General features: G+C 43.9%; 13 protein-coding genes and 1 long non-coding RNA gene across 24 annotated transcripts; 5 read left to right on the forward strand and 9 right to left on the reverse strand.

Moving 5' to 3' along the window:
• The first annotated feature begins 26,000 nt into the window (after positions 1–26,000).
• On the forward strand, positions 26,001–31,404 carry SPP1 (secreted phosphoprotein 1). Its single transcript, XM_069855405.1, has 7 exons — positions 26,001–26,231; positions 27,479–27,543; positions 27,645–27,695; positions 28,613–28,717; positions 28,850–28,894; positions 29,984–30,226; positions 30,674–31,404. Exons 2-7 carry the CDS (start codon positions 27,490–27,492, stop codon positions 31,082–31,084), a joined length of 909 nt encoding a protein of 302 aa, XP_069711506.1. The 5' UTR covers positions 26,001–26,231; positions 27,479–27,489; the 3' UTR covers positions 31,085–31,404.
• A 787-nt stretch (positions 31,405–32,191) lies between these two features.
• PKD2 (polycystin 2, transient receptor potential cation channel) lies at positions 32,192–57,289 on the forward strand. Of its 4 annotated transcripts, none has more exons than XM_069855406.1 (15): positions 32,192–32,477; positions 37,819–37,932; positions 40,775–40,908; positions 41,261–41,511; positions 42,194–42,418; positions 42,965–43,193; positions 44,984–45,154; positions 46,162–46,343; positions 47,430–47,550; positions 49,983–50,081; positions 52,185–52,306; positions 53,198–53,315; positions 53,553–53,716; positions 54,490–54,637; positions 55,618–57,289. In XM_069855406.1, the coding sequence occupies exons 1-15, from the start codon at positions 32,192–32,194 to the stop codon at positions 55,849–55,851; spliced, it is 2,598 nt and encodes an 865-aa protein (XP_069711507.1). In that variant the 3' UTR covers positions 55,852–57,289. The 4 variants fall into 4 exon arrangements, with proteins under 4 accessions (XP_069711507.1, XP_069711508.1, XP_069711509.1 ...); XM_069855407.1 differs by having other exon boundaries at positions 53,556–53,716; XM_069855408.1 differs by lacking the exon at positions 55,618–57,289 and having other exon boundaries at positions 54,434–54,631.
• Positions 57,290–66,394: 9,105 nt separating this feature from the next.
• On the reverse strand, positions 66,395–90,492 carry ABCG2 (ATP binding cassette subfamily G member 2 (JR blood group)). 3 transcript variants are annotated; one of them, XM_069855412.1, is made up of 16 exons: positions 90,304–90,491; positions 83,308–83,520; positions 81,102–81,161; positions 80,533–80,647; positions 79,257–79,409; positions 78,675–78,832; positions 77,523–77,674; positions 76,956–77,060; positions 75,180–75,427; positions 72,776–72,858; positions 72,049–72,138; positions 71,252–71,376; positions 69,966–70,120; positions 68,938–69,027; positions 68,158–68,255; positions 66,395–66,865 (listed from the first exon to the last, which is right to left on the reverse strand). In XM_069855412.1, exons 2-16 carry the CDS (start codon positions 83,511–83,513, stop codon positions 66,715–66,717), a joined length of 1,989 nt encoding a protein of 662 aa, XP_069711513.1. In that variant the 5' UTR covers positions 83,514–83,520; positions 90,304–90,491; the 3' UTR covers positions 66,395–66,714. The 3 variants fall into 3 exon arrangements, with proteins under 3 accessions (XP_069711513.1, XP_069711512.1, XP_069711514.1); XM_069855411.1 differs by having other exon boundaries at positions 75,180–75,430; XM_069855413.1 differs by lacking the exon at positions 76,956–77,060 and having other exon boundaries at positions 75,180–75,430; positions 90,304–90,492.
• A 12,279-nt stretch (positions 90,493–102,771) lies between these two features.
• Positions 102,772–104,141, reverse strand: PLAC8 (placenta associated 8). Of its 2 annotated transcripts, XM_069854861.1 has the most exons (4): positions 104,028–104,141; positions 103,669–103,793; positions 103,219–103,322; positions 102,772–102,907 (listed from the first exon to the last, which is right to left on the reverse strand). In XM_069854861.1, coding segments are annotated over exons 1-4 (336 nt in total). In that variant the 5' UTR covers positions 104,134–104,141; the 3' UTR covers positions 102,772–102,906. The 2 variants fall into 2 exon arrangements, with proteins under 2 accessions (XP_069710962.1, XP_069710961.1); XM_069854860.1 differs by lacking the exon at positions 102,772–102,907 and having other exon boundaries at positions 103,215–103,322.
• A 5,528-nt stretch (positions 104,142–109,669) lies between these two features.
• Positions 109,670–113,395, reverse strand: LOC138719557 (placenta-specific gene 8 protein-like). 2 transcript variants are annotated; one of them, XM_069854864.1, is made up of 5 exons: positions 113,198–113,394; positions 111,360–111,473; positions 111,024–111,148; positions 110,064–110,167; positions 109,670–109,809 (listed from the first exon to the last, which is right to left on the reverse strand). In XM_069854864.1, coding segments are annotated over exons 2-5 (336 nt in total). In that variant the 5' UTR covers positions 111,466–111,473; positions 113,198–113,394; the 3' UTR covers positions 109,670–109,808. The 2 variants fall into 2 exon arrangements, with proteins under 2 accessions (XP_069710965.1, XP_069710963.1); XM_069854862.1 differs by lacking the exon at positions 109,670–109,809 and having other exon boundaries at positions 109,880–110,167; positions 113,198–113,395.
• An 11,762-nt stretch (positions 113,396–125,157) lies between these two features.
• Positions 125,158–126,647, reverse strand: LOC138719558 (uncharacterized). Its single transcript, XR_011337230.1, has 2 exons — positions 126,602–126,647; positions 125,158–125,945 (listed from the first exon to the last, which is right to left on the reverse strand). It is a non-coding gene; the product is annotated as an uncharacterized lncRNA (long non-coding RNA).
• An 842-nt stretch (positions 126,648–127,489) lies between these two features.
• COQ2 (coenzyme Q2, polyprenyltransferase) lies at positions 127,490–136,043 on the reverse strand. The gene is made up of 7 exons (XM_069855414.1): positions 135,782–136,043; positions 134,293–134,459; positions 132,218–132,339; positions 131,901–131,986; positions 130,895–131,028; positions 130,372–130,560; positions 127,490–128,335 (listed from the first exon to the last, which is right to left on the reverse strand). Exons 1-7 carry the CDS (start codon positions 136,017–136,019, stop codon positions 128,180–128,182), a joined length of 1,092 nt encoding a protein of 363 aa, XP_069711515.1. The 5' UTR covers positions 136,020–136,043; the 3' UTR covers positions 127,490–128,179.
• A 5,882-nt stretch (positions 136,044–141,925) lies between these two features.
• Positions 141,926–155,812, reverse strand: HPSE (heparanase). Its single transcript, XM_069855415.1, has 12 exons — positions 155,643–155,812; positions 153,718–153,863; positions 151,926–152,051; positions 151,389–151,562; positions 150,719–150,890; positions 150,045–150,092; positions 148,017–148,110; positions 147,322–147,428; positions 146,221–146,335; positions 144,548–144,666; positions 144,297–144,443; positions 141,926–143,566 (listed from the first exon to the last, which is right to left on the reverse strand). The coding sequence occupies exons 1-12, from the start codon at positions 155,810–155,812 to the stop codon at positions 143,407–143,409; spliced, it is 1,578 nt and encodes a 525-aa protein (XP_069711516.1). The 3' UTR covers positions 141,926–143,406.
• Positions 155,813–163,433: 7,621 nt separating this feature from the next.
• HELQ (helicase, POLQ like) lies at positions 163,434–183,265 on the reverse strand. Its single transcript, XM_069855445.1, has 18 exons — positions 183,108–183,265; positions 180,812–181,523; positions 180,283–180,461; positions 178,182–178,382; positions 177,055–177,127; positions 176,774–176,871; positions 176,089–176,187; positions 175,196–175,341; positions 174,168–174,407; positions 173,228–173,369; positions 172,859–172,963; positions 171,629–171,848; positions 170,665–170,822; positions 169,157–169,255; positions 168,706–168,879; positions 168,001–168,114; positions 165,747–165,881; positions 163,434–163,631 (listed from the first exon to the last, which is right to left on the reverse strand). Exons 1-18 carry the CDS (start codon positions 183,255–183,257, stop codon positions 163,545–163,547), a joined length of 3,132 nt encoding a protein of 1,043 aa, XP_069711546.1. The 5' UTR covers positions 183,258–183,265; the 3' UTR covers positions 163,434–163,544.
• Positions 183,266–183,403: 138 nt separating this feature from the next.
• On the forward strand, positions 183,404–185,932 carry MRPS18C (mitochondrial ribosomal protein S18C). The gene is made up of 6 exons (XM_069855451.1): positions 183,404–183,497; positions 183,586–183,647; positions 184,809–184,892; positions 185,326–185,383; positions 185,687–185,746; positions 185,825–185,932. The coding sequence occupies exons 1-6, from the start codon at positions 183,437–183,439 to the stop codon at positions 185,899–185,901; spliced, it is 402 nt and encodes a 133-aa protein (XP_069711552.1). The 5' UTR covers positions 183,404–183,436; the 3' UTR covers positions 185,902–185,932.
• On the reverse strand, positions 185,933–194,646 carry ABRAXAS1 (abraxas 1, BRCA1 A complex subunit). 3 transcript variants are annotated; one of them, XM_069855447.1, is made up of 9 exons: positions 194,530–194,646; positions 192,111–192,201; positions 190,719–190,755; positions 189,805–189,871; positions 188,935–189,128; positions 188,166–188,285; positions 187,778–187,862; positions 187,197–187,305; positions 185,933–187,039 (listed from the first exon to the last, which is right to left on the reverse strand). In XM_069855447.1, the coding sequence occupies exons 1-9, from the start codon at positions 194,614–194,616 to the stop codon at positions 186,618–186,620; spliced, it is 1,212 nt and encodes a 403-aa protein (XP_069711548.1). In that variant the 5' UTR covers positions 194,617–194,646; the 3' UTR covers positions 185,933–186,617. The 3 variants fall into 3 exon arrangements, with proteins under 3 accessions (XP_069711548.1, XP_069711549.1, XP_069711550.1); XM_069855448.1 differs by having other exon boundaries at positions 192,111–192,197; positions 194,530–194,635; XM_069855449.1 differs by lacking the exon at positions 192,111–192,201 and having other exon boundaries at positions 194,530–194,638.
• A 4,085-nt stretch (positions 194,647–198,731) lies between these two features.
• SARAF (store-operated calcium entry associated regulatory factor) lies at positions 198,732–208,489 on the reverse strand. 2 transcript variants are annotated; one of them, XM_069855417.1, is made up of 6 exons: positions 208,372–208,489; positions 207,344–207,519; positions 205,719–206,109; positions 203,131–203,236; positions 201,236–201,354; positions 198,732–200,899 (listed from the first exon to the last, which is right to left on the reverse strand). In XM_069855417.1, exons 1-6 carry the CDS (start codon positions 208,484–208,486, stop codon positions 200,874–200,876), a joined length of 933 nt encoding a protein of 310 aa, XP_069711518.1. In that variant the 5' UTR covers positions 208,487–208,489; the 3' UTR covers positions 198,732–200,873. The 2 variants fall into 2 exon arrangements, with proteins under 2 accessions (XP_069711518.1, XP_069711517.1); XM_069855416.1 differs by having other exon boundaries at positions 203,131–203,239.
• A 188-nt stretch (positions 208,490–208,677) lies between these two features.
• LEPROTL1 (leptin receptor overlapping transcript like 1) lies at positions 208,678–213,202 on the forward strand. The gene is made up of 4 exons (XM_069855418.1): positions 208,678–208,762; positions 209,175–209,250; positions 210,922–211,108; positions 212,151–213,202. Exons 1-4 carry the CDS (start codon positions 208,747–208,749, stop codon positions 212,265–212,267), a joined length of 396 nt encoding a protein of 131 aa, XP_069711519.1. The 5' UTR covers positions 208,678–208,746; the 3' UTR covers positions 212,268–213,202.
• Positions 213,203–217,506: 4,304 nt separating this feature from the next.
• On the forward strand, positions 217,507–231,741 carry SRP72 (signal recognition particle 72). The gene is made up of 19 exons (XM_069855446.1): positions 217,507–217,638; positions 218,634–218,754; positions 220,521–220,644; positions 221,446–221,589; positions 222,361–222,472; positions 223,507–223,538; positions 224,129–224,253; positions 224,537–224,594; positions 224,774–224,905; positions 225,315–225,443; positions 225,942–226,014; positions 226,575–226,639; positions 227,614–227,709; positions 228,175–228,278; positions 228,877–228,954; positions 229,613–229,750; positions 229,994–230,031; positions 230,343–230,502; positions 231,486–231,741. The coding sequence occupies exons 1-19, from the start codon at positions 217,527–217,529 to the stop codon at positions 231,658–231,660; spliced, it is 2,016 nt and encodes a 671-aa protein (XP_069711547.1). The 5' UTR covers positions 217,507–217,526; the 3' UTR covers positions 231,661–231,741.
• The last annotated feature ends 3,995 nt before the right edge of the window (positions 231,742–235,736 follow it).

Consider the following 235,736-nt stretch of genomic DNA (forward strand, 5'->3'; position numbering starts at 1 on the left):
ACAGGTATGTCAAGCAAAAGAGGAAGGTCAAAGAGTACGTACCTCCCCACCCATGGCTGGAAATGGTGATCACATATCAACAGACGAGGAGAAGGCTAGGGTACTTAATGATGTTTTTGCCTCAGTCTTCACTGATAACCACTCTCCTCACCCTTCCTGGGTCATGGGACAGCAAGATGGTGACCAGGGGGGTAAATGCCCTCCCACTGTAGAGGAGGATCAGGTTTGTGACCACCTGAGGACCCTTGAACATATATAAGTCTGTGGGATCTGATGAGATGCATCCCAGAGTCCTGAGGGAATTGGCAGGTGTGGTTGCCAAGCTACTCTCCATGATATTTGAAAAGTCATGGCAATCAGGAGAAGCTTCTGGTGACTGGAAGAAGGGTAACATTGTGCCCATTTTTAAAAAGGGCAGAAAAGATGACCCTGAGAACTACCAACCTGTCAGCTTCACCTCTGTGCTTGGGAAGATCACAGAACAGATCCTCTTAGAAGCTATGCTAAAGCACATGGAGGACATGGAGGTGGTTAACGGCAGCCAGCACGGCTTCACCAGGGGCAAATCCTGCATGACCAACGTAGTGGGTTTCTATGATGGGGTAACTGCAGCAGTCGACATGGGTAAACCAATGAATGTGATCTATCTAGACTTCCATAAAGCCTTTGACATGATTCCCCAAACATCCTTCTCTCTAAATTGGAGAGATATGGGTGGACTATTCAGTGGGTAAGAAACTGGTTGGATGGTCACATTCAAAGAGTAATGGTCAATGGCTCGAAATCCAGATGGAGATCCATGACAAGTGGTGTCCCTCAGCAGTCTGTACAGGGACCAGTGCTGTTTAATATCTTCATCAATTATATTGACAGCGAGATTGAGTGCACCCTCAGCAAGGTTGCAGATGACACCATGCTGAGTGGTGTAGTTGCCACAGCAGAAGGACGGGATATCATTCAGAGGGACCTGGACAGGCTGGAGAAGTGGGCTTCCAAGAACCTCATTAGGTTCAACAAGGCCAAGTGCAAGGTCCTACATCTGGGTTGGGGCAATCCCCGTTTTCAGTACACAATAGGGGATGATGTGATTGAGAGCTGCCCTGCAGAGAAGGACTTGGGGTTGCTGGTTGATGAGAAGCTCGACATGAGCCATCAATGTGCACTCGCAGCCCAGAAGGCCAACTGTATCCTGGGCTGCATCAAAAGAAGCGTGGCCAGCAGGTTGAGGGAGGTGATTCTGCCCCTTTATTCCTCTCTTGTGAGACCTCATCTGGAGTATTGTGTCCAGTTCTGGAATCCTCAACATAAGAAGGATATGGAGCTGTTGGAATGGGCCCAGAGGAGGGCTACAAGGATGATCAGAGGGCTGGAGCACCTTCCATATGAGGACAGGCTGAGAGAGTTGGGCTTGTTCAGCCTAGAGAAGAGAAGGCTCCGAGGAGATCTTATAGCGACATTCCAGTAGCTGAAAAGAGCCTACAAGAAAGCTAGAAATGGACTGTTCATAAAGGCTTGTGGTGCTAGGATGAGGGGAAACAGGTATAAACTGGAGAGGGGCAGATTTAGATTAGACATTAGGAAGAATTTCTTTATCATGAGACTGGTGAGACACTGGCACAGGTTGCCCAGGGAAGCTGTGGCTGCCCCATCCCTGGGTTCAAGGCCAGGTTGGATGGGGCCTTGGATAACCTGATCTAGTGGGATGTCCCTGCCCATGGCAGGGGGGTAGGAACTAGATGATCTTTGAGGACCCTTGCAACCCTAACTAGTCTATGGTGCTATGATTCAGTGAATTATCCCCATGAGGACAGCAGATGCATTTACTGATGTGCTTTAGTGTTGTTCATCGCACCCTGTAAATGAATGAACCCAAACAAAGAATACTTTCCGAAGCTGCAGAAATGGAAAGGAGCTGTCTATAACAATCCCAGTTCCCTTTACAAATACTAATTATGGGGACGTAGCCAGGCAAGTATAGGCAGCAATTTATTCAGGTAAGTGGCAAGTTTAGAGGAGACACATCTGCTGTTGTGGACTCCACTGATTTCTGGTGTTTAAAAGCCCTGGCATGTGAGGTACAGAAGGTTTTCTGCAGCAGCTGTAGCAGTGGAAATCCCTCAGGTTTTGCAGAAGTGTTAACATTGGACTTGCACTTGGGCCAACACGTACAGCAGTACTGACAAAGGCAGGCTCTGAGTGAAAAGGGGCTCAGCCCTCCCTGAGTCAAGTGAGACAGATATGATATGAGTAAACCATGATCCCTAATTGGGGATTGCTGCAGGCCAGCTGGGCAAGGCTTAGGTCAGCTCCTTTCCCTGAACTATACACAGCTGCATAATTTTCCAGTGATGTATTTTTGAGCAGCATTCTCACTAAGGAAACCTGCTGAGCACAGGCCTTGGATATTTAGCTCCTTGGGGAAGCCTTCTTATCTCTTCTAGGAGGGCAGCAGCCAGCTCTGAGGTGCTTGTTGTCCCAGGCACTGATCCCAGCCCTTCTGCAAACGTAGCCACAGCCTTGGCTGGGAAGGTGTGGATGCTGAGGCTGTGGGAGTGGGACAGGAGCATTATCTTGTCCTTGTAGTTTGGAATCTGTTGCTCTGGAGCCATAGCCTAGAGGAATTTGAGCCCTTGGGTAATGGATGCCAGTGAGGGTCAGGAAGATTGTTGTTGGCATCCAGCCTGTTTCAGTTCTTCAGTGGATACAGAGGTATTTTTATAAAGGGAAGGGCTTTCACCTGCCTTGTGCTGTGACTTCTATAGCCCTGCTGAAGTGAGAATTAAACCATCTCTTCCCCTAGGGAAAAAGTATTTTTTGCTTAAGAATGTGAGTATGGAGGGCAGAATAATTCAGGCTTTTGTGAACTGTATAAAGCTAGCAGAGGCTTTAGTACGCAGTTCCAGTTATTGGTATCAACTTCCCCAGCCTTTAGGGGAAACTCCCCTTTGGGGAGCATTTTTGCCATTGCTTTCCTCCCCTTGCTAGTGCTCACAGTCCTTGGACTGGTCCAGTTCCAAATGTGGAAATGCTCCTGTAGATTTTGGGGGGCACTGACCCATCTTGGTAGTGTTGCGCCATGTGGATTTGGGTGTGCAGGGCAGCTGCACAGAGCTGCAGAGTCCCTGGGGAGGTGTTTTCTTCTATGGAGATAACTGAGCCATAGTACAGGCACAGAAAAGCCACTGTACCTCAGGTATCTCAGAGCCCACAGCAGCTGCGGACGAGCCCTCCTGTGTACACCTGTGTTTCACCTCTTGGTACATGTGCTGGAGAAGCCTGTTGTCAGCAGGTCCTGCACGTCTGCTTTACACCCCCTCCCACAAAAAAACTGATCCAAGGACAATTTCTGGGCACAAAAAGTGCATGTTTAAGGAAATCTGGTTGGATGGCAATCCTACTTGGGTTGCTTTGTAAATAAACATTGAGGGGAGTGATGCAATAGCACATATACTTAGCTCCAGCTGGGCTGTTTCTCTAGGGCATCTTGTTTTGGTGCGTGCTCTGAATCAGAAATCTGTAGGGTTTTTTTTGTACCAGCGACTCAACTGCTGAACTGCTTAACCTTCTCCACGGTCAGTGCCTTAGAAAAGCCGAAAGGGATCAAGTCAGACTGTATGAAAACATGAGTTGCAGACTAGCCTGGAAGCCAAAAGAAACCTATAATTTACTGGAAGGGAAGGTCCTCTTTAAATTTACAGAAAGGAGCAGTTATACAAATCTAACAAAAGCATGTAATGATTGTCTGTCAGGGATCAGGGGATGATGCTGCATGTGGATCAGCTATCATATCTTAAATAATTTGTTTTGATCATGTTATGATCTTACATCCTTGCTGAGGAACATCTCTTCCTATTTCCATTGTCTGCTTTATCCCACCTATAGCCAAAAACTATGGCAAAAGGAGTTAGACGCTATCAGTGGCAAGAACATACTGCAGTGATGTGCCTGCAGCCACTAACCCCTCCATTAAACATCTAACTTCTGTCTGAGCTGTAAAGCATGCTTTGGGAAGATATATTGAATATATATGTGATTTATTCAAAGTGTTAACTCTTGAAAGCCAAAGGAGTGCAAAAAAGCACTGTAAAAAGCGTCTTGTTCAGCTGCAAGTCAAGAGAAGGATGAATGATTAGGATTTGAAACAGAGTCTTAGTTGGAAAGGGGATGTTTCTACTTGGGCAGGATCAGCCACATAGCTGAGGATTGCACTAGCTTTTCAGTCTTTCCTGCTTTCTTTCTATTAGAGCAACTGAACACATATACTAATGGTAGTGATGTGCTGATCGCTGCTGTGGCATCATCTCTGTTTTTAAAACCAGTGCACTAAGCAAAATGTCTTGTCATATAGGGTTATCTCTTCAACTGCCTTGCTGCCAGCAGTCATGTTTGTGTCCTGAGCAAGGCCCTGTCTTGGGCACACTTGGTTAAAATAGTTGCTGTTGATAGTGTGTTTGAGTGGAGTACAGCTGGCAGCACGTGCTGTATGTGCCAGCAACAGCAGGGACACCTTTAGGTAAGCCATAGAAATTCAGAGAGCACCAAAAATTGTGCCACAAAACACAGGTAATTTTACATTTGGAATTTTTTTTGTGCAGATCACACCAAGCTTTGAGGTAGAGCTTGCAAGTTGGTTTCCTGTGGATAATATATAAATAATGCTAATGAAAGCAGAGCTGATGCAGAATGCTGATGGCTGTGCCCCAGACTTGGGTAGAAGGTGAAACAGGGTAGCTTAGGGCTATGTTCTTTCCTTCTGCTTCAGCTTTGCCTCTGACTAATCAGCTCTGCCATTTAAAGTGGCTTCCTCTTTCTTATTTTGTTTTCCCTCCCCCACTTTCCAGACTGTTACCTCAGCTACCTGTGCTTCATGTCTTCTGACTTTTTGCCTCTGTTTGTATTTTACCCCTTGGGCACTTTTTTCCACTCCTGTTTCTCCAGCTTTGCCTTTTCTGCTCTGTGTTTCACTTATACATGTAGTGCCCTCCGTTAGTGCTCACCTCCTTTCCTCCCCTCCTCTCAGTTTGTTCTGTCCCGAGGAAACTGCTGATGCATTCTGGTTTTGACTCTACAAAATCCCAAGCCAAACAAAGGTCAAGAAACTCCTTAATAAATTAATTTCCCGAGATACCTGTTTTGTGGACTAGTCTCCCTCTTATTCAGTGTATCTTGTTCTGCTATGCTCCTAGGCTTTTTTCCTGCTTTTTGAAATCAGCCAGAACAGGAGAAAAAGAAAAATGCTGGGAGGAACACTCAGCTGGGCAGTGGTCCAGCAGATCTTCTCGAATTCTCATTGTCTGCCTGAAAAATCTTTGCCTTTATTCCTGTTTATTATTCATGCATGTCAATGGAGGTTATTAGCACAGAGAAATGGTTATTGCTGTGAAATGGCCACCTTGTGCTCTGCATGAACTGTAAAAAGTAAAAGACATACACTGGTGATGAGAGAAGTAGGATGTTCCAGACCTGTAGGTTAATTTGCACAGGTTCTATTCCACTCAGCAGGAGGAGGCTTGTGCTACAGATAACAAGGGCTACATTGCTGATTGGTGAGAAGGGCTTGTGGGAGATGTGACAATTGGAGGATGCCTGGGGCAAAGTGATCATGAGATAGTAGAACTCTCAGTTCTGGGTGAGGTGAGGAGGCGTGTTAGCAGAACAGCCACTTTAGACTTCCAGAGGGCAGACTTTGGACTGTTCAGAAGGTTGGTTGATAGAGTCCCATGGGAGACAGTCCTTAAGGGCAAGGGAGCCCAGGAGGACTGGGTGCTCCTGAAGAAGGAAATCCTGGTGGTGCAAGAGCAAGCTGTCCCCATGTCCCAGAAAATGACCCATCAGGGAAAAAAAACAGCTTGGTTGAGCAAAGAGATCTGGGTGGATATAAAACAAAAAGAGGAACGTCTATGAGCTTTGGAATAAGGGACAGACACATCAGGAGGGCTAGAGGGATGAAGTGAGATCATGCAGAGAGAAAATCAGGAGGGCTAAAGCCCAGCTAGAACTCAGACTAGCCAATTCTGTGGAAGATAATAAAAAATCTTTCTACAAATACATCAACAGTGAAAGGAGGAGCAGAGAGAATCTCCAGTCTTTATTGGATGCAAAGGGAACAATTCTGACAAAGGATGAGGACAAGGCTGAGGCACTTAATGCCTTCTTTGCTTCAGTCTTTCATAGTAAGGAAAGTTGTTCCCTGTGTGTACACACCCAGGAGTTAGAGGAGCAGAACAAAGCTCCCATGATCCAAGAGGAGGTGGTTAGAGACTTGCTTGGCAAATTAGACGTTCACAAGTCTATGGGGTGGAATAGGATCCACCTGAGGGTATTGAGGGAGCTGGCGGATGTGCTGGCCAAACCCCTTTCCATCATCTTCCAGCAGTCCTGGCTGACTGGGTAAGTTCCACTGGACTGGAGGCTGGCTGATGTTACACCTGTTTACAAGAAGGGTCGGAGGGAGGATCCAGGGAACTGCAGGCCTGTCAGTCTGACCTCAGTGCCAGGAAAAGTGATGGAACAGGTGATCTTGAGTGCTATCATATAGCACATGCAAGAGAACCTGGTGATCAGGCCCAGTCAACAGGGGTTCACAAAAGGCAGGTCTTGCCAAACTAACCTGATCACCTTCTATGACAAGGTGACCCGCTTACCGGATGAGGGAAAGGCTGTGGATGTGGTCTTCCTGGACTTCAGTAAAGCCTTTGACACAGTTTCTCACAGCATTCTGCTTCAGAAACTGTCAGCCTCTGGCCTGGACAGGCGCACACTCTCCTGGGTGGAAAACTGGTTGGATGGCCGGGCCCAGAGAGTGGTGGGAAATGGCGTTAAATCCAGCTGGAGGCCAGTGACAAGTGGGGTTCCCCAGGGCTCAGTGCTGGGTCCAGCCCTGTTCAATGTCTTTATCAATGACCTGGATGAAGGTATTGAGTGCACCCTTAGCAAGTTTGTGGATGACACTAAGCTGGGTGGAAGTGTTGATCTGCTGGAGGGTAGGGAAGCTCTGCAAAGGGATCTGAACAGGCTGTACTGCTGGGCTGAGAAAAATGGCATGAGGTTTAACAAGGCCAAATGCCGGGTCCTGCACTTGGGGCACAACAACCCTGTGCAGTGCTACAGACTAGGAGAAGACTGTCTAGAAAGCTGCCTGGAGGAGAAGGACCTGGGCTTGTTGGTTGACAGCCGACTGAACATGAGCCAGCAGTGTGCGTAGGTGGCCAAGAAGGCCAATAGCATCTTGGCTTGGATCAGAAACGGCGTGACCAGCAGGTCCAGGGAGGTTATCCTCCCTCTGTACTCGGCACTGGTGAGACCGCTCCTCGAATCCTGTGTTCAGTTCTGGGCCCCTCACCACAAGAAGGATGTTGAGGCTCTGGAGTGAGTCCAGAGAAGAGCAACAAAGCTGGTGAAGGGGCTGGAGAACAAGTCTTACGAGGAATGGCTGAGAGAGCTGGGGTTGTTTAGCCTGGAGAAGAGGAGGCTGAGGGGAGACCTCATTGCTCTCTACAACTACCTGAAAGGAGGTTGTAGAGAGGAGAGTGCTGGCCTCTTCTCCCAAGTGACAGGGGACAGGACAAGAGGGAATGGCCTCAAGCTCTGCCAAGGGAGGTTTAGGCTGGACATCAGGAAAAAAATTCTCACAGAAAGGGTCATTGGGCACTGGAAGAGGTTGCGCAGGAAGGTGGTTGAGTCACCATCCCTGGAGATATTTAAAATATGAGTAGGTAAGTTGCTGAGGGGCATGGTTTAGTGGCAGATAGGAATGGTTGGACTTGATAATCTAAGAGGTTTTTTCAACCTAGTGATTCTATGATTCTATGAGACGGCAATACAGCCCAGGAGGTCAAACGTGTCCTGGGCTCCATAAACGTGGCCAGCATGTCAAGGGAGGTGATTCTGCCCCTCTACCCTGCTCCTGTGATGCCCCACCTGGAGTATTGTGTCTGATACTGGAATCACCAACATAAGAAGGATATGGAGCTGTTGGAACAGGTCAAGAGAAGGGCTACAAAGATGATCAGAGGACTGGAGCACCTCTGCTATGAGGACAGCAGGAGGGAGTTTGGGTTGTTCAGCCTGGAGAAGAGAAGGCTTTGAGAAGACCTTATAGCAGCCTTCCAGTGCTTGAAGGGGATATGCAAGAAAGCTGGGGAGGGACTTTTTACAAGCGTATGTGGTAAGAGGATGAGGGCGGAATGGCTTTAAAATGGAGAGGATTTAGACTAGACATTAGGAAGAAATTCTTCACAATGAGGGTGGTGACGCACTGGAACAGGTTGCTCAGGGAATTTGTGGATGCCCCCTTCCTGGAAGCGTTCAAGGCCAAGTTGGATGGGACCTTGAAAACCTGAGGTGTCCTTGCCCATGGCATAGGGGTGGAACCAGATGTTCCTTCCAAACCATTCTATGATTCTATGATTTACCTACATGGGCTCTCTGCAATTCACAGACAGCTCCCATGCACCCAGGTTAAGGTATTACAAATGAAAATCACTAACAGGCAGCTATGTTGGTCTCCAAGCTCATTGACACAAGCAAAGTTGCTTGAGTTGGGTCACAAGCTGCTGATGATTTCATCACCTCATTTGGACCCAGTGACTACTGCTGTCCTATCTTGCTTGGGCTTCCTTCAGTTGCTGGAAAACGATTCTGACTCACAACTAGGGGGAAGATGTGATTTACTGGGCAAAAACTGGAGTTTGCTTTTTCCAGCACTTTCCAGCAATGAGCAAGTCATCCTGGAAAAGGGTAGCAGGAAACTCTGCCTTCTTCCTGCGGAAAAAGTGAATTCTGTGCTCCCTGAGTGCCCTCTCCCTTGTTACCAGCCATGGAGTGATGTGGTACCAAACGTGTTTAAGTTGAGATTCTGTGATACACGAGGTCTAACATATTCTTGCACCTCCCAGCTCTGGAGGATGTCTCCACTCCCTGTTGCTGCCTACCACAACCTCCCTGTAAGCCCTGACTGCTCAGCCCCCTCAATGTGTTTTCCTGCCTGAGCTTACCTGTGTGCCATACAAAGGGACTTTTGTGGAGGTGTACTCAAGGGAGGTAGTTAATTTTTAGCATCCTGTTCACTGAGCCAGAAGTAAGATTTCAACAGGGCATATGCTAGACCAGAGCTGGTTTGCTATTGCTTTACTAGGACTGCCTGGCTCTGTGCCACTTAAAATAAGAGGCCAGACCCCAGAATAGAGAAGAGCATCGCTATGGTCACTGGAAAACCAAAACTGTGCCCTTTCGTTGTGTGGCTCAAATGCTGCCCAGGCCTGAGGTTTCAGAGCTAGAGAAATATCCTCTGAGCTTGTAGAAGGACATGTTTGTCAGGATGGGGGCTTGTATTTCTCCACTTGGGGATGCAGATGGGAACTGGGGGAGCCTTGCTTTCATTCTCTGTGCTGCAACCCACAGCTATGGTATCTGGTTCTTGGGTGTGGAAACTGAGGCGCCAGTGCCTCAGGGACCGAGCTCTGTGGCTGAGCACTGTCCTGCGTGGTGTTGTCTGGCAGACTGCTTGGGGAGGGGAAGGGACCAGCTGGGTGTAGCAGCAGCCACCGTGCTTCATCCCTCAAAGTCCAGTTGGTTTAAAGGCAGTCTAAGAGTTCATGACCAACTAGAAAATCAGATAAAATTAACAGGGTATGCAATAGGACAACAGTGAGATGAAATCTCTGGATTTTTAATGACAGCAGTAAAATGCTTCTGCCTTATGCTACAAAACACTCACAAGCTGACGTTAGCTTCAGTTTCTCTCCTGTTAAAAGAGAGTATTGTCAGGGACAAAGCGAAGAGTACCTGACTTCATGTCAGGGCCCTATCTGGAGCACTGAAAAGAGAAAGCAAGGTGGCCCCTTCCTAGGTATGCTGGGCTCAAAAGCCAGAGGTAGAGCTGTGCAAGGCTCTGGCATGGTTTTACTCCATCTGGCTGTTTTCAAAACAGTCATTCTGCTTCTTAGAATTTGCAGATTTCCAATAGCCATGAGGGCCGTGGAAAAGTTCTTGAAGTGCTCAGAGACGCAGGAGGTGAAAGGGCAGAGATCAAAATTTAACTTCTTCAAGAGGAGGTAAAATCCAAAGAGTGTAAAAAGCTGAGCATGGAACAGCTGTATGTGTTTGCTGCTGGCAGCCCAAGTACCTAGAGCAGCTACTTTGATGTGCTCTATCAGGAGATGAGAAACAGCTGATAAAAAGGTATTTTACTTGTTTTCCTTCTCCCTGGTCCTCAATAGCAACAGTGGTGTGGCTGGTATCAGAAGGGGAATGGTGATGTTGCGTTTTGATTACCCTTCTTGCATGTAGGATCTGTATTACCAGAATAGGCCACAGGCTCAGACTTTTAGCAAGGGCTGGTGGCTGGTCAGTGTGCCAGGGACGATGAGAAGGTTTTGCTCAGGGTATGTGGCACCGCATGCTTTTCTTAACTCCCCTTCTGGCAGAAACCGTAAAGGTTTTTAATGTGGGTTACAAAAAGTGCTGGTATAATTCAATTCAAAGATGTAAGTACCTACCGATAGCAAAGTGTGTTTTCCCAACACTGCTGGATACTCAGCATTTGTGTGTTTGAGAGAGACTTTCACTTGGGGTTATTCTTCTCTTGTAGAGATGTGTTGTCACAAAAAAATCCCAGGAAAACAAAGCTTGTGCTGGAAGAGATGTTCTGTTGCTGGTGGGACCATCCTTCTCTTCTTGAAAGAGAATAAAGCACTGCTAAGCCTGAAGACTGCTCTTGTTAGAGTGAGCAACAGAGAGATTTAATCCCCTTTTCTAGAGGAATTGACACATTTATATTGCTGCTGTGACAGATAAAACATGATTCATAAGCCATCAGCCTGGCACTGGAAAGCTGCTGGAAAATCCCAGTTTAAAGACTTTACATGTTACTGAAATAGAGTGGTCTGTCACACCTTTAGAGTTGCTCAGAAATAATTTGTATGTCTTTGTTTGATATACAAAGGGGCAATTTGGACCTCAGCTCCTCCTGACAGTCCAGTTGTTACTCCAAAGCCTGCCGGTGTGCCAGGTGTTTGGTCTGGGAGACATGTACCTGCAATAGGCTTCGAGAAAACCCAGTGTGCAGATGTGGTTCATGAGCAAGCAGAGCATCTCACGTGCTATGCACAAGGCAAACCGCTTACACTGATAAATAATTGTTGGCCTAAACTGCCTGCCTGTGAGGTGGCTGTCTGGCAATTTTTCTGTGCCTTTCCCTTCTTGCTTTTCCTTCAGAAACCTCCAAACCTTTATGTGCACCCTGGCAAGCCATGAGGAGATGTGAACATGACCCTGCAGTAATCATAGTGCTCACCTTCAGTTAGACAAATGCTAAATCTATGCTGTGCCCGGTGCTTCCCCCTCTCCTTGGACCTGTTTGCCTGGCTTATCCCTTTGGCCAGGCAAGGATCACCCAGGCAGTCACAGTTCTGAGTATTACTGATGCTGTCAGCACCCTGCTTGAGTCAGTGCAAATGCAGCGAGACCTTGCCCAATAATGAGACTGGTTTAGGATTTGGTGCCTCGTGTGCATGGCTAAGGAAGGAAGTGACTAATGTGCTTGTGATTAGATTTTCCTTGCAGGTTTGTGCTGGCAGGCAAGTGTGAAATTGCCTGATGCCTTAGGCTGCGCCCTGCTTGCCGGCACCTTTCAGGTTCCTGGCTTTCAGCAGAGATTTGATTCTAGAAGCTCTTCAGGTTTTGTGCAGTGGCCTTTGTATGGTTACCTGGAAATTAAAATACTTAGACTTCTCTTCACCTTCCCTTCTTTACCCTGTGTTGCTCCTCTTGTTTTGGAAAAATTGGTCTAGATACTAACAAACACCTTCCAGGTAGGATGGAGATACCTTCTGATAGATATCTAGATATCTTCTTATATGTGGAAAATGAATTTAAAAAATATGCTACATGCACATACTGGTTTTGCTTAGTCCTGTGCGTTCCTGTAGCCTTCTAACACATGCCTTGATTGTTGGGAGAAGCACCCTTCAGTGTCCCTCTGTTGCTTTGCCACCTCCCTGGGGAGTGGCAGTGATGCTGCTGCTGAAGGCTCAAAAAGTTTCTCACCAAGATGTGCAAATCTGCCTGGAGCCCCCAGTCCCTGATGGCACAGCAGGATCCAGCTGGGTCCAGCCCTGTTCAATGTCTTTATCAATGACCTGGATGAAGGCATCGAGTGCACCCTTAGCAAGTTTGCGGACGACACTAAGCTGGGTGGAAGTGTCAATCTCCTGGAGGGTAGGGAGGCTCTGCAAAGGGATCTGAACAGGCTGGACCGCTGGGCTGAGACCAATGGGATGAGTTTTAACAAGGCCAAATGCCGGGTCCTGCACTTGGGGCACAACAACCCTGTGCAGTGCTACAGACTAGGAGAAGTCTGTCTAGAAAGCTGCCTGGAGGAGAGGGACCTGGGCGTGTTGGTTGACAGCCGACTGAATATGAGCCAGCAGTGTGCCCAGATGGCCAAGAAGGCTAACGGCCTCTTCGCTTGTATCAGAAATGGTGTGACCAGCAGGTCCAGGGAGGTTATTCTCCCCCTGTACTCGGCACTGGTGAGACGGCTGCTCGAATACTGTGTTCAGTTCTGGGCCCCTCACCACAAGAAGGATGTTGAGGCTCTGGAGTGAGTCCAGAGAAGAGCAACAAAGCTGGTGAAGGGGCTGGAGAACAAGTCTTACGAGGAACGGCTGAGAGAGCTGGGGTTGTTTAGCCTGGAGAAGAGGAGGCTGAGGGGAGACCTCATTGCTCTCTACAACTACCTGAAAGGAGGTTGTAGAGAGGAGAGTGCTGGCCTCTTCTCCCAAGTGACAGGGGACAGGACAAGGGGGAATGGCCTCAAGCTCCGCCAGGGGAGGTTTAGGCTGAACATTAGGAAAAAATTTTTCATGGAAAGGGTCATTGGGCACTGGAAGAGGCTGCCCAGGGAGGTGGTTGAGTCACCTTCCCTGGAGGTGTTTAAGGCAAGGGTGGACGAGGTGCTAAGGGGCATGGTTTAGTGTTTGATAGGAATGGTTGGACTCGATGATCCAGTGGGTCTCTTCCAACCTGGTTATTCTATGATTCTATGATTCTAGGATGGCTGGACAGGCACTGCAGAGAGGAGAGGACCACAGAAGTGCACTGCTGTGTTCAGTTGTCGGGGAGAGCAGCTCTCGGGCATAGTGGTATTGCTCCCATGTTGTTTCTGCCAGATCAGCTTTGTTTCACTTCAATTGAACAATGTATAATGTGAAGAGTTTGCTTGTGTTGCTTACTTTTGCCCCGTGGTTTACTCATCCGTTCCACCTGTGCTGCAATGTTTTTTCTTACAGAAGGAGGCCAGAGTATTTACTTGTGAATTCCTGCACTGACTTAAGAAAATCAGGTAGGAAGCAGCTGGCAATTTTTAAGATACATTGGCTCAGAAAGATTTATAGTAATAGCTACTGGGCCTAGATCCAAACAAGCTCAGTAAATGCGTAATACCTACTTACACTAGCAAGTCTTTCCACCAGCAGAATGTAATTTTTCATTTTTGCTTTATGATTGACCTTGTTTGGAGAGCATAGGAAAGTAAACCATTTGTTATTTCAGTCCTTTGGTGCCATCCTGGATTATATGTTTTGCATGTGAAGACACGTTGCAGGGAATTACCCATCTGGCTAAGATGACCTCTGGCCAGGAGGTGCCTTACGGCTGCCTGCCTAGGCTGTGACCATGCAGCCACGTCACGCTGCACTCCACTATGCTTCTCAGCAGCTCCTGGGACTCAACTGTATATGTGTTTGAATGCTTTGCCACTCCAAGAACAATTGCAAATACAGAGTGAACTGTGACAATGGTCACACGTTTAGTCAAGTTATTCCACAGTTAGGAAATGCTTTTGCAGAAGAAAGTCAGACTTATTTCTTTGACTTTTAAGGAACGTTCTGCATCTTCGTGTGAGCACTATGAGAAAGTATATACATCAGGTTTGTCAGAACTGAGGATTTCTATGTAAGTTTTAATATTACTTGAGATCAGACTGGAGTTTGCCATGTCAAACAGGATCACAAAGCATGTGCATGTTGTGGCATATGTTCAACCTTCAGAAAACTACATTTATAGATTGGGGGAAACAAGTTGCTTTCAGCAAGCCAACCATCATTATAGGTTACGGCAGCCCTTCCCAGACCACTGGCTTAAACAGGAAGGGAGAGAGACGTCTGCCCTGTCTTCAGTTTGACAAACCAAACTCGTCACAGTATTTTGAAATGCACAAACCATAGCCCAAAATAACCCCATTCTTGTGCTTTGGTTTGTATTTGCAATTATACTTTGCAACAGGAAGAAAACTATGTTAATTACATTTCACAGAAGAAGCATTTCTCTTGTGCTTTCCTAGAACGTTCTGCAGGGGTATTACTATGTTGAAATAAGAAAACAAACAAATAAACCAATAGCTGTTTTCATTGGAGAGCCTGATTTGTGCTCATCAGAGTAGAGCCTACACAGATGGAGAGGTTTCCTGGAGAGAACTAGCTGAATAACCTGCATGAAAAATTGGTCTTTCTGGGAAGAGGCCCTGCATGATGTCAAAGCACAGGCATGGTGGTAAACCCAGCATGACCTACCAGGTGCTCACCAGGAGGGATCGTATACGTGGGTGAGACCTCACTGAGGTGGGCACCTTGTGCAGAGCAGTTGGCTTACACCACACTGAGTAACCTGGAAAGCTGTGGCGCTGCTTCCGATGAACAGAGATGCTGAATAGGTGTCAGGCAGGAAGGATCCTCTGCTTTGGGACTTGCCCCATGCTTTTGTTTTAATTCCACTGAATCCAGGAAAGTTACTCCTCTGGATTCCTATGGTGAAAACTTGGAGTGGGATAACAAGAGAGAGTGGAAAACAGGGAACTTGTATTGCAGTGAGAGGAATAGAGAGATACTGTGACTGGTCTCTTCCAGAACTATTACCTGCGTGTTTCTAACACATTTTCCATCAGAGGCTCTGGGGAGGCTTTCTCTGCTGTGAGCAGAAAGGTGTTGGAATAAACCTCATCAGCATTGCCAGTGGGGTTTTCTCTCTTAAAACCAGAATATAACTTGTTAATACCAGTACTAGAGGGGCTGGAATACAGTTAATAGTTGTGAGCCAGGCTGCTATGTTTATATATGATTGAACTGTGTAAATGGCATGAATAATCTCTTGACCACAGAAAAACCCCCACAAAACAATGGGAAAGCCTGTGCTTAATTTAATTTTTAGAGTTATGGATGGGTGGTGTATTTAAAACTCATCAAGGTGATTTTATGGAACACAGGTTTAACACAGAATAACACCAATTCAGGAGGAGTAACTGCAGATGAGAGTGCCAGCAAGACTGTTAACAGAGCATTGCATATTGTTTAAGTGACGGCATCTTGAAATTGTTAATGAAAATCAGAGAGCATGTTCCTTTAAAAATACAGCATGGGTAGACAGGCACCTTTTAACTGAAATAAAGAAAATGTACTATGGTACCTAATATGTGATTTTAAAAAGGTAAATTAAGCAAAAAAAATGCAATAAAGGTGGAAAATCTTTGAAGTGAGAAATTTGCTAGAATTATTTCTAACAAAAAGCAATGTTCACAATGAATCTGCTGCATGGCAGCTGTGGGCCAAATGCAAGCTGTTAGATTCAGTGGCACATGGAGTCAGCCCTTCAGCCTAATTTGTGCAGGGGATCAAAGTAGGTGTTGGTTAGGGGAATGGGATAGGGAAGCAGACCAGCCCAAGCAGACAGGCTAATTATCAGCAGGGCATATTATGGTGAAACAGGAGCAGCCCTGCTTTCTTAAGCTTCAATTTGCAGTGTCTGTGTAGCCCACATAACAGAAAAAGCCGTCTCCTTTGCCTGCCTCCAAAATGCAATCTGTGTATGTGTGAACATAGCTGTTTTCCACTGAAGTCTATGGGGAAGACTTCCTGCTAAAAAAGAAAAAAAGCTGTTTAAAGCCTACAGCCAGAGAATGCAATTACTTGGAGAGGTTAATTTTTTTTTTTTTTTTTTGCAATTCTGCCTCCATATGGTTCTCTGCTTTCCAGTCTCCATGATGATGGGAAATCAGTACATTAAGAGAAATGCTAGCATAATTTTGAATTCAGAGAAAGAAATACTGGAAGTATTTCTCAGGCATCTGTCTTGTCTGAGGCATGGGCAGTATCAAGCCAGGAGCCAATAAATGATGGGCAAACTATTGTTTCATCAGGTCTTACAGGTATTTCTTAGGAGGCAATAACTATGAGATCAATAAGGACAAGATTGTGCCCATACAGGAACTTTGCAAGATCAGAGCCATAATAAATATTCATTTTGCTGGAAATTATTTAAGTCACATGCTGTAACATCATGGTGGAAAGGGCAGGTATGGTAGACATGAAGTTAAATGAAAGGCTGATTCCAAAAAAGACTTGCTGTAGTAGATTGTGTTTCTTAATATTTTAATGCTTCTGTTTCTTTAGATATTTATTATTGGAAAATCAACATTGTTCCTATCATCTTTAGACACCAAGACAAGCCAGTGAGCATGCCTTGGGACCTGACTGCAAAAGCAGCAGTGTCCACAGAACCACAGAATGGTAGGGGTTGAAAAGGAACTCTGGAGATCATCCAGTCCAATGTCACTGTGAAAGCAGGTTCACCTACAGCAGATTGCACAGGCACGTCTCTGGGCAGGTTTTGAATATCTCCAGAGAAGGAGACTCCATAACCTCTCCAGGCAGCCTGTTCCAGTTCTCTGTCACCCTCACAGTAAGGAAGATTTTCCTCATGTTGCGGTGGAACTTCCCGTTTGTGCCCATTGACCCTTGTTCTGTTCATCTAACCCACACTTCCTAAGCTTACCTATGAGGATGTTGCCTGAGACAGTGTCAAAAGCCTTGCTAAAGCTGAGGTAGACCACATCCACTGCTCTCTCCTCATCTACCCAGCCAGTCATGTCATCATATAAAGTTATCGGGTTCAGGTACAGTTCCATCGCAGCAATGACACTCATGGCACTGGCCAAAAAATGCCACAGTGAGTGTTCCCTGGACAGCCTGCCTCCTTTCTCCCTCACTCTGACACTCAGTCCTGCATTTCCTCTTGTAGGAATCCGTGTCAAGTGGGTCCATGGCTGTGTTAAACTGATCACTCTCTGACAGCAGCCACCCAGCAGAAGGAGGATGACTGAATCAACTCTCTGAAAGATTGGAAGGAATACCTAAAACTGCCCAACATATGAGCTTGACTTCTTTGCCTAGAGCAGAGGCAAAGGAGGTATCCATGGCTGTGAATACTTGTTGAAATTAATCCCTCCTCATTCCAATCTTCACTCGAGCCTGAAAAAAGAGGCTTGAACTTGTCTCACTGGGACTTTCACCATTGCATTCGACAGGAGGATGGTCCAGTCATTTTTTGCTGTTGATTTTTGGGGTTTTGTGTAACTTCGGCAAAACAGAATGCCAGAATTTCATTTGGTCCAGAAAGTGGAATTTAAAATATAGTTAAGGTTTCATAGTAAATTTTATAGAGATGTACATACATACTAACATACACACACATGTATAGTTAATACGTGTGCATGTATGTTAGTATATTAACATAGTTGATATGTGTGTATGAATGTCAGTACATATGTGCATCTCTGAGTGTTTGCATTGCTGTGGCTGAGCAGAAGCGAAGCAGTGCTGCAGGAAGCCTGCTCTGATCAGACTTTCAGCTTGGAATAGATATGCCTCCAATTTTCAATGAGTAAAATTCTAGCTACTTTGTGCATGGGGGCAAATACTGAGATGTCTCTCTGTACTGAAGCCTGTCCTGGGGGAACTCAGATTCTTTTTGCAAAAGGTTACTGCAGAAGAACCCACTCTCTAGAAGTCAATTATCTAAGTAGAATTGCTAGCTGAATGCTGACCTGTAGCTAGCTCTGGGGGTTTTAGCTGTAGCCACCACACTGTTTCTTTTTTCTGTTTAGCACACCCAGGGAACCTGGATGTCATAGCTGGTTGATGTGCAGTTACCTGAACTATTAGGGTAACGCAGGAGCAGGAAGTGTCAGGGATGCTGGCGGCAGCGCATTCCTGCAGGACTCAGACAAACAGATTCTGGTGGGCTGCAACTGTTTTGGTGCCAATAAAGGTACAAGTGCCATAATTTCAATAATATTTCCTTCAGAGACCAGTTGCCACAGAATTATCTATTGACAGCCTGCTTTATATCTGTGACTTCCAAACCAGCTCAGTTAATGTTGCTGCCCTGCAGCCTGAGGAGAGACCAGCTGTGCATCCTTATTTTGTCCAATCAATTGCTTAGATGAGATTTAGCCTGTGTTTCAACATCAGTTATTTTGGGAATAGCAGATCAAGTTTCTCCATACAGAACGGATGTTTCTTCCCAAAACTGCTTGTCATTGTCTGTGTGCATATTTTCCATGGGTGAAGAGAAGTCATTTGACCTTGTGATAAACAAGACTCAGTGAGCAAACAGCAATTCTGGCTCGTTATTTATTGACCAGTAATGTTTTTACTAATGCAAAGAGCCCTGATACTGCATACACTTCTCAAGATTTAGTTGCCCTATCATCTGCCTCTTCTTATTTGCTTAAGAACCTGATGATTAACCCAGTTTCTTAGGCTTTCTTTTCCTCTAGTGAATGTATAGCCACAGCTTGCTTCCTGCTTTGTATCCACATGCCAACTACACTTTGCCATTTATTCTGCCAAATTTATAGCTACATGCTTAACCAATAATCTGTCTGTGTAGCCAGTATGAATTATGTGCAAATGTTATTTCCTAAATCTGCATGTGATTATCTTTCAATTGCCTATTTCCAAAAAAGCACCTCCCTTCTAAAGAGAGCTGGTAAGCCAGAAAAGTCAGCAGGGGCTTGCCAAAAGCATGCTGCTGTGTTCCTGTACCTAGCAGACTATTAGTCCTCCTAGCTAGCCAAGCTCAGTGTGCCTCTGTGCAATCAATTCCCCCGTATCGCAGGCTGCTGGGTTCCTGGTCCTCAGCACTGAACAGGATCAGGACTGATCTGTCCAGGAGGTGACAAATCTGTGGAGAAAGGGCACCTGCACTGTGTACACAAACTGCTAGTCCAGCAGACAGGAAACAAAATATTTTTACCTTCCAGTCCTGCTGAAGTAGGAAGGAAAAAGAAACCTTACTGAACAAGAGAGAAAGGGGACAAAATAAAAGGTACATTTCTAATGAAAAGAAAACATTTAATTTTATTCCAGACAATTGTATTATCCACCATCTGAACTGTTCAATGTATCAATTTATCCTATTTACTTGAAAAATTCTACAGTTAGGATAATTAATATATTTTTTGACTTGCTGATGGTAATACCTGTCAGATGTAAGTTACCACTTCCCATTCCATCCACCCCCCCCCCCAATTTTTTAAAATGGAAAGGATTAATACAATTTTAACACACAAAACACAAGAGGCAATTGCTGAGTCTGAGTGAAGTTCTCTACTGGCAAATTGATTGCATATTGTACAAGAGATGTCCACCACAATACCAATTAAGATGAAACATCCTGACACACAGGAGCTATCCCGGCTTTGTAAGCTGGAACAAAAATGTTCCATTGCATAGCAAAAATTAGTTCCTGCAGAGCTCCCACCTGGATGGGCTTTGAGGCAAAAAAACCTCATCAACTCTTAGCTTGAGCAAGCCATGGGGAATTTCTCAGTGAGTCAGTCAGGACAGCAGAGGCCTTGACCTTAGCCTGCTGGTTTTTTGTTCCCCCACAAAATCAGATCAGCTTCTCAGTCAAACTACTTCCTCCCCAGATCTAGTCCCGAACTCTTTAATTTCCCATTCACCAGACCCACAGATGGATTTTTCCTCCCACTCCACCGGCAGGGGCTCCACACCCCAACTCACGGTGCCTGAGAGATGTTTGCTTTCACGCTGACTCAGTTCTGCATCCGTCTCACCTCAGACCACAGCAGCCCTAGACCAAGAGTTAAGAAAACTGCTCACAACAAAACCTGAAACCATGTGAAATCTGAAGGGTTTCTGGTGTGCAGCCCAGCCTGGGTCAGGTTCACTGACAGGGTCACAGCTTGTCCTAGAAGTCCTGCACTGCTTGTACAGTGCAGGCTTTGCCTTCTCTAGACCTTATGGGGACAGAAAAGTCAGGGCAGGCAGAAGACAAGAAGTCTTGTGTACAAATAACCACAGATATGCAGGCTGCAGTCCTGTGTTGCATAACGTGTGGAACCTCTCCAAATTATCTGGTTTGCTCTGGCCCCTTCCAGGAGGCACTCATAGAGTATGCCATGTAAAAGGCATACTGGGATTGGTAGCAACCTTTTCCAGACTCTCTGCTCCTCATGATGTGAGCCTTGTGATTGTCGTGCATGGAAACATGACATGAGCTCGACATGATGTGGAATGCAAAATCAAGGCTGCTCTGTTAAGATTATGAGGACACAATTAGGATTCATCCTCCATAGCGAAGTACAGGATTGCAGAGCTGATTTTGCACAGAAGCAGTGCACCAGTGACTGCAGAGGAGAAGTTGCCCCATCATTTTCCCTGTACCCTTCTTCTCTGCCATGCTGTGCTGTAACCTCTTCTGCTTCTTGCATTTTTGGCAGTGATGGGGCTTTTGTTCTTTTCCAGCCGAGCTTAGTGAAGATGCAAGTGCAGTATCATTCCTGTGGTGCCCTGACAAAAGTTCCTGCTCTAGGTGGAATGCATCTTGTGACTTCCCAACAGTTTCACAATGCAGAGCAAGATGCTGTTCTTTCCATAGACTTTCTGCATATTCAGAAGTTTCCATTAGCATCTTTTCTTACTTTAAGAAAATTTTGCCGTAGGCTGGGAAATGGGGAACTGAGGGGTGGGGGGAGGAGGAGGGAGAGGAGAGAAAGAGACCGCTTGTCACAAAGTTTTTGCAATGCTTGTCCATAAAGCAATCTTCTGTGGTGCTGCTTCCTACCATTGTATTCCACTCAGTGCTCAGACTGCGAAGCCTGAGCTGACAGTCTGATGGTTAGTTTCTCAAGAGCATGTAGAGGACTAAAGCACATGCACCCTCCATGCTTTCTTTCATCCTGGAGCTATCTCTCTGCAGCAATGTTCATACTTAAGAGAGTGGCTTGAGCTCAGCTTCCATTGGGATGCTGAAAGTCTCATTTTCCTGTCCTCAGACAATTGCTTTTTGAGGATTACATCACAAAATGACACGGTCATGAAAAATGTATGTGCACCATATATACTTTCCCTGGTTTCTTTTATTTCTAATAGTACTTCAAGTTATTATTGTATTTATTAAGTTCTCCAACTGAAACAAATGCAATTCTTTTTCTGTCAATTCAGAACTGAAATAGAGCCACAAAACTAGCACTGGAGTATCTGGCATTTTGCCCTTCACACTGGTAACTATGATGACCTGAAAATAACATAATGATTTCTGTGCTGGATTAATTCCTGCTGCTGCTGCTCCACTGACTTCTATATTAAAATGCATGAATTCCAACAGGAAAAAAAAAGACCTGGAAAAATTATTTTCCTAGCTGGCTTTGCAAGTCAAGGGAGGAAACATCAGTAAGGCTCCATTTTAGGAAGCTACAGACAGCTGGACTGCATTTATGTTGTAGTTAGAGCAGCTTCGGCTCTGTGAAAGCTAGGATATGACGTTTGGCCTCCAGTATTTGTGGGCCATAGCTGTGTGGCAGTTCCTCAAATATTTTATTTATTCAGTTTCCAAAACTTTTGCTAAGGAGACATTTGAAAATGGGAACAGATAGCAATTAGGCTCAGAAGTTAGAGGAGCAAGAAAGTGGGCTCTCTTTATGCAGAGGGAGATACAGAAAGACCATAAGAATATGCTATCTGTCAAATACTGGCACTTCCTAATAAGCTGTCCACTTACAGTGGAGTTGTTTCCCAGTTGTTTCTGTCTTCTATCCTGATTAATCATCTACTACAGCTCTAGGTCTGTGGTGTTTCTAGTTCTACAAGATCCACTGGAATGGCTAGGGCTGACTCTGGAAAAGCAAGATATCATAACACCCTGTATTGCCTGAACAAGAGATGAATAGAATTCACTTTGCCAGCTAGTCATCTGAGATCAGAAATGGCAGGGAGACTGGAAGGTCACGGATCCCACATTGTTCTGAACTGCCCTACTGAACTACATGAGAGCTTTTACCTGGGAGAAACTTGGGGCTGCTTGTTTGATTGCTGCTCTGGTTTGGAAAAGCTTGAAGTTCTGCAAAGCACAAGACAGACAGTTGTGCTGCATAACAAACTAGGGTGTCCTGCTTGCACATGCAAGGAGCAAATCTCTGTTGTCGTTTCTTTACCAAACAGATCTGAAAACTGTATCTCTTCTGCATACTGAGTATTCTCCTAGGTCTGGACACAAACACTGTGGTGGTCTCTGTAGACTGCTTAAGAGGCAGAAGGCTTTTTGAAGCCTACCAACTGCTGAAAGTAAGCTTTTCCCCACCTTTGAAACTTTAATTAGGGAAATTCAAGGGCTTTGGGGGATATATTATATTGGCTGATGTGCTAAGTTTCCAAGGTACTTTTCAGGAGTATTTTATAGCAGCATCACAAGAAAGTTTTGGGTTTCATCTGCTTTTCACAGAAACCACTGTTTACTATGTCTGCTTTTCTTTGGGGCATCCTAGCTGCAAAACAGTTCTTCACGAGAGTGCTGCCGAGCTGGAGATTCTTGGAGTTTTCATTCGATAGCTTTCTTCAAGCTACTGAGGAAAGTAATCTCTCTCTCTCCCAGTCTTAGTCTTTGCCACACAGAAGATGCTGCTCTGGTCTCCCCCAGGCATTGTTTTTTTGGTGAACAAACAAAAGCCAGTTTACCTGAGAGACTAGTCATTGCATCTCACTGCAGGCAGGCTGGGATTTCCCAAGATAGCCAGAGATGTCACTTCCCAATTGCCAGAGATGTCACTTCCCAATGACATGGAACAGCAGCCTAACTACATATTCCCAACACAGCCCAAGACAGAAGAAATTATGGTAAAAAACATTTTTTTGACAGGATAGCCTAAGTAGAAAACATCACCTACATGCAGTAAATTACAGCCTGTCACGGCTGTGCTCCATACAAACTCTGACAGCTGTTGGAAGCTGAAATCATGTACCCTCCTACCTGTATCAATTCAAGCAAGTTGCTTTTGCTGTACCTCCACCAGCCAAGCATTCTCTCCAGAATTAGGCATTTTAGTGTGGGAAGTGAAAAAGGTGAAAGTTTCCCCCCTTCCTGCCCTGTTTATTCCTTATCTCTGAGAGGACAGGAAAGCACAACCTCCTATGAAGGCAAAAGATTTCTCAGGTTAGATGAAATGATTTACAGGATGAATAACCACATAATGTTGGGCATGAGACAAGTGCTAAATTTAATACAGCTCTGAAGTAGCTGATCTTGCATAAAAAGATGCCATTTAGTAATAACTGTCACCTCACATCCTGCTTCTGAATTACTGCAAAACATCTCTGTTGTTCTTTAGCTCTTACAAAATCAACTGTATAGTTTTGGCAATGATACTCAGAAATGCTGCTATCTCCCAGCACATTGGAAATATCAGTTGCTTGCCAGAAACAATTCACTGGGGTCACATAGCATCTTTGCTGGGAGACAAATGCTCCAGTTACTCGCAAAGTTTTTGCCTTGAAAAGCCACAGTGATAACTGACCTGTACTGTACGCGTCTTAAACAAACTGCAGGAAGACTGTTTCTAATAGCTCTTGGCTTCTCCATCAGTACGAGTAATAACTGCTGCCGAACTTGGTGAAAGAGGTTGTTTAGAAGTCCTGACATCGTATGTATTTTCCTGGAAGTCTGATAGACAATAATATGCCATTATGCAGATTGCATGTGCTGGAAGGTTCTTGGTTTGGCCAGAAAACAGCTCTAGGGGATTTTTCAGTATGATGTTATTCACTTCCATGTCTCCTGATGAATGGCTGGTAGAAAAAGTAAGTTTTTGCAAGCTCAAAATCTGACCAACTGTACATGTGCGGCACATACAGGAGAAGAGAGCAGGATGCAACATATCCAGTCCCACATTCTGTGATGCCAGCCACCAAGCTTCTCTCTGTCTCAGTTTTTCACTCTGATAGATGGAAAAAGGTTTTTCTTAGCAGTTATGGGAACTGCAGGCTGCACAGATCATTGGTATTGATGTTTGGGATCAAAGGTACTTGACTATCCAAGAGCCTCATTTAGGGCTCCCTAGTGTCAACAACAGTTGCCTTCTCAATCACTCTTAGTTAGTAAGTAATAGTGGTGTATTATAATCTGGGCGTATCAGCTACTACATAATGCTCAATTCCAACTTTCTAAATATCACCTATTTACAGCTCAAGTTCTACATCTGCATTCAATGGCTTCAGTTAATTGTTTGGTTTCCAGAAGCACTAAGATGCAGATACGATAGAAGATGATACAAGCCATCTGAATCTGTAGGAGGCACTGCTGAGATCCTGTTTAGAATAATAGAATTATAGAATAGTTTAGGTTGGAAGGCACCGTAAAGATCATTCAGTTCCAACGCCCCTGTGATAGGCAGGGACACCTCCCACCAGACCAGGCTGCCCAAAGCCCCATCCAACCACTGTTCCAGTGGCGTACTATTCTCATATAGACTCATAGAACAGTTTTGGTTTGGAAGGGCCCTCAAGATTTATTTACTGAAGTTTTTTGCTTCAAAAGCCATTCTGGAGTTAGTAAGCAATAATGGTCACATAGCTCCGAAAATAAAAGCCAGGATAGTCTTCATTCAGGTGGATGCATACAAGGTGTATGGACATGTACAACTATTAATGTTATACTACCTTTTTATCCAGTTCTCTTCCTTTGATATTAGAAAACTCTATTAAGCAGACTAAGTTACACTTCCAACTGTGGCTAATCTCAGCTCCAAAATATATTTAGATAAGTCCATGTGATGATGTGAGAAGCAGCTGCTGAGCTAACTTGAATAGGTTTCTCCGGGTATTTCTAAGCATGCCACTGAAGTAAGCACAGGACAACTGGTAACATGAGCTGGGACAAAAAGGTGTCTACTTCATTGCTGCTTGACTAAGGACACATCAATGCTACCTGGGTATAAGAAATGAGGAGAAAGACAACCACTTTGAAACAGTTACGCCTTCTAAAATGTCTGCTCAGTTTTTTTTCCTTTTCTTGAATGATACTTCAATGAAACAATGAATGAAAGAGGTTTTGAATCTTGTAGCACATCATCTGGTCAAGTGAGCCACTGCCAGATCAGATCTGTCACCCATCAGCAGGGCCAATGTGCTGCTCTGTAGCAAAGTGGAAATTCATCCCATTATCTCCTTTGCTTCCCAGTGCTAGTGATGGCACTCCTCATATTGGAGCTGTAGTTCCTTTTTTTTCCTAGAAGAAATCTGGAATCTGGTCCCTGGTCCCTGGAACAGCTTTGGTGCAGGAGACAGCTGTAGCAGGTGATTCAACCGAACCACTTGGGCGTGAATGAAACTGTAAAGGACCAGAAGAGGACACAAATAGATAGAAAAGGAGTGAGAATTTCTGACAATGGTGCACAACCCTTTTAAATTAGATTATTAGTGTCTCTTATACACCTTTCCAAACAAATTTCTGGATGCAGAATACCTGTTGAGACACACTAATATCAGTTCAGACTAAAAAGGCAAAGGGCCATGTTCTATGCCCTGTCTTTGCTATTCCTGTTGCAACATGTATACCCTGGAGAGCAAATCTACAACTTTGTGGAAGCATTAACAACTTTTTGAAGAGTTTCATGTTTGAGTCTCCTTCTTCCTGCACACATTACATATTCCTGTCCCATACAGAACAGGGCAGGAAAGATTTCTGGGAAACTGGGCTCTGTCTTTTTGCAAAAGGAGGGCAGACGTGCCCTAAAGTCCTCCTACACGATACCAAATGCTGTGCATTCAACAGACCTGCTAGTTAATGATCTTGCCCATAAGTAATGTTTTAACCATAGAGTAGTTTTTGTTTGCTTCAAAAGCCACAAAGCCGAAGAGGAAGTGTAGGAGAACGTGGGCAGGATGGTGGCCAGGAGCCTCATGACCTCATCTTTTTCCGCCTCACAGGGATTGGTGGCTGTGCCTGGAACAGGGTTTAAATTCCCTGAGGCTGGAGATGTCAGGCAGTCAGGGGACCAGGGGAGAAAGCCAGAGCTACTTGGAGCCAACTGGCTGGAGCTTCCGCTGGGATCATTAAGAGAGTTCTTGTAGCAGCTGACTCCTCCAGCACCAGAAAGGTAATATTTTGCCTTTTTTACCTGACATGTTGTTCTGTCTGCAGCTCTAATGAAGGAAGTGTTGGACAGGAGATCTTTGAAAACTGCTTCACTGGACAGGGATGTTTGCTGTTTCTCTGTAGAAACAGGTCTGCTTTCATAGAAGCAAGGCTGCTTTAGCAATGAGAAGTGCCATATGTAATCACCAGTTAAAATCTGTGTGCTCATAGATGTTGGGAGGAAGTTACTGAAAACTCTGCCACTGAATCAAGTGCTGGGAACTCAAAGCTTGTACTTGAACACAGAAAGCTTCCTCCCTCATGTAACCACTGTCTGGCAGTATCCCTACTTCTCCTGGCAGGCTTGCAGTTTGTGCTGCACACTGCAGAACGGACAGAACATGCACCCTTCTCTGTCTAACTCTTGAAATTGTAATTTCTCTAATGGAACGTCCTGTCTTGGGGCCAGTCTTTTAAATGTGCTTGTAGTAGCCTTTCTTTCCTGCTATGTTTTACTGAAGTTTCAAATGCCTCTTATTCATCAGTAAACCAGTTTAATTTCTCAGGAATGTTGCTTATCCTGGGAAATGGGTCTGTCAGCACCAAAATTCACTGTAGCTCAGCACTCTCCTCATTTCATCAGGAACTGTTCATTTATCAAAGTGCTAGAACTGCAATGTGAGCAGATATTCCACTTGATCTCTTGCCTGGAAACACAGTTTGGTTCAAACTTCTGTGGGGGAAAATAAAAGTCTATCAACAAAAGCAGTTTATGTTCATATAAACTGAGTTTACTCACAGTGACTCCCGTCAATATCCCTGAAAACTAGTTTTAAAATAACTGAAAAGAGAAATTGACCTGGGCTTGTCTTGTCCTGTCTCTTCTGACAAAACAATATTAAATGAATGATGATAAACCTAAGCTAATCTTTATAGTACTTTTGTCGTTCACTAAGCTTTTCCTTTTGCCCGTGCAAGTCAGAAGATGACAGGAGTCGTCTGCTTACCCTCTCACTGTGGCTACTCTTGGCACTTCTTACTATCTGGTTATAAAATTCTTGCAGCTTTTGAGTTGCTAAGTCATCCCAAAATGGGCTGGATGTGGGGTGGTGATGGAGGACAGAGGAAAAACATCAACATGGTTAGGGTCTATCTTTAGCAGAGAGCTGGTCTCAGTACAGTAAAGAACACCAGTAGAAAGCAAAAGCATATGGCATTTCTTTATGGTATTTTACCTTGTTGACTCACTGTTCCAAAATATCTTCTAGGTAAAACATCACAATGAAGGTGGCAGTTCTGTGTTTATGCCTTATCAGCATTGTGGCTGCATGGCCAGTGAGTAAATCGCAAATATGTCTTAACAATCACTTACATATTTTTTTTGCCCATTATAAGAGATTAATACTGACAAATGCTTTTTCTCTTCTCATTTCAAGGTGAGTAAATCCAAGCAGCATGCCATTTCTGCCAGCTCTGAAGAAAAATATGTAAGTTCCTTTTGTCTTTCTATTAATATTCTTTAGTAAATTCTTTTTAATTCTTTTTTTTCTGTAATGCACATTGTCTGATAGTCTGATACTTGGTTGTGATTGTAGCTGCTTGCAGAACATGTCCTCACCTGGCTGTTATAAGCCAGTTTCTCAGGTAGTCAAAGCAGAGAGCCACTGAATTCAATGGACTTCTGCCATGTTAGGTGTCTTGGTACCTGGCTGTTATGGTTGTATCTCTGTACACCTTTTTCCCTAATGACAAAAGTGCAAGCTGTCAGTAAAAAAGAGAAAGGAAGTGTAGCGTGGCACAACTGCTAAAACTCACACTCATCAGTGTAGATCAGGTGACAATATTTGGTATTGGAAGAGCACTTGAATCCACTTCTCATGAGTTTTTTGAGTGGTGTGAGTGAATGTTATTGAAAGTCTTGTGTACAGCTGTTTGATTTATATTCCATCACCAGCTACTGCGCATGTAAAATCAGTTATTTTGTGCTGAGAATCAGCTACTGCATTTAGCTTAGAGTCTTCATTATGTGAGAGATAAATTACACTTGGGAAAAGAACCTGCCTCAGAATTAGATGAATTAGCTGAAAAAATGATCATTGGGTATAACTCCAAATTTCACTCAATAAAATGAGCTGCAGAAACTGATCATAAGGCTCTGGCACTGCCAGTAGGAAAGGCACATCTTCTGTATTACAGCATTTGGGGATAACATTCATCTGGGATCACAGCTTGTTCTGGGTCCTCTTCCTGTTGCAGTGAGTTGCTGAGGATGGATCATGTACAAAAGCAGCATGCAGGGCAGATGCCCCATCCATCTTAAAACAGAGGTTGTGCTGCAGGTGGCTTTGCTTGCTCCTGTATGCTCCCTTGTGAATTAAAACCACTTTTATCTTTTCTCTTGAAGGACCTCAAGGGCCATCACTCACACAGACACCACCACCACCATGTGAATTCTCAGTCTTGGGAGAGTCTGCAGTATCCACAGAATGACCTGGCATCACCTCAGCAGGTATGTGCAACTAATTGGAAGAGAAGGAAGAGCATTTTTCAATGCCAAGACTTGCAAGTTAAATGCTCAATGCTGATCAGCTCCATTTTATATGTCCTGGTGTGATAATAGCGAGTTTGTTGTTGTTTTCAGACTCTTTACTCTTCAGAAGAAAGCATGGATGTCCCAGTACAACCAGTAAGTGTTCTGAACAGCAAAATGACAGTTGAGTACTGCAAGGCGGCTATATATGCACAGCATTCATTTCCACAGAATCATAGAATAGTTTGGGTTGGAAGGAGCCTTAAAGATCATCTGGTTCCAAGCCCCTTGCCATGGGCAGGAACACATCCCACTAGATCAGGCTGTCCGAAGCCCCATCCAACCTGGCCTTGAACACTGCTAGGGATGGGGCATCCACAGCTTCCCTGGGCAACCTGTGCCAGTGTCTCACCAGTCTCATAATGAAGCAATTCTTCCTAATGTCTAGTTTTAATCTGCCCCTCTCCAGTTTATACCTGTTCCCCCCCATCCTATCACTACAAGCCTTTGTAAACTGTCCCTCCCCTGCTTTCTTGTAGGCCCCTGTTAGGTACTGGAAGGTCGCTATGAGGTGTTCTCTGAGCCTTCTTTTCTCCAGGCTAAACAGCCCCAACTCTTTCCTCCTGTCCTCCTATGGGAGGTGCTCCAGCCCTTAGATCATCCTTGTAGCCCTCCTCTGGACCCATTCCAACAGTTCCATATCCTTCTTATGTTGAGGATTCCAGAACTGGACACAACAGTCCAGATGAGGTCTCACAAAGAGGAATAGAGTGGCAGAATCTCCTCCCTTGACCTACTGGGCACGCTTCTTTTGATGCAGCCCAGGATATGGTTGGCCTTCAGGGCTGCGAGGGCACGTTGCCGGCTCATGTTGAGCTTCTCATCAATCAGAACCCCTAAGTCCTTCTCCACTGGGCTGCTCTCAATCACATCATCCTCCAACCTGTATTGAAATCAAGGATTGCCCCAATCCAGGTCTAAGACCTCACACTTGGCCTTGTTGAACCTCATGGGGTTCACATGAGGTTTTAATTTTCATTTTCTTCAACCAAATGTAGTTCCTGCGATAACAACTCTCCCTAAATAAAACAAAGATTCAGGGTGGGTGAGGTGGGTGAGGTGAATTCAGAGCAATTTGTGCACTTAATTCCTCAACAGCTCATAAGCTCTGTGTGAGCAGGAGAGAGAACTGTCTGCACATCTTGTATATGTTCATTTGCCTGATGGATAATAAATGTTTTCCAGCAGTTTCCTGATGTGTCAAGCAAGAGCCATGAAGATGCAGATGATGATGATGACAATGATTCCAATGACACAGATGAGTCCGATGAGGTTGTCACAGGTTTTCCCACAGACATTCCAGTAACTGTACCCTTTCATCCTTTCACTCGGGGAGACAATGCTGGCAGAGGTGACAGCGTGGCCTACGGGGTGAGGGCAAAACCCGTAGTGATGAAGTCTAGCAAGCTCCGCAAGGTCGCAAAAAAGGTAAATAGTGCTGAGCAGCAGTACCCAAGCTTTTGGAAAAGGGTAGTGAACTTGAAAATAGACATGTTATTTTATACGAGTTAGCTCTGAAAAGGGTTGGTGGGGAGAAAGGCAGGCATAAGTGAAGGCATCTGTTTCCTTTCTCTGGATACCTTAACCCAGTGGAGGCTTTTGATATGAGAAGAGGCAGGAGTGTAGCTATGCTATCATGAGGTACTTGCACGTGAAATCTGAGGCTAGGATCAAACTTGAGTTTCTCATAATGTGAAAGTTTCATGTAACTCCATAAAAAGACCACAGTGTCTCTGAGCAGAGCTGTATCATGCTGGCTTTGAGCGTCCACACAGCCCATGCAGCTTACTCAGGTGTAGTACAGCAGCATCTGGTGATAGAGATCAGTTCCTCAGGAGTAACAAGGGTGCCTTCTCATTCTGCTTTGTAACTCAGCTCACCGTGTATGATGCCACTGAGGAGAATGACAGCACCCTGGATGTGGACAGCCAGCAAGCGGGGCTCTCCCAGGAGGATTCTGCTTCTGACCGCTCCCTGGGGAAGCACACCATCAGCGGGGAATGGGCTGACAAGAGCCATGGGCACGACAGCAGTGAGCTGGACAGCAAGCTGAGTGACCGGAGTGTGGAAAATGACAGTCGGCAGAAATTTGACAGCCATGAGGCAGAAGGAGATGATGACAGCAAGGCTAGTATCAGAGTGGACAGCCACCGCAGCATGGAAAGCAGGGAGAGCCAGGTCCGTGTTTCAGCTGAGATCCCTGATGATAACAGCAATCAAACGCTGGAGAGTGCTGAGGATGCTCCAGATCAGCACAGCATTGAAAATAATGAAGTCACCCTTTAAAGGGAGACAAATTAATTTTTCCCTTCTTCAAGTCCTGCCCGAGGGGAGGGGGAAGTAGCTTCATTTTGGGTAATTGTAAATGTACAGCACACGGTCAATTTGGAGTTTGGGGTGGCCTCCCCCCAGCCACCAGCAGCGCCTGCCCCTGGGATGCAGGTGGGGAAGGTGCGGGGAAGCGAGATGAACGCTGCTCGAACACTGCTTGAACGCTGCTGGACGCACAGAGTGAGTGTTCGCTCTCTGGCACTGCTGCTCTCTGTAATGCCAGCCTGTATTTTGCTGTAACTGTATATAAATAAAACCACAAACCCCTGAACCTCTAGGTTGTGTTACTACTGTGTGCTGGGGTGGGGGTTTTCTGGCTGCGTGAGGAGCTTTAATACCTCTCCTTAAAATTATGTGCAAAAAAGCTGTTCTCCAGCAATATGCGAAAGGGGATAAAACCCCTCTGTGGGGCCTCCTTCTGGTTTGAATGGTTGGACTCGATGATCCGGTGGGTCTCTTCCAGCCTGGTTATTCTATGATTCTGTATTTAGCGAGGGTGAGTGGTAATCTGGGCTGAAATTCCCAGCTGCTCCCACTTGGATTCTGTGCTGTGGCAGTGGTGGGGAAGCACTGGGAGGGAAGGAAGGAGGAAGGAAGGAGGGAGAGAAGGAAGGAGGGAGGGAAGGAAGGAGGGAGGGAAGGAAGGAGGGAGGGAAGGAAGGAGGGAGGGAAGGAAGGAGGGAGGGAAGGAAGGAGGGAGGAAGGGGGGAAGGAAGGAGAGAGGGAGGGAGAGAGGCAGGGAGGGAGGAAGGAGGGAGGGAAGGGCGAGGGAGAAAACGAGGGAGGGGCGGAGGGAGAAAAGGGGGAGGGAGAGAAGGAGGGAGGAGGGGGAGGGAGGGAGAGAGAGGGAGAGAGAAGGAGAGGGGAGGGAGAGAGAAGGAGAGGGGAGGGAGAGAGAAGGAGAGGGGAGGGAGGGAGAGAAGGAGAGGGGAGGGAGGGAGAGAAGGAGAGGGGAGGGAGGGAGAGAGAGAGAGAAGGAGGAAAGAAGAAAAGGAAAGAAGGAAGACAAGGCGGGAGGGAAGGAGGAACGGAAGGAGGGAAGGCGGAAGGGCAGGCGGTGCGATGGCGGCGCGCGGGGCCCGCGGCCGGGAGCAGCTGGAGCTGGGTCGGCTGGGCGAGGGGTCCTGCCCGCCGTCCCCGCCGCCCTCCGCCTGCTCGCGGCAGGCCTGGAGCCGGGACAACCCGGGCTTCGAGCCCGAGGAGGAGGCGGCGGCGGCGATGGACGCGGAGTGGGGCGGCGGCGCGGGGCGGCCGCGGCGGGGACGCGGCGGGGAGGGGGCGCCGGGGCCGCCCGAGGGCTCCGCGCCCCGCGCCGCCTGGGGGGAGCGCCTGGCGCGGCGGCTGCGAGGTGAGGGGCTCCCAACACCCTGCCCCTCCATCCCCCTCTGCCCCTCGCCCCGTCTTCTGCCCCTGCCCCCCCCCCCCCCCGCCCCGTTCCCTTCCCCCCTTCCCTGCTGCTGCGCCTCGGCTGCCGTAGCCTCCAGGCTTTCGTAGCAGAATTGTTTATGTTATTGTTTGTAGTCCCTTTTGCCGCTCCTCCCACCTACCCACCCCTCCTTTCCTTCCTCCGGGGCACAGGGCTCTGCCCCCCGCCTGCTTTCAGCGCAAGAGGGGGCGTTTGGACCCTTGTGGCCCAGCACCGGGTCTTTGGAGAACTTGAGCAGAGCGCTTGCCTTTCCCTCTTTTCCAGCATCCCGTGAAAGAGGCTGTGGGGGTGCTTTGGTGCTTCGAGTGGGATTGTGTTTGTTTCGTTTTGCTTTTTCGTTTTTGTTCTCCCTCGGAGCTGCTGCTGTCGCTGAACACAGGCGGCTAGTGCCCAGGGACATGGTTTGACACCTCAGAGGAGCGTTCAGGGCTTGCAGTATTAATTCCGTGCTGAGCTGGCCCTGTACACGGATGATTTGCCACAACAGGGAGAACGGTGGCTGGGGAGTTCTTTGGATTCGAGGTTGTGGAGCACATGTGAAAACCCCCTCTTCATTTTCAGAAAAGCTTGAAATATCAGCATCAAATTGCGGGGATTTTAAACATAGGATTTGTTTGCCAGGCAACATCTGTATAGTTGTAAAGCTGCAGGAAACATAAACTGTATTTAGCAAATAAGCTTTCGTCTTCTGATCCATGATTTTTCTGAAATTATAGAAGTACCATTACTGGCACAGCATCAGCAGAGATGTCAAAACAAAGTCTGTTTAAGCAGGGACTTGTAAATTAGCCTATTGGATGTCCTGTATGTCTTCACTTTGGTTTTCATGTGCATTCAGAGATTATTTTCTGTAGTGATTTCTCTGACTTCACCTGTCTTGCACCAAAATAAATCACTTTTGATTGTTGCAGTGTTTTGCTTGGATGCAAGTCAGGCCTGCAGAGGTCTTGGAAGAGAGCATGTTGTCTTTACAGCAGATTTTATTGGGAGGATGTTCAGTGATCTATGTCACTTCATAACAAGAGAACAGAATGGCCAGGAAAAAGAAATCTGTGATAATTATGTGTTATGCACGAACATTGCTGTGTTTGGAGTCTTCAGAGGTGTGTTTAGTTCAGTTTGTCACTGAGACACCTAGCTGCCGAGGGAAGGAGCTGTTTCACACAGAGAAAGTGGAGTCCTTCTATAAAAATTTGTATCTAGACTGTTAAGGTGCTCCTTTTGTACTGGTTGTTCCTGGGTATCCTTTTAACTGTGGTGAGAAGTAGTGGTGTTGCAACATGAAATGCATGCAAGCGTGACTTTGTGATAACTGCAACCTGGCATAAGGCTGCTGTTTCATCTCAGTTGTAATTTCTGCAGTAATACTTAAAACCAGCTGGTTTTGGTGCTGGTTTCTGAGTCATTTTGAACCTGAATGCAGAGTTTAGTAACATAATTTACTAAGGTCAGGGTAGGGTGTCTGCAGATAGCAAGGAAGTCCATCAGGCAGATACTGCCTCCCTCTGCCCCCAGGGGACTATGCTAATGAAGGCTGGGTAAAATTCTTTATTGAATCAGTAGTTCATCTGCATCTACAGCTTAGGGTTGGTTTGGGGCAGAATAAGATTGCTTATTTTTAGTATGCTTTTTTTCTATTTTTGTAAGCTTATTCGTTTATTTTCACCTTTGTCAGCTGAGCCAAAAGGAATTTGGCTTTTGGTGAAGCTACGTGCTGTGCTGAGCTGATTGAGTGCAGGTGAGCCTTCAGTGGCATCAGCATCAGGCCGACGTTGCAAGAGGGGATGTTCTGGCCCTGCTTTGATAGGCAGATATCTTGCCTGTCCTGCTGCCTAAAAGCAATGTATCTTGGGCTAGAAGAAACAGCTTGAGAGGTGATGTGTGTACGTAGCTTGCATTTTTAATTTCTCCTTTCAGGCTGAATGGTGAGGACGACCTTTCACATGATAACATTATGCATCCTTTCAACTGCTGTGATTCTGTTTTCACTATTGTGTGTGAGCTTATTGCAGTTGCACGTTCCTGCAGTGCAAGAAAACAAAGAGAATATTTTTAATAATGGCTGTGGACCAAGCTGCCTCATGCTGTTCAAGGCAGCAGTGAACACTGGTAGTATTCTGATTTTAGCTGTAAAATGAAAAGACTTTTTTTCATGTTCTAGAACTGTTTGGAGTGGATTTATCCATGTGGTTATTATCCACAGTTTCTGTTGATTTCTGACCTGCGTATGCTTTGTGTTTATAGGCAAGTGTAGCTAAAGTTGCTGTAGTAGATCCGTTTCTGGCTCTTTCCTGAGAATATTGCCATTTATTCATGGGCATACCAAACAGCTAGATGTGACTTCCGTGCTGTGGAGGTACTGCAGGGTGCGATTGCTGCCGGCTACATAGCGAAAGGGTTTCGTGAAAGGTTTTCTTGGTTATTGTTAAATAGAAGTGTCATATATAATTTCCAGTCACTCATTGTTACTTTCATGACATTTTTATTGAATAGAACTAGTGCATGCTCCAGTTGTATCTAACTAAGGAAAGTGGACTAAGGATTGTGGGGCTGTGTTTTATCCTTGTTTTGGGATGAAGCATCTGCCTGAGCGTCACTTTCCTTCCTGCAGCCCCTCTCTTCCTCTAGCATGTGAATTTCTTTGTAGGCAGATTAGCTAGTGCTATGTACCTTGGCTTGAGGGCTTTCAGAACTTAAGTCTGTTATGTAAATCTGAATTACTTTATCTGCATTCTATACCTTATAAACTTGGATTTATAATTACGTAGGTGTATGTGTGTAAGTATGTATGTATACATTTTATATATACTGCGTGTATGTGTATAGAATATCTTATATCTGTGAAAGGTTTTAATTTCCTGTGTTTGCTGACAAACTAGATTTTTTTTACTCTAAGTTTAAATTTCATCTAAGCTTTATTTGCATTTGATCATTATTTTTTGACATCTCTTCTGAGTTTGTATACTATTTAGGTGATTCGTTTGGGCTGCATGAGAGAAGTGTTAGTTGCAGATTTGTTGATAAATGCAAGAGACAGATTTTGTCAAATAGTTCATTAATAGCAAATTTATATAAAGAATTAACTGAAAATGATTAATTGAGGGTAGAAAGGTGCTTGCCACAGATGCCAACTTAAATCTAGCACTGCTTACTGCCACTATTTTTGATGCATCTAAACCAATATTCTAATATGGCAAAAAGGGGATTGATGTATGCATCTTCTGAAAACATGGCAGCTGATGAGTGCTTCAAGCTAGCTGATGGGCAAATCCAGAGTTCATTTAACACAAAGATCATTGTATCATCTCTGGTACTGGGTTTCTGGTGTGATGTTTTTGCCTTTTTTTTCCTTCACATGTAACTTTCTGCTTATTACTCACTCCTAACAATATTCTAATATGACAGAATTTGAGCTTGCAACATTTTCTGCTTGCCACGCTTTTTATTAGTGAGTAATATGCTGAGTGCTGGAACTTGGCTCTCCCACTCAGCTGACTGCCTGTTCCAGCTGTTTCTTCCTCTATTCTGTAATATTTTCCTACCTTTATTATGAGTGTTTCTAGTGCAATGTATTGTTGAATTAGAGAGTGAATTTGTTGAGTTCTTTAGTACTAGTGGCTCTATAAATGGTCTTGTTTCTGTGTTTCTGTCTTCAGGAATGACCTAATGGTGAGGATTTGGCATTCTGCATAGTAAAGCTGCAGTCTTTATCTGTAAATTTTCAGACTTAGCCTTAAAGAACAGCTTTGAACTAGCTTTCTTGTTTTGGAGGCTGACACTAGTGAAGGTTATAATTAACTAATTAAGGACTTAACAGAGATAAATACTTAGACTATTAATGCTTGTTGTGCCTGCTAGAGAAGTTTCCTAGTTGACTTTGTGGTTAGGTCACAACTTAAAAATGTGGTGGCTGGAAGGCTTGTAAAAACATCTGACACATGGTGTTTGGTTTTTTTTCTGAATAAAGGTCATATTTGCAGGTAGAGGGAAGAGCTTCCTTATTCCTAGCTCTTTGTTAGCAAATGAAGTTCTGCAGCAGGCGGATTAGCCTTTTGTCTGTCGTAGTCTTGCAGCAGTGTTTGCAAAGCAACAATTCTCACTTCATTGTCATTTTATAGCTTATTTTGTCTATCCTTTGTTGATGTTCCATTTGACTTAAAATTCCTGTGGTATGTTTGATGGATCCAAGATTTTTTTCCTAGGGAGCTGGAAGTTACTTCATTTCCATCTGCTAGGAGCATAAAGGGCATTTTGGAAGGTTGGTTGTTTAAAATACCTGAAAAGGATGGAAGTTTGGCACTGTTCTGTAGGAGTGAATCTTTATTTTTATATGCTTTCTCTCCCACTGTAAACTAAAGTCGAATCACCTTGGTTTATTTGGGCTTAAATGAAGACAAGTGCCTTGAAGGTAGCAGTTCTGGAGTAAGCATCAGCAGCTGTTCCCAGATTTCTTCCCATTCTGTGTTAGGCACATGAAATAAGTATGGTGGCTACTTCATGAGGTTTTTTTGTTTGCAGATGGTTGTTTATTTTAGTGACTGTACTTAAAAGATCCTTTTGCTTTTCTGGTACCGTTTTGAAAGGGATCACCAAAGTTCAATAACTTCTCTTACGCTGTCTTCTTGAGAATGTCAAGTATATTATTGTGAGGCCAGTGAATGGCAGAAATAGTTCCGCTAATGCAGTTGCCCAGTTTGACAGCTAGATGCTACTAGTGTTTCAGTGGTATCTCTTTGTTGTGCAAGGAAAGAAATCACGTAGAAATACTCGCCAAGATCCCTGCTGTGTCTTGCCTTTTTGAGAGAGGAAGGTTACAACTTGTTTTCTTTATAATTTTTTTTTGACTGACATATCCTCCTTTCAGGTTGAAAGTTAGTTGAGATTTCAAGTAAAGATTTGGTACTGAACGTGCATTTTCATTTGTCAAACAATGCTTTTCATATTCAAAAAAAATCTAAAATGCTGCACTACGTTTCTTGAAGGGCTGCTGTCTGTGAGTGTCAGATTCTGTTACAGTTCTGCAGAGCGGTTGTTACTAAATTACTGTGGTAACTTGTTAATAGCTAATAATACCTTGTCCCTTGTTCAGCCAAAGGGCAACCCAAAGAAATTGTCCTTTCTTGAACTTAGATTGGTTTAAAATACATAGAACGTGCAGCAGACATGACATGGATTAAACTTTCAAAACCACTTCACTAGTTGGATCACTTGTTATCTAGCGTCAGACATCTGTGTTTATCAGTTATATATGTTTTCCTTTAAGGTCTGTGGGGAACAAGGCTCATGGAAGAAAGCAACACCAGCAGAGAGCGATACCTGAAAAGTGTTTTACGGGAGTTGGTTACATACATGATTTTCCTTGTGGTCTTATGTGTCCGTAAGTATCATTCAGCCTCAGTGCACCAGTTCTGTACTACCTGCTTGCTGTCTGTGGTTCCAGAATGAAGGTTGTTTCAGTGATGTGGGAGAGCTAATGGGCAGGTGTGGAGGCAAATATTTGGAATGAAAAATTCCTTGGGTCTGCACTTGGATTGATGCTTGGGATTGAAAATACTGAAACTTTCTGTGCCTTAACAGGTTTTGAATCTTTAAGCAGGATGATAATACACTTGTTCTTTCTAGGGAGCCTTTTATATGTAGTACACATTGCAGTGTAATGCTCTGCTATGCATTTTGAAATCAATAAACAGACCTGTTAACTGTGCAAAGTAGGAGTTAGTCATCTAGGACAAAAAATTAAATTACTGAATTCAAATTTATCACCAAGCTTATGCACAGATCATTCTAAGAATAAAAGTTATTGATGCTAAAAAGGCAGAGATAATGCTAGCTACTTAGAAATACCTGATAGACTGTGTTTACACAATGCTGGATGTTTTCAGTCCATCTGCAGCATATGGTATATACACACACACATTCAAGTATATGTGGGTCACTGATGGAGACTTCCATGATTTAAGTGTGATGCTTATTTTGTTGTCTCTGATATTGTATTAAGTACCTTAACACTGTAGAACACAGAACAGAGTAACGTTCAACCTACCTTTTTTTTTTTTCCTTTCTTTTTTTAATTTGGTTTTTAAGTAGGTGATTGCTTTTGAGGTAGGTGCTCTAGAATCAACACTGAAGGTAACATTAGCAGATTATACTAAATACAGACATAGTGTAGAAGTGAGGAGCTTGATGCATCTCCAGTCTTTCACACATGTTCCTGGATCCAGGTGGAGTTTAAGGAGCCTGAACTGAGTTAGCTGTTCTTTATTCAGGGTGAAAAACCTTAATGGTGCTGGAGCACAGACAGTACAGGGTGTTTATCAGAGGCCTCACACGGCACCGTGAGCAGTTGTGGCTATTATAACATAATGGTTCTGAAAGTGGTTGTCTCTTCTGGTGTTTGGAACTTGAAGCCCTTATACAACTCTATTTCAAGATTTCTGGATTTTTTTTTTTAATTTTAATAGTAAAACAAAGATATATTTGTATATTTGCACAAAAATTAGCAAGACAATGCAAAATAAGACTTACCGAGGAGTTGTGAAATAGATGTTTTGTTTTGTTACTAGGAGGAATAACAACAAAATCTGTGTGCATAAAGTTAGTGTATCTGTGGAAAGCCAGTATATTTCAAGCCTCTATTTTTTAATGTGGGCAGTTCTGTTCTAAATGCCTGAAATGTAAGTGTCACTTAAATTGTCATGTTTGATCACTTGTAGTTGGACAAGGTGATGGTTTTGGTTTTTGTGAGGTATAATCTTGGAGTGGAAAAAAAATATGCAAAACTATGTGGTAGACTGGTTCCAAGAGCAAATCTGCCTTGCTTGTCCAGAGTAGAGTTACTGAAAAACTCCCAAGACCCCAAACTTTAGGCCATTGACACAACTATTTGGTGTTGTACTGCAAGCATGGTTATATACCAAGTATAATGGTTCTTTCCTTACCTGCGTCATTTAAGAATACTTAGTGCAAGTTTATGGACAAAATCGTGCAAGACTGCTTGTGGCTGGTATGCTGTAGCACCAAGAGAGGTGTATCAGGGAGAGACCTGAATTAAAATAAAGTAAAATTGGTTTCAGTGGGAAAAGTTTGACTACAGGCTGTTCACAATTTCTTTTGCTATAGAAAAAGATTTTTGGGAACAGAATAAAGGAAAAGTATAGAGTGTTAAATATGTACAGATATTGCGAACTCATTAATATCTTTTAAATTACTGTCCTAAGCAATAACTGTGGGACAAACTGTTCTGTGGTTTGACATGCCTGAGGATGGAGTTTACCAGTGCAGGCTGAATGCTACTGGCATTTCTTGTACTCTGGTATTTTTGAGAGTACAGATTTAGAGAGAATCCAGGTACTGTATAATCATAGGATGCATTCCATGTGCCACTTCACAACTGCGTTAAAAGTAGTTGTTGTTCTCCCATTGCTGAAGAAAAGGTATTTTGTTCCCTGTGATAAAACAGTTCTGTAAAATTGTGAAAACTGGTGGAGATTCTTCAGTGTAGACTTAATCTTTTAAGATTGTCTGAGTTTTAGCCATAAAATGGTTTTAAGTATCTATAGGCAGTATCAGTGCCGAAGACTGTGCTGTCAAACCATCTTGGCTTTGTATGTCATTTTATAATTTATGCTCTGTGGTCCTTAGCCAAATACTTGGCCCAGTATGAAGAAAACTAGTAACACCAGTCATTTGTTTTCACGGAAGGGGGATTCTCTTAGGAGCACTGCAGATCTTGGATGGAGTTCCTTTGTCTAACTGTAAGTGAGGATGTCATTTGCAGTGCCCTGTGGTATCCTGATTAGCCATCATTGTCTGCTCAAGCAGGGCATAATTATTCTGGGGTCTTGTGGCATCTTTGCCAGCTCTCTGTGGATGCCTTGGATAGCACAAATCACCTCTCTTCAGGCTGTCTTTATTTTTCTTGAAGTTAGCTTTTGTAGAAGTACTAGTAATAGAATGAGGCATGGAAAGGACAACTGAGTATTTTAAACTGTTTGATCCGTTCATTCTCTGCTGCTGTTTGTATTTTGGTCACAGTTGACAGACAAATGCGGCTTGGTGTTGGTTTTCTTTTGTTCTGAAGCTTAAGCTTCCCAGCACAAAATCTGTACAAATACAGCCTTGTGTATTCAATATACAAGAAAGCAGTTTCTCTGGTTTTTTTTTTTTCAATTCTCTCCCCATCCCCCTTTACCTCTCAATCCTTACCAAATCTTTTGCAGTGACTTATGGGACAGTGAGTTCCAATATGTACTATTACACAAGAGTTATGTCTCAGCTCTTCCTGGAAACACCTTTATCAAAAATGGAGAAAACTGATTTCAAAACTTTGTCCACAATGGATGACTTCTGGAAGGTAATCTAAACATAGTTTTTTATTTCTCTCTTGCTGTGATTTGTGTGTCCTGTCACGGCCTGTATTAACCTGCAGACTCTTCTTTCTTGTGATGGGGGTTGTGTGCAAAGATCTTTTTGTGCACAGTGTCAAAGCTATGGAACAAAGTGAATGTGAACATTTAGAACCTAGGTAGTGCTAGTGGGGCAGGATAGGGGAAGGTTGGGTTGTGTCTTTGGAGGACAGGTAGCAGTAAGGCCCTTGCCTTAATGTTCGAAAAATCATCAACTACAGTTCTAACGTGTCCACAGAATAAAGAGTTATAAAAGTAGTGCTGGCAACATGTAAACTAAAATTTTCTCTTCCTCCTCAGTTCGCAGAGGGCCCTTTGCTGGATGGTCTTTACTGGGATATATGGTACAACAACAGAACCATGGCAGAAAACAAAAGCTTCATTTATTATGAGAACCTGCTCCTAGGGGTGCCACGCATTCGGCAGCTGAAAGTAAGAAATGGTTCATGCTCAATACCTGAAGATTTAAAGGATGAAATCAAAGACTGCTATGATGTCTACTCTGTAGCTAATGAAGATACTGCTCCTTTTGGGCTTCGAAATGGAACAGCGTACGTAGTACTTGATTTATGCCAAATTACGCAACAAGTTGCTTGGCAGAGGCAACTCTGCGTTTGCTGTGTGTTCTGTCTAAAGCTGGGTAAATCCAGAGAAGCTGCCAGTTCTGCTCATGGAGAAACCTTACTGAACTTGGAGAGGACTGCGCTCTTGCTCCACTTGAGTTTAGGTGCTGTCATTGTGCCATTGGTAGTTGTTACGTGTGAGGGACGTCTTGTGGTCCGAGTGCAGCACTGCAGCTCATGAGTACTGGCGGTATAATTCCAGAGTGTATTACTGCAGTGGGTTTCACTGAGTTGCCTTCCCTGGCTAAAAGACGGGAATAGCACTGCCTCTCTTGGAAGACAGTGTGTGCGATGAACTGTGAAGGGTTTTGAAGGTAGAATGTAACTATGTAAACGCCAATTTTCTTTGTTTCCCTGAGAACAAATTCTACGTGAGTGGATTGATGCATCCTCTTTTCACAATTAAAATACTTGTGAGCCGTGTTTCTATCTTAATTTTGCTGTGTTAGTCAAAGGAACTTTGTAAGCTCTTTCTTCAAGGTACAAGCTTCAAAAATTCCTAAAGCTCTATGAGTGGGGACTTTTTGGTTAGGTTTTTTTGGTGTCTTATTTTGTTAATTTTAAGTTGAAAGCGGAAAGACTAATGTGCTCTGTTTCCCATCTGAGCTAGTTGGACGTACACCAGTGAGAAGGATTTGAATGGGAGCAGCCACTGGGGCTCGATTGCCACATACAGTGGAGCTGGTTATTACCAAGACCTCTCAAGGACCAGAGAAATGACAGCTGTGCAGATTGCTGGCCTTAAGAATAACCTGTGGCTGGACAGAGGGACCAGAGCAGCTTTCATTGATTTCTCGGTATACAATGCAAACATCAACCTGTTCTGCGTTGTCAGGTATAAACAGAACCATGATAGTGTTCAAATTGCACAGTGTACGTTGTAGACCTCAGGTTTTCTTGTGATTGCTTTCTTTTGAGGACACAGGTAAACACATATTTTGTATCAAGGAGGGCAGACAACCGAAGTGGCATGTCTCCCTCTCCCTCTCAAAGGAGTGTGAGACTGCATGTGGTGGGTGCACTGCATCATCTGAACTGCATTACCTGAACATTCCTGATCCTGCAGCAGTTTGGGTGCGGTTTGCAGGTGGATGTATAGCGTCAGTCTTTAGTTTAGACAACCTGAAACTAAGGCAGCTGAAGACAGATCTTTCTGTCTCTGTTTTCTTACTGTTTCTCAAATGCTTTGGGTTTTAGTCAAATTTGAGTGTGCTCCGGTTTACACCTTCTATTCTACGTAGGGTCCTCTCTGAGCCGTATGTGGGCTTTGCCTGTTTCTGTAATATAAATAATTGTGTAAATAAAGCCATGTGTCTTTTAGTAGTGCTTTTTATTGACACAGTGTAAATTAATTTTTTTTCTTTGCCTCTTTTAAATGCAGGTTGTTAGTGGAGTTTCCGGCAACTGGAGGCCTTGTTACCTCTTGGCAGTTTCAGCCCGTGAGGCTGATTCACTACATCTCCACTTATGATTTTTTCTTGGCAGCCTGTGAAATGGTATTTTGTCTTTTTGTTCTTTATTACACGGTGGAAGAGATCTTAGAAATTCACATTCATAGACTGCACTACTTCAGAAGTCTCTGGAATTGCCTTGATATCCTTATCATTGTGGTAGGTAATCTTTATGATAAAGATAAAATTGCTTTCCAAAATGCGTTTTGTGAAAGATGTTAATCATCATTCATGCTGGTAAGGCCTTCATTAGTAATAGCAGTTGCAGACTATAGGGCTGTTCAGTCGGCCTATGACAATTCTAGTCTGTGTTGTAATGTCAGTGATTTTTGGAAACTTGCTTGGTCTGTCTTGGGTGGTTTTAACCGTTGTGTCCTGGTGAAAGGTTTAGAATACTTGTCTGGTATGCTTTTTCAGTTTTTATCTATAAAGGCAGAACCATTACAAGAGGTAATAAATTCCCCCTCATTTGTCTTCCATGTATCTGATACAGACTATTGCAGTGGCTTTCCAGTAAGCAAATAATTTGCTTTAAAATAGTGATTTGCATTGAAGGAATGGGACTGGGGTTGGAATATGTTTGCAACGAACCACAAAGAGATTTAATGGGGTATTGAAATACTTAGCTGCTCATACCAAGTTTAAAGAAGTATCTCTAAACTGTGGAGTACTAGCAGCTGTCAGGGCTGCTTTCTTGGTCAAGTGAACAGTGTTGCACATAGTTAATTTCAGTGTAGCAGAAAATCTGAGATTTGAATTTAAAGCTACATAGTAAATTCCCTCTGGACTTATATTGAGCTGTGCTTACCAAAAGTAAACAAAGCCAGTGGTGCTGAAACAGTTCCAGTCCCATGCTACTTTTGTATCTTCAGGCTTCGATGAATCGAAGGTTCAAGTTAGTATCTGTAACCTGGAAAAGTCATACTTGCCTCACAGTGCTTTGTAACTGAAGGACCATTTTACAAACACCATGTTTATGTGAACTGTGTGCTGTTTGTGATACTTCACAGAGGAGGGAAATAAGATGCTGTTCTGTTAGTCAAGTGTAGTTTAGTGTTTGGTAGGAACGGTTGGACTCGGTGATCCGGTGGGTCTCTTCCAACCTGGTTATTCTGTGATTCTGTGTATTCAAGCATGAGTATAAAATGCAATTCACACGAGGGTCAAATTTGATGTTTATACCTTGTCTGAGGAACATTTACATTTTATATAATGTACTTTATAACTTTCTGTATGTGGTGAAGTGATCACTACACTAATAAAAAGCGTGTTTGCAGAGGCCCAGGCAAGAACCTTACCTATATGATAAACCAGCAGCTTCTGTGCTGTACTCTAGGCAATACTGGTCAGTCTGTACTCTGGAGAAACTCTAGTACCTTATTGACTACTGCCATCTTTCTGCTATTCTCTCTTTTTCACTTTTGTCTTTCTGAGTTGTCACTTTCTTTCCTTCTGTTTCCTTCTCTGTGACAGCTTCGTTATTTGAGCCCACTAGGCTTCATTGTCATCTTGTTCTTCAGCTGTGGCAAGGAGAAGATTTCTAAATCCTCGTGCTCCCAGGCTATTTGCCTGTAGTCTTGCCTGTCCAGAAATTCTGATTTGGATCCTGTCTCAAACAGCAGCCACTGGACTGTTAAAACTTCCCCTGAGTGAAAGGTGGTGAAACAGGAACCAAAGTGCCAAAGTGATCAGTGATGGCTAACCCTGAAGGACTGTGAGAAGCTTGCATCTGTGATTTATTCTAGATTCTGTACAGTCCCTAGCTGTTACTTTTGGAAGTTTAGCTCTGTAGCCAGGACACCTTGAAAATATTTTTGCTTTTACTTGAAACTCATGTTATGGTAGCGCTATAGATAACATGAAGTTCCTCATGTCTTTATATGACTGAAACAAGTTGTTTTAAAACCCTTGTCACCTTTCATGTATTTGTATGTTTCTTTTGTACTCAGCTCTCTGTGGCAGCTATAGGGATTAGTATCTATAGAACATCAACTGTTGATATGCTCCTGAAGAAGCTGCTGGAAAATCAGGACTCGTTCCCCAATTTTGAACCTTTGGCATATTGGCAAATGCAATTCAACAACATTGCTGCAGTCACTGTGTTTTTTGTCTGGATTAAGGTAACTCCAAGACACACATAATTTTCCTAACATTAGAACATAAGCAGTATCTGAATGTTGCATGATATATTTACTTGAGGTTTAGTTGTGTTTCTCCTAAAATTGATCGTGCTAGAAAGTCAGAGCACAGGGGTAATTTGTTGCTGATTAAAAGCTAGGTTATAGTTTGGTCATAGGTTTAGTCAGCCCTTACAATTGCGAATTACTAGAAGGATTGGTAAAGCTAGTTCAATTCATTTGAAAACTAGATACGTTGCTTTAGTTAAATTTAGTTTCTCTGTTTTGCTGTGTCCTTTCTAGTGATACTTCTTTTTATATCAGTACTTGTTTTCCTGGCCTCTGTAAAGAGTTGCACAGAAACATTTAGTTAATAAATTCTCTAATGGGAGAAAAAATACAGTATGTGAATTTCTACTATGATACTCCAAACCGGTACTTAGGTTATCAAGCAAGTTAGCTAATCTTTCGTTGTTTTACAAGACAAAGTTGCATCTAATTTTTGCATCATGGCTTAGGAAATAAAGTGGCTCATTATAAGATCTAATGGTAAACTGCAGAGTAACAAAATAATGCAGGTTGGAGGGTACCTTGAGAATTCTCTGTTCTGGCCACCTGCTTGAGGTGAGATGAGCTGTGAGATCGTCTTTTTTTCCCATTTTACTACTTAATAGCTAACATCTTCATTGAAAATAAATATAAATAAATAAGATTTTGGAAGTATTTTGGTAACACTGCTGTGAGACCAGGGTGCCAAATAGAGGAGTGAAAAGCCAACCAACCAAACAAAACCCCATACCCAACCCAAAAGTTAGTGTTCTCACAGGCTTTTCTTTAGATTTCAAAGCTCAGTGTTTTTAAGAAGTGATGTTATTTCTAGGTGTAAATTAACTAACTTTGTCTTCTGTCAAATTCGTTAAAGCATTTCATGTGTGAAAAGGTGGACAGCAGTTGTGTTAAGAAATTGTGGTGTTCCTTGTCTTTACAGTTGTTTTTTTCTCGTTTAACAGCTTTTCAAATTTGTTAACTTCAACAGAACGATGAGTCAATTATCCACTACCATGTCTCGCTGTGTGAAAGATGTCATTGGCTTCGCTATTATGTGTTTTATTATTTTCTTAGCGTATGCTCAGTTGGCTTATCTTGTCTTTGGCACTCAAATTGATGACTTCAGCACTTTCCAGGGCTGCATGTAAGTACAAAAATAAAAACTGCGAAGAATTTCTTAGTAAATTGGTAAATGGATTTGCCTCACTAGAGGCAACCAAACAAATCTTATGACATTCATCTAAACAGATAAGCTGCAGACATAGCACTGTTGATGTAGCTCAGTAGCAAATGAGTTTTAAAATAGCATTTTTAGTTTAAAAAGTGTCTTTACTCTGAGGTTAAAAATGGAAAAAGTAACTACAGTTAGATCAATGAGCAAAAAATGGCAATTTTGGTTGGTGAAAGTGACATGGTTTTTGTAACAGTTGACCAGGCACATTCCTAGACAAAGGAAGAACTTTTTCTTCAGAGGTGAACGATTCTGTGCTTACTTATGTTTGTAATGCTTACTGAAACATTGTATGCATAATAGTGCCCTGTTCCTGACAGTATGTGTGGTTGGTTGATTCACAAATGGGGTCTGTCTTAGACAGCCAACTAGTAAATTTGTAAGTAATTGCTGGAATTTAGGAGAGGACATAGATACTAAGTCTAACGTTGTTAGTCAGTTTTTCCTTTATTGATTTGGTACAACATAACACAATTCTAACTGAAGTAGTTAGGAGTTTGTTCAGTTACTGAATTTCCCCTGCGCCCTTACACTAAGGCAGAGTTGTTTCTTGTAGAGAAGCAGAGGAACTTGAAATGCTGATGGTGCTGTGCAATGCCAATCCTCTCCAGCTTTGGCGCTGGAACAGGCTGCCCAGGGAGATGGCTGGGGCTGTGTGTGAGAGGCAGAAGGTATAGGAGAGGGCAGGAGTCAGTCTTAAAGCTTCGCAATGGTAATTATTGGTTTTCTCTGCTTCCTGTTGCCCCTATTGTCAGTTGTGACCAAAAGCCAGAAGTAAAGACCCTAGTTCTGTTCCATGAGTGGCATCTACAGGTTTGGTTATGCCAAGAGGTGGGCTTGAGGAATTGACAACTGCAGTGCCTAATAAAGTGTTATAGTAGTGCAGTCCTCTCTGCTGCCTGTCAGTCACGCCGTTAGTGTGAAGTAGGTCGAGAATTTTTGCACAGCTCCAAAAGTGGTTTTTTTTTTTCAACTTCTGGATGTGTTTTGTTTTTTAAGATTTACTCAGTTCCGCATCATTTTGGGAGACTTCAACTTCACAGAGGTTGAAGAAGCTAATCGAATTTTGGGACCAATTTATTTCACTACATTTGTGTTCTTTATGTTCTTCATTCTTTTGGTATGTACGCCTTTGTTTATGTGGGGTGGGTAGGTGGCACTTTTTTTTTTTCTTTTAAGTAAATTGCCATTTTTGCATCTCTTGTTCTTTGATTACTACTGCAGCTTGGGGCATTTTTTTGATAATGGTGAGTGTGCAGTCCACATAGGGCCCTGACTGCTTCCTGGCCAGTGACTTCATTCCTTGTTTTTTATTTGATTTAAAATAGATTTACATTGTATGATTATTCTCTTTCCACATTGTGGTTTTAAAAAATGGTTTATTATGATTATTGTTGTAAACAAATATTTATTTCTACAGTCTGAATTATGCTTGACTGGCATACACAGCAAGCCTGTGCCTTTTGGTGAAAAGTAGCTGTAATGTTCTATACAGACTCTTAGTTTATAAAGTGCTCTCATGAGTGGTAGGCTACTTCTGCCACAGCCTACTTCATTTATGAAGCACGCACCTTGTCTGCTAGAAAAGCCTAATTCATTAGCAGTGCCGCAGCTTTCAGACATGCATGTTTGCCTGCAAAGGCCTCTCTCTACCCTCTCTGCCTTCTGCAGGGCAGAGGTGGGCCTGTATTTCTCTGCTTCCCAGTGCAGATTACCTGTATACTTACTTTCTGACAAGCAATATTATAAGAAGCTCAACTTATTTGAGAGACAGTATGTAGGCATGATTGTCTGCCAGATAAATTCAGTGAGTATATTGTGAGTGAGTACTCATTTGTATTCTCTCTGTAAATACTGGTGTTCAAATCGTATTACAGACTTGCTCATAATTTATAAACAAAAAGTAGAAAGGGGAGACCTCTCTCTCAGAAACCCAGGAAACCAAGTAAATTCTTTTTTTTTTGTGTCTATATAAGGAAAGAGCCCCAGTGTCTTCTGTTTGGATGTAGTCTTCAGTTAGTTTGGTACTGGTATTAGTATATAGTAAACTTGTTTCTGATGATTTCACTAGACAGAAACTGTTACACAAGCAAGAATTTCTCAAACTGTTTCCAAAACTGTGTGTCTTTTGTGGATCTGATAAGGTGGCAAGCATTAAAGCAGAATTTTATTAACCTTAAAGCGATACAGTGGTCCTGTAGCATTGTGACTTTTAGAGTTTTTAATGACCCTGGTGCTTAATGTGGCTTTCTATTATTCTTAGAGATAAGGAGAAATGACACTTAAATATTATTTGTGTGAGGTGACAGAAGACTTCATATTGACTATTCACTAGTAAGGAAGCAGAGAATCTTATGTACTCAGTGGGATGGACCAGTAGTCAATTGGAAAATGTGCTTCTTCGGACAGTGTGACACACATGAAACGAATTTGGTATTTCCTTTGAAGCACCTCATAAAATCCAGGGGAGCAGAGGCTAGTGTCCAGCAAGGGAAAGAAACATGTTTTTCTTTAGGAGTAGCAGAGAAACACTGAAGTATGAAGACACAGCAAGTTATTCAAAACACTCATCATAATTTGTGCTTATTAATATCTGTACATCTTGTGATTTGGCTGGAGTGAAATGTTGCTGTAAGTTCCTTGAGACTAATCTGAGACCTGGAAACTACATTAAGAATGATGGGCAAAAAGCACCAACTCTTAATGTTGGGTGGCTGAAAGCAAAATAGACAATAGCCAAGTTATCTGTTATTTCTCTGGTTTTGGGCAAGAATACGTATAGATACAACACTGGAAGACTGTTCTCCTAAAGCATTTTTTTTTAAGACCGGGAGGAAATAGGGGTTAACACTGCCTTTGCATGAGAGTGGCGTGCCAGTAAGTTGAGTAATTCTTTCTGGGTTTGAACTTCCAGTTTGCAATTCAGTCATGTTTACTTCATGCTCCGAAGGACCCTTTCAGTAATCGCAGCACGGCCCAAGTAAATCACAGATTTGGCACAGGATTAATGAGAACATTTTTTTCTCGTTTGTTTGGACAAGTGACTGAACTCTTTTCAGAGTTAGTGGCATACATGCCAAGTGTCTGATTTTAAGCTTTTTTTTATCTTTAGTCTGAAATACAACTAAGGCTGTAACTAGGTAAGAACCCTATGTTAGTGGTGGTTGTTAAAGGATGACTAGTTAACTTGAGTCCTCAGGCAGTTTTGTTGCCAGCAGTGTTGCCTAGATTAATTCACGGTTGTTACCTGAATAAGTTTGACCTTGTGGGTAAACATGGCTTATTGCCACCTCTGTGTGTATGCATGAACTCTCTCTGGAAAGTAATTCTCCAGTTATTAACACCACCAGTAATCTTGTTTAAAAGTTGTTCTACTGCAGTGCATCATATTTCAATATCTCAAACTCTTGATGTTAGTGCTTTTTAAACAACTCACAATATTATCCTGACTCCTTTTAAAAAAATTATGTAGAGATGATGAAGGTTGTGGGAGAAGTAGGTCTTGGACTTTTGAAATTTTTAAGTGGGCTTTTTCATTTCTCTCATGAACAGAACATGTTTCTGGCCATTATCAGTGATACATACTCTGAAGTCAAATCAGATATGGCACAACAGAAGGTGGAAATGGAACTGTCTGACCTTATCAGGAAGGTAAAAGTGATATTTTGTTTGCCTGCCATCTCATTCCTCACATCTGAAATTACTTCATAAAATACTATGCAAATCGTATAAATCAGGTGTTGGCAGTTGATGAGAATACAGATATCTTAGGTAAAATAAATTAATCTGAGCTGAGTGTAAATTAAATGAATGAAAACTTTCTGTCACAACATGTTTTAGTCATCTGAGACTTTGCATCTAATGATCACCCTGCTGAATGTCACATAGTATTTGTCTGTGCAAGTCAGAAGAGGCCAGCTCCCTCCTCTCTACAACCTCCTTTCAGGTAGTTGTACAGAGCAAAAAAGTCTCCCCTCAGCCTCCTCTTCTCCAGGCTAAACAACCCCAGCTCTCTCAGCCACTCCTCGTAAGACTTGTTCTCCAGCACCTGGGTCCACGAGGTGCTCAGGGACATGGTTTAATGGCAGATAGGAATGGTTGGACTTGATGGTCTAAGAGGTCTTATCCAACCTAGTGATCCTATGTAGAGAAACATTGAACTGATGCAAATAACTGCTGTATGGTTTCTTCGTAGAACTGACGATTGCCTTGTTTCAGGCAATAAAATGAGGTGAGTCTGGAATAACATGTTGGAAACTCCCAGGGGTGGCTGCCAGTAAGACTGTTGAACAGAGTTAAGAACTTGATCTGAATCACAGTTTAGGAAAAACATGTGCAGTGCTGTACTGTGGCCAGAAATGTCTAAATGCATTTTAGTAACCTGTTTCCAAGTTTTAAACACTGAGTTACTGGTCATGCCGCATGTGCTTTTTGACATTTCTGGCTACAATACAGCACTACATCCACATATCAGACCACATGCACATATCATTCACTTTGTTTATCCTTTTATTGTTGTTGTAGCAATTGTTTTTCTTCTCCTTTGCTGTCCTGTTAAACTGTTTTTATCCCAACCCTTGAGTTTTACCTTCTTTGTTTCCAGTCCTCCTCCCTGTCTGACCAGGATGGGATGAGTGAGCAAATGGCTGTGTGGGTCTTTGTTGCTGGCAAGGACTAAACCATGTGTCACAATCCGGACCCACGAGCCACACGCTCGTGTCCGGCCCTGATGGGGGGGATTTGATTCGTTTGTGTGGTGATCCAGAGGCCAATAAGGTCACTCCCAGGGTGAATATCAAAAGCAGTATTTATTTCTGGCTCTGGCAAGCATAAACGCACCAAGATACTGGGGCGCACAACAAAGACACGGGGAGGTGCAACCACCCAAAGTTACAGAAATGAATCCCCAAAAACAACCCAGGTCCCTCGGATCCGATCCTACACGCACACCATAAGGTGATGGATGGGAGGCAGAGAGAAAGAGAGAGAGAGAGAAGGAAAGAAATCACCACATCGAAGGCAGCAGATGATCTCGGGAACACGTGGTCCAGGCCGCGTGGTCCAGGCTGGTCTGATCGAAGTGTCTGAGTGAGAGCGAGCATGGAGGTGAGAGCGAGACTGCCCCCACCCCCCGTTTCCTTGAGGGTCCTTTGTAAGGCCAGCCCGACCCCCATCAGCCCGTGTCTTTTTGGTGCCCCAGAAGCGAGCAAGTGGGGGGTAGTGGGGGCAGCAGCAATGGCTCCATCCCCTCCCTCCATCGTAGCAGCTCTGGGGCCCGAGTTCACCCCAGCGAGGGAGAGCGGGGCCTGCTCCTGCACTGCCCGCACTTGAACCTCAGCACTACAGACAAGCTGGTGCCACAAGTGGGTAGTCCTCAGACAAAATGTTTAAGGGAAAGACATAAACATAGTCTGACTTTACACCGTGACAACCTGGTTTGTCAGCATTATTTAAAACTGTCACTTAACAGTCAAATATGTCTCACTGGGACAAAATACTCTGTTCCTGTTGACCTGTAGTGCAAATTGAATGTTGAAAGCCTTACCTCTTAACTGCAAAGGTTACAAATGTATTTTGTCTATTTAAATGCTGAAATAAAAGATGGATAAACTGAGGGAGAAGATAGATTCTTGTAGGGCTTTTGGAACACAATGATTGTGTACACTAACTGATTTTCTAATGAACAACATTATTAGAAATCAGTTGCTGACATTTCGTGGCAAGTAAAACACAAAATTTCACTCTTTCCAACAGGGCTACAACAAAGCCATGATCAAACTTAAATTGAAGAAAACTACTGTTGATGACATTTCAGAAAGTCTGAGACAAAGTGGTGGAAAACTAAATTTTGATGAACTCCGACAAGATCTAAAAGGGTAAGGTAGCTGTTACTTCTTACCTTGAATAGTATCACCAGAGTTACATCATGTTAAATCTTTGATGCAAGTTTCTCTCATTGCTGTGATGTGGCAAGAGTATGCTAATGTGAATAAAGACAACTCAACAGAGTGTTTTCCTTTTAGTTAGCAGGTAACTAAGCATGTGCTTGTGCTTTTCCTGTGTTTCATGGGGGAATTATGTAAAGTAACAGAAATGTACAGACAAACAATCTTTTCGTGTAGACTCACAGGCATTGCTCAAAGGGAAATTTGAATTGTGGCATGAGGCTGAGAAGAAGAGAGAAGAGAATGGTCAGTTTGAGATGGAAAAGAAGTCTTATCTGAGGAGGTGTGCTGAGCTCTGGCTCCTGAACTCTGCACTGTGGCTGATGTTGATGCAGTGGGACAGCTTCCCATACCAGAGGAAGGATTTGGCACTCTGGGGTCCAACCTCTTTGAGTTGCTGTGTCGTGAGGGAGAAAACATCTAAGGAAGCAGAAATCACAGAATCATAGAATAACCAGGTTAGAAGAGACCCACCGCATCATCGAGTCCTCCAGGGAAACAGTAGTATTTTTATCAGAGCCACTGTAGGAGTTTGTGAACAGGCAGGAGTCCAAGGAAAAGGGAACAAGTCGAAGAGGTATAAAAGGAATGGCTGTGAAGTAGCAGGGTGCAATCTGGGAAAGATTTTTGGTATTGATTAATGAAGGGTAAGACCTGAGCTTTTTGTTACTATCAGTGCTGTGAATTTATATGCAGCACTGTGTTCAGCCATGTCTTTGGCTTGAGGATGAGAGTTTGTATTGAAGTATTTTTCTAATGTTTGAAGTTCCTTCAGCATCTCAAAACCAGAAAGTAATGGAACTGGTTTTACTACCTTTTCAGGAAGGGACACACAGATGCAGAGATTGAAGCAATATTTACCAAATATGACCAGGATGGAGACCAGGAATTGACAGAGCATGAACATCAGCAGATGAGAGATGACCTGGAGAAAGAGAGGGTGAGCTCAATGTTAGGAATAGTGCGTCACCAGCACAAACTTTTGGTTTACTGCTCCAAAAGAATCCTCTTATTTCCCTTTATATTTACTGTCATCCCTGACTGTCTGAGCAGAACTGTAGAAAGCCAAGGGGGAGCTGGTGGAAGGCAGGAAGTGTTTGGCTTTGGCCCCCCCATTCCCCATGTACAGGTGTAAGTCTCTGCATCTTCTCTGTCTGTGGCTTGTGTTTTCACAAAGGAGGATCTGGACCTGGACAGGAGCTCACTGCCACGCCCTCTAAGTAGCCGCAGCTTCCCCCGGAGCTTGGATGACTCTGAGGAGGATGAGGATGAAGACAGTGGACATAGTTCCAGGAGGAGGGGCAGCAGCTCTAGTGGGGTTTCCTATGAAGAATTCCAAGTGTGAGTTTTTATCCTTTTGAGGGGGATGAGTCTGCACAGGGGCATTTTTGTTTTCCTTATGGGTTTTTTCTTTCAGTAGTCTCTCCTATAACTCTGAATATTAATCAAATTATTAATAAAAGTCAATGTTATATTTCGAAGGTGCTTAAGTCACTCTTTTTAGAAGCTTCCAGGCAATACCTGAATTGGAAGTCCTTTAGAGATGCTCATGGGAGTCAGTGAGAAAAAAATAAACCAAACCAAACCTAAAAAACAACCCAAATCCCCCTGTCCTTAAAACCTGGTCATTGAAAAGACAGAGAAAATGGTCACGCTACAATAATACTAGAAGTCTTTTCTGTTTTTTCTAGCTGTGAAACCTTGAGGAGGTTGTAGGTTTAGTAAGGACTTTCGATGTTGATTTTAATAGGATTAGGTAACTTGTGTTTATGTATTTTGTCTAAAATGACAGATCTCCGTATTAATTAATAATAGCAGTGCTAGCTGAATGACTGATTTGAGTAATTAGGAATAACAAATTTTGATGACTATGCCCTAAGAGTAGGGAAAAGGAAGTGTAATGTGTACTTTTTTTCCTATCTGCTTTACCCCTGTGTTACTTTCTTGCTCTTGTGTACCTCCTCCCTTCCTGACAGTAGGACTCTGTGGAAAGTCAGATGCATGCATGAATTAAATATCGTCTCATCCTTCTCCGCTCTCTGTGCATTGACATACTAGAACAATACTGACTTGGAAATGTCAGAATTGCTGAAGTTCACACTTGTTGCCCTCAGACTCATGAGGCGGGTTGATCGCATGGAGCATTCTATTGGCAGTATCGTCTCCAAGATAGATGCTGTTATTGTGAAGCTCGAAGCGATGGAGAGAGCCAAACTGAAAAGGAGAGATGTGTTGGGAAGGCTGTTGGATGGAGTCACAGAGGTAAGAAACCCCTACTCTCTCCTGTCTGGTCACAACCTGCGTGGCATACTTACTGTTAGCGCAACTTCTTCCCACTGCTGGACTTGGGAGGGTTGAGGGAATGGTGGTAGAAAATGGGGTTGGTGCTTTGGCAGTGACCATGTGATTTCAGTTTTGTGTTACTGGAGGGACATGATGCAGGTTTCTGAAATGGCATCCCGTCTTATATGAGGCCTGTGTCACACTGTGGCAACAGAGCACCATTTAAACCCTTGAACTGGACAGCAATAGTATTTGGTAGTTGCTGATGCAGTTCTTCCATCCTTTGGTATCGGCTTGCTTTAATACAAACCCTTTTATGGACTTGTCTGTTAGAGTCTGGAGGATCCAACCCAGTAGGCCTGTGCATTCTGCTCTGCTTCTCTGATGTAGCTTATGGGATTATGTATGGCAGGTGGAAGCAGGTCACTTCTATCACCAGGGTTATCTAGCTTCTGCTATCTCCTCTCCCACCTTCTCTTTATTGAGGGCCCTTTGGGAGTGGCCAATGGGACAAATGCATTATCTGTGTGGATGTTAAAACCTGTGAGCTTCCTTGATGAGTCAAGAACAGCCGGAACAGGACTGTTAAAGGCTGGGTGAAATGGGCTGTCTTGATGGGCTGCCTAGGTCAGACTTGCAGCTGCCTTGTCACAGATACAGCATTCCTGACTGTTGCTGTTGCTCCAGACAATAATTCTGCTTGATTCTTGAGCTGGGGCTTCCTTATGTGTGTTCTTATCAGTGTATTTTACATTTCTGGAGGTGAATTTATGTATTGGAAACTAATACAAATAGTGCTGGATTACTAGAAAGAAAACAATTTCCTGCAGTAGCTGTGTTTCTCCACTAGCCTGTGGAAATATTTGAGTGGTATAAGTATATCCTAAGCTTGTGTAGGGCTATGCTTTGGCTGCAGGTTGGAAGCTACGCTTCCAGCTTGTGTTTTTTAATCTGTTTAGGATGAAAGACTGGGTCGTGACAACGAAATCCACAGGGAACAAATGGAGCGGCTTGTGCGGGAAGAGTTGGAGCGGTGGGAATCAGATGATACGGCATCCCAAATGAGCCATCGGCTGGGAACTCCACTTGGACTGAATGGCCAGCCTCGTTCACGGAACTCTCGGCCATCTTCCTCCCAGTCAGATGGTATTGATGGGGGAGGAGGAAATGGAGGGAGTAACATCCACATGTAGAATTAACTCTGTAGGTGATTCTAAATGTTTCAGGTCAGTATTAAGCCAGGAAATGCACTAGTCCACTGTTTAACAGCATAAGGCGATCATCCTGATCGGAAGAACAAGTTTCACTGATGGGTAAAAGTAATCGTTTTATTCATCAGGCATTTTCAGGCCTATGTAAGCCACGTTCCAGTTACCAACAGCAAGACTTGGAAATGAAAATGCAGGAGACAGAACGGAAACGAAGTGTTACAAAATCTACTTGGACAGAATTTTGTTTCCGCACATGTACTATGGGTAACACTTTGATGAGGGCAGCAAGCTTCAGACAAAATAACATGCTGTGTGTAGAACACTCAAATGAAGTTTTCTGCTTTCTGTTGGAAAGTACGATTTGTAAATGCTTTAAAAGCCATTTTTAAAAGAAGATGGCATCAGTTTATTCTTATTCTTTAAAACAGCTGACACTTTTCAAAGAGATAAATTAGCACTTTTTTTCTTTATTGCTTTGAGTTTCAGCCTATTTTTCTACATTACTCTTGGTGTACTAACATTTGAATTAATTAAAAGTGTTATTTTTTCCCAGCATTTAAGAAGTACTATGTTTCTTTAAACAGAAGAAAGTGCAGTTAGTTTGTACAAGTGTAAATCACATTATTCCGCAATAGCAACTGTATGCGTGACATGTTTTTTGTTTTCATTGGCATTTCAAAAGTAATATTTGAGAACTGCCTCTACCCACTCAGCTAACATGATAATTTTCAGCTTTGTTAGACACTGCTTTTTTTTTTTTAATGCTGTGTCTTCGTCATCCATGTGTTCTCGAGATAAACATTCTACAGGTCTTTAGGGAAACACAGTTACTTTGCAGAAAATATATTACTTAAATGCACACAAAATTGAAAAAAACACTAACTCTAACTAGGCCTGGGATGTGACAAGGAAGGGGACAGAGAAGTTGCTGACAGCTGGGAAAATCCAGTCTCGTGCTCTGTCAAGTTCTAATGGTGTCTTGAAAATGTAGCTTGTATTACATGTAACAGTTTTTATTATAATCACTATTTTTTGGTATTTTAATTTCCTCTGCTTTCCATGTCATAGAAGCTTGTTTTTGAAAGGAGGTGCAATGCTAAAATTACATTAGTTTCCTATAGGAAATATTGAGGCATAGCTTTTGCAGGTTTGCCTAGCAACAAGCTTCCATATGCGGCCTGCTGGTTTAGGGGGGGTAGTTTTCAATTGTGCTTTTTGTTCCTGAAGATGGCAGCTGTCCTGTATTTAAAGATTTAAAGCTGATGGTGTAAACGAAAAATTGAAACCTACATAATAAAACACCTTAGCTGTTAGTAGGATATATAGAGGAAAAAAATGCCTGTTTAACAAAGTATAAATAGTATGTTTGCTACGTTGGTGCTTTTTGCTTCAAAAAGCAGTTTTTGCCAGACAGTAGCACCTCATTCTTGTGGTAGTACAGCTTAGGCAAAGCTACATCTTGCCTACGTTCTTAAAATTTTATTGCCTGGATGTACAAGGACTCGAAATGCCTTCCTTCTAACTGGAAAACCTGCTAAAACTAGATCGACTTCATGCCTTTTCCTAATTTTAAGTTTATTAGAAACCATATGCACGGAAACTTAATGTTAGGTGGAGCAGGAGAAAATTCAGTGTGGAGACTGGGATTTCTTAGTTGCTTTGACTCGAGAATGGAACAGCAAGGGAAAATGGGTTGTGAGTCTTGTGGGTTATTTTGCCATATACTGGGAAGAAACTCATACCCTTTCACAAGAGACCCTGTCAGCTTCCCAAAATAACACACAGCAGGATGATTAGGGCATTTGTGTGAAATCAGAGACAGTTCTTTCTTGCCTTTATTGGAAGGTTTTTTGGTCTTGTAAACCTCCCTGAGGAAAGCTTTTCTGTGTTAAACTGGCATTTCTGACTTAAAAAAACCCAACACATCCAACCAACTGACCCCCCAAAACCTACTGTCTCTGTACATGGCCACCTGATGTGCAAGGAAAATAGAAAATGCAGTACAAAGCTGTTGAAATATACATTGCTTTGCCTTTATATTCATATCTGAAATGTGTGCTGTGTTGGTACGTGACATGATTTATATATTTGAGGCTTGATAACTGCACATGTGTAACGTGGGATTGATGTTGGACTTCTAGGGTTAAGTTACCTAAATGCTAACTTAGCATTTAAATAGTCACGTGCTTAAAATCAGTGACTTTGGCCAAAGGACGCAGCATTAGTTGTCCAGCTAGATGGTTACAGAGCATGTAGCATGGTACTACTGAGGTTTATGGGAGCAGGGATTTGTGAGTGTGCAGGAGTGATGTAGTGATTATCTGGGCGAGGCAGGGCCTTCCTGGGGGAACGAAAGCAAAACTGAACTATCAGTAAGGTTTTAAGTAGATTTCCTGTAAAAAAAAAAAGTGTGTTTCAAACTCTAAATTCAGTCACGCATTTAATCTTTTATTTGCAGTATGTTTATTATGAAAAGGAAAATGCTTGCATTTGAAGCTGTATTATTGAAGTATATTTCTGTAACGTGTCGTTACTTAATAACAAACTTCATCTTGAAGTGCATTAAGGTTTCATGGAGTATCCTGTGTGTCAACAGTGGGCTTAGCCACTTGACTGATGTTATGAACGTTTTTGTTATTTTGTTTTTTCAACTTTAGACTATAATATTATTTGCCACTTATTACAAAGGTAAGGGTGTTTTGCATAGTAATGCAAAGTACAGTGTTTGGTCTTATCAGGAAGCTGTTAATTATATAAGTCTTCTACAACGATCAAGAATGTATTGATCTGTAAAACTGAGCACTTTACTTCCTAATAAATGTTTTATATAATCTGTAGAGCAAACATTGTGCCATAGTTGGTTTGTTTATAATGAAACATTAAGAATGCTACATTTTGTTTGTGTGCGTTCCCTCTATTTGATACCTTATTCTCAGTAATAATGTAAAAAGGGAGTACAGAGTGTAAATGAGCAGAGGTGAGTGGGTTGATCCTACTGCTCAATAACCACTGTTTTTAACACTTTATTTCACATCTGCGTTTATGGAAATGCACAATCATATTCCAGGTAGCAGCTGACCTAATAACTCTGTCCCTTTATTATGTCACAGTTGCTGTGTAAGTTGACTTCTCTATTCTTTTTTCTATTCCCCTTTATTTTTTCCCTTTGTTTCTGGGAATGCTATGGCATCTGGAGGGATTCATGGTCCTTGGAAATCCCAGGCTCCCACATAAGCCCCATAGTTCTATCTGGGCAGCAGAGAGAAAGCAGCTGTCTCACCAGGTCAGAAGCATACCATATTAATGAAAGTCTAATGCTTAATATAAACCCATCTTGATCTTTAACTAGGTACATACTTACTGAATTTATTTAGTTTATTAAGTATGTTAAGCCTTCAGTCAGCGTGTTATGAAAGTCACAGTGCGTGGGAAGTGGGAACTTTTTACTTAATACATTGTTTGCTGTAGTGCTGCTGACTTCTGAAAATTTCTTCAGGAAGTGCAGCTTGAGATGCATGTTTGGAAGAAAAGCCACAGAATTCTTCCATGTCTTATTGGCATCACTTGGATGCCTTGCATATTCAAATACACTTGTCCAGTAAATCTAAACAAGAAAAAAGAATTGAGAAAAAGGGGAAAAAGTTAATATTATGATAAAACATCTGCAAGGAATTTTTACTTATATGTTTAGGCACCAATGAAGTTTTGTTTGGTTCCCTGCTTATATGGAACATGCAGTGTGAGTGAAGAAGATGGCAATTGGCAGTGGAGGAGGCCTTCTCCAGAGTCCTTTCCATAAATACTCCTTCAGGAAAAGGCTTATGCTGTGTGTGTCCCTGGCCCCTTCTCATACAGCATTTCTGGCTCTGCTAGGGTCCCAATGGCAGCCACAAGTCCCCTAAGAAACACAGGTAATTGATGGTGGGAAGATACATAAACATCACTGCTTTTGAAAGGGAAAGCAGAGCCTAACATTTCAGAGATGCTTAAGTAAATCATGCCAGTCTCTTTTCAAAGCGATATTGCTGAGATTCTGATGCTTGCAAACAGTTCTCTTGCTGCACACAAACTAATTCAGAAGCACAATTGTCTTCTGTTCTCCTAAAAAGGTTTTTTAATAGTAACTCAGATGATGTGCTGCTTTTATGCAAAAGATGCTGTGGATGGCTGAAAGAAAAATTGGTTCTCAGTTGCTAGCAAATAAATGATGAAGTATTATTTACTAAAGCATGCTAAATATTAGGTTGATGCAAAAATAGTTGCTGTTTTCAACCATCTGAACTTTAAAGCGGTACATCTCAGCTTAGAATAATATTTATTAGTTTAAAAAGGAATGGTTAGAATCTATGCATTTTTGCCAACAAAACCCAAGTCTATTTATTCCAGTAGCACAGAATTCGGAGTCCTGGAACTCATGAATTCTTCAAAGGTGGTTTGACTGTTGTAAACTTTCTCTTGCAGGAAGTTTTCTAGATGCTTGAAAACGGGATAATCGGTGGGAGAGAGGTTGGGTGAGTGAGCTGGGTGAGGTAGAGTTTTGTAGCTCAGTTCATGCAGCTTCTGCAAAGTCATTTGCGAGGCATGCAGTCAGGTGTTGCCATGGAGAAGAATCTTTTTTATTGACCAGTGTTGGACATTAACGTTGCAATTTTGTTGATTTCCTGGCAATACTTCTCTGCTCTGATGGGTGAGTGGCAAGACTAGATCCCTATGGATTCTGTTGAGAGCTGTGTATCAAATCTATCCCTTGTAGTCTTTTTAGTAGGTACTGTAATTGCACCTATTCTTTAATCTATAAGGCCTGTGATAGACGCAAGAGCTCTTATAGAAGTCTTAGTATATTGGACCCATCTTTATTAATAAATGCACATTTGTCAAACAGTACTTCAAATTCATGCAGCTTAAAATTAAAAAAGAATCCTAATGGGAATTAAATGTCTATCATATAATTATTACTTTGAAAACTGGACTTCGGTTTATTACTTGTTGTAAAATAAGTCAAAGAGGAGGAAATTGCTTCCCAAGAGCACTGGGGCAGCCCCTTGGAAGTGTTGACTGTATCTGGCAAGTTTAACATCTATTCTAGCCTGTTATGTAGCAATAATGTTAGCTGTTTGCTACTAACAGAATTTATAGCCGGGAGATTGTAACAGCTGATCAAACAAATGGAAAAGTTTAGGCAATGAAAGAAAAGAATGCTTACACTGAGCAAGTCAGAAATGAGACTTCAGCCTGGTATTTAGGGAAGAAAACACTTCCCACTAGAGGGACGTTTTCCCACTAGAGGGAGGTGTTTTTCCTAAGGAGGAACAAGAGTTAGTAAAAACATAAGCTCCGTGCTCTTTAGCAATGCTGTGCTATTAATTACAGCAAATGGTGCATTAATTACCAAGAAATTACTTTCAGTTACTAGCACTGGAAATATAAAAGCCTTACTTTCTGTACTGAAAGCAATACAATTTAATCTTCAAAGCTCTTGGTTTTATAGCTGTCAGAAAGCTTCTTTCATAGAATCATAGAATAACCAGGTTGGAAGAGACCTGCCGGATCATCTGGTCCAACCATTCCTATCAACCACTAAACCATGCCCCTCAGCACCTCATCCACCCATCCCTTAAACACCTCCAGGGAAGGTGAGTCAACCACCTCCCTGGGCAGCCTGTTCCAGTGCCCAACGACCCTTACTGTGAAAAATTTTTTCCTAATGTCCAGCCTGAACCTCCCCTGGTGGAGCTTGAGGCCATTCCCTCTTGTCCTGTCCCCTGTCACTTGGGAGAAGAGGCCAGCACCCTCCACAACCTCCTTTCAGGTAGTTGTAGAGAGCAATGAGGTCTCTCCTCAGCCTCCTCCAGGCTAAACAACCCCAGCTCTCTCAAACTAATAAATTCAAACTAACTGCAGTACATCTTCAGAAAGTAACAACATTAAGGTGATTTATTTTTAATTATTTTGAAGTAGTTCAGACAGAGGATTTGAAAGAAAAATTATTCAACCAGGTGGAATAATTACACATAAGACATGCTTATGTTTAGGTTTTAAAGTTTCCTAGAGGCCAGATTAAATCATTTACTGTTCAATGTAAGCAAACCAAACCAAGGATTTTCATATACAAACGCCCATTTTCTCAATGGAGTTAGTGATATAATCAGAATTATTAAATTTTGTACGTCACAATTGTTTAAGTTAAAATGAAAAAAGTCTCAGGAAAACAATGGTATCAGGCAGTTCTGTCATTTTTAAGCCCAATCAAAGCATGAGTTTTAACACTATAAACCTATGGTACCGTATCACTAAGATCCTGCTAAAAGGAGCAAATGTCAAGGATAATTCTTCTCCTAAGCCAACTGCAGTGGAAAGAAAGGATCATATCAAGACCAATTTGGAGCAGATTAATGAAAAAAGGCTTAATGAACCATGTACCGCTCAAAGAATGTTTGTAAAATCCATCCCTAATGAGGGTAGGGAGATAGGAAAGATTGTGAGAAACAAGTCAGGACCATTAACCTTGGGGTATTACAAGATCCTTGAGAGTCTAATTCTTGTCACAAGGTCAATCCTTTACAAAGCAATTATTAAGGATCTCCATAGTATCAACATACAGACACACACACATACTGAAAGCCCTTTAACCTCAGTGATTCTGGACTCATTTCCCTTTTCCTGCTAATCAGTTTTTCCCCCTGCTTTCCCTGTTCATAAAGGTGTATGTTGTAGTACCTATATAGATAATCAATTAGCCTCTAGCCTAGACAGGCACTCACACTCCTGGGCAGAAAACTGCTTGGATGGCTGGACACAGAGAGGTGGTAAATGGAGTTAAATCCAGCTGGAGGCCAGTTACAAGTGGGGTTCCCCAGGGCTCAGTGCTGGGTCCAGCCCTGTTCAATGTCTTTATCAATGACCTGGATGAAGACATTGAGTGCACCATTAGTAAGTTTGCGGATGACACTAAGCTGGGTGGAAGTGTCGATCTGCTGGAGGGTAGGGAGGCTCTGCAAAGGGATCTGAACGGGCTCGACCGCTGGGCTGAGAAAAATGGCATGAGGTTTAACAAGGCCAAATGCCGGGTCCTGCACTTGGGACACAGCAACCCTGTGCAGTGCTACAGACTAGGAGAAGTCTGTCTAGAAAGCTGCCTGGAGGAGAAGGACCTGGGGGTGTTGGTTGACAGCGACTGAACATGAGCCAGCAGTGTGCCCAGGTGGCCAAGAAGGCCAATGGCATCTTGGCTTGGATCAGTAACGGCGTGACCAGCAGGTCCAGGGAGGTTATTCTCCCTCTGTACTTGGCACTGGTGAGACCGCACCTTGAATACTGTGTTCATTTCTGGGCCCCTCACCACAAGAAGGATGTTGAGGCTCTAGAGTGAGTCCAGAGAAGAGCAACAAAGCTGGTGAAGGGGCTGGAGAACAAGTCCTACGAGGAGCAGTTGAGAGAGCTGGGGTTGTTTATCCTAGAGAAGAGGAGGCTGAGGGGAGACCTCATTGCTCTCTACAACTACCTGAAAGGAGGTTGTGGAGAGGAGGGAGCTGGCCTCTTCTCCCAAGTGACAGGGGACAGGACAAGGGGGAATGGCCTCAAGCTCCACCAGGGGAGGTTCAGGCTTGACATTAGGAAAAATTTTTCACAGAAAGGGTCATTGGGCACTGGAACAGGCTGCCCAGGGAGGTGGTTGAGTCGCCTTCCCTGGAGGTGTTTAAGGGATGGGTGGACGAGGTGCTGAGGGGCATGGTTTAGTATTTGATAGGAATGTTTGGATTCAATGATCTGATGGGCCTTCTCCAACCTGGTGATTCTATGGTTCTATGATACTAAACAATAGTTGTCCCAGTACGGACAACCTTGAGGGACACCACTTGTCAACAATCTCTATTGGAACATTGAGCTGTTGACCACTGCCCTCTGGATGCAACCATCCAACCAATTCCTTGCCCACTGAACAGTCCACCCATCAAATCCATCTCTCTCCAATGAAGGATGTTGTGGAGGTTTGTATCAAAGGTCTTACAGAAATCCAGATAGATTACATCCATAGCTCTTCCCTTGTCCACCAATGTAGTTAGTCCAACATAGGTTGGTCAGGCAAGACTTGGCCTTGGTGAAGCCATGCTGACTGTCTCAAATCACCTCCTTGTCCACCAGCACAGCTTCTAGGAGGATCTGTGCTATGATCTTCCCAGGCGCCGAGGTGAGGCTGACAAGCTGTGTGATTCAACTTTCAAAAGTTTAACACAAGACTCACATTTAGGATGTAACAAAGTTCCCCTAAGCTTTTTGGGAAATTAAAAAGCAGAATTATGTTACAGTCTTAGTAGCTCTCAGCCCATCAGTCAAGCCTTAATTGTATCCACAAGTACCACAATCACAAATGCAAACTGTGAAATAGAAGTTCGAATATCTACTTCAGTTTAATTCTTTTAATAATGACCAACCCAATTCTTTAATTAGTCATTGAGTTTTAATATCTTTAAATATTGTGCAGTATGTCAGTGGCACACTGGAATGGCAAGTAAAGAATTTTTTCTCAAATTTTCCTACAAGTTTTGGGATTTTGAAGAGAATGCAAATAAAAGTAAAAAAATGCAAATTTCAAATGTAATTTTTTTTCTTCTTTTAATGAGAAAGATAGCTGAAGGTGACACGGTGGAAGAATTTAAATGCTTGCAAACATAAAGGAGAAATATTCAAAAAGAATTTTGTAATAGATCTCACCTCTTTATACCTGCCTCTTGTGACTCTGTTTATAGCTGTCTGTATAAATTTCACGCAGATTTTTTAGAGGTACCTTCTAAGTTTGCATTAAAACTACTCCAGCCACAGATATTTTTAACAAAGTCTTATTATAATTCTATTTGGATTAGATCACCATCTGCAAATAGAGTGTTACTATGGCTTATCCTCAACCTGGGAAATGATCTTTTGTGAGAAATGAGACATCTTGTTACACTGGAAGGACCAAGACGGGCACTTTTCAACACCACAGCAGCCAAGTTCATTAGTAGTGCTCAGAAGATGATCAGGATTGTGGTATGACTCCCGTTTGTAACCTGCAAGAAACTGAAACACTGCTGGGAGTCAAAAATTACTAATGTGAGACTTGAGAAAAGGGAATAGAAGGTGCTAAGACTAATACGATTAAAAATGTCTTAAAAGAGTGGTAACTCAAGTACTGTTGATAGCAACGAATAAACAAAAAAAGCTTGGCACTGCCAGAAATAGCTAAGTGCCGAAGCCTTTAGTGTTGTCATTTAAATCCAGAGTACTGTTGCATTTCAATGAAAGCAACAACTCTTCCCAAGCTGTATGGGAAGCTCCTGCCTTGGAGATAGGAATTCCACATAGCAGTGGAACAGCTCAGACTTTACCATAAGAGGGAGCTACAGCTCACTTAAGTAATGATTTCTTGTCTACTAATGAGTTCTAATGAAAAATTAATATTTTTTTTCCTTAAAAACACAGTCACCACAGTGCAAGGTGGTAGATTTAAGTCTGGTTTAGGCAGTGCCTGTTGGTGTGACCAGAACCCCCGTTTCTTGAAAGCTCAGCAATCTATCTCAAGTACTGTAAAGCCCTGTGAGCAGAGCCATGGTACACCCAGCCTGCTATCTACCACTCTGAATATGTAATAGTGAGGTGGATGAATGGAAAAGATGCTTGTCCTCCCATGCCTAGATACCCTGAATGCAAAAGAAAAACCAGAACTGGCATTCAACCTCTGCATTTATCCTCCCTCCCTCCTTTGTGTGACAAATTGTGCTATGAACAACTAATAACTAGCATGCGTACTTGCAAATATGAATAGTATAAAGCATGACCTTTTCTATGTTTAAGTAGTTTTTATGAAATATATTGCCATTGACTTTAAATGCTTCTGCAAAATCTGAGTAAAGGAGTAGGTTATATTTCTCGAGGATTAATTCTTCTCCTGGCAAGCATCTAAATAAAATCTGATCTTGTTGATGACTTAATTGCTAAAATAATGTTATAAATATTCACCCAACAAAGAAAATACTGCCTTTTCTCAGAGTTTTTTTCCATTGCAGAAATACTTGGGATCACTTTATTAAAAAATATTTTATATTATTTACAAACTATAATGACGTCAATGAAGCAGGTAAGAATGGAGATTGGCTAAATCCTACAAACAATGCAGAGAGAAAGATGGGTAGGGTGACATGTCACAGAACAAGGATTGTGACTCTTCTCCCAAACTGCAAACAGAAAAGGCACTTTGAAGACAAAGCAAATAAGCAAAAGCTCTACAATATATCTGTCCCAGTGAGGCTGTCCAAAATGATGTGTTGTTTAAGCCTAAACCAAATCCTTTCCACAGAATTATGAGATGGGAGAAAGGACAGAAATTATCCATATATAAATGTATTAGGTATATACTGATACTGGTATATGGAAACTCGTATACAGAGGTTTTATTGCAGTAAGCTTGATAGCTGACATCTCAGTGCACGTCTGCATGGAATGACTCCATTTTAATGCAGCCTAATTGAAGTATGGAACCATTTATATATTTTTATTTTCTTTTTAAGGTTAAGCCACTCAATATTAGTCTCATTGTTTAACAAATTCATAGCTAGAACATAAAAAAACTGAATAGTCTCTTAGAGAAATGAATAGTTGTGTACATTTTATGGCAAAGAAAACTGAGGTATGCTAGACATTACAGCAGAGTACATTAATACTAAGTATTTAATGTAGAAGGAGGCATTCACATTGTTGATTTGGCATTCACAGTGTTTACAAGTACAAGGCAGGTCTCGAACAATAATCAGCTGTGCAGTCAGTTTATCAGACTTCTGAACAATAGGAATTGCTTTTTTCATTCTGGTTTTAAGAGAACTTCTTCATGAAGTGCAGTTTCAGGTATGCGATGGTAAGGAATATTACTGTCATGCATGCAAGAGCCAGGTGGTTCTGCCACAGGCCCCAGCTACTCACATCAATGCCTTGACTTTTCAGATATTCATCTCCAGTGCAAATCCTATGAATAAATACAAACACATTTATAAGCTTAGTCAGTTTTGACTATGCAGGAAGATTCCCCAGAAGCTGGGGTGTGATTTCACATCTACAGCAGTCCAGACAGACACTACATTACTATTATATTAATATTTTCTGTTTGTCAATTTGTTTTCCCTGGAGCGACAATTGGTTTCCTGTAGGACAATGAAACTGATTTTACAAGGCTGTATGTTTGTAGCATGTGTGCATGTGTTTCAGGAAATGCAGTTTAAAGAAAAGTGAGAATTGTAGAATCATAGAATCATAGAATAACCAGGTTGGAAGAGACCCACCAGATCATCGAGTCCAACCATTCCTATCAAACACTAAACCATGCCCCTTAGCACTTCATCCACCCGTGCCTTAAACACCTCCAGGGAAGGTCAGTTCTGGGCCCCTCACCACAAGAAGGATGTTGAGGCTCTGGAGCGAGTTCAGAGAAGAGCAACAAAGCTGGTGAGGGGGCTGGAGAACAAGTCTTACGAGGAGCGGCTGAGGGAACTGGGGTTGTTTAGCCTGGAGAAGAGGAGGCTGAGAGGAGACCTCATTGCTCTCTATAACTGCCTGAAAGGAGGTTGTAAAGAGGAGGGTGCTGGCCTCTTCTCCCAAATGACAGGGGACAGGACAAGAGGGAATGGCCTCAAGCTCCGCCAGGGGAGATTTAGGCTGGACATTAGGAAAAAATTCTTCACAGAAAGGGTCATTGGGCACTGGAACAGGCTGCCCAGCATAATGCCATGTATTTCTAGTGTTATAAACACTAAATATCATAGAATCATAGAATAGTTTGAGTTAGAAGGGGCCTTAAAGATCATCTCCTTCCACATGCCCTGCCGTGGGCAGGGACACCTCCCACTAGACCAGGCTGCCCAAGGTCCCATCCAACCTGGCCTTGAACACCTCCAGGGATGGGGCAGCCACAGCTTCCCTGGGCAACCTGTGCCACTGCCTCACCACTCTCCTAGTGAAGAAATTCCTAATGTCTAGGCTAAATCCGCCCCTCTCCAGCTGATACCCATTGCTCCTAGTCCTATCACTACAAGCTTTGTACGCTGTCCCTCCCCAGCTTTTTTGTAGTCCCTTCAGGTATTGGATATGACGATAAACGGAATGTTCTCTGCAGACAGAATTCCAAAACCCAGCTGAAACTTAATTTTCCATAGAAAACCTCACAGATTCTGCTGGTGACCAGTGAGTAGCTCACAGACTAACACTAAAGAACTTTTTAAGTTAGTGGTGATAGGATTGATTTCAATGTACCAAAATATTTACCCCTGGCTTATCTGTCGACAGTTCTCTTTGGTGATTAAATCTGTGTTGTTAACGCTGTTGCAAAAGTTCAGACCACTCAATTCATTGATTTCTAATGCCTTTTAGAATAAAAAAAACAATGACAGCAGAAATTAGTAGGTAGAGGAATGATACAATAACAAGATGAGAAATAATTAAATTCCAATTTATTCTATAAACATGATGGTATCACTATTTATTTTGTTGGCCAAATCCCCACTTCTTTAACTGAGCAGCATGCTTCTTTTTCTTTTGAAAGAGGAGTGTATGCAGTCCACACCCTGTAATGCACGTGCATCGTCAGGCTTTAACACCTTCCCTAGGCTATTTTTGCACAGGTACTTTAAAGCCCAGATTTCTATGAGAAACATCACCCTGGCTTACATTATAGAAAATAAATAGAAGAGAAGTTCTACCTTGACAAGTTTTTGTTTGATTAATGGCAAAAAGAAGAGTATTTTTTTTATTCTTTGTATCATTTTTATCTAGTTGTATTCCAGTAGGTATAGTTGTTTAGTGTCTGTCTCATTTGAAGTCTTTCTGAGTTAACAGAAGTTAGCTTTTCTAAACAGCAGTGGATGCTGGTTGATGAGAAGCCTTTCTTGTTTCAAGATACTGCACTGTGTTCTGAGGTTGCTGTATTTAATTAGCGTACCTTTTGCTGATTAACCCATACAGTCTGGAGTTTTTTTATCATGGGTAAAGATATTCCTTTCTAGCAAATCTTTTCTAAGTTTTTACACAGAAAAATACAGCACTTACTGTCATTCCGTATCGAGGGATGCTAAAGTATTTGAGCCAAGAAAGCCAGGACATAACGCTTGTGAGATTGACCAGCAACCCAGAGAAAATCTAGAGGCAAAGAATTAAAAAAAAAACAACAACAAGAAGAAAACCAAATTACAGTTTAAGTTTTGTTACCATGGGTTCTCTAGCTCTTGACTCGGCTTCTTCAGATTAAAAACAAGGCGGCGCGGGGGAGGGGGCATTTCTAGAGGAAGAAACTCTACCAGTGGAAGAATGGGAGGGGGAAGGAATCATATCTGTTACCCAGCTTTGAGCCATAACCCTGTGAGGTTGTTCTCCTAAAATGAGTAATGAGGAATGCTTCCACCCATGTGTTAGACCTGGGTGTTTCCTGCATGCAGGTCCCATATCGGTTCACTTGCACTGTCTGCTGTTCCTGAAGTGTGTAGAGCTGTGGGAGGTGTGCACTCCGATTTGATGGTGTGCCTTCAGTCTGAAGCAACCTGGTTTTCAGCTGTTGGTTCAGCACTGTCTTATTGTTTATGGTGCCTGCCTTCTAAGCACAGCTGTTTGCGTGTAGTCTGGTTCTAACATGTCAAATGGTTGACTCTCCAGCCAAGGAGGGCAACTATGGTAGTGGTCTTAGAGAGCCGGAGTCTGTGGGTCAAATCCTCAGCTAGCCAAAACTGTCTTTGGCAAAGTTTAAGGAGAGTGAACAAAATGTAGCTCCAGGCCGCTTTTCTGCTTTCCAGGCAATATGTTGACTGCCAGAGTCACCAAGAAAGGGTAGCAGAACCACTCTCCCTCTTACCCAGCCCCTCAGACCTGTAGGTTCTTGTTATTTAAAAGGACAAGTCAGAACATTTGACCCTACTGTATCAAAATATTCAAATATTCAAATCAGGATATTTGACATGCTTGACCTCCTTTTTGACCTCTCATTTTTCCAGAATTCAGCTAAACTCTCTGCTGCTAGGATTTCATGATTTCAGCATTTCTAGGATTTAAGGATTCAGTCCAGAAAAATGAATAATACTACTCACAATCATAAAAACAAATGCGATAGTCATGAGCAGGTTTGCTACAGCGACCACACTCTGTCCTGCTGCAATGGCTAATGCCATAGAAGTGGCTGTGTAGGACACCATCATAAGGGTAAACATCATTGTAAAGAAGGCTTCTGCTGTTGGTTTCAGACCTTAAAGATCAGAGCGAGAAGGATTTCAGTATGATCCTGCCAAAAGCTCTCCCACGGACTGAACATAGTGCATCCTGCCTACAGAATACATTTTGTCTGACAGCACAGGCTGCGTCACCGAGACCCAAGACTGCAGTGAGGCTTGTGACAGCCCATATGTGTATGCCTAGTCAACGGAAGGCAGGATCAATAAAGAGTATAATTGTAACTGCAGTAATACTGGAAACAGTTTACAGAAAAATGGATAGAAGTTACAGTGCTGTACTCCACACAGTCCAAAGTGAAGCCTTTGCTGTGGCTTCAAGTTGTCTATCAAATGTGTAGTGCACCTCCATGAGCAGCAGTTGTGCAGCATTTCACATGTTTCCAGTACAGAGTTGTCCTAATGGACCTCGTAGCCTCTGGGTGGCTATGGATTTGGTAGCATGATCTATCTCATCCCAGTTCCACACTCTGGGAGCCTCTTGCTGGTGCAACCTTGCTTCCTATAGCATAAGGGAAAAAACTCAGACCAAAGGGAATCGTGACTATTTTAATTTTTATATGTGGCTTCAAGGCTTTGGGACACATGAAAAGGATGTTGTCCTCTGAAACCTTACCCCTAGGAAAATAGTCTGCTTGGGACACATTTTGAGGATGATGCTTGAAGGTGTTATATCATTGTAGAAGTTGGTGCTAGCAATTTTCAAAGTCTGCTGACTAACCAGAAGGCATTTCACCAAAGAGCTGATATTAATTCATACAATATTAAGTTCTTAAAGCAAAGCTTTTCCTTTGATAGGTGTTCTTGCATGGATGGGAAGAGCATCTTATAAAAATGTAATTGAAGCTAAGATAGCCACAGATGAAAAGGAATAAATCAAACCTATATAGAAATAGTTATGACACGTTTCCTTCTAGGGAGAGTGGAGAGGAGACATGTCAGATTCTGACATAAATGCTTACACCTTTGAAACTGTGTTTTTCCTGTACACAGCATGGTATGCTAAAAGCAAGTGCAGCAATCAGTGCCATGCCAATGTAGTGCTTTAGCATATATAAATGCACACGTATACATGCACATTTCAAAAATGTATGTGCCTTGTTGATTTCTTGAGGGGCTTATAATGGAGCTGAAGAGACTATACTTGCCTAACATGAAGTAAATTATACAGGTGAAGATGATGCTTGGTAAGGTCCTCATAGGTATTAAATCAGCCATTAGCTTTGAGATGAAATATGCAGATGTTCTGTAGTACCCACTGATATATTCATGCCTGTAACACAGAGATACATATATACAGTATTCACAAATATAATCACTAAAAACCAGTAAGATTATTTTTACCTGGAGACCTAGCTCAAATGAATCCTAGCTCAAAATGAATCCAGGCTCAAATGGAAAAAAAGGAATTCTTTCAGGTTAGGCTGTAATGCAAAAGTCCATTAAGCCATACAGTACAGTAATGCTGGCATTTTCTTGTGCAAATGACGATGGATACTTGCACACATAATTTTTAGTGAATGTATGTGTCATGTCATCAAAACAGAGAGAGACAGTAAAGCTTAAATAATTGTCCTTTTCTGTACAGTGTAATCTGTGTAGCTTTAAAAAATCCACTTAGGCAGTATTTACTATCCTCACTTGCAAGTCACAAACTTATTTATTAATACTTAAATTGAGCATTCAGGAGGATGATTTTTTTTCCTACATATGCTAATAATTTTAGACTCTGAGCCATTTGCAAACATAGGTGCCGTTTGTGGGATTTGCAGACAACTCACTAACAGCCTAAAAGAATACATTTGCAATGAGCCCTAACAGTGAAATAATTAGAAATCTCTGCACTGGGCGTACTTAGCTGACATTTAGCTATAGCAGAAAGATGAGCAAACAAACTAACTCTCTAACAGAAGTCCCTGTTAAAATGTTTGTGAGTTTTACTTACGTAAATATCTTTTTTTCTACAACAAAGAGCTCAATAGCTGAGATGCTGCTGAAACACTGGTTGGTGGTCAGGAAGAACATTGCACCCACTCTACAAAAAGCAAAACAGCAAGCTGTTACTAAAAATGTAGTGTAAGTATAGTGTACATACAGCTGTTCAAAATGATAAATAGACCAGAATAACTTTAAAATCTGGGTTTATATGCACCTTCTGGCTTACTGCTGGTAAACTCAAGTGTGTATATAGAAGCACTTGCAAGATCAAAGCTTTAGTTACTCAGGTTTATGTAGCCAAGTCTATATATTTTAATCTTTAGTCTTTTTATCTTGGAGGAATATCTGCAGAAAAGATGTTAAAATGCTGCCATGCTCCATTAAACCTTTTTAATATGATGTCTGCTGTTCAGAGTTTTCAGCAACTGGAAAACGTAATCCTACAGAAGCAGCACTAGTCACTTCATTTGGACTGCTTGTCCGCATTACAGCGTGGCAAAGCAGAACTGCATCCCCCTTTCAGTTCTGCAGGGACCTTCCTAGAGGCAGAAGAACCTTAAAGTCACTAATGTACGCTTATCTAGTGATGTGAAGGGAAGCTTTTGCTTTAAAGTGGTAGATATATTTCATTAAGAGCTTGCAACTTCCTTCTCAGACTCTGAGCTGTTTATTATCTTATCGCCACAATGTACCTTTATCAAATTTTGAGATACACAGTACCTAAGCTGACTAACCTGTTCTGTATTCCAGAAAAGTCCTCTTTAAGTCCAAAGAAGATGGCACCTACAATCAGTCCCAGGAAAGCCGTAACACATATCTAAGTGTAAAAGATGGAGAGAGAAAGTATTATTCTCATTGCTTATAAAGCTTCAATAGTTTTTTTTGGAATTAGGTAGTGGATGAGCGTAGATTGACAGGAAGCATTTTCAGAAAGAATAACAAGGGGGAAAGCTACCTGAGCTGGGAAGGGAGTCAATGGGGCAGTTAACAACTTGTAGCACGTGGAACATTCAGTCTTGCACCACAGTATCCTTCGAGAGGTGTCCGTGAGATGCAGCAGCTCCCCAGTACCACCTGCCCTCACATCAGCAAGCCACCAGGAGGGCAAGAAAGGAGGGACAGCCCAGGAAGTTCAGCTGCTGATCACTCTTCTGTGGTGGTGCTGGCCATCACATACCACAGCTTTTCCCTGACTTCCTGCTGTGACAGATCTACCTGAGGAACTGCTCTGAGAGTGCTTGGAGGGTGTTGGCACCAGTGATGGGAGGAAGATGACAGCAGGGGCTTGGTAAAGCAGATTAGAAAGAGGGAATAAAAACCTTTCCCCAGAGGAACCCCGGTATCCCACACTGTTTCAGCCATTCTTGGGTGTTGTGATCAAGTTAATTCCACTCTCCCTACTGATATTCTCCACCATTCATCCTCTTCGGAACAGCTGGTGATTCCTCATCAGCTCTCAGTGACAATGGTAACCTGAGCTCTAGTGCTGGCCACAGCTCTTCAGTGCAGTGCTTCCACAGGTTTTTCTCTGAAACAGTCTCAATAGTACTTTGAGCTTGGCAAGCAATAACTGAAAGCAGAATTTACTGATTGCAGCTTATTTTCACGCTCCGTGTGTAATCGCTGTGCTCTATCACATCTTATTCACAGCATTGTTTTATCATGAGTAAGATACTACAATCGGGCTACAGATGTACTGATATTTGCCATCTATATCACAATTTAAATAGCAAAGGTATCAGCTGCCTCAAGGGTATATTTTAAAAGACTGAAGTGTGTACATGAAACTTTTTTGGATGCTGAATGGAAATGACAGGAATCTCAGCAAAACTGATAGTATCAGGCAGTTCTGTCATTTTTGAGTGTGAGCAAAGCTTGAATTATAATACCACAAACCCCTTCATCTACGGTACCGTAATGCTAAGATCCTGCTAAAAGGAGCAAATGTCAGGGATAATTCATCTCCTAAGCCAATCGCAGTGGAAAGCAAGGATCATATCAAGACCAATTTGGAGCAGATTAATGAAAAAAGGCTTAATGAACCATGTACCGCTCAAAGAATGTTTGTAAAATCCATCCCTAATGAGGGTAGGGAGATAGAAAAGATTGTGAGAAACAAGTCAGGACCATTAACCTTGGGGTATTACAAGATCCTTGAGAGTCTAATTCTTGTCACAAGGTCAATCTTTTACAAAGCAATTATTAAGGATCTCCATAGTATCAACATACAGACACACACACATACTGAAAGCCTTTTAACCTCAGTGATTCTGGACTCATTTCCCCTCCACACTGTCCATCATTATGCAAACCATGATGAAGATAATCTATACCCCTGGCTCAAGACCAGTTTTTCTATCGGCTTCTCTAGAATGACTGAGAATTGCAGTGAGAGTTTTGCTGGTGCTGAGACTGCAGAGTTTGGCTTGTGAATTAGGGAATTCCTGAGGATTAGTCATTCTGCAGAGGTCAACCAGGCATTCTTTTGGTGTTGGTTCTTCTGAAAAAGCAGCCCTATCAGAGCCAGTCATGTAGAACATGCTCATCTCCTGTGGCAGGTGTTAGACCCTATTGTCATCTTTATCACATCTTCTCCAGAAGACACTAGTGTCATTATGAACAATCAAATGACCAAATGACATACTGTGAAACCGTGAAAATATTTTTACACTTAAGCCTACTGTCAGCGCTTCATTGTGTGCTGAAGTTTGATTAAGTGTGCAAGTGTAGTTTGATAACTTTCCCGGGGTGGGGAGAAGATTTGAGGCCAGACCCCACAGGAACAAGCCTGGACAATGAGAGCTGAGCCTGAAGAATGTTCTGAGCAAATGTCTGAGACTACTTGGGAGACAATTTCCTCCTGTCCAGGAGCAGCAGAGTACCCTTCAGGAAAATATCTTGCCATCCAAATTTTGTCAGTAGTCCAAACCTAATTACTGAACAGTACCTTGTGCTGCTCATTGGGGAATGTTCAGGACAGCTTCTAGTGAACCACATTTCCAGACCTCGAACACTATTTTTTCAGACGGTTACTGCAGTCAAAATATCAAAAGCCAAAACTATCCCAATGCCTTATATAATACAGGAGTGGAATAAATTCAGTATATACCACAAAAGGATAGATACAAACAGCATTACCTGAGCTATGGAAGCTTGAGGGTTTCCTACCAGATTTTTAAATGTGCGCTTGGATACCCACTTCAGCTGATGAAGGAAAGAGTTGGCATATGTGATTTGTCGAAAAACTGCTCTTGATTTCTTTTTATTTCCCAAAGAAATATTCTCTAGTACTGCTTTTGTTTCTTGGTAGTAGGCTGAGTTGGAGTATTTTTCTGCTAACTTCTCAGCCAAGGTTTTATCATATTCAGTGTGTTCTTCAATGCTTTCTGCTGAAAAGATTAAAAGGAAAGATGGCCATTTATGTAAGGCATGGGAAGATTGTTTAGGAGTTAAGACAGAAGCATTATGCTGGGGTAGGAGAGTTACTAAGGAGCCAGAAGAAATAATATACATATTTAGTTTCGGTGATTCATTGCACTCAGTCTCATTTCAAAAGAGTCAGTATAAACAATACCAAACCTCTGTGTTTGTCTGTGAAACCTGTCCTACAGGCAACGGCTTCACAGTAGACTGACTAGGTAAACCCTTGTCTGCTGATGAAGTTTTAAACTGGCAGCAATCTGACTTTTAATCAAAAAGGTGAGTTTTTTTCACCATAAGTTTCTGTAAATGGTCTCACAGATGTAAATTCTGTAAATGGTTTCACAGATCTAATGAGATAATCCTAGACCTTCCAGACTTCAGGTAATCCTGCATGTGTCTACTTTAGTCAGACTTCTGAGTCTATCATAAAGATATTTCAGCTGGAGCTCCATCTTTTCTCAACTGGAGTCCAGTTTGTGCTTTTCCAGTGACAATTAACAATATGTTTTGCCAGCTATAATATTAGTCAGACCTTGAATGCAGTCAGGCTTTTTGGAAAACGCTGGTTGATTCTTTGGTAAAGATATAGTGAAACTATGTTTGGGCACATAGCTTGTTCATTATTTCATTTCCCTTTCCATTCATGTGAAAAGAGAGTGTGCTATTAATGAGTAGCAACAGACAGGATAAAAAAGAATCATACTGAGCATGAGTGAGATTTAATTTGTGAGTTTGGAGATACTTTCTGCCTCACCCCAACCTAAGGGAAGCATCAGAACACTGGTCCCGTATGCCCACTCCCTTTTCCCACCCTACTCAGAGGAAAGAAACAGAATTTCATAACAGGTAAACAATACATATTATATAAAAAATACATATTGTGTGAAAAATACAAGTTGTAACTGCATCAAGTTAAGTCCCTAACCAAACAATTGTCCTGGTTTGTTGTCTCTGTTTCTGCAGGACTTCAGTTGATTTGCTTCAAAGATGAAAGAAACTCCTTCTCTGTGTTGAGAGAGAACAAAATCGGTTTCTTATATTCCCAAACATTATAATTTCAATATAGGGAAATATTCTTTTACCTTCAACATTTCATAATTTGACTATTACATGAAAATATACAGGGCAGCTTATGAACAAACAGAGAGCAATGATAAACTGCTAAATACCTATTTATGAGAGGCAAAATATTCTTGCATAGATAAGAAGATTTTATATAGTTGACCCATATTTGAATTTGGTACTTATTTCAGGTTATACTAATTATTTTCCATATATAAACAAAAAAGGATTTAGGAACAGTGTGGTTTGTGGAGTTTTTTTCACCTTTAAAGCAACACGGACCAACAGTACACGATATGCTCACACATAAAAATAACTGTACACATGTACAACATCATTATTGGTTATCTGACACCTATAAGTGATTTTTCTGTGTTGTGCTAGACACCTTCTGGCAAAATACACTTTATCCAGCTCTGTGTTTCGTACCTGTGTTAATGTCATCGGTCTTGTTCATTGCTACTGCAGTGGAATCTCCATTAATGATGTCCAGGAAAAAGTCGGCAGGGTTGTTGTACGGCTCACACTCATAACCTACGGTGACAGCATTACAAGACCTAAGCAGTGGTTGTGTGACGGGCAGAAGGCTGTGCATGACTGTTGTGAACACAGACATGCCATTGAGTCCGTTGAGCAGCCTGCACAACAAGCACTGCAGGCTTCAAGAGGTCCATGCCTATCCAAGAGATGAACAGCACTGCCAGACAGCTCTAACAGTGAAAGCAAGGTGACAACCAGTAATGTGCCCTTCTAAACCCCAGCTTGGGCTTTGTCTAATTAAGATGCACCCAGGAACAGTTAGAGGTCAACCCTACCATCCAAACTCACATATGGGTCAAGAGGTAAAGCACCAGGAGAAATGCATAGCCTATTAACACCCTGGGCTTGCTAATTGACACTATGCCCAATTCTAATGAAGTACCACTGGCATTGTTTTTCAGGTTAGTGTAAACTAAAGATGTTGCTGCAGTTGTCCCAGCTGTGAGTTGTGCTCACCGATGAACCGGAAGTGCTCGATGGCGTGCTGAGCAGGCCCGTGGTACAGCACCCTCCCCGCAGCCAGCAGTGTCAGGTTGTCAAACAGTCGGAATATGGAGTACCGAGGCTGGTGGATGGAAAAGATGATTGTTTTTCCTTGTTTAGTCATCCTGAATGTGAAGCAAAGGACAACAGAGGTGTTAACTTTGCAAGTCATATTAGCATTTAGATAAGAGCATTTACAACTTTGGTTAAACCTTGCTTAAGTTTGATTAACTTGGTGCTCAGAGAGGGAAGGAGGAAGGAAAAAAAATATTTAGGTCATATTTATTGTGCCTGTTTGAGAAAAGAAAGTTCCCTCTCTTTAGGAACATTGCTGGAGGAAAAGGTTCTGGGAAGATTTTGATGCAAACTAAGTTCTGGAGAGAGGCTTTTGGAGTCCTCTTGCTAGCAGTCAGTGCAAATTGATGCAAACTTTGCAAGCGTAGAGTATGTTGTGTGCGTTTTTGTGTAGGCCTGAGACTTTGTGATGAGAAAACAGCTAGCTGCCATCCATAACCAAACCCATCACCTTATCAGACTGTACAACAGGCATTTTTATAACTTTCCTGGCCTAGACAGACATGAAAATAAATATCCATAACTTACTACACAGCTGACATGGGCAAATTTCAGTCCTGGTGTGCACACACTCTGAGCAAGCCACTCTGCGCTCTGCTGTGAGTAGCTGCTCTGCAGTGAGAGGATTCATACAGGCTTTTTCCTATCCCCTTTGTGGCCTGGGTTCACTAGTAAGCAGTTACATGTCTAATTTCCCCATTTACTCATTCTAACTCATTATTTATGGCCTCAAGCTCCATCAGGGGAGATTTAGGCTGGACATTAGGAAAAAATTTTTCACAGAAAGGGTCATTGGGCACTGGAACAGGCTGCCCAGGGAGGTGGTTGAGTCACCTTCCCTGGAGGTGTTTAAGGCACGGGTGGACGAGGTGCTAAGGGCCATGGTTTAGTGTTTGATAGGAATGGTTGGACTCGATGATCCGGTGGGTCTCTTCCAACCTGGTGGTTCTATGGTTCTATGATTCTATGATTCTAACTGTCAAATATAAGTCAAATACAATGGAAATGTAGCAGAGTCGAGCGGTGGAATCAGGGAGCTGTTTCCATCACCTTTTCAGTAGCAGCAGGACAGCATTAGCAGTACTGGCATCGAGTCCTGTAGTTGGCTCATCCAGAAACAAGATAGCAGGATCCATGATGAGCTCCATCCCAATATTGGTCCTTTTCCGCTCTCCTCCAGACACCCCACGAGTGAACTGGGTGCCAACCTGCCGCAAAACAGAAAGCTTGTCTCTTTTGGACTGATAACAAGCACTTGAGCGAACAGCATCCTACCAATGTAGGAATATTTGGGAAGAGCCGTAAGAAATTTTGACCCTACTCTCAGGTACAGATGTGGATGTTACCTCACGCATAGGCTACTTCTTAACATTAGTATTTCTTGAGATGTTCTCTTTTTCTCCAACCACAAACTACCTTTCCTCTTCCCCGCAATGCAATAGCATATGGCAGTATCAGCGCAGAGTCTGTACAGATCGCCATACAGAAATTTCATTAATTATTGTATTACTGAAATAGTCTATTTAATTTTACTTGATCTTTTTTTTGATCTGCTATGCTGAGACATTTGGTTAATTAAATAAAATACTTACTAATTGTTCATGATTTAAGCACCGTATTTACATGTCTTACCTTGGAATCTGCCACTTTTGTCAAACCCAGTTCCCTGATGATCTGGTTCACTCGTTCATTCTTTTCCTGTTCCTTCACTGACTTTGGCAAACGAAGTGCTGCTGAGAACTTCAGATTTTCTCTTACGGTCAGGGTTCCCATCACCACGTCATCCTTCATTAAAAAATAAAAAAGGTAGATACTTGGTGGTCACTTAGCAATTTCTGGTTTCCCCTCTGAGAACTGCATCCACCTGGTTTTTAGGTTGTTCTTGTATGCAAAGGGACTGCAGCAGCTGCCATGTGGTAAGGTGCACCTTCAATGCCTGCATCATAGCAGACAGTTGATTTAATTGTATTTGCCTTTATTCATAAGCAATAATATTTAGGAACATCCTCCATATGAAATGTATAAAAATACATAAATAGCAACGTATTCAAAACTATCCCTTATGTATTCTTACCTTATTTGGTTGTTTGGAGGTGCTGAGTATGATACTGAAGGTCTAAAGGGACCTAAGGAGCAGCTAGGGCTCAGTTTGTTATCACCGTGCATTTGTTAATGCAGCTTTAGCCCACCATGGGTTAGAGCATGGAGAAGAGAAGAGAAGAAAAGAGAGGCTGGGTCCATGAGGCTTTCCAAGCTTGTTTCAGCAAAGGAGAAAGGAGGGTAGGTTTTTCAGATATCAGCTGCTCATCTTTTCTGAAAGGCATCTGTTCAGAGGGTTATGTGTGTTCTGAGAGACTGTCTTTCTGTAACATGCTAACAGTACTTTTATAAGAAGTTTTTCACCTCTTTAGGTCTTGATAAACTGCAAGCGTAAGCATACTGCTGAGCATGAGTAGTAAGGTGGGGAAAGAAGTGGAAAGAAGGTTGTGGTTTTCCTTCTTTTGCCCTTCACATGTCTTTCTCCCCAGCCCATCCTGGCACGACAAAGGTTTTCTCAGAGTGGGAGTCAGTTACATTGTCTCTGGGCAAGAGGAGATACTGCATATTACAAGAAAGCATTATACTTGGAAAACACTCCATATATACTGATAGGTTATGGCAGTTTCCGCAGAATAGAGAACAAGGAGGGAAATGATTCAAAGTATCTGCTACCATTGATTGCAGAGCATTACGTTCAGAGACTCAAACTGAAAGCAGTCTCATTCCTAGCAAGTGTGGACGTGTGGAGAGTGCTGCTGCGTCAGCCTCAATTCTTGGATCAAGACAAGGTACTTGCAATACTGCAGCAACTTCTTCAAACCACAGTCAGAAGGGGATAACTAAATCCATAGAGAGTGATAAAAATTACCTGTACTACATATCCAGAGGTACATTTAAAGTTGGCAGGCTGAGGAGCTCCGTTGATCAAAATGTCACCAGAAAGCCCATGGGGATCCTTCCTTGCAGCCAAAATGTCGAGTAGACTAGGAAAAAAGTTTGTTACTTTGTCAGATGAGCATGCAGGAGGTAAACTCTCTGAGCAGTAAGCTCAGTTCACGGAACAACTACGTACAAGCATCCCATTTAAACATCTGCTACTTAGAAACCTCCTGGCAACTTTCAAGGGCCAAGTTTCTTTTGTCCTGCTTTCCTAAGGAAATGAGATCTGCAAGATTTTATAGTGCATTTATGCCCATTCATTCAATAACATGAGCATAACCTAGAACAATACATAAAGTTCCATTAAAGTGTGGACTAAAGTTGAATTACATCCTTGTCGTGTAAGCTGTTTGCCTTTTTATAATTCAGATATTTCTCAGAAACCGAAACAAATGAAAACAAAATCTTTTCCTGAAAAAATTGTCCAGTACTGCTAAATACATACAAGTTCATTTTCTCCTTAGCGTAACTTCTGTAGAGAGCAAAGATGGCACTTACGAAGATTTACCACTACCAGTGGGTCCCAAAATTGCATTTAGTCCTGGTCTCATGATGCCACTGTAAAACAAAATAGATAGAATGAAAGAATCATAGAATCATAGGATGATTTAGGTTGGAAGAAGCCTTTACAGGTTATTTAGTCCAACACCCCTTCAGAAGCAGGGGTATATTTAACTACATCAGGTTGCTCATAGCCCCATCTAACTTGACTTTGAACGTTTCCAGGGATGGGGCCTCCACTACCTCCCCAGGCAACCTGTGCCAGTGTTTCACCATCCTCATTTGAAAAAAAAATATTCTTCCTTATATCTAGCCTACATATACCTTCTCTTAGTTTAGGGTATTTTTATCTCTCAGTTTCATCTGGTAGGCTAGTGTAAATGATCAGTAGAACTACCTCTTCCATTCAATTAATTTTAGAATTAATGAAGTTGTCTTACCACAAATGATATTTATGATCAAATTCCACCTTAATTTTTATTCCTAATTCAAGAAGAACTAATCTTCATATAATGAAGACAACACAAGAACTTGAGTAAAATGTAACAAAATCTGTAAGCATGCTTTTTCCTCATGGATCTCCAGATGTGAAGCACAAACTTGCTTTAACCACATTCAGCCTACAGGTATAGCAGCTCCCCATAGACAGAACATACTAGGGGTTTATCTGTACTTCCAGAAAATGCATCTGATAGTTTCTCTATATCTGGTACTACGCCATGTGAAACTCAAAAGTCAGATATAAGTGGTTTTTAAGTATTTGGGGGAAAGACCCTATGTAAATAATACAGCATATGGAAATAATGCTGCCTTTATTTTTTCTTTCTGCTGGAGCACATGAAGGTGTAGCTGCTATTTCCCCTAAGTAGCTCGTAAAATCTGCATTCAATGAGCTTTAGTGTACAGTAGAATCACACACAAATGCCTGTCTGCATGTTAATGACACCAGGTTTATCTTGAACTGCACTCTGGTATTGGTTATCAGCAATTCCGGTAGAAGTGACCTGAGTACCTGGCTGTGGGTCTGTCCCAGTATTGCTGTTCTTGGTGTCTAATGACATACAACCTAGGAGGCCTGGTTTTATTCTTTCGGACCCGTATTTGTTTTTCCTTCAGTTTCTTATTGTCGAGATTTCTGATTCCAGATTAAGAAGCATGCAGATTATACATATATTATGTTACGTTACATATGATTTTAACAGAAAAACAATATGTAACAAAATAAATGCATATGTTGCACTTCCTAACAGGCAAGAGCATAAAAAGTGTTAAACGTTGGTCTTGTATAATAAGCCACAAGATGGGCTTTCCTCTCATATCGTTGCAAACAACCAGTATAAGCCAATTGAGTTACCATAATGTATGGCTCTTGAGAAGAGTAGGAAAGATTGTAAAAGCTCATGTTTAGGAGGTTTGGAAGTTGCATGTGGCAAAAGAAATTGCATGGGCAAAGAGCAGGACAGACAGAGCTACACCAAAGGGTGAATATTTATGATAGAAATTGGAGTTAGGGCGCTGAAAGTCACGGCTGACTTGAAATGGCGTGTTATATGAGAACTTGCGGCTCAGATTAACTATTGAACTGTGAATGGACAAACATTATGCATAGATTATTGAACAAAGGCCATGATGCCATGATTTCTTTACTGCAACAGTGTTCAATGGTGAAAAAAAACAAACCAAAAACAATTAAAAAAGAGGAAAATGTTACATCTCTTCAAAGATAACCCAACTCTGGTTTATACTACTGTCTTAAACATTTAAAGTTAACCCCCCTAAAATCAACAGTCTCAAAGGAGACGTGAGGGAATGAGGTGCAAGCATGGAGGACACGCAATCAATATCTCAGTTAAACATGATGGCACAGTGGGAGACTTGCCAAGTAGTGTAAAACAGCCATGGCTGTCTCGTGTGCCCCTGTGCTGATAGTGGCCAGGAAGGCTGTCCCTCCCTAGGGCCAGGGGAAGTGGCATCCAGCAGTGCAAGCTCTTTGGTGTAGAGGCTCAGCTCTAATGAGCAGGATGCTTAAGCACAGTTGACAGAAAATGCAAAGCAACCATATAATACTTATATCCCTTTTCTAAACCTTGATTAAATTCTGTATATTGTGCTTAATGGCTCAGTGACAGGAGTGGACTTGACCGTCTGGACAGACGTACTCTACATACATTCACATATTCTGAAGAGATGTTTACATACATACTTGACATCTTTCAAAACTTCTTTATCAGCTGTTTTTCGACAACACAGGAATCCAGTCTTTATCTTCACGCGATAGCAGATGTTGTGGAAAGTTAGTACGCTTCCTCCCCTGCCAGCTAAGTCTGGAGAGGACTGCTTTCTGCCGGGGATGCCATTTGTATCTGAGTCCGACATCTGAATGCTTACGTGCGGCTGGCCTCCTGCCATTTTTCCTCTATAAATGAAAAAACAGGGCAGAGGGGGAAGAGTTGATTAGATATGGAGAGCAAAGATTTGTCTGCTAGGTGCAGTGTCTGGCACTGGATCTGCTGTAGTCCTTGCAGATGTCCATCTTGGTCTTTCTCTTTCAGATAGAAAGTTTAGGTCCTGTGGGCTCAGACCTTGAATCATAGAACCATAGAATCATAGAATCACCAGGTTGGAAGAGACCCACCGGATCATCGAGTCCAACCATTCCTATCAAACACTAAACCATGCCCCTTAGCACCTTGTCCACTCGTGCCTTAAACACCTCCAGGGACGGTGACTCAACCACCTCCCTGGGCAGCCTGTTCCAGTGCCCAATGACCCTTTCTGTGAAGAATTTTTTCCTAATGTCCAGCCTAAATCTCCCCTGGTGGAGCTTGAGGCCATTCCCTCTTGTCCTGTCCCCTGTCACTTGGGAGAAGAGGCCAGCACCCTCCTCTCTACAACCTCCTTTCAGGTAGTTATAGAGAGCAATGAGGTCTCCCCTCAGCCTCCTCTTCTCCAGGCTAATGACATAGAACTGATGTGGAGCTGGGTCTGCCATGTTGCTTCACACCACAAGCAGCATTAGGGAGACAGAAGACGCATCCTGAACCCTGATGGTCTGTTGTGGTGGGTCGACCTTGGCTAGCCACCAGATGCACACACTGCTGCCCTCTCACTCCCCCTCCTCATCAAGACAGGGGGAGAAAAAGTGGTTGAAAAGCTTCTGGGTCAGGATAAGGACAGGGAGACAGCTCACCAATTACCATCATGCACAAACCAGATTCAGTTTGGGGAAGATTAATTCAATACCTTGTCAATTACAAGTAGGGAAGGATATTGAGAAAGAAAAATCAACTAAAATCACTTTCCCTTTATTCCCTGCTCTTTCTAGGCTCAGCTCCACTCTTGACCCTTCCACCTCCACCCTGCTTCCCATATGGTAGAGGGGGCTGTGTTCGGTCTGTAACACTTCACTTCTGCTGCTCCTTTCCTCTCAAGGTCTTCCACTGCTCCAGCATGGGGTACCTCCCACGGGTGACAGTTCTTCACGAACTGCTCCAGCGTGGGCCCTTCACAAAGGGTGCAGTCCACCAGGAATGGGCTGCTCCCACATGGGTCCCCCATGGTGTCAGAGGTCCTGCCAGGAGCATGCTCCTCCCTGGGGTCCTCTCCCTCTGCTCCAGCTGCCTTCAGAGCACCACTGCTTCCTGTGGTGCAGGGTCCACCATAAGCTGCAGGGTGTGCATCTGCTCCACCGTGGACCTCCATTGGCTGCAGGGGACAACCTACATCACCATGGGCCACCTCTGCTCTGGTGCCTGGACCACCTCCTCCTCCTCCTTCCTCACTGGCCTTGAGGCCTTAGGGCTGTTTCTCTCACATTTTCTCACTCCTCTCTCACAGCTGCTGCACAGTGACTTTCACCCTTTCCGAAGAAGGTTTTCCAAAGGCAACGCCATCATCACTGACAGGCTCAGCTTCAGCCAGTGGCAGGTCCAATGGAGGTGACTGTGTCCAGCACAGGGCAACCCCAGGTCCTTTCTCATAGAATCCACCCAGAAGCCCCCTCCAAGGCCAGCACCTGGCCACGGGCAACCACTGCATCTGCTCTCCTGGTACGAGGAAGTAGGTACCTCTCACGGAGAGCACTAGCATGGCATAATGCTCTTTCTGGTGGGCTTCCTCTGGCAGAGAGATCTATACTGCATGCTTGTTGGAAACCACAGGTACAACAAAAAAGCCAAAAGATCAGCTCAGAATTACCAAGGGCCAGAAGGATATGGCCTGTGGCCTGTCCGCATCATCAAACTTCTTTCTAGTTTTGAATGTGATTAGACTTGAAAGCAAAGATACTGCTCTTACCTTTAGCGCTCTCATGCAATAACAAAATCTAAGAATTGTTGGGGTTTTTTTAATCAAAATAAATTTGCCAAGAGTATAGGAACATGGAAACTGACACCACTGCCAAGTAATTCTCTTCCTTGGATTTGCTTTCCATGTGAAAACTAAAAGGTAGTTGTGGAATAACTAAACTTCTCTCTCTTCCTGTTGCAGCCAGGCTCCTGCCTGTCAGCCATCCACCTGCACCTGGGGTGCATCCCTGTCTGACCTTGTGCATGCAAGATCTTTGTCCTGTTTGTGCTTCTTAGGCGGCGCAGGTTAGTTTACATGGGAGGCAGGATCTGGCCTTTCTTTAAAGTTCATGTTGATTCATCGCAGTCTAATTACTTTAATTGTCACTTGGGGAAATGTTAGTAATGCAGTAGTTCACAGTGACCGAGATGGTAGCTGAGAACTAGGAGCTCTGGAATGATCAGTCCAGACCTTAGCAGAATTATACTGCTTGCAGCAAGGAGGAAGGCAAATTATGAGACCATTTCAGATATGCTGAATGAATTTGAGGGCGGTTAATAAGATGAGTCTTGCAAAAAAAAAGCTGTTTAATCTAATGCTGTCGTATGGTCACATAAGAAGACCAAGCCCTTATCTTATGTTGCTTTGCTAAGGTCGCCTGACAGAGAGCTGAAATGTCCTTTGTGATAATCAGTGCAGTGAAACCACTGAAAACTGTACGTTCAGCAACAGGCCTGTCTGCATGTAAAGGCCCATTCATCTGTCTCCCAACAGTGTTCTCCAAAAAACAGTGTAAGGTTGCCTCTTCTGACAAAACTACAGCCTTCTGTGCTGACAAAAATACAAAGTATTAATGTTTTAGTAATCAGTAACCTTGGACCAATTTTCCTACTGTAAAAAAAAACTGTTTTTCAAATATAATTATAATGGTACTAGCTATAATTTAAGCTAAAATAGATTTTGAGTAAGTTGAGCTCCAATTCAATGAGCAATATTTAAAGTCTAGAGGCCTTTTGCTGATAAACTGCCTACACTCTTCTCTACTTGTGCCAGAGCAGACTTTACCTGCAGGAGAGTGCGGAAATACAGGAGACCAGCTAATTTTTGAAGGCTATTTATACAGTAGTTTCTTGGCTAATATGAGTGAACATAGAATCATCAGTCATTGCAACGTGAAAAAATGTTTTGGTAAAGTATCCATGAGCATTCAGAACTGCAGTGACAACTTTTCTCTTGAAGTCTCACCATACACTGAGCAATAAACTGATGTTTTCTAGCATGCTGAGCAAGGTATTGAACACTCAACCGCAGGGTCAACACCACAGATAGACAACACAAAATGCCTTGAAGTTGAATAACCAGCAGCAAGGTGTGAGGGCAGAGTTCTTCAGAAGGTAGTGTAACTCTGGCTTTGATATATCACTGCATCTAGAAGGTATCTAGACAGGTATCAGATTGCTTCCTTAGCTTAATGTTTCAGTATTACTGATGTAATGTTATGAGAATACTAAACAGAGCTTGTGCAAATAGGAGACAGTGAGGAAAGAGTAACTTCTGACCTCATACATTATCAACAGAACAGTTAAATTCTTCTTTGTTTCATTTGACTTTGTTGTTTTTTTTCCAAAGACCAGCATAAAAATCTAACTAAATCAGCAATTGCACTGAAATTTCAGAAAAGCTCTTTAGAAAACAATTTTTTTTCATTTGGGAGTGAAACAAATTCAATCTTTCAGACTAAACTTGACTGATGGACAATAAGCACAGGATCATTAACTCTTTTCATAAATACAGGATCACACTCACAGAGTCATTCTTAAACAGACAGTACATAGGAGTTAAATTTAATTTACCGATCAAGTTATGATTAGATTGTACACACCTTTGTGAACAACATTGCAGAAGCTAGATAAAAAAATCAGCTATCATCAGAGGAATTAGACACATCCATAGCGGGCAGTCTTTCAATGTCTCTTTAAGACAGCCATCAGCAGGAAACCTCCAGTTCAGGAAGGTCCAAGCCCACTGACTGCCCAAATCTGCCAGAGAAAAATAGTGTTCATTGATACTGTCTTTTGCCAAGACGTAGGCTATTGGCTCCTACAGGTAGAGACTGAATTCAGATTTGGCTAGCCCTCCAGTGTAGATTAGCATGGTCCTTCATGGCTGCAGTAAGCTTGTACTGCTTGCAGTGACAGGGTGTGATGCCTTAGGTGGAAGACACAGAGTTGTTGCTGTTCCTTCTCACAGCTGCCCCTTTGAGGAAAGCTGTATTTGTCGACACAGGCCACTTATTGAAGTTAAAAAAAAAAATCTGCTTCAGATGTTAATATTGAAAATAGCATCTTACACTTTCAGAGGTACTAGAATTTATTGCAGAAACAAACTGCAAAATACTCAATCCCTTGACAATAGAATGGCTATTTATCAGTTCCTTTACGAAATCTGTGTTAGCTGTCCCTCTTCTGAATGGAGTGTAACCATTGCAAGGTCTCCATAGTGACGACAAGATGACAGAGTTCTGGACATGCTGGTGAGAAGGGGGCACGGGCAGCCCCATAACCCAGCTGCTCCCTCTGAGTGGGACTATCACAATATTGGGGCAGCCATGGCTTTGCCTTGACGACCCATGGCAACCTCCAAGAGTGGAGATTTGGATCTCAGCTAGCAGTGTGATAAGAGAACAGATGAAGTCCTAACAGTGGAAATAATGCCTGTGTGCTAAAGTTAGGCTTTTGATTTGCTTTTCTTTTTTGGACCCCTTTTTTTTCATTGTGGGGTAAGTACTTGCAGTGAGATAGGCAGTTTGGTATTTTACAAGCCAACTTTTCCATTTCTGATTCAGCAATGAATTGCACCATAGGAATACAGAGGCATTGCTCCTTTACAGTTGATGTAATTGCCATCTGTTTGCAATTGCTCTTTATGAATGGATTTTTTTTAATTGCACTTTAGTCTTTGTTTAAGAAATCATGTATTGGATTTAATGTGACATACACCCATGAAGTATTTAAAGTCAGAAAACATGCAGGACAAAGAAATAATCACAATGAATGATAATTAAATCAATTCCTATGCAAATAAAAAATCTTTAAATTAAGTTTCTAGAATTCATGGCCAATGGCTTACAAATATTAACTTTAGATCAAAAATGGCAGGAGATTCAATAACAATGTGTACTGCTTGCTGTACTTAAAAATATTCATTAGAATGATAAAGAGTTTTATATCCTCATCATACCATGTCTGGATATAATACATTATTTTTGCATCAGCTAAATATAAAATTCATGAACTCTTTGTGAGTTTTACAGATTTAATTAGTTTTCCTGAATCTTTATAAAATATTTTTATTGCCACTTATTTCAGCAACAATTTCAGTTCAAGCCTAATAGAAAAACATATTTTTCAGAGATATTTAGTCTCAGAAAACTTGGTCGGGGACAAAGCACTTGATCTTGAGATTTAACCTTTTACAAATAGCAAAATAAAACTACATTCCTAAAAATTATCATGAAACCTCTTTGCCTCTGTTTTTAACACACAGAAAATTAAACTCTCAGTATGGTCACTTTCGTGTGTATTCTTCCCAGACTTTTAATGTACCAATTCTAATTTTCCCTATATACACTAAACAAAACAAAACCATAAAACACCAATAACATCTACTACAAAGTTCCATTCACTTAAATCTACTTAAACCTGGGGTCTTTAAAGCAATTTCAGTGTATCTATTTGTATGCCTTAAGATACATCGTCTATCTAAAAAGCTCCCACACTCATTCCTGCTGGTCTTTCTGCACAGCTTTTGGTACAAGAGAGATTTGAAGTTGAAATAGAAAAAAACAGTACTGTAGATGTTGTGGTAGCAAAATATAGAGGAGTAAAATTCAGAAGTCTGTTTTGGTTTATTTTTGAAAAATCCAGCCAGTTATTAAAAATATTTCACGTTTACAGAGAATAAACATGGAAATTACTTAGGAAGGAAGAGTTTTAGAGGCATAAGCAGCTTTCAGCAAAGTTTTGTAAAGGAAGCTGCCGCAAACTCTTTAAAAAAAATAGCCTATTTTCTTTCTTTGGAATACTTGAACCTGCCAGGGAAACCATAATTAATTGCGGTACTCTTTCTCATATTTTTAATGGATACAAAGTTTAGTCTTGCAACCTGCTAGCTGAAGCAGTACAGTATGTACTACAAATGCACATTTTATACTTTAGATAGACAGAAATGCACAGAAGTTGTAAGTATACCTTTTTTTCTCTTTAATTGCATGTGTTTACAGAGGAGCAAACTGGCCAAGGAATGGATGTGAGCATACAGAGAGAGCAGTACAGCCTTGTAGTGCCAGCCCAGGACCCTGCAGTCTTCTTTCTCAGGAACACACGTAGGAAATTAAAACCAGTTGAGTAAATAGGGATAATGCAATTCTGGCAATCTGTAAATTAACTGCCAACCAATTTACGAGGCATTTGTAACCTACCTTCCATGAGAAAAGCCCTGTGTGTTAATCAGGGACTGACTAAGCAGCGGTCCTTGTGTAGGCATTTACACGAGTGTTGTCTGCAGTGCATTAACACCCATGGGCAAACTTGGAGTATGATAGTTCATGCAAAATAGTCTAACTTTTCGCCCTTTAACTCAATTTCATTTAAGCTTCGAAATTTTTGTCTGTTTATAAAATATATTTTCATCAATTTCTTGTCAAATTTCTCAATGAAATTCCTTGAAAAGCTGGGGGGATAAAAGTGTTTCACTGTGTTTTTCCTTAGCTATTAAAGGAAAACAGCTGCAGAATCTAATTCCTTAGCGATGGCAGAGTAAGGAATTCATGGATGAGGAAGCAAGCCACTAACCTGAATTAAATCTATCTATCTCAATAGAAGGTCTGAAGTGCTGCTACGGACTCACTTACCAGCAGCAGGTCTTGGTCAGCACTGCAGGGCTGCTGAGGAGGTGGCAGAGGTGGTGGAATGGAAGGAAGAGCCAGGGAAGAGAAGAGCGTGGTGGGTAGTGATCTGACCCCAGCGGCTGGCTTAGTCTGTGGGACAGGGCAGCCCCACATGCGTCATTGTGTCTCCTGCACAACAGCAGCTAGCTGGGAGCTGGGTTCCCCGCACTCGTCACCCTGGGGAGTCTCCACCCTCTCCCTGTGTGCTGGGGGAAGACTTGGGCTTGGTGGGAGGGCAGGGCCAGGACAAGCCACAACTTTGACTCTTTTTTTTCCTGTAGCAGAGCAAGTCATAAGCGAACTGCAGCACATCACCTCCTTGCGAGCCATCCTGAACCAACCCTGTTGCTAGCAGTGACATGCGAATATGATACAGCATCTCTACCTGCCCACCACTGACAGTGATGGCTGAGTCCAGCAGAGCTGGCAGGGTGGGGTGAATGCCAGCAGAGCACGTCAGACAAGGTGCAGCTGACTGTGAATTCTTTCCCCCACGCAGTGGCCTGCAAATGAGTGTACGGACACCCATCAGAGAGCAGTTCTCACAGGAAAATACATGAGCAGGTGATTGATGCTGTGGAGGAAACCAAAGCTGAGTCAGACTCCATTACGTGAGGTCCCTGGCACATGTTCTTTGCCTGGCTGGGGCTGGAGAGTGTCTCCAGGAATGCTTGGCAGTGCAGGCTACAGCTTTTCAGTAGCCGCGCCTACAAATGGAGTGGTGCTGGTGATGGGCACACTGTTCCTCCTATTTGTTCCCTGACATAACTTTGCTTGCCAGGACAGCTATAGCTTCTGAGTCCAGTGACGCTGAAGATGGGGTTGGCCAGGCTCTGGAGTGTTCAGAAACTCCTCCAGTTCAGTTGGACTGTCCGCACTTGGCCAGTGACCGAAGCACCATCCTGGAGAAGGACATTGCCAGCACTCTGACAAGAGCAGAAGCCTATGCAGTTGCAATCATTCTCATTGGCAGAGGGATGCAGAAGAGCACACATTACAGCTGGATTCCAGATAAAAGCATTAGCTTCACGCTCTCATTTTCCGAGCAAGGCTCGTCACTAAGAATAAGCACCAAAGCTGCCTGTGAAAGCCATCTGGGTCAGAACATCACAAGACCAGCTTTTTTAGCTGGTTGTAACCTGAGATGGATAAGTATCTCATCATTCAGGAAACATGTTTCTGGGATCACATTCTTTCTGTTGTTACTAATTCTATCATAATTAGCTTTGTACTCTATTTATACAAGACTTCTAAGCATCCTAGCAGCTAGTGAAGACCATTGAATAGTCCCAGTATTATTTCAAAAGGTGCACATATGATCAAATATGTGCAAAAATACTGTTCTCTCATTCAGAGAGCTTGTCTGCAGTCTGGCCTGGAAACCTCAGCAGACAGTTTGTAGTATTGGATCTGGGCTATTTCCAGGCTAGTCAGGAAAAAAAAGAGCATTTGTGCAGGTTGAAGTCAGAGGAGGCTACAGCTCTCAGCATGACTGGAACTTATGCTGAAACGAAACAACAACAACAAATACAGATTAAAAGCAATAGTTGGGGTTTTTTTTCTCAAAGGTATTTGAACTGGTGTTAAAATGCAATATGATTTTTTTTTTTTTAGTTGTGGGCACAGGTATCCTCAAGATGATTTCTGAGTGAGCTCCTGTTTTCAGACATGGAGTAGACTACCTGAAGAAAAGCCACAGCTCAAGCTTGCATGATGAGCTGAAACATTGAGTGAAACATTCACCCTGTCTTTCTGCAGTTTCAGGAGGCGGGTAGGGGTTAATTTCACTGTGAGTTTTCTCTCAGAACACATGTACTAGTGAAGGTGCTGGGACAGTGCTATCAATTCCGACAGCTGCTGAGATGTTTGATAGTCTTGTATAAATATAGGACAGAGCTATTTTCATTAAAATTAGTAATAAAAGAATGACAGTGTTGGATCATGATTCCTGAGTGGTAAGACTACCGATTTCATCAGAGAGGGAGAGTGCAGACTCTGCCATCTTGTTGGGTTTGTTGTTACTATAGGCCTCCCAGGGGGACCAGGTGAATCCAAATCTCATGTATTGCTGGAGACCTCAAAACCTATGCCCACAGAAGTGAGTGCACAACTCACTAATAAATTCCACCCTAATAAATTCTTTTTTATCTTAGAGATTTTAAGGTCACACCTGCCCTGGCTACTTATTTGTCAGATGAGAACGTGTGACAAACCTTCATAAAGCTTTTCTCATCTATTCCTAGAGAAACCTGTGGCCATATCACAAGAATATTTAATATTAGTAACTGATTAACTTGGTGTTTAACCTTTCAGACTTGTGTTTTGTGCTCAGTTAGGTGTGTGACACACCCGTACCATGCAACTGCCCTTTGGTCAGTTCTCATTATATAAACCCTGAGATGTTACACAAGTCCCTGGTGGCATATAGCCTTATCAGACAATGCTTCCAGTTTCCATGCATTTGCACGTGCTGTTTAATATTAAAACTGACAGAAGGTCACCACCCCAGCTGTCCATGAACCTGGTCAAATGCTGGAATCTGTGTAGCCACCAGTCCAACCACGGTGACATCCCTGGGTCTATCCCTTCTCCATTCAGAGGGGAAAAGGGCTCTGTGCTTTCATTCCTGTACTTGGAAGCAGTATTTTAAAAATTGTATAATAATTTTGTAGGAAGAGGAGGATTTTGTATGAGTAATTGCTATTAAAAGACTTGAAGCGATGAACTGTAGGATGGGCTGTGGAGCCTGAATCTAATGTTGCTTGACATGATGCTCAGCCTGGGCTGCATTTCAGTGATGTGTTCCCTCATCCTGAACTTAGGCTCAGTGCCACACTGCTCTGCAGCCCTGCTGTCCTTTGTCTTATAACTGTTTTACCTCTGCTTTTCTTTTTAGTCCAAATTCTTGCATACGTGAAAATTAACATACCTAGAAAAGATTTAAAACTGCTGCTTCCTGAAAGCGGGCACAACAGTCCCTAGGGTGACTACCACCCATGCCAGTGAAATTGCATCTAACCACTCTGCTGGTTTTGCTGGCCCGTGCATGTCGGTTGTGGTGGCATTTGGGGAAGACAATATGTTGAAGACCTGTGCCTCCAGCAGACTGCTGTTCCTTAGTGTTCACTCAGTCATGTGCATTCTCACCACCACAGGGAGAATGCAGACCCCCAGGAAATGTCCACAGCCAAGGAAAGAAAATAGAATCATAGAATCATAGAATCACCAGGTTGGAAAAGACCCATCGGATCATCGAGTCCAACCATTCCTATTAAATACTAAACCATGCCTCTCAGCGCCTCGTCCACCCGTTCCTTAAACACCTTAAGGGGATGTGACTCAACCACCTCCCTGGGCAGCCTGTTCCAGTGCCCAATGACCCTTTCCATGAAAAATTTTTCCTAATGTCCAGCCTGAACCTCCCCTGGCAGAGCTTGAGGCCATTAGGTACAGAAGGGTCTGTCACACATTTATTAGCCAGATTGCAAATGATGGACAATATAACCAGCAGAAAAAGTGACTCTTATAAACTGTTCTAAGTAAAAATGCTGCTGCTTTATCAGTGTGGTCTCTCCCACTCACTCCATATCCTCTGTCGTACTTTGCCTCCTAGCTGGCTGATTTCAGACAGTGTGAAAGCAGTTTATTTCCTCAATCCTAGGTTTCCCAAGGCAGATTCACACACACTAAATACTTCAAACTAAATTATTGATGTGACAGCTTCAGGTTACAGCTCAAGCTGGGTACTTCTGAAGAGGGACCCCAACAAAGAAAACCTTGGACAGTTATACCCTTACAAACTAAGTCTCCACCTCCCACCCCTCCCACGTGCTCTTCATGCCCTGTCCATGCAACACAGTCCAACGGTGTTTCAGGGGCTGGAGTGTTTTCATTCTTCATTGGGTTATTTCCTTGTCTCTGGGTGGACTGTCTCTTTTCTTATTCTCAAGGTTTACAGCTGAATGCTTGGATTTCATGATCCAAGAGGTCTTTTCCAACCTGGTGATTTCATGATTCTATCTTCTGGCTTGAACCTGCTTTAGGGCCTTCTTTGTGTAACTCAGTAAAAGTTCAGCATAAGTTCATCAAATAAGTAAAAAGTTCACAGCTGGCAGCCTGAGACTTCACAAATTCAGCCACTAATGCTAAGCAAGTCCTGCTGCATCATGTTTCAGTTTCAGGAGGCTTCACCTATAGTTTGTTTTTACAGCCTAATGCTAAGCAACAAACTCTAAAAGGTTGGACTGCCTGCATTTCAGACTAAACCAATTGATGTTCTTTAATATACAGCAAGTCCCAGGGAGGGAGTTGAAGCGTTGCAGCTGGCAAGTACTGCCCAGCTGTGAAACGTCATGAACACAAACACAAAGAGTGGCAAAACCAACTCGATAGAAACACTCCAGATTAGTTAGATCCACTCATTGATGTTCTGATATGTACTGGGGACTGACATTTTTCCTTCTCACTGTTAAACTGCTACGACCTCGTGGCTATGCAGGTATGTCTTGTCATGGGGGAATTACCTGCGGGCAAAAAGCTGCAGCAGGACGTCTCAGGAAAACGCTTCTTATCCAGACGCTGGACTACAAGAAGCAGCGAGCCTCTTCAGCATCCTTCTTCCCTGCTGCCCTCTAGTGACTGACACTATTCTGCCGGCTCGTTCTGCATTCAGGATTTCCAAAATACAAAGCTGCTTAGAGGCCATGCTCAGGGGAACAAAATAAGTAGTGTGAGAAACACTCATTCACTGGTAAAATATTAAAAAGGACAAAGATAGAAGCAAAGATAATAATATTTTTATTATACAATTCAGCGCTGAATTGGATGCCCTTCTAAAAAAGGCATAAGATCCTACAAAAAACAGCGAGTACATATACTAGTTTTAAACAAAGAATATAAATCTCTTCAAGGTTGCTCATTATGTTTTTTGTGTATTCACCCATGTCCGGAGACTCCCGTCAGGTTATTGTTGCCAACTGTATCTTGTTAGACAGCTAAGCATCATGTCTGGATATCGTCTACATATTGTTTCTCGATACATGACAGATTTATATGACAAGATAATTAAACATGCACACCAGATGCAGCAAAACTTATCAACTAATTCCCACAGTAGGATCGAGTTTGTCCATCGTTAACAGTTTGGGATGTGAAACTGGGTGGTCTGGTTTAGTTTCCTGTACTTCATGCAGGCACACCACCTCTGCTTTGTGTTGCACGCAAAAATGAAGGAATGGCAAAAGTGCTTCTTGAAAGTCTGGAGAACAATTTTGGAAAAGAAGGAAGACTGTTTCAGGGATAGCTTGCATTCATTAGCCCTTAATTCTGGTTCAGCCCCAACAGAACTGAGCCCAAGCTGCTGCTCAGGGTCGTGCCTACAGCTTCCTGTGTCCCCATGGGAAAGGTGGTGTGCCCAGGGCAGGTGGCTTTCCAGCATTACCTAGAAAGATCTCCTCCTGTGCAGCAGGTCTCTGTGTCTTTGTGTACGTGTGTGGCTGCTCTCCAGGGCTCCTGGATGAGCTTGTGGAGGCTGTATGCAAGTCCCTTTTGTGAAACAGCCCCTCCGGGAGTGCACAGTGTCTCCATGTGCACTTACTGGTGCTTTGCCAGCCTCAGGGTGCAGGGCAGTGTCAGCAGCAGGGTACAGGCAAGCACACGACATATGGGGAGACAGCACAGGGAGGTCTGTGTGGCCACAGCCTCCGAGACCAGCTAGCCGACCCAAGCTTGTGATTTGTGAGGGCATATGCCTGATGGGCTGTCTCATGTTTCCAAGAACCCCTCAGACTCTTTTACAGACATCCTCAAAACTTAATTTCTGGTGCTGGTGATGCGTCACTGACAGTCAGACCTCTGTGTGCTTCGACCTGCCTGGGGACATGGAGAGGAGGCACTGCGGGGAAGGGAGCACACATGTGGCCAAGAAAGCCAACGGCATCTTGGCCTGTATCAGAAACAGCATGGCCGGCAGGACGAGGGAAGTGATTCTGCCCCTGTACTCAGCATTGGTGAGGCCGCATCTAGAATACTGTGTTCAGTTTTGAGCCCTTCATTATAAGAAGGACATTGAGGCTCTGGAGCACGTCCAGAGAAGAGCAATGAAGCTGGTGAAGGGGCTGGAGAACAAGGATTATGGGGAGCAGATGAAAGAACTGGGGTTTTTAGCCTAGAGAAAAAGAGGCTGAGTGGAGACTGTATCACTGTCTACAACTGCCTGAAAGGAGGTTGTAGCAAGGTGGATGTTGGTCTTTTCTCCCAAGTGATAGGTGATAAGACAAGAGGGAATGGCCTCATTGTGTCAGGGGAGGTTCAGACTGGACATTCAAAACCAATTCTTCACCAAAAGGGTTTTCAGGCACTGGCAGAGGCTGCCCAGGGAGGTGGTGGAGTCCTCATCCCTGGACATATTTAAAAGATGGGTATATTAAGTGCTTAGGGATATGGTTTAGTGGTGGACAGGTACATTTGGACTTGATGACCTCAAAGGTCTTTTCCAACCTACAATTCTATGATTCTATGAAATGCAGCTGTGGGTAAGTGCAGGTGTCTGAGGGGCACAGGTGGCTCAGGGCAGGGAGTTTGCACCCTGTGTGCCCTCCCTTACCCAGCGACAACCATGGCACAGCTGCACCCTGGAGCGGGTGCAGGAGTTAGCTCTGTGGGCAGCAGCCTGCACGGCTGGCTGCAAGCTGCTCTGCAGCAGGGAGTAGGGTGCATTGCTGGGCAAGTCTCTGTCCTCGAGTACAGCTGGGATTTGTGTCTGGGTTTGCAGGAACCAGGGGGATCCCCCAGCACTGCATCTTCATAATTTAAATGGCTTTAATTTGACAGGGGGAGAAGTGGTGAAGCACTGGCACAGGCTGCCCAGGGAAGCTGTGGATGCCCCATCCCTGGAGGTGTTCAAGGACAGGTTGGATGGGGGCTTGGGCAGCCTGGTCTGGTGGGAGGTGTCCCTGCCGATGGCAGGGGGCTTGGAACTGGGTGATCTTTAAGGTCTTTTCCAAGCCAAACTGTTCTATGATATTTATACACGCTATAGAAATGTTGGCATACAAACATTATCTTTCATTACAACAATAATTAACTTTGCAAAATACAGTATTTCTCACGAAAATTCTCAGCTGCCAGTAGCCTACAACCTTTTATTTGGGTTTTTTTTTTTAAAGAAACACCTTTTTTAATTTCATAAAATATGGGTTTTATAGTAAAGTGGATATTTTAGAGCAAGGCCTTTAATTTTAATGCTATATCCTTGAAGTTATTTTGAATAGACACATATTTGAGCTTGGGATATTCTATTCAAGGATGTAGTGATATGACGAGAGGCAGTGGTTTAAAGCTGAAAGAAAAGATTTAGATTAGATATTAGGTGAATTTTTTTACCTTGAAGGTGGTGAGGCACTGGCACAGGTTGCCCAGAGACGCTGTGGCTGCCCCATCCCTGGAAGTGTTCAAGGTCAGGCTGGATAAGCCTTTGAACAACCTGATCCAGTGGGAGGTGTCCCTGCCCATGGCAGGGGGAATGGAAGCGGACAGACTTTAATGTCCCTTCCAACCCAAACCCTTCTGATTCTGTGATCTCTGCCTGGCTGCTTCACTGAGGAAGTAGAGCATCTTGTGTCCCTCTTTTTCGCCAGCAGCAGCAGATGCTCCTCCTCTGCCCAAGCACTCTCTATGATGTGTGTCTCAGCTGGGTTGCACTCACAGGCACAGCTCCCTGCAGAGGGGAAGCTGCTGCTGCCCTTGGATTTGCTGCATGGGATGGTCGTTGCTGGCAAAGAGCAAATCTAGTCTGAAAGGCTGGAGCTCAGTGACCGTTTACCTTCATTAACAGCTAATGCAGAGCGTTACAGGTCTGGGCCCTCCTGAGAGGAAAGGCTGCCTGCCACCCTAGCTCCCAGCCATTCCCTAATGACATAGTGACTGCATGGTAATAACGAGATAATGTCCTAATGACTGCATGAGATATTGGGCTGAGCAGGGCTACATTCTCCCTACCCACCAACATCACAGACAGGGTCAGGAAATAGAAATTAATTGCTGAGGTTTGGGCTCAGATAAAGACCAAGCCCTGTGCTTTCAGGTTAGAAAGAGGAGGTTGTGCTGCAGTTTTGTGTCTCAAATGCAGAGCCTGGTGTTTCTGAAGCTCAGACAAAACCCTTAATAGTTCTTTGCTTTTCAGGCTGGAAAAACGGAGACTAAAAGTGCTGCATTTTCACGTTTCATGCTGAATTTCTGAAGCTCAGAAATAGACATTTTCAGTGCTTGGAAATCTGAAATGTGGGAAAATTTTAAGTGCTGCGTTTTCAGGTCTTGGAAATGAAAGCTCAGTCAGCTGCTCCCACCCCCCAAAAATATAGGCATGGGGGAGGACTTTGGGCAGGCAGCAGACAGAGGGGTGTGGTGGGAGGGCACTGGGGAGGTAACAAGGAGGTATGGTTGGTGAAGCTAGTGAGGCTGGGTGGACCAGGGCACATTCAATGTCTGAGATAGCTGGCACACTCCACCCCATAGACTCTTTATTCAAGGTGTGTACAACTGCCAATATAGTGATTGAATCATTAGTCAGTATTTAGACAACATACAGTCATTGCAGTGATTGATCTATGACCTTGCCGAAGCCCAGACTGCTGCAGTTAGCTGAAACTTCAAGCAGCTTTACAATCCAGAGCTGAGAGCATGAGGAGCAACCCTTCTCCAGAGTGTACGGGAGCTGAAATAAGCCAAAGGGCAAGAAACAGGAGCTGAAATAACTCAGGGCTTCAAATAACCTGAGGTGGAACATCCATCATCTGTAACGAGCATCTATTGTCCACCAGCCAGAGCTGTAACAAGCAGGAACTCTCATGTCCAGGAGCTGGAGCTTGAATTACCTGAAACTCAGAGAAGCCCAAGTCTCCATCAGCAGGAGCTTGTTCAGCCTCAACAAGGTGAAGCTGTGAGAAGCAGAAGCTGAAATAACTCAGAGCTTCAAATACCTTGAACTGTAAGCAGCTGAAGTGTCCGTTGGCCAGAGCTGTGAGAATTGGGAGCATGTGAAGTGTCCAGTAGCTGGAGTGTCTATCAGCTAGAGCTGTAGCAAACCAGGGTGTCTGTTAGCCAGGAGCCTGACTGGCACAGGCAGGGCTGTCCCCAACAAGAAGTTGGCTATAGGGGAGAGGGACCCACAGCTGATCTGTGGGAGTGGCCACAGAGACAACCCAGTAACAGACTGGCCAAGAGGGATGACTGCTGAGCTGGGAGCCCCAGGCATCACTGATGAGCAAAGTGGAGAGAACTCTTTGAAAAGGCAACACATGGTAATGGTGTCAGCAAGCTGACCTTCCAGCAACAACTGCTCTGCAAAGCCACGTCCTACACCCAGTTATGTGCCTAGACAAAAAAGGTACAAAAGTCTTTGGTAGGTACCATGTTACAAGCTCCTTGCTGGGAGCCTCTCACAGGAAATCTCCCAAACAGATGGAGCCTTGCCAGGGACTCACAGCTAACTCCTGACTCCATGACGTGTCTCATCTGTGACAAGAGAATTCTCTGTTGTTCCCGATCCTTGCAGTCGTTCATTGAGTTTTGTGCTGGTAAAACCTCAAATGTAGGTGTGCCTATAGGTAAGTGATCATACACACATGCTTGCTTTACTGGTGGTTATGTCCAGTAACTTGTAATAAAAAAGAAACAAAGCCTCCCTATCCTCGTGTACTGTAGCATCCTATAAACCTGCTGTCATGATTTTCACAGGTTGCAACAGTGACACCAGCCCAGCACCTGCCCTGGGGCTCCACCAGGTCCACACTCTGTAGGCTGGTGTCACCCATTGTGGGCATAAAGATTCCAGTGCTGCGTGTGTGCTGGGGCAAGCTGGGGCCTTGGTGTACCTGCAATGTTAGTGGCAAGCACAGAACAAGCAGCCAATGTTCTCATGCTTGCTAGCTTGTTGAGACCGTGGGTTAATAGGAAGGGAATGGATTAGGCGGAAAACATGAAGATAAGGGCCACATCTGTGGGAAACAGGGGGTTGCACTCTGTCGCTGTACTGTGGGATTCTCACAGGTGGAAATTCACTGGGATAGCTGTTACTGGATACAGAGGCACTATATAGGGTTTGCATTCTCTAAATAAAGTTGATCTTGATCGTTGCCTTATTGACAGGATCCATGCTTTAATCGCTACAACCTATCTTAGCCCATCCTGCAGCCCCTGCACAGAGGAGGGCGTCCCCAGCAGGGCCAGCCATGCACCCAGAAACTGCCCCCTAGAGAAGAGGGAACCTGCCCAGGGCAGTTCTGCATGGTGCTTGGCTCTGGCCAGCCCAGAGAAAGCACCCCCAGACCCCCACAGTGACATTTCACATGGTGCCACAACAGACCTCTCACCACCCCGTGCAGCCCCCATCCTGCCCACCACAGGCACCACAGCCCTCAGCAACACTCAGACCGCTCCCCAGTGGGACAAGCAGTAACAACCACCACCACACACTGTGGGGTTTCCCTGAGCAACAGCCAGGCAGTCCCAACATGTCCAACCCCACCAGGCTCTGCCACGGGCACAGCACCACCAGCCTCCCACCTCTACAGTACTGCACTTCTACCATGTCACATTGCCTGAGACCATCATACCTTGGGTCATGCTGAGCCTCTCTCACCCTAGTCAGCAGCAAGAGACCCCTAGCCCCCAGCTCAGCCCCAACAGCATTGTTGGGCATGGGGCTGTTCAGTCACCACTTCAGACACTTCTCAGGGCAGCTCCTGCGTCCCCCAGTGCTCCTTGGATGAGGTAGACTCTGGTGCCCCTCATCCAGGCTCAGGGACGGCAGCTCCTGGCTCCCAGCTGCACTACCGTAGCATCACCTACATGGACAAGAGCCCTGTGAGGACATGGGGGCAAAGTTTCAAGGTCGCAGCTCTGGTCCCTGGTCCTGATGGACTGGTCCCTGCATGCCTCAGGGGACAAGCAGTTCTGGAGAGGATGCCCCATGAGCACATGGCAAAAGATGGGATGGGCAAAGACATGGAGTCCTGGCAGCCCATACCAGGACAGGCCAAGGGGAAGAATGGCCCCAAGTGTGAACGACTGTTAGGGGACACTTAACAGCCACTGTGGTGGTGGTGGGGAAATGGGAGCAGGTGGTCTGCAGGAGCCCCATGCTGGGAACACAGGTCTGACCTGTCACGGAAAAGCAAGAATGACAGCACTCATGGCTGGGTGGCTTTGAAGACCTTGAGCACTCTGAGTTCATTAATGAGCTCCTGGAGCAGCACTACTGTCCCCACCTGCAGTGCAAGGGGATGCTCAGACCCAGCCTCCAAGCCCTCTGCTCTGTGCCTGGAAGTCTGCAGGGTGGTGGGGTTTTTTTTGCCAAAAGCAAGAAGAAATGACCTAGCATGCCTGCAGGCCACACACAGACTGGCACAGTGACACGCACGTGTCAGCTCCCAGCCACTGCGCTACAACACCCTCTCCTGCTTCTCTGTACACATACACGCTGAGTATCTGAATATACGTGTACATGCTGTCAGCACAAGTGCAGCCTCGCTCCTCCTTTCCAGCGATGCAACGAAGCTGCGAACACTGCAGAAAATGCAGTGGGAGTCACAGTGAGGAAAATGTGGGGTGGGAAATGTATTTTTGAATACAGCCCACTCCTGTTCTGAAGGTGCCAGGACAGAAGCTCAGACATGTCAGAGCCTGAGAGCCTCATGCAGCGCCAGCCCACCACCCACTCTAGATGAAAACAACCTTTTTCTGTTAAAAGCAAAAAAGCTTAAACAATCTGAGCCAGTGACTTGGTGCGTGCAACCACTGTGTCTGCAGAGCAACCCCAGCCCCTAAATTACCTCTTTCTTCTTCTTTGCCATGGCAGGTAACAGATAAACCCTGGCACTCCCCAAGGGCCAGCAAGGCACAGATTGCTTCAGCTCTTCCACTACAGCATATTACACCCAGCGCTCACAGCTGTGAGGGTCTCAACCCTCAGAGCAGCAGCTCCCACATAACAGGCTCCTAACAAAGTTTTGCAGAGGAAGCCAAGTGAGACCATGATCCCCACACCATCACCATCGTTCGCCCACTGCCACCCTCTGTGTCTTGATGCAGGGGTTGGTCTGGGCACAACAGTTATGCATTCAATGCTCTCAGGCCTCCAGGCATAAGGGTGATGCCATCACCAGCCCTACAGGCTGCAGTGTCCCCAGGGAGGAAGCTGAGTTGTCCACAGCAGGCTTGGCTTTTGCTTTGTTGCATTTTATATTCTCAATGAACTTCATTGTTTGGTCCCCATTCCAGTGTGGGTCTCCAAAAGAGGGTCTTGTTTATCCGATAACCTCAGAATTGTTCTGACCACACAGCCTGTGAAAGTGTAACACTGTCCTCTGGTCTTGCAGGAGAACATAGAGAAATAAATAACAACACACACGGGCAAAAAGGCAAACTGCTGTTTATTGCTGATTCTACCCACAGAAGGGGGAATCAACCACAATCAAGGCAACCGTTCCATGGTGCATTTCCTAATGGTCAGGGCAGTGGTGGCTCCTGCCCACAGCAGCTTCACAGGGTACAGCGGATTTAGCAGCATCTGCAACAAGACAGGAGAGGAGGATCAGGGAGTGGGGATGTGCCTTATCACACTGTGTATCTCTTCCGTTCTGGTCCTGCGTCCCTGGCTGGATCCAGGTGATGGGCTCTGAGCAGACTCCTCTGTCCTGCACAAGGTTCACAGCTGCATTATGGTAGAGGACAAGTCACTGTGTCACCTGACCATTGCTGTTTTGGCACCACAGCAACCCTGTGTCTTAAGTCAGATGTTGGTGTAAAGAGAGACTCCAGGAACCCACTCAGCTCCAGGCAGGATGTCTTTATAGACCAGCTCCAGCACACCCTGCTTACCAGAATATGCCCAGCTGCTTCCTCTGGTTGATGTCCCTCTTCAGCTGGCAGAGTGCACACATGGGGCAGCACAGTACGGACATGAAGTCATTCAGAATGGAGCCCTGCACAGCAAGGGACATTGTATGAATAACCCCTTCGCATATCAGCTTTTAAGTCTTCCTATTTTTCATCAGCAGCACCCCTGGGCAACTCACTCCTTGCCCTGCAGCATGCTGCTGCTTGTGCCCAGCGAGGAGCTGGGATGAAACATTGTACAATGGGGTCAACCTCTGGCTAATGGCAAGGATGCAGATGTGTCCTCAGCTCCCTGCCTGCAGGGCTGCCCACGCAGATCCCCACTGCTTCTCTCCACCTCGAGCACTCCTTTCTCCTTCCCCAAGAGCACACCCCAGCTCACAGACGCAGCTGTCACTGCCAGCAGGGCAGACCCCATGGTCACTCACTGACCGGGATGTTGTATCTGGTGCGGTAGAGCGTCCTCATGGCCACGCTGGGGCCACACAGGCAGCACTCATCCATGTCCCCGGCCACCTGGCACCCCAGACAGGGGAAGCAGAAGGCTCCGCAAATACCTGTGGGACAGCAAGAAACATGCTTGGCTGAGGGGTACAAGGAAAGAGAGGAGAGGGGGAAAGGTGGATGGGGCTGCAGGAGACATGGCTCTCCACCTCAAGTGAGAGATCCTCCACTGCCTGTTCCCACAAAGGCAGGGCTTGCAGCAGGGGTGATGTCATGGGAAGAGCAGGGAGTACGCCAGTAACGCACTGCAAGTCAACACCGGGAATGAGAGGTATGTATGTACTCACACACGCCAAAGTCAGAGCAGCAGTCCAGCAGCCCTGTCTGCCACTCGCCTGCCTGTCTGGCAGCTGACAATGGGGGCTGGACTGTGATCACATAGTTAGAGGCCATTGCCAGCACAGGGTCAGGTTCTTCCAGGCGGTTTGTGGTCTGAAAAGAAAAACCATCAGAAAAAAAGATGCTACAGCTGTTTCTGAAATAGGTGTCTTGCTCAGGCTGCTGAATTTGAAGAAAGTGAGGGCAGCACAGGTTTCTGAGTGGTCTCTGCTGCTGGGGCACCATGACGTCTACCTCAAAGCAGGGAGCACAGCTCTTCCAGGAGCTGCTGGCATCCTTCACAGCAAAGCCATGCCCTAAACCAGCCCTCCACCAAAGGCAGCAGCATCTTGTCCCTGCGCCTATGCAAGTAAAACGCCTCATTTTATAAGTGTCCTTCTGCTTCAGAGCCTCAGTGATGGAATACTTCAATCCTCTCTTATTCTCAGTTCAGCTTTCATTGTTATCTGCTTAAAGTGGTATTTTTTTTAGTGTCTGCAATCTCCAAAGTTACTGCAGCATGGTCATAGCTCTCCCACACTCAGTACTCACCTTAATCCTTGCTTTGTTTCCCAAGTGTATCAGCCTGTTTGCCTCTCCCTCTCCCTTTCACTTCCTTCTCCACCTGCTTACTCAGAAGGCACCGAGGTAGCAGGTTCTCTCTGTCCTTTTCCATCACCCAAAGGCCAGTCACTGCTTCCCATCCCTCCCCCATTTGTCATGTGTCATCCTTGTCCTCCTCTTCCTAAGTTCACTGGGGACACTATGGCCTCTGGAACACTGCTCCTGCCTGCCCTTTGCCAGCAAGGGGCTGCAGCCTCTGAGAGAAGCAGAGCTCCTGCTTTGTAGCACCATTTCCAAACACACCTGACCCATGTAACTGCTATGGCTGCACTTGCACCTCCATCTCCAACAACTCCACTTGTGGTCCCTTCCCTCCCCACCATCCCCTACAAGACACAGCACCACCCTCTGCCATTCTCACTTCAGCTTTGGAGCTTTAATATAAAAAATGAAAAATAGAAGATGCTCCCATAGGAAGTCCCATACAAACACACGGCCATGCCCAAGATCAGCACTGCTCTGCTAGTCAGCACAAGGAAAAGATGCAAATACTCCTGCACTCTTACAGCTACAAGGGCTGTCTCCTGCCCCCAACACACAGACACGTCCCCAGCAAAGAAATCACCGCTGGGAAGGCAGCCCAAGCTTTAGACCCATTAATGGTGGGCTGCTGCTCCTTTGCCTAGGAGGTCTCACGAGGCAGATCCCCCAGCTGCTGTGTCCCGGCACAGTCCACAGGTATTTCCATGACCAGCATTTAACAGGACACATTCAGACAGTTTGTGTCCCACCTGCCCATGCCCAGCTTTGAAACGTTTGTCTTGTCTGCACGGGCAACACCACTGCCGGTCTGGGGCATGGTCAGGAAAGCCTGGGTGCTTCTCCACCCTGTCATGATGCTCTCTGCCCTTGTGTGACAAGGGAGTGCCTGAGTTTCAGGAAGCTGGGAGAAGCAAAAAGAGAAAGAGGGGAAGAATATGTGTTTGAAGCAAGTGATGGTGGCATTAATCCCTGTATATTCTGTTAAAACACTATAAGGTGAATGGGATTGTTCTTACAGTAGAATTACACTTCTACACAGAATTTAAGTATTAAACGCAAATCTCCAGGGATACAGTGAAATATATATATATATATTACTATGCCCAGCACTCAGATGACACTGTCGAGTCCTTTACCCATGGCCAGCTCCAGAGATACATGGGCTGCGCCGTTGCAGATGAGTCAGTAGCTCCTGCGGCTCCCCATAATCAACAGATTGGCCCAGACACACCTTTGTTGTCAGACACAGCCCATTACCATAGGGGTGACCCTTGTCCCCTGGTAGCACGCAGAAAGGTAGCACGTTGAATTACCCCGTAAGAAAGAAGGAAACTTGTAAAAATGCCTCTGCATGATTGCTCTCAACCAGCTTTCTGCAGGCAGTAGAAGGGCGACTGGACTGACCATGTCTGAGACACCGCTGTCTGCTCCCATTAGGTGATGATTGGCCTTGAGGGGTGAGCCACCAGCCTGCACAATTGCCTTAGTCCCTGGCCCATGTAGGGGCTTAAAAGACAAGTATGTTCTCCTGCTGACACTGAACAGGGCTATTGAGCAGTGAAGACACCACCAGGAAAAGTCACTTGGCTTGTTGGCAGAGACCTTTGGAGCGAGTGCAGGCAATCCTACTACCCCGTGGGTGCAGCAGGGGCCACAGCGCCCAACAGCCCTCAGCAGCCACCTCCTGTCTCCGTCCTGGCTGGCTGCCCCTGCCTGTTCACACCAAACGTGCAGTAATTCCTGCCACGTCTGCAGCTCACATAACACCCCGTGGAATGCCAGAATGGCAGCCCCCGTGGGGAGCCTTGCCACGGGAAGGTTAAGAAGAACCAGGAGCCAGGAGGGGCAGGGGATGTGACAGACCACAGATAGTGGGAATGCCAGGCAGGGGAAGCATGGGAGTCCCAGGCAGGGAGAGGGATGCCCAGCAGTAGGCAGGAACACGGGGACCATGGGGAGAAGCATGCCCAGGAGCAGCAGCAGGAGAAGGTTTAGGGGCACAAACCCACCAGCCTCCCATGCCAAAGGAGGCACTCCCCCAAATACCAGGTAATGAGATTAGAGCAGCGCACGGTCAAAATGCAGCTGAGCGGTGCTCACTGCCACATATACACTGTGCCTTTTGCAGGTAGGGCTGGCCACAGACTTTCTCTTCCTCTCCCCACATACGAGCACACTACATCTCTGCATGGACAGAGGCTGTGGTGCAAAGCAGGCAGCAGCCTAGAGAAGCATCTGCCACATGCTCTTCTCCTGAGAGGTGGCCAGGGCCCAGTACATGCAGCAGATCACCCTGAGTACCCCTAGATTTACAGCTCCACCAATAACTGAGGTCATAAAGCAGTATTTTATATATATTTAGGTATATATGCATACACACAACAAAACAATACAGTGGAAAAGTAGCCACTTTTACCTCTACTGCCCACTTCTGTCAAGCTGCCCATCAACAAAACCCAGCATGATCTGGTCTAGCTCTGAAGTAGTTTTCCAGGTAGGAAACCTCACTTCTGTTTCCACCCCTTCCCAGGCAACGCTGCTTCTGCCACACACAGTTTCCATAGTTTCATACCTCAGGTCTAGGCGAAGCAAAGCCAGTCATACGTACCTGCCAAACCACCCTTGTCTTGGGAAAGAAATGTCTTTTCCTGGTTCCTTTGCTTTATATGTGCTGGCGAATGACCTTTGCTCCTTCTGATTAGTAGAACAGATGCTGGTTTAGGTGCTGCTTTGCACACTTACGACTTCCCTGCGGAAGGCAGCTTACTGCAAGCTTTCCTGTGAGGCACAGAGCCCTGATTAAACACACTGCTTTGATAGCAGTTTTCAGAGAAGGACAGTTTGCACTCAGGCTTCTGCACTGCATTAGCCATCAGTCACAGAAAGTGCAGCACCTTCTTTTCTTTTGCTAAGCCTGAGCATTGGCAAGAAGTGATTGTAACTCTGCTGAGTGACACAGGTGCTGCCTTGAGGTACAGCTACAGGTGGTGACATGGTATTGTTTCTCTACCCCTCTACACATTCTTGGCCTTTTCCACTCTTAAGCTGAAAATGCAGTCTCCTATATCTCCAAGGATTATGCACAGGACAGTCTAGGTCATGTGGGGCTCGGGCAGGTGGGAATGCTGCTGTACCACCCACCCCGCAGCACCGATAGAACCTCTACTTGCCTTTTACAATGTTTGTGGTGAAGGCAAAGGCAGAGAGGAGAAAAAAAGTAAAAAAATCATATTTTCCTTAGAGGATGAAGCTGGAGGAGACGTGTAGGGATCAAGAATCTTTTAGCATCTCTTCAAGACTAATGGAGAGAGGGTGGATGTAACTTCGCCACTGCCTTCCTGATGCCTTTTGGATAGAGATTATGTTGCTAGGAGCCCACTCCAGGCAGGGATGCTCTGCTGGGCAATGGCCAGGAGGTGGCAGGGTTTGCTCACCGACAGGACTTGGCCAACCCATGGTCCAGCCAGGTTTTTAATCACAAGCGGATGGGAGTTCATGACCAAGGTCCATAGGGCAGCACTTTTCTGCAGTGCAGGAGGTGGACTGGTGCCAGGCAGCCAAATAATCCTGTGGGTTTATATCCAGAAAGGTGGGACAGATCAGCAGCCCCAGACGTCCACCCAGGTCGCAGCAGCTGGGACAACGTGGCACTCGGTGCCCACAGCCATCACCCGCCTGCAGTAAGCCCCAGCTTTGCCCTGGAGCAGAATTCACTTTTCCAAATTTTATGTTTTACACACACAACGTGGGACTCATCCTATGTATTAAACATCTTTTCTTAAAGCTGAGTGAATAATAAAATACTAGGGAAAGTCTTTCTCTGCAGCAGGTGTAAGGAAATCTCAGCTGCACCAGGGACTGTGGAGATGGATGGAGTGTGAAGATGCGATGGATACATTCAAACCTCCTCCCTGCCTTAGCCACACCAGCAGCAGTTTGGTTCAGATTCCCCAGGAAGTAAAGCCCTGCCTGTAGCCTGGCCAAAAAAACCCACAAGGAGCAGAATGACACAGTAAACACTGAGAAGCTCTGGGTAGAAGGAGCCTTGTGCATAGTTTCATTATATGCAATATGACTACGAGTCAGCCACTTTTATCCCATAAATACAACAACCTGAAAGAGCCTTCTCTGAACTCTCACTGCTAGGCAGTGTGGCTGCATGGTGATGATCTACCCCTGAGCTGGGTTGCCTCTCGGGGGTGCTCCTAGAATCAGTGAGATCTTTTACCAATGACCGATCGCTGGTGAGCCCCATTGGAAACCTCCCTGGATGGCACCTGGATAGCACACCAGCCAATTCTCCTCTTTAGCAGGGATTAGTTGTTTAGCATAAACAACTAGCATTTTAAGTAGAATAAGTCACTTAGACTTAAAATATTACGTGCTTTAGTATGCTGTTTGCTTAGCTTTGCTTATCGTAGCACGAGGAACTGGACTTGCAGAAGCAGTAGGCTTCAAGCTGGGAATTTCCGTTAAAAACTTTACTGGCATGTTCAGTCAAAATACGGCCTCCAGAGTCAACAAAACCAGGAAAATACATAGGCTTCAAGGGTACAAATCATCAACACCAGCTGCACTAAGTTAAGAGAATGACCTGTCTGAAAGACAGCAAAGGAATCCAGTGAGGAACACAAAGACCCCAGACCCAAATAAAATATTACTGCTGAACTGAACCATTGTGTAAGGGGTGGGTAAATAGTCTGTGAAGGTATAAATGCCCATGGATTCATTTGTTCATTTGTTCTGCTGCTGTATCTTTCCATTAAATTATTTTATGAAACTTGATGCCCGAGAATCTACTTTGTGAAACCTCAAATGCAGACTTCAGAGCAAACTGTCATATGGCGGCGGTCAGCAGGGTACCCCGAAGGTGAGTGAAGTGGACCTTATCATCAAACTGAATATGGGTTTTATCAAAAAACTCTTAACTTGCAGCAGAGGAGGATGGGTGCTCTCAGGGGCTGCAAAGAGTCACACACACACACAGAGGTAGAAAAGCAAACTCTTTATTGCTGGAGTAACTCAGGGAAGGAGGAATCAGCCACAACCAAGGCAAATCCTCTGTGGTACTTTTTTCCAATAGCCAGAGCAGCCGGCAACTCTTGCCCACAGCAGCTCCACAGGGCACATCGAGGACAGCAGCATCTGCAACAGGATGGAAGAGGAAGATCAGGGAGTGATCCACACTTCATGTGTTCCCCAGTCCTCCCCGCTTTGACCTGCATGAGTTTACCGCAACATTTTGCTGCAGGTCACTCCTGTCACCCACCCATTGTTATTTCCTCACTGCAACAACGCTGTGTCTTTTGTCAGGCATCCACAGAAGGTTAGACTCCAGGAAGCCACTTGGCTGCATGCAGAAGCAGCTTCATAAACCAGTTCCAGCATGCCCAGCTTACCAGAGTATGCCCAGATTCCTCCTGCGGTTGATGTCTCTCTTAATTTGGCAAACAGAACACACAGAACACCACATGGTGATGCAGAAGTCAGAGCAAATGGACCCCTGTTAGGAAGAAATTGGTTAGGGATGTAGGCTTTCCAAAGTCCATGTTTCAGCTAAGAGAAGGTTAATCACATCCCACATCTCACGCCCTTTGTTTTGTGGCTGGCTGCAGCATCTCAAGTAGCAGCCAGTAAAAAACAGAAGTTTTGGTACTGGTGGGTGCCTCCAGGGGTTGGCAAACCCCTTCCCCACCTCAACCTCCTTACGTCCCCCATCTCATCTTGCCTACTACCCACTCACCCCACCCCACTTTCCACCCCCCTGCAATGGAGAGGAAAGAGGAAGCCCTTTCTGCAGGGTGCAGACTTAGCTTTTTGGCCTTGGAGGTTAAGACTTTGGGGGAAAATGCAGACAGAAATAGACAGTTTGGGCAAACTGGTCTGCCCCAGTGTGGTTTGTACTGGGACAGCACTGTTTCATATATGTACTATACATGAATACCCACTTTTCTCCTGCCTCAGATTATGGCTGTTTGTCTGTGCAACTGACTTGATCTATTCGTTATTCTGCTCACAGCTACCTCAAATCTTTCCCACCTTTCAAAGACTGGTGATGGTGTGGGAAAGCAACAGCCAAGGCTCTGAAGACAGAACATGCTGTCCCAGTGAAAGATGTTGGAAAAGAGCTGCATCTAATTAACACGGCTGTTGGACAGCAATCCAGGGATCAACGCAGTCAAGGGCATCTCAACCCCTGTCCTGTGCTCCCGGCATAACACCAGATACGAAAGTAGAGAAAAAAATTAAAGGGCAAGAGGAGAGCCCTGCTGCCCTGTGCTCATCCCTGATGGGCAGAGAGGGACCTCCAGGGCAGATGATCTTTCGGTCTCGCAGTGCAGCAAGGATTAGCCACTGACCGGGATGTTGTATCTGGTGCGGTAGAGGGTCCTCATGGCCACGCTGTTCCCACACAAGCAACATTCGTCCATGTCCAAAGCCACTTGGCAACAAAGACAGGGGAAACAGAACATCCCACAGCAACCTGGCAGGGGGAGAAACACAGAAATGGTTGATGCTCTGCCTGCCTGGAACTGCCAGTACCAGAGAAGGAACTGGGAGGACCAGGCTACACGGCTGTAGCTATCACACCATCAGCCCAAGCGGTAGAGGTGAGAGAAATGTCCTGAGAGGATGTGGGACCGACCACAGCACGTTACTGCCAGGTGAGAGACAACACAGCCCCAGTCACTCACAGACGCTGCAGTCGCTGCAGCAATCCATCAGCCCTGTCTGCCACGAGCCTCTTGTGGTGGCCATGCCTTGCTGTGGCTGGATCGTCACGACACAGGAGGAGGCCATTCCCAGTTCTGAAAGAGACCAGAGGGGAATGGGACAGTAAGCAAAAAAACAACCAAACACTAACAAACCACGGTCAGTCTGAGCCCCAAGCGATTAACTGAGTTTATCATCATCGCTTTTCAGCAGGCAGCTCCCTTGGCTCCCATGGTGCCACTAGAGGTGGTGAGACATAACCATATCTTACCTGCATTTGAGTATTTTTAAGAGTTTTGCATATTCTGCCTTCAAAATAGCATCAAGCCATTTACATTCCCCACCCCACCCCGGAAAGGCTTCGCTATTGCTTAGACACAGTTTGTTAATTTTCCTTGTGCCAAGCATGGCTGGGCAGTGAACTGCAGCTAAAGCTAGTGACTTGGACATTTCAGTTATTGGACTTGGCATATTTCACACAAGAATGCTTTAGCACAGGTATAAAGCATGCGGAAAGCAACCGTGGTCTTGCATTTCCTCCTTACAAAGCCTGGCTCCACATGAGAAAACTGTGGAAAACTAGTATCTCTGGTTTATTGTTGTACAGAGCCATAAAAGCAGGAATTTAACAGTGTCCCAAGTCTGAACCTCAGTCCTTGCCTTTCTGCAGTTTAGCAAGCAAGTAAAATTGAAAACCAGTAAACCTCAGGTGTAAAAAAACTATAGATACCTCTGTGCTTCTATTCTCCCTGTCAAGTAAAAGGCAGCCAAAAAATATTCTCAGACAACAATTAACAAGTTTTGCCCTAAAGCCAAGTTTTTCAAGTTATGCACAAAAAGAAGAAAGGGAAAAAAAAAACAACCCATAAGATAAACTGCATGTTCCTATTTGCTGAGATTTTTTTTTGCTACAGATTGATTCTTCTACTTTTTTTTTTTTCTTCTCCAAAACAGCACTTTGGCAAAGATGAGAATCAGGGAGGGTCGTCAGGCTCCTCCCATGCAGCTCCTGAGCTCAGAAGCCAGAACAGAAACTAAAATGAAGCGGTTGGTGCTGGGGGCAGGGGACAAGTTCAAATTCCCTACTTTAGGACACAGTGCACTCCAGCAGCACACGGAAAGCCCGGTATGAATGCAGCCACAGGCAGCATCAGTGTCCAGAGGGAAGCGAGTATGCATTGCCTCCCAGCGTTTCCCTCTGCCAACCAATACACAGTACATCTCTCTACTTTCTACACCTCTACAAATGCACAATAGTCTGGATATGAACATTATTCACATACTTTTTCCTCTTTTACATTAACAAAGAGATTACAACATGAAGATGCTCTTGTTGCCAACAGCACAACCCATGGAAATATGCAGAAAATACAGAGGGACACTAGGCAGCAACATATAAAAGCACCTGACATCCAAGCTTCTGGCAGGACAGTGGATACATCCAGCACCTACTTACCTCAGAGCCTACCATAAAACATACTTAGCTACGCAGCTCTGCTAAGAGGAATTTTGTCTTGAGAATCATATAGACAAGAGAGAACTCAACTTAAACAGAGAGCAAAGTACCAGCCAGATTCCTTTAATGCAGTTACAGAATTCTGGTAACAGAAGAAAGCAGCATAAGAAGCAACCTCTCCACTATCTCACTTTTGTGCATACCTTTTTAAAAGCCTTCCCACTTCCCCAAGTAGGATATGCTGTATATTTTGTTTTAAATTATGCACTGAGCAAGAAAAAATAAATATCTCTGCTTTCCCCATTTTCCCACTCTCCCCAGGCTGACAAGTTTTTACTCTATCTATCTTTTAAGAGAACCAACCTTCTGATGAGCAGCCTTTGTCAGCGTGTGTTTCCTTCCCGGCTAGAGCTCTGCACTGACTGGCTTTGGGGAAGACGAAACTGAACTTTCTCACCCTTGAAGGGAGGATCTTTTTGGAAGCCAGCTGTGACCAGATATAACGGTGGGCGGTAACTGGAGGGAGAGATCAAGAGTTGTGCCCTGACAAGATAACATGTGCAGAGTATAACCTTTTTTTAATTGTTATTTTTTTTCTCCTTTCCCAGAAATTAAATAACAGATAGCTATTCATCTTTGGAAAAAAAAATGTTTGCATATATATATTGTCCTTTTCCCTTAATTCCATGTACATGTGGTTGTTGTTGGGGGGAGAACAGCTCTGAGTGATACGTGTTCATTGGGATAGACATTTTCCCCACATTTTTCTCCAAAGAATATGCATACTTCTCAGATCCCAGACCAGAACAAACAAAGTTCACCTGAGGGTGCTTTAATCTGAGCTTTTCCCTTTCCTCAGGGGAAAGGCTTCAGATGAAGGGGTTGTGCAGATCTGTTTGCTTTCACATCCAGTCTTGGGCAGCATGACAGCGAAGGGGGGCTGTGATGGGCATTCCAGAGTGGCAAAAACATCTGTGCAGCGCCGAGCCTGCCACCTCAGGTGCAAATCAGGATGCTCCTGGTCAAAGCTATCAAGAGTTAAACCCACCTGCATTAGTTAATGGCTCCTTGTGCCCCTGACCCTGTGACCAGGGGATGCCCCAGTCCCGGCTGCCTCCTCCTTCATTCAGCCCCAGACAAGGATGAAACGCACCTTTGCTTTTAATACTCTCCTCCATCTGCAGTGTGTGCTCCCTGCTTGCTCCTAGGGATGCATTTGGGTTTACATTCCTGAACTAGCAAGCATATCCCATGTGGAGACTTTCTGTAAAAATTAGGCTGATTCCTTAAGGGCTTGTCACAAGCCACATAGCCCATTTATTGTAAAATTAACTGATTCCTTACCATACATGCATTGATTTCCCAGTCTAAGATACTAATATCCACTGTTTCTTCACTAACATAGAATCATAGAATCACCAGGTTGGAAAAGACCTCTTGGAACATTGAGTCCAACCATTCCTATCAACCACTAAACCATTTCCCTGAGCACCTCATCTACCTGTCTTTTAAATACCTCCAGGGATTGTGACTCAACCACCTCCCTGGGCAGCCTGTTCCAGTGCCCAATGACCCTTTCCACGAAAAATTTCTTTCTGATATCCAGTCTGAGCCTCCCCTGGTGCAGCTTGAGGCCATTTCCCCTTGCCCTGTCACCCATCACCTGGGAGAAGAGGCCAGCTCCCTCCTCTTTACAACCTCCTTTCAGGTAGTTGTAGAGAGCAATAAAGTCTCCCCTCAGCCTCCTCTTCTCCAGGCTAAACAACACCAGCTCCCTTAGCCGCTCCTCACTCCTCATAAGGCCTGTTCTCCAGCCCCCTCACCAGCTTTATTGCTCTTCTCTGGACTCGCTCCAGAGCCTCAACATCCTTCTTGTGGTGAGGGGCCCAGAACTGAACACAGTATTCGAGGAGCCCCAAATATTTAACTACTCAAAGCCTAGCCGATCACCGGTGGTTTTGAAAGCACTTCCACATTTCATAGAGAAATCATGACACCGGGACATACTGGTTTCTGTTTCTCAGTGTGACACACGGAGCGTGAACAGAATGGGTCTGAGAGGCAGTTTGCCCAGGAGCAGTGCAAGTTCAAGCCATCCAGCATGAAGTGATGATGGTGCATTTCCCTTATCTCTTGCAAACCACAAGAATAGAGGGGGAGGAGAAATCCAAGTTAAACTGCAATTTGCAACAGGACGGGAAGTGTGTTAAATGGAGCGGATGCAATAAAAATCCTGTCTTTTCCCAACAGCACTGCCGTGCAGGTTTTGCTGGGGTAGAGTTAATTTTCTTTATGAAAGCTAGTATGGGGCTAAGTAGTGGATTTGTGCTGGAAACGATGCCGATAGATATTGCGATGTTTTCCTTACTGCCAAGCAGCCCTTACACAGTGTCCAGGCCTTTTCTGCTCCTCATCCCATCCCACCAGAAAGCAGGCTAGGGGTGCACAACCGGCTGAGAGGGAACACAACCAGGGCAGCTGACCTCGACTGACCAAGGGGGCATGGACCATACCATGTCATGCTCAGCATTTAAAACTGGGGAAAAAAGAAAGGGGGGGAATGTTTAGAGTCATGGTGGGTTTTTTTCCCAAGTAACCATTCACATAATGGAGCCCTGCTTTCATGGAGATGGCTGAGCACCTGCTTACTGATGGGAAGTCATGAGCAAATTCCTTGTTTTGCTTTGCTTGCATGTGCAGCTTTTGCTTTCCCTGTGAAACTATCTTTATCTCAACCCAGAAGTGTTTTCACTGTTAGTCTTTTGATTCTCTCCCCCATCCCACCAGGTTGTGCTTAATTGCTGGATGGGGATAAAGCATGACAACAGTGACGATAACAGCGATCCATGCCCAAAAATGCTCCCCTTGGCTTTCAACAGCTCCAAAGTTTAACTGTCCCTGCTCTGTTGACCCTGTCATTTGGGAAGACATCACCAGGGCTGCCTGGCTGACACTTAGCCAGGCTCACATGCTCACATGTTTGGCAGCTCTAGCTGACGTTTGGATATTTTATTTTTTCCAAAAATGTCACAAGGAGCTATGGGAATTGAGGTTTGTAAAAAGTTGTAGTTCAGTGGATGCTTCCTAGAAGAGGAGACACCTGGCATCCCACCCGCTGGCTAGCCTAGGCTTGTACAAAATGCCAGTGAGCCTGGGAGTATTTTGGGGAGGGAGGGAAATGGGAAGTTGGTACGGGAGATAGCACATTAAAATAAAAAGGAGTGGGGGGGAAGGCCCACCAGCATAATTTTAAAGATTTTAACAGTCTGTCCTCTATTCAGAGCTGGAGTGGCACTGACAGTCCGAGCAACCATTCCCTGCAAGTGCCTTTCTTCCCCAGAAAAGCAGCCCGCTTCTACCTGCAATTGTGGTGCATCAAAGTGTAACTGGCCTTTGTCAAGATGAGAAAATGCCACCATTAACACCCACCTCAGCTCACTCCCTTCACTTGCAATTAATTTGGACAAAGTACGCTGAAAAAATCTCACTGATGAGATCGAAACGCGAACTCATAGCAAGAGCATCACCCTCTCCCAGTGCTGACCAGGAGAACCTGCCACTTCTCATCACAGCTGCTGGTGTTTCCGGCTGGGTCTCTGCTGATGGCTGGTGGCTGTGGTCCCCTTCACAATGCAACTTCTCCAGGTGGGTGAAACAGAACTGCTGGAAGCCAGGCAATTGCCTGCAAAGCACCCGTCTCAGTCAAAGCAAGATAACTAAGAGCAAAACTTCTCAGTAGCTTGGAAGAAAGGAAACATGCTAATAAAACCAAACCTGCAATGCCCTTTTCCACATTGCAAGAACAAAAGACTAGTTCCAAGCAGACAGTGAAAAAAATCAGTCAAGATTAATACTCACCGATTTAACATGCATTACAGTAAATGCAATTTCAATAAAGATTCAGGAGTACAGATTGATTAAACCTCCCAGAACACATTTTTGCTTTTCTCTTCAAAGACAAAAGTATAAATTGCACAGTCCGTGATTGTATTTTGCAGAGAAGTGGACACCAGAAACTTGTTTATGTCATTTTCCAGCACAGGAAGGTTGAGGATCTGTTGGAGTGGATCCAGAGAAGGGCCATGAAGATGATCAGAGGGATGAAGCACCTCTCAAATGAGGGCAGGCTGAGAGAGTTGGGATTGCTCAGACTAGAGAGAAGACTGTGGTGAGACCTTAGAGCAACCTTCCAGTACTTAAAGAGGACCTACAGAAAAGCTGGGGAGGGGCTTTTTATCAGAGAGTGCAAGGATAGGATAATGGTTAGGGAAAATGGTTTTAAACTGAAAGAGGGGAGATTTAGATTAAATATTAGGAAGAAATATTTTACTGTGGGGGTGATGGGGCCACTGGAACAGGTTGCCCAGAGAAGTCGTGGCTGTCCAGTCCCTGGAGGTGTTCAAGGCCAGGTTGGATGGAGCTTTGAACAACCTGACCCAGTGGGAGGTGTCCCTGCCCATGGCAAGGGGTTGGAACTGGATGATCTTCAAGGTCCCCTCTAACCCAGACCATTCCATGATTCTAACATTCCATGATTTTTTGCCAACGTGACCCACATGCAAACATTCCTACTTGAGGCAGAAGGAGAGGAGGCAGGGTAGCCCTGTATGTAAGAGAGGACTTTGATGCCATCAAGCTTGATTATGGTGATGAGGAGATCAAGTGCCTGTGGGTTAAAATCAGAGGAGCCCACAACAAGGTAGATATTGTGATGGGAGTCTGTTACAGACCACCCAGCCAAGGAGAAGTAGCTGATGAGCTCTTCTATAAACAGCTGGGCATAGTCTCTAGATCAATGCATCTTGTTCTTGTGGGAGACTTCAATCTTCCAGATGTCTGCTGGGAGTACAATACAGCAGAAAGGAAGCAGTCCAGGAGGTTCCTGGAGTGCGTAGAAGACAACTTCCTCGCACAACCGGTGAGTGAACCGAGAAGGGAAGATACTCTCCTGGACCTACTGTTTGTGAACAGAGAAGGCCTTGTGGGGGATGTGGTGGAAGGAGGATGCCTGGGACAAAGCGATCATGAGATGATAGGGTTTTCAGTTCTAGGTGAAGTGAAGAGGGTGGTTAGTAGGACAGTAGCACTAAACTTCCAGAGGGCAGACTTCGGGCTGTTCAGAAGCTGGTTGGCAAAGTCCCAAGGGAGACAGTACTTAAGGGCAAGGGAGCCCACAAGGGCTAGGTGCTCTTCAAAAAGGAAATCCTAGCAGCTCAGGAGAAAGCCATCCCCATGTTCCAGAAAAAGAGATAGCAGGGGTAAAAACCAGCTTGGTTGAGCAGAGAGATCTTGAGAGATATCAAAAAGAAGAGAAATGTCTATGAGCTTTGGAAGAAGGGACAGGCATCTTGGGTGGACTACAGGAGGGAAGTGAGATTGTGCAGGGAAAAAATCAGGAGAGCTAAGGCCCAGCTAGAAATCAGATTGGCAAAGTCTGTGAAAGATAACAAAAAATCTTTCTATAAATACATTAACAATAAAAGGAGGACTAGGGAGAATATACAGTCCCTATTGGATGCAGAAGGAACAACAGTGATAGGGGATGAGGAAAAGGCTGAGGTACTTAATGCCTTCTTTGCCTCAGCCTTTAGTTGTAAAGAAAGTTGTTCCGTCTGTGTATAAACTCAGGAGCTAGAGGAGCAAAATGAGGCTCCCATGATCCAAGAGGAGGTGGTCAGAGCCTTGCTAGCCCAGCTGGACACCCACAAGTCTATGGGGCCGGATGGGATTCATCCAAGGGTATTGAAGGAGCTGGTGGATGTGCTGGCCAAACCCCTTTCTATCATCTTCCAGCGGTCCTGGAAGACTGGGGAAGTTCCACTGGACTGGAGGCTGGCTGATGTTGTGCCCATCTACAAGAAGGGTCGCAGGGAGGATCCAGGGAACTACAGGCCTGTCAGTCTGACCTCAGTGCCAGGGAAAGTCATGGAGCAGGTGATCTTGAGTGCTATCATGAAGCACATGCAAGAGAACCAGGTGATCAGGCCCAGTCAACACGGGTTCACAAAAGGCAGGTCTTGCCAAACTAACCTGATCGCCTTCTATGACAAAGTGACTCGGCTGCTGGATGAGGGAAAGGCTGTGGATGTATCTTCCTGGACTTCAGTAAAGCCTTTGACAGTTTCTCACAGCATTCTGCTGCGGAAACTGTCAGCCTCTGGCCTGGACAGGCGCACACTCTCCTGGGTGGAAAACTGGTTGGATGGCCGGGCCCAGAGAGTGGTGGGAAATGGTGTGAAATCCAGCTGGAGGCCAGTGACAAGTGGGGTTCCCCAGGGCTCAGTGCTGGGTCCAGCCCTGTTCAATGTCTTTATCAATGACCTGGATGAAGGCATCGAGTGCACCCTTAGCAAGTTTGTGGACGACACTAAGCTGGGTGGAAGTGTTGATCTGCTGGAGAGTAGGGAGGTTCTGCAAAGGGATCTGAACAGGCTGTACTGCTGGGCTGAGACCAATGGCATGAGTTTTAACAAGGCCAAATGCCGGGTCCTGCACTTGGGGCACAACAACCCTGTGCAGTGCTACAGACTAGGAGAAGTCTGGCTAGAAAGGTGACTGGAGGAGAGGGACCTGGGGGTGTTGGTTGACAGTGACTGAACATGAGCCAGCAGTGTGCCCAGGTGGCCAAGAAGGCCAATGGCATCTTGGCTTGTATCAGAAACGGTGTGACCAGCAGGTCCAGGGAGGGAGGTTATTCTCCCTCTGTACTCAGCTATGGTGAGACCGCACCTTGAATACTGTGTTCATTTCTGGGCCCCTCACCACAAGAAGGATGTTGAGGCTCTGGAGCAAGTCCAGAGAAGAGCAACGAAGCTGGTGAGGGGGCTGGAGAACAAGTCTTATGAGGAGTGAGGAGCGGCTGAGGGAGCTGGTGTTGTTTAGCCTGGAGAAGAGGAGGCTGAGGGGAGACCTCGTTGCTCTCTACAACTACCTGAAAGGAGGTTGTAGAGAGGAGGGAGCTGGGCTCTTCTCCCAAGTGACAGGGGACAGGACAAGAGGGAATGGCCTCAAGCTCTGCCAAGGGAGGTTTAGGCTGGACATTAGGAAAAAATTTTTCACAGGAAGGGTCATTGGGCACTGGAACAGGCTGCCCAGGGAGGTGGTTGAGTCACCTTCCCTGGAGGTGTTTAAGGGATGGGTGGACAAGGCGCTGAGGGGCATGGTTTAGTGTTTGATAGGAATGGTTGGACTCGATGATCCAGTGGGTCTTTTCCAACCTGGTGATTCTATGATTCTATGATTCTATGATTCTATGACTTGGGGGGTGCATTGCCACCTGGACAAGCTGCCCCAACCCTCATTCTGCAGACACCCAAACATGAGGTCCAGCACACAGTGAGGACCTCACGGCTGAAGCTAGCTGTGTCACCTGCTTTGCAGCACCTCACAACCCATGTCAGACCCAAAGGAGAAGTAGTACTAGAAGTGGTTTCACATCCATCTGTTGCCACACGCTAACTTTGGCAATGGTTTGTCACAAGCTGCCTCATGCGGCCTGCCTGAGCTTCTGCTTCCTGCACTCACCTTCTGTTATTTCTCACCATCCTTTCAGTGGTACCACTCTTCCTCTCAGTCACTCAGATTTATGTAACAACATCCTCTGGGAATCAAATTTCATCTCAAGAGCTCAAAAGGTAAAATATGAATAAGGTAAAAATCAACAGTCAAATCAAGTCCCTTTTAGCAGAATAGTTCAACTTGTTCGTTTTGTAATTGGCTACTTCATTAATGCCCTAACTAACTAATTCACTGATTCGTGTACACGTGAGCAGAAGAGCTACTGGAGAGTGCCTGTGGGGGTCCTTCCTGCCCCATCCCCACTCCCACACAGTAGTGGGAAGCACAAGAGCCTCAGCAGTCCATCTGCTCTTGGAACAGCTCTAGAAGCTTTTCTGGGTAAGCTGGTGCATGGGATACCTTCCACCCTGGATGTGTGCTCTGTGCCATTTCTATGGCCTTCCAAGAGTTTTATCCTAAGCTGCCAGGTGCTGCCAACATGTTGCAGGGGACAATGGACTTTACCTTCTCCTTTCCACTCTGTCCAGCATAAACTGCGTCCTGTCCCATGTAGAAGCAGGCTTGATTTTCAGATAGAGATCCATGACAAGTGGTGTCCCTCAGGGGTCCATACTGGGACAAGTGCTGTTTAACACTTTCATCAATGATACAGACAGTGAGATTGAGTGCACCCTCGGTAAATCTGCAGATGACAGCAAGCTGAGTGGTGCAGTTGCTGTGCTGGAAGGATGGGGTGTCATCCAGAGGGACCTGGACAAGCTGGAGAATTGGGGCTGTGTGAACCTCATGAGGTTCAACAAGGTCAAGTGCAAGGTCCTATGCCTGGATCAGGGCAATCACCAGTTTTAATACAGGTTGGGGGATGATGTGATTGAGAACAGCCCTGCAGAGAAGGACTTGAGGTTGCTGGTTGATGAGAAGCTCAATGGGAGCCAGCAGTGTGCGCTCGCAGCCCAGAAGGCCAACCGCATCCTGAACTGCATCAAAAGATGCGTGGCCAGCAGGTCGAGGGAGGGGATTCTGCACCTCTATTCCTCTCTTGTGAGACCTCATCTGGAGCACTGTGTCCAGTTCTGGAATCATCAATACAGGAAGGATATGGAACTGTTGGAACAGGCTCAGAGGAGGTTACAAGGATGATCAGAGGGCTGGAGCACCTCCCAGATGAGGACAGGCTGACAGAGTTGGGGTTGTTTAGCCTGGAGAAGAGAATGCTCTGGGGAGAAGTTATAATGACCTTCCAGTACAAGAAAGCTGGGGAGAGGCATTTTACAGGAGCATGTAGTGATAGGACAAAGGGGAATGGCTTTACATTGGAAGGGGCAAGATTTAGACTAGACATTAGGAAGAAATTATTGACCATAAGGGCGAGGAGGCACTGGCACAGGTTGCCCAGGGAAGTCATGGATGTCCCTCCCTGGTGTTGTTCGCGGCAAGGTTGGATGGGTATTGAGCAGCCTGGTCTACTGGGAGGTGTCCCTGCCCATGGCAGGGGAGGTGGAACTGCATGAGCTTTAAAATCCTTTCCAACACAAACCATTCTAGGATTCTATGAATTAAAAAAGTATCATGCCAATACTAAGGAAATAAATTCTTTAAGGTCCCTTCCAACCAATGTTTAAATAAATAAAGCACAACAGTAATGCAGGCATTGCCAAAAACACATTATGTGGTTTCACTTCCCTAGTGTTTGCATGTAATGCATTTAGAAACAAAGTCTATGCTTTCTTCCATTTTTCTCTCAAGTACTTTTTCCCCCCCATCTATATATATGTCCTGAAAAAGATGGTTAATAGCATGAGAGCATTTGGGGGAAAAAAAGCTCTGATGGGAAATCTCCTGTTTGGCAACTATTTGGCTGTGCTACAGCATGGCAGCCAATTCAAAATGCGCACAGATCTTTTAAGCAGCAGTGTGACACTGTTGAAGCTTCCTCTTTCACAGCCAAGAACCTTCACAATTTGTGGGAATTGTGTTCTGCTGGTGTAAGAATTCAGGGGTAAGGTTTGTGTTTTGTTTCCCTTTAGAGCAGGAGTTTGTGCTCGTTGTTCCAGAAATTAAAGCTCTGTTTTAAAAGTTTTGAAATTGCTGTTCAAATGCTGATTTTTGTTGTTGGTTTCATTTGCGTTTTCAGATTATGTTAGACCTCTTCCTGCTTAACTCAGACAGAAGTGTGTGTGCAGCTGCCTCGCTTGGCGTGTGGTTGTGGTGCTTTTTTAATGCCACCGTTCAGGAAAAGAAAATCATGGTAAAACCAATAAGGTTTATTTGACAATTTCCTTTGTAATTCTGATACCATATGTACCACACACTGTGTTAAAATTTGCTATAGCCTTTCAACTCTGTTATAAACTACAGGGAGGCACTGCAGGAAACTCACCTCTCCAGTATATTAGGAGTCTTCAGCTAGCATTGAAACTTCACATTATCCATGGCCAGTTAACATTGACACTTTTTGTCAGCTTGTTTTGAAGCTTAAATGGATCTTCCTTCCTAGTATTTGCATGTGATGCATTTAGGAACAGATTAATGGCCTTTTCCCTGTTTTCACCAAATGGAAAAAACAAAGAAGTGCCCACCAAATACAAACGTCAACTTCTGGACCATTTATCACACTAGTCCTTTATCACAATGGTTACTTTGACTATCTTCCTTGCATACTGCCTAACCACAATGCTGTGCTGGTACAGGTGATGGGTTACCTTAATTTTCAGCTGACTTTCTAGTGACTTCAGCCCACAGGATGCTCTGATCTTTCCACATGCTGACACACCATTCTGACTTTGAGTCAATCCCCCTTTTTGTTCCCATGTCATACAACCATACCGAGCTCCCCTCCCTGAAGGCATGGCAAACAACCAGGTCCCTGTTTCTAATGACACAAGTGGCTTTGCCAAGGGCCAATCACTACATACTAGTTGATTTAGTTCCACCTCGCCAGTTTTCAAAAAGGATAAAATTGGCACCTGAAAACCTTTTCTTTGGAGGAGGAAAAAATGACCACCTTACCTGACAGATGGGCTGTGACCTCTTTCTCCCCAAGACACCTTTTGGGTAAGAATTGCTTGCCTCCAACTTTGTTGGACGTTCCCTCTAGGAAAATCACTACTAACTCAAGTTTGAATTGCTACTTTATATATATATGACCACTTATAATCTTAAAGTGCCAATGCAGCAAGTGAATTTATCAATGGCAATCCCAAACTTGGTTTAATCTGTCATTTTAATTAAATTACTTACCACTTTAGCATTGAAAAATTGTATCTCTGTCAGGCACTGAGAAACTTTCTAAACTGCTTTGGTAACAGCCTGCTTGGGCTCACTGGCAGAAGTACTAATCCTGTGGGTGACAGTCTCTGATGAGCCTCTCACAGATGACACTAATTCTGACTGGTGGCTAACACATGTACCCACACGACATAACTCTTTAGTCATAAATCATTAATCAAATCTGGGACTAGAGATGGCTCCAGCTGCACCCAAGCTCCTCTTTGAGGGGAAGCTCAGAAAGCAAGGGGGCCCATCTTGAACTTCATGACTTGATGGGAGGTCATCCCTCAGCCACATGTCAGAGCCCTAGCTATTAAACATGGCAATGACCCTATGGCAATTCCCTCCCCATGGCAAAGCTGAGTGTGAAAGCTCCTGTGCACTGCAGACTTCTGAGCCAAAGATCCAACCCTGCTGCAAAGGACTGCTGATGACTTTGCATCCCCTTCTCATATCCCCACAGAAACTAGTACCCCTATATACATACAGCTACTCCTGGATTACGAGCTGACATTGCTTTGATAAATGGGAGCACATGAGCAAGCATTCAAGGCCAGGTTGGGTGGCCTGATCTAGTGGGGAAGTGTCCCTGCCCATGGGAGGAGGGTTGGAACTCGATCTTTAAGGTCCCTTCCAACCCAAACCATTATATGATTCCTGTTGATTATGATGTTTTCTGTTCCATGGAGCAACGGCCAGCATTTCCTTAGCAAGGTCCATTTGACCTTTCTGCTGCCTTCAAAAGCCTTCCTTATCTCAGCATCCTGTGGAGGAACATTTGGAATAGGAAGGCTGTGAAAAATATGACACTTGACCTCGGAGGAGAAAATTCTAGAGGACACTATTTGTGTAGAATAGAAGCACACTAGCTAACAGTGAAGCTGCTGCTTAGAGATGGGTGAATTTGAGAATTTTTTTAACAGACTGTATCTAAATACAGTAGAAAGTGTCTTCATGAAGATTCGGAATAGAATAGCTTGGAAATAGAAGGCGACAAGAAGATATGCACGTATACTTGCCAGCAGACACAAAAAGAGTTTAGTCAGGAAGTACTTCAGCCTTTGTCTTTTATGCACTTAAAAAGTTACTTCTTATTCTTGTGCATTAACTAGAAAATGCCCACTGACAGTATTATAGCCCAGAACCTAGAGGTATCTTAATTTTTCAGGCAATGAAGCTAAAATATAGCTATGGCTTATCTTTCTGAAATGCATTTTAAGATGATTTTGGATGCACACATCCCAGAAAACATGCAATGATTTTCAAGTTTACAGCACAAGGACTGTTTTACAGCTTCCATTTTTACTGTTTAGCTACAAGCGCTTCTTCCTCTTGCATTAGAAGTCAAATACTTGCTTGTGATAAGCTGTCATCAGAGGCAGGACACCAGCAGGTTCAAAGGCGGTACAACATGTGTGCTGTTCCCAAACCTAAGATACTTAAAGACACTTTAGTATGCTAAAAATGGATGAGTAACTTTTGCCATGGCCTTTCTAAGGTAGTATTATGAGTATTAAGAAATTGATACATACTAATTACATCACAAGACTTTTTTTATTGCTAGTAAATGCCTTATAAACAAAGTTCAACATGAAGTTAGATGCCTCCAATTCTCCTTCTATAATATACATATTTTGTTAAGTAATTCTTCAGAAATGTAGTGTTTTTCAATTATAAACATCTTTCCTTCAACTTAATACTTCCACCACACCAAAATTATAAACCCTGTTCAAGAACAGTTTCCACGTAAGGACCAAGAAGGCCATAAAAGCAGTTACGCTTTCTAACTTTTTCCCATATTTCCATCTTATACGTAGTCAGCCTGAAAAATCTACTCTTTCTAATTTGCCCAAAATATATTTGACATCACTTGTTCAAATAGTAAAAGAAAAAACAACTTTACAAGTTGTACATTAAAAAGAAATGCTCAGAACTCATGGAAGTGTTTTCCAGCCTCAAGAAGGATTTTCTGTGACCAAAGCCGCTGACTCACTTTTACACTGTCTCATTGTCCTGCAACGGGAACTTCTTTGCCTGTTCCCCATTATCGGTAATGCAAAATCAGTTAGCAAACCCTGAAGCCATGGCTCTGGACTGCAATATGTCAGATGTATTGGTTTAAATAACCTTAAATTGTGATACCCATCTTCAGAAATAGAGCAATTTGCAGCTTGATTTTTGCTGTGTCTGCACACACAGTTGCGCCCCACCACTCAAGGAGCAGAGCAGACATCAGGAAAGGTTGTTGGAATACCATCAGGAATTTGGCAACCACTCCGCACCCCTGAGCCACGGCCCCACATGAAGGCATACACAAAGCCACCTGTGGAGAAAAATACACTTGCATTCTCTACCAGTATGTAATCTGAGGTCAACTCCATTGTACCATTTTCCTGGAACAGGCGTGTCTGGTGCTCCTTCCAAAATGCACCAATACAAGCTCTTTAACACTATGAGTCAAAGAAAAGGCTACCTACTCTGCAAATGACATAACTGAGAGAGCATAAACCAGTTGAAAACATGAAAGGTTTGGGGCAATGTAATTGTTAACCTGCCGTTGCTATTTCTATTGTTTATAGGTGTGTGAGCTGAACGCAGGCAGGACACAGGAACAACCATAAAGCCGTAGAAAAAATGCAAACAAGTACATTATTTCCATTACTTCACGAACCAGGGGAACTTGGAAACAGCACCCAGACACAGGAACTGCAAGCGGGGACACAGGTACTGTGCAGATTGGTCCTTGCTAGGAAATGTGAATCCCAAACATCATCTCTAAGAAGAGAGCTTGACCCTCATGATCCCTAAGCTTTATACTGAGTATGATGTATACAGCATGGAATACTTAATCTATTAGTTTTGGGTCACCTGTCCTGTCCCCACCTCAGTGCAGGTGCATCACACTAATTCTAGGATGGCCTTGATTTACACAGAAGTAAGTATAAGCAATGGCCTCTCTACATACCAATGTCCCCTTACCTTGGTAATAAACATCAGGCGTATCACTTCCAGAGGGAGATACTATCTGAAAAACATGTTGTAAAGTCAGACTATGTTTACATCTTTCACTTAAACATTTTGTCTGAGGACTACCCACTTGTGGCACCAGCTTGTCTGTAGTGCTGAGGTTCAAGCGCGGGCAGTGCGGGAGCAGGCCCCGCTCTCCCTCACTGGGGTGAGCTCGGGCCCCAGAGCTGCTGCGGTGGAGGGAGGGGATGCAGCCGTTGCTACTGCCCCCGCTACCCCCCAACCTGCTCGCTTCTGGGGCGCCAAAAAGACACGGGCTGATGGGGGTCGGGCTGGCCTTACAAAGGACCCTCAGGGAACCAGGGGGGCAGTCTCGCTCTCACCTCAATGCTCGCTCTCACTCACACACTTTGATCAGACCAGCCAGGACCATGCGGCCTGGACCACGTGTTCCAGAGATCATCTGCTGCCTTCAATGTGGTGATTTCTTTCCTTCTCTCTCTCTCTCTCTCTCTCTGCCTCCCACTTTTTGGGATCATTTCTGTAATTTTGGGTGATTGCACCCCCCTGTGTCTTTGTTGTGCGCCCCGGTATCTTGGTGTGTTTATGCTTGCTGGAGCCAGAAATAAATACTGCTTTTGATATTCACCCTGGGAGTGACCTTACTGGCCTCCAGATCGCCACACAGACAAACAAATCCAATTCCCCCCCAAGTCAGGGCCGGACACGAGTGTGTGGCTCGAGGGTCTGGGTTGTGACACATGTTATTAATTTTCAGGAACAAGTTACTTAGAAGACGCTTAGCTGAAAAGTTAAGATAATTGGTTCTGCTTTAGCTCAGACTTCACATGATGCATTTGTAGCTCAGGGCCAACTACCAGTCATGCACCGTTGGTAACAGCTCTGAGCTCTTCTGGTTTCGTTTCTTGAAAGTCAGTAGTTCCTGTCCAAATCATTCTTGATAAATGAACTCACTTCACTCTGTGCCAGTAACTTTGCAGAAGCCTGTCCTTTTCATGTGAAAAGGAAATGGTGCCAGCAATAATAGCAAAAGCAAAAGGTAATTTTAAATATTTCTCTATTAACTTGGACCTCATACACTCACAGAGTCCTGACTGCTTCTAGACACCTCAGAATAAAAACTGCTATTGCAATTCTTTCACACAAGCTCCAACTTAAGCTGAAAATTACATATGGAATAAATCAGAACGTCAAACATGTACAGCCAGATTTTATTTTCATCCTGAAATCACCCTGGTTTTTTCCATGTACTGTCATTAGAGACATCTGTTTCATATAAAATCTTGGATTTACAGCCTTAAGAACTTGACAGAAGTATGCTTGTACTACACAGAACCAGCAGGGCAGCTTAACTTGTTGAAGCTTCTGTGGAGGTTGAAGTCATTTAAGGGTAATCAGAAATCACGCTGTAGGATAATCTCATTTGTATGTTTATAGAAACAAGAACAGTTTCACTGGCTTTTTTAAATAAACAGTATAAAGCAGCTACAGTTATGTAAAAAGTGCTTTCTTTCTTACAGTACTTACATTTTAGTTGGACTAAAATACCAGTATTTACAGTAATTTTAACTAACTGTCTTCTAAAGGCCTTCCTACATTTTTTGAGTCTTTTCGTTTCCACAGATTTCCAAGTACAATCCCTATGAAGAGCAGGACTCCTACAGTACGATTTGAAGCAAATTTCTTCCAACAGTCTTCAGGTTTGTCTGTGTCCAAAGTATAAATCTGCAAAAGCAGAGCATAACATTCTAGCATTATTATTCCAGAGACTCTTAAATATTTGACAGTTCACGAAAGACCTTAAAAATCTGTAACTTCAAAAACTGAATCTCAGATTCTAAGAACTGAGACTTTCTCCACAAGAAACAGGAATACTCTGTGCTTACAAAGGATTTTCTTCATAACTGGCATCTATGCTTACTTGGAAGATGTATTCAACATACAGCAGAGAAGTCAAGGATTACATCTGAAAATGACACCTGGACCCTCTTAAAGAGGGACAGTATTAACAGTCAGCATCCTGATGCATCTGGCTTGAATTTTAAAACCATAAAAATATCTGGGCCTGTACTTAAGTCTTTTTTGAGAATTACATAACCATCTAATCCTTCAAGGGGAACTTTAAATAAAAATACATCCCCCCAAAACCTGCCTGCACCTTTAAACACTACATGGTGTTGCTCCATGTGTCAGTAGAGATAAGGCACTGTTAAGCCAGCAGCAACCCAGGCTAACTGGAATGCACAGAAAGTGCCCAGCACTGCCTGGACACACGGTTTAGCCCTGTTGCTTGCTCTTATCCATGTCTGTTCAATTCTTGCACAATAAAGAACAAGGGCACCTGCAGCAACACCTAGAAGCAAAGCTTCCCCAACCTGACATCTGTGCCATGAGTCACAACTAAAGCTGAAAAAACCCACACAGCATGGCAAAGAGCAAAATCACCGACAAATACTCCTGGAAACAAAACTTGGTGCAAAAGTCTTGAGAAAGATGACAATAGGCAATTTTAAGCAAAACAAACGAAAGGATTAATACGCAAGTATCCTCAAAACCTCAAGGCTTGCAATGCAGCATCTGAAAAAGCCAAAATGGATCACAGCCAACTAAAAGGAGTGAAGCCTTCCCTGGGAACCCTGTTCCTCTGCCATTTGCAGTTGTACAGAAGCAACATGGCTTGGTTTCAATCAAAGAATCTGAAATGTTGTCTACCAGCATCTAAGACATGATTTTACTCACACCCTTGAAAGACTACCAGCCTGTCAGGCATAAGGAACTGAAAAAACTGAATTGACAAGTAAAACCCAATAGCAGCCAAGCCATGAGATACATCCTCAGAAATGTAAAGCAAATAAAAGATGTTATAATTCTGTTGCTGAACTTTCTGAGTGGGATAGAAATTCGACATCCAAATTCCTCTGTCTTAGGCACAAATTCAATGAATTAAGGAAAATCTACCCCTCATGCACCTTACTCAGCTTTCTAAACTCAGTTAAGCACATGTTCAGAAAGCTTAAACAAGAAGACAAGTGTGTGAATGTTTAGGCGGAACCAATACAAAAATAATCACTCAAAACAAAGCTATTATATATACAAAATTATACTATTAACATCTGCTACAGGTAGTGGTGAACAAGTCACAGAATATTTTGTTATACCGTCAGATCCCAGACTAAAGATCCACACCGCAGCACAGAATAATTACTGAGGTATAAAATTAACCACCTCTGAGAGACAGAACACACAACATTCACGTTCCTGTAGCTACCATGCACCATGTTATAAAAGAAGTCCGCATGTGTCCTTGATACTGTACACCATATAATCTTTGAAAGTAAGTCAAAGATCACAATATACTTCAAATGCAGTCTCAGGTCATATGTGCCAGACATAGGAAGAACTGCATAAGAAGAGTAAAATACGTGCAGTCTTGCAGGATATTGAGATGGATCTAGCTGCAGCTGCTACTGGAAGAGAAAAGAAAACCACCTCCTTCAGTTCACAGCTTAACGTGAGGAAGTTCTTTTTGGTTAGGAACGGATTGAAAACCAGGGCTCCACAGTCTGTGAACCACTGGAGGTCTCTTTGAACAAAAGGTCTGCAAAAGATACTGAAGAGAAGCAAGCTTATTGTCAGAAGACTTCAGTTCTTTTTACAGGACTTTTTTTTTAGATAGTTGGTGAATTGACGGGGGTTGAAAAGCACCCTGATTTCTTATCAAGAACTCCCACATGGAAGACGCATAAATAAATCCATCAAACCTGGTGCGCTAGGTGAGCCCCTATGGCAGCCACAGCTGAATAATATGGGAATGTCTGGTCACAGTTCATTCCTGCCATGCACAAACTCAGAAGCATTGCAAGGCTGAAGCCACTGAGCCACTGCTTTGTATCCTCCTTGAAGTGTAATGCTGTTGACTTCACACCAATGATGATGTCATCCCTCTTATCCTAGGATGAAAAGATGAATTAGCAAAAACTCCACAACTCAACTGCCACTTTATAAGGAAAACAAAAAGAGGAGCCTTGCTTAAGCTTCCAATGCCTCTTATTAAGAACCCAATTTAAGTGCATTTGTAGATCCTTACATTACACTGTACAAATGTCTAATGCACACAAAGCGCATTATACTTCCAGCTTTCTACCTAATATGTAAAACATGTGCAAACAACAAGAAAAGGTCCAAAGGCTGGGTTTTGTTTGAACCGTAACAGGCTAGTATTTCAGTCTTGACAACAAAGTTGTAAGTTAAATACACAAACATATCTAAAATTTCCCACTCTACCTGATGTGCGTAAATAGTATCGTATACCAGCGTCCACATTACTCCAGCTAAGTACAAGGGCAAACACACAGACCACTCACAAGACCCTTTGATGGCAGACCAGCCAAGAAGGGCTCCCCAATTGAATGTAAGTCCTAAAAACCATAAAAAGAGTAGGCAAAAAAAAAGAAAATAATGTTACAATGTTGCTAAGAACAATCTAAATTATATGTATAAAATTAAATATTTTTTTGAGCATATCAGCAGGTTTTTCTACATTACTGGCATCTCTATTTTTCTACCACATATTTGTGGTCAGGTAATAAATACAAGTAATTTGACATTACATACTCTGGACACAAAAGGAGAAATATGTATAGTCAACATGCTTTTCCCCAATTTAACTTTTACTTCATTAGTACAAAGAATCATTAGCACAGAACTGCTCTAGTGTACTCAAACAATGGGTCTAAAGTTAAGATGTTTAGATGTCAGTATAACAAAAGATATCAGTATAACTGACTGCAAAAGGGTGCAGAGCACCCAACTATGGTACTTCAAGGCTGAAAATGACAATTTTGTTTGAAAAAGCTGAAGGCAGCTGGAATGTAAAGGAGAAAATAAAAAGACATATTTTAGTATAGGTGCACCATCAGTTTCTCTACAGGAGTTACTTTAGAGGTTGAAGACTGGAATGCGGGACAAGCGCGAGTTTAAGACAGGTTTTGAGATAACACCAAAAATAAAGCCAGTTCTCAAATGACAAATACTTACCTCCTCCCTTCCTTTCTCCCTCCCTCTGCCAAAATAAAGAACCGATTTTTAACCCAAACCCAAACGTCACCTCTCATATGTGTTATAAATTGTTTAAGAAGCTTCTGATACAAGAGAACTTTGCTTATAAGGTATTTTTATTTTAATAGAAAATTATATAAAATAAGGCTGTTGAAGTTCAGTAACTAATTTGTAGAACACTCCAAAAGCTACATCTGAAGAAAAAAACCCAGTAAAAATATTTCCAGCTCACCCAAAACTAACTGCGGCCAGTATGTTACTCTCTTCATCAGTGGGTAGGTGATCACAAGAGATAAAGAGGCTGCTCCCAGAAGGATACTGTAAAAAGGACCAAGAGATTTATTGCTTGCTAGTCTAAAGAGCACAAGGTATAGTGCAGCATTACGGGTGCTGTATGTAGTACTGAACTAATTCTTTTACTTCCAAGTACAATTCCCTGGCTAACAACGTCATTCCTCTGCTCTCAGCACTTTTTCTGCTGAAAATCTCCATGCTTAACTCTGGACAAGAAATCAAAGTTCAAACCCCAAAATGTAACTTATACATCACCTATAGTAATTCAGGCACAGAAGCACACAAAGAGCCAAGCTAAGCTGTCCACCAAGAAAAACAAAGGACTGAAAAGTGGAGATATCTCCAGCTGCCAGGGGCCTGCTTGCTGTCCTCGCAACCTAAAAATTGAAAGAGTAATGTTAAAACCAAATCAAGCATAAAACATTCCAATGTACCTTAAAACTAGAAGTCATATCATTGGCATATAGAGTGGAAAAATAAACTGAAACAGGTCCCGGAATGTATGAGATGGAATTCCTTCAACAACAGAAATTCAGCACATCATCACAGACCCAATTTGTACTTCTAAGCAGCACTGGTTGTAACAGAAGCATACAGGCTTTAAAAACTAGAGCAGAAATAAATGCCACTTGCGTGCAATGAGGCTGATTAGAAACACTGTAGACGTCTTGTACCTAAATTTTATCACCTTAGAAAAAAAAGAAATCAGAATTAAAAGTTGTGAGTTAACTATCCCAATTTTGAGCAGCACTTCGATTACTATGTAAACTATTGTAAAGATGCAGGGCTCCTCTAGCACACATAACCACTGTTAATAACAATAAAAGGACAATCAGTTTAATCCTAATTGGGATGCAATGGAGTTTAGAACCTCCATCCAGAGCAAGAAACCATACAAGGTAAATTGAAGGAAGAAACACGTATCTGAAAAAAGTCAAACTGAAATGTATGGTTATTTGCCAACGGTGACGTTGATAAAAAGAAAGGAAAAAAAATGTTTGCACGTTGATGAAAATGGTGTAAAGTCTGTACAAAGAGGTTTAAAAGCCCCAACTTTTTACACAGCAGTATATAAACTGTTCAGCACAAGCTTTAACAGTGTGAATTTAAATAAACTCTTCTAGCTTTTTCTCCCCTGCGCCTGCAATTGGGATACATTAAAACTTCAAATACTGCATTTTCAGTTTAAACATGCACTTAGCATACTGGTGACCAATTCCACTGCACATCGTAATCTAACACAAGACGTTTCATTTAAAGAAATGAAATAATTTATTAAACAATCAGTAATATAAAATCTAAAACCTCAAACCACCGTCACCAACACTAGTCAATATCTTGCTATTGACCCAGCCTCTATCACACTCGTTCTGAAAATCTCCTTTTAAGGTACATAAGAAAGAGCTGTGATAGGAATTGTTAAAACTTTGCATCTAACCACATCACATTAACGCATAAATAAATTAATTATATGGAGAATTCCATGTTACTAATCACACATCCCACCCTGTAAAATATTTTCAACATGTGCAGTTGTTAACAACTTCCAAACCCCAAACTACTCGAAGCTGCCACAGATTGTACTGATTCTTTGCCTGCCCAACAGCAGAAATACAACAGTGCTGTAATAATGTTGCGTATCAGACCAGCACTTCATCCTTTCTCTTGTGAGTGCTGAAATGCCAAATGAGAGGAACAACAAAGGAACAGAAAACAGGACAAGCAGCGACACATCACCAGGATACTCCCCTTCAAGCCTGCACCGTGCACATTTCAACATCTGACACTAGGCATTGCCTTTTGCTTACTTCCTTCTTCTGAACAACAGGGAGATGAAACCCACAACATAATAGGAGAGGATTGGTTCAGGGTTGGGCATGATAATCTTAACAGCCATTCTCATGAAGAAATCAAGGAAACCCTACTTCTGAAAATTAAAAAAAAAAAAAAGATAGTTCTTGGGTAGATCATAACCAGCAAGCGTAGCAAAAAGCGTTAAGGTTTATGTATCTTGTTCTGTCATGAAAGAAAAAGCAGAACATTAAAACTTGTCCAAGTCTTGCCTACAGGTGACAATAACATAAACTTTACGTTACTCAAAGGTAAGTGCTCCAGGTGACTTAGAGCCCAGACACAGAAATTTTATACCAAAAAAAAAAATTCTACTATTCTACCACAAAATTAATTGCATGCATCTCCAGAGGAATTTCTGAACCTGGAGCCCTACGCCTGCACTCAGCAAGGAATCACTGGCGATACTGAAGATGAACGGTTAATTAATCAGCAATTCACTTCCCTAGTTGTTTGCAAGACCGAGGGGGTTTGTCCACCTTTTTGTCATAGTCGCGGTCCCACATATCATTGATGGTGCAGCCGGCTCCACGCATGAGCACTGCTCCAATGCCGAAGAGAGACAGCATGTGCCAGTCTGGGAGGCAGCCCGGCTCGGCCGCCAGTCCGATGCTCCAGGTGCACGGCAGATACAACAGCCACGTCCCTGTGGGGAGACAGAACCCACGGGTGGAGTGGGACATGCGGAGCTGTGGGGCATGGGGCAGCACGGCAGCTCACTGCTGAGCAGTAGCACTGCTGAGCTGACACGTGACAAGCTGGAGAAGTGTGGCTGTGTGAACCTCATGAGGGTCAACAAGGCCAAGTGCAAGGTCCTGCACCTGGCTTGGGATAATCCCTGATTTCAATACAGGATGGGGGATGCTGTGATTGAGAACGGCTCTGCAGAGGACTCGGGCATGCTGGTTGAAGAGAAGCTCAACATGGGCCAGCAATGTGTGCTCGCAGCTCAGAAGGCCAACCACATCCTGGGCTGCATCAAAAGCAGCTTGGCCAGCAGGTCAAAGAAGGTGATTCTGCCCCTCTATTCCTCTCTTGTGAAACCCAATCTGGACTACTGTGTCCAGTTCTGGAATCATCAATACAGGAAGGATATGGAACTGTTGGAGCAGGTCCAGAGGAGGGCTACAAGGATGATCAGAGGGCTGGAGCACCTCCCATACAAGGACAGGCTGAGAGAGTTGGGGTTGTTCAGCCTGGAGAAGGCTCCAAGGAGACCTTATAGCCACCTTCTAGTACCTGAAGGAGCTACAGGAAAGCTGAGGAGAGACAGTTTACACAGGCTTGTAGTGATAGGACTAGGGGCAATGGGTATAAACTGGAGAGAGGGAGATTTAGACTAGACTTAAGGAGGAATTTCTTCATGACGAGTGGTGAGGCACTAGGACAGGTTGCCCCATCCCTGGAGGTGTTCAAGGTCAGGCTGGATGGGGCCTTGTGCAGCCTGGTCTGGTGGGAGGTGTCCCTGCCATTGGCAGGGGGCTTTAAGGTCCCTTCCAACTCAAACTATTCATAGAATCATAGAATCACCAGGTTGGAAGAGACCCACCGGATCATCGAGTCCAACCATTCCTATCAAACACTAAACCATGCCCCTCAGCACCTCGTCCACCCGTGCCTTAAACACCTCCAGGGAAGGTGAATCAACCACCTCCCTGGGCAGCCTGTGCCAGTGCCCAACGACCCTTTCTGTGAAGAATTTTTTCCTCATGTCCAGCCTAAATCTCCCCTGGCGGAGCTTGAGGCCATCATATTCTATGATTCTATGAATCTGCAGCAGAGCCCGAAGCCCGTGTGGCCGGCGGGGGGCCTGCTACGGCCGCCGGCACAGGACCGCCCCCCGCCCGCCGCCCCAGCGACACATCGCGGACCGCGGCGCCGCGCTCGGCCATTGGCTGCCGCATCGCCACGGTTACCGCGTCGCCATTGGCTGCCGCGTCGCCACGGTTACCGCGTCGCCTCGCTCACCCGCGGGCTGGTGCAGCCGCATGAGGCGCAGGTAGGGCCGCAGCGGGCCCGGCGCGGCGCGCACCAGCTCGGCCGCCGAGAAGCTGAGCGGCCGCGGGGGTCCCGGCGGCGGCGTCGGCGGCGCGGAGGGGCGGTGCAGCAGCAGCGGCGGCGCGGCGGCAGCGGCGGGGAGGGGAAAGCGAGAAGCGGCGCGGAGGCCCGGGCAGCCCCGGCTGAGCCTGGCCAGGAGCGCCGCCATTGCGCCGCGCACTTCCGCCCGGCGGGGTGGGGGGGGGGTGGGGGCGGCGGTCACGCGACGCACGCGCGTGCGCAGCGGGCCTCCTCCGCCCCGCCAACAGCGCGCGAGGGGGGCGGGGCCTGGGGCGCGAGGGAGGGGGCGGGGCCTGCTCGTTGGGGGCGGGGTCTCTGCCCCCCCTCCCCGGGCCCCGCCCCGCGCAGCCGCAGAAAAGCCCGAGTTGGAAGGGAGCGACGGGGAGGGAGTGATGGGGATGGTTGAGGCCTGGGTCTGTCCCTGCCCAGGACAACCCCAGCGTTCACACCGTGTATCTGACGGCCTTGCCCAAACGCTTATCGATTATCGTCAGGTGTGGAGCCGCGGCTGCTTCCCTGGGGAGCTGTTCCAGTGCTCCACCACCCTCTGGGGGAAGAACCTTATCCCAATATCCAACCTAGCCCTGATACTGAAAATGCCGGCAAATAAAACTCTCTTAAGACTCCTTTTGGAGTTTTTAAAAGCAAGCATCCTTTATCAGGCCTGGGCAACACGAGGCAGTGAGCTCCACCAGTCGTGTGCAGCGAGACAAGAGCTGGGGACAAAATCTATTTCACACTTACAAGCACATCTATAAATTTTCCCAGAAATCTTATGCATGTTTTATTACTTTCCAAGGACTAATTGCAATGTTATTATGAACTTTACAACGGTCAAAACTCTTGCTAATTCAGGCTCCAGCTCTGACCTTGCATTTGAGATGAGAAAAGACTGGAAACAGAGGGATTACAGAAGATACATCTGTTCAGCACAGATCATACTGAACACAAAATGATACCATCTCCAAAGAATGAACAGTGTCTGGAATAAAAGTTTGAAAAAACATGCTATCAGAGGGACATGCTGTCTAACTTTCAAAAAATGCAATTACTTAGATGATTCGTAATTCTACTTTAGCTTAAATAAAAAATATTCCACTTTTTGTAATAGTAACTATTTCTTATATCAATGTCCCCCGGCACGTCTTCCTGCCGTTCCCTCCAGCCCTATCAGTGGTCACCAGAGAGAAGAGAACAGTCCTTGCTCCTTCTTCCCTTGTGAGGAAGCTGCAGACTATGATGAGGTCTCCCCTCAGTCTCCTCCAGGCTGAACAGACCAAGTGACTACAGCTGCTCCTCATACAGCTTCTCTTCTAAACCCTTCATCAACTTTGTGGCCTCCTCTGGACACTCCAATAGCTTTAAATGCTTTTTATACATGGTGCCCCAAGCTACACAATCCCCGAGGTGGTGTTGCACCAGTGCAGAGTAGAATGAGACAGTCAACTGTCTCAGCTGGCTGGGCAATGCCATGTTTGATGCACCCCAGGACACAGTTGGCTGGCGCAGCTGCCCTGCTGGTGCTGGAGCTGTCACCTCCCGATAAGCTGCAGGGCCTGGCGGATATAAGTCACTATTCCTGCTATCAGTATTTGGTGTGTCAAGGTCCTGGCACAGGTCTGGCAGGCAGAGCCAGGGCTCCTGGCAGAAGACGTGAGGAAGGTGGCAGCTTTGCCTTTGTCTGCTTCAAGCAGGGAATGCCAGAGGAGTAGCTGAAGGGGACTGGTGGCAAAACAACAGCACAGGACTTATGTAACCTTTAGTTCCTGTACTTCAGCATCTCAGTAAAAGCGTGTGGGCTGGGTTTACTATTACATTTCATAATCACAGAATCATGGAATGGTTTGGGTCAGAAGGGACCTTAAAGATCATCCAGTTCCACCTCCCCTGCCATGGGCAGGGACACCTCCCATCAGCCCAGGCTGCTCAAAGCCCCATCCAGCCTGGCCTTGAACACCTTCAGGAATGGGGCAGCCACAGCTTCCCTGGGCAACCTATTCCATTGCCTCACCGCCCTCACAGTCAAGAATTTCTTATCTCCAACAGATCCATGTCCTTCCTGTCCTGAGGACTCCAGAACTGAATAGGTAATACCATAGGTAACTGTATATCAAAAAACATCATCATGAAGTGATCAGGCATCAGCATCTGTCTCATCTCCTAAACCTCTCCAACCTGTAGTTAAAAACTTATGATTTCATATATGCCCTTTGGATCTCTGTCCTCATTCACTGAGTTCTCTAAGCAGCTTTTGTGAGTTATTGTATAAACTTGGGAGGGAGGGAAGCTTTAGGGAGAACCGTAAAAACTTCTATCTTATCGTTATTTCAATGATAAAATGTCCCCAGAGTCACTGGAGACAAAGTTTTCTTGGAAAATTCAATGTCCCTGGCTCATTTTACACTTCCCTCAGCCTGGAGGAGTGAAGCCCTGACAAAAAACCAGGGAAACCATTTTGAACTTTAGTTGCCTGCTGTGTCTGTATGAACTTCAGTATTCTGATTTTCACCAAGTGGCTGCTTCTGTGCAGATGCTGTGAACTTGTTTGGGTTTTGTTTTTGGGATTTTTTTTCTGTGCGATGTGGTAAGCAAATCCTGGGGCATCTGCAGACAATTTTTAAGGAGTTCATGAAAGAAAAGCAGAAAAGCAAACCTATTTTCACTAGATTTATATTCATTACAAGATGGCCTGGCTCTTCACTGGAAAAAGAAATGTAGGAAATAAAACATTTTAGTCTGAAAAATCACCAAAACCCACTAAGGCCCATCTATCTTACCTGGCTCAAATCTGAGTCAATGGTCAAAATTGTCCCTGTTTTACAGAGATGATCAGTTTCCTTATTTTCATCTTGTCCTGGTATTGGCTGGGGTAGAGTTAATTTTCCTCCTAGTAGCTGCTGTGTTTTGGACTTAGTGTGAGAATAGTGTTGATTTGTTTAGTTGTTGCCAGGTAATGTTTATACTTGGCTGGGACAGAATTTATTTTCTTCCCAGCAGCTGCTGTTTTTTTAGATTTCATATGAGAAGAACGTGGAAAAGACACTGATGGTTTTATTTCAGCTGTTGCTACGAAATCAAAGATTTTTCAGTTCTCCATGTTTGCTAGTGTACAGCACAGAGCCAGGACAGCTAACACAGGCCAATGGAATATCCATACTGTAACATCATGCTCAGTATAAAAATGGGAATTTGCCTGGGGGGTGGGTAGGTGATCCAGGTTCCAAATTCAGTCCTCTGTGTTCTGCTAATTGCTGTGCTCATGGCGATTGCTGCTTGGACAGGCTAATAATTGAGTGGTGAGCAGTTGTATTTTAATAATAATAATCATCATTATCATCATCATCACCATCATCATAACATCTTTTATTGTTCTGTTAAACTGTCCTAAAACCCATGAGCTTTTAGTTTCTTTCCTGATTCTCCTCACCATCCTCCCCAACTGGGGAGAAGTGAGAGAGCAGCTGTGTGCTGTTTAGCTGCCAGCTAAGGGCAAAAGTATGACCATCCTTTTCTGCACACAGAATTGGGCTCAAAAAGGCCCAGCCAGCTCAGCCAGCAGAGCATCAGAATTTAAGTCTGAAGGGCCAGAATTCAAGCCCCTGTTCAGGCTTGAAGCTCTGAGATAATGACAGATCTGACCAGAGTATATTAAAGGAAAATTATTATAACTTTTCATTATATTGTTTTGATTGTCACTGGTGACATGTTTTTTCAGTTGTTCTCAGAGTTGCGTTGTATAGGACCTTACTTGCCATATATGCTGTTTGTCAGTGTTTATGTGTGGTTTAGCACCTCTGGGCATTGGGTTAAGGTTATTGCTTTGCTGTGCTGTGTGGCACTGCCTAATGGTATGATAAAACCATTGGTGGTAAGATTGGTAAGATCAATTTGACATCTATTTTCAGCAACAACAGGCAGCAGGCCAGAGAGGCGGCAGCAGCTTCATCTCTGTACTTCAGGAGCCATCTATTGGAAGCTACTCAAAACGTCACAGTTTAGCTTTTCTTCTTTGAGAGCCACCACGGGGCTCTTCCTTCATTTTACCCTTCTCCTCCAGGCTAAGTACAATAGCTCTTGAGAATTTTGAATACCCTTGGGATGGTCAAACTAGCATGTGTATATTGCTGTGTCTCCTGAATGCGTGTCAGTTCTTGCTTAGAGTTAAATAACTGTTAAGAAAACTGTGGTTACTCTAACCCCAATGACAGGCATAGCAAGCTGGTTTTGCCATAAAAAAAAAAAGTAAGGTCAAGGGACCTGCACAGGAGATCCAGTTTTAAGGAATAAAGCGGCAAGATGAGTGTCATCAGATCCCAATAGATGTGGTCAACAAAATAACAGCTGTATCTCCACTGTAGCAAAAAGGAAATACAGGCTTTCTTAAGCATTGTGAGATTTTTGGAGAATGCATATTCCAATTTGCAGCCTGATTGCAAGCCCTCATTATCAAGTCACACAGAAGAAGAACAATTTCAAATGGGCCCCTCAGCAACAACAAGCCTTTGAACAAATTAAACAAGAGATTGTTCATGCAGTAGCCCTTGGGCCAGTCCAGGCAGGACAAGATGTTAAAAATGTGTTCTGTATTGCAGCAAAGGAGAATGGACCTACCTGGAGTGTCTGGCAGAAAGCACCAGGGGAGACTCAAGGCTGGCTCTTAGAGTTTTGGAGTCAAGGATACAGAAGATCTGAAGCCAAATGCACTCCAGCTGAAAAGGAGATATTGGCGGCATATGAAGAAGTTTGAGCTGCTTTGGAAGTGGTTGGTAGGGAACCACAGCTCCTCCTGGCACCCTGACTACTGGTGCAGGACTGGATGTTCAAAGGGAAGGTCCCCTCTACACATCATGCAGCTGACACTTCATGGAACAAATGGGTTGCACTGCTCACCCAGTGGGCTCAAATGGGAAACCCCAGTTGCCTGTGAATCTTGGAAGTGGTCATGGATGACTGGCCAGAAGGCAAAAATTTCAGAATGTCACCAGAGAAGAGGAGGTGACATATGCTGAAGAGACCCCAACATATAATAAACCCCTAGAAAAGGAGAAGCAATACACCCTGTTCACTGATAGATCCTGTCGCATTGTACAAAAAAGTTCAAAGTGGAAATCTGCTCTGTGGAGTCCTACACAATGGGCTGCAGAAGCTGCTGAGGGACAAGATGAATTGAGTCAGTTTGCAGAGATTAAACCATACAGCTGGCTTTAGATGTTGCTGAATGAAAAAAATGGCCAGTACTTTATCTCTGGTAAAGCCAGTTTTGGGACTCTCCTTTGGACCCATTCCAACAGGTCCATATCTTTCCTGAGCCTGAGCTGAGGACTCCAGAGCCTAATGCAGTACTCCAGGTGATGTCTCATGAGAGCAGAGTAGAGAGGCAGAATCACCAGCCTTGACCCGCTGACCATGCTTCTTTTGATGCACCCCTTAATCCTTCTCCACAGGGCTGTTCTCAATTCATTCTCCACTTAGCCTGTATTCATACTGGGGATTGTCCTGACCCACGTGCAAGACCTTGCACTTGACCTTGTTGAACCTCAGAATATTCACAAAGACCCCCCTCTCAAACTTGTCCAGGTCCCTCTGGATAGCAATCCTGTCCCTCAGGCATGTCAACCACACCACTCAGTTTGGTGTCATCTGCAAACTTGCTGAGAGTGCACTCAATCCCACTGTCTATGTCATCAATAAAGATATTAAACAGTATGGACCCCTTAGGGGCATGACTTGTCACCAGTTCCCATCAGGACATTGAGCTGTTGACCACTACCCTCTGGACACAACCATCCAACCAATTCCTCGTCCACCAAACAGTCCACCCATCAAATCTGTATCTTTCCCTTTTGGAGAGAAGGCTGTTGTGGGTGACTGCGTCAAAGGCCTTACAGAAGTCCAGATAGATGGCATCTATCCTGGCCTTCCTTATTCTAATTTCTGATCTATATTAACCTGATACATAATACTTCACAAAATGCACCTGTGCTGTGGATGCAAACACTCCTTTGACACACTGAAGTTAAATATAACCTTTTATTGCACAACTTTTCATCACACTTCAAAAGTACATCTGTTTTTAAAATCTTTTAAAAACGGTCCCCACCCACCCTGCCCTTCATTGAAACCTCACGCTAGTTTAAAAGGGGAAATACAGTGGTGTGCTCTTTGGTTTTTTACCCCTGCTGTGCTCAAAATATCTTAAGGCATTGTCAGTGGCATGCATTATATATCTCTAAGAAAAGTAGATGCAAATAAACATGTGCAGAAGACTACAGGTATTCTCTGAGGCATTTTGCTCCCCTGCAGACCGGCAACCTGCATGCCAGAGGGCAGTGGCTGGTGGCACACTGAACCGTGGCAGTGCGCACACAGGGAAGGCTCAGGCAGGGAGAAAAGCTGTCAACAAACACAGATTTCTGGCCAAAAAGGTCATTTCCCTAGTGGAAAGGATGTCAGCATGGCTGGGCAGGTTTGTCTTCAGGATGCTGTAAGGCTGCTGAAGCCCTTCAATGGCTTAGGGGCATTGCAGTCCCTTTATGCTCCCATCTCATTGAGTATGAAAGAGACCTGAGCAAGTTAGGGAGGGTCATGGACAGCTTCACCAGCAGGTAGGTTCAGGAAAGTCCCTTTCACCCAAACCACTTGCAGGGTGGTGAAGACTGCGGAGTTGCAAGCCCTTGCTGTGCAGCCCACTGACTGCGAAGGGTTTGGCAGAGTGCTGGTGGACTCCTCTCCTCCTGGGGATGCAGCATGTCAGAGATGAGGTGGCCCACCCTAGCGCACCCTGCAGGAACAACCTACATCTCACACGTTAAAAACCTCACCTTTGGAAAGTACAGGGCCACAGCTCCATCTTGTGACTGAGCTTCCCTAGCCTGGGAAAAATGTGTGGTGCTGCCCCAGCTCCCGTGGAGGACCTGGCTTCTCCTGGCATGTTCCTGGCTTCTCCTGGCATGTTCACCTGCAGGCAACCTGACCTTGGTTTGCTTTGTATCCCCCCACATTTAACCCTGAGATGTCCTCAGCAACCACAACCCCTCCTCTGACTTTCCCCACATGGTGTAGACAAACCCACAGCTGTACAGATAAAATAAAACTCCTGCTCATCCTTTCTGAAGGCAAGCTTTTGGAGGAACTGCTTTAAGAGTTGTACTTACACCAATGAGAGGGAGAGGGGTTGCAGTGCCTGGCTGGCAGTGCCCCAAGCACAGCATAAGAAGCTGATGCAGCTTCACACGTGGCACAGAGAAGGGTCCCGCATTCAAGCACGGGTGACACAGGCTGGACCGAGGGCAAAACTGGCCCCTGCCTGGGCTTGTTCCACCTGGAAAATTCTCCCAGGAGCTTAGCAAGTATATTTCACATACAAATTACCCAGTGAGACCTCATGTCTTCCCCATCCCACAGATCATACCAATGCCTCCACACTTGTATCCCTTGCTAGAATTAAAATCTCATGGTAGAACTGTGAATTTCTATGATTAAACTTCCTTACTAGCCAAGTGCTTTACATTTATCCTTTCATGTGTATTAACCATTTAAATGCAAGCGATAGCTTTGGCATTTTTGATAACATAAAAGCCATAAGAGAAGGCTGGAAGGCCAAGCACGCCGCCAGGACCAAGGGGTTTTTCAATAAGCTCTGGCAGTGTTTTGTCATCCATCATCCGCAGCAAACGGCCATTCAGCTCGATAGACCTGGAGAGGGACAGAGAGTCTATTTTGGCAGCTGTGCTGTGTTTGCCATTGAGCACAAACAGCTCTGGGCCTGAGCGTAAACATTAACTCATCCCAAAGCCAAAGTGAATTTCCCTTGAGAGTTTAAATGTACAGACACAGAAAGCATCCATGGCACTCCCTCTGCAAGGACCTCTTTTAGAGTCATAGCACAAGCAAGTTGTAAAGTACATGTTTCTTACTCTTCTAGTGAGGTTAACAGCAGAACAAGTTTTGAAAAAATATATATTTAAGCTGTTTTTTTCCTCCTACAAGTATTAAGATGGCTACCCTGCTCACAGAGCAGATCCTACCTGTGCTGATGTGTTAGTGGTAGCAACAAAAGAAACCATAAAAAGCCTAAAGATGTTGCTGTAAAAGGAGCCAGCACATTGGAAATACATGAACTTATGCAAAAGAAAAAGGACTTTAGGAGCTGGTCCAGATCCCTGAAGCCTGCTAGGAAAAAGCTTTCTGATTAACATCAAACAAGTGTCATTGTATCTTAGCAAGCTTTTAGAAGCCTGATTGAAAGAGATCTGAGCTAACAGCAGTCAGATCATACTGAAAAAAAACCTCATAGATGGCAGAATGGTAAGCGTTTTGTGTTTTTTTTCTTCTCATCTTGCAAGTTGAACAAGGTGAGGTTTTAGAGGCCACCTAACAATACTCACAATCCTTTCTAAGGGAAGAGGGGGAGTTGCACACTTACCTGGAAAGTATGTTCTCTTTTCCATGAGGCAGTAAGAGGTACTGATCCACGTGTTTCCTTGATAAGTAATTAGGTAGCTGCAAATGCTGGGTAACGTTGTAGAGGTTTAAGGCAAACAGCGTCACATCCCCTTCTCTGTACTTTGGGCTGCAAGGCAAGAGAAGATGATGGGGGAGATTAGGTACTTTTGTTGGCCTGGGTGTAGCTATGGGCTTGGTTTCTGGGATATTTTGCCCTTCCTAGAGGCTTACTGGAGGGTGTTCGTGCAGTGGAGGTAGACACGGAGCTTCCTGTCATCGGCTCCTGTCAGAGTGACCTGCAACACCTTAGTACCCACCAGCTTCTTGTAGAGCAGTGAGAGCCAGTAGTCCTGGGAGGTAGAAAAACACATATAAGTACTTAGGTACATGCCAGGGACTCCACATGGTGCTGGATATATAACATGAATTGTGCTGGTAATTTCAAGGGTTGTTTTCCCCATAGTTTTTTGCTTCACTACATTTTTCACCATATCTATTTCAATTCACGTAAAAAGCATAACTAAAAAGGAAACCCTGCCTCCAAGCTGCAAAGCAGCTGTGTTTGCAAGGTAACTTCGAGTCATTTTTCCTTTCATATGCAAATCTCAGAGCCCTGTTTGTGCTGTGTAGATTGTTTGCATTTTGGAAACGCCTTTCTGCAGGGCACAGGGCATACCAGGGCTGAACCAGTGGGGCATGAGCTGCCCTTCCTGCTGGAAAGCCTGCACCCAACCTGCAGGCACAATGCTGGGAAGAAGCCCCTCAGTAACTTCTATGCAGCTCTCTAACACATTGCTTTGGAACAGGTCTTAGGATTAATTTCTGAATGCTAATCAAGAACAAATCCTCTGATGCCTCAGGACAATGACCTAGAAAGAAAACTGTTGCATTTCTCTCCTGACTTGCCATGAGCACAGGGAGGTGACTTTTCCTATTGGCCTGCATGCTCAGCCTCTCAGCAAGAAGGTGCAGCCTCCTGACATTGCTGTGCTTCCCATTCATTTCCATGCTAACTAAAATTGCCTGGGTTTGGATTTCACTGCCTCTAAAGCATTATTAGCTTGATTAGCATCTGTACTGCCTGTAGGTGAGGAACAAGGCACATTCTTTCAGTCCTAATTAAATATATCCTAAATGAAGGAATAAAAAGCCCAAAGCAACAAGCCTGAAAATGCATAGGGAGCAGCTGAACAGGCAGGACAGAAAATTTTCCTGTGCTGGATTTCCTCTTACATGGTCTCTATGAGCCTGTGAAAAATCACAATGTGGAAGCAGAAAAATGAGAGGAAAGCTAAAAAGACAGATGCTGTCCTTTCACCCTGAGGTAGGGGCAACCAGCAAAAAGAAACATGCAAGAACAATGTGAAGTTCAAATAACGATGTTTCACCACAGCAGAACGTTATTTCTAAGTAAATCTAGCTATGTATGTTTTGATTTAATTATCCTTCTGCCACTACAGAAAGCTGAAGATGTTCATCACCTAAGAAATGCTTGAGTCTTGATTTCACATTGTTTTGATTTTCAGTTATAATTATCTCATATCACTTCTGCTTAAAAGCTACTCATCACTCCGCCGAGGAGTACTCAAACCAAAAACTGCACTTAAATGCCTTGTGAACTCTAGAAAAGTGCCTACATACAAATGAGAGTATCATGTCCCAGAAATCAACCTCTGCTGAAGATTACCTGCACCCCTGCAGTTGCAGTAAATATCATGCACATGTAGTACATGAACCCATATTCAAACATAAACAAACTTGATGTGGAAGGACAGATAGCTGGGACCACCCTACAAAATCTGTCAATATCTTGCGCTGTAAAAATAGCTGACTTGTCTCTCCACATCCAGCATTGCCTGTCCAGAAATACGAGCAGCATTCAGGTAGCAGGGTTGTATACACACCGGCAAAGGTTCGAAGTTGGCATCCACCAGGTGATAGGTCCCTGCGCCAAAGAAAACCTGTCTCATCACCACATCAATCCCCTGCCTGGCTGAAAGCCCAAGTTTGTCCAACCACCTGTCAAAAAAGTGAAGCAAACAACATGCAGATGAAATTGCTGACCTAAACTGTATACCCTTGCCCTTCTCCAATCATACTGGGAAGCAGGAATGCAAGCAAACATTAGGGTGCGATGTTGACTTCTTTAAAATCATACAACTAATTTAAATTCAAGTCTTGCATTGATTGCCTTGAAAATTAATTTCAGACCACCTCTGACTGGAGGTCTGAGTTGGAGGGAACACTTGTTCCACTCCCCCAGCTGCCCCCTTCCCTTGGGAGACAAAGTGCAGATGGTGGAAATCAGGAGTGAGAGCAGGTTCTCCTCAGCTGGCCATAGTCATATGGCTGAAAGAAATCATCATAGCCTGCCACTAGGTTGCCTGCAATTACTGGTCTTTGACTGCACACTCACCAGGCCCTGACGACAAGAACATTATGCCTTATAGCAGGGGAAAAATTCTATTTTAACTGTGGTTTTGGTTAATTTTCAAAATGTGAACCACACATCTCCATACAATTTTTTTCTGCTTGAATCTGCAAACGGATCAATGTGCTAACAAAAGCCTGAATTCCTTTATTCCAACAAAATGCTTCAACTGGAGTCCTCTGAGAAAATTATTTTAATGACTAAATTGCCCTTTGTTTAATTATTTCATGGTGGCTAAAGGATGACATCAGAAAAGGACACCTATCTCATGAATGGCTTTCCATCCTCACAAGTGGACAAAGTTTGTGTTGCAGATTTGAGAGCAGAAATACAACCTTCTCATGCTTTTAACCACCCATTTTCCATAGGAAACTGCTATTACCTGGGTGCATATCAAACCTGAGGCAGAGGGAAAGCACACAGGGAGTGCCACAAGGGCTATGATACTTAACCCACCCATTGCCTGCACTCCCCAGGAAGCCCAAGGGAAACGTTGCTCCTGTGAGTCATTTACACAGCCCCCTTCAGCTGGGTAAATTCTGTAATTTCCCTACACATATGATATGTTACTCACATAAAGCCAGCAATGTAGGTGTTGGAAAGCCTGGGAGCTCCCCCTCCGTAGGCAGAGCTGGTCTCTCCAAGCCAGACCTCCTTGCCTGGCACAGTTCCACCAACAATCTGGCCAGGGTGGAGCACAGAAGAAGAGAAGAGACAACAGTTAAGTTTGTGCCTAGATTTTATGCTTTAGCCAAGTGTCTACATATAAAATCAGCATTTAAGGGATAGCACCAACTGAGACGAGATGTCACATCAATTTTGATCAAAAGGACTAGAAGCAGCAGATTATATTTCCCTCCTGCCCCCAAGTCACATCTACACAAGTAGAATGAGGCAAACATCACTAAAAGCCAGGTCCTCTAAGTCTTTTTGTGCTGAGCAGTGGTATACTTTAAGCTGTACTGTTCTCAAGATCTCAAAATACAAAGAAATTGGGGAGAGGGGATATGACCATAAATTACATCCCTGAGTAATGACGACACCAATAAATGTAGGTTCGTGATGTATCTGGCACTGTGCTTTCCGCATAGCAAACTATCAAAGCTCACCTATTACTAGTATTGTTAATTTTTTCTTTTGATTTACAATGACAACAGCACCCAAGCTTTGATGATGCCTGTTTATTACTAGTGAGAAATTGTACTTTATTCAAGCTTCTCTGCTAACCCACTGGAAACAGCATAGGAATGATTTAACAGGACAAAGCACCTCCAGGACTTCGCGTACAGCTGAGGCAAAGGTATCCAGCACTCTAGGGCTCAAGAAATCCTCCCTCGTAGCAGTTCGGCCATTTACATAGTAACTGGAAATGGGGGAAAAAAAACATAGCCAAAATTAAGGAAAATTACCACCAGTGGTACAGAACACTGAAACTACTCAGTCACTTGATACATTTATCCATAACAATGTTTTACGGTCCAGTTCTTTTACTTTTTTTTTTTCCCAAATGTGAAGATATTCTGTTTGAATTTAAGGGACTATCAGGCATAATTACTTTGATGGAGGCAGGATATGACAGAAATTTTGATCAACAGAAACAGGGTTTTTTTTTGCATCTACTCATTTAGGACAAGGAAAATATCACTGAATAGAGACAGATTCTGTAAATTGTCTCTTGCTGAGGATTCTGACACTCCTATGTGATTACTTGCTTTATTGTATCAAGTTATATAGTAAAAACATCAGATTCCAGCTTCTGTCCCTCTGTTGCAGTATTTTGGCCATCTGGAGGGGAATGGGATGGAGGCATCCCTATGGGATGAAGGTTGCCGTCAACCATGATCAAAAAAGCTTGGTTTGTCTGAATAAAGAATGGGAAATTGGGATCCCTGAGGGGTTTGCATGTCATCATGTTATCACTCGGTCCTACCAGAAGCAGCTGAAAACTTCCAGCCACAAGAGGAACCTAAAACCTGATAATCCTAAATTAGTAAAGAAAATAGCCCATGCCCATTTAAAGCAAAGGCAGCCCCAAGGCAAGAACAGCCCAGGAAGGGGTGAGGATATGCTTTACAGCTTGCTAGCAGCTCAAAGAACATAGATGAGTCATATATGCACACTCACAAACATTATAAGCATGTGAATATTCTCCCACTGTTACCCGAGTGCTGCATTCAACTCCTTAAAGAAAACCACCTTCACATGGAATTCTCTTTCAACCATGTGGAGTTCGTTGCAGGTTCCCTCGGGCCAGCTTTATTGCACTGCCCACTGGAGCACTTTAAAGCTCTATCTCTAAGCCATGGCACAGGAGGGAAGGGATGAAACCACACTGGTGCTGTTTGCACCCACACCCACAACGGACTTGGAGAGCAAACACAAGGGAGCAGGAGAGGCTGCTAGCACGTCTCTATGGGCAATGGTCAGCCAGACCTGCAGAGCTTTTTGCTTGCATCAAACAGACATAAACAGAGAAAAAAAAAGGCAGCACGTAATGCATCAACTAACAAGGCTCCTGCTGCATTGTTTACAAGGTGTTAGGTGCATTCACCAGCACAGTAACCGGTGACTCTCTGAAATTTGCTTTTAGGGAGTGAAACTTCACTCAAGCAGAAACAGCCTTTCTAATGCCAAGAAGAGCACCCATGTCACGGGGATCTGACTCCATTTCAAAGCCCAGACACTCACAGGTTATTTAAAACCTTACATTAAACAGTTTCTGCATTCACAGAAGTTCAGCAGTGGCATCTCTGCCAAGTAAGTCTGAACTATCTTCTCCTTTTATACAACAATCCCTTATTCACATGGGAAAGTACATTTTATCTGCAAGGGCTAGCAGATTGGAGCTTTGAGACAACCAGGACTGTTGCAGTAAGACCTGACCACTGCAGAAACTCTCCTCACGCGGGGGAGAGCTGTGACCTACCCCCGCACGCTCTTCTGAGAAATAAAGCTTCTGTGTCATTTTTCTCTCTGCATCCCACTTCTGTCTTTCTCAGTAAACATACTTAGCAAGGAAAATTACCACCGTGCAGATATTGCATTCCCTGTTGCTATGCCTGCATTACAAACCCCTGCTACTGCTTTTGGGTCTGTGTGCCAAGTAGCCTCTTTGGAGACCTTCTATAATGCTCTCCCTCAATTAATCTCTTATTCTGAGGAGTTTGCAGAGAGGCGCCTGAGGAACTGCTGAAAGGGGGATTTCATCTCCTCCTTCCTGTTAAGATGTTCAAATTGCCATTTTGTAAAGAAAACAGGCAATGAGCAGAGTAACGACGATATCCAAGCAGTACTTACTGGTGCCACGTGACAGAGTCAATCACCTTCCCTCCCGATTTCAGGAAGCTGCAACCACAGGGAATGAGGTGGAGAGTTGGTGGTTAGTGGGGATGGGTGATGGGTTGCGTCTCCTCATGAGCAAGCTGCCATGTGCAGCCCTCCTCTCCCCTCCCCGCTCTCCCCCCAGACACTGGTAGTGATGAGAACTGCTTCGGGGCCACTCTTGTGATAGTTTTTAAACAGGCTTTGGGCAGCCAGGCTGCATCAGCAAGTTGCTGGGAGGATGAATTAATGCTCGTGCAACTTGCAGAGATTCCCCTGGTGAAAAGCATTTGAGCCAGCAGTCAACTGGGAGGTGTGTGGGTCACTGAAGTACTGCTAGCATTTTAGTTTCAGCTCTCTGAGCCGTTAAGCCTTGAGATCATTAATGCAGCTAAGATTTCAGTCATCCCTAGTCAAGGAAAAAAAAAGTCCATGTTTCTAATTTAAGGAAAAAACCAGGCAATTAGTTCTCAATTAGACTAGATGCATCCATTTCCACATCCTTACTACTGACTTTGAGCACAAAGTCTGTAAAACTCTGCGCAAATGCCCACTTATGCCCCACCTCCCCCAAACATCCAGGTGCAGACAAACCACTGCAATCCACACGTGCCTGCCCCAGGGGTGCTGCTGGGGCCCCACACCCCTACCTTCTCAACAGCTTCTGTGTATGCTTTCGGGGCTGACCAACATCAGGACCGTAGAGCTTTGCATGCCGGTAGAGGGTATAGTTACTCAGGAGTTGGCGTAAGTGAATGAAATCTTGTCCCAGCTGGAAGCCGTCTATGTAGATGCCAGATTTCTTCCTGAAGCTGTTTGGCTCTGGGGAAGACACGTGCACATCAGCATCCAGCTCTAGTTCTGGAGCACAAAATAGGGCAGCTTGTTTCACATGGCGAGTATCACTTCCCTATAGCTTCACGTGATTTGGTGTGGTACTAGCAAGACATTTGAAGGCAATGAGTGTGAAACCACAAGTCTGGATGATGCAGCGTGTTCTCCAGTGCTCTGTCCTGGCCTGTCTCTATAGGTGACATCTGCATCTCATGAGGCATCGTTCACCTCATCTCAGACCCCTGGTATGAGAAGCAAATCAGCAAATTCATCTCAATTTGCTCATTCCTTGGGCTTTTTGTGAAATCCCTCTTTACAAATTAAGACTTTAATGTTTCCCATTAAAACATCACCTTGCCTTTATGGGCTGTCACCCAAACTGGGCTATCATGAACTTCCGTGCTCTAAAAATTACCAGCCCATACCTTATGGTGTCACCTTTCCAGGTGACCACTTCCCTGACTTATGAGCAGGCTTCACACTTACCGTTCCCGAGCTCCCAGGAGATGTTGTACCTCTGCGAGGCACAGTAGTCCAGCAGAGCCCGGGCATTCGAGCTGTCCCACTGCAAATCACCTTTCCGCAGCAAGGCGTTGAGCCCAAAGATCAGGTGAAACCCTGAGCAGTTTGCAAAGCTATAGAGAATATCCAGCGTATTTCCTGTGCAGAGGATAAGAGGGGATGTTTATCTCAAGGTTATGGTGTGCTAGTTGAGCACTAAGCCAACTAGCTTGGTGCTGTAGATGTGCCAAGCTCTCACAGCCAGGCAAAAGAGACCAGACCTTATTACACACAATCCTGCATGGTGTTGAGATCCTTTCAGCTCCTGTAGCAGCTGAATACTACTAAATACGAGGTGGCAGATGGCAAAAAAGAGTTATCCTAGAAACATTTCACCTACTTAGAAAAATATTAATTTTCAATGGTTTCAGCTCCTAACAGCCCATGGCCCTTTTACCATGGAACGGCAATTTGCAGCCCTCTGATTATAAATGCTAGCAGAAAAATCCAGCAAAATCATACCTGTAATGGTGGTGTTTTTGTGCTTTTTCCAGTTATGCTCTGCAAGTATCAGCTTCTCCTGGCTGGGCCACTGGGCCAGCAGCACCTTCTCAACAGCAGCAAACGCAGGTCTCAAGCCACAAGCCTCTGCAGGGCAGAAGAAGGACGATAGCAGCCAAGTCCTTGTATACACAGTGAGGGTCCACCATGCAAAAGGCTGCATCCTTCAGGAGGAAGCACAACTGCATGGTGCCAGGCTGACAGCCAGTCATGCATTTCTGTGAAATGCACCCCTACTTTCACAATCAATATTAACGACATAGAAAAAGAAGGCTGGCTTGATGCACAAGTATATATTATATATAGAATCATAGAATCACTAGGTTGGAAAGGACCCACTGGATCATTGAGTCCAACCATTCCCATCAATCACTAAACCATGCCCCTCAGCACCTTGTCCACCCGTCCTTTAAACACCTCCAGGGAACGTGACTCAACCACCTCCCTGGGCAGCCTGTTCCAGTGCCAAATGACCCTTTCTGTGAAACATTTTTTCCTGATGTCAAGCCTGAACCTCCCCTGGCAGAGCTTGAGGCCATTCCCTCTTGTCCTGCACTTGGGAGAAGATGCCAGCTCCCTCCTCTCTACAACCTCCTCTCAGGTAGCTGTAGAGAGCAATAAGGTCTCCCCTCAGCCTCCTCTTCTCCAGGCTAAACAACCCCAGCTCTCTCAGCCGCTCCTCATAAGACCTGTTCTCCAGCCATTTCACCAGCTTCTCTGGACTCGCTCCAGGGCCTCAGCATCCTTCTTGTGGTGAGGGGCCCATATATAATGTATATTTCCTAATTTAAGGTGATGGAGACGGAGAGAAAAAAAAAGAAAAAAAGACTGAGCTGTGCTTCTGGAGGCTGGTATCATGGTGGTCACATCCTGATAAACTATTTTAGCTTAGGCAACATTTGGAAACTCTCATTCCAGCGAGGTGACAAAGCATGGGCTGAGGTGCCCAAGGAGCAGATAAGCCACCCTGGTGTGTGGCAGTACGGAGGGTTCACAGCCTGCCTTGCTGCAGGCAGATATGGAACAATACTTCCTGTGCTGCCTGTCTCATGCAGGAGAAAGTGCTGACTGCTGCATGCAGCTCCAACAGCAACGACAATAGGTGTCGTAAGACATTTCTCTTTCTTCGGAGCCCGTGGTTTTGTGTGGCATGCAAACCAGGAACAAGCTGTAACTAGAGAGGGAGGCACAAGCCGGAGTCACAGTTATCCAGAGAGGAGATGACTACTCAGCAAATCGGTACAAGGGGAAAAGTACCACTCAACTTCAAAACTGAGCATCACCAGTTGCACAGCGATGTACAATTGCACCGCTTTTCTATGTAACAGTGATGGGAAGGCATGACTGCGTGGCGAGCCTAGCTCTGTTCTCACCAGATTATTTCTTCTATCCATCTCTTAATTTTCATAACGAAACCACAACTTTTGAGCTTGACCTTGACTGCCTCCTGAGTGATGGGGGAGCTCCCAAGGCTGCTGCAGGGAGTACAGGGCAGCAAAGGGAGAGGCTGAGTAGATGCCGGGGTGCAGATGAGGTCCCTCTCACCCTTCCTCACTTTCCCATGGCTGGCACAGCTCCTCCAACAGACGGTGCTGAGGGACTACGGATCTCCTTTCCATGGAGGAGAGCAATGATGACTCCATGGAGGACCCCCAACACCACCACCGTGCCCTTGAAGCACCCACAGCCTGCATCGAAGCTAACTCCTTAGCCCAGGATGGGTTCAAGTCTAACATGCTGGCATCTGTTTTACCTTGATGGGACTGAAGTTCCCAGAGGATTTTTTCTTCTGAAGTTGAATCCTTGTTGGGATCAAAGATGAGAAAATCCGTCTCAGTGCCACCGAACCTCAGGAAGCCTGGGGACAGGGCTGCTGCCAAGGCACGCAGTTTGGGGTTGCTGAGGAAGGGACATGAACAGAGAAAACACTATATTCATGACAACTACAGCTACCATGTAGCTAAACTTGGCAAATGCTCAGAGGGACACACTTCAATATGTGTCCTGGGGCTGCTCAGTAGCCTCAGGGTACTCCTGATCCCTTGCAGGAACTGTGCCCCAGCCCTCCACCCTGTCCAACAGGCACGCTACCACAGGAGCGGGCCAAGGAGAGCATCAGCAAAGCAATGAGAAGGACATACCTCAGGGAACACACTTACAGACAAGGAATCAAGTTACAGGGGCAAAATGAGCAACAGGTTTTGTACCCAAGAGAGATTAAGAGTCACGTTGGGACAAGCATTGTCTTCAGCAAAGCAGGTTTATAACATAACATAAGCTCAGCCTCTGCAAGTTGCACACCCCCAGTGCAGGATGTGCAGCACCAACACCTGGTCCTTGCTGGGAGAAACTGCAAGGCATCAGAAGACACTGGGGGCGTGAGCGCTGTCTCTGCTCTGTGGTGACAAACCACAGATCAGAGGCCAACAAGTACCTCCTGCTCCTTGAGGCAGTGGGGGCAGCCCCAGCCTGACCAAGGAGTGTGCTTGGGGCTGGAGGCTGCAGACCTGACCGCGTTCTGATAAGGGTGGTATCATTTTCTCCCCATCCTGGTGAGGAGCAAAAGATGAAAGTGGTGGGAGGAAGGAAGTCAGGACTGGAGAAACACTGTGAGGCTGAAAAATGGGGTCGGAGAAATGAAAAGAATCAAGATAGCTTACAAAAATGTAGAATTGAAAGGAAGAATACAAAACCCAGAGAAAAGCAGGGAAGAAAAAGAGAGGTCAGTGTCAAAAGAACAGGCAGGGAACACCGTCACTTGGCAGTCCAGAGTTGTTTAGTGTTGCCCAAGGTGGGGAAAGGGCTTCATTTTTAGGATCTCTCAATTCAGCTTTGATGGCAACAGACTTCCCTCAGCTGCCCTGGGAAATATTTGCAAAGCTGCACAAGGACTCAAATGATTTTTATTAGGAAGAGCAGCAACCCAGCCCCACCACACTCTGCTTGGCAGTCTCCTCCTTTTTTTCCTGCTAGCCAAGCAGCTCCCCTCTTAAGTTTATCCCTGTGCTGCTCCCAACGAGCACCATCTGAGGTCTCCTTCTCGCCACCCCTGAGCCCTGCCGCTCGTTCTCTCAGCACAAATGAAGAGGGGCAGCTCGAACCCATAGCAGGTACCTCCTTGCTGCCCCGGGAAAACGAAATGGCCTCAAGCGGCATCAGGGGAGGTTCAGATTGGACATTCAGAAAACTTTCTTCACTGAAAGGGTTATGGGGCACTGGCAGAGGCTGCCCGGGGAGATGGGGGAGTCCCCTTCCCTGGAGGTGTTTAAGGCACGGGTGGACGAGGTGCTGAGGGGCATGGTTTAGTGTTTGATAGGAATGGTTGGACTCGATGATCCGGTGGGTCTCTTCCAACCTGGTTATTCTATGATTCTATGGGGGAGTCCCCTTCCCTGGAGGTGTTTAAAAGAGGGGTGGATGAGGCGCTCAGGGATACGGCTTAGCGGTGGACAGGTACGGTTGGACCTGATGATCTCAAAGGTCTTTTCCAACCTAGCGATTCTATGAAACGAACGAATCCCGAAGCGCAGGGGATGCAGAGACCTCCAGGGACGGGCTCTCCCTGTTCCCCAGGGCCGAGCAGCAGCGCCCGTGCTGCCTCCTCCGGGCCGCCGACCCCGGGCAGCCCTGCCAGCCCGGGGACCCCCGCCGCCCCTCCCCGGCTCCCTCTCTGCTCACCTGAGCAGGGCGACGTACCGCGGGTCGCGGGCGAGGCTGGCGTCCAGCGTGAGGGAGAGGAGCTCGGCGCTCACCGTGCGGCGGGGGCTGCGCAGCCCGAACCGCAGCCCCGCTCCCCGCCCCGGCGCCGGCAGCAGAAGCAGAAGCAGCATCGGCAGCATCGGCAGCATCGGCAGCATCCTCCGCCGCTCCCGCCCCCGGGGCCGCCCCCGCGCGGGGCGGGATCGGCAAGGACCGGGCTGCCGGGAGCCCCGTTATCCTCTAAGCGGGGGGATGGAGAAGCGTCCCGGCGGGGTGTCTCCCCCGGGCAGCCCTGCCCCCACGGCCCCGGGGCGTCTCGGAGCGGCGCTAGGACACCCCAAGCCCTCCGTTACCCGTCCGACGGCCCCAGCCGAGCGCCGCAGCCCACCGGGAGGCTCCTGCGGTTACCCTGGGCGACCCGGGGTGACCCTAGAATCATAGAATCATAGAATAACCAGGTTGGAAGAGACCCACCGGATCATCGAGTCCAACCATTCCTGTCAAACACTAAACCATGACCCTTAGCACCTCGTCCATCCAGGGTTGCCCTGGGGGACCCTGGGCGGCTGCACGCAGAAACCGTAGGCTGGGAAGTCATAGAACAGATTGGAGAAGACCTTTGAGGTCATCGAGTCCAACCCCACCCATCCGCTGCCCAACCGCATCCCTGACCCCCCAAAGTCGCTCTGTGCTGAACGCGGCAGCTGCTGCCACTCGAGGCAGGTGAGATGCCAGCCTGACATCCCAGCCACGGGACTTCACGGTGGGAAACCAAGTTGCAGAAGCACGCAGCGAGCCTGTGACAAGTTCCACTTTGTGGGTCCGCTGCTTTAGGCTAGAAGTCACCTTCCCGGCCCTGCCATTCATAGAATCATAGAATAACCAGGTTGGAAGAGACCCACCGGATCATCGAGTCCAACCATTCCTATCAAACACTAACCATTCCCCTTAGCACCTCGTCCACCCGTGCCTTAAACACCTCCAGGGAAGGTGACTCAACCACCTCCCTGGGCAGCCTGTTCCAGTGCCCAATGACCCTTTCTGTGGAGAATTTTTTCCTAATGTCCAGTTCAACAATTCAGTTGCAACAAAGGTGTTTATTAATTACACCCAACACCCAGCCGGGAACTGCAGTTACAAAAAAAGACTCAAGCACACCCTGGGTCTGCCCCTCAGGTGCTCCCTGCACAGTCCAGCCTGTGCCGCAACCCTTTCTTCTTTGGCAATAGCCAGCCTTGCCGGAGAGCCCTGCTGGGAAACAGGCAGCTGCAGCCGTGGGAGGGTATTGCTTAATACACACGCCATCAAAACGTTTACAGAGTTTTTAAACAATTAGGCCCAGCATCACTATGACATTTCTCATCTGCATCCACTGCAAATTGTCCAGCCTTATCTGTGACTTTACTCGAGTCCAGCACTTCCCACGCTTGCTGGAATAACAGCACTAATCAGTGAGGCTCGAGCGCTTGCCTGCCTGTCTCTTCCTGTTCCCACATTGTTGTACTCTGAAGTAGCTTGCCACCAGAACGAGAAGAACTAGACCAAATTAACCCTGTTTGTGATAAACACATCCATGACTCCGCCAGGAAGGAAATGTCAGTGATAATCCCAGCTGTCTCAGTATCTTAGTCAGGGTAACACTTCCCATTTCAGGATTCACCACCAATTATCTGCCTATGTTCACAGGAAGGGCTGGACCAAATATCTGCCAGAGGAATAATTAGTCTCTCTATCAGTGGATGACCGGAGTGCCACAGTAAGTACCCAGCCCCGCAAATGAATGGAGGATCAAAGAAAGCAACTCCAGATGCAGCAAATCATTGCTACAAACCAGGTTAAGGTCATTACTACAGGCAAAGAAAATGCTAACAGCCACCAGGTGAAGTGCAGCCCACACACCATATTTTTCTGTTGGAATTCACTACCTTAAGTTCATCAGAATGCTTCTTTGGAAGGAGGTGCTTAGAGTCACCGTGCTATATTTCACATGGCGGAGGCACAAGGCAGGCATTTCAAAGGATCCATGCTACGTTTTGGATTCAGATGCCAAGTGCAGAGCTAGGTATGAAAGATCTAGCAGGTGTTGTGCTTTTATAGGTTGATGCTAAAAATAACCACCCTTTTAAAGCATCTTAACTTTAAAGCTGGATATCTAGACTTAGAATAAAATTTATTAATTGAAATAAGAACCATTAAAATCTACCCTGTTTTCTGGTAAATGAGAAATAATCCTGTCTATTCTGGTGGCATAGAATTATGGAGTCCTGGAGCTGATCAGTTCTTCAAGATGCCGCTTGGTTGTGGAAAGCCTTCTCTTGCAGGAAGTAGTCAAAATGCTTGAATGTGTGGTGATCAGCGAGAGAGAGGTCTGGGGACGTAAAGCTTCATAGCCCAGCGTGTGCAATTTCTGTAGTCCTTTGCGATGTACGTGGTCAGGCATGGTCATGGAGAAGAACTGGTCTTTTTTGATTGACCAGTGCTGTTTATAAACATTGCAGTTCTTGGTGCATTTGATGATTTCCTGGCAATATTTCTCTTCTGTGATGTCATTTGCCAGGATTCAAGAAATTGTGGTGGATGATTCCACTTGCTGACCAGCTTTTTTTTTTTGATGCAGCTTCGGTTTTGGGAGGTTGTTTTGGTCCTGCACCTGGGTCCAGCCACTGCATGAAATACTGCTGGTTGTTGTATAGGACCCATTTTTCAACATGTCACAATGTGATCAAAAACTGAATAGTTTTTGTTACACAAAACCAGTGCAGAACTAATGTAATGGTGACTTTTTTTTATTTTCATTCAGCTGATGCAGCACCCAGTTGTCGAGCTTTTTTTTTATTTTCCAATTTGATGCAAATGCCAAACAACTGCTGAATGGTCAGCCTTTAGTTCTTCTGCAACCTCTCAAGTTGTTTTGCATGGTCTGTGTCAATACTTGCCCTCAACTGGTTGTCATCTATCACATAAGGACATCTGTGACCCTCCTCATCTTCAAGGTTCTTGTTCCCATTACAAAGTTTTTGGAACTAACGTTGACCTGTGTTTTTGATGATCCCCTGGTTGTCCCAGGGGATGATGATCCTTGGTTGATAGTGCCAGCAGCATCTGCTGCTTTACATCCCCTTTTGAACTCATACAACAAAATCACGTTAATTACTTTTTTTCCCATCTTTAATTTGACAGAGTAATATAAAAAAGAATAAACTGTGAAAATAAAACCCTTAGCATAAATAAATAGAGTGAATTTTGTGCCTTAAAATGGTATATGACATGAACACACTTAAGTAAAAGTTTACTCCAAAATAAGCATCAGAGTTTACAATGACAAAAAATACAATTATTTTTGCACCAACCTAAGAGTAGGGAGAAAACACTCACATTTTTTTTTTAACATGACCTTGGACTGGGCTGTATAAGATGTGGAGCCACTGCTGTGTCCCGCAGAGCAGGCTGCAAAAACTTGTAAGCTGGGAAGTAATGCTGGAAGAGCCACAGACATTAAATGGGAATTGGTAGCTTTCATCTGCGCATTTTTCACATCCTATTGCACACATTTTTAAATCGTGCCATGTAAGGGAGATCAACACAGAGGTATTTAGACTCTCAGTGAAACTAGGCCAGAAATAGAATGATGCCCGATGAGCTACAGAGGAAAGATGTCAGAACCAGGACAACGCTTAAACCCAATTGTGTATTGTTTTGAAGCCAGCTCCACACCAGCACCTCCTCCCAGTTCCCCATTCCGTAGAAAGCCTAGCCCTTGCCTTGCGGTATTCAAATGCCTTGCTCACGCAGCTCCTGTCAGGCAGTTGTGCTTCTCCCACCAGTGATGCTGTTCCTGGCAGTACTGCGCTCCTACGTTTTTATGAATATGAAGAACTGAAAATAAAGCTTTCCGGGAATTTCAGCTGTCCAGCAGCAAAAGCACTACATCGTCACTAACAGCAACACCACCGCTGCTCCTGGGCGAGAACCAAGAACTGATGCACAGGCAAAGCCCTGACGTATATCTTGAAGGAATTCAGAAGGGAAGAGTCATTCATACGAAAGGCAAGTGATTATTGTGATATTTGGGCAGATGAACAAAGCTGACCCCTGTCACATAATCACAGGATTGTTCAGGTCGGGAAAGACCTTTAAGATCAGTACTTAATGTATGTTTCCATACAAAGAAGCCTCAGGAAGATGGAACTAAGACAAAGCTGATGTCAAGAAAGCCTGGAAACTAGAAAAACATAGAAAGATGCCTACCAAGACATTTTTGTAAGTTACTCTTACACTCTGCCCTCAGGCCCCCAGCCAGACCTTGTCCTGACACAGAGCACAGCACTCAAGCACTCCCAGCTGGTTTTATTTCTGAAGCCAGCTGGTTATGAGACTCTCAGAAGGCACATGCTGTTTATCTGGAGATGGAAATGACATTTTGGGTCTAGTTTTTAGCCGTTCTCTTCAAAGTGTACACAGACATTAGTAAAAGACTTTGTTTCTACCAAGCCTGCTGCTGGCCAGTTCTGGTACCACGGGAGGCGCTGAACTCCAGCACCTCAGCACACCAAACACAGCGCTGCGAAATCACTCAGCCTCCCTTCTAATCAGAACACGAAGCTTTTAAGTGATAATATTTAGCTTTCATTACAACCAATACTCAGTGCTGGACCACCATGCTGAAAGAGATGAAACGAAGCTTTAAAAAGAAGGACAAAGCGAGAGCTGCCTAGGCAGGAGCAGCTCACATGGAAGCAGCTTTCCAGAACACAGGAACACAATGGGTTTTTCACACAATGAAAATTAACAGCTAAACGCTAACCTAAGCCTGACCTTCTTACCAGTTCTTCCACAGAAACAGTTTTCATTAAGTTAGGTACAGGGACTCCTGCCAATAGGGGATTAGGGACCTGGGGAAGGGAGGGAAGGGAATTGCACAAACGTAGGAACTGGGCCACACAGGCAAGTTGGAAAGTGGAGTGAACAGTCATAAAGAATAAGAAATACACTAAGGTTTTAGGCCAGAACTAGCTGCAACCTGAAGAGACTTACACACCATAGCTCTGATCCAATTCACTTGTGGGTTATGAAGAAATTGGTAGGTACATCCTACAGAGCATATTTTTATGACCTACCTCAGCTTTGAAGGATCTGTTATTATTTCATAGATAAGCTAATCATTGTTGCTTTTTTCCTTTTAACATGGGCTTTTGGAGGTAAACATCCCCTTGAACCAAGGAGGATGTTTGCCTTCCAAAATATCCTGAACCTATCCTTAGCGTAAGGCATTTACCAAACCAATACACACCCATTCTGACACCTGCACTTTATACTGGATTTTATGAGCCCAGTACTGTACTGAAGCATCTGTGCATCAGCCAGCAGTGCAAAATTACTATGACCGGCATCTTATCCCTCTCCCATTTCCACACAGGGGGAAAGCCCATGTAAGAAAGCTAGAAAACCTTTTTCTTTTTTTCTGAGAGCATTTAATCATACCTGAATCGATACTGAAGAAAGAAATCACAATCTGAATCATGTGTACTGTCTCGCTTGCTAAGTTTGATTTCAGAAACATAAGACAAGCTACACATGGAAAAGTTTTAGTGCAAATCACAGGAGTCTCATTCATTTCACTTCTGGCGTTATCAAAGGTCACAGAGAAAGTTGTGGGGGAGTTGTATTCATCTCTCTGGCAAAGGAAAATCTGTATAAACACAGAAGCAGAGATGACAAATGCCAACCTCATTTTCTTTCTAGACCAGTTTGATGCAGATCAGAAGCCACCTGCTTGTTTCAAAACAGTTTTTGCTACCATTTTCCAAGGGTCTCCGGCACTCATAGGGAACACTTGACTTCATTCCTAAACATACATCTCAAAACCTGTTCTTGCAACACTGCTGGTTGTTACAGTAACGTGCAAGTGAGAGGAAGGGAGTTAAGTGACCCAACAATGGATAGCTGCATTGGAATAATTTTTTTTCCTGCTCTTCTCCACAATATAAAAATAAAACTAATTAAATAAAATTAATTAGCATGGACAGTATTGTGCTAGTAGTTAAAGGCTCATTAACTATTCCCGTAAGCACTCAATGGGCTATTTCCACATCAGTTATTGCAATAACTGAGTACTCAGTGAATAATTTTAGGGTAATTTGCTGGGGTTTTCCCCCAAATCCAAGCAAGACTGTTCCAAGCTTTCAAGGAACACTTTCGAATTTAAACAAACTTTTACAGCAGCTGGCTTGTCTTTAAAGGCATCACTAAGATTTTCCTACATATACATGACATCAACCTATTAGAGATGTCCTCGTACTTATATGCTGGAGTGAGCATCTTCTGTCTTTTGAGGATAATTCAAACAAACCAATAGTGAACTTATTATTACATATCATTTGGTCAAAAATATCTCTTGATTAAAAGGGCAAGGCATTAAGAGACAGACTTAGCCTCAAGTCATGACAAATACTGCTTCTGCTCAAGGGCAAGTTGTATTTTCTCATTAGAGCCAACTTAATATGTTCTCATGACTTCAAACCCATTTATTTGTGCCTTAGGCATAGAAGTATCAGTAAGAGGATTCCCCTGCAGGTACTGAGTCTAGAAATGGAAATGAATCGTGCTGCTTCTGAAAAGTGCTGGTTTTAAATTCTTGACCTGATTTAATATGGAACGAACTCAAAATATTTCACCTATCCAAATTTCCTAAGCCGCTATGAAGTCTAATAATTACGGTCTTAGGGGCACAATTCTGCCAAATGAAGGCTTAGAAAGAATTTATTCATTTGGTACCTAGGATTTCCTTAGTGCAACAACAAAACAAGCAGTAAAATACTAACCTTTTCATCAGCTTTCAGTGATGTCTTCAACCTCTAACACCCTCCGTGGATTTAAAAACATTCTTATTTATCTCTAGAATCCCAACACAATTAAACCTAAGCTGAATAAAAGGAGTTTACTAAGGTTTATCTTACTTTTCCTTTACTGACATCTGATTTCACGTAGCAGTGCCATATTTAAATGTGTTGATATACAGGTTACGATGATTCCATCTAGCAGTCTGTCACACCTTTCAAGCCTTTCTTAATGTGCAGTGCTCTAGCACAGACTACATATCAGCTTTGACAAGGAATTCACTATGTCACAACTGAAGGAGTTTCAGGCATATTCAAAACACTACTTTCATGAAGCCTAACTTTAGATACCCTTAAAAATCTTAACTAGAATGACTGACATGCACATGGAGCCTCAGAACCTGATACGGCTTCTCAAAGATCAGTTCTTCAAGCCTTTACCTGCATTAGTCTTCACATTTAAGGAAGAAATTTATAAACATTTTAAAAAATAAACTTTCTATTTGGAAGACTGCTACGGAAGCATCCTGAAAGAGTTCTCTCTCAAGGAACTGCCAGAGAGTGAATACAAAATTGATATTTGCATGTTTTAACAAGGGTTAAACTAGGCATCACTGACCATTTCTTACACAACTCTGGGGCAACTTCTTTGTTCTGAATTACAACTCCTTCTCTCCTTCCATTAGTTAGCCCTAGAGTACATGGAACACCCAATGTAAAGGTATTTAATTCAGCTATGATCTTAAGCTCTGGGCAGAAATATGCACCAGTCAGGCAGTCCGATCCCCAGAGCAGCCCTAGGGCTATGTCTAAAACCAAGAATGAATTAAGATCCCATCTTTTGATTCTAATCAAAAGGTTCAAGTGGTTTCTAGTGAAAACCTTCAAATCTACCAGGAAACAGTCTGAACTCAGAATTCACACAAAATTGATGTATACAAAAGACATTAAATATTTATTATAATTATAGCAGCATTACACAGGCAAGTTAAAAATGTAAAAATATCCTGATTTGGGGATTCATGATTCTTTTAATCACAGTTGTTCAGTAGGTCCCTGGGATATCTGTAGGCATTTTTAAGAGTTCTTCAACTTCTTCTTGTAAAGCCTCAGCTTTTTCACTCAGCAGCATCTATCAAGGAAAAAAAAGCATTAGGAAAAGAATACAGGTACACCAATGTTTCTTTCCAAGCTTGCATCTGGTCTACAAAAAACTTCTGCTGCTGCTCACAAGACTGCTGTACCTGTGAAAGGACTAACATTTTCACAAGTATTACCAACATTTTTTTACTGTTTAGCATATAGCCATATGAAAAAACACTAACACCTGAAAACTACAAACAAATCATACAGTGCACAGATGGTTTTCTCAGTTCTGCCACTCCACAATTCACATAATTTAACCAAACATAAACAGTTTTGTCTAGAACTGTTAGAAAAAGCACTTTTAACCTTAAGCATTTTATTTTCCATGTTGGAATAAACATACCTAAGTTGTGCCTGCAAAGTTGCCAACTTCTTGCTTTATACAATATTTCTTATTACAGCATTTCACATCAGACATACAAGATACAAGATTAGCAAATGTTCAGTCTACTGCCCTAAAGTGTTTGTTGCCGGCACTTGGAATGTAACAGCCCCCCCGCAGCACTTACAGCATAACACACACAAGTAATCTTCTACTATAACTCCCCAGTCAGAGAAAACTCCTTCAGTTGAATATCTGAGTATGACAGACTAAGCTAGACTGCTGGGTTTGGCAGTGATGTAGGTGACGAGTCTGTGTATATCCATTTCTTTTGGCTTATACAGCAGCCAAAACAAAGCACTAAGGAGCCTGCAACATTAAATATCCATAACCTTTTTTTAAGTGCATAAACCCCACAGTCAGTATGTCTACTCCATGTGAACACACAGACTAAAACTTCATTATAGACTGCAGCATTTTTACATCAACCACCCACTCATTTATGCTAGACATTTCCTTACTTTACCAAAACCTTGCTATTTTAGCAGAATTAAACATGAAGCTGATGCCATTGCAACACCTGACGATTAACGGCAACTGAGGACAGAAAACATTGCTGCTTGATAAGTAAGCCTGTTCCTGCACTTTTTGTTCAGGCACAACTCAATGTTTGGTACAGTTGCTGAATTCCTGATTGCTGAATGCTGGCTAAGTTAAGCATAACTACCATAGATAAATTTTATTATCAAGAAAACATTTCAATATATAGAATCACAGAATCATAGAATAACCAGGTTGAAAGAGACCCACCGGATCATCAAGTCCAACCATTCCTATCAAACACTAAACCATGCCCCTTAGCACCTCGTCCACCCGTGCCTTAAACACCTCCAAGGGAAGGTGACTCAACCACCTCACTGGGCAGCCTGTTCCAGTGCCCAATGACCCTTTCTGTGAAAATTTTTTTCCTAATGTCCAGCCTAAACCTCCCCTGGTGGACCTTGACACCATTTCCTCTTGTCCTGTCCCCTGTCACTTGGGAGAAGAGGCCAGCACCCTCCTCTCTACAACCTCCTTTCAGGTAGTTGTAGAGAGCAATGGGGTCTCCCCTCAGCCTCCTCTTCTCCAGGCTAAACAACCCCAGCTCTCTCAGCCGTTCCTCATAAGGCCTGTTCTCCAGACCCTTCACCAGCTTCGTTGCTCTTCTCTAGACTCGCTCCAGAGCCTCAATGTCCTTCTTGAGGTGAGGGGCCCAGAACTGAACACAGGATTCGAGGAGCGGTCTCACCAGTGCCGAGTACAGAGGGAGAATATCCTCCCTGGACCTGCTGGTCACACTGTTTCTGATACAAGCCAGAATGCAATTGGCCTTCTTGGCCACCTGGGCACACTGCTGGCTCATGTTCAGTCATCTGTCAACCAACACCCCCAGGTCCCTCTCCTCCAGGCAGCTTTATTTTTTCTTAATGAAGACCAGTATTTGGATCACAAGTATCTGCTACTGCCTTTATGAGTCTTTACAGCTTGTTTTGTTGTTGCACTAAAGAAATTCTAGGTAGCAATCAAGGACGTTCCTTATAAGCCTTCATTTGGCAGAAATGTGCCTGTGAGACAATAATTATGATACTTCATAGTGGCTTACAAAGTTTGGATAAGTGAAATATTTTGAGTGCATTCAGTATTAAATCAGGTCAAGAACTTAAAATCCTTCAATTTTAATGTCATTCAAACACCCACTTCTGACATGCTGAATTTCTTATAATGTTGTTTTTAATTTACCTTTGCAGATGAAACAATTTGTTTGGCTTGTCGTCGTGACAAGTGCTCAATCATCTTGACCAGAGTTTCTGGATCCGCATTAGCCAAGTGTGCTAAAGTTTTGTATCCTGCATTATAAAGCTGTTTGGCTCGTGCCTGCAAGTCCAAGAATGTGTTAGATTATTAGAACAGGCAATTAGAATTACCATTAAACGCCAGTCTCTGCGCCAACCCCATACATTTCAACTTTGCCTATCAATCCAATTATCTTCGATTCATATTTCTCATAAAACCAATACTCGCTGTAAGTGGCACTAACATTCAGCTAAGAATCTTCCTATCCACCCCCCCAAAATACAACTTTACACCTAAGATTTACCTTCCCCACACAATCTCACCAGCTCGTCAACCCCTTTGTCATTATTTTCTCTGTGCCTAGATGATACTGACTGCTATCCTCTTTTGTCATCCCGTTTTCTGCATTCACCATTACTGACAGGAATGACTGTTTCACATTCTTTGGAGGTGTCTTAAGTGAAAGGAGCGCTGATTTTATGTGAATTTTTTTTTTCCACAGAGTTTTCACAGAACAGAGATTTCACAAAAAAAAAAAACACAGGAAAACGCTACACTTTCCTGTTTCACGCTTATTAATATATTTTTTCCTTTAATATCTCAGTATCTTTTTTATTTCTGAAGTTTTATGCAGAATCATGGCTGTAAGGTCACATATACTGGACAGAGACATCACAGAGATTCTTGAGTTTGATCATCACCAGCATAAGGGAGAGTGTGTTATCTGTTTCTCTTAATTTGGCTTGATCCTGTTGCAATGTAGGGCAGTCAGGCAGTATTTGCTTAACAGAAGGTGTCTGGGCAAACATCTCTTTTGCAAAGCAAATACTGCTAGAACTTTACAAAGTTAAATTAAAAATGCAGTTCTATGCTAGTAGTGGAGGGCAAATTAGGATGCCCCAGGCTTTAGTATCCTGAGTTACAAAATAATACTCATTGATGAAGTGCAACACCTCCAAACATTTGGTCAATTACCTTTTCTTGGGTATATTTTCCCCTCCTCTTTTAAATACAATAAAGACATTTATTTGATGGCATTTGTGGGGACATCCAACACCTAATTGCCCACAATACATTATCTTCCTCTGTGGTAACCGAGGATTATGCATGTTCATGGATGTGCAACAGATGTCATTAATTTCACCAAAAATAACTACTAATTGGCAGAAAATATTTTCTATGCTCTACTTTGCTGTTATATGCACAGCATGACATAAAATCTCTCCCCACAAATGACTTAAATCTCCTGGAATGGTTTTAGATTGCTCCTTGGAAATTGTGTAAGTTCTCTTTCAGTACATGAACCTTAAGATTTTGTTTTTCCTTTACAGAAAACTAAGCAAAACACGTCTGTTCAAGATGTCAGTCCGCTTGCTGCAAACACCAGCTGCCAGTACAGTTATAACACTGGCGCAGAAGTACCTTGGTAATAACAATAATTTTGAAGAGCCATCTTTAAAATACAAACTTCAGCAGAATCGTGCTGTACAGGCTGGTTTTGTCCTTATGCTGAAATGTTTCCATATGGAACAAAACATGAAAAAAAAGACTTCTTTCACCTTTCACATGCAATTCAGAAGATTTTATATAAATACATAAAAGCATTAGGCTTTAAGTCTTTATCTTTATTTGGCTTCTCAGAATAAGACCTTACTGCCACTAAATTCAGTGGTTTGCTGACAGATCCTACAACAGGCTGGATAGGCAAACTAGATAATTTTGCAAAAAAAGGTCCAGTGATAACTTATAACCTTGCACTGAAGCCCCCAAAAGATTTTCTTCTTTAAAAGGAGTCTTTGATTCAGAGATTGGTTTTCTTATTTAAAACACATGCAGCACCATGAGTGACTGTAAAAGCCTAAGTTCCCAATAGAACTTCACATATTTCTGTGAGGAACTTTACTCCCATGACCTGAAGAATCCTTACGACAAAACTCTGTTTTCCAACTGAGTATAAAGCTCTATTGTGCAAATACAGCATTTTCACTGTTGATGTGGAGCTAGAAAAAAATCGATTGCCTCCAGCTTATTTCCTCAGCAAACCACTTTCCCCCCAGCCTCGAAGATTATTGTAGGATATCTTCTCTATGCCAAATTCTCAATAAAACACTAATTTGGTCTTCCAGATACACTTCAAAGGCACGTTAACATTTAGCATCCAAGTTCACACTGAAAATCTCACAAAGCCAGGTTAACTAACCTCTAGAACCCCTGCTACCTCCATCAGAGGGATGAGTTCTGTCTTAACACAATATGTCAACTGCTTGGTAAGTTCTGTCAGCAAAGCTTTATAAACCCAGAATTCTTCCAATTCCTGCAGAGACAAAGATAACTAAAATCAGATCAATTTCTGTATTCGGGAGTTAAGACTGAGAGATTTGCTACAGCAGCAAATATATATTCGGCTTTTAGATAGGGGAAGCACTGTTACTTCCAGTTATCCTTTCAGCTAGTTGCAGAGCTACATTTAGCACTCTTCAGCTGAATATCCCAAAACTGGGGAATTTCTGAAGGATAAGCAATGCATTATTTCAATAAGACAAAAAAAAAAACAAACAAGATAAGAAGCATTTCTGGAGATGACATTCCACAAGCAGATAGACTTATTTCCAAGAGAAAGGTAAAAATGTGTATTATTTCACCAACAGTTCTGACACTGATCAACACCCTGCAAATTTCCTATATTTTCACATTCTCAGTGCGTATAGCTTACTTTCAATATAAGTGCACAAGCCTGCTTTTCTCAACAGGAAAAGTAATTTTATAGAGGAAAGGTGAAAAACCACAATTTTGCCCCAGAAAGGTGAAATACAACACCTACGTTCAGTTCTAACTTAAGAGAACAAGACTCCAGATTTTCCAAAGCAATCCCAAAGAATTAATTGGAATATATTTAACACACTACCTCACAGAAATGTAGAACACAGGAGGCGAATGATGCAGCAGAACTAAGGAGATTTTGCACATATCCTCGAGACATATTAAATTTCTCTGAAACACTCCATACATTTGTCTCTTTCAGGAGGGTATAAAGGACAAGCGATAGGTAGAGCCTGTTTACCACAGCACTGTCCACTTTCTGGAAATACAGCGAGTTAAAATTCAGAGTCAATATCATATTAAAGACATTCTGTGCTACAAGGAGATTCTTTTCATCTTTACTCCTTCACATCTCTAAAACATGCCTATGATACCCCAAAACATTAAACAACGTTAAGAAAACCAGCCAAGGAGGTTAAAAGAACCTTAATGAGCAGAAGAGTGATGAACTCTACCAGAAAAATACTCTAGAATTTGTATATAATCAAATGTAATGACTAAACTGTCATCTTAGGAATGAGAAAACCCAAGCCTACCTTTCTGATGGCTTGACCAGAAGCCTTTTTTATAATAAAGCTTTCAGGTACTCCCACAATGTCTGCTACTTTTTGCTCTGCTGCACTTAGCTGACTGAACTGAAATAAGATTGATTACAGTCAAGATTATTAATTTATTAACAAGTAGTTAAAAGTTACATGTTACAAACCAAAACAGCTGCAATAATGTGAATATACTCTATTTAGCTGTAAAAAACAAACAAACAAACATCAAATTTGTATAATACTGATACCACCTGGAGACAGATAATTTCCTTTTCCTTTTCCTCCATGAATCAAGCTTTCATTTGTTTTCATCTCAAACTCCAGTGGTCTGGAAATACACTCACATATGTTCTGCTGATAAACTTCTGGTTTGCAAACACATGAGTTTTTTCTTTTTATAAATGTGTAGCCTGCTTTAGCACTAACACACACACAACGGTATTTCTATTACATCTCTCGATAAAAATGTCTACTTGCACGTTTAAGATAAACAGGTTAAAACCCCTAAAGAACTAAGCCAAATTTAATGCTCAAATATTTTTTCTAAGAAATGTCATCAACATTCAAATATCTCCTGGATTTGATGCCTTCCCAAATGGTGATCAAAGGCTCTTCTCCAAGCGTACCAACTGCTCTACAGACTCCAAGACAGTTTTGTGAAGAATTTTCAGATATTTAGTTCTCTCAAAACTAGAGAAAACATCAGTGCAGCAGCGTTTTTCACTGTCTCTATACAGTATTTAGTCAGGAGACTTGTTCATAGTCAGAACTGCAGCTTCTTCACCTACTTTGAACTATCTGTCAGTGCCTATCTCTGAATGCCACACTTAAACAAAAAATTGTGATTTTAGTGCTACCCTTAGTATACAATATTCTGCAGGAAAGGGAGTAGTTGAACTATGAGTGGATCTTAAAGCGCGCAAGACTGAACTAACGGATGTGCTTTTCAGGCCAGTGTAAGCCTAACAATCTGTAGGAAGGTATTAGGCACAGTGTAATAGTTGCAGTTACAACTTAAGCATCATCCTCAGATATGAAACAATGAGGCTTAAGATTTAGTATTTTCTAGTGGATTTTGTTGTAAAAACTGCAGATGGAATGAGTGAGCACCAGAAGGCAAATACGGCTTTTGATTAATTTAATAGCAGTTTTCTTGTAAAACTATGATGACGTGGTTAAATTTAACCGTTTTATAGTGATTTTTTTTCAAAATTAACCAGAACTCCATAGTGGCAAGGCTAGCACAACGGATTTGGAGTACTGGCAACTGAAAGGATGTCTTTCATGCCACTATTTCCTCCAAACAGCCAAACATTATAAATAAAACTACTTAGTTTTTTAATGCAATATCGGAAAGCACTCAGCCCTAGCATACTTTATTTTTTCATCTAATCGTTATCCCACTATCTACTTTTCCTATGTGTAAAGCATTTTACTTAGAATTTAAGCAAGATTACTTGGTTACTCTATGCCTCAATACACATTTGTTAGTAAATTCTCACCTGTCTCAAGTATATCATCCAATCTGGGCTACAGTTAGAAGTCATATCATATGGAGTTGCTAGATAAAGAAGATGAAGATTGCTCTCAAGAACCAGCCCTTCCAAACCTTTCTTCAATTCTCTGTAAAGAAGATTGCAGTATGCCAAGTCTACAGACCCTATAATAAGCACACAATATAACGCAATTTTAAACAGGCATACAGAGTTAAGTGTAATAGATTTTAATACAGTCAACATTTTCTTTATTTTCCACAAACACTTGTTATGCCATCTAAATTTAAGAGAAATAACCGTAACCTGAATAACTGCTCTAACCTGAGCAGTGAAATGGAACTGAGAAACGGCAGTCACTCATTTCCACTTATGTCCATCCCGTGTGTGTTTCTGGAGTGCTTGCGAATTGCCTTGGCTTTAATAAAATCCTGGAACAATCTTGCAGACTGCAAGAATCTTTCAGATATTCATCCTAGCCCAACTATGTTCCATACCCTATATCTTCCTGTTATGACAGGAAAACAGAACTTCCTGATATGCTCTTTCTTCTTTATTATGATTGGTCTACCTCTCATATGCTTCCTTTCCCTCTTATTGCTTCCCTCCAGGTTAAGAAATCCCCTGTTCACAATACCTATACATACAATAAATTATAAAATGAGGTCACGAGCCATTTTGATTACAATCACTAAATCAAATCTTTAGATATTTTTTGGGGGGTACAGTTCTGGTTTTACTCCTATTGTAACAAATGTTATTATGCTTTATTCCCATCATGTTCAGTTAGGCACCACTTGTTCATTCTCATTTTCAGTTCAGCACACCATTTAGTAATCCGAACTGTCTCTCTACAACTTATTTTACACTGCAGTTTCAGACTGAAGGTGGGAAAAACATATTGAATTAAAATAAGGCTGAGGTGAAAGGGTTTGTTGAAGTAAAGGTTATAGAAAGAATAAAAAAGTCTTACCTTTATATGTAGCTTTACCCAACGGCGTAACTGTTAGCACGCACTTGAAATTGTGGTCCTTCTCAGATATTCTTCCTTTTAGGAGTCCTTTCTCTATTAGATTTTCCAGCCCATCTTTAATTATCTCCAAAAGGCTCTTCTCTTTAGGCAGCAGCTGTTGCTGAACACCCAGCAACGTATTGTGCATAAAATTGTTGACTTCCTCATAGGTAACCGCTATCTGCATCAGTTTTGCAAGTGATTAGAGTGTTTAGAGGTGTCATTTCACATAAGGAAACATAAGCTATACGAAATATTTTACTGAATTGAAAAGCAGTTTGATAGCCTTTGTGTTTCTATAGAAATACATGACAACACAGAATGACAGACAGCTTATGATGGATCTGATGGGATTGCTCTCCATCTGTTCTATTATTCTAGCTACTGCATGATATTAATTTCTTTTTACTGTTTCTACCTGTACTCTATGAATCAAGTATTAGGAATGGGAATCGTATCATAAGGCAGATATAATTTTGACTTTTATGTACTAGAAAATTGTCATGGTACAAGATTACCTGCAGCTATAGAATAAGTTTGATTAACTATATTCTCCCTGAATAGTCTCGTTTACTGTAAGTAGCTTAGCACCAGTAGCTAAAGCGGTTGAAGCCTTAGGCTGCAAAAGCTGCCTGAGAGTAAACTTTTTGATTAAACTGATGCTGCTAACACAGACTAGCTGAATGTACGTGAATGGAATGAAGAAGATAAGGACCAAGGAGACATTTCTAATAGAATGAGGTAACTTCTGAAGGTGGCCAGCCCAGCAACAAAGAAAAACAGTAAGAAATCCAGAGACCACTGACCAGAACTAAGTGACTGGACTTGGGGACCGGGTGCTGGGTGGTACAGCTAAAACTGGAGGGCACGATCTAGGGTATGGGCCCCTCTCTGGAGCACCTGGCTCAAGCTGTAACCAGAAAACCAAATAAAAAGGAATTGGAAACCTTCACTTGGAGCTTGCATTAACCAGCAAAATCCTAGGGTTGCACCCAGTTACTGCAACCAGTGCATGTAAATCCATAGCACTTACTGAGTTAAATAAAATCACTAATCAAATCTTTGTCCTCCTCATCTGATTTGAAGCCATGCTGAATTTAAGGCCACCAGTTTTTCTAGTGAGCCAAAAGATAAGATTTTCTTTGTGTTGCCAATCACTGAAACTACTCACAGAGAAGAGTTAACTGATACCTTCAGTCCAACCAAAGATAACAGCAGGCTCTGCATTCCTTTGGTCAGCTCCAGCAAAAGATTGCTGTAACAGTTCTCCAAAGGACTGTGAACTAGATCCTGAACCTAAAGAGAGCAAGAAATACATTAGTTCAGTGAAAATACTTATGCAATAGTTTTACACTTTTAAAAATACTGATATTCATGGTTCATCTTATAAAGAACATTACTGTAGACATCTAGAGTTTGCCATTCTTGTCGGAAAACTACATGAAGGTAATTATATTTATCTTTACATAGGTCAAAAATTAAGCTAGGCAACTCAGCTCCCCACATTTATCCCACCAACTTTATCCAACAATGAAAATTACCAACAGCTTTGGTAATTACCAGGTGCCTGTCTTTTTCTTGCACTATGAGAATACTTTCTCCAGCACTGTCAATACCAGCTCGACCAGCTCTGCCAACCATTTGCTTATACTGGTTCTTCTTCAGGAAGTCACTAGCAACATAAGGAGCTCTTAGAATCACCCTGGAAAGAAGTCTTTAATAAGTTACACATTATATTAAAATTACTAAAGCAGCAATAAAATTTTACAAATGTATTCTTTAGATGTGCCTCTTGCTTAGCAAAGAAGACAAAAACAAACACACCTGTTTGAAAACATATGTAAATCAACAGAAAAACATTTAAGGTTACTGAGATATAAATAATAAATAAATCCTACTAAAACACATAAGCAACACTGATATCTTTCAGGCAGCATTATGAAATGACTTTTTTTCTCCCCTCAGATGCATTATTCAAACACACATGCACAAAAAACTGGATTCTTAGCAAACAGCCTTTGGTCATGCAGAGTATGGCAGCCATATCATCAGCATTTGTGTAAGAAAAGGAAAAACATTTTTGTGTTAAAAGGTATTCAAACAATTCCTTAGAAATTATGTGTTTTACTATTTAAACACTGTTCTTAGGACAACATTTAAAGAAACCACCATTAATTCCTTATGTATAATTCCTTGAATATGGATAAAGTTATTAAAATATTGAAGCATTTCCTCAGTTTATTAACATTTCCTTAATCCATTCAGATAAGTGTTCCTCTACTCCGCCTTCTGAGGGAGTTGGTACTGATTCACATTTTCTACATAAAACCTCTGCCATCTTACCTGTATCCCAAGTTGAACACAAAATCACTTACACTTCCAATCTGGTAGTAAAAGCAGAAACCAACTTTAAACAGTATTGATGCTTCCAACTTGAATTATAATACTTTTTTACAAAGCAGAAATTAACAGAACAGTGAAACACATCTCTGTTACTAACCTTCTAGCTGGCAGGTTCACTCCAGCAGCTAAAGTAGCTGTGCAAGCAATTAGACACAGGACACCTGCAGAATAGGCTTCCTCTATGCTTTTTCTTTCATCATTTGTAAGGCCACTATGGTGATAGACAACACCAAAAGGGATTGTTTGCTTCAGAATAGGACAGATACTTCCATTTCCAATACTCTTTAGGTTCTTGATGAGATCTTGTTTCTCTTTTTCCTTGTGAACTCTAAACTCTCTGGGAGGAATAAAAGCATTACTTCATACTTCGAATAATCATTATCTACTTTGAAAAAAATCAAGACAGACATGCTTAATATTTCTGTTCATTATCCATTCCTCCAACTAGACCTCCAAGCTTGGAGAAACGGCACCAGTAACTTTAGAAATAGCAGCATACAAGAGACTAAAGTTGCAATAGAACTCCTTTCTTGCTTGTAAGCACAGGTACAGAAGGGATCAAATACTGACTCTGTGGGTATCGAGCACATTGAAAAATAGAAAGAGGGCAAATATCAGCTTGTAGTGAAGATTATAGATACATCAAAAATAGTTTCAACTGTGATAGCAAGGCAGGGATTTTTTTATATTTCTTAAAATAATTTCTTCCTATATACAATTTAACTTTTCCAGACCATTATGAGTGCATCAAATCACACTTAAATGAAATGAAATGTAAGTCCCACTCTCTTTTCCTAATTAACTAAACCTGGTTTAGAGTTCACAACTTAGGTTTGCAGATTAGATATGCAAGAGAGATACTCAATCAAGCAGTAACATACATGGCAGAACACCAGACTATACAGAAAATATTTGTTCACTGAGCTTGCAGAAATCAGTGCGAAAGAAGCCTTGAATAGCTTCCCATAATTTATGCATTTACTAACTTTATATCATTCCATATTCCATGTATTTACTTTGTATCAGCAGGGAAGGTCACTTACAAACTAGTGAAGATAAATCATAAGTTCTGAACAATTATTCCAGATATAATTAAAAAAAATAAAAATCATGACAGTAACTTACTTGCTGAGATACTTGCACACCATTGAAGCCACATTTTCACAGTTCTTTTTAGTAGGACAAAAGATTAAGCAGGAATATTTAGGAATAACCTCAGTAACCAGTGCAATGATGTGGTCAGGATCCACTTTCTCCAGATCACTGGAATACTATCATAAACACAGATTGACAAACATTTACTTTTAAAACTTAAAGATTAAGTCTTAAACTGAGTAAGCATTTAATACTTGCTCTCAACCTTCACTAGAGTACTCCCATTTGATTTAACATGACATAATGGCAAGTAGCTGTAGGACAAACGTTTCTCTCAGTCCCTCATTTGCAAAAGTTTATTAACGCATGTGGTTTGAACTGGGGGATACATGGATTTAAGAATAGAATGGTGTGTTTTTTCCCCCTTAATACTTCAATTTCTTTTACTAAAACCACAGTGATGTCACTTGTGCAGTCTACCATAACCCGCATTTTAGTTTTTAAATGTTGAAATGCCCCTATGAGGCATTAATAAGATGACAACAGACAAAAAGAGATGCCTTCTTTTAGTATCATCTAAGAGTGATCAAGTGTGGAGAAAATCTACTGAAAAACATAAAGCACCAGGTATCTGGAATACTCAAATCTGTTGCTCTTTGCACATCAAAACACTGAAGAAACCACTACCTCAAAAGCAGTAAAAAAGTTAAAATGTTAAGTTAATGTTAAATGTTAAAAAATGTTAAAAAGTTAAGTGTTTGGTATTTTCAAGGGTTTTTTCCTCCTCAAAGCCTGTAATTTTCTTTCTCCTAGGTATTACAAATGAACTCTCATGTTTAAATAATTGCTTTGGTAAAAGTACTGTAAATAAACCAGTGTGAAATAAAATATTTCTCAAGAAACTATAAGCACTTCTGTTTTACCTTAAAATTAAGGAGACGTGAAAAAGTAAAGCCATTTTCTGTTTTGCTGTCAACTGTGTAAATGGTGTCTCGTATCTTTATGTACTCCTTTAGTTCCACCTACAGACATAGAAGCCATAAGCAGACACTTCACTTAAATTACCAATTGTACTCTAAAGATTAAGCTATTACTGATGTACAGCAAATGCTTTCTTCTAAGCATCATATTTTACATACATACATACTTGCTCGCACACAAGTGCACCTTGTCTCTAAGAATGTCTTTAAAAAGTTAATTGTTTTTATTATCTGTGTCAAGAAAATCTCTAATTCTAGTGAAGAACGTGACAAATGTTGTACCCCATAAACTACTCATAAATCATTGTCACGACAGCATTCAAGCACCAGTGGTTTGAATCCTATGTATATCAAATGAACTGTAATGATTTATTACAGTAGCTGCAATTTAGAAACTGGTTTAGTTAAAATGACACAAAAAGGCTTAACACAATCCACAGGTACTTGGATTTGTGTGTTTACAAGTGCATAGTGCTATTTATTATAGCGGTACAACTGCACGCAGTTGCAGGCATTACATTACACCATGAAAATAGGCACAAAAGCCATGAAAAGACCCTGAACAGATTTGCTATAATTCTGAAACCAAATATCTTTATCATTAGTTTATGATATCTTGTATACAGACCGGTCTAAAATTATTAGTATAGTACTCCGCTTGCAGGAACTTCTGCAGGTCTCCAACATTATTTAAAGTTGCACTCATTCCGATAATTTGCGTGTTTTCTGTAAAAGAGAAGTCAACATGAATTTACTGCCATGTTCACAATTTTTAACACTTCCTCTCAGAATTTATTTCATAATTGTTTCCTTATTGTTCCTTATTGTTAGTCTTTTTAAATACCAAAGTGATAGGTTTGAAGGGAGTGCTACAATATTTTAGTAACATTAACTGCAACCACGACTTACTACTAGTGTAAAGAATTTTCGCAAGAGTAATTTCCAGTGTTGCTCCACGACTTCCCTCGCCAAGCATATGCAACTGTGCACGGAAGGGAAAAAAATGTGAAAATATTACTGAATTAAGAGTATTTCTACAAACCACCCCCCATATAGTCCTAAGAAATTATTACAGGAATGTCTTTGTTGGACTTCCTCATGATATCTCTCTGTTAAATTTTGACAGCTAAGCTCCTGCCAGAAGTATAGCCTCAATGAAACAACATTCAAGGATCAAGGAAAAAACAGAGACAAGAGCAAATATATTTAACAAGATTTACCTTTCATGTAGCTAGACCACAACTGACACAGAAACAGTTAACGCCTGACAGTAAAGTCAGTGCAGAGATCTTTGTATTCATCAGCCTAAACCAATTGTAAACAAACTATATTTTAATCAACACTTAACAGTGGAAATTAATACAAGAAAATGTTTGGTAGCCAGCTACAACCAGGAAAAGCAGAAGTTAATTCTTAAGCCTTCTTCTGTTTAGACGCTACCATGCTAAATTAAGGTTGGCCAGCTTAAAGCATTCTATGAAATAAACATCCCTGTTAGGTGTTACACACACTCCAGACTCACAACTAACCCTTAGCAGCACAACTCAGCCACGCTACTAAAAAGCAGGATGAGGGGCAATTCTCACAGTCAAATGTTACTTACTATTTTAATTTTTTAATGTTTTATTTAGCCATTATTAATACCAGACACAAAGTCTCATGGTTCCAAAATTAGGACTTGAATTTTGGGATTCATAAAATACAATCCATGTGATTAAAATTATTTCTTTTTTTTTCCTAACCCTTAGACGTGTCTAACTGACAAGTAGTTACTAAGTGACTCACTATCAACCACTAATACAGTAGCTCTCTTATTACAGAATCTATTGTCCCAATATAGCAATCAATACTTCAGTTAAAGAAAACTAATAATCAATATTGCAAAATTAAGTACCAATAAAGTAACTAAGTAGTAATAATTTACTGATGCACACTTAAAGCAAAAACAAGTAATAAAAACCTGCTTTTTGCTAAAATATTGCATATATGGATATAAAAGTTGTGTATTGTAAATTCAATCAAATCTTGTAGCATACCTCATCTACTACAATCAGACCAAGGTCATCAATTCTTTTTGTTTCAATCAAGGAATTCACTAGAGCATGTCCTTTTTCTATAGTAGCAATATAAAGAGACTTTTTTATCCTCCTCTTGATTGGTGGAAATCTCCCTTTACTTCCTGCATATTCTTCAACCAGGAAACCCAATTCTATCCCAAAACTTGACAAAGCCCTAATCTGAAAAAAAAATGAAGATCAAATAGAGAAAAAATTCACACTCATTTTGGATTTCAGAGCTGCCTCAAGAACTCAACATACATACAAAAGACCCACACCACAAACAACTGTTTGAACTAGTGGAAACACTAACTATGACTACATTTTCCAATTGCAAAGCTAAAAAGTGTAGAAATACAGTCTAGCTTAGCTTACATCTGTTCTCTAAAATTCACCTTTTCTCTATATTAAAAAAATCAGGTTTATTTCAAGACTATTTCTTTAGCAAAACTGGCAGTACAGATAAATGCATGAACTACTACACAACTATGCACGATACTGCAAAAAAACTACCATTTCAAAATATGGCATGTTTTGCTTTGTAACTCAGGCCTGTCTGACCTCAGTGCTGGGGAAAAGTCATGGAACAGGTGATCTTGAGTGCTATCATACAGCACATGCAAGAGAACTGGGTGATCAGGCCCAGTCAACACGGGTTCACGAAAGGCAGGTCTTGCCAAACTAACCTGATCGCCTTCTATGATAAAGTGACTCAACTGCTGGATGAGGGAAAGGCTGTGGATGTGGTCTTCTTGGACTTCAGTAAAGCCTTTGACACAGTTTCTCACAGCATTCTGCTTGGGAAACTGTCAGCCTCTGGCCTGGACAGGCGCACACTCTCCTGGGTGGAAAACTGGTTGGATGGCCGGGCCCAGAGAGTGGTGGGAAATGGCGTTAAATCCAGCTGGAGGCCAGTGACAAGTGGGGTTCCCCAGGGCTCAGTGCTGGGTCCAGCCCTGTTCAATGTCTTTATCAATGACCTGGACGAAGGCATTGAGTGCACCCTCAGCAAGTTTGCGGACAACACCAAGCTGGGTGGAAGTGTTGATCTGCTGGAGGGTAGGGAGGCTCTGCAAAGGGATCTGAACAGGCTGGACCGCTGGGCTGAGACCAATGGCATGAGGTTTAACAAGGCCACATGCCGGGTCCTGCACTTGGGGCACAACAACCCTGTGCAGCCCTACAGACTAGGAGAAGACTGCCTAGAAAGGTGCCCGGAGCAGAAGGACCTGGGGGCGTTGGTTGACAGATGACTGAACATGAGCCAGCAGTGTGCCCAGGGGGCCAAGAAGGCCAATGGCATCTTGGCTTGTATCAGAAACAGCATGACCAACAGGTCCAGGGAGGTTATTCTCCCTCTGTACTTGGCACTGGTGAGACCGCTCCTTGAATACTGTGTTCAGTTCTGGGCCTCTCACAAGAAGGATGTTGAGGCTCTGGAGCGAGTCCAGAGAAGAGCAACAAAGCTGGTGAGGGGGCTGGAGAACAAGTCTCACAAGGAGCAGCTAAGAGAGCTGGGGTTGTTTATCCTAGAGAAGAGGAGGCTGAAGGGAGACCTTATTGCTCTCTATAACTTCCTGAAAGGAGGTTGTGGAGAGGAAGGAGCTGGCCTCTTCTCCCAAGTGACAGGGGACAGGACAAGAGGAAATGGTGTCAAGCTCCGCCAGGGGAGGTTTAGGCTGGACGTTAGGAAAAAATTTTTCACAGAAAGGGTCATTGGGCACTGGAACAGGCTGCCCAGGGAGGTGGTTGAATCACCTTCCTGGGAAGTGTTTAGAAGATGGGTGGACAAGGCGCTTAAGGGCATGGTTTAGTGTTTGATAGGAATGGTTGGACTCGATGATCCTGTGGGTGTTTTCCAACCTAGTGATTCTGTGTGGTTCAGTATCTTCACCTCATAATTTCAGCCTGCTTTATTATGAAATTACTGACCCTCAGAACAGCACTCAGGAGAGAGGTCACTCAATTCCCACAACCTATTTATGAAAATCATGGACTTCGGCAACATACATGTTAAAGCCAACCAACCAACAAGGCATATCAGAAAAGATAAGCAATATCAGACACACTGTATGCAGACCTTTTCTTGGACAATGGCAACATATGGCAGGATCATCAGAACATCTTTCTGCCTGCAGAGTAATTCTTGGAGAATTATTATTTCAGCTACAAGTGTTTTTCCACCACTGGTTGGCAGTGAGTATATTAAATTCTTTCTTTGCTGTAGAGATTCTAATGTTAAGCAATCATGCTGCCATTCTGCAAAAATAAAAAAAGAATTATTAGCAACCCCTTTGGACATGTTTATCAATATCAAAGTGTCTGTTCCACACAGAATACTCTAAATCTAGTGTTTGAGATTTTTTCTTCAATAAACCACTAAAAACTTCTCAGAAATGGAGCTTTCCGAAGCTTGTTATAAGCCACATCAACCTTCTATACCCATCTGAAAAACATAAAAATAACTACTTCCTAAAACAAAGCAATCATTTTCTAGCCTGGTTTACATTAAATATCACCTTAACTTAAATATGTTTACAATGTAACAGGTAAAATGGGAAACACTTTACTAGCAATTTTTTCTCTCTACAAATGATTAGTTACACTACCATAAAGTGTTTCAATTCCTCGAAAGTGTCTGAGTAGATCTTTAACTTTACTAGGTAATCCATAAAAGGGGCCTATATCAACAGAAGAAGATTCAATAGTTTTCCTAGCAACAGAAATCTCCTCTATTAAAACAGCTTCTTTAAGCTGCTTGGTCTTAGAGACCTGCGGAGTCTGAGCTTTGGCATTTCCAGTCATAGCACTTTTCAGATGATCTTTAAGACTCTCAGTTTTAAGTACATCACATTTGGAGTCTGAGGAAAAGTCAGTAGTTCTGTTCCTGTGTTCAACATCAGGACATAAAGTTGATGGACTCCTGATTTTGTGTGACGAAGAACCCGTGCATTTAACTTCCTTTTCTGTGCCTGCATGCATTCTAGAACCTGAAGAAAATTCATCCATTTTTGCAAAATACAAAAGTTGTGATGATGGCAATTCATCTAAAACAGATTCGCTTGGTTCTGGACTGATATCCACACACTCATTTTCATTCATTTGGAAACCATCCTCTTTGTCAGGTTCTGAGGTAAAAATGTTATTTTGTTTCTTCTGATGAATTCCTGGCTGAAGTATGGTGTCTTTAGCTGCTTTAACATCCATATCCTCATCCTGCAGGTATTTGCGCTCTGCATCACCAATTTGAGCCAGCAAAGAATCGTTTCCATAAAAGCTGTCATAGTCACCGAAAAGATCTTCTTCACTATCATTACTGCACTGCAAAAGCATAACAACAAGTATTACAACTCCAAAGTAAGACCAGAGAAGGCAATGCAACCTGTACAGCACATGCATCAGATCACAGAATGGTTTGGGTTGGAAGAGACCTTAAAGCCCACTCAGTTCCAACCCCCCTGTGATAGGCAGGGACATCTCCCACCAGACCAGCCTGCTCAAGGTCCCATCCAACCTGGCTTTGAACACCTGGAGGGATGGGGCATCCACAGCTTCCCTGGGCAACCTGTGCCAGTGCTTCACCATCCTCATTGTGAGGAGTTTCTCCCCAATACCTAATCTAAACCTTGACCCTTCCAACTTAAAGCCGTTCCCCCTTGCCCTATACCTACGCACCTTTGTAAACAGTCCCTCCCCAGCTTTCCTGTAGCCACTCCAGATACGGAAAGCTGCTCTAAAGTCTCCCTGGAGCATCTCTTCTTCACACTGAACAGCCCAAACTCTCAGCCTGTCCTCATGGCAGAGGTGCTCCAGCTCTCAGATCACCTTCATGGCCTTCTCTGTACCCATTCCAACAGTTCCTTATCCTTCTTACGTCTTCCCAATATCCACTTTAAACCTCCCCTGGTACAATGAAACATCGAACAGTCCTTCCTGTTCCTAACAGTAATTTTCCCACAGATTTCATCAAGCTCTCAAATTCACACACAGCTTATGTTCTACGTCCTGATGCAAAAGAAAACTTTAACACTATTATATTCCCTTGTAAAGATGGACTAAGTCAAAGACATTGTTTGAGAAGAAAAGCCGAGCTCGACTCCTAAAGGAACACACGCTTTAACTCTGGGAAACCAAACCTACGAGGGGCTATCATTCCTGCCCACGGAACCACGTGCCAGCGATGATGATTCATAGAATCATAGAATCACCAGGTTGGAAGAGACCCACCGGATCATTGAGCCCAACCATTCCTATCAAACACTAAACCATGCCCCTTAGCACCTCGTCCACCCGTGCCTTAAACACCTCCAAGGGAAGGTGACTCAACCACCTCCCTGGGCAGCCTCTGCCAGTGCCCAATGACCCTTTCTGTGAAAAACTTTTTCCTAATGTCCAGCCTGAACCTCCCCTGGCGGAGCTTGAGGCCATTCCCTCTTGTCCTGTCACCTGTCACCTGGGAGAAGAGGCCATCACCCTCCTCTCTACAACCTCCTTTCAGGTAGTTGTAGAGAGCAATAAAAGTCTCCCCTCAGCCTCCTCTTCTCCAGGCTAAACAATCCCAGCTCTCTCAGCCGCTCCTCATAAGACCTGCTCTCCAGCCCCCTCACCAGATTTGTTGCTCTTCTCTGGACTCGCTCCAGAGCCTCAACGTCCTTCTTGTGGTGAGGGGCCCAGAACTGAACACAGGATTCGAGGAGCGCTCTCACCAGTGCCGAGTACAGAGGGAGAATAACCTCCCTGGGCCTGCTGGTCACGCCGTTTCTGATACAAGCCAAGATGCCATTGGCCTTCTTGGCCCCCTGGGCACACTGCTGGCTCATGGTCAGTCGGCTGTCAACCAACACCCCCAGGTCCCTCTCCTCCAGGCAGCAGTTCAAGCCGCCCCCCAGCCCCGCATTCCCGTACCGGCGTCTCCGCCGCGCAGACGCCGCCGGGCTTCTTGGCGGCCAGAGGGGAAGCGGCGGGCCCGTGCCGCGGCGGGGCGGGGGGGCGGCCCCGCTTGCGGGCAGAGCCGAGGCGGCTCTTCCTCCTCAGGGCGAGCCCCGGGTCGGCCATCGTCCCGGCGCCGGGGGCCGCGCGGGGGGCGGGGCCGGAGGGGCGGCCAATCGGCTCTGCCGCCCGGAGCGAGACGCGGTCTCTTTGGCCGGTGGGCCGCGCGGGAAGCCGGGTCACGTGACGGAACCAGCGGCCAGCCGGAAGAAGGGGTCACGTGGGCGGAAGTGGCGTGGGTCGCGATGGCGGCGGCGATGGCGGTAGCGGAGGCGCGTCCCTGGCGGCGGCTGCTGCTGATACCCGGTGCGTTCCTTCTTGTCCCTCGTTTCCCCCACCCCTGGGGCGGTCCTGGTCCCTCTCGCCGCTAACCCTCTCGCTCTTGCCGTTGCAGCGGCGCTGTGGGCGCGTCCGCGCCGCTGGCAGCACGAATGGAAGCCCGGCCGGTCCGACCAGGTGAGGCCCTGCGCTGCCTGCCCGCCCTCAGCCACCGGGCAGCAGGGCTCGAAATCCTGGTGTTCGGTTACTCGGTGTGCTGCAGAGCAGGAACCCGGCGCTGAGGGAAGGCGCCAGGTCTTGGAATGCTGGTCCCATTGATCTCTAGCCCAATATCGTAACTGCGACCACTTAAAGTAGCTGTTTGGAGAGCTCAGACATGGGGCAAAACTTTTATCAGTGCTGATTTTTGGTTCGGGGAGACCTTATAGCAACCTCCTAGTACTTCAAAGGGGCTGAAGAGGGTTTTTTTTTATCAGAGGGAGGATAGAATGAGGCCTAATGGTTTTAAGCTGAAAGAGGGCAGATTTGGATTAAATATGTTTTCCTGTGAGGGTGGTGAGGCCCTGGAACAGGCTGCCCGGAGAAGTTGTGGCTGCCCCATCCCTGGGGGTGTTCAAGGCCAGGTTGGATGGGGCCTTGAGCAGCCTGGTTTGGTGGGAGGTGTTCCTGCCCATGGCAGCGGGGTGGAACTGCACGGGCTTTAAGGTCTCTTCTAACCCAAACCATTGTATGATTCTATTTCGTGTATACATATGAAGAAAAAACTTAAAGGAACACACTAGGTGCTAGCTGTTATGTCATAAAAAAATGTGGAGTTGTCAGCAAAAACTTTTGAAAGGATTTTTTCTCTGCAAAAAGGAAATTCCTTTTTTCATTCATGGCTTGCAAGGGTTTGGTGAGGGCATATTCTAAAGCATTCCAGGCTCAGGAGATATTTGAGAGTCTCTGTTAAAAAGTGTGTGAACAGACAGGAGCTCTCCCAGGCCACCTGGTTTGAAATTGTTTTCAAAGAACCTTGTCAGACAGAACTACCTTATAACCAGCATCTATAGATTCTGCCCAAGGGTGTAAGCACTATCTTACTGATTACTTGATTTGTTACATTATAATTGTTATTATGATATAAAAAGTTGTATAGCTGGGAGAAATCATTTTTGGATGACAGAGGTACCAGTCCATGTGTTAGATAAGTAGAGATAAGAAAGTTCTTGAAAAGCTTCAGCAATGCACTAAGTACTTCTTTGGGTTTCAAGGCAAGCTTTGCCCAAAGTATAAAAATAACAAGCATTACTGATTTTGTTGTGAAGCTCTTGGATGTTAATAATTCTCTATTTTCAGCCAATACAAATGGAGAACCCCTATAAAGAGCCTCCAAAAAGATGTGTTTTATGTGGAATAAACGTAGACTACAAGAACGTGCAGGTGAGTTCATTGAAAGTTCCTGTCTTTAGATGAAGGCAACTGGTTTGTTATTATTTTTTCTATTATTTTATATTTATTGTTATTTAAGTGCATAGAAAGTCCACGAGGATTTAAAAAAAAACTCATCTAAAACTTAAGAGTAATAGTCTGTGTGCAGATAAGTGTTAAATGATGTGGTTGTGAGAAACTGTCCTGTGTGCAGTAGTACTACTTTTGTTATTTAACAAATCAAATAATCAATTCTAATTCTGCTGTCATACAGCTTAAATGTAATGGCATATACAATACTGTCTAAATCCAGGCTGTACTCATTCTTGTTTCCAAGGAGAATTGAGTATTGTAAAACCATGTCAAATAATGAAAAGTAGAGTGTAAGTAGTAAACTGAATTTAAAACTTCTTAAACTGACTTTGGATTTCTTAATTTTAAATAGCTTCTGTCCCAGTTTGTTTCTCCGTATACTGGCTGCATTTATGGCAGGCATATAACAGGTATGTGAAGTATTAAATAATAACTGCTTAGTATTAATATTCTCCTGAGCTAAAGTAACTGTGTTTTAGTTATCATTCCAAAAGGAGCTACTACCAACTGTGTATCTTTTGTAACAGTGTTCCTCTGACTTAATAACCTTCATCAAGGAAAGAAAGTATCCCTTAAATGATAGCTTTTTTTTTTTTAATTTCACAGTTAATATAAGCATGCATGCATTTTTCTAGGAAGACTTACAGAAAGCTAGATGGAATTGGCAATATCACCTTCACGGTTGTTACGACTGAAAATAGTTTCTCTTTTAGGCTTGTGCAACAAGAAGCAGAAGGAAGTTACAAAAGCCATTAAAAGAGCTCATATATTTGGTAAGTGTGATTATACTCTTGAGTTTTGTAAGCCAAGGCTAATTTTTATTTAAAAAATGCCATCTTATCTTTTTACAGGATTTATGCCAGTTATGTATAAGAACCCATCATTTCTCACAGACCCCAAGATATGCAATATCAAGTATCCAGAGTAATATACTGTAAAGAAATAAACAATAAAACTACTTTTTGTGTTTATATTCTTGTTTATTGTAAATGTGGTTAGCTACCATAATTCATCACTGAAGGGTGCGTCAGTTGCTTTTTTATGAAGTGTCACGCCTCTAGAATACTTCTGAATGAAGTATAAAAGGTGAGAGCAATAGTAGAAATTGGCAACTGCCTGGATCACTTCCTCTGCTACCAGATCTTGCTAAGGTTCAGGTGGCTTTTTTCCCTTGCTGGATTGGAAGGGGAGAAATAAATGACTACTGGATAGCTAAGGATAAATTATTGCAACTGTGTTTATGCAAACAGCTAATTCTGTTAAGTGTGTTGCCTGTGTTTGTTTGATGTTCCCCGCTTCTGCTGAGGGAATGCTAGTACTACTTCAGCAGCAGCGTAAAGTTGTATTACTCTGAGGCAGTATGTGACATGGCTGTATGGCCACTAACATCCCACCAGCGTAATCTTTAAACCCTGAGAGAGAATACAGATATAATTCTGGAAGGCAAAATGAGGGAATGTCATCTGGACTTACCTCTATGCTAAACACAATTCATGCGTGGGGAGGGGGGAACAAAACTGGTGTTAAAAAAAAAAAAAAAAAAGGCAGTTATTTTCATCCCTGCAGTCCTATAAATCAAAATGTCACTTGAATATGCTCGCAATATCTTTCCGTGCAAAGTCATCTTGACAAGCCCTTAACAGATCAGAAAGTAGGGGAGTGTGAGTATTCATTTGTGTCTCTGTTTTTTTCCAACACATCCTCATCTGTTTCAGTGCTACTCAATGTAAGCTTCTTTTCCTGATCGCTGTCCTCTTGATCTTGAAGTAATTTTTGGTGAAGCTGCAGTGATCTAGATTTCTTGAGTGACCTTGATCCTATTGTGGTCCCTCTGACTTTACGCTTGGCTAGGTGTCTTGTTTCAGTGAAGTCTCTTTCTTCCACCATGAGAGTCAGTTTGTCCATGACATTAATATTATGGTCAATGTTACAGCAATACTTGGAGATCTGTTGGCCTTTGAAGGAAACGATGCACGTCTGAAATCCAGAATTGGGGAAAAGTGTTTGCAGAGCCTGACAAAGGAAAACATTCTCCTTTGGCTCTCCTGGGTAGTCTCTGCCTGCTCCTGAAAAAAAAAAAAAGTGAGACTTGCAGTTACTCTGGTACAATTCTACCACTGCTACTTTGACTGCCTTAAGTTCAGAAGCGTTTTGTGCTTCTGCCAATTGAATAGAATTCAGAAGTCTTTTTACTATGACTGACATTGCATTTATCTAACTTACCTGAACAACTTTGTTGCTTTTTCCTCTTTATTTCTTCTTTTAATTGGCTCACCTCTGCTAAGAGTTTCTCTACAGATCGTTCACTGAGTTCTACTGTAGAGCTTATCTTCTGCAAGGAAAAGAGCATTTGATGGAATTGGCAGTAGTCACAGAAGCTGACTAACTTTTCTGCAAAATCCTTGAAGGTACTCACAACTTTAAAAGCTGGACACAGCTATTAAAAAGCTTCAATAATTAGCTTGAGGTGGACTTCAGAGATAAATTTAACCTTGTGTTGAATGCAGTGCAAGATGTTTTATTTACTTCCAGCTAAGCAAAGGAGTTCTCACAAACTACAGATAATATGCCTTTGAAATAATCCTCTTCTAAGAATTTATTAGTGGACTTGTGTTTATCAGTATACTTTTGTTCAAATGGAAACCTTAGGTCTTTGAGAACTGACTGTACAGCTACCAAATAAATGGAACTCCCTCATCTTCCAAGACACAGCTTTTTCTCATTTAGTGCAAGACAGCATACCCTCTGCTTAAGTCTTGCAGTACTGCTGAAAGTAACTGTATTGACAGGTATGCCTGACTTGCCTTCAGTTCCTCTTGCAAGGTGGCATACATCTCATTTATCTTCTGAACCTCTTTTAAGGATCCATCTTCATAAAAGAATTCTGACCTGCGAATAAAGAATCCAATTATATAATTGCAAGGTATTGTTCCTAGTGCTTACTTAGTAGGACGAGTTATAGTGAAGAAAGAACCATTCTGAGCTTCAACACTATGTGCCCATGAGGCAGACAGCTGCCCTCACTGGACAGTATGGGGCAATTAATTTCCAAGTACCTTGAGAAGGTAAGTAACTGCAGGAAACAGGTCAGTGAGCAGGGTATGGCTGTAGCATTTGTGAAAGAACTTAATTATTTCTATGGAAAAGTAAATACTTAAAAATGCCACTGTGGTTGGTAAATATGGCATTTACCTGTGTTGTCTTACTGCTCTCACAAAACCAGAAGATACGCAGGAACCAGACACTGTTTTGTAACCTTGCTGTTCTGCCACACCCAAGTTGGTAACCACCAAAGGAACTTTCTGGAAGAGACTTAAAAAGCAGAAGTATGAATGTATAATTTATTAATGTCCAAAGGGCTCTTTTATAGTTAGATATTCCTGAGGATTAAGCATCCCAGATAAGAGATTTACAGTGCAGTTAGTTCTTGCTTAATATATCATTGCACAGATGACTGCTTATAGCTAAAGGCAAACTGCAAGGGCAACAAGACTGAGCAATGCCTGTAGTTCACACCTGTTTCTGGGTGTGTGTTGCATGATAATACAACACTTGCTTCTTAAGTCTAGCCTGTGAGCAGCTTGTCTCTAAGGATAACTGGAAGTTACAACCCATGCAAGTATTTCAACAGTATGTGAAGATGAACACCATGCATAGCTGAAGTCCTATGTGCAAAACCAAATTGATCAAGAACAACTGATGTGCAAAAATGAACTGACAAGGTCTGCCTGTTGACACTGGCACTACAGGCAGTTACAAAGGCAAATCCCTGAACAGAACTCCAGGGAAGATTTCAGCTGGACTCTATCAATATAAGGAATAATCTTATTTAATGTTCAAGTTTCAAGGATAAAATGAACAGTATTAATAGTGCAGTTGCAACAAAGAAAAAAAAGATTGTTCCACGTTATATCACATGCTGTACAATTGCTTTAATCAAGCTAGAGAACAAACCAATTACCCTTCTTGTGGCCGATGTAAGGCATGTTCCAGTCTGTAAGTTGAACAGCTTTCTGTCATCGCACTAGAGGTTAGTAAAAGGAATACGAGGCCCTGATTTGATAAGTGTAACTGTAAATTCTTATGAAGAAGTCTTTCCCGGAATGTCATAGTCTGGTCTGTGTTACGTCTGAATTTGTACCATCCTATTACATTCTGCAAGCAGAAAAACATTTGTTATTGCTGTTGAACCATGTCCCCGTGAGTCATACTGAAGTTAGAGGATTCAGTACAAAGTTATACATCTGAGTTGTTTAGCAACGTGTACATATTCAAACAGTTAACTTGAAGCCCCTAAAACATCCAAGCCTAATTCCAGGATGATGACTTCTCTCTTTCCTTCAAAACCTTCAGTTGGTCTGTTCTCTGAGCCTTATGCTCAAGCTGAAACTCTGAGAACTTGGCTCTGCTGCTTTGCCGTTTGTCTCTTTCTGGCTTCTACTTTCCACTAGTGAACTTTTCTTCTGTGATGACTGTAAATATCTCTGGTCAGGTGGTGCTTAACCACTTCAGTGAGCTGGCCTCAACTAATCTTAAGCTAGAAATCAGAATTCCTTTGGGATATTTGAGCTGTTCACTTGAGAAATTAATAAGAAAAAATAAAGTGACATATATTTAGGCAAACTCTAGCCAAAGATAACCTAAGCAGGTACTGTTCTTTCAGGGGGAAGTGATGCAGCTGCCTTGATCAACAGTGTAAGGGACTAGATGTAAGATTTGAAAAGAGAAGGAAAAAAAAACCCACAAAAACCCTCGATACAACAGCTATCCAGAACACGCCTCAAAATCTAAGACAGCCCCTTGGTATGGTTTATGTTTGAAAATAAAATACCTTCTTACAGCCAGACAGTATTTTCTTCAGGGCGATTTCATTTAGTTCTCCTGCAGAATTATAAAAGCTAGAAGAAAATTAGGACAATTAGAGAGGAAAAAAAAAAATGCTATTGTAGAAATAATTATTCCCTAGTGGCCGGGCAATCATCTTGCTTTTTGCTTACCAAGGGGAACAAAAGCTATTAGAGATATGCTTACACAGCCTCTGTGCCAGGACAGTGCAGTTAACTTCATTACTCAAAGAGCTATAAAGGTGGTCTTGTACAGCCCAAATGCTGTGCTGACATCAGTGCTACTAGGACACAAGTTACAGGTAGCATCTGTGTTCTCTCAGCTACAAAACAGTAAGAGGTCTTCAATATATAAAATGCCTTTCTAAAAACATCTATGTTTATTAATTTTCAGAAAGATTTGAGAAAAAAATGTGTTGATTCTTCCCTTACAGGGGTGTAAACCTGCATATCTATGATGACACTCTAAATACTAGTCCTTGAAACTACTCCTGCTATGAGGCTAATGAGCGTTTCTTTTTCTGACCCTCTCAGAAGCCTGTCGTTGATTTTCCTTTTTTCCTCGAGGGTGAGGAGTTGGGATGCATGCTTTTAGAAAGGCGGTGCTTTTTCTTCCAGTGTGATGACATTTTCCTGTAGATTATATGGTATTATAGCTTACTAGATAGTGCAGTATCCCATATCTCTATTTCTACATGTATGGAAAACACCAAAAAAGACAAAAAGAATCACAATAGGAATAAAAAAAAGGCATTTTTGTTCCGTAATTCCAAGGGGTTGATATAGCACCTCTAGTTACAGCCAGGTGATTTCAGTACTGTAATATACGTTTAACTCTTGCAAAGTTCAAGTACAGGTTAATTTTTTTACTTTTTTATATCTGCTTGCTTAAGATTCTTACCTGAACAACTGATAGCATGGAATGTGCTTCTGTATATCTGCAAAGAGAAGATAATATTACTCTGGGTTCATCAGTTCAAGATGTGTGTTCTTCTGTACGCTATGATCAGAATTGAAGTGGTAGAAGAACAAAGAAAAGAATTCTATATAGTTTCTTATAATCAAATGCATTAACTTTTAATTAAATAAGTTTGAGAAATACTTTTTAAAATATTCTAATTAATTTTTAAAATGTAAAGGGAACCACTTACATAAACTGTATTTTTATACATTCTTCTCTTCTGTCAAGTGAAAAATTAAATCAGGCACTTAACTTTTCCCTCCCTTCTGTCAAATGCACAAGTAGTATGTAATATGAAAAGTTTCACTTGAGTTACTTTTCAGCAAAGCATGGGTGCTATTAGTAAGAAAGATGAGGACGGAGAACAGAAACCTATAGGGTAGATGATGAGAACTGGAAGACTGACTACCAGAAAAAAATGGTCGGTGATCCAATAGCATTCTAAGTAATATTCTTTAACTGAATTTGCCACTATTTTCATTTTCACAAATTAACTGAAAAGCCCCAAACTTTGGAGGAATTAACTCTGCCTATAAGAATATGATGACAAGACTGGCTACCTGATCAATGCCACAAAAATTCCCCACATTTTTGGTTCAGCCCTGAGACTCAGTGGTGGAAGAAACTGTTACACTTTTATTGTATCCTAGGGTAAATCTAGAATATGGGATGCAAATTCCCCCTACTGTATCTTCAGGAAAATTGGTAAGGTGGCACATACTGTTTTAATTCCTCATCTTTCTTTTTGTATAACTGCATTTGAGAATAATGGAGTTAGAAGTGCGTGTGCAAGCATACGTATGTTTTTGTTAAGGGCTAGTATAAAACACACATCTACTCCAATTCCATGAAGACTATAAAGAAAAATACATCTGGTGAAATCCATGAAACACCTAAATAGTTTGCAGCCTTCACACCCCATACTTTTATAAGCGCTAAATTAGGTAATAAATACTAACACATTAAAGTTCATTTCACTGAAAGAGGACAAGTTTTTCTAGGGCATCTGTAGTCAAAAAGAGTTTGTGACATGGCCAAGAAAAAGGAGTCTTAAGCCCTAAGTTACCTTTAGTGTGACAAGATATTTGGCAAACAGGAGCTACTCAAGGAAATAACTACTATTTCTGTTTAATTATTTTATTTTCTACAGTTAAATTATTTTGCAATTAAAATTGCTAAAACATTCCAGGTATTCTTTCTTACATCAGCATGGACCCCATGTTCTAGAAGCTTTGATCGTGCTGTATGCTGCTGCGTGCCCCTATTCAAAACTGCAAGCAGTTGCATACTGCCTGAAACCAAGGGTGGTATTAAAAATGTGGACAGACTAACCGATTGTATAAACAACTTCCACATCATCCATCTGTGAGTCTGTAATGCTGTTCTTGGCTTCACCTTTCACATCTCCAAGGAGAAAACCTTCCTTTATAAGAGTAGAAAAAAAAAAAGTTAGCATTGAAGAGGATATTCTGTCTAGTATTAGTAGTGAAAATGCTGCCTTCAGGAGAGAAAAAAGCTGTCAAAATGAACTGGCTTGTTTAAACAGTAGGTTCTCATTCATTTTTCAGTACTCAGCTGTTTTATGTTCCTCATGTTTTTACTCAGAAGTGAAGTTTTGTCATACAATGTCCCAGGTTGGAAGGGACCCACAAGGATCATCGAGTCCAGCTCCCGTCCCTGCAGAGGACAACCCCAACTTTCACACTGTGTGTCTGAGGGCCTTGTCCAAATCCTTACTGAATGTTGTCAGGCTTGGCACCATGACTGCTTCCCTGGGGAGCTGTTCCAGCTCTGGGTGAAGAACCTTTTCCTAATATCCAACCTAACCCTCCCCTGGCACATCTTCCTGCCATTCCCTTGGGCCGCCCTATCAGTGGTCACTAGAGAGAAGAGATCAGTGCCTGCTCCTTCTTCCCTTGTGAGGAAGCTGCAGACTATGATGAGGTCTCCCCTCAGTCTCCTCCAGGCTGAACAGACCAAGTAACTTCAGCTGCTCCTCATACAGCTTCTCTTCTAAACCCTTCACCAACTTTGTGGCCTCCTCTGGACACTCCAGTAGCTTTATATCCTTTTTATACTGTGGTGCCCCAAACTGCACACAGTACTTGAGGTGGGGCTGCACCTTGTTTGTGGCTGTACAGGTGAGGATGTGGCACTTGGTCACCTGGGTTAGTGGTGGACTTGGCAGTGTGAGGTTCACAGTTGTACTTGATGGTCTTTTCCAACCTAAATAATTCCATGACTCTGTGTCCATCCCTCCAAGGCCTACCAGCATTATGGTCAGTCCTTGGCAGACAGGGGCTGCTGCTGCCACCACACCAGGCCCTCTGTGTTTCCCCCACACTCCTTGTCCTTTTAAAGCAAGGCAAAACCCAATCTCCCTGCCTGGAAATCAGCCCCTGCCATGGTGGGATGCAGCGAGGAGGGATGGGATCATAGAACTGCTAGGTTGGAAAATACCTTTGAGATGATCAAATCCAACCATGCCTGTCCACTACTAACTCATATCTCTAAATCATAAGCACTTCACCTACCCATATTTTAAGTACCTCCAGGGATGGGGACTCAACCGCATCCCTGGGCAGCCTCTGCCAGTGCCTGAGAAACCTTTTGGTGAAAAAAGGTTTCCTAATGTTCAATCTGAACCTCCACGGGTGCAACTAGGCCATTTCCTCCCATCCTATCACCTGTTGCTTAGGAGAGGAGACCAGCATCCACCACACTGCCACCTCCCTTTAGGCAGTTGTAGAGAGCGTTAAGATCTCCCCTCAGCCTCCTTTTCTCCAGGTTGAATGCCCCCAGTTCCCTCAGCTGCTCCCCATAACCCTTGTTCTCCAGCCCTTTCACCAGCTCCATTTTCTTCTCTGGATGTGCTCCATCCCCTCAATGTCCTGCAATGTCCTGCAATGAGGGGCCCAAAACTGAACACAGTATTTGAGGTGCACAGACTCCACCACCACCACTGGCAGCCTCTTCTGATGCTTCACCATTATTTTGGTAAAGAAATTTTTCCTAATATCCAATTTTATACTTCCCTGGCACAACGAGGCCATTCCCTCTCATCCTATTGCTTGGGAGAGGAGACCAACATCCTTTTCACTACAACCTCCTGTCAGGTAGTTGTAGAGAGCAATAAGGTCTCCCCTCAGCCTCCTCTTCTCCAGGCTAAACAACCCCAGCTCTCTCAGCCGTTCCTCATAAGGCCTGTTCTCCAGCCCCCTCACCAGCGTCGTTGCTCTTCTCTGGACTCGCTCCAGAGCCTCAACATCCTTCTTGTGGTGAGGGGCCCAGAACTGAACACAGGATTCGACGTGTGGAGACGCCACCACCTCCCTGGGCGCCCTGTTCCAGAGCTTCACCGCTCTTTTGGTGAAGAAACGTCTCCTAATACCCAATATAAACCTCCCCTGGCGGAACGAGGCCATTCCCTCCTCCGTCCTGTCGCTTGGGAGAGGAGATCAGCACCCACCCAGCTACACCCTCCCTCCAGGCAGTTGCCGGCAGCGATAAGGTCTCCCCTCAGCCTCCTTTTCTCCAGGCTGAATGCCTCCAGTTCCCTCAGCCGCTCCTCGTTAAGACTTGTCCCCCAGCCCCTTTCCCCTTCTCCGGACAAGCTCCGTCCCTGCGGTGTCTCGCCACGAGGCCCCAGAACGACCCCGGTCGGGGCGGCGCGGCCTGGCGTTCCCCGGCACAGCAGGGAGGGGGAGGAGGAGGAGGAGGGGAGGAGGGGCGGGTGGGGCGCGGCACCCACCGTGTCGGAGTCGGTGCTGAGGTGCTGGAAGGCGAGGGCGCCGAAGACGAAGCCCGAGAGCAGCGCGGAGGTGCTCTCACCCTCCATGCCCCCGCGGTGCCGGGCGCGGGCGCCCCCAGCGGCCGGAGGGCCCCTCCCGGGGCCGCCTCGGCCCGTCTCGGCGGAGAAATTGTTTGTAGAATCACAGAGCGGTTTGGGCTGGAGGACCTGAAAGCCCCGTCCAGTTCCACTCCCCTGCCGCAGGCACGGACACTGCCCCCCAGGCTGCTCAAGTCCCCGTCCAACCCAGCCTTGAGCACCCCCAGGGATGGGGCAGCCTCAGCTCCCCTGGGCAGCCTGTGCCAGTGCCTCACCGCCCTCAGAGGGAAGAATTCCTTCCTAATGTCTAACCTAAATCTTCCTCTCTCCAACTTAAAGCCATTCCCCCTCGTCCTGCCCGGAGGAGAAGGACCTGGGGGTGTTGGTTGACTGAACATGAGCCAGCAGTGTGCCCAGGTGGCCAAGAAGGCCAATGGCATCTTGGCTTGTATCAGAAACGGCGTGACCAGCAGGTCCAGGGAGGTTCTTCTCCCTCTGTACTCGGCACTGGTGAGACTGCATCTCAAATACTGTGTTCAGTTCTGGGCCCCTCACCACAAGAAGGACGTTGAGGCTCTGGAGCGAGTCCAGAGAAGAGCAATGAAGCTGGTGAAGGGGCTGGAGAACAAGTCTCACAAGGAGCAGCTAAGAGAGCTGGGGTTGTTTATCCTAGAGAAGAGGAGGCTGAAGGGAGACCTTATTGCTCTCTATAACTTCCTGAAAGGAGGTTGTGGAGAGGAGGGGGCTGGTCTCTTCTTGCAAGTGGCAGGCGACAGGACAAGAGGGAATGGCCTCAAGCTCCACCAGGGGAGGTTCAGGCTGGACATTAGGAAAAAATTTTTCATGGAAAGGGTCATTGGGCACTGGAACAGGCTGCCCAGGGAGGATGTTGAGGTGCTGGAGAGCATCCAGAGAAGGGCAACAAAGCTGGCGGTGAAGGAACTGGAGAACAAGTCTTTTAAGCACTGGCTGATGGAGCTGGGGTTGTTTAGCCTGAAGAAGAGGAGGCTGAGGGGAGACCTTATTGCTGTTTGCAACTGCCTGAAAGGAGGCTGTAGTGAGGTGGGTGCTGGTCTCTTCTCAGAAGTGACAGGTGATAGAACAAGGGGAAATGGCCAAAAAATTACTACAGAGGTTTATTGGGTGATGACTAACTCCCATTACTCAGCAGCAGCAAAAGGTATTTTGGATTCTGTTAACTCCAGTGCTGCTGCACGAAATACATCCCCACATGGTGATAACAAGGGCACATGAAACCTCTAGGAGATGGCTAGCAGGGCCTGTGATCTCAAGGCCAAGTCTCAGAGGATCCTGTACAATGACATCCAAATACAGTTGTAGAGCAAAGGTTGCATGAGTGTCTCAGTGCCAGGGAAGTCAAGGCAAACCCAGAAAATGAACAAAAATAGCAAAAATGCCATGTGTGGCAACTCGGGGAGCCTGCCCTTCAAGCAGTTGGTGATTTATCTCCACCAAACTTCACATTGGACAGTTTGAAGATTGCAGTGGGCTATGGCTTAGATGGTCCTCAGAGCAAAAGGTGTCAATACTGGGAAGTATTGAAGTGCCCTTCAGATTTTAGGGATGCAGGATGAAACTTTCAAGCCCAGTAAAATAATCCTGATACAACTACTATTAGAGCTGCCTAGTATTTCCTGCTGTTGTGCGAGAAGAGTGAGCAGACAGCGCATGCTGGCACAAAGGCTTCACCTGCAAGCCCAGCTTCGGCTAGTGTGCAGGAGTAAATGTGCTACCCATCACTCTGCTTGCTACTGCTCTTTCCATTTCTGGCCTCAGTTCATTCCAAGACACGCTGCCGTGGGAAAGAAACAGGGATTCAGGGCCAAGTCCCCTTTCTCGTGCTTGGCATATCATTGTGGTATTTTCAGAAGCATCCGATATCTTTTAACATACACCTACCCACAGGATTTGCAATGGCACGCCTGTGGAGTGGCTGAGCTAGCATACCCTAGGCCTGCTCCCTGGTTATACAAGTCTTAGTCACTCCTAGGGTAGGACTGAGAGCACATTTTCAGGTCTTCTCCATGCTGCCCACTCACCAGTCTTTAATCTGCTCCAGCCCCCAGCTGAATACGCCAATACTGTGCCCTTGACAAAAATGCCTCTCTGACAGAAGGCTGAAAAGTTTTCACAGACGTGCTGAATTCACAGCCTATCAGTTTGCTCACTCAACTTTATTTCTAGCTCCATATACTTTTTGCAAGTGCTTGTTACTTCCTTACCAAAGAAACATTGACACTCAGCAGGAACAGAGGGAACTATAATACAGAAGACTGCAAGAGATAAGAAATACAGGACACATAAAAAGGGAGCCTGCTGGTTATTTTCAGTAGCACTGGCAAGACCCAGCTACAATAGAAGCGAAGATGCCAGAAAGTGAAAACTACTTTAGTCAGTTATGATACTGATATTGGGAAAGCCAAGAGAATTGGCTGCAGAGGAAGGCTTCTGCAAAATATGCTGAGGGACATGGAACCTCTCCCTCGCAGCACTTAATCCTGAACTGCCCCGATGGGGGTGGAAGGAGAACAAGGGACCTGACAATACATTTCATTACACACAACATGAGACAACAGCAGTGCCTGCCGGCACAGACAATGAGATTTATCTTTGTGATTTTACTCATATATTTTAGTTTGGAGGCAGCTGGGCTATTTCTGTACCAGAAACATTGGCTGATAGGTACTCTGAGAATATCAAGAACTAGCCTTAATTTGCTTTACAAAGGACGGAAACCTACACCACTTGTAATTGGTGCTAAGCAAACCACAGCCTGCATACAAAGACTGCATTTTCAGCTTTTACATGGCTGTGCAGACAGGCATTACTTTCTCCTTTATTCCAGCAATTTCTCTGCACAGTAACTCCTAAAGCTGGAAATCGTGCCATCAGGCTTGATTTCCCTTTTAGACTGTAGTGATGCAAAGTGATGATGATGAAAAATTTTGATTTTAAAAACCAAAAACGTATCATCTCACTTTGCTGCTCAGTCTAACATACACCTTGCACCCAGAGAAAAGAGAGAGTTGCACAGCACGACAGTCTGCAGAATTAGCCAATATCTGAGTTGAGAGCTGAGTCACAAGACAGAGTGGCATAGAGAAAGCTTACGTCTGTACGTCTTCTTTTCTTTCATCACATGCTTCAGGGGAAGTCAGCTGTAAAACTAGGAGTTTCGTTCCTGTAACGAGCTTTAACTTTGTGTGAGGATATAAGCCGTGCCAGAGTAGGAGCAGAAATGGTCCAGGTGCCAGCAGTGAAATTATCCTACAACAGCATTTATCAGTTTAAGCATTCACATATGCCTTGCAACTATGAAGTTGCTGTGAAAGTGCTGCCAAAGCCCTGCGGAGGAGCAGAAGAAAGACTAGGACCTCTCAGATCAGATGTTCAGGAAGTTCAAGGTCTCTCACAAGCATAAGCTTGTAAGCTGCCTTCCACGATTCTTTCATACAGGAACCTCATTAACATCCTTGATCTTTGATCAAGGAAACTTTGGTATCAGCACTTGCAGGCCTCTGTTTAACCTTACATCACTACTGCCAATTAGCTGAACTGCCTCTGTCTGTAGGCCATGTCTCTGTTCAGCAGTGACACATTCCAAATACAAGAAGATCCATCAGCTGCTATCCCAGGCTAGAGTTCTGCTGTGTCCACAACCAGGAAGAGCAGCAGTGATTTTAACTTTTTGAAAGGTTCAGCTACTCACCTTGTAAAATAAGGAACTCAACCACATAATAGAGCTTTTCTGCAGACTTAGATCTGAAACCCTGACTTACAATAAATTCTTTATTTCTTTACATGGTTCAGTATCTTGTTATTGAAAATCCAATTAATAAAATAACTCTATTCCCAATATTGATTTATTTTGTTTAGTCAAAATATACCTCAGCAGCTCTGCATCTAGGGGTAAAGGCTGTTATTACACCAGCTGGGAAGCTGCTGCAGAGGCAGCCAACCCTGAAACACAGACGGTGCCATCCCCACAGGCCTCAAGGTACTGCTTGAAAGACAAGAATACTCCTTCTTCACTTGTTTCATTGCTTTATCAAAGGGAAGGGCAAAAATATCCTATGAACAGATTCAGAAACTATAGTAATTCATCAGGTTTATACATCAAATCACATTTAATGCAGAAACTGCATATACAGAGGAAAACATTGCCTAAAACATTTCATAACGCATCATTATTTGACCAAACTTTAGCTCCAAACTATCCAGTTAGCAAAAAATCCAGTTTCATTGTTATGTAATTAGTTGGCAAAGAGAGTTTTGATTGTGACAAATTCCAATCTGAATACAATTAGAAATAAATAAGACCTCCACGCTTAAAATACATTATTTTGCTATATTGGGTAAAAAAAAAGGGGAGATTTATCATTACTTTTTCCTCATAAAACTTAAAACTCTCCACCAGGCCAACATTCAGGTCTCTGCCATTTCCTGCTTTCTAGGCCAATAGAATGGGCTGTTAATGAAGATGTTTCCCTCCAGTCCTCAAGCAACTCTGAGCAGCAAACCACTATTTTATCCTAAAGTCAATTTTATCACAATCTTCACATTTTCAGTGCAAGCTCTACACTTTAAAAAGTCAACAGATGGTACAAAAAAAATATTTTTATGTGGGTTTTTTTTGTTGCTTAAGCCAGACACCGAACTCTAGAATTATCATTTGAGTTACTTATTCCTTATACTCATGAATGGACATAGTTGCTTTTTGATGAGTAACACTAAAGTTACTTTCCTGGACTAACCATATCTGCTAAATCTCTTTGTGGAGATGCAGCTTGTATCAGCAAAACAGTGCTTTGTCGTTGCTCTAGTAGTTCACATTGGTTCCCAGACACAGTACGGAAGCCATGCTTCTTGGGCTGCTGCCAGCATAGAAGAGCTGTGCACGCACATACACTACATTGCATTAGGATTGCCTCTGGAGAGGACCTGGTGGTCAAGTAACCCATTTTTCACTCTTACCCTCTCTCTCTCAATCCTGAGGAACTTAAAGGTTTAGTTCACCAACTCCTCTCTCAGGGCATAGTCAATCACACAAGAACTATACGACACTTCGCAGAGCTCAACAATGTCACTACAGAACAAAGCAAGGCCCCTCTGCTTCCCACTCTTTGACAGCACATTGTCTTTAAGAAGTACATTTGGGAAAGTTTACATCCCATTAGACGCTGAATTTTCTTTCTTTGCTTAGCCTCAAGGCTTGCTATGTTCTAGAGATGCCTCCACCACCAAATCAAGAGTATTCCCTTCCCTTTTGAATAGGCACCTTTGGTTTATTGTATCCTGGACAGGTTATCTAGCAGGACAGGCAGGGGCTAAGATCCATGCCAATTCACATCAGAGGTTTTCATAGTACTGCTAACATTCACCATAAAATGAAAAGCCTGAAGCCTCAATGTGGGCAGTGTCTGCAGCCATCTGAATTTAAACAATGCCAGTCTGCCAGAGAAAGGTCTAAATGAGAGAAGGAGAGAAGGATCACCTCGTCTCAGTTTTGTTTTGGTTTTTTCCTCCCCCCATAATTTATACACAAAATCCCCCAGGTTTTCACAGCCACTTGGATAAATCCTAAAACAGAGTGCCCTTTAATCTATTGTGACTACTAGAGACAAAATAGACTCCAATAGTCACATGGCAGACACAAACATTATATTAACGTTAGGCTCTATATGATTTTGCTCTTTTCCAGAAAGGAAACCCCCCCCAACACCCTTATGAGTAGCTGATTGCACTTACATTAACGTTCACATTAATTTTACAAAGAGAAGCAAAAGTAGCTTTCAAGAACAGCACTCCCTCAATATCAGGTGCGCTACACACTAGGGCTTGTCAGATGCTGGTTACCAATAAAAATAAAACCTCAGAAATCCTGGATTAAACGTAACTAAGCCCAGAATACAAGTAAACCACTTGCTTTGAAAATCTGGTAAAGCTACCACTGCCATAATCCATCACGTATGAACACATATGTATGTATTATAACATCATTCTTCTTAACTTACATGACTTTATTTTTCTATTTTATGAGTAGCTGCTGTTGTGGAATAGTCAGTGTTCCAGCACCTGTGATGCCCTAACTGAGAGGGAGGGTCCACATTTCCACAGGGAAAGAGGAATTCTTTACCTAGTTCTTCACATCTTCTCACATGCACTTCTGAAGTCTACTAGTTAAAAAAGTGCTAGGACATAGGAAGATCTAGTTCAATCACTCAGATGTAATAACATGAAGGATTTTATCTTCTTTTTGTGCCACCAAAGCCTGCAAAGGAAAAAAAAAGAAAGTGTCAGCTCCATCACAGCCTTTCCACTAGGCTCTCTCCAGCATTAAAACAGTGGCAAGTGAGACAAGTCAAACACGTTCACATGAAGGAGAACAGCGAACAACTGTGGGCTGACTGGCCTGAAAAACATTCTATTCTTACAGATCAGACAGCCTGCTTTCTACAAAGAAATCATGTTTGTGCATGTTTGCTAGAAAAGGGCCTGTGTGCACATAACGGGGGAAGCCTCAAACCAACGCATCTGGCAGATATGTGCAGTTTTGGTAGGTCGAAGTCTCTCAAGCTTCAGGAAAACAAAAGGTGTTTTGCCTTACCAGAAGCAGTTCTTGTTCCTGAACTGCTACTTTGCGTGGAATTGCTTGACTGGCCATTCATTGGAGGTACAGCTGTGGGATCTGTCCACATACTGTAATATGGGGAACGTGGCTGTGCTCTGATGAGAAACAGAGTAGAAGGAAGGCTTCATTAATAACCTTATGGAAAATTAACAGATTACCATTCCAAACAACAAGTGGACTGCATCTCTGAGCGAAAACCGTAAGCAGGCAGATGTTTCCAAGCTGGAAATGTCCCTATTTAATATAATTAATACATGTTGATAGCAAGGATATCCAGTGTTGTCATAATGCCTGTAGACTTTCAGAAGGAAGTTAAACCTCATTCTTCAGGATAAGCAATTCTAACAATTGCAAATGACATGTTGATTTAAATTACTTGCTTCTGTGGATCCATCAAGTCTGAGCACATACATAGGTACTGTAACATCATTCTTCTTAACTAGAATGACTTATTTTTTTTTTTTTGTCTTATGAGAAGCCGTTGTTGTGGAACGTTCCAGCACCTGGGATGCCCTAACCGAAAGGGTCTACATTTCCACAGGGCAAGTTCTTCACATCTTTTCTGACATCCACTTTTGAAGCCTAATACTAAAAAAAAAAACTTGTTCATGGCTTTGGACTTAAAATATTCAGTTAAGTCTCTAATCCTGAACAATAAGAGGTGGCTACTGAGATGGGGAGGTGGGGTGAAGCAGGGCATGGAAGTCAAGAAATGAAACTGTATGTAGATAACATGTAAATAAACGCTTTAAGAGGGTCGTTTATTTAAGACTTAATATCAAGTCAAGAAAACCTTTAACCATTGTATCTTAAGAATTCTTAGCAGGGTTAATATAATAAAACAAGATATGACCTTTCAATCTCTAAAACTCTACTCTAAGCGTATTTCTTGACAATTTCTACTGTCAATGGCATCAAGGTACCATTTTCACCTAATGCGACTCTATGAGATCAAGACTGCACATTGGACACCTTAGAAATGCTCTCAGGTCCCAAGTTTTTACTTCCTTGATAAACAGGCAACCCTGATAAGGCTTCTGTTATTGCAAAAAAAAAATTCTACAGTGGACGGTTTAACACACTTCTGTCCACACAATCTCTCTTACTGCCAGACTTCCGACATATAAAACCATACATGGTTATATTTATATTACTGCATTCCTACAGGATTGGACTTGATACACATGCAGTTACTTGATAAACAGTGCAAACTGCTTTGGCTCTCAAGACTTCCTGCAGGAGACACATTTTCTGTAATGAAGCCTAAAATGGCAGCAACTGGTCCCTTTAAACTGTTCATCTAAAAATTATGCATTTCAAATGTTTAAAAGTGTTTAGCAAATATGAGCAGTAGATGGTTACTTCAGATGTTTACGGAAACTGCTTTTGAATGCTATTTGTGTTACGGTTTTCCAAAATGCAACTTATATACGACCTACAAGACCTTTAGAAAACCACACCTCTTGGACTTCCATACATGGGCTGTGAGGATACTGTAGATTAAAAGCTGTTTAAATTGACCACATCAAATATCACGGAAGAGCAGTTGCCATCCAGACTGACTTTAGGAGAGATGACACAGATACAAACAATCTATCTACAGATGGTTTCATGCTTAATATTATTATCCGTGTTTTAAACAGTCCATCTGCAGACTGCCTTAAGCACTCATTTTTAATTTGCAGACCGTCATGCCAGGTCAGAGTAATTAGATAAAGTAGAATGGAATACCCCAGTCCTCCCAATTCTTTTTCCCCACAAACATGTTTAAAATGTCTCTGCTGCCGGAGCTATAGATTCCCCCTCAAAATTGTTCTAGCAGACCTTGTGAAAGATTAAATACTTAAAATCTGATAGAATGCATATTTTACCTGTGACTGCCAGCCAAGTAGCCGAGCAAGCCTCCTGCTCCTAATCCAGTCCAAAATCCTGGTCCTGAACTGGTTCCATGACTGGCATGAGCACCAAAGCTGTTGCCTTCTTAAACAGAATGAAAATGGAAACGTATCAGTTAGTGGCACCTAATTCTCAGGCCAGCTGTTGCAGGAAGACTCTCCTTTGTTAAAGTTAATGGGAAATTAAACCATAAACAACTCCCAATTTCAGCAGATTCTTGATCAAGTTTACCTGGAAAGGTCTCACAGTTTGGAAAGCAGGAAAAAAGCAGAAACAAGCACTAACTAACATAAAGGGGTTAATGTTAAAAATTAGCTTCCACTCAATGTCACTGTTAGGATCACAAATCACCTTGGGCGGCAGCAGAAGTTAATTAGCCAGCTCAAAGAATGTGGCATTGTGCAAGTAAGGAACAAGTTGCTCAGAGATAAGGAGGAAGGGAGGAAAAGGGGGGATTTAGAAACTGTTTGGCAAAGAACAGGACCACAACCTTGAAGACTGCTGAACTGAGACAACTATGTAAACTTAGCTGATTTATTATCTGGCTTGCAAAAGTCTGTATGGAAATTGCATGTGTCTGTGTGAGTATAAATACATCCCTTAGTGCACCGATTCGGGGTCGTCCTCCACACCCTTTAAACTATGCTGATTTGCAACAACAAAAAAAAATCCAAAAAACAAGCCAACAAACCCAATACTTAATTTACTGTAAAAACAATGTTTTCTCAGGGAGATGGAAGCAATTCATTTGTCCAAAAGTACCATGGCTGAACACAGACACAGAAAACTGAAACATTTTTTATAGAAATATCTAGAGTAAATGCCAAGGATCATGTCAAACCACTAAGAGAGATAAAGTAGAATTTAATTAGGACAGGCTAGCTAAACAGGTTTCACAGGACACATTCTGCATGTTGAGGTGATTTAAAATGGGGCAAATTAAATATTAGCAGCAATAAGTGAATGACATTGATTTTCACTACCTCCCAGATTTTCAAAGACTAATACATTCCTAGAACACATAGACACATACACTCATAGATGTGCTTTTGCTCCACTGTCAGAATTTAAGGAAGATACTAAACATATGATTTAGTGTAACACTTAATATTTTTAAGTGTGTCCCATATTCAAGAGGTTTTCCTCTGTACACTGTTTGAAATCTAAGGAGCCATCATTGACAATTATAAAAATGCCAAAAGCTAAGCCTTATATGGCTCCCAACATGCAGAAAGTGCCTCAATTTTCAAAGCTAATGAAGAAAATATATTTTCAAAGCCCTACCCTTGCTAGATTTCAGACTCAAGAAATGAAAAATGTGTTGGTACAATTAATTAACAAGGAACAGGGCAGAAAAAAAACCCTAACTGCACTCTGTTTTGCCTGTGCCCAGTAGGACAGAGCCTCATCTTATGACCAGGGCTCTTAGTAACTACTGCAGTAACGCCGATGCACACGCAGCATATAGACAGACTGTCTCAAGTAACTTCAACAAAACCAATTTGCAAAGCCACCAGTAATACAGAAGCAAATCCTCTTTCATTTTCTGCTGCAAGAGGGTATCCAAAAGAGTTATATTGACACCCTGTGTTGGCAAAGTAGCTTGGGCAAACCTGGAAGAAAGCATTGACAAGCACTACTAAAATATAATACACTTTGGCTAAGTAAACTTGATCCTTGCTATTTATTTACTTGATAGAACCCCTTCTCTATCTCACAAAATCAACAGGATGGAGATTATGCAACTTGTCAGACTATAATTTGAGTTTTGGCACTGAGAGTATTTCATGTATTCACAGGGTTTAATGAGTCGGTCAGACACCAGATGAATAACGTTTATTCTCCTGAGACACTACAACTGTCTAAAGTAGTCCATTTATTAAGTGACAAGCCATTTGTTTTCTGGAAAACTAAGACCTGCATCTTTTCCTAGTGGCAGCCTTGTCACTGCTTATACAATTGCCAACTTAAGATGAAAAGTACCACATGAGATTCAGCTGCTGCCCCTCTAATGAGGGTTCACAGACACTGTTCTCTGCCCTGGGAACCAAACCACTGGCACAACACTGAAGCACCTGTTAAACAGACTGGTATGTGATACTCAACTCCATCAAGTGTTTCATGACTGAAGCCAGGGTCAGGCAGCCCAACAGCTGAAAGACCCTTCTGTAAAGTTTCAAAGAGCTGGATGGGCCTGAGTTTGTTTCTGCCTGGGTGAGACTATTCTCCCTGCCAGATTATTTAGGAAAATTACTCTTCTCTATCACAATCCTCATATTTCAGAGTGTGAAAGGAATGTTTACAGAGCATGGGGAGATGGACTTAGAAAGGTTCAAAGGGCAGCTTGCTGCACAGCCTGCCCTGAAAGCCCATGGGAAACCAAGTTCTAATTTTCACTTCTGAACAAAGAACAGGATGCACAGCTGGCTGCAGGCTCTGCAGCCAATTCAGAGTCAACTGCCAATGCAGTGGTTTTAAGTCAATCTCACTTGCAGCTACTGCACATAAAACAGTAAAACCCTGCTTACTCTTTAGAGTACTATAAAAAGGCTTAGATCCATACCTGTGAAGCTGGACTTAAAGCCAGGAGGAGGAGGTGCCTGCTGACTCTGCCAGAAAGGCCTAGCAAATCCATCACCACCATCAAAAGTCTGCTGAGGCTGCTGGTTGCTGAGAAACAGCTTGTATACTCCAAAAGCGAGAACCAGAAGAAAAACTATAACAATTGCTCCAGCACTAGAATCAGTAGAATCCTTCCTTGACTGATAAAAGCCATAGTCAAAGCTTCCAGAGTTCTTCCCTTTCCTTTCACCTTCTTCAGTCAGCTCTAACTTGAACAGCAAACTACAGGAGCCTCTTAAGATGTAAGGATCATCCGGATAATCATAGCCTTCACAGCTCACTTCGATTTGTCCAAAACGGTAGATATTTTCTAGGTCTGCTTTGCACTGCCACTGAGAAAATAAAACACAACGTAAAATCTCCTGCTTCAGAGTAAAAAATACCTGTCTGCTTCCTCAAATATGCAGATATAAAGCTATAATTGCTAACAAATCTAAAAGGCCACTGGGCAGGAAATTTGCAAGCACTCGTATGTTGAAAAAGACTAGGAATTTGAAATTAATTAAAAATGCTTCTTAAAACCCTAAAAGTGAAAAATATCTGATCTTCCAGAACATAGGACAGTTACAACTCTGTGAGATTTTGTTCTTCTTCACTGAACGATTCTTTCAAATATCCCTTCTTTAGTTATAGGACTACTAAAAATAACCTGTACCCTGTGCAACAGTTACTTAATAAATGCCTATCCCATGCAACTTGAATGGCAGCTACAAAAATATTATATGGAAGCCTGAAATCCAGTGCACTTGATTCTGTTTACATCCATACAAGAAACTGGGACAGTCATCATTAGGCATTCACCATGCAACACTTAACAATCAGCTCGACATTTGGCAGTTGAACACATACAGATTCCTCAGCCTCACGTTCCCTTCAGGTATCTGAACGTAGGTAGGATACCTCTAACTGCAAGTGACACATGTTTTGGAGGGAAAAAAAACAAAACAAAAAAAGTAGTTTCTAAATAACAACTCAGAACAGCAGTACCCACTGCTGATTCAAATTTAACTGTGCTTTTACTATACTGTATCAGTTTTAACAATTATCTTCAGCCTTGATTCCCGGTTAGGCTACTGGCATAAACCAAGTTAACAGCGAACAAAACAGAAATACTTGATATTTCCAACTTGTACCAATGTTCTAACATGCAAGAGGAAGTCATACAAGTCTGAAATTTAGTTTTTAAAGAGTAGAGCTGAAGCAATACATACATTTATAGCCCTTTGTACTCTAATAAAAATGAGAAATCCAGACAGCAATACCAAACCAAGAGCATCCTTTGGGGTTCACAAGAGTTTGATTCTATAGATTTGAGCAACATTTTAACTAAAACCAGTGAAAGTTTGCTCTGCAGTGCTTTTACATCAGAGCCCCCAGGGGTATTTCAAAGGCATAGCTACAGCAGTTCTAGAAAACCCAAGCCCGACAAGTATTTAGTTCTAGTTGTCAAAGGTCCTCTAACAAGAAACAAACTGAACTGACATCCTAGCCCATTCCTCTTCTCTCCTTCAGAAGGTACCACATCTAGAGGAAGACGATTTCATTCAACAAGTTCTAAACATTTACCTGTACATCATAGCCATCCCAGCCTTTGTTGTAACACTGAACAACCTCAGGGACATGGGAGCATCCAGCAGTGCCTCCTGTGCACTGTAACTGTGGGACTGCGGCTGTCCGGCGGGACGTTGTGTACAGACCTCTGCGGAGAGTGAGTGCCTGCACCTCCCTCAGCAGGACCCGCCCTGAAACAGAGGGAACAAAGGTCAGTGTTGGTCTGGAAACATTACTCTCGGCCACAACAGACTCCTTTCAGGAAAGCAGACCAACAGTTCCAAGGGCACAAGAGCATGCTTTGTCCAGATGTGAAGCTCTCAGAGACACTGAAGGGACAGGGCAGCATTTCCCCCTTCCTCTGGGGTGGCCCAGGTTATTCCTCTCAGGGCACAGCGCTGTGGCACCAGCACAACTGATCACAGAATTACTAGGTTGGAAAAGCCCTTTGAGGCTTGTAGTGATACAACTAGGAACAATGGGCATAAACTGGAGAGGGGCAGATTTAGACTAGACATATGGAAGAATTTCTTCATCATGAGAGCGGTGAGGTACTGGCACAGGCTTCCCTGGGAAGTGTGGATGCCCCTTCCCTGGAGATGTTTGAGGCCAAGCTGGATGGGGCCTTGGGCAGCCTGATCCAGTGGCAAGTGTCACTGCCCATGGCAGAGGGGTCAGAACTAGATGATCTTTAAGGTCCTTTCCAACTCAAACTACTCTACGATTCTATGATCATTGAGCCCAATCGTACCTGCCCACTACTAAACCATATCCCTAAGCACTTCACCTCCCCATCTTTTAAACACCCCTAGGGATGGGGACTCCATCACCTCCCTGGGAAGTGGTGCCAGCGCCCCAGAACCCGTTCGGTGAAGGATTTCCCCTGATGTCCAACCTGAGGCTCCCCCCGGCGCAGCCCAGGACTGTCAAGGGGACGCCGGGGCGTGCAGCCACCGGTCTAGACATTAGAAGGGGTGAAGGGGGAGGAGGAGGAGAAGAAGACGGGGAGAAGGGGGAGGAGGAGCAGGGCCCAGAGATCTCACCGGGCTGGTCCCAGCACCCGGCAGTGGCGCAGAAGAGCAGCAGGAGCAGCACGAGCGCCTCCACACCCGCCATCGCGGCCCGATGTTGCGTCAGCCCTGGAATGGCGCCTCTCATTGGCTGCCGTACCGGAAGTGGGCGGGGCAAGAGCGCGCGCACGCAAACCCAGAAGCCCCGCCCCCTCCGTGGCCGACGGGGCCAATGGGCGCTGCGGAAGGCCTCAGGCTAACGTCACGTGGGAGGGGCGCGCGCGCCGGCGCCTACGTGCTCCCTTCCACTCCCCCCCCCACCATCCCCGTCCTCCCGGAAGCAGCACCCGGGGTCGCGCCACTTCCGCTTCCTGGGCGGTGCGGGCGGCTGGCGGGACGGGAGGCGCCATGGCCGGCATCAAAGGTGCGCGGCGGGGGCGGAGCAGTTGTCCTAGCAACGGCGGCGGAGCCCCCTCTTCCCCCACTCATCCCCCCTCTACGGTGGGCAGCGCGGAGCTGAGTGGCCCCACCAGGCCCTGGGGGGAGGTGTGGGGGAGGCACGTCCCCGCCGGTGGCACCACGGGAGGTCTTGGCCCTGCGGCCCGGCCTGGGCCGGAGCTGCCCTGAGCCGCCCGCTACTTCGGGAGCGGCAGGGGCGGCCCCGGGGGGAGGGTATGTCCCGCCCGGAGCGGCGGGGCGACCCTGGGGGTGTGTGTTTCCCGTCCGGGGGGGTCCCGCCCGCAGCGGGAGCTCCGTGCATTGTTCGGAACGGGGAGAATGTGCGTTGTAGAACGTCTCGGACCCTTCACCGGCGTTGGTCTGTGCTCTCATTGCAGCCCTGATCACCCTGTCCTTCGGGGGAGCCGTTGGACTCATGTTCTTGATGCTTGGATGCGCCCTTCCCCAGTACAAGTAACGTGCACTCGCTTCCTATTTTGCATCTCTTTTGCATGACTGTCATTCCAGAATTCATTTCGTAGTTGCAGTCTCCATATCTTTTGGAGGGTTTTGGGGGTGGGGAAAAAAGACCATCTGGTAGTTAATTGTTGAAGGATTTTCGCCAGAGAGGGGCTTGCTTTATTTACAACTGCGAGTTGGGCCATCACCTCAGTGAGTGGCAAAGACCCACATAAAATCATCAGATACTTATGTATTTTGACACAGCAATAGGTATTTTCTTTGAAATGTTCCTGTTTTTTTTCCATTTACTCCTAGTTCTTTATTCTTCGTTAACTCAGATGTTCACCTTGATAGTTCATCTCCACTGTCTTGTTTCGATTCTCCCTCAGAAGTGATGCTTCAACATGTCGTGTTCCTCCTCTGGTCATAAAAGTCACTTCTATTCTTTCTTGAGATACCTTTAAACTTCAAAGATAAACCTCAAGCTGTTCCATGAACTTATACCTATGTATAGTCTATGTCTATACTCAATAATAGGTTGGTCTTTTAAGCATCAGTTATCGTCAAATCTAATACCTATGCTCTAAGCCTGACATTTCTTACACAATCTGTTGATTCAGCTGGACTGGGGCGATACATGGGTCAATTGAACAGTATTCTTGTAGTTGTTGTAAAGATTCATTTCCAACACCTGTTCTTATTATATTCTTAGTACAATACTTTATCACAATCAACTCTCAATAATGTCTACATCTTGCATGGATATGTTTATAATTTTTTCTCATTTCCTGTAACAAGAAATCACTATAAAGTGAAGGCAACAGAAGTTAAATCACCAGGCTTGGCTGCAAACTGTTAAAAGATTGTGCTATCCTAATGTGTCTCCAGTATTTTCCCTCTGAGGCTGACAAGCAGGTAGCATCTCCTGAAGTCAGTAGCAAATATGTGTTATCAGGGAAGCGTTTGTATTTTCTCTGGCTACTTGGTGGCAGCTGGGCTGTCTGTGGCTGCCAGGTGGGCCCTTGGCCACGTACCACACCTGGTAATGTCCCGTCTGGAATAACTGCAGCTGCCGTCTGCATTTTCAGTCTGTTGATTCCTATCTTGTAGTTTCTAGGAGATGGGAAGCAGCAGACCAAAAGTTCAGGAAGGTAGGCCTGTGGCTTTGACCCTTTCCAAATAAATGCTGACTACAGAAAATCCTTTAAATCATCTTATTGAGTGTCAAATAAGCACAAGATTTAAAAAAAAAAAACTGTCTCAGTGCCCTGTGGCAGTGAAGTTGTGGCTGAGAACATAACTCTGTTCTGTGTATGTGCACTGGAAGCTTACAGGCAAAATGACGTGAGGGCTCTGCAAAGGTGTATCTGCAATTCTTGAGTAAATCTAGCAAGTTCATCTTGTGAGGTGGCCTTGGACTTAGGCTTGCTAAGTCAAATCTTGCTTTATGAATATCCTGTTAACGGGTTGTCTGCTGCTGCCATTGTGGTCAGATGAAGCTGCTAACAAATCTAGTCTATTGGATTAATGTCAGCCTGCTCCAAAGTGAAGGATTTGCTTTGCCTGTGCTTGTGTCTGACTTTCCCAAATGCGGATGCTGCATGTAGAAAATGTCTTGCATTGATTTCAGGAAGAAGAGGAAGTAAATCAAGTTAATTTGAACTTTTCTTCTTTCTTTTTCAGCCAGTACTGGCCACTGTTTGTTCTGTTTTTTTACATCCTTTCTCCCATCCCGTACTGCATAGCAAGAAGATTAGTGGATGACACGGATGCTACAAGTAATGCCTGCAAGGAGCTAGCAATATTTGTTACGACAGGCATTGTTGTCTCGGCATTTGGGCTACCAATAGTGTTTGCAAGAGCAGAACTGGTCAGTAATATTTCAACCTTTCTTTTTTTTCTCTAGAAAACATTGTCTGTTATGTTTTTTACTGAAGGTAAAGCTCTGATGCACTAGGTAACTTGTATATAAATACATTCTGAAAATACTCGCAGTGGAAATGGAATAAGATTTTTCTCAGCAAGAAAAGGTAATACTAGAGGTGGAAGCATGGCAGAATGTTGTGATTGCCAATTTCTTCATGTGGTCCTAGAAGAATCCCTAACATCCTATAAGCAATACAGAAAAAGATGAGATATAAAATAGTGTGAAAACGCAACAGGCAACTAACGAAACATAAAAGCGTATTGAGTACTTTGAATGCAATTTATAGAATAGTTGGGCTAATGAAGCATGAATAAACAATGCACTTCTGCACTCACTGTGAATTATATTCGTGTTATCTTTTAAACTTTTGAGTTGTGACTACATCTTTCCCAGTATATGGCTTTTCACTGAAATCTTTTAAAGATGGTCTTGTTTGTGTGAATTTCAGGGATCCTACTAAGTCAAAAAAGATGGAGTGCATTTTTGTGAAATTTCTTTAGGCAAGAAGAGCTTAGACAGTTGGTTTGATTACCACACACTCTTTGAGTAATTTATTTACACTCTGTGGAAAACATTCACCTCCCTTTGTGTTACGGGGATATCTGCTGGCATTTTGAAGACCTACATCCTTAAATGTGTGGTTTAAAGAAGTCTGATAGCATGTCTGTAGCTGGCTGCAGGTGTGTTTGATGCTGTTGCCAGGCCTTACTCTTCTATTTTTGAATGTTACAACAAAACAACCCTGCCTGCTAGCCAGAGCTTTGAACATGGCTAGAAGAAATATGCGGTGATGCTTGGCTAGCTGAATTACTTGAGTTGTTTTAGGTAAACCCAGCCTTTTTGGCATAACCACAAGTAATGAGATGTCGCTTCCTTGCATCAAGGACATGTTGCTGTAGTTGTTGTCTAGAATGTGATGTTAAGATGTTGCCTCTTGTCAGTATTATGTTCAAAATGTATCTAACTAAACTCCTCTTATTCACAGATTTACTGGGGCGCATGTGCACTTGTTCTTACGGGAAATACAGTAATCTTTGCCACGATCCTAGGATTTTTCTTGGTCTTTGGCAGCAATGATGACTTCAGCTGGCAGCAGTGGTGAAAGGAAGATAAGAGAACTATCACTGACATCGTGTCATGCAGTGGCCATCCATACAAATGAGAGAATGGGCAATAAAGAGAAGTAGCGTAGCAGCCTCTGGAGTATTCCAGATGCTCCTTTTCACCTTGTTCGTTCTGAGTGTACTACTGTTGCTGACAGGGTTTCTACATTGTTACGATGTGGAGAAATGATTGATTTCATTTTTACCTATGATATGTTTTTAGGTGCTCTCGGTTTAAAATTGTCATTCTTCTGTTTGGTGTTTATACGCAGCTTTAAATCTGGAACAAGAACATTTAAACGTGGTTTCAAAGAAGATTCAAAGTTTTGTTTTGTTTTAGTTAAGCATTAATGCTGTGTTTCAAATAACATTTTTTAAATGGTGATTAAATTGTATACAAGCTGAATGGCAGTAGAGATTGTGCACCACCATTGTCCATTGCCAGGTCATTAGATCGTTGCTATATTTGGGAGAGGCGGGGGGCGTACCAGTTGCAGATTTTTCTTCTGCCCATACCTCAAGCTGGGTGATGAATGTTTGATAGCCTTCATTTCAGGAGAAGGCTGGGGAGCAGGTAGAGTTATTTGGGAGAAGTCCTAAATTTAAACACCGCTAGCACTTTTACCTGCTTTCTTACCAATTCTTGTGTGGATGTGACATTCAAATATTCTGTAAATGTATTGATGCTACAACATGCAAAACAAAGTTGTATTGCAGGGGAAGGGCAAATGATCTTTAAATTCCATTTTTTAAAAAAAATATCTTTTGAACTCTATTTATAAGCATTGTATGGTTTTGAACTTTTATGTCAGCTTTTTACCGCAAAGATGGTAAAATGTTCATCTATGGAACTACTGGTCTGTGTTTATTTGAAGCATATACAAAGCTATTTCTTCCTTCCCTCTTTTAATTTATTTTATACATAGTATATATATATATATAACAAAACAGCTTTTCAAGTGTAGATTAAAACCTTAGTGTTAAACTTGCTTAAGAATGATCTATTTTTCTTTTTCCCCTTCACACAATGCTGTTGAGGCATGACTTTTTTGGAAGTCACTGTCTGAACTGATTTCACTGTTTTTAAGTTCTTATGCACTCAGTTAATAAGAGTTAATGTTATCTCTGTAACTGTAGCTTGTGTTCTGTAAGATTGCACATGTAGCTTCAAATATTTAACACAGGTTTCCTGCATACCTTTCAATTGTCTGGATTTTTCATTTAAAGAAATCTGCCATTAGACATTCCATCACGAGATGTTTGATGGGTGCCAGTTAACCAGGTTTGATTGTACCATGTGCAGTGATAAACTTGACCAAATATACTTCTAAACTGTATTTTTGTTCAACTCTAGGAAACTTACTGTGCATATTTAAAAGCTGACAATTGCTTAGGTCTTGCATAACAGTGGAAGAGTATGAAAAAGCACAGAGTTGCAGGTCTCAGCTGTAGTACCTGTGCGCAGATGTAAACAAAGGATAAAAGCTTGAATATTTGAAGTCAGGTGGTAACACTAGTTTCTTGTGTGATGTGCTCAAGGAACTTACATAGCAGGTAGGGGCAGCAGGGGTGTCACTGTCTACCTGCACTGCTTTGTAATCTTATCCTGGGTGTAAAATAAGAGCTGAATGGTATCTGTGCTGGTAGAGGAACAAACAGCTACCAAGAGTCTTGCATAGAAGCTAGTCTATGGCAGCTGGTCTTCCAGTTATCAGCAGATGTGCCACCTGACTGCCTGCGATGGTGACTTTCGGAGGTGTGCAAGGGCTGTACGATCACTTGTTTCATCGTCTTTTTCAGTGAGATGTCTGTGTCCCTGCCCCCAGCACAATGGATGCTTCAGAAAATCTTCTAAACCGGTGGCTAAATTTGCAGTCCTTGCAGAGGAGGAGTGATTAGATTTGTACAAATCATTGGAATCTGTTACTGACTCCATTTTTGTGGTCAGGAACTGTTTTCTTTCTCATTCCTGTGCTGATAAGCCCGCTTCTCCATGTGATGCTGCTGTCTGGATCGCTGGGCCATATTGCTGACTGTATGCACTAGCAGTGCATTTTTTGTATGTTAATTGCATTACAGCATTCCCTTCTTTTACTGGCACACTGAGGGTGTGCAGTATCGCTCTGATTTATGAGCTAGACATTTGACAGGTATGATCCTTCCATATAATATGCACTGAGATAGCATTACCGTCCTAGAGGGGAAAACTTTGAACAATAAAAATTTTACATAGCAATCAGTTCTGTATGTTTAATCAAGAATACTCTAATAAAAGAGTGTTTTGTTTAAAGTATTAATTGGTTTGGGGTTTTTTCCCTTTCTTTCATGTGGTTGTCATTCCTCTTGAGGAGATGTTACCAGATTACCTATTAGTCTTTAAGAGTGAGTATTTGTGCCATTTATCTTGCACTGCCCATAAAAAGAGGCTTGATTGTCTAGGGCTGTGCTGAGCTGGCTTTGCTGGTTGTACCTCCTACCTGCAGTTTATCTTCAGTTTGTGCTTTAAACTCAGGAGGTTTAGACTGGCTATTATGAAAAACTTCTTCACTGAAAGGGTTGTCGAGCAATGGCAGAGGCTGCTCAGGGAAGTGACTGAGTCACCATCCCTGGAGGGATTTAAAAGACTGGTAGATGAAGCATTTAGGGGCATGGTTTAGTGCTGGACTTGGAAGCGTTTGGTTTATGGTTAGACTCAATGATCTTAAAGGTCTTTTCCAACCTAAATGATTCTGTGATACCAGTTACTACAAAGAAAAGTAGCTCTATCCCAGTCAAAACCTGCACCATGGCTTATCTTTGAGACGTGTATGTAAAGTAGGATGGTCTTGTAGTGTGAGTGGGTAAAAATCAGCCAGTTTTGAAGGGGACTGTAAGGTGCCCTTCATAGGGGGCAAAGTTGTGGTTGAATGTATGGTGCAGCTGGACTGATGTGAAAACTTAACGGGTGAATTTTTGGAAGTTATTGAGATGTGTAGATGTGGCACTTAAGGGCACGGTTTAGTGGTAAACTTGGAAGCGTTAGGAAAATGGTTGGACTTGATGATTTTAAGGGTCTTGTCCAACCTAAGTGATTCCGTAATCCTGTTATATAAAGTGACAGCCACCATATTTATTTAACCCCCCCCAGCCTTTGTAATATTTGTAATAATTAATGATATTTATGAAATTTGAAAACCTATGTCTGTCAGCAGTCTTTTAACATGAGAAAGTAGCAGGAATTGGTGGAAAATCCTTCTGTTTGGTGGTGTGTGCAACTGCCCTGTTCTGCCTCCCCACACACATACCCTTTGGTCACATTGAGGGAGGTGGTTCTCCCCCTTGACTCTGCTCTGGTGAGACCATGCCTGCAATACTGCATCCAGCTCTGGAGCCTGCAGCCAAGGGAAGACATGGACCTGTTGGAGCGTGTCCAGAGGAGGGCCACAGAAGTGACCAAAGGCCTGGAATGCCTCCTCTGTGAAGCGACGCTGGGAGAGTTGGCGTTCTTCAGCTTGGAGAAGAGAAGACTGTGAGGAGACCTCGTTGTGGCCTTTCAGTACTTAAAGGGGGCTTATAAGAAAGATGAGAAAAAGCTTTTTAGCAGGACCTGTAGCAATGGGATGAGGATTAATGCTTTTAAACTATAAGAAAAGTTCAGAGTAGACATTAGGAAGAAATTTTTTTTGCTGGGGGTGCTGAAACACTGGAACAGGTTGCCCAGAGAGGTGTGATGTCATGAAAAGCCAAACTCAATAATCAATGTCAATTTTATTATTATAATTCTTTATTATGCGGGGCCAGGCACACAGGGAATAGCTCCACCTAACACGTGTGCAACTATTGAGGCCGAGTACATGATTTTTACACTGGTTAAATATACATATTAGTATAGATTCTGGGAAATTCGTTACATATTTGTTATTTTTTTCTGGAATAGGTGTGTTTATTATAATCAATTCTTGAAATTTATTTATATAAGTTTCCTCACCTTGGTTCGCACGCCCTGCCCTCTGGGGGTCTTCTTTGGGAGTCTCTAGATGAAGGCTGTAGGTCTCCCTCACAGCTGAACTTTTCAACTCCCCTTCTTGCACATGCTCTTAAACTCCTTGTGCTCCTCTTCAAGGTTGCATCTGATCCTAGTCCCTGTTATTTGGTTTCATGAGATACAGTCACATTCTTTCCACATTCTTTCTAACCTCAACCTTGCTAAAAGTCCTTACTTAAGCACAAGCATCCAGGCACAGGCTAGCTGAAAGTTATTATTCAAGGTAATCCTACATTTTAGTTCTAAAATCACAAAATCTATACATAATATTCAAGTGTATAATAGGTTAGCAAGTTACAACAAATCACGTTTTCCTTCAGCAAGGAGACCTTATTGTGGCCTTTCAGTACTTAAAAGGGGCTAATAAGAAAGATGAGGAAAAGCTTTTTAGCAGGTCCTGTAGCAATAGGACAAGGGGTAATAGTTTTAAACTTAGAGAAGTTCAGAGCAGACATTAGTGTGAGAATTAATTGAGAAGTTTTGCTGCAGCTGGTTTGTATGTTTAATTATCTTGTCATATAAATCTGTCTCGTATCAAGAGATAATATGCAGACAATCTCCAGACATGGATAAATAAGCTGAAAGAATAAACACTCTTAGAGTTGCAAGAATTTATTGATATGCTCAGTTGTCTAGCAAGATGTAGTTGTCTTAGGTCAAGAGATAACCTGAAGGAAGTCTCCAGACACAGCTGGATAATCCAAAAAATAATGAGTATTCTTTGAAGATTTATATGGTTGTCTAAAACCAGTATATATGCCCACTGCTTTTGTAATATGTTATGCCTTTTTTAGAAAGGCATCCAATTAAGCGCTGAGTTGTAAAATAAAAATAGTATTGCCTTTGCTTCGAAGACTTTGTCGTTTTAAATATTTTACTAGTAAATGACTGTTTCTCACATTAGGAAGAATTTTTTATTTTTGCTGGGGTGGTGAAACACTGGAACGGGCTGCGCAGCGAAGCGGTCGATGCCTCATCACTGGGAACATTCAAGGTCAGGTTGGCTGAGGCTCTGAGCAACCCGGCGGAGCCGCAGACATTCCCGGCTTTCTGCAGGGAGTTGGATCGGGCGGCCTCCATGGGAGACGTGGGCGGGGAGACCACGTGTCCCTCGCGACGTGGCGGCGCGGGAGGCGCTTCCGCTTCCGCTTCCGTGGCGGCCCGCGGGCCCCGCCTCCCGCCCCTCCGGCCGGCGCGTGCCTCCCTCCCTCCCTCCCTCCCTCCCGGTTCCAAGATGGCGGCGGCGGCGGCGAGCGGCGCGGGGGCGGCGGCGGCGCTATGGAGCGAGGTGAACCGCTGCGGGCAGAACGGGGACTTCGCCCGCGCGCTCAAGCCCCTCAACAAGAGTGAGTGACGGGCACCGAGCTGCGCACACCGCCGGCAGCGGCGGCACGGGACCCGCCGAGACCCTCCATGACCGGCGGGGGGGGCGGGGAGGAGCGGGAAGCCCGTGTCAGGGATGGGGGGAGCCGGTATGAGGGGTGGGGGAGCCGGTGCCATGCCTGGGGAGCTGAGCCGGGCAGCCCTGCCCCAGCACCGTTGTTTGCGCCCACTCCATCGCGCAGCCCTTGCTGTGAGCCAGGCTCTTAAGCCTCACTTTTGTTTTTTCCCTCTGTTTTGATGGTGGGAGGAAGGAGTCTTTTCCCCTGGGAACTGGAGCGGTGGCAGGTTGTCTATGGACCAAATGACTTGGGAGCGATAACTTGCTCGGGAGTGGGCAGCCTGCGTTGAGATGTGTTGTTTTGATAGTTTAGCATCCAAAAGGGGGTTGCAGTATAAGGCATGTGACGGCCAGAAGTTCTCCCTTTGCAGCCTGTAGGGATTAGGGAATCCTCTCCTGTCTGAGCAGACCTGAGAGTTGGGATCACGTGGAAAAAATCAGTACCAAAACCAGTGTTTCCTACTTCTTCACTGTCTTCCACTGACAGAAAGTATTAGTGTTCGAAGGGACTGCCTGTCTAGAGCCATACTGCTCTATATCAGGTGATTTTCTTCCTATACGTGCATTAGGTGACACTCGGGTTTTGCCACTGTAATTCTCTGCCTGGAAGTGAAATACCAGTGAAAGGTTTATCCAGGTGTGTGCAGCTCCTGTTATCTTCCAGCCATGTTATCATGGCAGTTGCTTCAATTAAGTTCAGTGTTTATTCTGGATTCTTTTATCCTGATTGGATTTGTTTAATGATCTGAGCCATAGCAAGCTATGCCAGGAATCTTTTAAGTTGTCATGACTGCTCTCTATGATGGGTTTTTGCAACTCTAATAACATATGGCTCTTGAAAAGTCTGAATGTTTCTGATAATGAGTTAAATCCTTGTGTTGAAATTGTTTTCCTCTCCAGTACTGCAGATCAACAAAGAAGATGTGACTGCGCTTCAGTGTAAAGTAGTGTGTCTGATCCAGAATGGGAACTTCAAGGAAGCCCTCAGTGTAATCAACACCCATGCTAAAGTGTTAACCAAGTGAGTTGTGTCTTGCTGTACCTGACAGTAAATGAAATCACAAGTCCTTGAGAAGCTGCTGGAGCTTCTGTGCAGGGGGACTAATAGGCAGCAAAATAAAGAGCAGGAGGTGCTCTCTGCCATCAGGATTGGGCTTCTCAGTGGAACATTGGTTCATTCTGGGTGTGAGAGGTGGTCTGGATGGTGATCTAACATCTTATTGTTACTGTTGAAGGGATTGTCCCTAGTCAAGTTTGCAGCCGCCTTCATGAGCCGAGTCTGCTTGTTGGTGTGGTTGCACACTGTAGCTTGTACAAGGGAAGGGGGCAGATATCATGGGGAGTGAAGAGAGGAGGGTGAAGCCCTTGCCAGTGGCAGCAAGCTGTTTGCATTGCTTGGCTCCTTAGGATCCTTTTCTTTGCCAGCCTGCAGCTGCCGCTTCAGCTTTTGGGGTGGTGCAAACCCTTTGTGCGTGTTCTTAAAATCAAAACCTTGGAGACAATTTGTGTTTGAGAAAAAGTCAAGCTTCCCATTTGTGTCATCAAGCAGACTCTGATTTTCTTCCTAATATAGATGCTCTTTGTGCAATGAGTAGGATAAAAATTGCTACACAAAACTGCCTGGCTGCAAAATGTTCGTATTTCTCATGCTGCTTTTCTTACGAAACTTTCCAGAAAAGCGTGTTGGAGTGTTAGTGCAATGAAACATACCCTTGTATGTTAGCATCTGGATAAAACATAATTACCTTATTCACAAATTCCTTCTTTCCTGAGGTGGAAGGAGTTTAATTTATGCTTTTCAGTATGTGGTGAGGAGGAGGAGAAGGAATTTCTCTAAATTAAACTGGCTTCAAAGTTCTCCATATAATTTCTTTAGCTTTACTCTGCTATGTTTCTGTCTCTGTATCCTGCAAAGCAGGAAAAGTGATGGTTCTTGCTCTGCCTTGAAGTTTTCCTTTCCTGTCCTGAGGCTGACCCACTGCTTTGCTTTAATTCTTAATATTGTGTGTTTGTTTTCAGACTCTCCTAATACTCAGCTGGACTGAGATAATTTTAGATAGATAGAGAAGTAGCTAGTAACAAGTGACACCAGTGATGAACTAAGGGAATCCCTGAGTAACTTCACTTTGGCTTAAGTGGCGACTCAGGGGTAGGTTGAACATAGCATTCAAGGCTGTGCTTATTTGATAATGCTTCCCTGCTGGTGTAAACTTGCTTTGAAGCCAGTTCTGTGTGAACACCAATAAAGTCTTTTGCTGCAATTCTGCTGCGCTGGTGTTTCAGAATAGTTTAATGTTACCATTTGCTTGTTATCAGACTACAGGGGGACTGTTTTTTGTACTGTTTCCTTCTCTCTGTGAGTCAATTGCCTTTGAAAGTCTGCAGTTAACAATCTTTACTGATATGACTTCTCCTTATGAAGAAGTTGCATAACAAAGTTTGGTATTGTTTTACCTTTAGGCATTTGATTTGCATTATCAGTAGGAGGTGGGGGATGGTGGTGGGTTGAAATGTCATGTGTCTGGAAACACCAGAAAAAAAGAAACTTCATCTTTTAGGTGAAATTTTGATATTCCTTGTTAGTTGAAAACAAAGCAGGTTTAAGATATTTCCAGCACTCAACCAATACATAACCTGGGATCATGTGCTCACCTCTGGTGTTTGGCTCTTTGGGAATGTAGCAGTCAGTGACAAATTAGGGCTACTTAAACAAGTGTGTTCAGGCGGGTGAGCGCTGTTGAATGACAATTACAGTGTGTGCTGCCAGCTTTTGTCTTGTCCTTGCAGTGATGTTATTGCCTTTGAGAAGGCCTACTGTGAATACAGGCTGAATCGTATTGAAAATGCTCTCAAGACCATTCAGAGTGCCAGTCAGCAGACAGACAAACTGAAGGAGCTCTATGGACAAGTGGTAATTACAAGCTTTTCCTCCTGGTGGGAGTTGATGTGCTGGATGCCCTGTCCCTCCTCTAATGTTGGGCAAGTATGGGGATGAAATTTCCTTCTCTGCCTTGAAAGTAAGGAGAGGTACAGTTCCCATCTGCTCCATCTTCTGTGGAGCTTTGGTCACCTTTTAGTGGAGAGTCCTCATCTTATTGCCTTTGAACCAAAGCAATACATTTGTGACTCCTTCCTTCCTGGGCCTGGCCTGATGACAGCCATCTGGCAGAGGGGATGGAGGATGGAAGTGAGCTGATGAGATGTATTTGTGGTTGAGCCAACTGCTTGCATAAGATACCTGCCCAGGAATGGTTTGTGGGACCTGACATCTCAGGTGTTAGAAGTGAAGCAGGAAAGAACTTGGTTTTTTTTCTCTGGTTTCTTCCTGGTTGATTAGAACAGTTATGTGAAGAAATAGCTGTCTTCTTTCAGCTGCATGAAAGACCATTCACTTAATTTCTCTCATAGAGAAATGATCTAGTCTGGAAAAAGGCTTTTTGAGGACAAAACCTTGTAAGCTGCTGCTTTTAAGGAAGGTGGCTTGAAGTAAGGACAGTGCTGTTTGCATGCAGTTAGCTGGTGTCATTGCTTGAGCCCTTGCAAATGTAATTTATAGAGTTTGCCCTTAAAGGTAGATGCAAATGTTAGTAATGTTCTGCTTAAAACATGATGCTCTGCTGCTGCCAGTCTATGAGGAGAGAGGAAGGAGGCTGTAGTTCCTGGCATACACAGGGAAATAATCTTCCAAAGGCTAATCCCTTCCCCTTCTCAGTTGTACAGGTTGGAGCGTTATGATGATTGTCTGGCTGCGTACAGGGATCTAATCCGCAACTCCCAGGATGAGTATGAGGAAGAGAGAAAAACCAACCTCTCTGCTGTTGTGGCAGCACAAAGCACATGGGAGAAGGTGATGCCAGTAAGTAGTGGGGGTATGTGTGTGTGCATGTGTGTAAGCGTGAGAACCAAGGAATAAAGGATGTGGAATCATAGATATTTAACAGGATGGAAATGTGTTCCTGTCTTAATGACTTCTGAGTGTATAGAAGATCACCTAGTGGTTTCCCCTGTATGGAGGAATAAACACTGTTACTGTTCGTGAGTTGTACTTCACCTTTGATCTGTGGGAAACTTGTATTAATTGATATCCTAGCAGAGCTGGATGCACATCTCTCTGAGCCTGCATTAGGCAGAAGATCTGTGACGACTATCACTTTCCTCTGTTTGGAAGGGTAAAAGCCAACTGCCTGCATCACCCAGCCATGCTTAGGGATATTTTTGTTAATGAACAGTGCAGATTGTAATGCTTACATTTTCTCAAAAGTCTTTGTCCATGGAGGTGTGCACAGCATGCTTATCTTTCCACTCAGTGTTGCGGATCCACTTTCTAGTTCTCTAGAATAGCGGTTCTTATCTGCTCTCTTTCAGTAGCCTAAGTAGTCCCCAAGTTCATGCTGGAGTTTTGTTCCTGCCTTGTCAATTGCCTCTGACTTTGTTGTGCAGTGTGAGGAAATATCCTTTGCACTGTGACTTACTTGGTGGGTGTGTGCCCTTTTAAAATTGCATTTAAATTTATTTTGCAAGGAGTAGTTTGAATGTGCAATGAAAACTATAGTTTGCGACCCTTGCCTGTCAAATCTGTATAGATCAGTTGGTGTTTATGCAGTGTTAATTTTGCTTTTCATGCTAGGAGGATTTGGGCCTTCGAGAATCTACCTACGAGCTGTGTTATAACAGTGCATGTGCATTGATTGGGCAAGGAAAGTTGAATGAAGCAATGAAAAAACTACAGAAAGCAGAAGGTAAACTCATGGTGAGGTGAGAGGGAAACTTTGTGTGATAAAGTAGTTGTTTTTTTCCTGTAGACACACTTAATCAGAGAGAAAGGTTTTGAAAATGTAAAAACCGACCAGCAGCAGGATTTGATGTCAGTTCCTAGATGGTTCCTGACAGAACTGGTGTTTTTGTAGAAGTGTTCCTGTGCAGCTCTTTTCCAAAGTTGTGTGGCATGCACCATCTCCTCGCTCTCTTAGAGCCCACTATTGGCGTCCAATGCCTTTCAGCAATTTTTTTGGAAGTAGGAAGTAAGAGGAAAAGTCCTCTTCCTTTGCAAAGAGGATTTTTTTCTTATGGTGGGGAAGGGAGATTTTGTGTGTGTGTGTGTTTAAAAACACTCAAACAAAAAAAAAACCAGCTCCTGGAGGCAGAAAAAGGAATAATTAGTTTATTTCTGATCTAATTGCACTTGCAGACAAATAGGTCAGTTCTGTTACGATTTTGATGATAGAATAGCAGCTCTCCCATGCAACGGATTTATTAAGCTTGTGTAATTTGAGCCTATGTGCTGTGATCGTAGTCCTTCGGAGAGGAAAACAAATGGTGTTCTGGTGAGGTGTATGAGAAAGTTAGGTGATTTGTACGTGTACTAAAAACTGATGGAATTGCTACCCCATAAAGGATGGAGTACTCTGAATATTGCAGGCTTACAGTGCTTAAAATTACTCCAGTTGCAGCCAAGTGATCCCTGTGGAAAAGATCAGGAGCTAGGTTTAAAGCAATTTGCTCAGGAGACAAAATGAGCGTGTGGCTCTGCTCTGAGAAGGCAGCTCTGGGAGGGACAGTATCTCCTGTACATTTGATATTTCTTCTGCATCATCAATTCTTCTCCCTCATGTTCAGGGCCATCACCATCAGACTTATAATCTGATGTGCCCTTGTAATGCTGCAGAAGTTTCAGGGATACATGAAAAAAAGTGTATGTTCCCTCATGCTTCTAGGCTATTTTTTTTCCCCTAGAACCTTTTAAATTGTGTTCCTTGGTCTGTTTTTTTTCTAGAGCTGTGCCGCCAGTCGCTGTCAGAAGACTCTGTAAGTTCTTGATGTGGTTCTGGAAAGGGTTTGCTTTGCACTAGCATGAGCAAGGGTGCGGTCACGAAGTGTACTGCAGGTAGCCAGATGATGGCCAGAGCTGCTGTGCGGTTTTACCCAGCAAGACATGGCCACTGCTGTTGGTACCAGCTTGTGAGGCTGGGGCAGCAGTCGTGGTTGTTGCAGAAGGGCAGCAAATGCTGCAAACTCTTTGCTGCTGTCCTCCTTGCACAGGGATGTATGTGGGTTGTCTGAAACCTCCTTGTGACCCACCCCTGCTGTGGATGAATGCGCTGGGTGGGTGGTGGGACACACAGGAAATTGGTAGTTGATGTTGCTGGCTCATGCAGAAAGGCAGATTCAGTGCAGTAAGTTAAGGATGTCTACAGGTTCTTGCAAGAGCAAGTGAAGCTTTCTTTTCTCTTGGTTTAACTCGTATGTGCTGTGGCTACAACCTTCACCTGTAGTAGCTGGGGTGCTCTGCTACCAATGCTGCCCAAGAGAGCTCATAGGTATTTGCCGGCAGAATGCAGCTGGGGGAAGAGAGGTGAGATGGCAGCTTTCTTTATTTTACATTAATTTTCCTTCAGGATGTAACAGAGGAAGACATTGAGGCCGAACTGGCCATTATTCATGGTCAGATGGCTTATATCATGCAGCTGCAAGGTCGAACAGAGGATGCTCTACAGCTCTACAATCAAATAATCAAGTTGAAGTAAGGGCTTTTCTAAAACAAGTGCTCAGTCTTGAGGGTGGTGAAACATTGGAACAGGTTGCTCAGGGAGGTGGTAGATGCTCTGTCCCTGGAAACATTCAAGCTCAGGTTGGATGGGTCTCTAAGCAACCTGGTCTATTTGAAGATGTCCCTGCTTACTGCAGGGAGAGTGGACTAGATGACCTTTAAAGGTACCTTCCAACCCAAACTGTTGTATGATTCTTTGATCTGTGGAGAGATCACTGTTTAATAACATTGTGCTTTTTACTTCTCTAATCTGCAGGCCAACAGACGTAGGACTGCTTGCTGTCATTGCAAATAACATCATCACAATTAACAAGGTATAGAATTACCTTGCTGCATTCAATGTGGTTACTCTGCCTGCTTCTCTACTTCTGTGGAGAGAAGGGAGATAACCAGGAAAGACTTTTTCTTAAGTGGTAGTTAAATTACAGACCCAGAGACCTTTTCTTCTTCCGGGAATGTAGTGAAATCTTCTCATGATGTTTGATTTCCCCAGGACCAAAATGTGTTTGACTCAAAGAAAAAAGTAAAACTGACCAATGCAGAAGGTGTGGAGCATAAACTCTCCAAGAAACAGCTCCAGGCGATTGAATTCAACAAAGCTTTGCTGGCGATGTACACTAACCAGGTACAGAAAACTGATTTGTGGTGAGTAGCTGCAGATTTACTCCACAGGAATTTGACTATGCAGAAATGGATACACAGCTATTTTGTGTCAGAAGATAAGACCGCTTGGTTAAGGCACATAATTGAGGAGCTAAAAAAATCATTCCTAAAAGAACAGACAGTCAATTGTGTAGTGACTTGAGTGTTGCTGTAGTGAGGATGGTGTGGAGATGGCTAGAAGACAAAAGGTGTGGGGGGCATTCTAAGATGCTTCTGAAGTGCTACTTGGAGGACTTGTTCTTGGTTCTGTGTACCCATTTCAGGGAAGCCATCACTGGCCTCTATTCTTATGTACAACTGGTATGCTAGCCCTGTGGTGTTAGGTGCTTGCAGTGGTTGAGAAAACTGTACTCTCTCTTGCAATTCCTCAGGCAGATCAGTGCCACAAGCTGTCGGCAAGCCTACAGTCGCAGAGTCCTGAGCATCTGCTCCCTGTGCTTATCCAGGCAGCCCAGCTGTGTCGTGAGAAGCAGCATGCTAAGGCTGTAGCGCTTCTACAGGTAGGTTAAGAGAAAGTACTCCTTTGACTTGACTCTAATAAACTCGTGCTTTGTGTGCTGTTTCACTTTGTTTTGTCTAGTTTAACTTTCCAGGGGTAGCTGACTGTGCTTATTTTGGTTTGGTTTAATCCTGCTGGAAAGCATATATACCAAAGTGAACAATGGTACTTTTAAAGGGAAATAGTTCACTTGCACCTCTGATTTTTATGCTTAGGAAGCTGTAGTAGACAAGCGGTGGACTCTGCTGCTCTGCTTGCAAGCAGTTTGCAACACCCTCCTTTTATGGAGGTTGTGAGTGGCTGGGATGGAAATCTCAGAGAGTGATGGGCCACTGGCACGCTGTGGGGCCCTCCTCTGCTGTGTGCTGAAGCCTTCCTGTGCCGGAAAGCTCGCTTTGGCTCTTGCCAGCTTACTGTGACTGAGCATGAGATATGATGCATGAAAGCAGCAGCCTGATGCCCACGCACGTATTGAATTGTTCTTTCTTCTGACTCTCAGGACTTTGCAGATCAGCACCCTGCCAATGCTGCTGAGATCAAGCTGACGATGGCCCAGCTAAAAATTGCTCAAGGTATCCAGTGTCCACCTTTGTTGGGAAGTGTCTGCACGTGATACTGGTACAAAGGATGAGAAAAACAGGCTTTAGGGCAATCTTTGCTGCAGTCTCATTTGTGGCAGGTGTGAAGAGCAGAGATGTTTTCAGTCAGGTATTCTATATCCACGGCTGTGGCAGTGTAGTGCTCATAGCTTGATGTCTGGATGTCCAGGCCTCACAGATCCCTGGCAGAGATGCCTTCGGTCTTTGTGAACAATAGAGCTGAATCTGTTCTGGGGCAAGAGGGTCTTGAGAGCAGTGTGGTGCTACTCCCTGATGATACCGTTCCTGTATACGATTGGGCAGCACAGAGTTGCTCCTGGAAGAGAAGATCCTGCTCGTCAAACTTGTTCCTGAACACATGCAAGACGTGGCAAGGACAGAAAGGTCCTATCCTTTATTTCTGTAAAAGGGGAGAGGTGTTCTGAGAAAGGGCATGGTTACGTCCCTATTGTTTGCCTTTGTCTGCAAGTTCACTGTCAGGGTGAAGTGTTACCATGCCACTCAGAGCAAGTTGGTCACTGTCTCTCTTCTAGGCAGTGTCACCAAAGCCTGCATGATCCTGAGGAGCATAGAAGAACTGCAGCACAAGCCTGGTATGGTAAGCAAAACTCAGTCTGAACTGTGTGAGATTTTTCCCTTGTAGCACAGCTTTGTTTTGTCTGGTTCTTGTTGCCTCTCCCCTATGGTCTTTACTTGACCTGAGTGTCTGCAGGAAATTTGAGCCCATCTTCCTTGTCTTGGACAAAGGCTGGATTATAAGTTGCATCAAGCGGCCTGAATTTAGCCACAGAAGTACTCTTCTGATCAGCAGAGATACTCTCTGCCTGTGTTCCCAGTTTCTCATAATCCCTTAGACTTGTATGTTGCCTGCATTTACTTGCTTGACATGAGTGGAGCTGCTTCTTCCCTGGTATGTACTCTTGGGAAGGTTTTGGAGCAGTTTTAGGGTAAAAAACATTAGGGAAGAAGTGCCAATTGTTTCATCCCTGCAGCATCGCCTCAATCTGCACATGTTTTCACATTTGGTGTTCAGAAAAGCCTGCTGACCATGAAAATGCTCAAGTGCTCAGCATAAGCATCTTGAGCAGAGGCGGACAGTTGCAGGTCTGTTCCAATTGCAAGATGGAAATGATTTGTGGGGGCAGTCGGCAATAACAGCTCCATGCCCTGGGTCACGTCTAGTGTTGACTGGGATGTAGACAAACAAGTGGTGTCTGTGTTATCTCTTCAGTGCCAATTTCTTTTTTGATGGCTCTTGGGATAAAGAATGGGGGAAGAAAGAAGGTTTCTAATGAAATCGTTCCCAGTGGCAAGCAAAAAAAGGGCCAGGACAAGAAGATTCTTTCTGTGAATGCAATCTTGTAAAGGATTGGTGGAGATATTTCTTTCGGAGGGACCTGGGAAGGAAGGTCTTGTCTGCATACTCTGCCAGTTAGAGCAGCTAGTTTTTAGGAACAGAGCAAAGCTTATGTTGACTCGGCGTTTAGGAAATACCATCATATAACGGCTGGCTTTTTGACTATACACAGCTTGTGTGAAGATCTGCTATAAGCTGCTCTTGAATGTTTACAGGTGTCTGCGTTGGTGACAATGTACAGTCATGAAGAGGACATTGACAGTGCAATTGAGGTCTTCACACAGGCTATCCAGTGGTATCAGCAATTCCAGGCAAGTCAGACTAGAGAAGCTACCGTGCCAGGCTTTGTCTCAGGCTTCTCTAGCTAGTCTGACTCAGCTTTTCCCGTTGATGCATAGCCCCAGCAACTCATCCAGTTGGGGTTTTGGAGACCTGTGAGCTCCTTTTTTGTGGGCATTTGTTTTATCACTGTTTGATTATTTTGGATGTGTTGCAAACAGGGAGCAGTAGCTCCTATCAGATTAGAAGAGTGGAGGCAATGAATGCCCATATTTAGCAATTGAGGCTTCTGCCTGGTTAGGAAGCATTGTGGAGCAGAAAGCTGCCTTGTCCCACGTGGTCTTGCCTCACGTCCTGGAGTGCAGAGGTGGTCAACTTTCTGCCTAACAGCGTGCTATATCAGTTCTTGGCCACATCTCAGGGGCATTAAAGCCACCTAGAAGTTGGGCTCTGTGCTGCGATAAAGAGGAACTAATTATGGTTGCTGTGTCTTTCAGCCAAAGTCTCCTGTCCATTTGTCGCTGATACGGGAAGCTGTCAACTTCAAACTAAAACATGGCAGGAAGAAAGAAGCAATCAGTGACTTGGAGGAGCTCTGGAAGTGAGTTGGGTAGTTGCTGAACAGGAGTTCCCCACCGAGAGACCTTTGCAAGATGTCTGATGCCAAGCAGCATCTGACAATGTTGCTTGACTGGTAGCCCACCTTTAGAGTTGCTTTTGCACAAGGGCTCCAATGCAAAGCCATATTTTGGAAGGAGGGAGAATCATTCATTTGTTTTGTAGCTGGTATTCACTTGAAAACTGGCTAATTTGTCACAGAGGCCTCTTGCGTGCAGTGAAGGTTGCTTTGGGGACTGGGATGCATAATTTTTTCTAGTGCTGCATAAACCATGGGTGTTTAGGTTTTAGTTTTCATTATGCATTTGCTGGGATTTTTTGGGGGGACTGTTAACATGTCTTTGTTACTGGGACTTGAGGGATTTTTGTCTTTCATTGGCCGCGTCATGATACTGTCTGCATCTGCCTTTGTCCACGCCAGTGATATTTAGTGATGTGTTCACAGGAGGCTACAGACTGACATGCCTGTCCCCACAGATAGCAGCTCTGGTGCAGCAGTGAGCACTGCACAGTGATACCAGTCTTTGGAATGAGTGTGTACCTTGGTAACTTGGACGTTTTCTTTCCTTTCCCCTACAAAGGCAAAACCCAAAAGATGTGCATACTCTAGCACAGCTCATCTCTGCCTACTCCCTGGTGGACCCTGAAAAAGCAAAAGTGTATCCTTTTGTTAGTGGTATCAGAGCAAAGAAAGAAGCACTTGGGTGTTGCTTCCTTGGATTTCAGGTGCGTAGAGAGTTCAAGCCCACCCTCACCTGAAGAAAGGCAAGGACCATCTCCAAAACAGCTACATACCCAGGTCAAGTGGGCTGGAGCTACTTTATTTCCCTAATTGGTTTGATTACTGCAGAATCCCAGGATCCTTTTGTCTTAGGCCTCCTTCTCTTTACGAACTGGTAACTTAAGACTAGGTGGAACAAAAAATAGGAGCTCCTTCATCTTTTCTGTCAGAATCTTAAACCTGTGGTAGTAATGCAGGACTATGCCCAATAAAACATGGCTGAGCTCTTGCTGACCCAAAAGATCAGGGTCATGCGCTGCTCTTGCCACCATGACTAGCTTTCAGAGAAAGCTGCTTCTATCCCCATATCAAAGAACAGAAAAACTAGGCAGATGGCAATTAAGCAGCTCATCCCAGCTTGTGTAGGAGGCTGGTGAGAGGGCTGGAACTAGCCCCGTAGGCCTGTCTGGTGTCTGCGTTGCTAACAGGCTGAAGTTGTTCAAGCTGAAGTTGGTCATTGCTGTCTGGACAAACCTGGATGTTTACCTTTTTGCTTGCTGCCTGCTGGTTTGCATCCCTGAACTCTTCCCTTGCAGTCTTAGCAAACACTTGCCTTCTTCAGACACCATGTCGCTAAAAGTAGATGTTGATGCGCTGGAGAACTCCCATGGAGCAACCTATGTTCGGAAGAAAGCTGGGAAACTCACTGGAGACAACCAGCAGAAGGAGCAAGGGTAAGGCAGGCTGCTGTAGCTCTGGTGCTGTCATTCTTTGGGGTGGCGCAAGAACCACGCTGTGTGACATGGGCCGTGATGCAGAAGGCAGACTGGTGGAAAAAGAGCCTCTTTCTTAGCTGCAAGGAGCTTATCAGGTTTTGAGAGAGATGGGAAGGGTTTAGCTTCTTCTATAGCTAGTTTTTAACTTTTCTGCTACTTCCACGTTGTGTCAAAGCGTGTGTTTCTCTTTTTGCTTTTCAGGCAAGGGGATGTGAAGAAGAAGAAGAAAAAAAAGAAGGGTAAGTTGAGTTTCCTCACTGTTTGTGCAGCACAGCCTCTGAGAGCTTGCCACATTGTTTCTTCAAATAGCCAGTGTTCAGCTCCCCAGGAGCTGGAGCCCTTTGATGGGACTTTGTTCCTGTGAACAAAAATCTTCACAATAGATTGTTTGGATGAAGCGTTTTTCCACAGAAGTTATACTAACACCCTTACAGGATGTTGTGGATTATGAGCTTTTTGTGCTTCTTGGCCACTGACATCCCATGCGTATCCCTTAGTGATGCCTCTATTTTGAACCTAATCTCACTTCTTGGCATTGGATGTTCTGTAGGAAAGCTGCCTAAGAACTATGACCCCAAGGTAACTCCTGACCCTGAGCGGTGGCTTCCAATGCGAGAGCGTTCCTACTATCGTGGACGGAAGAAGGGCAAGAAGAAGGATCAGGTTGGCAAGGGGACTCAAGGTTCAACCACAGCTGGCTCCTCTGAACTGTAAGTACCTGTTTTGCAGGGCTTGGTGTAGGGAAATCACTTCTGGGTGGCTGGGAGGGCTGGGTTTGTGCTGCTTTTCTGTGGCTTTTTCACCACACCAGCTGTGGGTAGCACAGGTGAAACTGCACTTTGTCACTTGAACCTCCTACCAGCTGAGGTCACTGAAAACAAAATGATATGATAAGCATGCTTGAAGGTGCCAAAAGTGCAAATAAAATTCCTGTAGTCTTTTAATGTGCTTCTCTTAGCTTTGATAAGATGAAATTTGCATGCTTTCTCTTGAGCTATTTACTTTCAACTCTTTTGGTGACTGGAGAACCATTAGCCAAGATTTGGCTTCCTTCTAAGTTGACACTGATTATTTGAGCTGGAATTAGGGTTTACCATTGTGTATGAGGCCTGACAGAAAGATGGTGACTTACTAGCATCTGAGAAGGAAGTACTTCTAAAATGACAGCAACGTGGGAAATTGCCAGTGCTGTCTGATAGTTTCTCTTTACACGGCTGTCTCTCAAAACAGATGCATGAAAAGCCTTTTGTGGCGCTGTTGGCTTGAGCAGTGTTTGCAAGTAGAGCTGGCATGAAGGTTCCTTTATGGCTAAGGAGAGAGAAGGAATGTTGGGTTCACATTGCCTAAGCATGAGGGCCTGGAAGGGTTCTCTCATGTTGTGTGAGCTGCCACCTCACATAACATTATTAAAAAGTTACCTTGCTTTTGGTATTGATGACTTGCACTATCTAGTGAACAGTCAGTTAGAAGGCAGTTGCCTGCCCTTTGAGATGTGTTCTCATTGTCTGTCAGCCCTTCTATATATGTTGAAGCTTATTCAGGATCTCCATTCATGAGTGCCTTCCCACACATAATGCTACCTAATGCTATTCTATGGGCAGCTGCTGTCTCCTATCAGCTTCCTTCAGTAGTGCCACATCTTGCAGGTGGTTGTGAACCCATGCGATGTCTCTCTCTCTTGTCTTCCCTGCAGGGATGCCAGTAGGACTGCCAGCAGCCCACCTACCTCCCCTCGGCCTGGCAGCGCTGCAGCTGTATCAGCCACAAGTAATGTCATCCCTCCCAGGCACCAAAAACCTGCTGGTGCCCCGGCCACCAAGAAGAAACAGCAGCAGAAAAAGAAGAAAGGGGCTAAAGGAGGGTGGTAAAAAGCAGGATGTGTAACCTCCCTCCCTCAATAGGTGATGCTGGTTGCAGAATAAAGGTCAAAAGCAAGTACTGGCAAAAGACTCTTGGCATCTGGATCTGTGTCCTGCCCATCATTAGTCTGGGGGCTGATGGGTTGGTGTAGGCACTGTGATGTGTCTCCTCATCAGGTTAACCTTCCTCACGCTTTGCCACCACTGCTGAGGTACTTAATGCCTTCTTTGCTTCAGTCTTTAATTGTAAAGAAAGTCGTTCCATCTGTGTACAAACCCAAGAGCTAGAGCAAAATGAGGCTCCCATGATCCAAGAGGAGGTGGTCAGAGCCTTGCTAGCCCAACTAGACACCCACAAGTCTATGGGGCCGGATGGGATTCATCCAAGGGAATTGAAGGAGCTGGCAGATGTGCCGGCCAAACCCCTTTCCATCATCTTCCAACAGTCCTGGAGGACTGGGGAAGTTCCACTGGACTGGAGGCTGGCTGATGCGCCCATCTACAAGAAGGGTCGCAGGGAGGATCCAGGGAACTACAGGCCTGTCAGTCTGACCTCAGTGCCAGGGAAAGTCATGGAGCAGGTGATCTTGAGTGCTATCATGAAGCACATGCAAGAGAACCGGGTGATCAGGCCCAGTCAACATGGGTTCACGAAAGGCAGGTCTCGCCAAACTAACCTGATCGCCTTCTATGACAAAGTGACTCGGCTGCTGGATGAGGGAAAGGCTGTGGATGTATCTTCCTGGACTTCAGTAAAGCCTTTGACAAAGTTTCTCACAGCGTTCTGCTTGAGAAACTGTCAGCCTCTGGACTGGACAGGCGCACACTCTCCTGGGTGGAAAACTGGTTGGATGGCCGGGCCCAGAGAGTGGTGGGAAATGGTGTGAAATCCAGCTGGAGGCCAGTGACAAGTGGGGTTCCCCAGGACTCAGAGCTGGGTCCAGCCCTGTTCAATGTCTTTATCAATGACCTGGATGAAGGCATTGAGTGCACCCTTAGCAAGTTTGCGGATGACACCAAGCTGGGTGGAAGTGTTGATCTGCTGGAGGGTCGGGAGGCTCTGCAAAGGGATCTGAACAGGCTGGACCTCTAGGCTGAGACCAATGGCATGAGGTTTAACAAGGCCAAATGCTGGGGCCTGCACTTGGGGCACAACAACCCTATGCAGTGCTACAGACTAGGAGAAGTCTGTCTAGAAAGCTGCCTGGAGGAGAGGGACCTGGGCGTGTTGGTTGACAGCGACTGAACATGAGCCAGCAGTGTGCCCAGGTGGCCAAGAAGGCCAATGGCATCTTGGCTTGGATCAGAAACGGTGTGACCAGCAGGTCCAGGGAGGTTATTCTCCCTCTGTACTCGGCACTGGTGAGACCGCTCCTCGAATCCTGTGTTCAGTTCTGGGCCCCTCACCACAAGAAGGATGTTGAGGCTCTGGCGTGAGTCCAGAGAAGAGCGACAAAGCTGGTGAAGGGGCTGGAGAACAGGCCTTATGAGGAGCGGCTGAGAGAGCTGGGGTTGTTTAGCCTGGAGAAGAGGAGGCTGAGGGGAGACTTTTATTGCTCTCTACAACTACCTGAAAGGAGGTTGTAGAGAGGAGGGAGCTGGCCTCTTCTCCCAAGTGACAGGGGACAGGACAAGAGGAAATGGCCTCAAGCTGTGCCAGGGGAGATTTAGGCAGGACATTAGGAAAAAACAGGAACAGGCTGCCCATGGAGGTGGTTGAGTCACCTTCCCTGGAGGCGTTCAAGGCACGGGTAGACGAGGTGCTAAGGGGCATGGTTTAGTGTTTGATAGGAATGGTTGGACTCTTCCAACCTGGTTATTCTATGATTCTATGATTAAGGTGTTGCTGTCAAACTCAAATGCAGCTCATAAGAAGAAATCTGTCCATGTTGCCAAACATTTAAAAGATCGCCTTTAACAGATTTAGGCCTTTAGTTGGGCCTTTAATAGGTTTATCTGACAATGTCTATCACCATATGCAACATAAGCACTGTATTCTCTCATTCCAGTCAGTGCTTGACCATCAAAGAGCACAGGCATAACAGGTCCTGGAAAACAACACGTGGGCTAGATTATACAGGAGATAATCTGAAGGGGAAGAACAAGGCTGTTGGGAGAAAGCATGGTGAAATGTGTGGCAACTGACTCAGTGTCTCCTTTTCTGCAAGCCAGCTGCCTTATCCTAGTGGGCTTGGCAAAACAAGAGTGAGCTGAAGTGGCCGGTTGTGGTGGTGGGGTTCATTGAAAGGGCACTGCACTTCTCAAGTGGGAGCTGGCGGTGGGATGGAAGGCGCGTCCATTTTAATACATGGACTGTCAATGAGTACAAATAACACCTCAGGGAGAGCTGTCAGATGTCAACCAAAAGGCAAAGGCGTCTGTCTCTGAAGGAATTTAAAGCAAAGGCATGAAGAGATGGGGAGCAAAGGAAATGGTAAAATGGATTAAAAAAACCCCACACCTGAGTCCCCATGGAGAAAAATCAAAGAAGAATCCAGTCTTTATTACCTTCATTGTACCTAGGGAGCATCTGAAAGGGGGCTGAATGTGTGTTGTGCTCTGAGTGACAAGAACAGTTTTATGAGTGGCTGGCAGAGTCACTTGCTGCCAAGTGAGTGCTGAATAAAAAGGGTGGTTTCAAAAGCTGTGCCTCTTAGCCAGCAGCTGGTGCCTGCAGGAGAACGTGTGCTGTCCCACAGCGCTGCGGTTTCTGGAGGGCGCTTTGGAGAGAGGATGTACAGGGGGAGAAGACAACTCTCTTCTCCAGGTGCCTGCTCTGATCAAACCTGGCTGAAACTCAGGCCAGAGGGAAATGCTGGCTTGTGGCACTGCTGGAGCCCTGACCAGGCTGCTTGCCCCGAAGCAATGGATGTAATCTATCCGGACTTCTCTAGTCTTGGATGCTGTTCCCCACCACATCCCTCTCTCTAAATTGGAGAGATATGGATTTGATGGGTGGCCCATTTGGTGGATAAGAAATTGGTTGGATGGTCACATTCAGAGAGTAGTGGTCAATAGCTCAATGTCCAGATGGAGATCCATGACAAGTGGTGCCCCTCAGCAGTCTGTACAGGGACCAGTGCTGTTTACTGTCTTTGTCAATGATCTGGAGAGTGGGATTGAGTGCATCCTCAGCAAGTTTGCAGTTGCCACACCAGAAAGACAGGTCATCCAGAGGGACCTGGCCAAGCTGGAGAAGTGGGCCTGTGTGAACCTCATAAGGTTCAACAAGTGCAAGGTCCTACACCTGGGTTGGGGCAATCTGCAGTTTCAAGACAGGATGGGGCATGATGTGATTGACAGCAGCCCTGCAGAGACGTACTTTGGGTGCTGATTGATGAGAATCATAAAATCATAGAATCACCACGTTTGAAAAGACCTGTTGGATCATTGAGTCCAACGATTCCTATTTGCTACTAAACCATGTCCCCGAACACCTCATCTAGCCATCTTTTAAATACCTCTAGGGATGGTGACTGAACCACCTCCCTGGGCAGCCTGTTCCAGAGCCCGATTACCCTTTCTGTGATTTTTTTTTTTCTGGTATCTTCCCCTGGTGCAGTTTGACGCCATTTCCCCCTTGTCCTGTCCCCTGTCTCTTGGGAGAAGAGGCCAGCTCCCTCCTCTCTACAACCTCCTTTCAGGTAGTTGTAGAGAGCAATAAGGTCTCCCCTCAGCCTCCTCTTCTCCAGGCTAAACAACCCCAGCTTTCTCAGCCACTCCTCATAAGGCCTGTTCTCCAGCCCCTTCACCAGCTTTGTTGCTCTTCTCTGGACTCGCTCCAGAGCCTCAACATCCTTCTTGTGGTGAGGGGCCCAGACCTGAACACAGGATTCGAGGAGCGGTCTCACCAGTGCCGAGTACAGAGGGAGAATAACCTCCCTGGACCTGCTGGTCACGCTGTTTCTGATCCAAGCCAAGATGCCATTGGTCTTCTTGGCCACCTGGGCACACTGCTGGCTCATGTTCAGTCGCTGTCAACCAACACGCCCAGGTCCCTCTCCTCCAGGCAGCTTTCTAGACAGTCTTCTCCTAGTCTGTAGCACTGCACAGGCTTGCTGTGCCCCAAGAAGCTGCGGCTGCCC

Source organism: Phaenicophaeus curvirostris, chromosome 4 (genome assembly GCF_032191515.1).
Source record: "Phaenicophaeus curvirostris isolate KB17595 chromosome 4, BPBGC_Pcur_1.0, whole genome shotgun sequence".
In the NCBI taxonomy this organism is placed as follows: domain Eukaryota; kingdom Metazoa; phylum Chordata; class Aves; order Cuculiformes; family Cuculidae; genus Phaenicophaeus; species Phaenicophaeus curvirostris.

Bases quoted from the DNA above. Each gene is read 5' to 3' on its own strand.
- SARAF (XM_069855416.1), bottom strand. From the start codon at position 208,486: ATGAGAGGCGCCATTCCAGGGCTGACGCAACATCGGGCCGCGATGGCG. The intron at 203,240-205,718 runs GTATGGATCTAA...ATTCTGTTTAAG, and splicing joins CTTTAAGTCCAGCTTCACAG to AAGGCAACAGCTTTGGTGCT. The intron at 201,355-203,130 runs GTAAAATATGCA...GTTTCTCATCAG, and splicing joins TACTTGGCTGGCAGTCACAG to AGCACAGCCACGTTCCCCAT.
- PLAC8 (XM_069854860.1), bottom strand. From the start codon at position 104,133: ATGGCCTCTAACTATGTGATCACAGTCCAGCCCCCATTGTCAGCTGCC. The intron at 103,794-104,027 runs GTGAGTACATAC...GCTGTCCCACAG, and splicing joins CTGCTCTGACTTTGGCGTGT to GTATTTGCGGAGCCTTCTGC. The intron at 103,323-103,668 runs GTCAGTGAGTGA...CTTGCTGTGCAG, and splicing joins GCACCAGATACAACATCCCG to GGCTCCATTCTGAATGACTT.
- ABCG2 (XM_069855411.1), bottom strand. From the start codon at position 83,513: ATGGCAGGAGGCCAGCCGCACGTAAGCATTCAGATGTCGGACTCAGAT. The intron at 78,833-79,256 runs GTAAGACATGTA...GTTTTGCGGCAG, and splicing joins CAAAAGTGGCAGATTCCAAG to GTTGGCACCCAGTTCACTCG. The intron at 68,256-68,937 runs GTAAGTGCTGTA...TTATTCTAAAAG, and splicing joins TCCCTCGATACGGAATGACA to GCATTAGAAATCAATGAATT.
- ABRAXAS1 (XM_069855447.1), bottom strand. From the start codon at position 194,616: ATGGAGGGTGAGAGCACCTCCGCGCTGCTCTCGGGCTTCGTCTTCGGC. The intron at 189,872-190,718 runs GTAAGAATCTTA...ATTTTCTTCTAG, and splicing joins CCATGCTATCAGTTGTTCAG to CTTTTATAATTCTGCAGGAG. The intron at 187,863-188,165 runs GTAAATGCCATA...CTTTATTCGCAG, and splicing joins AGAGCAGTAAGACAACACAG to GTCAGAATTCTTTTATGAAG.
- LEPROTL1 (XM_069855418.1), top strand. The intron at 209,251-210,921 runs GTAACGTGCACT...TTTCTTTTTCAG, and splicing joins TGCGCCCTTCCCCAGTACAA to CCAGTACTGGCCACTGTTTG. The intron at 211,109-212,150 runs GTCAGTAATATT...TCTTATTCACAG, and splicing joins TGTTTGCAAGAGCAGAACTG to ATTTACTGGGGCGCATGTGC.
- HPSE (XM_069855415.1), bottom strand. From the start codon at position 155,812: ATGCTGCCGATGCTGCCGATGCTGCTTCTGCTTCTGCTGCCGGCGCCG. The intron at 152,052-153,717 runs GTAAAACAGATG...TCTGCCCTGCAG, and splicing joins GGAACTTCAGTCCCATCAAG to AGGCTTGTGGCTTGAGACCT. The intron at 151,563-151,925 runs GTATGATTTTGC...TCCTCTGCACAG, and splicing joins CAAAAACACCACCATTACAG to GAAATACGCTGGATATTCTC.
- SRP72 (XM_069855446.1), top strand. From the start codon at position 217,527: ATGGCGGCGGCGGCGGCGAGCGGCGCGGGGGCGGCGGCGGCGCTATGG. The intron at 228,279-228,876 runs GTGAGTTGGGTA...TCCCCTACAAAG, and splicing joins GACTTGGAGGAGCTCTGGAA to GCAAAACCCAAAAGATGTGC. The intron at 230,032-230,342 runs GTAAGTTGAGTT...GATGTTCTGTAG, and splicing joins GAAGAAGAAAAAAAAGAAGG to GAAAGCTGCCTAAGAACTAT.
- LOC138719557 (XM_069854862.1), bottom strand. From the start codon at position 111,465: ATGGCCTCCTCCTGTGTCGTGACGATCCAGCCACAGCAAGGCATGGCC. The intron at 111,149-111,359 runs GTGAGTGACTGG...TCCCCCTGCCAG, and splicing joins CTGCAGCGACTGCAGCGTCT to GTTGCTGTGGGATGTTCTGT. The intron at 110,168-111,023 runs GTCAGTGGCTAA...TCTTCCTAACAG, and splicing joins GCACCAGATACAACATCCCG to GGGTCCATTTGCTCTGACTT.
- SPP1 (XM_069855405.1), top strand. From the start codon at position 27,490: ATGAAGGTGGCAGTTCTGTGTTTATGCCTTATCAGCATTGTGGCTGCA. The intron at 27,544-27,644 runs GTGAGTAAATCG...TCTCATTTCAAG, and splicing joins GCATTGTGGCTGCATGGCCA to GTGAGTAAATCCAAGCAGCA. The intron at 30,227-30,673 runs GTAAATAGTGCT...TTTGTAACTCAG, and splicing joins TCCGCAAGGTCGCAAAAAAG to CTCACCGTGTATGATGCCAC.
- PKD2 (XM_069855406.1), top strand. From the start codon at position 32,192: ATGGCGGCGCGCGGGGCCCGCGGCCGGGAGCAGCTGGAGCTGGGTCGG. The intron at 43,194-44,983 runs GTAGGTAATCTT...TTTTGTACTCAG, and splicing joins TTGATATCCTTATCATTGTG to CTCTCTGTGGCAGCTATAGG. The intron at 46,344-47,429 runs GTAAGTACAAAA...TTGTTTTTTAAG, and splicing joins AGCACTTTCCAGGGCTGCAT to ATTTACTCAGTTCCGCATCA.
- COQ2 (XM_069855414.1), bottom strand. From the start codon at position 136,019: ATGGCGGCGCTCCTGGCCAGGCTCAGCCGGGGCTGCCCGGGCCTCCGC. The intron at 131,987-132,217 runs GTGATGTATAAG...TCCTTTTTACAG, and splicing joins CTGTGCCTGAATTACTATAG to TATCCTTCTGGGAGCAGCCT. The intron at 128,336-130,371 runs GTTTGATGGATT...CTGCTTTTGCAG, and splicing joins GGGCTCACCTAGCGCACCAG to ATTTATACTTTGGACACAGA.
- MRPS18C (XM_069855451.1), top strand. From the start codon at position 183,437: ATGGCGGCGGCGATGGCGGTAGCGGAGGCGCGTCCCTGGCGGCGGCTG. The intron at 185,384-185,686 runs GTATGTGAAGTA...TTTCTCTTTTAG, and splicing joins TTATGGCAGGCATATAACAG to GCTTGTGCAACAAGAAGCAG. The intron at 185,747-185,824 runs GTAAGTGTGATT...ATCTTTTTACAG, and splicing joins TAAAAGAGCTCATATATTTG to GATTTATGCCAGTTATGTAT.
- HELQ (XM_069855445.1), bottom strand. From the start codon at position 183,257: ATGGCCGACCCGGGGCTCGCCCTGAGGAGGAAGAGCCGCCTCGGCTCT. The intron at 178,383-180,282 runs GTCTGCATACAG...TTTTTTTTTCAG, and splicing joins TTGCCATTGTCCAAGAAAAG to ATTAGGGCTTTGTCAAGTTT. The intron at 168,115-168,705 runs GTAGTGTGTTAA...TTGTCTCTGCAG, and splicing joins GTGTTCTACATTTCTGTGAG to GAATTGGAAGAATTCTGGGT.